The sequence below is a fragment of the Cherax quadricarinatus genome, chromosome 71 (assembly GCF_038502225.1).
Source record: "Cherax quadricarinatus isolate ZL_2023a chromosome 71, ASM3850222v1, whole genome shotgun sequence".
In the NCBI taxonomy this organism is placed as follows: Eukaryota; Metazoa; Arthropoda; class Malacostraca; order Decapoda; family Parastacidae; genus Cherax; species Cherax quadricarinatus.
In genome coordinates this window covers 18,248,096-18,536,453 of record NC_091362.1, presented here as the reverse complement: position 1 = coordinate 18,536,453, position 288,358 = coordinate 18,248,096, and the positions used below count along the sequence as shown (strand labels likewise).

The 288,358-nt window shown below is 42.6% G+C and overlaps 1 protein-coding gene and 1 long non-coding RNA gene across 3 annotated transcripts in view; both read right to left on the bottom strand.

Annotated features, from left to right (window-relative positions):
- Window positions 1-80,349: 80,349 nt before the first annotated feature.
- LOC138854825 (uncharacterized) lies at window positions 80,350-205,208 on the bottom strand. 2 transcript variants are annotated; one of them, XR_011394004.1, is made up of 3 exons: window positions 205,132-205,208; window positions 173,558-174,012; window positions 80,350-80,623 (listed from the first exon to the last, which is right to left on the bottom strand). It is a non-coding gene; the product is annotated as an uncharacterized lncRNA (long non-coding RNA). The 2 variants fall into 2 exon arrangements; XR_011394003.1 differs by lacking the exon at window positions 205,132-205,208 and adding an exon at window positions 182,568-182,857.
- A 61,466-nt stretch (window positions 205,209-266,674) lies between these two features.
- LOC128688600 (mitochondrial glycine transporter) overlaps window positions 266,675-288,358 on the bottom strand; it is a 22,351-nt gene continuing 667 nt past the window's right edge. Inside the window, exons 2-7 of the mRNA XM_053776491.2 lie at window positions 282,727-282,839; window positions 274,281-274,368; window positions 273,568-273,744; window positions 269,052-269,220; window positions 268,650-268,909; window positions 266,675-268,057 (exon numbers count right to left, since the gene is read on the bottom strand). Of these exons, the coding sequence (XP_053632466.1) occupies window positions 268,031-268,057; window positions 268,650-268,909; window positions 269,052-269,220; window positions 273,568-273,744; window positions 274,281-274,368; window positions 282,727-282,839 (834 nt within the window). The 3' untranslated portion in view covers window positions 266,675-268,030. The remainder of the gene's footprint in view (window positions 268,058-268,649; window positions 268,910-269,051; window positions 269,221-273,567; window positions 273,745-274,280; window positions 274,369-282,726; window positions 282,840-288,358) is intronic.

The window sequence follows — 288,358 nt, the reverse complement described above, 5'->3', positions numbered from 1 at the left end:
AAAAGATATATATATATATATATATATATATATATATATATATATATATATATATATATATATATATATATATATATATATATAAATAACAAAGTCACAATATCGTGACTGGAACAATATACAAACACTCCGCACATAGAACACACAAGCTTACGACGACCTTTCGGTCCATCTTGGACCATTTACAGTCACACTATGACTTTGTAAATGGTTATTTGTGTAATGAGGACAAGTTTCGGTTACTCCGTTATGGAGTAATCTATCTATCTATCTATCTATCTATCTATATATATATATATATATATATATATATATATATATATATATATATATATATATATATATATATATATATATGGTTTCGAAAGACACGTAAGCAAACACTATAACATATTTATTAGAAAACGTTTCGGTCCTGGGACCTTGATCACTTCTAACAAGGTCCCAGGACCGAAACGTTTTCTAATAAATATGTTATAGTGTTTGCTTACGTGTCTTTCTAAACCAACTTGTCGGTATTTATTACCAAGGTTTATACCATATATATATATATATATATATATATATATATATATATATATATATATATATATATATATATATATATATATATATATATATATATATATATATCTGATAGTGAGGTGTTGGCCAAACCCCTTATATACCTTCCTTGGATGCTTTACTTTCATAGTTCCTTGGAAATGTGAGTAGTCACGAAAGCGCTTGGAATTTCTCTATTCTTTCACAGTGGTTGTTTTGCATATTCTGAAATCACCTGTTTACTGTGATCTTATTGCATATATATATATATATATATATATATATATATATATATATATATATATATATATATATATATATAGTTATTTATCACTCCCGCTGTCTCCCACCAACAAAGGGTGACCCCCAAAAAATAAATATTCACCATTCAGTAGCAGTCTTTCCAGAAGTTCGCAGACAAAATTTTAATTAAATGGCCCTCAGAAATGCCACATTCCCATCCATCTTTCAGTGTTATCAGTATTCAAGTTCGGCTAATCGGTTTCCCTGAATCCTTCTATATGTGTTACTTTGCTAAGACTACAACAGCACTTCCTCATAAATACCACTTCTTTCCTCTAAGATCTAACACGCTCACACAAGCCTGCTGAGTGCTCAAACTCCCAGTACCCCAACCTTTCCTGGGACGAACCATATCCCGACTTCTTTCCGCCCCAGACTTATGTACCCTATTGGTATTATTTTTTTCTATTCTATCCTCTTTAAACGCCCAAACCATCTCATCAACCCCTCTTCTGCCCTCCGAATTATATCTCTAATTTCTATGCTCCGAATTCTCTGCATAATATTAGCAGCTAACCGCACATCGTTCGCAAACATGGTATCTCCACTGCCTCTAGCCTCCTCGCTCACAACACCCATATAAAAGTGTTGGTACCACAATATTCTGCATATTAGGCTAATTTTCATTGAGCAACTGGTCAAGGAAATGGAAAACTATTATCAAATATTCAAATACTTGTCAGGAAAGTTCCCCAAACTAGGTGAGGCCAAGATTAAGGCAGGTGTACTTGTAGGTTCACAAATTTGGCAGTTCATGGCTGATTTTCAAATGGCACTGAATGACTCGGAGTTAGCTTGGCATTCATTTAAAATCATTTGCAATAGGCTTCTTGACAAACACAGATATGTCAACTACGAAGCAATAGTTAATCAAGTACTGTACAGTTACCAACGACTCAAATTGCATTAACTTCATTCACATACGTATTATTACCCTAACTTATCTGGCCTGAGTAGAAGGATTCCATCAAGATGTTGAAACAATGGAAACTTGATATAAAATTAGCAGGGTTGTTGAACTTTTATTAGCTTGTGTACTCAAACCCAATTTAGTTCAACTAACGCACCCTATCTCATAAAATTTTTGATAGCAAAAATAAAGATCGAATTACCCTTCAGAACATACTGAGTTTGCATTTTAAGGTAGATCTGTAGAACTAAAGTATTCTAGTAATAAAAATGTATATATTCAAAAGCGCACAAAAATAAATTCTCCAACTGGCTGAAGTTTACTTAATATGTGAATTCCTTAGCCATAGCAGAAAAAAAAGTTCAGCGAGACTTACGATTTTGTATTTTACTTGTGAGTAATATGAAGCGAGGAAGAGTGGTTGAGAGTGCCAGGGGCATGTTATGCTGATTGTCACACTGGCCGGACCGTCCGGCTTTCTGAACGACCAGAAACTTACTTGGTGAGAACATGGGCCTGGCTGATTATTACCCCTGATTCATAATATATTCCATAATTTATGTAAATTTAATTTTTAAGCATGAATAAAATATTCCTTTACAGAAGAGTACAAAATGCTATCGCATCCTAGGGACTATTCATGAACCTCCTGCTGAGGCTTCATTCACCCCCACGGGGTGCATGCAACCTCAAGTTGGATGACCCTACTATAACGAAGTGCCGCATTGCTTGCTGATTTCTGCTACATGTTTCAATGAGACCAGCCATCCACGATCTACAGACGACAGAGCCGGGCTAAACAATTTTAAAATATATATGTTGTTCACTGATACTATTATATTCTTCGTTAATGTTCGTTGGTTAAGTTTAAAGCCTCTGGCCTGTAAGAACCGTTAAGGTTGCATGTCACCTCATCCCTACTAGTCAGCATATTTGAGAAACATACACATGATGTGTATATATTCTGCCCATGCTAGATTATTATTATTAAAGATTCGCCGGTATTCTCCCTGCCCGGGCCTTTTCCAAGTGGTGGCCCGGGCTTGGCTCCCTCTTTAGGGAGTGTCTGAGACCTAAGTCTCCCATGGGAGGAGGCACAAATACCTCCTCATCTTTGGGACCAATTGTCCCCAGGCCTAGCCATAAGCTAGGCCTCTCTGGTCTGCCATCCCCGCCCCAAGGGGGCTAATGGGAATGACAGTCTTGTGAGCTACAAGCTCGGGCTCAGGCACCTACCCTACCCTAGAAGGGTTAGGCATGGTATCGATGCCCATGCTAGAATATGCGACTTTGCTTTACTTACAAATCTCTTGGTTTTTTATTTCACATTAGTTGTGTATGGGAGTTTTATATGAACATGATGGAATAAAGCCTTAAATTTATTTAATAAAATTGCATATTATCAAAAAAATGTAATTTTCGAGACAAAAAAAAAGTTTTATGTTCTTAATCAATATAGAAGATTTAGTGAATCGGATATCAAATGGTGAATATATATTTTTAAAACAAATTTTGTTGTGAAGTGGAATAAAGGGAGATTAAGAATTATTCTGCACATGCGGGCGCACGTTACTCAACGATGCACCCTCATATATAAAAAAAAGTGACGTGGTTAGGACGCCGTGTTAGGTGGGGCCCTAAAACGGGTGTTCCCTGTGTGTGTGGATTTGGCACCCTCACCTGAGTGGACGTACGAGGGCACATCTCTAGCTTATATCCATATTAATTAATGGAAAGAGGACAAATACATCTATAATTTCATTAGGAATATAGTTTTGCATAGTTATAACAGCTAGACATTTTTACACAAGATTTTACCTCTTTTAACTGCTAGACATTTTTAAGCATGATTTTACCTCTTTTAACTGCTAGACATTTTTAAACAAGATTTTACCTCTTTTTGATGTTACAGTGAAAGTCATTTCAAAGGTCTCTTGCGCAACTGCGAGATATATGAGTATAAGCACAAAAAAAATTGTCTGGCGTGTTTACTGTTTACATCTAGGTGAAAGAACATCGTGTTTGTGTTTGAATAAATCATTTCATATTTATATAGTTTTCATATATTGTACTCGCTTTATACTAGACTCAGTGTTATACGAAAATTAACGCATTTATTTTTTCTGAGAGAGGATAGTGCTTCATGTTGCCCCCACCCTTGGGAACAGACGTGATGTGCCACGGCAGACTGCCCCTCCGTCTCCCTCGCTCGGGTGGTGACCGGGGTGAGGATGCAGTCTCTTCCTCTCTTACTTTTTATTCATGTACGAGTGTTCATACTTTTTACTTCAAAAATTCTCTCTCCCATTTGTTTTTCCTACGCGTTTCACTTCCTGTTTTACCTTTAGAATATCTTTTCATAGTAACGTTTTACCATGGTAATTTTCATCTTACGTTTTGCCTATAAGTTTTATTTACCCCTACATTTATTATATGCAATAGAACAGAGAACACAGATAAACCTTTGCTAAGTGAACATAACCAAGCAGACGAATATATCCTCTAGGTGGACACTCGGTGGTAGGCAGACTCTACAATGAGAGAGCAGGTGACGTGTCTGGTTTTCTTAACACCATGTGTCCGCCTCACAAGGGTAGAAGTGTCACTTGTTTACACAATGAAGTTGTAACATGAACGATGAAAATAGTGAATTAAAACTTTCCACTTATTTTTTGTTGCGAAAATTTCATCCTGCTACTCGCCATAAATGATTTTGTAAACTCTTCTCTTCACCTCGTTCTAGCTCCAGGCTCAAACTGAGTCACACTTTATCATGAAGCCTCCTCCTCCTCCCCCTTCCCTCCTGATCAATACACAACACATCGCAGATGAACCTGAAATTTAATGGCACATAATAGTTCTTTGATGACATTGTACCTGAGGTGTCTATACTGATAATCAGCAGGTGCCACTCTTGAGGATTTTGACGAACCTAAGGTGACTGCCAAGGAGATCACCAATCATCCATGATTACTAAAAGACATGTACGTAGATCAACATGCACATTGCGTATTTTAATCAAATTTGTTGCTAACATTTTTTAGGTAAAGGAAGTAACCTTTTTCATGCTAGTAGGATTTCATATAAAATATCCAAGATGGCTGCCATCTTTACCATAAGGCAGTGATTACAGACACTGAGACACCTTCCCAATGACTTTCGCATTAGGTAAAGGAAGGAAAGTGAACTAGACAATATTTATAGTTTCATACAGCATATTTTTATTTTGAGTCAGATTCAGAGAACATTGCTCAAATATTTTACCAAGTACAGATGCCACTCAAATGAATGATGTAATATAATAAACAATTGTTATTTATTTGTAAAAAAGGTAGAATGCATGACACAGTCGTTTGTTGCCAACACATTAGTGATCATCTTTCACCAATGGCTTCTGCATATAATAGCACAGATAATATTTCTATTTGCAGCTAATACTACCTTCTCTAATGCCATTGCTGTATGACCCTTATGGGTTTAGCGCTTAGCTTTGATTATAATAATTATTATATTTTAACATATTATTATATTTTATTTTCATGACATTGTTGTGGCATTAGATTATAATCTAATGCCACAACAATGACATAAAAATAAAATAAATGTCAAACTAAAAGCAGTAGGCTTTCTCCTGGTGTTAACATTAAAATTTGTCCAAACACTGAACTAGGATACTAATTGTGGAAAATTTAGATTTTTTTCCAAATTCAGCATGTGTAAATCTGAATAATATAATAGTGTATTAAAATACTGATATGACCCTTCGAGAAAGTATGTGCGAAGGAGGAGGAGGGTGTGCAGTGGCCGCAGAGTGATAACAGACGGGGGGACGCCATTTGTAATTTGGGAGCACTGGTTGTTGTGGAAAATTCAGCTAATAATCCGGCATCATCGAGGCCAAATTGGGGTGTTTTGGCCTGAATTTGTAATAGGAATCCATATTAATGTCTCCTGTTGAAGAATTGGGACAGGAAATTTGCGGGACCTCTAGAATTATGTGTGGATGACGGAAGAAGACTGCGTCATCACTCACACAGGGAAGTGTGCCATTAGTCCTTCCATTCAAATTTCTCGCAAGCCAGTACAGGATTTTATTTATTAGGCAAACGTTGTGGTGTGATCCATCTACAATAATTAAATGGTAGTGGTAATACAAATTTCTTTTCTAATAACACCATTATAATTTATTTTATTAATTTAATTTAATATTAGGTCTAGTTTTTTGTGAGAGTGGAGATGTAGTGGGCATCGAGGGAGTGACAGTTCTGCGACCTACTGTGACTAAGTCTCACTTACCTCGCCCAGATTACTTGCACATAATAATTCAGGTAATGCCCTGTAAACCTCATGCTGGTAATTTCCCACACTAATGAACTAAATCCTTCATGTTTTCATCTCTGTTATAATGAGTTTCCTCCTCTGCATCATCTTCCAGATTGTCCTTTGTTATATAGTTTAAACAATTGTCAGATCCTCTACATTTGCAAAGCACACAGCAAAAAAGATGAGCAGCTGCACATCCACATCTAAGAGATAAGCAGTGGATCAATTTCAGGACCTCTTATGATGCAATCCCAGCATTTTATGGTAAAGGGATATCAAAGAGAGTCTTGGCAAGCTCGTCCTTCTCCCACCCAAATTTCACTGATCTAGATGTGGTTGCTCATCCAAAAGAGTCCGTCATATTAATGCCGTTTTCGAAAATGAGCCCTCTTCACGTTTTTATTGAATGCCTCAGAGGTCGGAGGTAAAGTATGAAGCTTTGACAAAATACATGCACCTTTTCGTACTGTCCTTGAAAGACATTCTTAGTAGTGGATATTTGACATTGTTTCTCTAGCCTCAAACTTTTGACCTTAGAAAGTTGCAATGAAAACTACTGATTCATAAATAACATCTGTTATGTTTGATGAAGGCTTGCCTAGACTTTTCAACTTATTTCCTGTTTTAAGAACATTTACAACCTTAGATTTACTATTCCAGTTTATCAGTGTGACCCCACGACCTCACAACAGTTATGAATCTATATATTTATGCTTAATAACTATAACATCTATGTTAACGGATGAACGTCCTTGACTTGTGGGCTCCGTCAAATAAGTTGGGTCAGTTGTGTGTCTGCATAATAATGCACTAAGTACGCAAGGACATTCAGTATCATCACTGATAACTTTGATACCTGATATCAGAGAATTGCCAATTATACCACTTCGTAATATATAATTACATCAGCTTCCTCATGTATGGTCTTTAAGTCATGCCTTCAAATAACTTACCAACTGCATACTTCTACAGTCATAGATGATCTCGCAGTAAGTTCTTGACTGGATGAAAGGCACTATTACAGAGTAACCTTTATTACTGCTATTTATTTTTCCTTTAAATAATAGAGTATAATTCACAGAATATATTGTTCTTAAACGTTGTTACTACGATTTTTCTGTGCCGAGTTGTCGGAAATTACGAATTTCACCGTGAAACAATTTCGCGTCAAAAATAATAGTAGATTTTTTGCTCTTTTGAATTTTGTGGACAATTCGCCAATTATTTCTTTGTTTTTAATGTACATCAGTAATGTGCAGCTGCTTGAGGCAGTTACATGACAAATTATAGCCATTTGAAGACACAAAACGCATTTCTTCATCCGCGAGTGTCATGATATCTGTTTGTGTAGCTTCATTATTTATCGAAGAATTATAAAAAATATTTCTAATATACAAGAAATCATTGTTCTTCAGTCAGACTTGTCGCGATTTTCATCAAAAATCACTCTTAAAAATATTCTATTGCATTTTTTTAGTGAAAATTCAGATTTTTGAAGACTTTTTTTTCATACTGGATGTATTTCCATACTTTCGGCGGAATGGAAAATTTCAGTTAACCCATTTTTAATCGCTTTCATTTAACCCATTTTTAATCGCTTTCAGTAAAAATTAGGACAATACACAAAATAGATATAGCCTTAGAGCTCCCCCCTCATCCAGGCAAATGAGCATCTTGAAAGTCGCAGGAAAGGTCAAATGTGCGTCAGAGCAAAGATCCAGAGATGAGATTAATGAAGAGGTCATGGAAGTAACTTTGATAGGTTAGTGGGAGCCAGGGATGAATAACATTTTTTATTATAAGAATTACAGATGTACAGTGTATACAATGGTCTCGGCAAGGTGAATGATGGCCGCCTCCAAGATCCTGCGCTTAGTTCTGTCGTCCTCCTGAAATAATTGCTGCATGACTCCCCAGTTCATGACATGAATGTACCGTGCGGTGGGTGACGCACGCGTTACCTGCATCCATCCTATTTCCTACATGTTCTTTAAGATGAGCTCTAAGGTCCTGTCCCTGTCTCTAACGTATGAACTATTGCATTACCTGCAAAGGAACGCAATACTATTTCATGGGCCCTTGCTCTAGTGTTGTTTTTGGGTTCACTCCGAGTTGGCCTTAGGAAAAATGTAGGTGACGGACACAGCGTACATGCAGATTAAACTTTTCGTAGGGCAATTTTCGCTCTGTGTAAAACTTCATCATAACTTATTAGTACTATATAGGGCGAAACGTTGCTCCAATAAAATTTTTTTTTATCTTTTCTTCACCCTTCCTAACGTATTTTCGGAAACCCGACAGTATTGAGAAGCTGTAATGACTAAACAATGTAACCAAGACTAGCTAATTCAAAATTTTCGAAATCAACAGAGAAAACAATTTAAATCGTGTTAACGATATGTATCTATGAATATCAGCAAATAAAACATAACACATTTCGCTGTAAGGTTATCAAGATTGATAAAACGTAAAGTTGAACTCTCGTTTATCCGGCCGACTAACAGAGAGTAAACAGTTTTTTCATGACTAGTGAGGTATAGCGAATTATAAAAAAAAAAAAATAAACTGAGCATGAATAGCGAAAACATGCGTAATGTTTCGTAGAGTTTCCATTACAGGTTTAAAACTAGTAAACCTGAGTCCTAGGACCCGGGACGTTGCAAGTGAGTAGATGAGACCATGAGCTGTAGCAAGTATTTTTATGATAACGTTACTAAGTCATCACTTTACTTCACAAAATTATCGAGAGAAACGCTTGTTGGCATCGGTCTAAGTGACTGTGTTACTCATCTTTGTCGGCACTTGCAACCACCATTGGCGCCACTGGAGAGTAACGAGCAGCTGTACGGGAGACAACACCTGCCCTTGCACTCCACCTTTCAGGCAGCTGCTTCATACACACATGGCTCAGCACTCACCCACTAAATGAACATGCTATTTCTGTTCACTCAAGCATCTCAGCCAGAATGAGCATGTGTGCACACACGCACGCAAGGTGTACACGCACACGTGCACGGTGTAGACGTGTGTATGCAAGGCAGCATACGCACGACTTAACACTCACCAATGCAAGGAGCACGCTAGCCCTGTTTCCTCAACCCACTGAGAGAGAATAAGACCATGTACACGAACACTAGCTGAACACGCATATGTATATGGTGAATAAGCACACAAGAGTAAGAGACCTGATCCTCCAGATATGACACCACCTCTTCACTCCATATGTATGTAAAATACCTTCCAGTCCAAGAGTAGACGACAGTACAAGATAAGTAATAAGTTCACAGCAAATTAAATTATCATTATAATGTTTAGGTTAAGCGCTAAGTTTGTAGGAGTTATACAGCGCCTGGGATATGGGTGGCAATCAAGTTCGATCCAAGGACTTGGGAAGAGGATAAGTCCAATTCCATCGATCAAGATCTCCTCACCAACATCAAGGAAACTCTCTTGTGGGGTGGTAAGTTAAAGGTATATAGAGTAAATCTTTATTAAAAGTAATGTTTAGCTCTGTTGGAGCTTTCTCACTTTACATCGTGTTTTTAATAAAAATTTGCTGTCTCTTCTAGTTTCTAATAAGACAATAAGGGAAATGGGGAAGAGAAAGGGAGAAGAGGTCCATCCTTTATTAAAACGAGAGTATTGTGCAGAAATTTCTTAAGAAAACAAAAAGGTCAAGGATGAGGGCAGAGTTTGACAAACACTCCCTCTACCTCATTAATACACAAAAAGGATGAGTGTGAAGCGGTTGGATGGAGTATGTATAGAACTGACATAATACAGAAGTGAAACCTGCAAAATAACATCCCACAATAATACTGTGAGGCTCGCAATACAACCCCTATTATCTATAATAAAGACAATTAGGTAAGGGTTATGTACAAACAGGATGTATCAACACTGCATAGAAAATTCAGGTGTAATGATGTTATGTAAAAAAATAATTATAAAGTAATTACTGTTAACAAAGAAAAAATACTTATACTTAAGAACACTACTAATTGAAACATGCGCGTTAAATTTCTGTAAATGTAGAGATGAGGACCTTTTGTTTCTTATTATGTAAATTCTCCAACAATGAATGGGATGTGCAATGGAGACAGGTATATTTTGGGTCTATCGATTGAGTTTTTTTCTTCGGCAAACAAGCAAAAAACGCAACATAACCTAAAATTTAACTTCCAATATAGGCCAACGTGGAGATTAGATTAAGTATTCGTATTTTATTTTTGGTTAAAAAAAAAAGTGTTTCCCTATTGGCCAAAAATATAACTGTTGCCATTGCACAGCTCACTTATTATTGGAGAATTTACATAATAACTTATAACTAAGCTCAAATAGAATACCTTTGGCGCAATACTCGTATATAATTCCTTACTAACTATAAAAAAATCAAAGCACTATTATTATTATTGCTAGAAAACTGTAATAACGCTAAATACTGCTAAATAACCATAACTTTGATTAAATTAAACACGAATACAATTATATTCGACCATATATAAAATACAATGATACATGATAAGAAGAGCGAAAGAGTCATGAAAGCTCAACTTGGCAATAAAGAAATATTTACATGTTCTTATGTACGCCAGCGTGAACCCTCTGCTAGGTGCAGTTCCTGTGGCGTAAGTTCTTCCTTTCTTCTGCCCGGAGGGACTTCTGGCTTAATTATTAAAAATGGTCCCCAAAATACCCGCTGCACGGCAATTACAGTGACGTCACTTCCGCCAGCACTAATTCTGACGCAAGGCTACACTTCGGATTTGCTGTAATAGGTTTTAAACAAAGCATGAAGAGGAAATACAGAGTTATTAAATTTGTATACTTACAATGAAGACTATTCTAATAAATTCACAACTACTCGCAAATTCGTATTGTAGTTTTTCTACTTGTGGATTAGCTTTAAATGCTTCAGCCACGGCACTGTTATGTTTATTCATTATTCTACTAAAGGCATTTATTCGTTCTATGCATGAAAACTACTGAGTGATGGGTTTGCTACTTAAAAACAATTAGCATTTGTAGTTATCATCCAGATGAATGTAGTTGCACAATGTTGGTATACCGATATCCCAAATAAAAAAATGCCAACACAAGGTTTCCCACTCAGTAGGCAATAGCGTAGCATATGTTAGCAATTAAGCAGAGTGAGGCAGGGGTGGAGGGGGTCGCTTCAGTACACTGTCTGCCGAAGGTCACACAAGCTGAGGGTGGTAAACGGGGCTTACCAGGTAGACTGGAAATGGGAAAAGGGTTGGCAGTGCGAAATAGTGAGAATCCAAAAAAAAGGAGAGCATACAATCAGAAAATACTGTATATAACCTGATAGTGGAAAATATGCCTATAAAACATCCAAAATATTTGTTGGTTGTTCTCTGCAAACAAATCTAATACAAAGTATGCTAAGAAGTTAATATCTTTCATTTTACAAGCTAATACCCGTCAGCCAACCTGAGCTTTACAAAATCTGGTCTTACGGTATACCACTCCTTCAGGATTTGACTCAAAAGAATTGACTAACTTCTAGATACTTAGTTCTGCTAGATAAACAGATCTGCCCGTATTCCCCACTGGAAAATGTAATTCAGACCCTTTCGGTAGTGGGTCAAAGGCTCTAACAAGTGAGTTACCTTTTTGAAGTGTTTAGATTCTAACTAGGTTTACGTTAGTGGCTATTCAACCTAGAGGATAACTATTACAAACGCGAAGTCAAACGGTATAATGCATATTCTTATTCAGAGAAAAGCGCGAAACTAGTAGGAGTCATAGAGAACCTGTGGAATAGGAGGAATTCGGGTTCTATCCAAGGTTGGGGAAAAGTTTAATTCCTTGGGTTAAGAGTCCTTTACCTGCTTCAAGGCACTCAAGCACTTCCCTTGAGTGGAATGCAGTTTTAAAGCTAGAATGCCAGAAATTCAGTATGGAATTTCCAGAACCAATGATACATCCAGGCTTACCAGTTTGTCGCAACTACTGTATATAATTTAAATGTATTTCAGTCGGTGAGCGATCCAAGAATGGTATCCCTGTATTGCATAACCCCAGCCCCCTATACCATAATGTACGCGACAGAGACACTGCAGTGTGGCATAAGTTTATAATGCAGTTAAATATTAGCACTGAAGATTCGAAGCGAATCAGAAGAGGCATTCACAAGTCATCACATAGAAACCAATATACAAATTTAATCCATAAAAATGACAAATTAAGAAATACACAAGCCAAAACTAAAAGACACCAACTCTGAAGCCAAACTGATGAGGCAAACTCTCATCACAGAGAGACCAATATAATAAAACACACCAGCACATTAAGTTCGAAACCGCTCAAAAGTTAAAGCCAACTGAATATAGCACTCAGAAATTATCGCATAAAAAGTAATACTTTAATTTTCCTAATTTCTTCCACAGACCAAAATCAACACAGGCCCAAAATCAATTCAATAATATTCTCTAAGATTAATTATATATATTATCGTTTAAGAAATAAGTAAATAAGCAAGTAATTAATTTTTTTACAATGGTCTTTATTGCACACATATACACACGAAAGTTACATTATGTTAACTTAACCAGAATAACCCAGTAAAGTCGCTGTTACTTATTTCTGATAAGACCTCCAATTATTTCACGGAAATCAATTTGCTTAATAAAATTGGCACACTGATACTTAGACAACCTAAAATCAAGAAGCTTTATTTCACGAACAATAAAAATCTGAAGGCGACCGAAAGTTGCATTCTACAGGTATTACGTAAACCCCAAAAACTTTCATAATATGCATCAGCCATTAAAGATTGACGTCGTTTAGAACCGTTGTATTTTAATTAGTAGGAAGCGCCAAACCCGTATGTCATATAGCTGCTAGGGGATGGGAGGCATTCAGATTCGATACAAGAAAGGGGAAGAGAAGTCTAGTTCCTCGGATCAAGAGCTCTTCAACAGCACCAAGGCATCCTCCTTGAGGAGGCATTCTCCGGTTAAGATTAAACATGACAAATAGAACCTACATATTCCATTAATAATCTTCTAAGTAGGGTAAATGAGTGCTGAAAGTTTGAAGCCGATCGAGAGAAGCTTTCTGATGTTATCGAATGGAAATCAATTTGGTGAGTGGTCTATTTTAAGTTGAGAAGAGGAAACCTGCACTTGTGAATTGTCCCTAGTAACAGTTCACTTGAGTTGAAAATCTGAGACTGATCGGTTAAGGCATTCTGGAGCCATAAATGATAACCTTGAAGGAAGTTAGTGGAAGACAAGAACACTGTGTCTAGCAACATGACCACAACTCTGTAACAAACTCGTCAGAATATAGTACAGTATTTTGTAAGAGCTCGCTAAACTCGTGAAAATTAAAAATACCCTAATGTGACCTTCAAATAAGTTTTTTTTTTTTTTTTTGCAGATCTCTTGTATTTAAAAAAAAATCTTTAAAATTGATCCTAAAAGATAAAATATTTATTTTTGTCTTTTAAGAAAGTCCAGTTTGATAAAGTTTTTCTATAAAATTGACATCCTGGTATCTACATATCTCAAATTTAATAAGAAAAATACTTTCAACTAAGATACACCAGCACTCAAGTGTTTGAAGCCGACCAAAAGAGATATTCCCTAGTTTTTACATGGAAACCAATTAATAAAACAGCCAGTGCTCCCCCCCATGTCCCTCCAGAACCAAAACTATTTATACCAACAACAAAATCCCCTCAACAAACGGCCTCATTTATATTTGCTAATATACAGGGCCTTAAGCCATCAACCAACAACAAAATACCTTTCATCAGTGGACTTCTAGGGAAGTCAAATGCGATGTTTGCAGAATTCACAGAGACCCACGCAAAAGATCACTTTGCCAATGAAATATGGATAACTGGGTACAACCTTTTTAGATGCGACAGAAAGAACAGGAAGTGAGGGTTGGCAACTTCCCAACATTTCAAGGAACAGCTATTGAAAATTGACTACTGTCTGGAAAACCCTCAAGCCCAATCCCAAAACATCTTCAATCTAAGACATACAAAATGGAAGAGTGTAGCAATAATGTTGTGGCAGAAATAATCCCTGGAGGCAGCTCAGATGAAAACTCACACACACACATGAGCTGCTGATTTTTTACAATTAACATACCTTAAAACAGCAGATAGTGGAGCCAACAAGACTGGAGAACACACTTGACCTTATTTTCACAAATAATGAGGACCTGGTAAGAAACATAATATGAAAAACAACTAATTCAGATCACAATCTAAACGAAGTCCAGACTTACATGCACAGGGATCCTGACCAGTAAAATGCATACAGCTACGAGGGTGCCTTCACCAAGTTAATTTCAGCAACAAGAACATCAAGTGGAACCAGGTAAACCATGTCTTAAATGAAACATGTTGGGGAGATATCTTAATTAACAAGGACCCTAGCCACTGCCTTGAAAATATCAACTTCCTGGTAGCTTAAGTATGTTCAAGGCATATTCCCCTAAGAAAAAAGAAGAGAAGAAGTAAACTGGAGAGAGACGCTCCCTCTATATGAGAAGGCAAAGAATCACTGAGCTCCTCAATAACACATGATTATCTGACACACAGAAGGAAGCGCTAACCAGGAAAGTGGAAAATATTGAACTTAAGTTAAAGGACTCATACAGGATCCAGGAGACACAGGAGCTAAAAGCAATTAGTGAAATTCAAGGAAATTCGAAATATTTCTTTTCATATACCAAAAACAAGGCAAAAACCACATATAGTATCGGGCTCCTGTTCAGACAAGATGGAGCTTACACAGATGACAACAAAGAAATGAGTGAGATACTGAAATCTCAATACGACTCTGTGTTTAGCGAGCCACTAATCAGTCTAAAGATGGGCAATCCAAATCATTTTTTCATGAATGAGCCTCAAAACCCAGTCAAAGTATGCTAAATTTCTGATATAACCTCTAACTCTACTAGACTTTGAGAAAGCCATTGACAATATGCCCATGCACTCAGCCCCAGGCCCAGACTCGTGGAGCTGTGTTCATTAAGAACTGCAAGAAACCCCTTTTGCGGGCCCTAAGTATGCTATGGAGAAGGAGCATAGACACAGGTGAGATTCCAGTCACTAAAAACAATGGATATAGTCCCACTCCATAAAGGTGGCAACAAAGCAATAGCTAAGAACTACAGACCAATTACTCTAACGTCCCATATCATAAAAATCTTTGAAAGAGTTCTAGGAAGCAGGATTGCAAACCACTTGGATTCCCAAAAATTGCACAATCCAGGGCAACATGGGTTCAGAGCAGGTCGCTCCTGCCACTGGTAACTACTGGACCACTATGATATAGTCTTGGATGCACTAGATGACAAAGAGAATGCAGGTGTAGTATACACAGATTTTGCAAAAGCCTTCGACAAGTGCGATCATGGTGTAATAGCACAAAATACGTGCTAAAGGGATAACTGGCAAAGTGGGCAGATGGATGTTCATCATTCTAACTAATCGAACTCAAAGAGTATTGGTAAACAAAGTTAAATCGGAAGCTGCCATAGTGAAGAGCTCTGTTCCATAAATCACAGTACTCGCTCCCATCCTGTTCCTCATTCTCATATCAGACATAGAGATGAAAACCATAGCACAGTATCATCCTTTACAGACGATACTAGGATCTTCACGAGAGTGTCATCCATTAAGAACACGGTAAATCTCCAAGAAGATATAAACCAAGTTTTTGAATGGGCAACGGAGAGCAATATGATGTTCAATGAAGACAAATTCCAACTAATCCGTTATGGAAAACTGGAGGAAATAATAGGTAGAACTGAGTATACTACAAACTCTAATCACACAGTAGAGCGGAAAATTAATGTGAAGGACCTGGGAGTGGTAATGTTTTAGGATCTCACCTTCAAGAATCAGAGCAGTGCCACTATCACATCTGCGAGGAAAATGATAGGATGGATAATGAGAACGTTCAAAACAAGAGATGCCAAGCCAATGATGATGACGGGGTGAGTACTGAGAACTTTCAAAACAAGGGAAATAATGCCGATTGTGACACTCTTCAAATTCCTAGTGCTCCCTCATTTAGAATATTGCTCAGTGCTAACGGCCCCGTTCAATGCAGGAGAAATATCAGAGCTGGAACAAATAGAGATCGTTTACGGCTCGCACTGAGCTAGTAAAGCATCTAAATTACTGGGAACACCTTCAAGTATGAACATGTACTCATTGGAGCGGAGGAGAGATACATGATAATATATACCTGGAAAGTACTCGAGGGCCTACTCCCAAATCTACACACTGCCCTAACAACATAATGGAGTGAGAGATATGGGAGGAAGTGTAATATAAACCCAGTGAGGAGCAGGGGTGCGGTGGAGACAATAAGGGAACACTATATCAACATCCGGGGTCCCAGACTATTTAACACCTTACCAGAAGATATAAAATACACGGCTGGAACAAGTGCAGAAGTCTTCAAGACGAAACTGGACAGGTATCTTCACCAGGTGCCAGATCAACCAGGCTGTGACGGATATGTGGGGCAGCAACAGCCTGGTTGATCAGGCAAGCACCGGACAAGCCTGGCCCATGGCCGGGCTCCGAGAGTATTTAATATCTCGAAACTCTTCAAAGGTATATCAAAGATATGATTTTTTTAAATCACTTGCTCTCTCTATGCTAGAATACTGCCGTACATTAACATCTCCATTCAATGCAGGTGAAATCACAGATATAGAGAATGTACAGAGAACCTTTGCTGCACATATAAGTTCCGTCAAACACCTTAACTACTGGGAACAAGTCAAGTGCTTCCAAGCACTTGACTTGAACTCACTGGAGTGCAGGCGAGAGATATACATCATAATCTATATTTGGAAAATCCTAGAGGGACTGGTCCTTAAATGCACACAGAAATCTCTCCCTACGAAAGCAAATGACTTAGCAGGCGATGCAACATACCCGCAATGAATAGTAGGGGCGCCATTAGTACACTAAGAGAAAACAATAAGTGTCCGTGGCACAAGACTATTCAACAGCCTCCCACCAGCCATAAGGGGAATTACCAATAGACCCCTGGTTGTCTTCAAGAGGGAGCTGGACAGATATCTAAAGTTCGTACGTTGGACAACGTACCCTAAATGAAACAAGCTGGGAAGATATCCTAAACAACACGGATCCGAACCTTTGCCTAGAAAAAATGAACTCTGTGGCTCTTGAGGTCTGCTCAAGGCACTTACCATTAAGAAAAAGAAAAAGAGGATGTAAACTAGAAAAAGCGAGACACTCCCTATACAGACGAAGGCGAAGAATCACAGAGCTGCTGAGAGGGGCCAATGTATCTGAAATAAAAAGGGAGGCACTGGTCAGAGATATAGCAAATATCGAACTTACGCTTAAGGAATCTTACAGGAGACAAGAATCTCAGGAAGCACTAAAAGCCATAAAGGAAATTGAAAAAAAAATACTTCTTCTCTTATGCCAAATCTAAGGGTAAAACAACATCCAGTATTGGGCCCCTGCTTAGGCGAGATGGGACATAAACAGATGACAGCAAAGAAATGAGTGAGGTACTAAAGTTCCAATACGACTCAGTGTTCAGCGAGCCGTTACCTAAACTAAAAGTCGACAATCTAAAGAGACCCAAAATGTGGTCATCTCAAAAATCTGATATTATCCTAACATCACAAGACTTTGAAACGGCACTCTGCCCCAGGCCCAGACTCATGGAACTCCGTGTTCATCAAGAATTGCAAGAAGCCCTTGTCTCGTGCCTTCAGCATTCTATGGAGAGGGAGCATGGACACAGGGGTCATCCCACACTCAGTAAAAACAACACACATAGCCTACTCTAGAAAGGTGGCAGTAAAGCAATTGCAAAGAACTACAGACCGATAGCACTAACATCCCATATTGTTGCGAGTAAGGGATTTAAGACGAATATTTATTCCTTGGAGTTCTATTAAGAAACTCCGTTTGTATTTGGCCTGTAACAAAGATCACCCCTCACTGGCAACAAGGTATTGGAACAAAAATTATCTTAGTATGTTTTAGAGTGTAGGGGTTATGTTTTAATTTCTACCAGGAAACTAAATCCAATAAAATGAAAATGTACGATCTTTAATAGTGAAGTATTTAATTACAATACTTTCTTCTCTTATTACATAATATAACAACTTAATATTGTATGTACAATAGACTTATTTTAAAGAAACTCTTTAAATCTAAGTAATGAGTTTACAATATATATATATATATATATATATATATATATATATATAAATATATATATATATATATATATATATATATATATATATATATATGTCGTGCCGAATAGGCAGAACTTGCAATCTTGGCTTAAATAGCAACGCTCATCTTGCCATATAGGACAAGCGAAAATTTGTGTATGCAATAATTTCGCCAAAATCATTCTGAACCTAACGAAAAAAAATATATTTCACTGTGTTTGTTTAGTATTAAATTACTGTAAACAAATCTAAAATATATTTTGTTGGGTTAGGCTAAAATAAATTGTTCTTGTTATAATAAGGTTAGGTAAGTTTAAGATTCTTTTGTTGCAAAATTAAATTTGTTTACATTAACATTAATGAAAAAAATATATCTTTAAACGTATAAGGGAAAATTTTAGAAAGACTTTAATTTTAAATGAGTTCTTGCTAATTGACCAGTTTTACTTATTCGGCACGACATAATATATATATATATATATATATATATATATATATATATATACATATATATATATATATATATATATATATATATATATATATATATATATATATATATATATAAGGTTAATTCTTATAGAAGTATTACACTTTACAATTTGAGTTTTCACACATATGAAAGATTTTGCCTCAACAAGACAATGTCTTGACATCAACTGCATAAGACTTTGCCTCAACAAAACAAACAATGTCTTGACATCAACTGCATAAATGCGGAAAGTTCATCAACACCACTGCCTCCTATCTACAGACTTAAACAACTATAGGCCAATATCAAACTTACCATTGCTATCCAAAATCTTTGAGAAACTCGTGCACAGGAGACTATATTCATTTATAACAGCACAAAACATACTCAACCCCTGCCAATTTGGATTCAGGAAAAATAAAAGCACTAATGATGCAATCATAAAAATGCTAGATCTGCTTTACACAGCATTGGAAAATAAGGAATATCCACTAGGAATTTTTATTGGCCTAAGAAAAGCTTTTGACACAGTAGACCACGACATCCTACTCCAGAAACTTGACCATTACGGTATAAGAGGCCATGCGCTTACTTATTTCAAATCTTACCTTACTAATAGGTATCAGTATGTCACCATTAAAGACACAGCATCAACAACACGGCCACTTGATACTGGAGTTCCGCAGGGAAGTGTCCTTGGTCCCCTGCTCTTCCTCATATACATCAATGATCTTCCAAACGTATCCCAACACCTGAAACCCATTCTCTTTGCTGACGACACGACTTCTGTCATCTCTCACCCTAATCTTGCCACCCTCAACACCATTGTTAACGAGGAGCTGATCAAAATATCGACTTGGATGACAGCCAATAAACTTACGCTTAACACTGACAAAACCTACTATATTATGTTTGGTAGCAGAGCAGGAGATGCACAAATTAACATTAAGATCGACAACACTCTAATTACCAGACATAATGTGGGCAAATTCCTAGGCCTATACCTTGACAACAACCTGAATTTCAGCACCCATATCCAACACATAACCAAAAAAGTATCCAAAACGGTTGGGATCCTCTCCAAGATACGATACTACGTGCCGCAAAATGCCCTTCTCACACTATACCACTCGCTTATTTATCCATACCTCACCTATGCTATTTGTGCTTGGGGATCAACTGCAGCAACACACCTAAAGCCAATAATAACCCAACAAAAAGCTGCAGTAAGAATAATCACTAAATCCCATCCCTGGCAACACACCCCCCCACTCTTCATAGATCTAAACTTACTCCCTGTTCAGTACATCCACACTTACTACTGTGCAATCTACATCTACAGGACCTTAAACTCCAATATCAACCTTGACCTAAAACGCTTTCTTGATAGTTGTGACAGAACCCACAGGCATAACACCAGACACAAACATCTCTACGACATTCCCCGTGTCCGACTAAACCTTTACAAAAATTCAATGTATGTCAAAGGCCCTAAAATCTGGAACACCCTACCTGAGAACTCTAGAACTGCAGACACATTCATCACCTTCAAAACTACCATTAGAAAACATCTTATCTCCCTGATACACCCCATCAACTAACTACACGAATACCACCTGGTGGTTCACACTTACACTCACTCACCCATTTGACCATAAACAGAAATATTAATCTCAATCTTAAAATAATGAATCCTATGATACTCCAATACTGAAACTATGTACTGTGCCAAAACAAAAGCATTCACATTGCTAAACTCACAAACTAGTATTTAGTCACTTAGCCATAATACCAACTTACCTCATAATTTGTAATATTTTAAAATAAAGAATTAAACTAAGTCTGCCCGAAACGCCTAGCCATGCTAGGCGTTCTAGTGGTACACTCTGTAATCATTATTTAACTACATGTAAACCACACAACAACCAAATTCTGTAAATTCAACATTGTAATCTTTATAGAGAATAAACTTTGAATTGAATTGAATGAAGGAGACAGACACCAGAATATTGTCTAAAAGACATATCTCTAAAGATTGCTCGAGTGCCCGAGAATATTAATACATCAGTCTTCTGAACAATACTGAGTGAACTATGAGTAACTCTAACTCTAATTCCCAAGGAAATTCGAACTGAGTGAATCTACGGGAGAACATATATATAATCAATCAGTACTCAGGGCTAGATCAGGGAGCAGACTGCTTCACTGCGAGACTGTTGACCCGTCATGAGGTTGGATCACGTGACCCAAACCGAGGTAAGCTAGACTTAAACAAGTGAACAGTAACTTACCTGACGGTTTCCTGACATTATGTTTTGTTCTATTTGCATTACAAGAGATCCTACCTATCTAACATAATAATGATAGTCAAAAAATAATTATCGATACTGATAATGACAATAATAATATCATTAATAGCAATACCATGGTATATGTAGTGACAGATAATAATATAATGCCGACCCTCTTCATTTTAGCTATTTAATGAAGGTCTTCTTGATATAATATTAAGTGAAAATCACATTCTCTGACAATACCTAAATATTACATGACGACCTATCACTAAGGTGCAACAATATCAAAAAAATCTTTGAAAGGGTTCTAAGAAGTAAGATAGCCAACCACCTATACCCATCAATACACAACCCAGGGTAACACGGGGTTAGAGCAGGTCGCTCCTGTTTGTCCCAGCTACTGGACCACTATGACAAGGTCCTGGATGCTATAGAGGATAAACAAAATGCAGATGTAGTATACACAGACTTTGCAAAAGCCTTCGACAAGTGCGACCATGGTGTAATAGCACATAAAATGCGTGAATAAGGAATAACAGGAAAAGTTGGAAGATGATCTTTAACTTCCTAACAAGTAAAGCACAAAGAGTAATAGTAGAGAGAGAGCAAAGACAGAGACAGCTACGGTGACAAGCTCTGTTCCACAAGGCACAGTACTCGCTCCCATCCTATTCCTCATCCTCATATCTGATATAGACAGAGATGTAAGCTATAGCTCTGTGTCTTCCTTTGCGGATAACACTCGAATTGCCATGACAGTGACCTCCATCGAAGACATCGCAAGACTCCAAGCGATCAACCAAATCTTCAAAGGGCCCACTCAAAATAATATGAAGTTTAATGAAGAGAAATTTCAACTACTCAGATATGGAAAACTTGAGGAAATTAAAACTGTATAAGGGTATACAACAAATTCTAACAATACAATAGAACGAAAAAAGTAATGTAAAGGACCTGGGAATGATAATATCAGAGGATCTCCTTTTCAAAGACCACAACAATGTATATACTGCATCTGCTAGAAAAATGACAGGATAGACAATGAGAACCTTCAAAACTAGGGACGCCAAGCCCATGATGATTCTCTTCAAATCGCTTGTTCTTTCTAGACTGGAATACTACTGTACACTAACTACCCCTTTCAAGGCAGGCGAAATTGCTGACCCGGAGACTGTACATTGAACTTTCACGGCACACATAAGTACGATAAAGCACCTAAATTACTGGGAACGGTTAGGTCCCTTGATTTATATTCCCTAGAACGCAGGCGAGAGATACATAACAATATACACATGGAAAATTCTAGAGGGATTAGTACCAAACTTGCACACGAAAATCACTCATTATGAAAGCAAAAGACTCGGCAGGAGATGCAACATTCCCCCAATGAAAAGCAGGGGCGCCACGAGTACACTGAGAGCCAACACAATGAGTGCCTCCCAACATATATATAAGGAGGATTACCAATAGACCCCTGGCTGTCTTCAATAAGGCATTGGACAGGCACCTAAAGTCAGTACCTGACCAGCTGGGCTGTTGTTCCCATGCCAGTTTGCGTGCGGCCAGCAGTAACAGTCTGGTTGATCAGGCCTTGATCAAACGGGAGTCCTGGTCATGATAGGCAACTAAAATATTACGTATCCGAAAGTGAAATTCAAGTTTTAATTTAGTACAGCCCACCAACACTGAAAGTATGAAGTCTATCAGACAAGGCATTCTCCAGTAATTGCTCTGAATTTAACAATTCTATGTTTTTAACTAGTTCAGTAAAATTTCAAATTAGCACCTATGAGGTCTATGTTATGGGATGCATCAGTATTATTACTCTGAAGCCAATCAGACGAGACATTTTTTTACTTACTGCATGAAAATCAGTATCACCAGTTGTTTAATTGTCGGCAGATTTTTAATTTAAATAGATTAACACAGTGAGTCTTGCTTTCTGGAAAACACATCAGGGTCGAAAATCTGAAGCCAATCAGAAGAGGCATTTTTCAGCTACCGCGCAGATAACAACGCTTCCAAGTTCTTTTTTTTATTTAATTTAGTATACTGAAAAAAAAATCCCAATAATAATAAAACAGCCAAAGGGGCACAAATTTGGCTGTAACTCAACCTCATTTTACAATATTCTCAAACATTACCCAACATCAGTTTCTGAACGTATCCTCCTTACATAATTAATATATATTTTTTAAATAAACCTATAAAATTGTATATTTAACTACACACAAGCAAATAAAAATAGGAGTAACACGTCTGGCAGAGGGGTGCCTTGCAGAAAAATAGAAAACGTTAAAATTTGCACATATACATTTACGTTGTGAGTACAAGTTGAAAAGTGTGATAACATAGGTGAGTAGGTGACCTTGGCAATTTGTTGGAGATTGTTAAATTAAGCTTCTAAAGTATTGGAGCGAGTTAACGTGAATTACATTAATAAAAGTATGATTTGAAGGAAACAAACACTCAAGGCGTAGAATTCCCATAGAGTGGAATTTTGTTTGCTAGGATTTTTTTGCAGCTGCGTTCGCTGCTGTTGCATTTTTTCAGTTTGCCTCTACCTACCGCCCCTGTATGGACATCAGTGCTTCCAATACATTCACTTAGGATATTATTTTGAAAACATTTTCATCCTTACACCTTCAGGTAATTAATGTCCATGGACCGAAACGTGTTTAATAAAGGCGCCAAAAATGAAAGAATTCTTGTCCATTTCCCCTCAAGTTATCGGCAGATATTTGCCTTCTTGCGGCGTTTCACCCATGAATTTTATTTTAATAACTCGGAACTGAGAAAATTTTATATATCCTCCTGCGCCTTGCAGGTTATGTGAAGGTTAACACCAACATAAACTCGGCTCATAACTTTGAATATGACGGATACTGTTATACAGGATTTTAACCATTAAACTCTTTTTTTTTTTCAAACATTATAACAAGAGTTTTCCTGGTCAACAATCAATCCACAAAACTAATTCACAGTCAGATAATTCGCTTTAAAACATTATACTATTACAGAGTTACACATCGAAAACTATACATTTCGATCATCTCCTACGAGTTACCAATATACGATAAACAGTGAAATAATTTAATATTTTTCATGAATAAAAATACTTTCTTTAATTTCTTATTTTAACACTTGAGATATGGCAATACTAACGATGCAGGCGCCAGTGAGCCACAGGTCACTGACAAGATCCGCCTTCCATACAGAAATTGGTGCTTGTGACGCGAGACGCACACGCCAATGCACTTAGTCATCCCACTACACTTTGTGATATAATATTATCACCCAGATTCCTTGACGAGTTCGAGGACCATATGAAAAACACTTAAAATGAAATAGTGAACAACCACAAATAGGTGCACGCACGCACACACGTATACACACACACACACACACACACACACACACACACACACACACACACACACACACACACAGTGAAATAGATATCTCAAAGGCGATGAGGCCGGATAACATTTCTCCATGGGTCCTGAGAGAGAGAGGCAGCAGAGGCGCTCTATAGAAACAGGGCGACTACCTGATGTATGGAAGACAGGAAATGTAGTTCCAATTGTTAAAAATGCAGACAAACATTCAGCATTAAACTACAGACCAGTGTCACTGAAATGTATTGTATGCAAAGTCATGGAGAAGATTATCAGAAGAGTGATGGAACACCTAGAAAGGAATGAGCTTATAAACAACAACCAGCACGGATTCAGAGACGGGAAATCCTGTGTCACAAACCTACTGGAAATCTATGACAAGGTGACAGCAGTAAGATAAGAGAGAGGGGTGGGTAATTTGAATTTTCTTGAACTTTAAGAAGGCTTTTGACACAGTTCCACACAAGAGATTAGTGCAAAAGCTGGAGAACCAGACAGGTATCACCGGAAGGGCACTGCAATGGATCAGAGAATACCTGATGGGAAGGCATCAGTGAGTTATGGTATGTGATGAGGTGTCAGAGTGGGCGCCTGTGACGAGCAGGGATCCACAGGAGTCAGTCCTAGGACCGGTGCTGTTTCCGGTATATGTGAATGACACGATGGAAGGAACAGACTCAGAAGTGTCCCTGTTTGCAGACGATGAGTTATTGAGAAGAATTCAGTCTGAGGAGGATAAGGCGGACTACAGAGGGATCTGGACAGGCTGCAGGCTTGGTCCAGCAATTGGCTCTTGGAGTTCAACCCCACCAAGTGCAAAATCATGAAGATTGGGGATGGGCAAAAAAGACCACAGACAGAGTACAGTCTAGGGGGGCCAAAGACTACAAACCTCACTCAAGGAAAAGGATCTTGGAGTGTGTATAATACCAAGCACATCTCCTGAGGCGCCCATCAACCAAATAACTGCTGCAGGATATGGGCGACTAGCGAACCTAAGAATAGCATTCTCATATCTCGGCAGGAAGTCATTCCGGACCTTGTACATCGTGTACATCAAGCCCATACTGGAGTATGCAGCTCCAGTTTGGAACCCACACCTGGCCAAGCACCTCAGGAATCTAGAGAAAGTGCAAAGGTTTGCACGCTGCGGTCAGTGGTCACGTGAGGTTATCCTGTCCTAAGCTGTCTGGGAATTAGCGTGGGGTGTTACTGATCACCATGGCTTGCTGTAGCGCTTTAGAAACTAAGGTTAAAGTGTTGAAGAAGGAGGTTCTACTTCTTCAGGAGGAAAATAGGAGGCTGAAGTTTTACCTAGATGGGTTTGGGAATGTGTGTGAGATGGTTGGAGCTGGTAACAAGGAAAAGGTTACCAGAAGTGAGCTGGAGCGTGGCATCTGCTTTAAGAGGCAAGTGGTTCACAATTCAGGAAGAAGGAAGATAAGGAAGGTTAACAGAGAAGATGTGAAGGTAGGAAATTGATTCTCTGTTCTCCAGGACGAGTTTCCTTCAGTGGTCAGTGAGGGTAGAGGTACCACTGACTCCCCTGCTAATCAAGGTAAGAATATTCTGATTGTGGGAGACTCTCAGGTAAGATATATGGACCATGCTTTAAGTAACAGAGAGAGGAAGGACAGACAGAGAGTGTGCCTCCCAGGAGCTGGTGTTAGTGACATAGTCAGCAGGTTGGATAATATTAGGTCAGGTAATGGGAACATGTCCATTATCTGTCTTAGTTCTGGTGGAAATGGCATTGGGAAGGGCAGGAGACAGGAGCTGCTGGATAAGTACAAGTCAGCCATAGATGTAGTCAGGTCTAAGGGAGGGCTCCCAGTCATATGTAGCATCTTGCCTAGAAGGGGAGTAGGCAATGAATGGATGTCTAGGGTAATTGGTATAAATTGCTGGCTAGACAGGTACTGCAAGGAACTTGCAGTCCCATTCATTGATAACTGGGACAAATTCTATGGCAAACGTGATATGTATGCAAGGGATGGGGTTCATCTCTCTGGGGCTGGAGTGGTTGCATTAGCCAATTTGACTGAGGGGGTCATTGATGACTTGTCTAGGACTTTAAATTGATAAATTGTAGAGGTATGGGTGTTTGTGCGAAACAATCAGGCTGCAGTACAAGGGTTAAAAACAGCAGATATTACCAGGATACCCCAGGGATATGTTTCAAAGACAATATTCAAAATAAAGTTGCTAGTAAAGGCAAAGCAACTGTTCAACAAAGCGAGATAGTAGAGGGCAACGAGTGACTAGCTCCCTAAAGGTTTACTATACAAATATTAGGAGTCTAAGAAATAAGATAGATGAGTTAAGATTACTTGCAAGTGCAGGTAATATAGGTATTATTGCTATAAAGGAGACCGGGTCAATTTGAAAGATAGAGAAATGCCTTCTGACTGCAACATACAGGGTTATAAACTATTCCACACTGATAGGGTGAACAAGAAGGGTGGTGGAGTGGCGATGTATGTCAGAGATAATTTAAATTGTTGTGTTAGACAAGATATAAGATTAGAAACATTGGACCAATACGTCGCCGTAAGCTCCTCTCTTCTATGTGCGGGTTATTTGTGTATCGATCCAGTCACAGTGTTTTGCCTTATTTTGACACAGAATCAGTTTGGCTAGAGTTTCTCGAGGGTCGTGAAAAATTAATTTTGGGTGTGATTTACAGGCCCTCAAACACTGATAGGGAGTGCAGTAAGCTGCTATGGGACGAAATTCATAAGGTTTCTAGATATGAAAATGTCGTGTTAATGGGAGATTTTTAACTTTAGACAAATTGATTGGAATAATGTGACAGGAAATCTTGAGTCTAGTGACTTTCTTGATACGGTTCAGGATTGCTTTTTGAAACAGTTTGTGACAGAACCAATTAGAGGAAACAACCTGCCTGACTGGGTTCTTGCCAACATAGAATCACAAATTAATAATCTTGAGGTTAATGATGAGCTTGGGGAAAGTGATCACAAATCACTTAGTTTCATTATATCATGGAATTACCCAGATAACTGCAATCAAGTCTCTGTCCCAGACTTCCACTTGGGCGACTTCATGGGGTGAGAAATTACCTGAGTGGGCTAAATTAGGATGACCTGACTATGGGTCAGGTAGGTGGTTGGTTGCCAATATGACGTATTTCAGGGCACAGTTCTGCCTGTCCAGACAACTTTTGTTCTGAGTAGGGAAATTAGATCTAATAAAAATGATCCCAAATGGATAAACAATAAATTAAAACATCTCATTGATCAAAAGAGAGACATATATAGGCATATCAAAAGAGGGGATGGGCAGTTAAGAAATCAATATATTCAATTAGAAATATAAAAATAGGAATAAGAAAAGCAAAAAGGGATTATGAGGCTAAAGTCACAAGGGATTCGAAAACTAACCCAAAAGGATTCCTTCAGGTATACAGAAGTAAGATTAGGGACAAGACAGGCCCACCTAAGAGTAACTCAGGTCAGATCAGTGATAAGGAAATGTGTGAACTTTTCAGCACTTACTTCCTCTCAGTTTTTACTCAGGAAGATACTAGCAAAATTCCAGAAATATTAAATTATGTAGAACAGGATGATAAACTGTGCACGATTGGAGTAACTAGTGACATGGTCCTCAGACAGAGAAATTAAAACCTAACACATCCCCAGGCCCTGAAGAACTGTTTGCAAGGGTTTTAAAGGAATGTAAAGAGGAACTTAACATACCTTTGGCTAATCTTTTGTGTGCGAGGGGCTTGGACTTCCAGCAGGCATGCGTGAGCGTGTTTGATAGGAGTGAATGGAGACAAATGGTTTTTAATACTTGACGTGCTGTTGGAGTGTGAGCAAAGTAACATTTATGAAGGGATTCAGGGAAACCCGCAGGCCGGACTTGAGTCCTGGAGATGGGAAGCACAGTGCCTGCACTCTGAAGGAGGGGTGTTAATGTTGCAGTTTAAAAACTGTAGTGTAAAGCACCCTTCTGGCAAGACAGTGATGGAGTGAGTGATGGCGAAAGTTTTTCTTTTTCGGGCCACCCCGCCTTGGTGGGAATCGGCCAGTGTGGTAATATTAATATTAAAAAATATCACTACGAATTGGCACAGTACCAGACAAGTGGAAAATGGCAAATGTAATACCTATTTACAAGGCAGGTGACAGGTCCTTAGCTTCAAACTATAGACCAATAATCCTTACCTCCATAGTGGGAAAATTTATGGAATCAATAACTGCCGAGGCAATTTGTAGCCATCTTGAAAGGCATAATTTGATTAATGAATCTCAGCACAGCTTTACAAAGAGGCGTTCCTGTCTTACGAATTTACTTACTTTTTTCACTAAGGTATTTGAGGAGGTAGATCATGGTATTGAATATGATACTGTGTATATGAACTTCAGTAAGGCTTTCGACAGAGTTCCACATCAGAGGCTATTGAGAAAACTTAAGGCACACGGAACAGGAGGAGAATTTTTTTCCAGGGTAGAGGCATGGTTGACAAAGAGGCAGCAGAGAGTTTGCATAAATGGGGAGAAATCAGAATGGGGGCACGTCACAAGCGGTGTTCCACAGGGGTCAGTGTTGGGCCCCTTGTTGTTCACAATTTACATAAACGACATAGATGAAGGAATAAATAGCGACATAAGCAAATTTGCTGATGACATCAAAATAGGCCGTCCAATTCATTCTAATGAGGACATTAGAGCACTCCAGGATGATTTGAATAGACTGATGCAGAGGTCGGAGAAGTGGCAGATGCAGTTTAATATAGACAAATACAAAGTTCTAAATGTTGAACAGGAAAATAACCAGGCCATATATAAATTAAATAATGTAGATCTTAATATTACTGAGTTCTGGTTAGCAGTACTCTGAAACTAAGGCAACAGTGCATAAGTGTTCGCAATAAAGCTAACAGAATCCTTGGCTTCAAAGCAAGAAGTATAAATAATACAAGTCCTCAGGTTGTTCTTCAGCTCTATATATCTTTGGTTAGGTCTCATTTAGATTATGCTGCACAGTTTTGGTCACCATATTATAGAATGGATATAAATGCACTGGAAAACGTACAAAGGAGGATAACAAAGTTGATCCCAATTTTTTCAGAACTCTTCCCTATGAGGATAGACTGAGGACCCTGAATTTGTACTCTCTAGAAAGGCGTAGAATTTGGGAGGATATGACTAAGGTGTATAAATGGAAAACAGGAATAAATAAAGGGGATGTAAATAACGTGCTAAATGTATCTAGCCTAGACAGGACTCGCAGCAATGGCTTTAAGTTGGAAAAAATCAGATTCAGGAAGGATATAGGAAAGCACTGGTTTAGTAATAGAGTTGTGGATGAGTGAAACAAACTCCCGAGTACCGTCATAGAAGCTAAAACGTTGTGTAGTTTTAAAAATAGGTTAGATAAATACATGAGTGGGTGTGGGTGGGTGTGAGTTGGACCTGACTAGCTCGTGCTACTAGGTCATATGCCGTGATCCTTCCTTAAGTGAATGTGACCTGACATGACTAGGTTATGGCGTTGGCTTAAGCCGGTAGGAGAATTGGACCTGCTTCGCATGGGCTAGTAGGCCTGCTGCAGTGTTCCTTATGTTCTTAACAAGACTAGTCCCGGAACTAAGGGGCATTTCCTATGAGGAAAGGTTAAGGGAACTCTACCTGACGACACTTGATGACAGGGGGGACATGATAACGATATATAAAATACTGAGAGGAATCGACAAGGTGGACAGAGACAAGATGTTCTAGAGATGGGACACAGCAAGAAAGGATCACAATTGGGAGTTAAAGACTCAGATGAGTTACAGAGATGTTAGGAAGTATTTTTTCAATCATAGAGCTGTCAGAAAGTGGAATAGTCTGGAAAGTGAGGTAGTGGAGGCAGAATCCATGCATAGCTTTAAGAAGAGGTATGATAAAGCTCATGGAGCAGGGAGAGAGTGGACCTAGTGGTGACCAGTGAAGAGGCGGGGCCAGGAGCTATGACTCAACCCCTGCAACCACAATTAGGTGAGTACACACACAGACATACACACTACTACCACACGTGTGCGCGCGCACACAGAGCTGAGACTCGACCCCTGCAACCATATCTAGGTGAGTAGTTAATTCCTTCCCAACCTTAATTACATATTCCCTTATGGCTTTCCTTGTTGTGTGTGACTTTTCATTTAAATTTAAAATATTGGTCAAAAAGGGTATTCTCTCCTCTTTTAATTCGCCTGTAAATGCCTCTTATTTTCACCCAAGAGATGTTTTAGCCTCTTGTTCATCCACTTAGCATCATTTATAGTTTATTTAACTTCTCTGCTTGGAATACATGTAACTAATTGGTTTGCACGACGCTTCGGAAAGTCAAATTGGCATCCATCATCACCGTCTATCAGGCTTGACTTGTGATATCCCTTGTCAGGTATTGTCATTATTTAGACATGAATTGTTGTGTATTATCATTATTTACATATCAATAGCTCCTTATGAAAGACTGATCTGGAAACTGTAAAACACACGAAAGATTAAGAAGTTAACTTGCTGAGGATGAGAGATTTTGTTTGAAATAAAAATGGTGATCCCAAATAATATTTCTAATTTATATAAACACTTTGTAACACGGAATAAATTATATGAACATGTTTGAGGATGATGGACAGATCCTGTGAAAGATAGAAATAAAAATGAATATGTATCCCTGCAGGAGGAAATGTAAAGATTGAGCAAAATGGAATGACACGAAAATGATGGAAGTTAATATGGGTAAGAGCCAAGTAATGGAAATGGGAGAAAAGTAGTACAGGCCAAGCAAGCGACACAAACTGTGATTAGATATTAAACAACTACATAAAGAATTAACCTAGGAGTCATCACTGACAAAAGACTGACACAGTAAGATCATTTTCATAAAAGCTTGAGAAACTAATATACAATATTAACCAGCTTTAAAACAGCCTTTACGGTGGTGGGGAAACAGTAAAGAAAAGGCTGTACCGGATGACTGAGGAAAAATCAAACACACGATATTCATACATATGATTGTAAAATGATACGAAAGAATTGATAAAGAAGATTCTCTAACACCAATAACAAGAACGAGAGGTCAGGTAGCAAGAGATATTAAAAATGTTGTTCTTCTCCAGACCAGTGAAATGGGGTTACAGGAGGACGTAGTAAGTTCTACAACAATTGGAAATTCAAAAAAATGATAAAATTTACCATTTAGGAAAACCAAAATGATAAATCCCACCTCTCCTTCCTGGACGTCCTGCTTTGTGGATCAGGAGATAAGCTTACCTTTAATGTTTACTGGAAGTCGACCAACAAAGACGAGTTCTTACACTTGTACTCACACCATGACTAAAACTGAGACAACTGTGTTTATCGACATTTTATTAAGAGCTTATATGCTTTCGAGCCCCGAGTAGGAGAGCTCCTACAGTCGTCACATGTTCACTGTTTCATTTTTCTTTCCATGTATCACTGACACAGCCATAAAGAATCTCTCACCTGAGAGATACATTGTGCTTCCGTAAATACTTCGTTCGGTCAGTAAAATCAAATGCTCACTACCCCATCATGTTGGGTAATTGTAAGAGTTTTTATATTTTAACTTGGTTCTTTCCTTATCACTCCACTCTTACATTTTTGTCCAATATCTTTCCCTTCTTCCTTTTTCCCTCATCTCCCTCCGTCTCTTCTCTGTATTTCCTCTCTCTCCCTTTCTAAACGAAAGGAAAGCCTGTCGACTGCACGAGGGTCATTAAAGCTACGAGTCACCTACTTAATAACCAGAGCGTAAAGTTTAATCCCTAAAGCTGGACCGGATTCATGTCTTGTGGTGTCCCTTCCATTTACAAAATCATGAAAAAAAATAATTATTGTTATTATTATCCTGTACTCATAAATGTGAACTTCATCCAATAAATAAAATATAGAGAAGTAGAGTAGTATACTATAATGTTGGCATTAAACAAAACAAATAGTAACTAAATTAACTCTTTCAATTAATAACGAAACATTAAATTAACAAACATTGTTTACTCTGGTGTATAAACTGAGAACTTAATTTAATATTTATCTTGGTGATCATAGTATTGATGACGCCAGTGTTCAAGACTGAGTGAAGTGTAATCTTAAGGACCCTCGTGCAGGTGACAGGCTTTAAAATCTAATATTTTTATTTTACATGTATAAGATACAGTGTTATATATTTATTACAATGTTAATTCAACTTACATATGTAACTGCAAAGAAGCAGGAACTGCTCTAATTAGATGCTTACCTGTAAAGAAAGAGAAACAAATTAATAACAAGATTATATTTTTTGTCATAGTTCATAGTCACAATAACCATTAGCTTTCTCCTAGGCTAATGCTACATAACTTTGAGACGACGGCTGACACCATCACATACAAGTGTTGATGCTACATAACTTTGAGACGACGGCTGACACCATCACTTACAAGTCGGACTCACCCGTGGCCTGATCGGCGACCATTTTATATTTTATTTTTTTCCACACTTAATGCCACCCCATGAGAGGTATTTTAGAATTGATAAACTCCACAGAGTTAAATGAAATATGAACAAACATTTATTTTTTATTTTATTTTAGAATTTTTGTTATTTTTGTTTTAAAATATTTTTTCTAAGAATTTTTTAAAGTAAAAATATCTTTCTAGAATTTTTTTTTGTTTTCTTTTAAAGAAAATTTTCGTAAAGAATTTTTCTTAAAGAAACTATTTAAAGAATTTTTTTTAAGATTTTTTTTGCCAAGCATGAATGTCAGTCTATTTTTTTAGTTAGCAAAACTGGATACATCTGCAATGTTCTACTTTATTCTGTATGATAGATATACATTGGTGATTAGAGTTAATTGTTGGATACATCTGCAAGGTTCTACTTTATTCTGTATGATAGATATACATTGGTGATTAGAGTTAATTGTGTCTTTGTAATTTTCCATCATTGTTGAAATCCATCAGAGTCATGTGAGTGTGTCTGGTTTTGGGGCTGAGTATGGGTGTTGTACAGAATTATTAAACTGATTGTTTCGCATTGCTAACATGATCTAGTCACTGAATATTTATTATACTTGTATGTTTTATAGTTCCAAGAAAAAATTCAGTAAGTCAGTGAGACATAATAAAACCTTTAAAAAAATAATGAACCTACACGCAATATTCATAACATTCCACATAAGAGGGAGATAAATTTCTTTGTAACAGTTGTGACGCGAGAACCATAGATCATGAATGCTGGAACTAAATGTTGTTAAATATCTATATAAAAACAGTCAAATACCTCATTCTCTCCGTTCAACCTTTCCCTCCCCCTCCTTCCACAAATAACGAAATGCAGAACTACTGTAAGGCTCAATTGTGCGCATTGTCTATAAAATTTATAATTCTACGGTTTAATGTAATTGGCGGTGGTTGCAGGTGGTAACACCTCTGTCCTACCCCCAGCACACACTGAGGTTAGGTTAGGTAAGGTTCGTCAGGAAATATTTTCCTGACGCGGGTTTTATTCAGATGATGACCCGCCGTTGGAGCTTTTGGTCATTTGACCGAGGCCTTCCGCTGGCTTACCGGTCCACCCCTTCAAAAATTATGGTCATAGTTATAGCCATTTTGTTACTTAGCACACAGCGAAGCCAGCAGTACACACGCCCTGCCGCTTGTCAGTGTATATGCTGAACAGTGAAAGTTTGTTAATATTTATTTCTTATTTCTTACTCATATATTTGTGTAACCAATTTTTAAAGTTATCCAAGGTAATAACATCGATAATCTATGCTAGGAGAAGGTTAACGTAGATTATTGACATCTTGAACTACTTGCAGTGCAGGTGATTGGCCATAACCCAAATTAAAAGTGAAAATTCATATACTGTGCCAACCTGCCATACAGCAGTCAAACATTGTCATTAAATGCAATCCAAGCTAACTTCAGGTAGCTTCAGAAATGGGTTGGACGGGTGCTAGCGTGACGGGTTGGATACAGAGGGCTTGACATGGACCAGTGTGTTTCTCAGTGTTCCTCGGATGAAGGATAAAACACCTAATTTGGCTGGATACGTCATTCTTGAGGATTGTTTGGTCCCATGGACTAGAGCGTCGTGCGTTTTCGCTCACCATGAGGCGGGCCAAAGCAGCATGGGTTCGACTCCTTGGCTAGTTGCAATGTTGTTATTGATCAATACCATTTTTTCGTGGGTACAGTAATATAAAATACTGCTCGTTGGGCTAGTACACCAAACAGGGAGTAGAATGAAATTAACTCAGAGGCATCCACACCACCATATGTCCTCGGATGATGTGTAAAACACCTAACTTGTCTGGGTGCGTCATTCTCGAGGATTGTGTGATCCCGTGGACTAGAGCGTCATGTGTTTTCGCTCACCATAAGCCAGGCCAAAGCAGCATGGGTTCGACTCCTTGGCTAGTAGGTATGACTGATGTATGATGATTATGAACCAATGAAGTATTATTATTAATTTTTAAATTACCTGCATGAGGTTTACAGGGTATTACCTGAATTATTACATGCAAGTAATTTGGGTGAGATAAGTGGGACTTAAGTCAAAATAGATTGCGAACTGTAACTCCCTCGATGCCCACTTCTTCACCACTCTCACAAAAAGCTAGACCTGACATTAAACTAATAATTACAATATTAAAACCAGCTACTCTGGTAAATTAAAACTGTGGACTGTATATGATTAAGCCTGCTGGGTACATAAAGAAGATTCGTATTACTACTTATCATTTGTCACAGGAAGACAATACTGATGGAACACACCCTAACCTTACCCTAACAGCTAGAATTTACGATGACCAACACAAAAACTACTGTACATTATGCATGACTTAGCTGAGGTGTGCTCCTGGGAGAACTGGTGTCCTCTATTTTTTCCGTCCTTGTTGTCGAATTGTAAGGGTTTTCCACATTATCCCATTTCTTCAGCAGGAGCGTGTCAGCAATTTCTAAATTATTGAATGAGGCCGATATACACCAACTGACCTTCGAGAACGCCTGATTATATTGCACAATTCAGTTCAGTGTTCACACATTAAATTCATTATGGCGTCTCTTCCCCGGCTGTTCTACCTTTTCCCCTCTCACTCGAAATTTCTCGAAAGGGTCAAATCAGCATCACATATTATTACACAATTATTATATTATTCATTTATATGTTCTACCTTTAAAAAATTATGTAAAAATTTTCCACAGGACCTGTTATAAAATTACCAATCATAACACTTCCTTTACAATATATTCGGCCACCTTTTCAAGTATTTTTTTATGGTTTTATAATACTGGATATAATATCTGAAAGATAATTAATTCATATCTGCATTCATAGATATTCTTTTAGACAGATACACAAAGAGTACCGGCAATTAATTTTGTCAACCTGTCACCATAGTAGTTACAACCTGCGCTAATTCATTCATGAAAATAATCTTTACTCCTCTATTTACGTCTGAGTTGTCTGATATTATTTTCCCCCATGAGAGTACAGGAACTTTCTTCATCAACTGTATTGTAATGAAAATGTAAGAGATTAACGTAAATAAACACACTAAAGCAACGGGGATTTCTATGTTAATACAAGAATGATTAAGCTCCAGTGAATACTATATTGAGGATTGTGATCGAGATACTAACTGACTACTTACTGACTAGTGAACAAGGAATGGTGGGGAGACTACTGAATTATCATGAACTATAGTTGTGCACCACTTGCCATCGACAAGAAAGAAAACGCGTACCTCCAACGGGTGACTCAAAAGAAATGGGAGAAAACCTGAACTTTCATATCTCTACCAAATTCCAACAAATATATTTTCTCTCGTTTGATCCATACGATAATATAGGTTAATAGTTAAGTAAGTTTATTCAGACACAGGTGCACATAAAAATAATAATAATAATAATAATAATAATAATAATAATAATAATAATATAATAATAATAATAATAATAATAATAATAATAATAATAATAATAATAATAATAATAATCTTTATTTCTACAAATACATGTTCAAGGTATACAGGCCCAGTTGACAACAATGACATACTACTATACAGAAAGCCCTGTGTTATGCAGAGCATTTCAGGCAAATTAGGTCAATTTTGTCCCCAGGATGCGACTCACACAGTCTACTAATACCCAGGTACATATTTTGCTTAGAGGCAAACATGGACAGCAGGTGCCTTAAGGAAACACAATTATCAAACTTAATGTAAATTACCTAGGATAAGTCAGTAACTTATTTCCATAGGGATCCAACATTCATGGTTTGTGCAACAGACATATTTTTTGTGCATACGTGATTAAATTATTTTTGATAAAACCAAAAAAAGATTCAATTTAACACATCTTAAATCAACCTAATATAACCTAACTTTGATTTTGTGTTTAAATACTAAGTTCGGTTAGGCTCAAACTATAACTGTCCCAGCTACACATCCCATTTATAACTGGAATTTAGAGTTAAAAAACCCGTATCAGGCTATTGCTACGCTATGGAATTTGGTAACAGCAGTTATCAAACGATTATGGTAAAACATTTAGATAAAATCAAGCAAAAAGATATAAAAATAAACAATCTCAGAAACATTACATAACGATAACTTAGATATTTGAAAGGTAAAGATGAACAAAGAAGAAAATGATAATAATAATAATTATTATTATTATTCTTTATTTCTACAAGTACATGATACAACTATTATAGATCTAGCTGACATCAGTGGCTATTATAGAAAGCCCCTGGTTATGCAGAGCATTTCGGGAAACTTAGGTTAATCTTGTCCCCCAGGATGCGACCCACAACAGTCGGCCAACACACAGGGATCTACATATTGATAGGTAAGGAAACGTGCCCAACGTTTCAACCGCGCCGGGGATCGATCCCAGATCTAGACAATGTACAGAGAAACTTCACTGCACGTATTAGCTAAGTCAAGCACCTTAATTACTAGGAACGTTTGAATTCCCTTGACCTGTACTTCTGGAACATAAGCAAGAAAGATACATCATAATCTACACCTGGGAAATCCTTAAGGGAGCGGTCCCAAATCTGCACACACAAATCATTTCCTACGAACGCAGAACTCAGCAGACGGTGCAACATACCCCAGTGAAAAGCAGGAGTGCCATGAGTACACTAAGAGAAAACACAGCAAATTTTCAGAGCCCAAGACTGTTCAACAGATTCCATGATGTAATGTCTGACAGGTTGTACATGAATTTGTGTACAACCTGTCAGACACTGCAACTTCAAGGAATCTTGGTTCAGAAGACATCTACACAGACTTCACTACCACTACTACTGCTTCTAACCCGTCCCTCATTTATGACCTACTTCCGCTGGGGAATCCCGCCTACCAGTGACAATGTCTTCGTCTGCTACCCGTCCTTTACACCTGACTCCAGTATATAAGCGCCAGCCTTCTTGCCTCTGCTCCAGTTTCTTCACGATTACGGTGCTTTTCACACCAACTCCAAGGTTGAGGGACTGATTACCTCATTTTTTGTATATAGTTCTACTGTCTTCCAATTATGTCCTTGAATTTGTATTGATAAAGCCACTGGATGGCGACAATAAAGATCCCCAGATGTTGCATGTGTGTCTAATTTTAATCTTATTGGTATTGTATACCATTCATTTACATAAATAAAGTGAAGTACCGATAGACCCCTGTCTGTCTTCAAGAGGAAACTGAACAGATACCTAAGGTCAATGCCAGATCAGCCGGGTTGTGGTTCGTACGTTGGATTGAGTGCGGCCAGCAGTAACAGCCTGGTTGATCAGGCCCTGATCCACCGGGAGGCCTGGTCGAGGACGGAGCCGAGGGTCGTTCACCCCCGGAGCAAACTCCAGGTAGACATGCGTAACAACACCTGTGTTCAACACAGGTGTATATTAAAGTTTCCCAAATCCTATGCTGCTGAAGATGCTAAACGAGAAGATACTTCTCACTTGGGGAGTCACCGCAAGACAGACGAAGTCACCCTCCAACCGGAGGGCCCCAAGAAACAATAAAGAAATAAGATGAACGACACCCCTCGCCCGGGAGGCCACCGCCGGGTCGCCATCTGGAGAAGACCCGGGCCGGAAGTACCGGCAAACCTACAACAACAACAGGTAAGCTCAGCATAAGTTTTTCTAGTAATAATTAAATCACGTCTTAAGGTAAATAGAAAGTTGAAGTAATAAGTACCATAAAAAATGACCCAGGTAATACACATTGTGTATCTTACATAAACGTTAGTGTAAACCATGGAAGTTGTCACTATGTCAGTGCAAACTAATAAACTCATTCCAGGTATTATATGAAGGGGTAGTTGGCGAAGTGGCCGCGATTAATATACCCACACTTGAGCCACTTGTAATAAGCCAGCCCGAGTGGCCACCCTTAATTAAAGGTGGCACTGCCAGGGAGAGCGAGGCGCGGGGCTAACAAGAGCTGCCCAACCTAGCAACTTCAGCTCGTCAGTGTCATCCTATATATAAATGCACGTTTGAATTCCACCGAATTAAACCACAAAAGAGAATCGTTATGTGTTTATTCTCTTTACGTTATCCTGTCCGTGTTTGTATTTTTTCTATTAGTTTAAATATATGCACATTTATGTCAATTCTGTAGTAATGTAATATAACCTAATCTATAATAATAATATATATTAGACATTAACTTGGTGGGAATTTGTTCTTAGTTGTGATCGTTCAGAAATAAGACTTATAAACGAGCTAGAAAACTAAGTAAGACTAGATACACTTCAGTCATTACACGAACAATGAATTTCTATATTTCATAAACGCAGAAGCCGGTACATCAGAGCACGCAAAAGGAATAGTACTGAGTGTGGCTTGCTTCTAATTTTAATTATCAGCATTGAAGATATGATGCCAATCAGAAAAAGCATTCACAAGGTACTGCATGACCTGCCCCATACAAGGTATGCAGGTCTACTGGCCCATACTAGGCAAGTCCTTCTCAAACCCAAGCCCACTAAGCCTATTAAGTTATATGCAACCCCTACTCATATCCAACCTATATTTATCTAACCTATATTTGAAGCTACCCAATGTTTTAGCTTCAATACCTACTAGGCACACTGTTTCACTCATCGACTACGCTATTTTCAAACCAGTACAATCATTATTTCGAGTTCTTTCTTGAAGAGATTTCCCCAGAACGTTATTTATATCTTCTTTATTTATACACATCTTCCACTTAAACACTTCAGTCATGTCTCCCCCCCTCAGTCTACGATTTACAATAGAATGTAAGTTAAGGGATTTTCTTCCTATGGAAGACTTCTTAATCAACAACAACCGACAAAATATAACAATATTCCGTTTATTGTAACTCCACCTTTCCCTATCCTGCTTCACCTGTTACATTATTTACACACACATGAACACACGGGGCCAGGAGCTGTGACTCAACCCCTGCAACACAAATAGATGAGTAGGTGAGCACACACACACACACACACACACACACACACACACACACACACACACACACACACACACACACACACACAATTCTTTATTCAATCCAGCAATAACCTACAATTATCAACCTAACAGTCACAGAATCAACATTGCCTAAATCTCTAGTCACCAACAACACACTTCGCATGTTGGAAGCCATCAGAAGTAGCTCTTTCACACAGCCGCCACATTGTTCTTGATTTATTGTTTACGAATTTTTATAGATAGTGAATCATTCTCTCTTTTTTATTAAAATTGTTTTGTTCTATTGTATGTTATAATGGTAAGTAGTTTTTTTTAAATTTTGTAAGTTATAAAGTCTTTCCAAGAAAAGTGTATACTGTCGAAAGCTGGAACAATACCAAGTAATGGCATTGTTAAACCTCATGACGCAGTTTAAGAATATTTATTATTATTATTATTATTATTATTATTATTATTATTATTTATTGTCATTAAATTTGCGTGAAGTGCTAAACCCATGTGTGCTTACTAATTTACTTCTATTAAGTAGGATTTAACAAAATTATATAGAGGTTGCAGGTGTTCGTATTATTACAATAAAATGTTAAACCCGAAAGGGTCATACAGCGCTGCAGGGAGGGAAGTGCGAAAGTAGGAATGTTCAAAGAGTAGCCATGAGTGAAGCATAGTGTGTGTGTGAAGGTAAGAGTGAGTGGAGGTGGAGTGAAGGAGTAAAATTTGTATAGCAGTTGGTGCAACAGGTTAGTTTCTGCGTCAAAGGTGGGAGTTTCAGAGAGGTAGGTTAGAGCGGGTGTGTGGAGGCCATGATGGCGCTGGAACTTGAATCCTGGGTGCTCCCTGATAGACAGGACAGTCTATTAAGATATGGTGTCATGATAGTGGGACTTGTTGAGGAAAAAAGATAAATATGTATGTACAGTTCAGGGCATTTATCAGAGGAAATGTTTCACCACTAGAGGCTTCTTCAGTCCTGAATAGTGGAACCTGACATTGATTACTGGGACCCGGATTCGAATCCATTAATTCTAACCCTGAGTTCGAACCCTGGTTCCAGTAGGCAACAAGCTTGTTACATATACTCGCCGTTATCAGGCATATGGACATCCTGCATCGGCATCTCTGGACTTGAGTATACCAACATCCTGCATTACTAGAGCAAAATGACTCGAGCAAGAATCCCACAGGACTCAAGGGTAAGGTAGTCCCTCAGCCTACTGAATTAGAGACAATAACCCGGTAACAACATCAAACATCCTAGAGATGTACCAAGATATACTGCATAATAATGTTGGTAGAATTTCCGACAATGCGTTAGATACAAGGACACAAGTGCACCTAATGCGACATTTTATTATGGCAACGTTTCGCTCTCCTGGAACTTTGTCCAGCTGTAACGGCTTGAGAAAGCTCCTGGAGAGCGAAACGCTGCTACAATAAAATGTCACATTAGTTCCATGTGTGTCCTTGTATATAACAAGATATACAGTGTTGGAAGTGTTTGGTGGAGGGGGGGGGGCGCCGGTGTCTCCCTCAAGTTCATAACTGAGACAGTTTAGAAAGACACGTAAGCAAACACTATGACATATTTATTAGAAAACGTTTCGGTCCTGGGACCTTGATCACTTCTAACATACAGAGGTAGAAAGACATTATATATATAGGCGGAGAGTGAGATGTGACGCACGTGACCTGAGGAATGTCATAAGAACATAAGAATGGAGGAACACTGTAGAAGGCCTACTGGCCCATGCGAGGCAGGTCCTTATCAAAACAACCTCTACCTATGATGAGGACGGGTAGACGATGAAATCATGTGACTCCTGTGTTGTTGGGTTGGTGCTGCTTAAGTATCATGTAGCCTGGTGGCTAAAGCTCCCGCTTCACACACGGAGGGCCCGGGTTCGATTCCCGGCGGGTGGAAACATTTTTCGACACGTTTCCTTACACCTGTTGTCTTGTTCACCTAGCAGCAAATAGGTACCTGAGTGTTAGTCGACTGGTGTGGGTCGCATCCTGGGGGACAAGATTAAGGACCCCAATGGAAATAAGTTAGACAGTCCTCGATGACGCACTGACTTTCTTGGGTTATCCTGGGTGGCTAACCCTCCGGGGTTAAAAATCCGAACGAAATCTTATCTTATCTTATCTAATGTTTTTGAAATTTTGTAGTTTCCAGTGTTGCGTTCTATAGTGTCGGTGACAGCGATTAGTGAGGCTTCTAGGCACCGTCGGCGTCTGAGGTCTGTATGCTAGAAGTGATCAAGGTCCCAGGACCGAAACGTTTTCTAATAAATATGTTATAATGTTTGCTCACGTGTCTTTCTAAACCAACTTGTCGGTATTTATTACCAAGGTTTATACCATAACTGAGACACTTAAGTCAACATTTTGGAATCTTGTTCCTGGAAACGTTTCGCCACCAAGTGCCTCAGTTATCATCTTGTATGTATAAATGGCTTTCTAAGCCATTTATACATACTCCTTTCATGTTGTTTGGGCTTTACCTTTTCAAGGGGAATGCGCGAAGGGCACTTGATCCAAGAGAATTGCGCTACCCTTCCCCTTTCTAGGATCAAGACTGTCTACCATTTCCTAGTTGCTCTAGGATCCTTACAGGTTTAGCGCAGCGTCATAACTATAATAATATTATTGGGTTTCCCCTCACAGCTTGCTATTCTCACTATACATAGTCTCCACTATTAATTTATTCATGGAACGAGGTAATACCAGTGAATAAGAAGCCTTCAAGTTTTGTCCGAGGAAGTGGATGGTAATTTTTTGGATCACTAGCTCTTCATAGGTATCTGGGTACCCTTCCTACCCCTTCCTTTGAAGGGTCATGTTTCCGTTAATACTTCCCTCTTGACACACGAATTTCAGCAATCAGATATCAGACACCAGAAAAATGTCATGTACCTATTGTAATCTCAAATACAAACTGAACCTCACCTAATGCGTTCTATTTTGCAGGTAAGTACGGCATGATTTATCTCAGTAATATAGGACAGGTGTTTCTGCTTCTTACCACTCTTGCAAAACTAAATATCATAGCCTATATTAAAAATAATGTAAATTATGGTAAACTGATCATAAGCTACTGTAACAGATATTTCCCACTCCCTGGCTAACCGAAGGACCACAGCAATTATCGATAATCACCTCATTGACGTAATCCGATATGCAATCTCACGGTTCACGTAAAATATCTGTTTCACAGTCACTCTGAATGAATACAACAAAATTGAGTAGACTGTTTTAAAGCATGCTTTTATATCGACAATCAACACTTATAAAACTTACTTTTAAGTACAATACAAAAATGTGTGATTAAAAACTACCGTGTGTCGTCCCTTTGTTTATTGTATGAGACAGAATTCGTACCATCATGTTTTAAGTATATATATATATATATATATATATATATATATATATATATATATATATATATATATATAAAGATAAAGAATCACACACAAAGTGGGAGTTGTCACAGCTGCTCTTTGCTGATGACACTGTGCTCTTGGGAGATTCTGAAGAGAAGTTGCAGAGATTGGTGGATGAATTTGGTAGGGTGTGCAAAAGAAGAAAATTAAAGGTGAATACAGGAAAGAGTAAGGTTATGAGGATAACAAAAAGATTAGGTGATGAAAGATTGGATATCAGATTGGAGGGAGAGAGTATGGAGGAGGTGAACGTATTCAGATATTTAGGAGTGGACGTGTCAGCTGATGGGTCTATGAAAGATGAGGTGAATCATAGAATTGATGAGGGAAAAAGTGAGTGGTGCACTTAGGAGTCTGTGGAGACAAAGAACTTTGTCCTTGGAGGCAAAGAGGGGAATGTATGAGAGTATAGTTTTACCAACGCTCTTATATGGGTGTGAAGCGTGGGTGATGAATGTTGCAGCGAGGAGAAGGCTGGAGGCAGTGGAGATGTCATGTCTGAGGGCAATGTGTGGTGTGAATATAATGCAAAGAATTCGTAGTTTGGAAGTTAGGAGGAGGTGCGGGATTACCAAAACTGTTGTCCAGAGGGCCGAGGAAGGGTTGTTGAGGTGGTTCGGACATGTAGAGAGAATGGAGCGAAACAGAATGACTTCAAGAGTGTATCAGTCTGTAGTGGAAGGAAGGCGGGGTAGGGGTCGGCCTAGGAAAGGTTGGAGGGAGGGGGTAAAGGAGGTTTTGTGTGCGAGGGGCTTGGACTTCCAGCAGGCATGCGTGAGCGTGTTTGATGGGAGTGAATGGAGACAAATGGCTTTTAATACTTGACGTGCTGTTGGAGTGTGAGCAAAGTAACATTTATGAAGGGATTCAGGGAAACCGGCAGGCCGGACTTGAGTCCTGGAGATGGGAAGTACAGTGCCTGCACTCTGAAGGAGGGGTGTTAATGTTGCAGTTTAAAAATACCTGGAGAGGGTTTCGGGGGTCAACGCCCCCGCGGCCCGGTCTGAGACCAGGCCTCGTGGTGGATCAGGGTCTGATCAACCAGGCTGTTACTGCTGGCCGCACGCAAACTGACGTACGAACCACAGCCCGGCTGGTCAGGTACTGACTTTAGGTGCCTGTCCAGTGCCTTCTTGAAGACAGCCAGGGGTCTATTGGTAATCCCCCTTATGTATGCTGGGAGGCAATTGAACAGTCTTGGGCCCCTGACACTTATTGTGTTGTCTCTCAGTGTACTCGTGGCGCCACTGCTTTTCATTGGGGGAATGTTGCATCTCCTGCCGAGTCTTCTGCTTTCGTAGGGAGTGATTTTCGTATGCAAGTTTGGTACTGGTCCCTCTAGGATTCTTGAAGTGTATGTTATCATGTATCTCTCGCCTGCGTTCCAGGGAATATGAATCAAGAACCTTCAACCGTTCCCAGTAATTTAGGTGCCTTATTGTACTTATGTGTGCAGTGAAAGTTCTTTGTACACTCTCCAGGTCAGCAATTTCGCCTGCCTTGAAGGGGACAGTTAACGTACAGCAGTATTCCAGCCTAGACAAGCGATCTGAAGAGAATCATCATGGGCTTGGCGTCCCTAGTTTTGAAGATTTTCATTATCCATCTAATCAGTTTTCTGGCAGATGCGGTAGATATATTGTTGTGGTTTCTGAAGGTGAGATCCTCTGACATTATCACTCCCAGGTCCTTCACATTACTTTTTCGCTCGATTGTATGGTTAGACTTTGTCGTATACCCTGATACAGTTATAATTTCCTCAAGTTTTCCATATCTGAGTAGTTGAAATTTCTCTTCATTGAACTTCATATTGTTTTGAGTGGCCCATTTGAAGATTTGGTTGATGTCCGCTTGAAGTCTTGCGGTGTCTTCGATGGAGGACACTGTCATGGCAATTCGGGTGTCATCTGCAAAGGAAGACACGGAGCTATGGCTTACATCTTTGTCTATGTCAGATATGAGGATGCGGAACAGGATGGGAGCGAGTACTGTGCCTTGTGGAACAGAGCTTTTCACTGTAGCTGCCTCAGACTTTACTCTGTTTACTATTACTCTTTGTGTTCTATTTGTTAGGAAGTTATAGATCCATCTACCAACTTTTCCTGTTATTCCTTTATCACACATTTTGTGCACTATTACACCATGGTCGCACTTGTCGAAGCTTCTCGCAAAGTCTGTGTATACTACATCTGCATTTTGTTTATCCTCTATAGCATCCAGGACCTTGTCATAGTGGTCCAGTAGCTGGGACAGGCAGGAGCGACCTGCTCTAAACCCATGTTGCCCTGGGTTGTGTAACTGATGGGTATCTAGGTGGTTGGCGATCTTGCTTCTTAGAACCCTTTCAAAGATTTTTATGATATGGGATGTTAGTGCTATCGGTCTGTAGTTCTTTGCAATTGCTTTACTGCCACCTTTGTAGAGTGGGGCTATGTCTGTTGTTTTTAGTGAGTGTGGGATGACCCCTGTGTCCATGCTCCCTCTCCATAGAATGCTGAAGGCACGTGACAGAGGCTTCTTGCAGTTCTTGATGAACACGGAGTTCCATGAGTCTGGGCCTGGGGCAGAGTGCATGGGCATGTCATTTATTGCCTTTTCAAAGTCTTGTGGTGTTAGGATAATATCAGAGATTTTTGAGATGTCCAAATTTTGGGTCTCGCTCATTTAGATTGTCGACCCTTCGTCTGGTTAACGGCTCGCTAAACACTGAGTCATATTGGGACTTGAGTATCTTACTCGTTTCTTTGCTTTCATCTGTTAGGTTCCATCTCGCCTAAGCAGAAGCCCAATACTGGATGATGTTTTACCCTTAGATTTGGCATAAGAGAAGAAGTATTTTTTTTATTTCCTTTATGGCTTTTAGTTCTTCCTGAGATTCTTGTCTCCTGTAAGATTCCTTAAGCTTAAGTTCGATATTTGCTATTTCTCTGACCAGTGCCTCCCTTCGTATTTCAGATATATTGGCCCCTCTCAGCAGCTCTGTGATTCTTCGCCTTCGTCTGTATAGGGAGTGTCTCTCTCTTTCTAGTTTACATCTTCTCTTTCTTTTTCTTAATGGAATGTGCCTTGAGCAGACCTCAATAGCCAGAGAGTTCATTTTTTTCTAGGCAAAGATTCGGATCCATGTTGTTTAGGAAATCTTCCCAGCTTGTTTCATTTAGGACATGGTTGACTTGTTCCCATTGTATGTTTTTGTTATTGAAGTTGAATTTTGTGAAGACACCCTCATGACTGATCACATTTTGCTGGTCAGGAGCCCTGTGCATACATGTCTGTACCTCTATTATGTTGTGATCTGAGTGTATTGTCTTTGATACGGTTATATTACGTATCAGATCGTCGTTGTTAGTGAAGATGAGGTCCAGTGTATTTTCTAGTCTTGTTGGCTCTAATATTTACTGGTTTAAAGTGAATTTGGTGCAGAGATTTAATAGCTCGTGTGTGTGTGAATTTTCATCTGAGCTGCCTCCTGGGGTGATCTCTGCTAAAATATTATTTGCTACACACCTCCATTTTAGGTGTCTCAAGTTGAAATCTCCCAGTAGCAAAATGTTTGGGGCAGGAGTTGGGAGATTTTTCAGACAGTGGTCAATTTTCAAAAGCTGTTTCTGGAATAGCTGTAAAGTTGCATCTGGCGGCTTGTATAAAAACCACAATGACAAGGTTTTGGTTTTCGATCTCAACTGCTAAAACTTCAACTATATCATTTGAGGTGTTTAGTAGTTCTGAGCAAGTAAGCGACTCATGTGACATAAAAGCCAATGCACCCCTTCCCCTCTTGTTGCCTATTTAGTCTGTTGCATCTGAATAGGTTATAACCTGGGATCTATATTTCTTTGTCAAAATGATCCTTTATGTGGATCTTTGAGAAAGCCGCAAACATTGCATTTGACTCCGTGAGCAGTTTCTTGATGTAAGGAATTCTGTTGTTTGTTGATGGCTTTAGACCCTGTATGTTTACAAAGATAAATGTCGTTATATTGATGGAATTTAGGGACCCAAAGCATAGAATTTGTATAGACTGGAATTTTGTTTGCTAGGATTTTTTGTGCCTGTGTTCCCTGCTGGTGCATATCTCTGTTTCCCCACTACCTACCTATGTAATATGCCAGATACCATGGCACATCACATAGGTTATTATATTCCCCAATCTGCAGACAATTAAACACAGCGTTCAAGAAAGTGACCAAAAGACTGACCACATACCTCATACTTTGCATTTAGTTTCATAATCACCATCTGTGCCACACTGCAAGAGATACCTTGAAACCTAGCCCAAGCCTAGCTACTGCTGCATCAACCAGTCTGTTTATATTGTAAAGTTGTTCCATGGACATATCACACGCTTTTCTTTATGATGTAGCGAATCTTTATTTTTTTTTTACTGGGTGGACCTTGGTTATGGTCATAGAAATTTCCAACTATTTAAATAAAATAGCACCATCATAATCTCATTCACGGGCGCCGCTGTCGCAATCTAACCGCCAAGGAACTACACACGTCTAGTGGCCCACCATCAGTTGCAGTGTGCAAACACACTGGAAGCGGGAAGATGAGAAGTGTAATGGAATTCGCAAAGTGCCTTTGATGTTCGCCAAGAAGGAAAACTTAATTATTACGGAAGTAAATAAAGTGTTAAGGTTACATCAGCAACTTTTATTGCCCTGCACAAAGTTTCTTAAATAACCTAATTCTACATAATTAGCTCCGGCCCGGAGCTAATGTGGACCAGTCCGGAGGAGTGCATACACAAAAATATATAAAAAAAGACTCTTTTAGCTAAAGGTCTACATCATTATGGCACAACATCTGGTTAACTATAAGACTATACAACGTCGCCTCAAACCACAACCAGCATCAAGCAATCTCTTCCGTGACTGAGAAGGGACACGCAAGGTATTAGTAAACATATAAACGTTTCTTCCAGACGCTCCTTTCTTTACTTCCTCACACGAACTTCACACTACGTCAACATACGAAGCTTCCTGAACTTAGTACCAGCCTTCCCTCCGACAAAAGGGACATCCCAGGAGCGACCCTATTACCACAAATTTAGCAGAACCTCACCCCTAATGCCCCAAGTGGCAGGTCTAAGCCACAGAAAACCTTTGCTAATGCCCTCAGCGGTGGTTCAAATCCACAGATATATATTTACCCACAGGACTATCTTTTCAGTGTATGTACAGATTTTACTTAAAACTTCAATTATTTTGGCAGTCAATAGGATTAGGCTTTGTGACTCATTGGTACTTTGACTTGCAACCGTAAAGTCCTGAACTTGATTTCTGGGCAAATTTCTACATATGCTGCTCCTTTTCACCTAACAGTAAATAGGTACCTGGGTGTTGATCAACTGATGTTGGTCTTATCCTGGGCTAGACTTTGAACTTAGTTGGGGCAGGATAGCATCTCTTAGCCTTTAAATTCAACTGTGTAAAAATATAAACACTTAAAGCTTCCCATATATTTTCCCATTTCCCCCAGTACCTTGGAACCTCTGGTCACGAACGCTTCCTAATACGAACAAATCGGTTCACGACCATAAAATTCGCCTAAATTTTTGCATCTGGTCAAAACACATAATCGAGTGCCGAACAAACACAGCCACGCCAATTTTCACATTCGGCGCCATTTTTTTTTTTTTTTTTTTTTTTTTGCATGTGCCAATTTTCCCCACTTCCTGTTGTTTGTGTACACCTAACTCTATTATTTAAAGTTTTTTCTCTATTAAACTTTGTATTATTTTGTATAATTAAGGAATTTTAAAACTTTATTTTTTCTGTGCTTAAAACTCTTAGGACTCGTGCGATGTTAGTTTTCTCTGATGTTCAAGGTTTTCTCAGTGTTATTCAAGGTTTTTACATTTAGTTTATTATTACACTGTGCATTCTGTGGTATAAATAACTATTGTTGTGCTTAAAAATCTTAAAAAAACAATATTTACATACAGTTCGTAGGGGTCTGGAACGGATTAATCGTATTTACATACAATCCAGTGGAGAAATTAGGTTCGGGTCACGACCAGTTTTGGAACCAGAGGTTCCACTGTATTTATTTTTCAATTCAGAGCACTCTGTCCTTACATATGATTTTGACGTTCTTAAATCTAGCCGACAAAAGATATTTCTATTTGTATTATTTTACACTGAACGATAAGAGCTGCCTAACAAAAGAATGCAAATAAAAATTAATATTGTTATTGTTTTCATGAAGTGCTAAACCCGTGTGGATGTTCAGCTCAAGGAATGGTTGACCCTTAATCCTGTCCATTAAGCGTCAGACACTACCCAGACTTACCGAGTAGCTAAAAAAAATTCAAGGTTTCTTCTTGAAATAACTGAGTAAACAAATTAATACACAGTGACTAATCATTACTGATACCAGGATTTGACGTTTTAATCCTAGCATACAGAGTAAGGCCGACCATGTCGCTTAAATGTGTCAGGAGTCTGAACATGGTGGCAATGCTAATATCTACAACGCTACACTGCCTTAGTATCGTACTGTATTCTTCCCTCCAATATTTGGACTACAATTTTTAACACTTAACCGTTAAACAGACATTATTTTGCCTTTGTTACTACATCTTTGCCCAAGAATGTTGATTTTGCAGCGTCTACGATCACCTGGGGATAAAAGTTTCTGGCTGAAGACTCATAAGTGCTACAAACTGTCATGGTGTATTGTCACTATTCTAATAACAACAATTTGTAATGTTAGCTTTTAGTAGTTACATGAAATTAAATAATATAATGGTATGGTATAAGATTACACAAATCTCCCAAGAGTAACATATACACACAACTAAAATATTAAAATCAGAGTAAATCCATCACAAGAGAAATAAATAAACCTACGCTGAGAGAATAAAACACCAATTAAAATGAGTATTGTATCTTTAGCCTCGCATTGAGGCTCTGTTCAGATTGCATGCTAAAGATGGTCTGTGTATGGCCGAAACAGGCGATACTCATTTAAATTGCTGCTTTATTATCAGATGTGTTTGTTATGTCATCCGAGGACATAAACACTTTTCTCTCTCATGGACTATAATAGTAAGTGAAAAAGCGTTATATCCGTCCTTCACTTTGCACACCAACCTCTATGTCAACCCCGACTCCATTACCCCTCTTCCTCCCCCTCTGATGAAGATGTTTACACAAATATGGAGCCAGAGGCTCTCAAGTATGAATCCTCGGCGCTGTCTCCTTCCTTTCGTACGTTTTACCTAGCGATGGTTCTGGGAATCACCGCCCCTGTTGGCCCTGTTTCGGACCAGACCTACTCACTAACAATTTTATCAGGCAACCAGTGGCCCCTTTTCTGAAAATGCCTCCCCGCTGACGGTCTTACCAACCAAGTTAGAACTGTCCAGCTTGTAAATTCAAAACTCCTGAAATATATGTCAGGGGACCATGTTAAAAATTACATATATTTAAACCGGAGATTGTTGGGCTGTGTTATAAAACATTTTGTTTGATATCTGAAGTCTCATTTTTAATTTTTTACTGAATTCATTTATTTTCAAACCCAAATCCTAAGGTATGCCACCTCCCATGATGCGGCCCATAATAGTCTACTAACACCCAGATACCTGTTTATTGCTATATGAACAATGGCTGCAGGCGTACAAAAATTTGTCCATATTTGTTTATGTATATTAATGAGAACAAGGAGGATGATCGTATTCTTTAATCAAGATGAGTATATACCTCTTCCTTCCTCCACCCAAGACGGGTACATGTACCTCTTCCTTCCTCCACCCAAGACGGGTATATATATACCTCTTCCTTCCTCCACCCAAGACTGGTACATATACCTCTTCCTTCCTCCACCTAAGACTGGTACATATACCTCTTCCTTCTTCCACCCAAGACTGGTAAATATACCTCTTCCTTCCTCCACCCAAGACTGGTACATATATATCTTCCTTTCTCCACCCAAGACTGGTACATATACCTCTTCCTTTCTCCACCCAAGATGGGCATATACCTCTTCCTCCACCCAATGAACACTACCTCATTCTCTCACTCTCTCATTTCCTCTCATGGTTGGTAAACTGCCTCTGCCTTTCCCCTCCCTCCTAAGCCCGAACCATCATTTCCTCTTGCATTTTATCTCACGTTTCCTTGTCCTTCTTCCTTAGTACTTCCTTTTCTCTCACCTGCACCCCTGGCTTCCTAGGTTCCCTCTCCATCCCACGGCCATCCTCTATACCCACTGGTGCTGGCGAAGTGCCCAACACTCTTCACTAAACACTTCCACTGTTATGACACCTCAACCCAGCACAACCACATTAACTCTAGAGTCACACACCACTATAACCCTCCGCCACACTGCACACCTATAACCTTCTACTGCATTACATCACGACAACCCTCCACTACACTGCACCACCACAACTCTCCACCATAACACAGCCCTCCACAACACTGCAGCATTACTGTCATCCGCCTCATCCCTAGCCACACTAAGAACAGACACAGCCATGTCAGCACATTATTATACTACATAAGGCAGTGGTTCATTCGGCAGGAGTGGCTAACGGTCCGCTAAGAGACAGACAGCATACCGAATTATATTCACTCATGTGAGGAGAGCCAGCCAGAATAAATGTCCAGCCTGACATACCTGTTAGTGGATGCACACATTTTATACTAATCCCTAAGGCCAATTTTTTTTACCTTATTTTATAATTCATTTGCAATTTTTTTTTTCAAAATTCAACATTTGCCTTGATAATAAATTTGTAAATATAATATTAAAAAGATATTTTAAATAATAACACCCAAATTTCATGAGAAATTTTATAAAATCACTTTCACAACTTTTCACTGAACATTTGAACTTACGTTTCCTTAGTGAAGCATGAAAAAATAATTATTCTTACATGTACACGTTAAATTAAAAAGCCAGATAGAATGCACAATACAGGAAGGGAGAATACACACTGTCGGCAGAGAGAACATACAGGGCAGGGAGGGAGGGAGAACATGTAGGGCAGGGAGGGAAGGAGAATATACAGGGCAGGGAGGGATGGAGGGAAATTATGTAGGGCAGGCAGGGAGGAATAACATGCAGGGTTAGCAAGAAGAGAGAGGAAGCACACAAGGTAAGTATGGAGGACTGGAGAGCGTCCGGTTAGGCTTGACAGGAACACGCGGCAGGGGACATCCGTTTAAAACAGTATGCAACACAGAAGAGGTGAGGCAGCTGGAAATGCTACTACACTACTACTACTACTACTACTACTACTACTAATAATAATAATAATAATAATAATAATAAATAAATAAATAAATAAATAAACGTTAAACCCGACAAGGAGCTGGAAAGAAGATACCAGAGACTGAAATTGCTGGAGTCCAAGAATGGTAAAGAACGTACACAGGATGATACAGCGGTACAAAAAACAAAGAAACAATAGGAGAAAAAAACAAGATTTCGGAAAAACTACAGCGAGGAGTGAAAAACAATTGGACTCCAAGAATATTGAAGTTGCAAGAAACTTGGAAATTGTAAAATTAGAGAAGATTCAACAAACAAAATACGTACTTAAGACAGGAACCTTAAGACGACGTTTCGGTCCATCCTGAATCATTGTCCGAAACGTCGTCATATGGTTCCTCTCCTAAGTGCAGGATTTTGGCGAAGAAGGTATGGTATGAATAACCAATAATCGCACAGGCTAGGCTGGCGAAATATATTTTTTTTTTTGGGGGGGGGGGAGGATTTAGTTAAGAAATATTTAATGAAAACTGAAAGTGAAAGAAAACGAGCAGTGGAGTAGGTGAGTGAGGCAGGTGTTGAGCCACCCCTGGAGGGTAGAGCTTCCTGCCAGAACTAACCAAACAAAACAAGAAACAGGAAAAGGGGGAAAAAATGTGTAGGATTACGTGATGGGTGAGGGGGAAGCAGAGAGAGAGAGAGGATAGAAAGAAAATAGGGTGAAAGAAAAAAAGAAAGGAAAGAGGGAAATTAGAAAAAAAAGAGAGGGCGAGAGGAGAAAGGTGAGAAGCACAATGAGAGTACAGTGGCAACGGGTTGGCATAATGGCAAAAATGTGTTGTTTCTAGTGTGGCGGCGACTCTGATGAGGCTAACAAGGAGCCAGGTGGCTGCTGAGACCTCTTGAGATGAAGAAGCTTTAGATACACCGGTTGACATAATATACTACTACCACTACTACTACTACTAACACTAATACTACTAATAATAAAAATTTCTAAAAGTATAAGTTTGTTATAAGATTAGATGACATCACTGACCTACCTTATAGAAAGACATTAGTTATGTAGAGCATTTCGGGCAGCCCTAAAATTAACTTATAACTACTGAATGATAATTTACTGAAGATGGTGTACAAGAATTTTAAAGATTCTAAATTTTTATATTAACTCCAACAATTTCGTTTATGATTATGACATTTTTCTGATTTTTTTTTTTGCAAAACAATTTGTTACAGTGAGTTGAAGGAGGTGAACAGGGGTTAAGGTAGGTGAACAGGGGTTAAGGTAGGTGAACAGGGGTTAAGGTAGGTGAACAGGGGTTAAGGTAAGTGAACAGGGGTTAAGGTAAGTGAACAGGGGTTAAGGTAGGTGAACAGGGGTTAAGGTAAGTGAACAGGGGTTAAGGTAAGTGAACAGGGGTTAAGGTAGGTGAACAGGGGTTAAGGTAGGTGAACAGGGGTTAAGGTAGGTGAACAGGGGTTAAGGTAAGTGAACAGGGGTTAAGGTAAGTGAACAGGGGTTAAGGTAGGTGAACAGGGGTTAAGGTAAGTGAACAGGGGTTAAGGTAAGTGAACAGGGGTTAAGGTAAGTGAACAGAGGTTAAGGTAAGTGAACAGGGGTTAAGGTAGGTGAACAGGGGTTAAGGTAAGTGAACAGGGGTTAAGGTAGGTGAATAGGGGTTAAGGTAAGTGAACAGGGGTTAAGGTAAGTGAACAGGGGTTAAGGTAAGTGAACAGAGGTTAAGGTAAGTGAACAGGGGTTAAGGTAGGTGAACAGGGGTTAAGGTAGGTGAACAGGGGTTAAGATAGGTGAACAGGGGTTAAGGTAAGTGAACAGGGGTTAAGGTAAATGAACAGGGGTTTAGGTAGGTGAACGGGGTTAAGGTAAGTGAACAGAGGTTAAGGTAGGTGAACAGGGGTTAAGGTAAGTGAACAGGGGTTAAGGTAGGTGAACAGGGGTTAAGGTAAGTGAACAGGGGTTAAGGCAGGTGAACAGGGGTTAAGGTAAGTGAACAGGGGTTAAGGTAGGTGAACAGGGGTTAAGGTAGGTGAACAGGGGTTAAAGTAGGTGAACGGGGGTTAAGGTAGGTGAACAGGGGTTAAGGTAAGTGAACAGGGGTTAAGGTAAGTGAACAGGGGTTAAGGTAGGTGAATACTGGTTAAGGTAAGTGAACAGAGGTTAAGGTAGGTGAACAGGGGTTAAGGTAAGTGAACAGGGGTTAAGGTAGGTGAACAGAGGTTAAGGTAAGTGAACAGGGGTTAAGGTAAGTGAACAGGGATTAAAGTAGGTGAACAGGGGTTAAGGTAAGTGAACAGGGGTTAAGGTAGGTGAAGAGGGGTTAAGGTAAGTGAACAGGGGTTAAGGTAAGTGAACAGGGGTTAAGGTAGGTGAACAGGGGTTAAGGTAAGTGAACAGGGGTTAAGGTAGGTGAACAGGGGTTAAGGTAAGTGAACAGGGTTAAGGTAGATGAACAGGGGTTAAGGTAAGTGAACAGAGGTTAAGGTAAGTGAACAGGGGTTAAGGTAGGTGAACAGGGGTTAAGGTAAGTGAACAGGGGTTAAGGTAGGTGAACAGGGGATAAGGTAAGTGAACAGGGGTTAAGGTAGGTGAACAGGGGTTAAGGTAAGTGAACAGGGGTTAAGGTAGGTGAACAGGGGTTAAGGTAAGTGAACAGGGGCTAAGGTAAGTGAAGAGGGGTTGAGGTAGGTGAACAGGGGTTAAGGTAAGTGAACAGGGGTTAAGGTAGGTGAACAGGGGTTAAGGTAAGTGAACAGGGGTTAAGGTAGGTGAACAGGGGTTAAGGTAGGTAAACAGGGGTTGAAGTAGGGGAACAGGGGTTAAGGTAAGTGAACAGAGGTTAAGGTAGGTGAACAGGGGTTAAGGTAGGTGAACAGGGGTTGAAGTAGGTGAACAGGGGTTAAGGTAGGTGAACAGGGGTTGAGGTAGGTGAACAGGGGTTGAAGTAGGTGAACAGGGATTAAGGTAGGTGAACAGGGGTTAAGGTAGATGAACAGGGGTTAAGGTAGGTGAACAGGGGTTGAAGTAGGTGAACAGGGGTTAAGGTACGTGAACAGGGGTTCAGGTAGGTGAACAGGGGTTAAGGAAGGTGAACAGGGGTTAAGGTAGGTAAACAGGGGTTGAAGTAGGGGAACAGGGGTTAAGGTAGGTGAACAGGGGTTAAGGTAGATGAACAGGGGTTAAGGTAGATGAAGAGGAGTTGAAGCAGGTGAACAGTGGTTGAGGTAGGTAAACAGGGGTTAAGGTAGGTGAACAGGGGTTAAGGTAGGTGAGCAGGGGTTAAGATAGGTGAACAGGGGTTGAAGTAGGGGAACAGGGGTTAAGGTAGGTGAACAGGGGTTGAGGTAAGTGAACAGTGGTTGGGGTAGGTGAACAGGGGTTAAGGTAGGTGAACACGGATTGAGGTAGGTGAACAGGGGTTAAGGTAGGTGAACAGGGGTTAAGGTAGGTGAACAGGGGTTAAGGTAGGTGAACAGGGGTTAAGGTAGGTGAACAGGGGTTAAGGTAGGTGAACAGGGGTTAAGGTAGGTGAACAGGGGTTAAGGTTGGTGAACAGAGGTTAAGGTAGGTGAACAGGGTTTGAGGCAGGTGAAGGTGGGAAGGTGTGAACTGTAGAATGTGCTGAGGTAGCTGGAAGCTTGGACACACAATATTCAGGCAGACGTCAGAAATGTGCCCACCAGGTGTAGTGAAGGTGGTGTGAGGGGAGGGGGACGCAGGTGTAGTGAGGGGAGGGGGACGCAGGTGTAGTGAGGGGAGGAGTACGCAGGTGTAGGGAGGGGAGGGGTACGCAGGTGTAGTGAGGGGAGGGGGACGTAGGTGTCATAAGGGGAGGCGGATGCATGTGTAGTGAGGGGAGGGGGACACAGGTGTAGTGAGGGGAGGGGGACGCAGGTGTAGTGAGGGGAGGAGTACGCAGGTGTAGTGAGGGGAGGGGTACGCAGGTGTAGTGAGGGGACGGGAACGTAGGTGTCATAAGGGGAGGGGGGCGCAGGTGTAGTGAGGGGAGGGGGACGCAGGTGTAGTGAGGGGAGGGGGACGTAGGTGTAGTGAGGGGAATGGTACGCAGGTGTAGTGAGGTGAGGGGGATGTAGGTGTAGTGAGGTGAGGGGGATGTAGGTGTAGTGAACGGAGTGGGAAGTAGGTGTAGTGAGGGGAGGGGGACGTAGGTGTAGTGAGGGGAGGAGTTCGCAGGTATAGTGAGGGGAGGGGTAGGCAGGTGTGAGGGGAGGGAAACGCAGGTGTAGTGAGGGGAGGGGGACGCAGGTGTAGTGAGGGGAGGGGTACGCAGGTGTAGTGAGGGGAGAGGTACACAGGTGTAGTGAGGGGAGGGGGAGGCAGGTGTAGTGAGGGGAGGGGGACGTAGGTGTAATGAGGGGAGGGAAACGCAGGTGTAGTGAGGGGAGGGGGACGCAGGTGTAGTGAGGGGAGGGGGACGCAGGTGTAGTGAGGGGAGGGGGACGCAGGTGTAGTGAGGGGAGGGGGACGCAGGTGTAGTGAGGGGAGGGGGACGCAGGTGTAGTGAGGGGAGGGGGACGCAGGTGTAATGAGGGGAGGGGGACGCAGGTGTTGTGTGGGGAGGGGGACGCAGGTGTAGTGAGGGGAGGGGGACGCAGGTGTAGTGAGGGGAGGGGGACGCAGGTGTAGTGAGGGGAGGGGGACGCAGGTGTAGTGAGGGGAGGGGGACGCAGGTGTAGTGAGGGGAGGGGTACGCAGGTGTAGTGAGGGGAGAGGTACACAGGTGTAGTGAGGGGAGGGGGGCGCAGGTGTAGTGAGGGGAGGGGGACGGAGGTGTAATGAGGGGAGGGGTACGCCGGTGTAGTGCGGGGAGGGGGACGCAGGTGTAGTGAGGGGAGGGGGACGCAGGTGTAGTGAGGGGAGGGGGACGCAGGTGTAGTGAGGGGAGGGGGACGCAGGTGTAGTGAGGGGAGGGGGACGCAGGTGTAGTGAGGGGAGGGGGACGCAGGTGTAGTGAGGGGAGGGGGACGCAGGTGTAGTGAGGGGAGGGGGACGCAGGTGTAGTGAGGGGAGGGGGACGCAGGTGTATTGAGGGGAGGGGGACGCAGGTGTAGTGAGGGGAGGGGGACGCAGGTGTAGTGAGGGGAGGGGGACGCAGGTGTGAACCAGAGAGATGAAACATGAAAAATAAAAAAAAAATGGGTGAGTGACTAATTATTTTATTTATGAGGAAACGTTAAACTTGTGAGCGTTGTATAACACTTGAGGAATGGGAGGTAAAAGGGAAAAACAGTTCCAATTCTTTGGATCAAGAGCTCTTCAGGGCCCTCTGCGCAGTCTGCCCCACCCATATAAGGTATGAGAAAAAAAAGTGGTCTAGAAATATTGGTGAGCAACTACAGGTGTTGGTGTGGGAGTAACAGGTTTGGACACACTTGTGGGGTACAAATGAAAACACCAAATGTGAGCAGTAAATATGCAAGCGTCTGTGAGGAAGGTATGGAGGGCAGCGCTGAACCAAGCATCTGTGTGGTAGTTGTGGAGGGCAGCGCTGAACCAAGCATCTGTGTGGTAGTTGTGGAGGGCAGCGCTGAACCAAGCATCTGTGTGGTAGTTGTGGAGGGCAGCGCTGAACCAAGCATCTGTGTGGTAGTTGTGGAGGGCAGCGCTGAACCAAGCATCTGTGTGGTAGTTGTGGAGGGCAGCGCTGAACCAAGCATCTGTGTGGTAGTTGTGGAGGGCAGCGCTGAACCAAGCGTCTGTGTGGTAGTTGTGGAGGGCAGCGCTGAACCAAGCATCTGTGTGGTAGTTGTGGAGGGCAGCGCTGAACCAAGCGTCTGTGTGGTAGTTGTGGAGGGCAGCGCTGAACCAAGCATCTGTGTGGTAGTTGTGGAGGGCAGCGCTGAACCAAGCATCTGTGTGGTAGTTGTGGAGGGCAGCGCTTCGCTAAGTGAGTCTTGTAGGTCGTACTGCGAGCATTGGTGTGGGAGTGGGTGGAGGAGGAAAGAGAAGGGAAGACAGCTGTGAAGGTTGTATTGCCGGTACTGGGGAAGTAGTGGATTTGGAAGAAAGAAGAGAGTCATGGAGAATGTAGTATGGGTTTTGAGGTGGTAGTGGGTATGGAAGGCGCGGGTGGGGGAAGAGTCGTGGAGGGTCACAGTGCGTGTGCTGTGCATGTTGGGGTTATAGTGGGTGGGGAGAGAGGAAAGACAGTGGTGGAGGTGGGAGTGTAAGTGTTAGGGTGGCACTAGGTGGAGTAGGAATGGTGGTTTATTCAACAGTAAACAGGACAAGTGTTTCCTGACACGGGTCTATGACAAATGATGACTCGTAACTGGTTAAGCCTTTGATGACTTACAGGATCTAATTTTCACACTCCATTTAAACAAAAAAATATGTCCTGAGATGAAACAAAGACGTCGATGTTGTTCTACAGTTTTTTCTTAGTAAAATTTGATACATTAGTAATAAGCTGCTACCCCTTTCCATATAACAGTTACATAGTGGAAACAAAACTGGCTATATTTCCCTCTCGTGTTTATGTGGTACTGAAGGAGGAAGAGAACAGTGGAAAAAAGTCGTGGTAAATGTTGAGTAGCTTTTTTTATATTTAAAAAAATTGGATACGTCAGCAGTGTGGTGCAGTTAGTGTGGAAGAAGAGGGAGGGAGAGAAACAGTGGTGGAAAACAACAGAGATCACTACCATGCTTACACTTCCCTAATTGGATGGTGGAGGTCACTGTAAGCTTACCTCATCCTTATTTCTACATCCTACCTCCCACACCGCCACACCCAGGAGGATGAATCCTCAACGAATTATAACAGAGCACCTGAAAGAAATAGTTCCAGGAAATAGATACCTGGGGAAAACTGAAATAATTAAATATTTCAGTTCTCCAGAAATATTCACTAATTCTAAAGGACTTTGTGGATCTCGTTAGTATAAAAAAAGTCAGCTGAACGTGACATCATATATAATACAGTAAAGGTGGAGTGCATGGTCATTCCTCATAAGAACTCTAATTATAATTATATAAATACAGCCATGCTTAATGACTTCTCTTTCAGCTTTGCCACACACTTCGTGTACCTGAGTCAAATTAACAATGATGGATGATAATGATACAAGAAAACACAAGAAAGGTTAATATCATATGTGATTCTTTGATTAGAAATTTACCTTTTACAATAAAACTATCAATCTGGAGATTTTCTGCGGATACTGATATTCACTAATGCAGCTACTGTATCCCCGATGAATAAACTAAGTTTCTCTTAAATTAGCATAAGACATTCAGGTTGACTAGTTTCTCGGTGATTTTCTTTATCAATAACATTTGTTTCTCCTGTAAAGATTAGTATTTTATTTATGTAAGTCAAACGTATCTGTTCAGCCTATTGATGTGAGTTCGAAATATGGTTATTGATATTTTTTATGACAAAAATGGGAGGGGGGGTTATGTAATTCGTTGTAACTGAGCGAGTGCAAGAACAAATAATCTCGGGTACTGAAATACAACGCAAAGAAAATAAACCGAGTTTATGGTACATAGTATTTATAGCAGAGAGTGAGCCCGAATGGCAGCAGTGCAGCTTTACGTGGCAAGATGTATTCACAAACTATTGGTGCTTCAAAACTCTAGTAAAAAAAAAACAACGCAGTAACGAGAAACTGGAACATTTCAAACATCTATAACAAAAAAGTGACGTCATTATTTATTATAAAAATTAAAATATCTACACATTTCGTATAAATGTTGGAGGAGGATGTACAAGATGATTGGTGAGGCAGCCGTGAGGAAAGACTGGCCCCAGTGTGGGCACTACAGCTTGACTCACACACACAAGTACTGTCCCTTGTCACTCAAGCAAGTGAAAATGTGAGGCGGATGGTGGGGGTAATTACGCTCGAGGACACACTTTCTTCTCAGTTATGTACAGGCAAGGATAATTTTAAATGTATTTCATTTCTACAAGGTAATATTATAAATGTTTTACATTACATTACATATAACAGTAGAGCTGAACTACAAAATTACAGGCAGCCGCGTTACATCAAGCGCAAAATAATGGAATCAAACGTATATGAAAACTGGTAGAAAGGAACTGTTAAGATAATATGAAGCCTGGAAATGGTGTAGACTTGTGGATGGATGAATGAAACGGGGAACAAGTAGCGTGAGTCATCAGTAAAGCCTGTGGCTCATAACTGAGGAACCTGGGTTTGATCCTGGAGCTAGTGGAGAAATGGGGCATTTTTCCTGTTCAGCCAACAGTTAGTAGGTACCTGGGTGGTGGTCGAGAAAAGGAACAAAAGGCCTCAGTGGAAACAAGCCATACTGTCTTTCTTGGGTTATTCTGGGTTACTAAGCCTCAGAGTTAATACATCAAACAAGGCTTATTCTTCATTTTCTTCTAAGCCAGTAGGTGAGGAATAAGGCAGAGTGGGAAGATAAAGTCTGAGAACAAGAGAAACTGTGAGCGAATACGTGAACGAGTATACTGATCCCAAGGGACGACCACAGTGGGATTTGCTAGCAGTGATAAACGGAGTAATTTTGCACCAAGACTTTCTTGTAGACAGTGACAATATTCGCATTGGATACATATATAAACCTCATTACTCAGCAAGTCAGGTTACACACATACACACACACGCACACACACACACACACACACACACCATGTACGTCAGGAGTATACCGTATACGTCAGGCCCATAGTGGAGTATGCAGCACCAATATGAAACCCACACCTGGTCAAACAAGTCATAAAATTAGAGAAAATGCGAAGGTTAGCAACAAGACTTGTCTCGGAGTTGAGGGGGTTTGTCCTACGAGGAAAGGTTAATTATTATTATTATTATAATCAAGGGGGAAGCGCTAAACCCGGAGGATTATACAGCGCCTGGGGGGGATGTGGAAGGCATTCAGGCTTAATTCGGGGAACTGGAGCACAGATCCAATTCCCTAAATCAAGAGCCCCTCACCAACATCAAGGAACCTTCCTTGAGGGGAGGAAAGGTTAAGGGAGCTCAATCTGACAACATTGCCGGGCAGGAGGTACAGGGACGACATGATAAGAACATATAAAATACTGTGAGGAACTGACAAGGTGGATAGGGACAAAATGTTTCAGAGATGTGACACAGCAACAAGGGGAAGTTGAAAGCTCAGATGAGTCACAGGGATGTTAGGAAATACTTCAGTCACAGAGTTGTCAGGAAGTGAAACAACCTGGAGAGTGATGAAGGGGAGGCAGGATTCATACATAGCTTTAAGAAGGGGTATGATAAAGCTCATGGACCAGGGAGAGAGTGGACCTAGTAGCGACCAGTGAAGAGGCGGGGCCAGAAGGTATGAATCGACCACTGCAACCACACACACACACACACACCAAGTGTCTACCGCTATGTGCCTTTGACAACTAGTAACTAACTCTGTAGGTTTATCTATGGCCCAGTGGGAGCAAGTACAACCTGGCACTTTAGGTAGCGAGGAGTGCCAGCTGGCTCTTTGGAGACTGGGAAGGGTGTGTATTTGCATGCCTAAGCAATCCCTGACGTCGGTGCAGTTGGCTCATGGTTCCACACCAGCTGTTAGCTCTCCCTTGATGAGGATTCGAAAACGTGTTTATGGAAGCGGGTCAGGAGGGTTGATGGTGACTGGCGCTAGGTGGGTCAGGAGGGTTGATGGTGACTGGCGCTAGGTGGGTCAGGAGGGTTGATGGTGAATAGCGCTAGGTGGGTCAGGAGGGTTGATGGTGACTGGCGCTAGGTGGGTCAGGAGGGTTGATGGTGACTGGCGCTAGGTGGGTCAGGACGGTTGATGGTGAATAGCGCTAGGTGAGTCAGGAGGGTTGATGGTGACTGGCGCTAGGTGGGTCAGGAGGGTTGATGGTGACTGGCGCTAGGTGGGTCAGGAGGGTTGATGGTGACTGGCGCTAGGTGGGTCAGGACGGTTGATGGTGACTGGCGCTAGGTGGGTCAGGAGGGTTGATGGTGACTGGCGCTAGGTGAGTCAGGACGGTTGATGGTGACTGGCGCTAGGTGGGTCAGGACGGTTGATGGTGACTGGCGCTAGGTGGGTCAGGACGGTTGATGGTGACTGGCGCTAGGTGGGTCAGGACGGTTGATGGTGACTGGCGCTAGGTGGGTCAGGACTGTTGATGGTGACTGGCGCTAGGTGGGTCAGGACGGTTGATGGTGACTGGCGCTAGGTGGGTCAGGAGGGTTGATGGTGACTGGCGCTAGGTGGGTCAGGACTGTTGATGGTGACTGGCGCTAGGTGGGTCAGGACGGTTGTTGGTGACTGGCGCTAGGTGGGTCAGGACGGTTGATGGTGACTGGCGCTAGGTGGGTCAGGAGGGTTGATGGTGAATGGCGCTAGGTGGGTCAGGACGGTTGGTGACTGGCGCTAGGTGGGTCAGGAGGGTTGATGGTGAATGGCGCTAGGTGGGTCAGGACGGTTGATGGTGACTGGCGCTAGGTGGGTCAGGACGGTTGATGGTGACTGGCGCTAGGTGGGTCAGGAGGGTTGATGGTGACTGGCGCTAGGTGGATCAGGAGGGTTGATGGTGACTGGCGCTTGGTAGGTCAGGCGGGTTGATGGTGACTGGTGCTAGGTGGGTCAGGAGGGTTGATGGTGACTGGCGCTAGGTGGGTCAGGAGGGTTGATGGTGACTGGCGCTAGGTGGGTCAGGAGGGTTGATGGTGACTGGTGCTAGGTGGGTCAGGAGGGTTGATGGTGACTGGTGCTAGGTGGGTCAGGACGGTTGATGGTGACTGGCGCTAGGTGGGTCAGGAGGGTTGATGGTGACTGGTGCTAGGTTTCAGGACTCTTGCTACACTGCCAAACCTTCTCCCAAGGAAGAAGTAATTTATATACGAATTGTAGACTGTTGAAAAATAAACATAGCGAATTTGACACTGCGTTTTATATTTTGATCAAACGTTTTCTCGCGTTTACATAATCACTTACGTCGAGTTTATTATTATTATTATTATTATTATTATTATTATTATTATTATTATCATCATCATCATCATCATAATATATATCAACCTTTATTCCAATCCGACATTGTATTTTTTGTAAACTTGGGCTTTATTATTGCTCGCTTGAAATATAATTTTTTTTTTTTTATTTTCGGTTAATTTGTGTTTAGACTAACGTATATTATTCTACATTTTCATGTAAGTGGCCAAGAATAACGCAATAATAACAAACGGAAAACTCGAGACGTACTGTAATATATTAATTAGAGCGTTTGCTTTCTGCCGAAATATGAAAAAAAGTTGGAAGGATTGTATATACCAGTGAAAGCATTAAACCCGTAAGGGTTATACTGTTACATCGAGAGATCATACTCCAAGATTGTATTTTTTGCATTTTTTCTTATGCTAAAACTGGCTAATTATATTTCAAGTACATGAATCAAATCTGTACCACAAATCTAATTAAAAAAAAATCCATCGAAAGTCGGTTAATTTCCGACCACAAAAAACCAACGTTGTATCAAATGGCAGTCATTACTTTTTATGAGATATAATTCGCTTATAAACACGTATGTCTCAGGACAGACTGTATCTGCGCTGCGGCCGAGCACCACCGGTGATACAGACTGTATCTGCGCTGCGGCCGAGCACCACCGGTGATACAGACTGTATCTGCGCTGCGGCCGAGCACCACCGGTGATACAGACTATATCTGCGCTGCGGCCGAGCACCGCCGGTGATACAGACTGTATCTGCGCTGCGGCCGAGCACCAACGGTGATACAGACTGTATCTGCGTTGCGGCCGAGCACCACCGGTGATAGACTGTATCTGCGCTGCGGCCGAGCACCACCGGTGATACAGACTGTATCTGCGCTGCGGCCGAGCACCACCGGTGATACAGACTATATCTGCGCTGCGGCCGAGCACCGCCGGTGATACAGACTGTATCTGCGCTGCGGCCGAGCACCACCGGTGATACAGACTGTATCTGCGCTGCGGCCGAGCACCGCCGGTCTACCTACCTGGAGGGCATTCCGGGGATCAACGCCCCCACGGCCGGTGATAGCTTCAACTTAATACTTTTAGCATGCTACTAGTCTCCCTTAAAATATATTTTAAATTTTTCTGTAAACAGCCTAATGATTTCGTGCTTAAATTATTTACTTCAGAGTAAATTCCTTAAGCGACACAATTACAACTGTCATAAATATTAATAATACGCTCTAAGAGTGGAGTTGTCAAGTTCTGATTATATATTTTTCATTCAGTATTACAATAAAATATTTTATTTACCTGTTGATGATACTCTACATATATATGGAAAAAATGAACGCGCAGACGCAAAGCAAAACATCGACTTTCGATGGAAAGGCGAAAATACTGACAGGAAGGAAAGAGGAAACATGATACATAAAAGGTCATAAAACGATATGGTAGACTAGTACCTTCAACAGGAAGAACATGAGGCAAAGAAATCGTTATCTATTTTCTCATACCTATTTATGACTCTTGAGAAAATAATGTGTCCGTCAGGATAGTGAAAAACATTTTTCGTCTTAAATATGGTGGTCAAAAAAATTAAATGGGTTAAGACAAAGTAGTAAGAACTGCACTCGTTAGAAAATGAGAAAAATATGATGACTGCACTAATTACAAATCTATTTTCATATTACTGATGGTGGGTTATTCTTACACATATGTGAATATCAGATTAGGTATGTAGATATTATGTTTCAGTTCATACATCAAGTAGTTCGAATTAATGGTGTGTGTGTCATCCTTAAAGCAGCCAGTGACGTTCAAGACACAGACGTCACTGGAAGACTGTGGTATTACATTAGTCTACAATGAAATAGATTTGCAGCCATACGAAATGTCCAATTAGTTTATATACCAGGCTCTGTGTGCTATAGCTTATCTACGAATACAAGAATTGAACCTTTTATCTACGCTAACTTGTCTTAATATTTTAAGAATGATAGCATGAAGATAACTAATTTATACTCAGTATGACGACCTAAGACGATACCTACGCCATTCTTCTATAACTAACTGTTACACCCTTTTGTTCATTTTAAGCAGACAATTTCTATTCGTTATTATGGCAATGGTATATTTTTACATATTATTTTTACTATTTCACTTAATATTATATTCAGGAGTAATTCCATTAGTAGCTAAAATGGATTTACTTGACTTTATAATATTATCTGACCGTATATTATTTAGCTTTGTACATAGGTAGGTTATTTAATGAGTCGAAACTGTTGGTGCGACCTGGCCAAGCACCAGTAGGTGTTTTGAGCTACTCAATCCCTGCTCCGACCGAGTCAAGGTTGGCTGGTAAAGCCTTACCTTGTGCAGTTCATACCTTCCTCTGGACCAGGAAGGGTCTAGGGAAGTAGCCAGCTTTAAACCACCATTCACCTCCCTAGAAGCTACCAGAAATTTCGGAAACTCATTGCAAGGGCTTGTCTCGGTTGGAGAAGGAGGTTGAGGAACTCTTAAAGAAAGTGAGACCAAGTGAGCAAGTCTCCGTGTTAGAAGAGGGCTTATTGCAGAATGAACCCTATGGAAGAGCTCTATCAGTGTGGTGTTCGAGTTTTTAAACAACGCCTGTGCATGTACATACATTTCTTGACTCAGAGCCATTTGTAAATACTTAACCTGGTACTGTGATGTGTTAATGAGGCGAGTGACAAATATTCTACTCAGTGTAAAATATGAGAAAGTGGGTTTAAGTGGTTATTATGGTTATTAATAAATTAAATAGAAAATAGGAAAATTCCTTTTCCTCTATGAGTGATGACCCGTAGACTTGACCCGTAGACGTGACCCGTAGACGTGCTAAGTTCATTAGTTTGTTACGAGAACCACTATAACCCAGGAACCCACCGGCTATGTTCGTAACACTAATTCAGTGTCATAAAACAAATTTGTAAACATAATTATTTCCTATTAAACACGTGCTATGTAAATCCTACGGGTTTAGCACTTACCCAGGATAATAATAATATAACTTCATGAGTCAATTAAGTACGATGACAACAATGTATAAAGTGACTAAGATTACCTTGACAGCTTCATCATGAAGGTTACCTGGGGCACAGAATATCGAGGTGTGATAACTCACCCTTCTAGAGAGAATGTTATCGTCTTGAAAACATTTTGACGTGAATAATCGTCGAAGATCGTAAAATAAATAGAACTAATGTGATCGGTTATGAGAGGATTTTGACCAGTGATGTTAACATTTTGACCAATTCTGATAGTATGCCGACCAGTCATATTAATATTCTGACCAGTTATGATAGCATTTTTGAACAATTATGGAAGTACATTATCTTAGATTTATTATTGGCTTTACTTCGAATATTAGGAAACCATAGAACTCTCTTGAGAACAATTTAGCCAGCCACTGCAATACTCCGGATAATTCTAGTAATATCTTCACCGTCACAAAAGTATTCTGACCATATATGGCAGTACTTTAGCAATCATATTATTTGGCTCAGTTATAACAGAGTTTTCTACTGATTTTGGAGATGTTCAGAGTCATCTGATACGGAATGAGATTACTTTTAAAATTACTGATCATATTGATCTATCATGTATAGTGACTTAACCCAGTTTAACTACATTTATGGGTCTAATCACTGTGACGCTATAATCAGAGGTACAGTTATCATATCTAGGTTCAATATGAGCTAATATCAGGCAGCAACATAATTTCCTGACTATGGTGGTAATCTAGCTTCCTCTCGCTGTTTACGGGTTCACCGAGCATCTCATGACGTACAATGAGCGCTACTGAGGTTAATATACACATAGAGATGAAATATACTGTGAGTTTTTCTTTATGGTTTAAGAAAATTAGTTAACTCAATGCCATACGTTTCCAATCCACCAATCCTAAACAGTTAGGGATTAAAATCATTGAAACCGGTTGGTTGGTTTGGCTTAAATCCTATCGACTGCCCAAGAGTAATTAGGCGGCTGCATTGCACTCATAAAGGAACAATAAAAGAATACGTTAATCTATAAAATTGGGCTTCAAGTCAACTAGCTGTATATACAGTACACTGCTACACACCTCTCAGTGCATATGCACAGTTGCAACAAGGCGAGCTACGGCCTCCATAATTTGCATTTTACACGCTTTAAACTTTAACACACAACAGAGCTTGTCACCTCTTCAACAATCCCTATTTTACTATCATATTTTTTGCGTCTATCCACTACACTCTAAAATCTCCCCGCCTTCCTCTGCTATTTTCGCGCATTTTTTCCTCTCATTCTATTTTCATCTTTGCTTTTCTCTTTCTTCATATTGATTCCAGTTATTTATTCTCCTACAGTGCTTCTGGAGTAAGTTGCTTACCGCTCACCATTACTTATCGATTCTCCATCTTAATCAACTCGAGGGAGGCAAGTGCAGCTCAGACCCAGGAAATCGGTTGGAGGATGAGATGAAACCGGTTGGTGGATACGCGACAAAACCGGTTAGTGGATGGGATCAATCTGACGTGGATAAGTGATAAAAGCGGCTTGCAAATAAGTGGTAAAACGGGTTTGTGGATAAGTGATAAAATCGCTTCCTGGGTAAGTGATGAAATCGGCTTGTAAAACCGGCTCGAGGTGATGAAACCACCTCGTGGAAATGATAACCGGGTCAAAGCATGTAAAAAATCGTGTCATAGTATGTGAAAAAATCTGATCATGGTTTGTGAAAAACAGGTCATGGTAAATAAAAAAAAATCAGGTCACGGTATGTGAAAAACCGAATCACGTTACGTACCAGAGGAGTGAATGTGCTACGGCAGCCTCACTCAAAATAAAATGTGTTACGACTGGCGTTACGATACAGATTCTAGAAATACTAGGATTAAAGGTAAGTGTAATATATTAAAGCCCATTTGTTATATGACAATATTTTTTGTACCACTTATTAACACATTCACGGCAACAAGTACAGTCGACCCTCGAATTTCATCCCTTTTCTGTATGTAAAACTAGTTATTCTCTATAAAATGTATTTTTGTTAATATTTTTGGGTGTCTGGAATGGATTAATTGGATTTACATTATGTCTTATGGGAAATATTAACAAAAAAAATACATTTTATAGAGAATATAGTTTTACATACAGAAAATGAATGATGAAATTCGAGGGTCGACTGTAGTTTTAAAGCTTCCTCTTTATAACATTTATGGGAGATTTCAAATAAATTTATGATGCATATGAATAAAAAGCATTATTTTTTAATAAAAAATAAACTTATAGCTTTTAATTAAGTTTTTATATTTAATTACAACAATCACAGGTTAAACTCTTGTTAACAAGCTTCTGCTGAACACTACTGAACACTTAAATTAAGCAAGAATACTGCACTAACAGTCTACCATCACATAACCACTGGCGAGTAAACAGTCACTGTCTGGGTGGCCAAGGAGAGTCCTACTTGTAGGTGACTCGAAGTCGGAAATTCCCGGAATGAGAATTTTTATATTTTTGTCGGGTGGAATTAGATCATTCTCGTGTTACAGGTTTTGATATTGTAGTTTATTATCCATTTATTTATAATATATATAAAGGACGTAAATCTTTTCTATTGAAATATTAACTGAGGAGTAACCAAGTTTACTTCAAGTACTGACACCTAATAATAATAATAATAATAATAATAATAATAATAACTATAATAACCTCGCCTCTGACAGTCTGTAGTATTTTTTTTAGACATAATATATGAAGTAATACCATTCAATCTTAGTTTCTGTATCATTAATTAAGGTGAAAAATAATAATCATAATACCGTGGCTGGACCAGTTCAAAACCCTCAAATTGGAAGTGATAACTGGAAGACGTTTCGTTTCTCATGTACCGAAATGTCGCGGGTTTCACTTAGACACACGTGCAGCAATAAAAAAAAAAGAGAAATCCTAGATGGTAAATTATAATATTGTATACGGAAGAGAAATAAGATTAAGACAAAACTAATCATTGGAGAGATGTTCCCTAAGGCACCAGAACGCTGGCACCCCCAACTCCTCTTTCCGTCAAGTTCCACGTCAGTCTGTGCTTTTAGGACATTGATGAGGTAATTAATGTGGGACTGTAAAAGACAGGCAATGGCTTGCTCATATAGTTCTATATGTAATGATCACATTGACGAATTTACGAAGTCTCTCATATTTTGTGTGCCTAGTCAAGAACAGAAAATTATCGAGATGGGGTGTGTAACAGCGCAGGCGCGCGCGCGCGCGCGCGAGAGAGAGAGAGAGAGAGAGAGAGAGAAAATTTAGGTGGTTCTATCCGACGAATATAAAAGGAAGCATTCCTTTAGGTGTGTTCCTTTAATTAACATGTTACTGATAGATAACGAATTCTCTAGATATTTTTGTTGAAGTTTGCAGATGACAGGAGAGAAGTAGCAAACTTTGTTGGATGAGTTCAGGTCGTGAGAGCTAAAACAAAATGTATTTTGAAATTTGTAAGTAAAATTGCAGTAGATAGGTCGATGACAAACGAGGTTAATCATGGAGTAGACGAGGGAAAGTTGCATGTGTATTGTATATTAAAATTATTAATGAATGAAAAAATGTATTAAGAATATAACTGTCTAAGTTATTGGATGAATGTGAAGCATGATCTTTGAATGTTGCAGCAAGTGGGAGGATGGACGCAATAAAAATGTGCCTTAAATCCATGGGTGCTACGAATATTATACAAAGAATAAGGAATTAGGGGACTGTGCTGGTATGAAAGCCATATTTCAAAGCGAAGAAGAGTCACTGAGATCGTTTGTCTGTGTAAAGAGGATGGTGATATTAAGAGTATATAAGCCCCTAAGTAGATAAGGGGAAAGATTGGAGACGTCCGAGGTACTAATGGATGAAGGGTGCGAAGTAGTGAACTGTATCCAACAAGCATGCGTGACCGTGTTAAATCGGAGTGGAAGGAAATGGCTCAGGGGCTATGGTGTGCATTCAGTCTTATCATTAGTGCATGGACATCACGACCCAATCAATGCCTTACCAAAATGCGATATTCCTACCAAACTTTCAAACTGTAGGACACTACATACCACCTCAAAAACTAAATTTGACTAATCAGCTTTCCCTGAATTCTTTAATATATTACCTTGATAAAACTTCCTTCTGGATTTCTTTTTACTAGAAAGGATATAATTAAAGGCGTTAAATATAAGACATGAATAATGTTAGTCATTATGTAAGGAAGTTTTACATCATCGTGAGTCTCTTTACGTTCAATCATCATGCCAGTTTTGTACTTGATTCAGATGTAGATGTAAGCGAATATTAAATACTTATTTCAATGAACTGTTCCCGAGTTATTGAAATATTTGTTAAGACTCTTGCCAAGATGAAATACGAAACAGATGTTTACTTTGGTAATTAATATCAAGAAGCAAAGTAACGTGAAAAAGTATTTTTTAATGGAATTCTAAGTACCGAATAAATAGACGCTTTAAGATATCTCTGATTCTTCTTCTGTTAGATAATATTTTCAGTGACGTACACTGCCACACACAACACAGTAGCTTAGGCATCTGACAAGATATTCAGGAAGTTAAAGCTTACTAGCAGCCGTGGAGGCTAAAATTAGCGTATTACTACACCAGTCGCAAAGCTCGCGAGGGTAAACAACAATAGTCGGGCTTTTCCACTGATCACTGATGGTTTGAAGCCAAGTTCAATCCCAGCGGGTTATTTTCAAACTGTGCCTGTTGAGGTATACATGCGAAGTAGCAATTGCTGTTTTTTTACCACAATTCTAAAGTACTACGATAATTCTAAAGTATTTATCACATAATGAGTACCGCTGCCTAACACACTCGCCCCTGGGAACAAAATCTAAATATTTTACAATATCCATGTGTGTATATTTATTTTAGCACCAAAACATAAGTTACCAATCTAACCTAACCTTGATCAAATTAACGTGATATGAATTAACTTGATCCTATGCAATCAGTCGAAGATCTGATTTACTTTAGTTTTTATTTAACATAAATGAAATGCATTAATTTTGTTATTTTCTGATTTATTGTGATGTTCAGATTAATAACTAAAAAGAATCCTTTATGAGAATTCGTGTAGAAAATGATATCTTACAGGATCGACTCAGATAGCGAGTGTTTAATATTAACCTCGAGTAGTTCTGCACTAACACACCCAATAATGAAGCTACACCAGTATTTGTTACTGCAGGTGGGGGTTGTAAACTGGAGTGGTGCAGAGTTTACAAATATTAAGCAGACGTCTGGCGAGAGTGGAGCTCTGGAGAGTTTAGGCGGAGTCATGGTTATAACATGACCCGCGTAATCTAGGCCGCCACCTGAGACCTTGCCTTCCTATTTTGTTTTACTACTTTTTATCAAGATGTATATTAAGCAGCATTTGGGTCCCATCTTCGATTCCCAGCCAGGGTAGAAACACTGGGCGTGTTTCTTTACACCTGTTGTCTATGTTCACCCATCAGTAAAATGGGTACCTGGGTATTAGTCGACTGGTGTGGGTCGCATCCTGGGACACTGACCTAATCTGCCCGAAATGCTCAGCATAACAAGGGGCTTTCTATATACTAGTATGTCAGTGATGTCAGCTAGGCCTGTATCCCATGTACATGTACTTGTAGTAAATAAAATTATTATTATTATTATTATTATTATTATTATTATTATTATTATATCTACTATTGTCGATGCCTTATAGTATCTCGAGAGTTACATTTTGATCTCTGGATTTTCTCTCCACTAGCATCGTGACATTGAACAAGTTTTGCCTATCACAGTAGCTCATTCTCCTGCTATAATTAATACAATTGTGGGAAGCGCTAAACAGTAGCAGGTCATACAACTGGGAAATGGGAGGTAATCAGGTTTAATCTAACGAAGGGAATGATAGTCCCATCCCTAGATCAAGAGCTCCTTGCCGGCATCAGCTTTGCAACCAGTGGAATGCTTAATGCTGAAGTATTCCCAGCTTCCTGCACCTGCTTCAGTATGGGTTCCAAGCTGGTGAGGCATACTCTAGGATCGGCATTACAAATGTGATGTAAACCATTCTAAATGATTCCTTGTTCACATCTGAAGGCTATTCTTATATTTCTAAACAGGAGTATGCTGCTGACGTTAATTTACCTATGTGTCTCGGGGGGACAGGTTCGGGGTGATGTCTACACTATATCTTCCTTGATAGACATAGTTGTTTCCTCTAGAGTTGATATAGTGTTTCTAGACTCCCAGGTAGGTAGTCCCAGATTATTCACCTTACATTTGTAGGGAAAATACCGATCTTTCCAGTCATTTTGTACTTTTCTCGTTTAAATGAAAATTTACCTATTTTTGTTAATGAATACATCAGAGATTTCATCTACTATCTACTAAGAACTTAAGATACAAGAATAAAGCAACACTGCAGTAGGCCTCCTGGCCTATGCTACACATGTTTAACACCTACGCCCATTCATGTATATGTTCAATTTATATTTAAAGCCACTCAAAGTTCTCGCCCAGTCACGCTCTCTAGGAGTTTTTCACTCTTCTACAACTCCGTTGGCAAACAAGTACTTCCCTATATCCTTTTTCATCTAAATTTGTTGAACTTGAATCTACTGCTGCGAGTCCTGTCTTGGTTAGATACTTTTAACATATTAATATCATCTTTATTATTGCTGTTTTCCATTTACACTCTTCACTCACATTAACCTATTTCTACGTCTTTTCAAAGTGTACAAATTCAATGTCTTCAGCCTATTTTCGTAGGAAAGGTTTCTAGTACATGGAATCAACTGTCATCCTCAGTAAATTTTCCAGACGTCTATGACCATTCTCTATTATGGAGACCAGAACTGAGCAGCATAATCTAAATGAGGTCTAACCAAAGATATGTAAAGCTGAAGTATAACCTTAGGACTTGTATTATTAATACTTCTTAATATGAAGCCAAGAATCCCATTAGCTTTAACGCGAACACTTAAACACTCTTGTACTGGCTTTAAATTTCCGGTAACCGTAACTCCTAAATTTATTTACACATTCAGTTTGACATAGATCTATACGTATTATTTAACTTATAAGAACCATAATTATTTTCTTATCCTAGAAAAAACTGTAACGTTATGCCACTGAAAGAAAAAAAATAGTTATGACAAATAGCTGGTAATGATACATGGCTGGCAATGGTTGGCTGAGAACACATACATCCTAGCATTAGCAGGTAGACCTACAAAAGTTTTTTTTTTTGTTTGGATTATAAAGAAAAAGAAATTGCGATACACACAACGGAAATAAACATAAATCTACAACGCATGATTAAGGGAAAAGAACTGACAAAGATATTTCGCATACTCAGTTTTTTGGTAAGAGCGAGCGGTGGATGGGGATGGGGAGCGAGCGGTGGATGGGGATGGGGAGCGAGCGGTGGATGGGGATGGGGAAGGTTTGCGTCTCTTACCACCAGGACTTGAAATATTCAACATAAATGATTTCTTCGTCGGAAAGGCGCCATATTAAAATGATCATATTCACTAAGTCAAGTTCAAGAGGTTAAATAAACTATATTACATTCAAGAAGTTATATCAATTAATAAAGTTATGCAAGGTAAACTGAAGAATATAATATGGATACATGGAAAACATTCATTGACTGAAAGGTACGAAGGTGCACTTATACTCACTAAGTCAAGTTTAAGAGGTTAATTAAACTATTACATTCAAAAGGCTATATCAATTAATAAAGTTATGCAAGGTAAACATACATTGTATGTTTGCCATGTATCCATATTATGATTCTTTATATAACTGATATAGCCTCTTGAATGTAATAGTTCAATTAACCTCTTAAACTTGATTTACAGAATATGTCGTTTTCGTATTGCTTTATTGAGTCTCTTCTGATTTTAGGGTATTAATGATCATTCTCATCTGTTCCCATTTCCCTTTTGACCTTCTTGTTCTACATTTTTCTTTGCTGCTGCTTCCATCCAAACGTTGCTTATGGAGCTGTGTTTCTCCTCTCCTTATTGTATTGGTATAATTTTTTATCTGCATTTCTGAGTAATGAAGTCAATAAGTTTTGTACTGTTGTTGTTTTCCAGTTAGTCCATTGTCCCGGTGAACGTTATGGGAGAGTGTGCGAGTGTCGGGAAGAAGTGTGTGCAAAATATTCAGTAGAAGAGAATATGTGGGCTAGTAGACGTGCGTAGGAATGCGAATGTTGGAAAGTGTAAGTGTGTGTGGGGAAGAATGTGGGAGATTGTGTGTGGGGGGGAAGAAAGTTATTATGGGGAGAGTAATGGGGAGTGTGTATTGGAGAGTGTGAGTTTGGGGAGTGCATGAGTGTGGGGGGAGATTAGTGGAAGTGAGTGCATGAGAGTGAGCGCCTTAAGAAAGTGAAGTGAAAAAGCTTTCTTGGACAGCGTGGATAGCAATATTGTCGAGAGCTGGTAGATGCTAAAAGGCTGCAGAGTGCGTGTGCATAATAAGTGCAGAAAAAGAGTCTGTGCAGAATGCAAGAATACAATATTGAGTGCAGGAAAAAAAACGGTGCATAGAGTGCAGGGAAAAAAAGCGTTAGTGAATAGAGGAAAATGTGACGGTGGAGAATAAGAGTAGGGGAAAAAAGTTGTGTGGATAGTGACAAAATGAGTGAGTGAAGATGGCGACATCAATGAGTGTTGATTGTTACAACATAAGACTGAATGTATATGGATAGTGACATTGTGATTTTGTGTGAGGATAGCGATGACATGAGTGAGGATAGTAACACCATGAGTGTGAGGATAGTGACAACATGAGAATGAGTGTGAAGACAGTGACGACATTAAGAGTGAGCTAGGCAGGTGGAGTGGGCAAGAGGTCTGCCGTTCTGCCACCAGATGGTGATGGGACCCGCACTCTGCATTGATTTCCCGGCCCGTCATTCAGCTGGGCAAGTTTGACCCTAAACTGCCTTTAACTGGGGCAGCTAGTCGTTTACTGCCATTAACCCCTTAAAAAGAAGGTTAAAAGAAAGTCTCTACTCACACCATCATCAATAACAGATAATTCAGAGGCTTCCAATTGTAACGGTTGCCCTCGTGTATACATCTGAATTTGTTGTTCGGGCTCTTATTATTATTATTATTATTATTATTATTATTATTACCACTTACCAAACAGAGGATTTCAACCCGTAGGGGGTCATAAGCGCCCAAATGAGGCAATCAGATCTGAAACTAGGAAGGGGGTGGATATATCCAACTTCTTGGATCAAGACCCCTTCACCAGGATCAAGGCACTCCCTTAGAAGGCCACAACTCCCGAAACATAATAGGTATCGTAAGTATATCTGGCACTTTGTAGTATATACTTTTATGCACTTAGACGAAAGGAATTATGTCTTTCAACACTATTACATCATTAATTAAACATGTTAAAATATTCTTACCACTAGACGTGAGGGAACCTAAATTTTAATATTTATAAACAACGATGTTATTTAAAATTGCACTGACAAGGATTTTGACGATTCATTAATAACTGGTGGGTGAGGGAACAATAATTTTTTCATTTACTGTAATTACGTAATGGGATTAGTTTGGGGGAATTTCAAAATGCTGCAGAGTCCTCGGAAAGCTCTCGAAAAAGAATTCGTATTAATGGGACACAGTGTAAATTATAGACGACAGGAAGGAAACTGTAACTCTAAATTATGATCAAGATGAACATAAAGATGATAAGAGATCTCGATTTAACTACCTTGGATACAGAAATATAATTTTGCTTGGAATGGACTCTATATCAAACACTTGTATATGTATAGCTGCGTGTATACCTCTACACCAGCTTCAAGTGTATTAACATAATGCCTAGCATGTATACCTCCATGTGTATTAACCTAATATCTAGCATGTATCCCCATGATAACTTAGTGTATCAACATAGTACAAGTAACTAGCAGTCTTCCAAGGAGCTATATTTCAAGAGTTACTTGTGTCGTTGTCGTCCCCTCTACGCATGTCTAAGTGCATTGGGGTGTCGAGTAAATTAACCCACCCCAACATACTGCTTAATGTACACGCTGACACAGCCAGGGAACACGCTGACACACAACCAGGGTATACGCTGACACACAACCAGGGTATACGCTGACACACAGCCAGGGTACACGCTGACACACAGCCAGGGTACACGCTGACACACAGCCAGGGTACACGCTGACACACAGCCAGGGTACACGCTGACACAGCCAGGGTACACGCTGACACACAGCCAGGGTACACGCTGACACAGCCAGGGTACACGCTGACGCACAGCCAGGGTACACGCTGACACACAGCCAGGGTATACGCTGACACACAGCCAGGGTATACGCTGACACACAGCCAGGGTACAAGCTGACACACAGCCAGGGTACACGCTGACACACACAGCCAGGGTACACGCTGACATACAGCCAGGGTACACGCTGACACACACAGCCAGGGTCCACGCTGACACACACAGCCAGGGTACACGCTGACACACACAGCCAGGGTACACGCTGACACACACAGCCAGGGTACACGCTGACACACAGCCAGGGTACACGCTGACACACAGCCAGGGTACACGCTGACATACAGCCAGGGTACACGCTGACATACAGCCAGGGTACACGCTGACACACACAGCCAGGGTACACGCTGACACACACAGCCAGGGTACAAGCTGACACACACAGCCAGGTTACACGCTGACACACACAGCCAGGGTACACGCTGACACACACAGCCAGGGTACACGCTGACACACACAGCCAGGGTACATGCTGACATACACAGCCAGGGTACAAGCTGACACACACAGCCAGGGTACACGCTGACACACACAGCCAGGGTACACGCTGACACACAGCCAGGGTACACGCTGACATACACAGCCAGGGTACACGCTGACATACACAGCCAGGGTACACGCTGACAGACACAGCCAGGGTACACGCTGACAGACACAGCCAGGGTACACGCTGACACACAGCCAGGGTACACGCTGACACACACAGCCAGGGTACACGCTGACACACACAGCCAGGGTACACGCTGACACACACAGCCAGGGTACACGCTGACACACACAGCCAGGGTACACGCTGACACACACAGCCAGGGTACACGCTGACACACAGCCAGGGTACACGCTGACACACAGCCAGGGTACACGCTGACACACAGCCAGGGTACACGCTGACACACAGCCAGGGTACACGCTGACACACAGCCAGGGTACACGCTGACACACAGCCAGGGTACACGCTGACACACAGCCAGGGTACACAGCCAGGGTACACGCTGACACACAGCCAGGGTACACGCTGACACACAGCCAGGGTACACGCTGACACACAGCCAGGGTACACGCTGACACAGCCAGGGTACACGCTGACACACAGCCAGGGTACACGCTGTCAGGTACAAGTAACAACGCACACACACACGTACACGCAGCTGGCTTGTATAAACAAGTTAACACAACACTATAGCTTTCACATATACACCGTAAAATAATAATGTTAGGAAAGGAAAATTTTACCATTAATATTTAAAATATATATTTGCATCATCGCATTTTTTAGTTATTCACTTTCACTAATGTAAGATTAACGTATAAACACGTTTTAAAAAGAAATATATAACTCCAGTACAGGTCACGGCAAGCTAGTTCCACTTTAAGGGAAACATATAAAAGGCAAGCTAGCATACACAATTTAAACTAAATTTCGTCAAAAATTTTGCATATTAAATTACAATGTCCTGTTTCTCTAACAGTATGATATCTCATTCTGCTCACGTGTACAGCAAGTTCTAAATCACAACATAACCATCAGTTGCATGAAAATGCTCACCTACTAAACCCCACACACTACACTACACTGGCTGAATGGTTTATCAGGCTTAAATTTAGCCTATCAGCTACATGCATCACGAAATCGTAATAACACGATTGCAAACAAATCAGAGAATGGGTGGGGTTTGAACCCATGGCGAGCGAGTTTTAGGACTCACTTCCCATGACTCAGGTCAAGTCCCAGCCGTTCCCTGACTTGACTATACAGGATTATTAATATTGCATATCGATATACATGCACAACACCAATCAATAATACTTTAATCCCTAATGATTACAGTCAACTCTGCATAAATATAGTAATATACACACTGGCACAGATATACTGTATATACACCTCTCGATGTACAGAATATACTTTTGCTTCTATATGAGCACTAGACTATATATACAAGGACAGCAGCAGCAACACCGTTATTATGCCTAGCCAGTGCCAAATTCCGTGCTAACATTGCTTAAATTTTCGCGCGTCTTGCAAAGCACATAAGTTTTAAATAAAATATACATCATGAAGGCAAATAATCGAAGCAGGATTTATCAAGAACTAAGAGCCTCTGTGCTTCACATTTTATGGCATTTTAAAATAAACTAGTCACACATAACTTCATATAGATAATAAATTAAAATAATCTAGGTCTCAAAAAATTCCTTTGACCTACAAATAAGATAAATATAGGCAAATATAGCCTCCACCCTTCCTTGAATTAAATGATCCACGTGGGTTCAGCACTTCACAGAGTAATTTTGATCTACAATTACTTAACATACTCCAAAGTACAGCTTGCAAGCAGATCTATGGAAAGAACTCTCCACTAAAATTTATGTTCAACCGATAGCCTTTGCTACTGAACTTGGATGACCAGATTAACTTACGGCGCTAATTTAAGAGTGACTCACCACCAAGCTCTCAGCCTAGTGAATGAACGTTTCCTCGTTTAGCATTAGCACAGCTGCCCTCTACGACCAGTGAACGAACGGTTAGTCATTCAGTATTTGTATAACCACATTCTAGAACTAATGAATGAACGGTTCGACATCCTCCATTACCATAACTACTTTATAAGGATAGTGAATGAACGGATCCTGGTCCAGCATTAGCACAGTCAAGTTCTAAGACTAGTGAATGAACGGTTCCCTGTTTCAAATATAAAATCCTCCCTCCATAAACAGAAATGTGGAAAATTTGGTACATTTGTCATGGAGCAGTTTTGAGGTGACAACGAAGACGAGTGATGTGCACCCACTGTGAGCAGATGGTTGAGCTCCAACTTGTGTACCACGACTATCTTGCCACGACGCCCCTACGCAACCGCCTCCTCCCAAAACAAACTGTCGAAGAGACCCGGGAGGACAGGGCAACACACCTTGTGTATCTTGCAGTCGGGAACCTGAGGACGTTGCTACCGATCATGCCTGCCACCCACCGCTTCCATGAAAACGTGATGACACTTTCCCATTGGAGAGCCTGTGCCGGATCACAGCATGGGGAAAACCCGGCCAGGACCCGTCCTGGCGAACCTACCTGTATCTGTTCTGAGGTGACTATATAGCTCATGCTACACTATCCTGGCTCAGGAACGCGCTTCCCATGTTTAAGAATAATAATAATAGCCACATTCACAGTTATACCACTCACTCGACGTAATAAAGAAAAACTCACTCACTCGACGTAATAAAGGAAAACTCTGGTAACAACACATAACTATTACCTACTGCTAATATTCATAGAAACACAAATTACTAAAACAAAATTGTAAGCTTTTAAAAACAATCACTTACAATTTTATCATAAATGACCTGTAATGTTTTGTGAATATAATCAGTACAGGTACTTACATTTCTCGTCATCGACAGCAGATACTTGGGATGAGATGGCTTGAGCAGGAACAGTAGTGACCGGTCCAGCAGTAGCAGGCTGGATATGAGCAGGAGCAGTAAGGGGGGAAGCAGCAGGGCGGGTAGCAGCAGCAGTGGACGCAGGTAAGTCCCTGTGCCCCTGTTTGTTAGTGCCCCCGTCCATGGCGGGTGAGACTGCCTCTACCCGGGGACACCAGAAGCACCACTTAATTTATTTGTTTTATCTACTCGGTCGATTTCGTTTAGTATGAACTCTGTGCAAGAAAATTATTTTAATTACTTATTTCTAAACAAATATGCATTATTTTCGTGAAGTTTTAGATACAATAGCTTCTTTCGCCTCTATTTGACATCGACTTAAACTGAACCAAGCAGACAAGCCTCGTCCGTTTTTACAAACAAAAAAGAAAAACCGTTTTTTTCTTTTATCACTTTCAACACTATCACTTAATGGATTGCACTCTGAATGTCATTATGATATGCTTTTCTAACAGTAATCAATCATATAAGATTCCTTGTGCTTTTAACAATATTTCCTTATCAGTTAGTCTCAGAACTTAATTATGTCAGTTTATAACAACAACAGAGTATTAAACAGAGTATTTAACAGTCGTGTATAACATGTTTAGAAAATATCCCCTTTTTGTTGTACACACACTACACCCATGATACAGCCAGTGTGCACATCACTGATACAGCCAGTGTGCACATCACTGATACAGCCAGTGTACACATCACTGATACAGCCAGTGTGCACAACACTGATGCAGCCAGTGTGCACAACACTGATACAGCCAGTGTGCACAACACTGATACAGCCTACAGCCAGTGTGCACATCACTGATACAGCCTACAGTCAGTGTGCACAACACTGATACAGCCAGTGTGCACATCACTGATACAGCCAGTGTGCACAACACTGATACAGCCAGTGTGCACATCACTGATACAGCCAGTGTGCACAACACTGATACAGCCAGTGTGCACAACACTGATACAGCCAGTGTGCACAACACTGATACAGCCAGTGTGCACAACACTGATACAGCCAGTGTGCACAACACTGATACAGCCAGTGTGCACAACACTGATACAGCCAGTGTGCACAACACTGATACAGCCAGTGTGCACAACACTGATACAGCCAGTGTGCACAACACTGATACAGCCAGTGTGCACAACACTGATACAGCCAGTGTGCACAACACTGATACAGCCAGTGTGCACATCACTGATACAGCCAGTGTGCACAACACTGATACAGCCAGTGTGCACAACACTAATACAGCCAGTGTGCACATCACTGATACACCCAGTGTGCACAACACTGATACAGCCAGTGTGCACATCACTGATACAGCCAGTGTGCACAACACTGATACAGCCAGTGTACACTGATACAGCCAGTGTGCACAACACTGATACAGCCAGTGTGCACAACACTGATACAGCCAGTGTGCACAACACTGATACAGCCAGTGTGCACAACACTGATACAGCCAGTGTGCACATCACTGATACAGCCAGTGTGCACAACACTGATACAGCCAGTGTGCACAACACTGATACAGCCAGTGTGCACAACACTGATACAGCCAGTGTGCACAACACTGATACAGCCAGTGTGCACATCACTGATACAGCCAGTGTGCACATCACTGATACAGCCAGTGTGCACAACAGTCAGGGTGAGCTTATGGTAAACAACTGAAGCGACCAGCTACCTTCACCACTCTTACCAAAGCCTTTAGTCACGACAGTGAAGCAAATTTCAATATAAGAGGGCAGTTAATTTGTTAGATTTATGACCCGTCGACAACACACGAATTATTAGAGACAAATGCACATTAACATAAAGGATACTCTAAACTCAAAACTCAGGAATTAAAATAAACTCTTAAGTGTGTAAGTTTTGCTTTTTTTTTTTTTTTTGCTTCTTTACCCTTGGCTGAGTTTCGTATATTTTCCTCTCAGACTAGTGCTGCTATCAGCCTGTTATATCTACCTACGTCATATTAGTAGCCCCTTATCTTCCCATCGCATAATAGGCCTAGCTGTGGCAGGATACCCTGTTGCACACCTTGCACTGGAATTGCTAACCTTTTTGTTGTATATTGTTCTACAGTGCAACTACGGTACTACTACTGTGTGTTCTTTAACCTATGTATTATTGCGGGCTGAGCCCAGGATGGCTGAACACAGGCGAGACAGCCTGACAAATGATAGCAGAGGTGAGATCATTTAGTCTGTCTATGAATTTCGTAGCCACCCTGCAGACAGAGAGTATAGGCATTGTAGGTTTTAGTAGACAGCAACATCCCTGAAGGCACTACCATCATCTCATTAAACTGTGAAATAAATGTGTGATAAACATTTTGCATTTCTGCATAATTATTGTCGTTTTTCTTAGCCTCATGAACATGAAGCTGGCAGATAATCATCTTGCCAATTTCGAATAGGTTGTATTCGTGGAATATTTTCTTTCGAATTTATGAGGCTTGGTCTGAGACTAAACCGCGGGATTAGTGATCCTCAGAACTATTAACAGAAATAAATAAAAGAATATAATAACGTGGTGAATATATCTATGAACATGAAACAATTGTTTCAAATTAGGTAAACTTAGATTTAGAAAGGATATAGAGTTATAGCTAAATGCAACAGAGTTGTAGATAAATGCCACAAACTATCAAATAGCGTCATCAAAATATATGCAGTACATAAGGCACCTTTAAACATGGTTCAAATAGATACATAAGAATAGCCATTAGACTGTATGTGTTCAATCCATTTTTAAAGCAAGTAGACCTGTCTAACACGGGTCAATTGTGCTACAACAACGTCCTCTGTCCTTTTGAATTTAATTTTAATTTGCAGCAAAAATGTATCACCAAGACTGATGTATCTCTAGGGTTCATTGTCTTTTCGCGTCCCCTCTTGTTTTCTCATTCCATTCTCAAGTCATTACTCCTGAGTTAGTTTGGGACACTAATGAGACAAACGCAAGACCGTGGACGCCTCGTTTTGTTATGTCAGTTGTTACACAGTTGACCTTCACTCACCTTGTCTCGCTTGCTTACAATATATTCATAATTTTAAAATTATGTTGTTCTTACTCCTGTTATACTTTTGCGACGTCTACCTTTGTACATGTTTTAACCGTTTCCCTTTTATATATCTTATTATGACAGCTTTAGTCTCTCCCTAGAGGTTAACAACAAATTTAATAACAGGATAGGAGGAAAGATATTACATCTGCGAGATAAACACTGCCTGTTTAAAACCCCATATTATTATAATCAAAAAGAAGCGCTAAGCTAAAACCCCATAGTCATTATACTTTGCATTAGTGCGCGGGCTAACTACCTGCAAATTTGTTCGAAGGTTCAGTAAAACTAATATATCTCTCATATTTACTAAGAGATCAATACACTATTTGGAACGCTATTGCATTGTCATTAACTATATTCTCTGAGGATCATATAAGCTTAGGCAACAAAATTATTAGTTATTTCAAAGGTCAGAGGTATTATGTATTTGTTTTCTGAATGCTTTCCGTGTGTGTGTGTGTGTGTGTGTGTGTGTGTGTGTGTGTGTGTGTGTGTGTGTGTGTGTGTGTGTGTGTGTGTACTCACCTATTTGTACTCACCTATTTGTGGTTGCAGGGGTCGAGTCCTAGCTCCTGGCCCCGCCTCTTCACCGGTTGCTACTAGGCCCTCTCTCTCCCCGCTCCATGAGCTTTATCAAACCTCGTCTTAAAACTGTGTATGGTTCCTGCCTCCACTACGTCATTTTCTAGGCTATTCCACTGCCTTACAACTCTATGACTGAAGTGTGTGTGTGTGTGTGTGTGTGTGTGTGTGTGTGTATGTGTATGTATGTGTGTGTATGTATATATATATATATATATATATATATATATATATATATAAATATATGTCGTGCCGAATAGGCAGAACTTGCGATCTTGGCTTAAATAGCAACGCTCATCTTGCCATATAGGACAAGTGAAAATTTATGTATGGAATAATTTCACCAAAATCATTCTTAACCTAACGAAAAAAATATATTTCACTGTGTTTAGTATTAAATTATTGTAAACAAATCTAAAATATAATTAGTCGGATTAGGCTAAAATAAATTGTTCTTGTTATAATAAGGTTAGGTAAATTTTCTAAGTTCCTTTTGGTGCAAAATTAATTTTTTTTTACATAAACATTAATGAAAAAAAATTATCTTTAAACGTATAAGAGAAAATTTTAGAAAGGACTTAATTTTAAATGAGTTCTTGCTAATTGACCAGTTTTACATATTCGGCACGACATATATATATATATATATATATATATATATATATATATATATATATATATATATATATATATATATATATATATATAAGCGCTGATTTCTGGCCGAAGGAGACTCGAACCTACGAACCTTGGAACAAGGTACGCAGTGCTATACCATTCTCACCACACTGGACAATACTTTGGCGCCTAGCACAATGCTAGACGTTGATCCAAGGCAGCCAGCTTGTGTATATTTCGCCTGCTCTTGCGAATTCCTTGCATTGTTAAAATCTCAAGTTGGTCGATGCATGCAGGGGATGAGATGAAAAGCTGTAAGCCTTCTCCCTGAAAGCTGGCTGCCTTGGATCAACGTCTAGCATTGTGCTAGGCGCCAAGGTATTGTCCAGTGTGGTGAGAATGGTATAGCACTGCGTACCTTGTTCCAAGGTTCGTAGGTTCGAGTCTCCTTCGGCCAGAGATCAGTGTTTGTGTATATTTCGCCTGCTCTTGCGAATTCCTTGCAATATATATATATATATATATATATATATATATATATATATATATATATATATATATATATATATATATATATCGGCCGATTCCCATCAAGAAAGGGTGGCCCGAAAAAGAAAAAACTTTCACCATCATTCACTCCATCACTGTCTTGCCAGAAGGGTGCTTTACACTACAGTTTTTAAACTGCAACATTAACACCCCTCCTTCAGAGTGCAGACACTGTACTTCCCATCTCCAGGACTCAAGTCCGGCCTGCCGGTTTCCCTGAATCCCTTCATAAATGTTACTTTGCTCACACTCCAACAGCACGTCAAGTATTAAAAATCAATTGTCTCCATTAACTCCTATCAAATACGCGCATGCATGCTTGCTGGAAGTCCAAGCCCCTCGCACACAAAACCTCCTTTACCCCTCCCTCCAACCATTCCTAGGCCGACCCCTATCCCGCCTTCCCTCCACTACAGATTTATACACTCTCGAAGTCATTTTGTTTCGTTCCATTCTCTCTACATTTCCGAACCACCTCAACAACCCCTCTGGATAATAGTTTTGGTAATTCCACACCTCCTCCTAATTTCCAGACTACGAATTCTCTGCATTATATTCACACCACACATTGCCCTCAGACGTGACATCTCCACTATCTCCAGCCTTCTCCTCGTTGCAACATTCATCACCCATGCTTCTCACCCATATAAGAGTGTTGGTAAAACTATACTCTCATACATTCCCCTCTTTGCTTCCACGGACAAAGTTCTTTGTCTCCACAGACTCCTGAGTGCACCACTCACCCTTTCCCCCCCATCAATTCTATGATTCACCTCATCCTTCATAGACCCATCTGCTGACACGTCCACTCCCAAATATCTGAATACATTCACCTCCTCCATACTCTCTCCCTCCAATCTGTTATCCAATCTTTCGTCACCTAATCCTCATCAGAGTACAAAACAAATTCTGGCCACAAAATAGAGCGAAACACCAACGTCAAAGACCTGGGAGTGATCATGTCGGAGGATCTCACCTTCAAGGACCATAACATTGTATCAATCGCATCTGCTAGAAAAATGACAGGATGGATAATGAGAACCTTCAAAACTAGGGAGGCCAAGCCCATGATGACACTCTTCAGGTCACTTGTTCTATCTAGGCTGGAATATTGCTGCACACTAACAGCACCTTTCAAGGCAGGTGAAATTGCCGACCTAGAAAATGTACAGAGAACTTTCACGGCGCGCATAACGGAGATAAAACACCTCAATTACTGGGAGCGCTTGAGGTTCCTAAACCTGTATTCCCTGGAACGCAGGAGGGAGAGATACATGATTATATACACCTGGAAAATCCTAGAGGGACTAGTACCGAACTTGCACACGAAAATCACTCACTACGAAAGCAAAAGACTTGGCAGACGATGCAACATCCCCCCAATGAAAAGCAGGGGTGTCACTAGCACGTTAAGAGACCATACAATAAGTGTCAGGGGCCCGAGACTGTTCAACTGCCTCCCAGCACACATAAGGGGGATTACCAACAGACCCCTGGCAGTCTTCAAGCTGTCACTGGACAAGCACCTAAAGTCAGTTCCGGATCAGCCGGGCTGTGGCTCGTATGTTGGTTTGCGTGCAGCCAGCAGCAACAGCCTGGTTGATCAGGCTCTGATCCACCAGGAGGCCTGGTCTCAGACCGGGCCGCGGGGGCGTTGACCCCCGGAACTCTCTCCAGGTAAACTCCAGGTTATGCTCATCACCTTATTCTTTCTTATATTCACTTATAATTTTCTTATTTTACATACCCTTCCAAATTCATCTACCAACCTCCGCAACCTCTCTTCAGAATCTCCCAAAAGCACAGCGTCATCAGCAAAGAGCAACTGTGACAACTCCCACTCTGTGTTTGATTTTTTATCTTTTAACTCCACACTTCTTGCCAAGACCCTCGCATTCACTGGTGGCCTGGTGGTTAACGCTCTCGCTTCACACGGCGAGGGTCTGGGTTCGATTCCCAGCCAGAGTAGAAACATTGGACGTGTTTCTTTCCACCTGTTGTCTGTGTTCCCCATCAGTAAAATGGGTACCTGGGTGTTAGTGACTGGTGTGGGTCGCATCCTGGGACACTGACCTAATTTGAACGAAATGCGGAGCATAACAAGGGACTTTCTATATAGTAGTATGTCATTGTTGTCAGCTAGGACTGTATACCTTGTACATGTACTTGTAGTAAATAAAGATATTATTATTATTATTATTATTACTTACAACCCCATCTATAAATATATTAAACAACCACGGTGACATCACACATCCTTGTCTAAGGCCTACTTTTACTGGGAAATAATTTCCCTCTCTCCTACATACTCTAACCTGAGCCTCACAATCCTCGTAAAAACTCTTCACTGCTTTCAGTAACCTACCTCCTATACCATATACCTGCAACATCTGCCACATTGCCCCTCTATCCACCCTGTCATATGCCTTTTCCAAATCCATAAATGCCACAGAAACCACTTTATCTTTCTCTAAATACTGTTCACCTATGTTTCACTGCAAACACTTCGTCTACACACTCCCTACCTTTCTTAGACTCCTTGTTCATCTGCTATCCTACTCTCCGTCTTACTCTTTTCTTTCAATGATAACTCTACCATACACTTTACCAGGTACACTCAACCGATTTATTGCCCTTAATTTTTGCACTCTCTTTTGTCCCATTTGCCTTTATACAAAGGAACTATGCATGCTCTCTGCCAATCCCTAGGTACCTTACCCTCTTCCATTCATTTATATCCCCTTCCAAAACTATATCCCCTCCTGCTTTTAACATTTCTATCTTTATCCTATCAATCCCAGCTGCCTTATCCCTTTTCATTCTATCCGCTGCCTCACGAACTTCCCCCACACTCACAACTGGCTCTCCCTCACTCCTATAAGATGTTATTCATCTTTGCCCTATACACGAAATCACAGCTTCCCTATCTTCATCAACATTTAACAATTCCTCAAAATATGTGGGCGATGGGTTTGGACTTCATTAGCATCTCCATTCAAAGCAGGTGAAATTGCAGATCTAGAGAGTGTACAGAGATCCTTTACTGCACGTATAAGTTCTGCCAAGCACCTTAACTACTGGAAACGCTTGGAAGCACTTGACTTGTACTCGTTGGAACACAGGAGAGTGAGATACATCATAATCTACACTTGGAAAATCCTGGAAGGAATGGTCCCGAATCTGCAAACAGAAATCACTCTCTACGGAAGTAAAAGACTGGGCAGGCGATGCAAAATACCCCCAATTAAAAGTAGGGGCGCTATTGGTACACTAAGAGAAAACACCATAAGTGTCCGGGGCCCAAGACTGTTCAACAGCCTCCCATCAAACATTAGGGAAATTACCAATAGGTCCCTGGCTGCCTTCAAGAGTGAGCTGGACAGATACCTAAAGTCAGTGCTGGATCAGCCGAGCTGTGGCTCGTACGTTGGACTGCGTGCGGCCAGTAGTAACAGCCTGGTTGATCAGGCCCTGATCCACCGGGAGGCCTGGTCATGGACCGGGCCGCGGGGGCGTTGATCCCCGGAATAACCTTCAGGTAACCTCCAGGCGTGCGTGAGCGTGTTCCATAGGAGTGAATGGAGACGAATGGTATTTGGGACCTGACGATCTGTTGGAGTGTGACCAGGGTAATATTTAGTGAAGGGATTCAGGGAAACCGGTTATTTTTATAGACGGACTTGAGTCCTGGAAATGGGAAGTAAAATGCCTGCACTCAAAATGAGGGGTTCGGGATATTGGCGGTTTGGAGGGATATATTGTGTCTTTATACGTACATGCTTCTAAACTGTTGTATTCTGGACACCTCTGCAAAAACAGTGATTATGTGTGAGTGATTTGAAAGTGTTGAATGATGAAAGTATTTTCTTTTTGGGGATTTTCTTTCTTTTTGGGTCACCCTGCCTCGGTGGGAGACGGCCGACTTGTTAAAAAAAAAAATCTTCAAGATACCTCTAACTCTCCATTTAATAACTCTCCTCTCCTATTTTTAATTGTCAAATCCATTTGTTCCCTAGGCTTCCTTAACTTATTAATCTCACTCCAAAACTTTCTTATTTTGAACAAAATTTGTTGATAACATCTCACCCACTCTCTCATTTGCTCACTTTTTACATTGCTTCACCACTCTCTTAACCTCTCTTTTTCTCCATATACTCTCCCCTCCTTGCATCACTTCTACTTTGTAAAAACCTCTCATATGCTAACTTTTTCTCCCTTACTACTCTCTTAACATCATCATTCCACCAATCGCTCCTCTTCCCTCCCGCACCCACTTTCCTGTAACCACAAAAATCTGCTGAACACTCTTAACACTACGTTTTTAAACCTACCCCATACATCTTCGACCCCATTGCCTATACTCTCACTAGCCCATTTATCCTCCAATAGTTGTTTATATCTTACTCTAACTGCTTCCTCTTTTAGTTTATAAGCCTTCACCTCTCTCTTACTTGCTGCTTCTATTTTCCATGTATCCCATCTACCTTTTACTCTCAGTGTAGCTACAACTAAAAAGTGATCTGATATATCTGTGGCCCCTCTATAAACATGTATATCCTGAAGTCTACTCAACAGTCTTTTATCTATCAATACATAATCCAACAAACTACTGTCATTTCGCCCTACATCATATCTTGTATACTTATTTATCCTCTTTTTCTTAAAATATATATTACCCATAACTAAACCCCTTTCTATACAAAGTTCAATCAAAGGGCTCCCATTATCATTTACACCTGGCACCCCAAACTTACCTACCACACCCTCTCTAAAAGTTTAGGTCCCCTACCACTATATATATATATATATATATATATATATATATATATATATATATATATATATATATATATATATATATATATATATATATTCGTTTTGGCCCGCCTCATGGTGAGCGAAAATCACATGACGCTCTAACCCACGGGACCACGCAATCTTACAAAAGTCAAGCACCCAGCAGAGCTAGGTGTTTTATCTTGATCCGAGGACATACAGTGGTGTGGGTGCCTCTGAGCAATTTCATTCTAATCCCCGTTTGGTGTACTAGCCTTCACGCGCAGTATTTTATTTTATTGTAACCACGAACGAGTAGAAGTGAATTAATAACAACACTGCGACTAGCCAAGGATTCGAACTCATCGGCTAGTCGCAGTGTTGTTATTGATTCAATACCACTCGTTCGTGGTTACAATAATATATATATATATATATATATATATAGAATGCTAACCATAGAAAGATATTTTGAATATAAAAACCTAAGCACATAAATATCGTTTACCACAGTGGGGTCAGAAATTAAGAAATGAAATGGTTGAATTGTTCGACAGATAGGGTAAAATCGTAGAAAAACGGAATGAAATCCTTCGTACAGGTTAGATAAGACACCGTTATAGCCAGAGCAGATCCGTGTGTTCACACAAGCAGTTACTGCAAAGGAGCTCACACACTTACTCCCGGTAGCCGATGCTACGACACGTACACGCGTGTAAGTGAACATAATCAGTTCGGGTTTTTGTTACGTCTACCTTAACATGTGATTTTGTCTTTGCAACTTGTCCCTCGCTAAGTTCTACTAAGAGATCCAAGCTACTTAAGTCACAAAGTTGGTCAGCAGTTCCCTTTGCTAATCTAACGAGAGCCCTCGTCTTCACATGCATCTATAGTGGAATTTAAAGGACCTGTAAAATTTAATTTTATATTTTGCTACTCGGTGATAACGGAAGTGCATACAGAGACGAAAATTAGACTGTTTCACCCAGAGGAGTAAATTGGAAGATAAAGTAAATCAATATGATAAAACATGGAAGTAGAGAGGTAAACTGAAGAAGGGAAGCAATATGATAAAACAGGGAGGTAAAGCGGTAAGGTGGAAGATAAAGAAGAGAAGCAGTATGATAAAACAAGGAGGTAGAAAGGTAAGCTGGAAGATGAAAAAGTAAAGCAATAAGGTAAAACAGGGAGTTAGAGTAGTAAGGTAATATTAAGGAGATAGAGAAGAGAGCTGAGAGACAGTACAACAATAAGTTAGAAGCTAAAGGATGGGGGGGGGGGAACATGGAAGTTAGAGGAAGTGGGTGAAACAGAGAAGGTAGAGAGAGAAGGGAAGCAACGTGATGGAGGCGGTGGTGGGAAGACTCAGAGTTGGAGGACTGGTTTAGGTTATCCACGAAGCAGAACACTAGTATGTCTAGGTAGTGTTAGTTACCAGTTGTCAAAGGCACTTTTCAACAGACACTTGCTTGTTGTGAGTGTGTGTGTGTTAGTTAGTTACCATTTTGTCCTAGGCACATGTCGATTAGACACTAGGCTTGTTGTATATGAGTACGTGTGTGTGTGTGTACTCACCTAATTGTGGTTGCAGGGGTCGAGACTCAGCTCCTGGCCCCGCCTCTTCACTGATCGCTACTGGATCCTCTCTCTCTCTGCTTCCTGAGCTTTGTCATACCTCTTCTTAAAACTATGTATGGTTCTGCCTCCACTACTTCACTTGCTAGGCTATTCCATTTGCTGACAACTCTATGACTGAAGAAATACTTCCTAACGTCCCTGTGACTCGTCTGAGTCTTCAGCTTCCAGTTGTGACCCCTTGTCCCTGTGTCCCCTCTCTGGAACATCCTATCTCTGCCCTCCTTGTCTATTCCCCGCAGTATCTTGTATGTCGTTATCATGTCTCCCCTGACCCTTCTGTCCTCCAGTGTCGTCAGTCCGATTTCCCTTAACCTTTCCTCGTACGACATTCCCTTGAGTTCTGGGACTAGCCTTGTTGCAAACCTTTGTACTTTCTCTAACTTCTTGACGTGCTTGACCAGGTGTGGGTTCCAGACTGGTGCTGCATACTCCAGTATGGGCCTAACATACACAGTGTACAGTGTCTTGAACGATTCCTTATTAAGGTATCGGAACGCTATTCTCAGGTTTGCCAGGCGCCCGTATGCTGCAGCGGTTATTTGGTTGATGTGTGCCTCCGGTGATGTGCTCGGTGTTATGGTCACCCCAAGGTCTTTCTCCCTGAGTGAGGTCTGTAGTCTTCGTCCACCTAGCCTATACTCTGTCTGCGGTCTTCTTTGCCCCTCCCCAATCTTCATGACTTTGCATATGGCTGGATTGAATTCGAGAAGCCAGTTGCTGGACCACATGTCCAGCCTGTCCAGGTCTCTTTGCAGTCCTGCCTCATCCTCGTCCGATTTAATTCTTCTCATCAACTTCACGTAATCTGCGAACAGGGACACTTCAGAGTCTATGCCTTCCATCATGTCGTTCACATATATCAAAAATAGCACTGGTCCTAGAACTGACCCCTGTGGGACCCCGCTCGTAACAGGCGCCCACTGTGATACCTCTTCACGTACCATGACTCGTTGCTGCCTCCCTGTCAGGTATTCCCTTATCCATTGCAGTGCCCTTCCTTTTACGTGCGCCTGATCCTCCAGCTTCTGCACTAATCTCTTGTGGGGAACTGTGTCAAAGGCCTTCCTGCAGTCTAGGAAAACGCAATCTACCCACCCCTCTCTCTCTCTCGTGTGTGTATGTGTGTGTGTGTGTGTGTGTGTGTGTGTGTTTTACACTCATTTATAACAGGTGGTGTGAGGTAGAAATACAACACAACTACCTTTTTTCATATTTCTCTTGAGTAATATTTGCATTAACATCATAATTTACTGTAAAGTCTGAAGTACCAAACACCAGTTTATAACACAAATAATCAGCAGTCTTCAGGTAAGTGTGGAGGCTCGAAGACACTTCCATAACAACTGTAAGAAGTGGGTTGTACCATGCCACTACTACACACCTTGCAACACTTGTATATAACACTTTCATGGTAATGTGGGTGTTGGGGGGATGGTGGTCGTGGAGATGGTGGTACTGGTGGTGGTGGTGGAGGTGGTACTGGTGGTGGTGGTGGTAGTGGAGGTGGTGGTAGTGGAGGTGGTGGTACTGGTGGTAGTAGTACTGGTGGTGGTGGTGGTGGTACTGGTGGTGGTGGTGGTAGTGGAGGTGGTGGTAGTAGTACTGGTGGTGGTAGTGGAGGTGGTGGTAGTGGAGGTGGTGGTGGTGGTAGTGGAGGTGGTGGTAGTGGTGGTGATGGTGCTGGTGGTAGTGGTGGTGGTGGTAGTGGTGGTGATAGTAGTGGTGGTGAATTTATTGGTGGTTGTACTAGTAGTGGTGGAGGTAGTGGGAGTGGAGGTGGTGGTACTGGTGGTGGTGGTGGGGGAGGTGGTGGTGGTGGTGGTGGTGGTGGGGGAGGTGGTGGTACTGGTGGTAGTGGAGGTGGTGGTAGTGGAGGTGGTGGAGGTGGAGGTGGTGGTGGTGGTGGTAGTGGAGGCGGTGGTACTGTGGTGGTAGTAGTACTGGTGGTGGTGGTGGTAGTGGAGGTGGTGGTACTGGTGGTGGTGGTGGAGGTGGTGGTAGTAGTGGTGGTGGTAGTGGTGGCGGTAGTAGTGGTGGTGATGGTAGTGGTGGTGGTTGTAGTAGTAGTGGTGGAGGTAGTGGGAGTGGAGGAGGTGGTACTGGTGGTGGTCGTAGTGGTGGTGGTGGTAGTGGTGGAAGTACTGGTGGAGACAGTGGTAGTGAAAGTGGAGGTGGTGGTGGTGGTGGTAGTGGTGGTGCTGGTCGAGGTGGTTGTGGTGGCGGTGGTGGTGGTGGTGGTGGGGGTGGTGGTGGGGGTGTTGGTGGGGGTGGTCGTGGTGGTGGGGGTGGGGGTGGTGGTGTTAGGGGTGTTGGTGTTTGTGGTGACTGCGGGGTTGACTGTCTTGGTGGGGTGGGGGGTGGTGGTAGTGCTGGTGGTGGTGGTAGTGGTGGTGGTGGTGGTGGTGGTGGTAGTGGTGGTTGTGGTGGTGGTAGTGGTGGTAGTGGTGTTGTCGTCCTCCTCGTGATGCAACCCACTGCACAGTGGTTGTGGTGGAGCCAGTGTTCTGGCGCTAAGATCAGGTTCACCAACGTGATCTGTAAGGTTGCAAGGCTCAGGCGAGGCACCAGTCACCTCCACTACACATCGACAACGAGAGCGAATATTAAGGTCACCGCACCTTGTATATAAACGAATAAGTGTTCAGGTCTTCTCTACTAAGACACGAAACTTTTCAATTAACTCATGTAACACTGTGCTACACATCAAGGAGTCACCCAGGCAACACTGCACTGGTTTGTTTAAAAGAAAAATATGCAGTCAGTCCAGTGTTACATAAGCTTAATCGAGTTTAGGGTACAAATAAATTCAATTTCAGACGCACTACACTATCGTCAAACTACGACTTGCCAAGAGAAATTCAGTTTCTGACATTAATAAAACTATTACAACACATATTAAAGATAAAGTGCATTAAATTTAAGAGGGTATATAAACAGAGGCTCCAGGAGATGATCAACTCAAGTTAAAAAAGAAGTGGCAGGGGCCCAAGACTGTTCAATTGCCTCCCAGCATACATAAAGGGGATTACTAATAGATCCCTGACTGTCTTCAAGAAGGCGCTGTATAGGCACCTAAAGTCAGTACCTGATCAGCCGGGCTGTGGTTCGTACGTCGGTTTACGTGCGGCCAACAATAACAGCCTAGTTGATCAGACCTTGATCCACCATGAGGCCTAGTCACAGACAGGGCCCCGGGGAAGTTGACCCCCCGAAACCCTCTCCAGGTATACCCCAATATTCCATCATCCCAGCTCCCTGTTCCTGAACCCACGTAGGAAGGAAAACAGAACCTCCAAATTCTCAAGAGGCAGAGGAGCTGCAGTTAAATTCCCTTAAGAGACCTGGAAGCTATAGCCCAACCTTCTCAAGTGGTCAAGGCACTGAGGATCAATATCTTTAAGGCCCTTCTAAGGAGGCGCCTTAATGCCAGTGAGGGACTCATGATCCAAGAAACGGAATCTGTCACCCCTTTCCTTGGATCGATATTGATTGTCTTACATTCTTTCAGGAGGCGTTTGACCCCTACGGATTTAGCAAAATAATAATAATAATAATAATAATAATAATAATAATAATAAAATCTTGAAGAAAAACAGGAGTTTAAGCCACCACACCCAAGAAGTCTAGCACATGTGGCTTAACCTCAAACAGCTAAGGAACTGAAGATCAACACCCTAAAGAGGGCCAATAATTGCAATAATCGAAGCCTTCCTCTAAGTAATATACATCAGTGTTGAAAGCTTCAAGCCGACCAGAAGAGGCATTCTCCAGTTATTGCACAAGCCATTAACCTAATTTGTTTGATAAAAACAGCAAACTGGGACTTACGCTGCAAACTAAAACTGTGACTCTTCCCTGAATGACAATACACCAGCGATGAAATTTTGAAATAGACCAGACGAGGCATTCTCAATTTATCGTACAAAAAAGGCGTCTTACAATATTTATGGTACAAGTGGCCTCCACCAACTCCAGTAACAAAGAAAACTTTCTTCTAAATAGGATACATTTAGGTTGAAAGTTGAAAGCCAGTCGAAAGAGACGTTCTCACGCAAATGCACTTGAACCTCAGCCTTACCTTAATGTATAAAATTGGAAAATTGCCACTTACACTCACTCAATAACAATATGATCCCATCTCTGATAAATATACACCAATTCTGAAAGTTTGAAGCCGATTAGAAGAGGCGTTCTGCTATCGCATGGAACGGTGCTCAGGCAAACCACAAAGCAAGCAAAGGTCTTTATATTAAATTACAGGCTTGTGAAACTTGACAGACATTGCCCGCCATGAAGACTGGTTTTGCATGGGAAACAGTAGCCTCCCATTCATATCAAGGAAATTCATTGACTGATTTTAAGGAAACTCACACAAGTTATTCTCTTACGCATGATACCGCTAAAGAGATTTGTGTAATAAATTATAGTTTTAAGTTTACACCATTATAAGGATCTGTTTAACTTTCCAACTTGATGGGCAAATCTTGTAGTGCTTCTATGGAATATCTATTCGTAACTACTGATTTGTGCCAGTGTTAAGCATCTGTGACGTGGTTAGACGCGTTTTCGCGATTATCAATTTATAATCAGATTTATGCGGATTTCTTGTACTCAATTCCTGAATCCATATAGCGGGACTAGAATTTCTTACAGGGAATATGACTCCCAGTAGGACTGAAGTTTTATGGTTATATAATATAACTTCCAGAAGATCTATTTCTTAAAGGGTATATGAATCCCAGCAGGACTGGTGTTTCATACATAGCATATGTGATGTGTTACAAGTAATGCAGTGGGGTGGAAGGGGACAGTGATTTGCTGAAATTTAATCATAACTGGTCTGTATGATCCAGTCTACTGTATCTCCGAGGTATACGACTTTCAACTTACCCTTACTTTCTGGCCCAGTATATACATATAAAACACTTATGTAATGTAAAATAAACTGATGACACCCAAACACGATGCCAAGATTTCTTCATAGTTGGCACATCACATTTAATCTATTTGTACTTGTGACTGATGTACGTCAGTTGTCAAGTGATCGTAAGTGATTCTTTAACCCCAATTGAGTGCTGCAAAATAATCTTGCTTACTCATCTGCTCAGTCAAAACTGTTATAATTTTCTTTATTTAAAACGAATTTGCATATAAATATAAATTTAATGTGCCAGTCATAGTTCAACTTAGGATGAACATGACCTGTTTATTAAGTGCACGGCGACGTAGCTGCGTAATTTCCGTTAGCATCCAATATATATATTTCGCAAGTTTCAGTAAACATTTGCATTAGATTAAACGCGCACAAACATGAAAATTATAAGTAATAAAGAGGTAGAATACTGATTTAGTATGTCCTTACAGCCGGGAGTTAGTACTGTATATGTATATGTGGACACCACTCGAAAGGATTTATGTTTCTGTTCAAAGTTAATTATTTATCCAATATGCATATTAATTATAATTAAGAAACTGGCATTATCACTTTACTGCAAGTCAATGTAACACTAAGATATGTATAGTGCCTTTCTATGCTTAATAACACCGGAATGCTAAGACGAGGCAACACTAAGAGATGCAGAGGCTTCCTCTCTATGACATTTGGCACATCATCCGGCCTAAATAAAGGCTGTGAGGTGTGGACGTACGTGGTGTTACTGCCAGGCCAACACCGCCACCAGCGTCGTTACGGGCACACACGACCACCAGGTAGGAACTGACTCGCTCATGGAGGACAAGGCCGACACATCAACGCTACACACAAACACCCCATCCCCCCCAACACCACACACACACACAGACACCCACGCACGCAAGCGCGCGCTCGCACGCGCACACACACACACACACACACACACACACACACACACACACACACACACACACACACACACACACACCCACCCACACACACACACACACACACACACACACATACTAGAAACTAGAGGATCAGGCAGGTATAACGGGAAGGGCACTGCAATCGATCAGAAAATACCTGACAGGGAGACAACGAGTCATGGTACGTAACGAGGTATCACAGTGGGCAGCTGTGACGAGCGGGGTCCCACAGGGGTCGGTCCTAGGACCAGTGCTATTTTTATATGTGAATGACATGATCGAAGGGACAGACTCAAAGGTGTCCCTGTTCGCAGATGATGTGAAGTTAATGAGGAGAATTAAATCAGATGAGGATCTGGCAGGACTTCAAAGAGACCTGGACAGGCTGGACACCTGGTCCAGCAACTGGCGTCTCGAATTTAACCCTGCCAAATGCAAAGTCATGAAGATCGGGGAGGGGCAAAGAAGACCGCAGACAGAGTATAGGCTAGGTGGCCAAAGACTGCAAACCTCACTCAAGGAGAAAGATCTTGGGGTGAGTATAACACCAAGCACGTCTCCGGAAGCACGCAACCAGATAACTGCTGTAGCATATGGGCGCCTGGCAAACCTGAGAATAGCGTTCCGATACCTAAGTAAGGAATCTTTCAAGACGCTGTACACCGTGTACGTCAGGCCCATACTGGAATATGCAGCACAAGTTTGGAACCCACACCAGGTCAAGCACGTTAAGAAATTAGAGAAAGTGCAAAGGTTTGCGACAAGGTTAGCTCCAGAGCTAAGGGGAATGTCCTACGAAAAAAGGTTAAGGGAAATCGGCCTGACGACACTGGAGGACAGTAGGGTTAGGGAAGACATGATAACGACATACAAAATACTGCGTGAAATAGACAAGGTGGAGAGAAACAGGATGTTCCAGAGAGGGGGACACAGAAACAAGGGGTCACTCTTGGAAGATGAAGACTCAGATGAGTCAAAGGGATGTTAGGAAGTATTTCTTCAGCCATAGAGTGGTCAGGAAGTGAAACAGTCTGGCGAGTGATGTAGTGGAGGCTTTAAAACGAGGTATGATAAAGTAAAAGGACACAAGTGCAACTAATGTGACATTTATTGTGGCAACGTTTCGCTCTCCAGGAGCTTTATCAAGCCATTAATGGCTTGATAAAGCTCCTGGAAAGCGAAACGTTGCCACAATAAATGTCACATTAGTTGTACTTGTGTCCTTTTACTTTACATATTGTCGGTAATTCTACCAACTTTATTACAGGTATGATAAAGCTCATGGAGCAGGGAGAGAGAGGACCTAGTAGCATTCAGTGAAGAGGCGGGGCGAGGAGCTGAGTCTCAACCCCTGCAACTACAATTAGGTGAGTACACACACACACACACACACACACACACACACACACACACACACACACACACACACACACACACACATGAAGATCGGGGAAGGACAAAAAAGACCGCAGACAGAATACAGTCTAGGGCGCCAAAGACAACAAACCTCACTCAAAGAAAAGGATCTTGGGGTGAGTATAACACTGAACACATCTCCTGAGGCGCACATCAACCAAGTAGATGCTGCTGCGACTAGCAAACCTAAGAACAGCATTCTGACATCTCACTAAGGAGTCGTTCAGGATTCTGCACACCGTGTGCATGAGGCCCATATTGGAGTATGTAACACCAGTGTGGAACCCATACCTGGCCAAGCACGTCAGGAAATTAGAGAAAGTGCAAAGGTTTGCAACAAGACTAGTCCCGGAGTTGCAGGGATGTTAGGAAATATTTCTTCAGTCACAGAATTGTCAGAAGTGGAATAGTCTGGAAAGGGAGGTGGTGGAGGCAGGATCCATACTTAGTTTTAAGAAGAGGTATGATAAAGCTTACAGAGGGAGGGCGTGACCTAGTAGCGACCAGTGAAGAGGCGGGGCCAGGAGCTGTGAATCGATCTCTGCAACCACAATTAGGTGAGTACACACACACACCACCACTATTACCGTCACTAAAACCACCATGCCTACCACCACCATAACTACCGCCACCACCAATACTACCACAGGCACCACTGCCATCACCAACACCACCACAACCACCACCACCACCGTCGCCCCTGACGCCGTAACTGCCACCACCTCACGTCAGCCAATGCTTCCTTGGTGCTCGTTGTGACATTCCCAGTAGAACACCCACATTCGTCAGGTAGCACCGAAAATGGGTTGGAAGTTTCCACAGCAGTCTTCTGGGTCCTCGTTGTTTCTGCCTCTCCAGCAGTTTTCTTGATCCTCAGCTTGGTTCCATGTTGCCCGGCCACTGACCAAGCTCCCCTCTTAACCTGGGGACTCACAAAAGGAGGATTACTTCGAATCCTCTTGTTCTCCTCCGTTAATCGCCGTATCTCCTGCTTAGCAGCCCTAAGCTCTTCTTTCAGCTGCTGGTAAAGTTGCTCAAGAGAGGGTATCCTGGTTCAGATTCACAGAGAGCACACAAACAGGCCTTCACAGAGCTAAGTACACGCCACCACTGACGTGTACTTCTTGAGATAAATCCAAGTAATCTGTTGGCCTTGTTGCGCACACTAAGGCACTGCTGTCTTGGCTTTAGATTTCTGCTCATCATGACTCCCAAGTCCTTTTCACATTCTGTATGATCAAGCTCTACTTCACCTAGATTATAGCTTCGAAGGTTATTTTCATTACCAAGGGCTAGTACCTTACACTTATCGACATTAAACTTCATCTGCCATTTTTCAGACCAAGACATTAATTTGTCCAAATCCTCCTGGAGTTCATTGCTATCCTCCTTAGAGTGAATTATACGGCCTATCTTTGTATCATCAGCAAACTTACTCATGTCACTCGTAATCCCTTCATCAAGGTCATTAATGAACAAGAGAGGACCTAAAATTGATCCTTGTGGAACGCCACTAGTGACTAATCCCCATTCAGATTTCACTCCATTAATGGTAACTATCTGCTTTCTATTGGTAAGCCATGCCTCTATCCATGCTAGAACTTTACCTCCTATACCATGAGCTGCCACTTTTCTTAAGAGTCTCTTGTGAGGTACTCTATCGAAGGCTTTACTAAAATCCAAATAGACAATATCACATTCCTTATCACTGTCAACTGCCTCAAATGTTCTATTGAAGAACGTCAGTAAGTTTGTCAGGCAGGAACGACCTCTCGTGAATCCATGCTGAGATTCATTTATCAAGTTATGCTCTTCAAGGTGACTTCTAATAATGTCAGCTATAATTGATTGTAATAACTTGCCCACTATAGATGTCGGGCTTATTGGACCGTAATTTGAAGGAACGGACTTATCCCCTGATTTGAATATAGGAACCACATTAGCCATCTTTCACAACTCTGGCACAACGCTGGTAAGGATGGACACATTAAACACACTCGTTAATGGCTGACTAAGCTCCATCTTGCATTCCTTAAGTACCCTGGAAAACAACTCATCGGGTCCCGGGGACTTATTTTGCTTCAGTTTGTCTATCTGTTCAATAACCATGTCCCTCGTGACTGTAATATTAGTTAATTTAAATTCATCAGGAACTAAATAATTGTTAATTACTGGAATCTCATTTACATCTTCCTGTGTAAAAACTGACAAAAAATAGTCATTAAATAAGGAACACATTTCCAGTTCGTTATCCGTCAGCTGTCCATTCCCTATTTTCAGAGGTCCTACTTTTTCCTTCACCTTCGTCCTATACACTTGAAAGAACCCCTTTGGATTAGTCTTTGATTCATTAGCAACTCTAATTTCATAGTCACGTTTAGCCTTTCTAATCCCCTTTTTTACTTCTCTTTTAAGTTGAACATATTGGTCAGTAAGGTTAACCTCTTCTCTTCTGATGCGCCTATAAATTCCCCTTTTCTCCCCTAATAGATACTTTAGCCTCCTGTTAACCCATTTTGGATCGTTATTATTAGACCTAATTTCTCTCTGGAGAATGTATATACTCTGGGCACGGTGTACATTATTAAGAAGAAAATCATAAACGCAGATCCCTTCATAATCATAAGTATGATCATCGTCAATAAAATCATTAGCTAGATAACCCCAATCAAGATTAGACAGGTGTTCCCTAAGTCCATTATAATCGGCAGAACGGAAATCAGGGATTTTTACTGTATTATCATTATTCTTGCATTCCCAGTTAATGCTAAAAGTGATGGATTTGTGATCACTTGCGCCAAGCTCTTCAGTGGTCTCCAGATTATTTACGATTGTTTCCTTATTTGACAAGACCAGGTCTAGCAAATTATTACCCCTGGTAGGCTCTCTTACGCACTGCTTCAGAAAACAGTCCTGAACTGTTTCCATAAAGTCACTGGACTCTAGATTACCTGTCAAAGAATTCCAGTCAATTTGACTAAAGTTAAAGTCCCCTACTATGACTATGTTATTGTGTCTAGAAGCCCTAACAATTTCGTCCCAAAGAAGTCTCCCTCTATCGTGATCCAAGCCAGGAGGTCGGTATATTACACCTAGAATTAGTTTTTCTTGACCCTCTACAAACTCTACCCAAACAGATTCTGATACTGTTCCATCTATTTTCATACCTGTTTTTATGCAACAATTAATATTTTCTCGAACATAAAATGCAACTCCTCCCCCCTTCCCATTACATCTATCCACATAGAACAACTTAAACCCTTGAATATTACACTCAGCAATCATATCCCGACTCTAAGTCATACCACGTTTCAGTTAAAGTAATGATATCAAAGTTCCCAGCACATGCTACCAAACGTAGTTCATTAATTTTATTTCTTGCACTTCGACTGTTAGCATAAAATACCATATGTTTTTTCTTCTGCACATTTTTCCTATTCATCTTTGTTTTTACACAATTTCTGAAATTATCATTACCCAGAGTTACTCCATGACAGTTACTATTAAGATTCTTAATATCAGAGCATAAGTCAATATATCCATACTCATTATTTATCATTTCTAAACCCATACCTCTAACTAATCCTAGTTAAAGTCCTAACAACCCCCTCAACTGAGCTAGCAAGAAAACCCACACCTGCCCTGGATAAGTGAACCCCATCCCTGGCATACATGTCATTTCGGCCATAGAAGTTGTCCCAGTTGGTACTGCATTATCCTTACAGTGTTTATCCAGCGAACAATTAATACCAATTGCTCTGGACAACCATTCATTACCAACACCTCTTCTTGACAAAATGCCACATATAACAGGGCGCCCCCCCTTCTTCCTAATTATGTCTATAGCTGTCTTGAACTTTCTAACTAAATCCTCACTTCTACGCTTGCCTACATCATTGCCTCCAGCACTGAGGCAAATAATAGGATTGATCCCATTACCGTTCATGATGTTGTCAAGCCGGCTAACAATGTCCTCCATCCCAGTCCAAGGAAAGCAAACCCTCTGTCTCCTACTCCTGCCCTTCTGCCCTGTCCATGTATCTAACCTGGCTATCCCCAACAACAACAATATTCTTACCTTCCTTGGTGTCGTTCGTCGTGACGTTCCCAGTAGTCGACTCACATTCGTCGGGTAGCACGGAGAATGCATTAGATGTTTCCACAGCAGTCTCTTCTTCATCGTTTCTGTCTTTCCATTCTTCTTGATCGTCAACTTCGTTCCATGCTGTCCAGCCACTGACCACGTTCCCTTCTTGACCTGAGGACTCAAAACAGGAGGACTACTACGAATCCTCTTGTTTTCTTCAGTCAATCGCCGTATCTCCATCTTCGCTACTCTCAATTCTTCCTTAAGCTGCTGGTAAAGTTGCTCGATGGAGGGCATTTATCTACACTGAACTGCATCTGCCACTTTTCTGACCATGAATAGAGTTTATCTAAATCCTCCTGAAGTTCCCTAACATCTACATTTGAATCAATTATCCTACCTATCTTTGTGTCATCGGCGAATTTGCTCATATCACTAGTAATACCCTCATCAAGGTCATTGACATATATTATAAACAACAACGGGCCCAAGATTGATCCCTGTGGAACGCCACTTGTTACAGATTCCCACTCGGATTTAACCCCATTTAAGCATACTCTCTTCTTCCTATTGGTGAGCCATGACTCGATCAATGAAAGCACTTTTCCCCCAATGCCATGAGCTGCCACTTTCTTTAACAGTCTCTGTTAAAGAAATGTTGTTCTTTCGTTTAAATATTCCGATGCAAAATACCCCCAATTAAAAGTAAGGGCATCATTGGTACACTAAGAGAAAACACCCTAAGTGTCCGGGGCCCAAGACTGTTCAACAGCCTCCCACCAAGCATAAGGGAAATTACCAATAAACCCCTGGCTGCCTTCAAGAGAGAGCTGGACAGATACCTAAAGTCAGTGCCAGATCAGCCGGGCTGTGGTTCGTACGTTGGACTGCGTGCGGCCAGCAGTAACAAACTGGTTGATCAGGCCCTGATCCACCAGGAGGCCTGGTCGTGGACATGGCCGCGGGAGCGTTGATCCCCGGAATAACCTCCAGGTAGACTCCAGATAGCAACAACGCAACGCTTGCCGAACCTCAACGGAATAGCCGACTGCACTGAGACTCGCCACACTCATTCAGAAAGGAGTGTAGTGAGCAGCCTTGGAGCCTCCAAACTTACGTCTCAGTGAAGGCTGGTGATTATTTGCGTTGTAAACTGGTGTTTGGTGCATTAGACTTTAGAGGTAATCTATGACGTTAATGCAAACTTTCTTATAATTGAATGTAAAACACATGTATACATACACACTCAACAGGTGAGGTGTCTATAGTCAAGCGACACTGTAAAATGGTAAAACACAGACACACACAGTAGCGACCAGTGAAGAGGCGGGGCCAAGAGCTTGGACTCGATGGCCGAGGAAGCAGAGACCGTATATCGTAGCTCAGCTCGCCACTTGAGGTAGCACCCAGGTAGGGCTTCTCTCATTGGGTAATTTTTTGTTTGTCTTCAGACTATGCCATTTGCTGTGTTTTCAATAATGTCTTTTACCTCATTATATCTAACAGTGACACAGTGGGATTACACATTATGATTGCAAATGTATTTTATTGGCGGCATCATATTAAGTGGATTCCCAGTAGTCATTTTCCACTCATCTTTTCCCGAGGCAAATCTTCTCCTTGAATACAGTTTTCTAGAAATAAAGATTTTTGTAATAAACATGTTTCAGCAGACAAATTATAGAAAAAGGGTTTATGAGACAAGGGAAAATGGCGGTGGTGGCTCAGGGGGACATGCTGCCCGGGGCTTGACGTGACTGGTGGTCAGCTGGGACATGCTGCCGGAACATGGAGGACTTGGCTCAGGTGGGGCATGCGCCAGAAAATGTGATGATTGGCTCAGGGGGACATGTGCCAGGGCATGGGGGTGACTGGTGGTCAGGTGGGGCAGCTAGGGAACATTTACGACTGGTGGCTCAGCTGGGGCATACCGCCAGGGAACATGTGACGACTGGGCTCAGGGGGAAGCCAGGAACAGGGCTGACTGGTGGCTCAGGTAGGACATGGCCAGGGGGAAAATTGACGCTGGTGGTCAGGTGGGGCATGCTGAGGAACAGTGCGGGCTGGTGGTCAGGTGGGGCATGCTCCCAAAAAGGGCGTGATGGTTCAGGTGGGGCATGCGCCAGGGGAAAATTGACGGACGGGGGTCAGCTGGGACATACGGGGAGAACATGTGACGGCTGGTGGTCAGGTGGGACATGATGCCGGGGAAAATTGCGTGCGTGGCTCAGGTGGGGAAGCGAGAGGAAATAGCAGACTGGGGGCTTGGGGGCATGGCCGGGGCTGGACGGGCTGGTGGCTCCGGAAAGCGCCAGAACATTGACGTGACTGGTGGCTCAGGTGGACACGCCAGGAACATGGACGGGCCGTGGCCTTGGACATGCTGCCCGGGGGAAAAGACGGGCCCGGTGGCTCAGGGGGACATGGGCCCGGAAATTTACGGGCTGGTGGTTCAGGCGGACATGTGAAACTTTACGGGCTTTTTTCGCTGGGACACCGCCAGGGGAAAATGTGACGGGCTGGTGGTCAGGTGGACATGCCGCCGGGGAAAATGGATGACGGGGCCCAGGTGGGGAAAGCGGGAAAATTCGCGCTGGGGCTCAGGGGGGACATGCCGCCCGGGGAACAGGCGGATGGTGGTCAGGTGGGGCATGCCGCCGGGGAAAATGACGTGACTGGTGGCTCGGTGGGGCATGCCCAGGAACTGGGGCGGACTGGTGACTCGGGGAAGCTGCCAGGGGAAAATGAGACTGGTGGTCGGTGGGGCATGCTGCCCGGAACATTGACGGGCTGGTGGTCAGGTGGGACATGCCCCGGAACATTTACTGACTGGTGGCTGGGACGCCGCCGGGGAAAATGGACGGAATGGTGGTCAGGGGGGACATGCTGCCAGGAACATGGACGGGCTGGTGGGCCCCGGGGGGACATGCGCCAGGAACAGGCGACGGTGGCTCAGGCGGGGGGTGCCAGGAACATGGCGGGCCGGCCAGCGGGTGCGCCAGGAACATGGGGCGGGCCGGTTTTAGCTGACCCTTTCCGGAACAGCGGGCGGGCTGGTGGCTCAGGTGGGGCAGCGAGGGAACATGGCGGACGGGCTCAGGAGGGAATGCTGCCGGAACATTTCGGCTGGTGGCTCAGGGGGCATGCGCCAGGAACATTTACGACGGGGGCTCAGGTGGACATGCTGCCAGGGAACATGTGCGACGGGGGTTTTGGGGCATGCGCCGGAACATGGAGGACTGGTGGTCAGGTGGACATGCCCCAGGAACATGGCGCCTGGGGGTCGGTGGGCTGCCCAGGGAAAGGGACGGACTGGTGGCTCAGGCGGGGGCATTTCCAGGAACATGACGTGACTTTTTGGCTCAGCGGGCTGCCCCGGGGAAAATGGACGGGGCTGGTGGCCCAGGTGGGGGCATGGGCCCGGAACAGGGCGGGCTGGGGGCTCAGGTGGGACATGCTGCCAGGAACATTGAGGACTGGGGGCTCAGGAGGACATGCGCCAGGGGAACATGGACGACTGGTGGCTCAGGTGGGGCATCGCCAGGAACAGGGGACGTGACTGGTGGCCCGGTGGACATGCTGCCCGGAACAGGTGTGACTTTTGGGTCGGTGGGGCATGGCCAGAGCTTGACGTGACTGGTGGCCAGGGGACATGCTGCCAGGGGGAAAATGACGGACTGGAAAGGGTGGGGCTGCGCCAGGAACATGGCGGGGAAAGGTGGCTCAGGGGGGGCATGCTGCCAGGGCATGTGACGTGACTTTGGTTTCCCGGTGGACGCGCCAGGGGAAAATGACGACTGGTGGCTCAGGCGGACATTTCCAGGAACATGTGCGTGACTTTTGGGTCAGCGGGACATGCGCCGGGGGAAAATGGCGTGACGGGGCTCAGGTGGGGCATGGGGCCAGGAACATTTACGGGCTGGGGGCTAGGTGGGGAAAGCCGGGGCTGCGTGACTGGGGCTCAGGGGGGACATGCTGCCGGGAACATGTGACGGGCGGTCTCAGGTGCAGCGCCGGGGGAAAAGGACGAGGTGGGTCAGGTGGGGCATGCCGGGGGAAAATTTGGGCGACTGGTGGCTCAGGACATGCGCCAGGAACATGGACGGGCTGGGGGCTCAGGGGGACATGCGCCAGAACATATGACGATGGGGTCAGGTGGACATGCGCCGGGGTGGACGGGCTGGTGGAAGGTGGGAAGCGCCGGAACATGTGACGGAATGGTGGCTCAGGTGGAACATGCTGCCGGGGGAAAATGGACGGGCGGTGGCCCAGGTGGGGCTGCGAGGAACAGGCCTGGTGGCTCAGGTGGGGCATGCTGCCGGAACTGGCGACGGTGGCTCAGGTGACATGCCGCCAGGGGGAAAATGCGGGCGTGATGGTGGCCAGGAGGGGCATGCTGCCAGGGCATGGACGGGCTGGGGGTGCTGGGCATGCTGCCGGGGGAAAAGGACGGACTGGTGGCCCGGTGGGGCATGGGCCCGGGAACTGGCGGGCTGGGGGTCATGGACAGCTGCCAGGCAGGGCGGCCGGTTCGGTGACATGCCGGGGAACTGGGCGGCCCGGGGCTCAGGGACATGCGCCGGGAAAAGGGCGGGCTGGTGGTCGGGGGGACCTTTCCGGGGAAAATGGACGGCTTTTGGGGTCAGCGGGACATGGGCCCGGGAACACGGCGGGCTGGGCTCAGGGGGCATGCGCCAGGGAACATGGGCGGGCTGGGGCTCAGGGACTCGCCAGGGCATTTATGACTGGGGTCAGGAGGACATGCTGCCCGGGAACATTTACGGGCTGGTGGCTCAGGGGGGTGCGCCGGGGAAAATGACGTGACTGGTGGTCAGGTGGGCAGCTGCCAGGAACAGGATGGGCGGGGCCCAGGTGGGACATGGGAAAAAGAACATATGACGGGCTGGGGGCTTTGGGGAAGCTGCCCGGGGAAAATTTAGGACGGTCGGTGGGAAAGCGGGGGCATGGACGGGAAAGGTGGGGTTCAGGTGGGGAAGCTGCCAGGGGAAAATGACGACTGGGTGGCCAGGTGGGGAAAGCGCCAGGGGAAAATGTGACGACTGGGCTCAGGGGACATGCCCAGGAACATGTGGGACTTGGGTCAGCTGGGGCTGCTGGGGAACATGTGACGGACTGGGGCTGGGGGGACATGCGCCAGGAACATTTACGGGCTGGGGTCAGGTGGGGAAAGCTGCCAGGAACGGGACTGGGGCTCAGAGGGCATGCTGCCGGGGAAAAGTGACGACTGGTGGTCAGGTGGACATGCGCCAGGAACATGTGACGACTGTGGCTCAGGTGGACATGCCGCCGGGAACATGTGACGTAGGGGCAGGTGGACATGCGCCAGGGGAAAATGGACGTGACTGGTGGCTCAGGTGGGACATGCCGCCAGGAACATTTAACGACTGGTGGCTCAGGTGGCATGCTGCCAGGGAAAATGCGGGCTGGGGGTTTAAAGGGGGGACATTTCCAGGGGAAAATTTACGTGAATGGTGGGTCAGGTGGAACAGCGCCAGGGGAAGGACGACGGTGGCTCGGGGGGGACATGGGGGGAACATTGCGGCCGGCTCAGGTGCGAATGCCGGGAACATGTGAGGGGCCCAGGTGGGGCATGCCGGGAAATGTGACGTGACTTGGCTCGGGGGGGGGACAGCCGGGAACATGGGATGGACTGTGGTCAGCTGAACCCCAGGAACATGGGCGTACGGTGTCAGGTGGGGCATGCTGCCAGGAAAAGTGAGCGGTGGGCCAGCTGGGACATGCCGGAACATGGCGTGACGGGGGCTCAGCTGGGGCATCGCCCGGGAACATGGCTGGTGGGGCTTTTAGGTGGGACATGCCGCCAGGGAACATGGGCGGACTGGTGGTCAGCGGGACATGCCGCCCGGGGGAAAATTGACGACTGGTGGGTCTGCGGGGCATGCGCCAGGGGAAAATTGGGCGGGCGGGGCTCAGCCGGGGAAATGCGCCAGGAACATGGCGTGGGGTCGCTTGGGCATGCCCGGTAACATGACGTGAAGGGGCCCGCGGGGAAAGCCGCCAGGAACATGTGACGACTGGTGGCCCGCTGGGACGCTGCCAGGAACATGTGACGGGCTGGGGCTCAGCTGGGGGATCCCCGGGGGAAAATGGGACGTGACTGGTGGCTCAGCCGGGGACATGGTGCCGGGGGCATGGACGGGCGGGGGTCAGCTGGGACATGCTGCCAGGGAACATTTTACGGGCCGGTGGTCAGCGGTTTTTCCCAGGAACATGTGACGGGGCTGGTGGTCAGGTGGGACAGCCAGGAACATGTGACGGACTGGTGGTCAGCTGGAACATGTTTCCAGGAACATTGACGACTGGTGGCTCAGCTGGGGCATGCTGCCAGGAACATGTGGACTGGGGTCAGCCGGGCATTCCCCCGGAACATTAACGACGGTGGTCGTGGGAAGTCCGAACATGTGGGGTGGTGGGTCAGGTGGGAAAGGTGCCCGGAAAGTGGTGCCCCGGCCCCGGTGAAGGCCAGGGCATAACGGGCTGGTGGTCGGTGGGACTGGCCAGGGAAAATGACGTGCTGGTTCCCGGTGGGGAAAGCCGAGGCAGGACGGACTGGGGCAGGGGGGGCCGCCGGGAAAACCGGCCCTATTTGGTGGGGAAAGCCGGAAAAGTGACGACGGGGGTCAGGTGGGACACCGAGGGCCCCTCATTGGCGGTGGGGGTGAAACATGGGAGCCCTTGGTCGCGGGACACGCCAGGGGAAATGACGGGCTGGTCTCAGGAATGCCAGGAACATGTGACGGACCCTCCCGCGGCCCGCCAGGAACATGGGGCGACGGTGGTCAGCTAATGCGCCAGGGGAAAATGGCGACTGGTGGCTCATGGGACATGCTGCCAGGAACATGGGGCTGGTGGTCAGCGGGACCTTCCAGGGAAATTGACTGCTGGTTCAGCTGGGCACCCAGGAACATGGAGGGGTGGGGTTTCCCGGGAAAGCTGCCAGGGAACTGTGATGCGGGCTCATGGAATGCGCCGGGGAAAATGTGGCTGACTGGTGGCCAGGTGGGGGCATGCCCCTGTGGGACTGGGCTGCCGGGGATGCCGAGGGGCATGGACGGACTGGGGGCTCCTGGGCACCCCCAAAATGCGGTGCTGGTTCGTGGGGCGGAGGGGCATGGCGGACGGTGGCTCAGCTAAACGCCAAAATGGGGGACGGGCGGTTTTGGGACATGCTGCCAGGAACATGGGCGACTGGTGGCTCAGCTGGGACATGGGCCGGAACAGTGACGACTGGGGGCCGCCCGGGAGCCGCCAGGAACTGGACGTGACGGTTCGTGGGGCATGCCGCGGGAACATGTACGGGGCTGGTGGTTCTGGGGCATGCTGCCGGGAAAAGTGACGACTGGTGGCCCAGCTGAAGCTGCCAGGGGAAAATGCGTGACGGTGCTCAGCTGCTCGCCAGGAACAGGGCGGGCTGGTGGCTCGGGGGACATGCTGAGGGGAAAATGTGACGCGGTGGTGGGGGGACATGCTGCCGGGGAAAATGTGACGGGCTGGTGGCTGCTGGGGAAGCTGCCAGGAACATGTGACGTGACTGGGGGTCAGCTGGGGAAGCTGCCAGGGAAAATGTGACGGACTGGTGGTCGGTGGACATGCTGCCGGGGGAAAATGTGACGTGACCGGGGGCTCAGCTGGGGGAATGCGCCAGGGAACATTTCGGGCGGGGTCAGCTGGGACATGCGCCAGGAACTTGACGGACTGGGGTCAGCTGGGACATGCTGCCGGGGAAATGGGACGTGACTGGTTCAGGGGACACCCCGGAACATTTACGACTGGTCCAGCTGGGGCATCCCGGGAACAGGACGGCTGGTGGCTCAGCTGGGACTGCCAGGGGAAAATGGGCGGGCTGGTGGCTCAGCTGGGGCGCGCCGGAACATGTGACGGACTGGTGGCTCAGCGGGACATGCGCCAGGGGAAAATGGGGCGTGACTGGTGGTCAGCGGGGGATGCTGCCGGGGAAAATGTACGGGCTGGTGGTCGCGGGACATGTGCCGGAACATGGACGTGACTGGTGGCTCAGCTGGGGCATGTCCCGGAACATGTGACGACTGGGGCTCAGCGGGACATGCTGCCAGGAACTTTACGGACTGGTGGTCAGCTGGGACATGCGCCAGGGGAAAATGGACGGGCTGGTTCGCGGACATGCGGGGAAAATGTGACGGGCCGGGGCAGCGGGACATGCTGCCAGGAACATGGGCGTGACTGGTGGCCTGGGACATGCTGCCCGGAACAGTGACGGGCTGGTGGGTCAGCTGGGACATTGCCAGGGGAAAATGGACGGGCTGGTGGGTCAGGTGGGGGAAAGCTGCCCGGGGAAAATGTGACTGACTGGTGGGTCAGCTGGGACATGCCAGGAACAGTGACTGACGGTCCTGGGACATGCTCCCCGGTTGGGGAAATTCATACCGTCTTGAATTTTTTTGGGATCATCTCAGAATTTATTCGCTACATCAAAAACACATTGACACACGTCACACCACACACACACACACAAACCACACCACACACAAAAACAACACACACACAACACACACACACAATACACACAAAACAACACACACACACACACACACACACACACAACACACAAAACACACACAAAACACACAAAACCCCCAAAATTTCAAAAACAAAACACACACACCCCACACCACACACACACAAAAAAAAAAAACACACACACGGTTTGATGAAGTTCATAGAGCAGGGAGAGAGAGAGGACCTAGTAGCGATTAGTGAAGAGGCGGGGCCAGGAGTTATGACTCGACCCCTTCAACCACAAACAAGTAAGAACACATACACATGGTCAGCCTCATCCACCTTCCTTAGTGTTGTTTGTCGGTTTTATCATCGTGATGTTAAATTTTAAATGTACCTACTGCTAATACCAGTACCTGGGTGGTGTGTCTGCGTCCCAGTGTACCACATGGGTCTGCGTCTCAGTGTACCACATGGGTCTGCGTCTCAGTGTACCACATGGGTCTGCGTCTCAGTGTACCACATGGGTCTGCGTCTCAGTGTACCACATGGGTCTGCGTCTCAGTGTACCACATGGGTCTGCGTCTCAGTGTACCACATGGGTCTGCGTCTCGGTGTACCACATGGGTCTGCGTCTCAGTGTACCACATGGGTCTGCGTCTCAGTGTACCACATGGGTCTGCGTCTCAGTGTACCACATGGGTCTGCGTCTCAGTGTACCACATGGGTCTGCGTCTCAGTGTACCACATGGGTCTGCGTCTCAGTATACCACATGGGTCTGCGTCTCAGTGTACCACATGGGTCTGCGTCTCAGTGTACCACATGGGTCTGCCTCTCAGTGTACCACATGGGCCTGCGTCTCAGTGTACCACATGGGTCTGCGTCTCAGTGTACCACATGGGTCTACCTCTCAGTGTACCACATGGCCCTGCGTGTCAGTGTACCACATGGGTCTGCGTCTCAGTGTACCACATGGGCCTACGTCTCAGTGTACAACATGGGTCTGCGTCTCAGTGTACCACATGGGTCTGCGTCTCAGTGTACCACATGGGCCTACGTCTCAGTGTACCACATGGGTCTGCGTCTCAGTGTACCACATGGGTCTGCCTCTCAGTGTACCACATGGGCCTGCATCTCGGTGTACCACATGGGTGTGCGTCTCAGTGTACCACATGGGTCTGCGTCTCGGTGTACCACATGGGTCTGCGTATCAGTATACCACATGGGTCTGCGTCTCGGTGTAACACATGGGTCTACGTCTCAATATACCACATGGGTCTGCGTCTCAGTGTACCACAGGGGTCTGCGTATCAGTATACCACATGGGTCTACGTCTCAGTATACCACATGGGTCTGCGTCTCAGTGTACCACATGGGTCTGAGTCTCAGTATACCACATGGGTCTACGTCTCAGTATACCACATGGGTCCGCGTATCAGTGTACCACATGGGTCTGCGTCTCAGTGTACCACATGGGTCTACGTCTCGGTGTACCACATGGGTCTGCGTGTCAGTATACCACATGGGTCTACGTCTCAGTGTACCACATGGGTCTATGTCTCAGTATACGACATGGGTCTGCGTCTCGGTGTACCACATGGGTCTGCGTATCAGTGTACCACATGGGTCTGCGTCTCGGTGTACCACATGCGTATCAGTATACCACATGGGCCTGCGTCTCGGTGTACCACATGGGTCTGCGTCTCGGTGTACCACATGGGTCTGCGTCTCGGTGTACCACATGGGTCTGCATCTCAGTGTACCACATGGGTCTGCGTATCAGTGTACCACATGGATCTGCGTCTCAGTGTACCACATGGGTCTGCGTATCAGTGTACCACATGGGTCTGCGTCTCAGTGTACCACATGGGTCTGCGTATCAGTGTACCACATGGGTTTGCGTCTCAGTGTACCACATGGGTCTTCATATCAATGTACCACATGGGTATGCGTCTCAGTGTACCACATGGGTCTGCGTCTCGGTGTACCACATGGGCCTGCGTCTCGGTGTACCACATGGGTCTGCGTCTCAGTGTACCACATGGGTCTGCGTATCAGTATACCACATGGGTCTGCGTCTCGGTGTACAACATGGGCCTGCGTCTCGGTGTACAACATGGGTCTGCGTATCAGTATACCACATGGGTCTACGTCTCAGTATACCACATGGGTCTGCGTCTCAGTGTACCACATGGGTCTTAGTCTCAGTATACCACATGGGTCTACGTCTCAGTATACCACATGGGTCCGCGTATCAGTGTACCACATGGGTCTGCGTCTCAGTGTACCACATGGGTCTACGTCTCGGTGTACCACATGGGTCTGCGTGTCAGTATACCACATGGGTCTACGTCTCAGTGTACCACATGGGTCTATGTCTCAGTATACGACATGGGTCTGCGTCTCGGTGTACCACATGGGTCTGCGTATGAGTGTACCACATGGGTGTGCGTCTCAGTGTACCACATGGGTCTGCGTATCAGTATACCACATGGGTCTGCGTCTCGGTGTACAACATGGGCCTGCGTCTCGGTGTACCACATGGGTCTGCGTCTCAGTGTACCACATGGGTCTGCGTCTCGGTGTACCACATGGGTCTGCGTCTCAGTGTACCACATGGGTCTGCGTATCAGTGTACCACATGGGTCTGCGTCTCAGTGTACCACATGGGTCTGCGTCTCAGTGTACCACATGGGTCTGCGTATCAGTGTACCACATGGGTCTGCGTCTCGGTGTACCACATGGGTCTGCTTATCAGTGTACCACATGGAGTGTACCACAAGGGTCTGCGTCTCAGTGTACCACATGGGTCTGCGTATCAGTGTACCACATGGGTCTGCGTCTCAGTGTACCACATGGGTCTGCCTCTCAGTGTACCACATGGGTCTGCGTCTCGGTGTACCACATGGGCCTGCATTTCGGTGTACCACATGGGTCTGCGTCTCAGTGTACCACATGGGTCTACGTCTCAGTGTACCACAAGGCCTGCGTCTCGGTGTACCACATGAGTATGCGTCTCAGTGTACCACATGGGTCTGCGTCTCAGTGTACCACATGGGTCTACGTCTCAGTGGACCACATGGGTGTACGTCTCAGTATACCACATGGGTCTGCGTCTCGGTGTACCACATGGGTCTACGTCTCAGTATACCACATGGGTCTGCGTCTCAGTATACCACATGGGTCTGCGTCTCGGTGTACCACATGGGTCTACGTCTCAGTGTAGCACAAGGGTCTACGTCTCGGTATACCACATGGGTCTGCGTCTCGGTGTACCACATGGGTCTACGTCTCAGTGTACCACATGGGCCTGCGTCTCGGTGTACCACATGGGTCTGCGTCTCGGTGTACCACATGGGTCTGCGTCTCGGTGTACCACATGGGTCTGCGTCTCGGTGTACCACATGGGTCTACGTCTCAGTATACCACATGGGTCTGCTTCTCAGTGTACCACATGGGTCTGCGTATCAGTATACCACATGGGTCTACGTCTCAGTATACCACATGGGTCTGCGTCTCAGTGTACCACATGGGTCTACGTCTCAGTATACCACATGGGTCTACGTCTCAGTATACCACATGGGTCTGCGTCTCAGTATACCACATGGGTCTACGTCTCAGTATACCACATGGGTCTACGTCTCAGTATACCACATGGGTCTACGTCTCAGTATACCACATGGGTCTACGTCTCAGTGTACCACATGGGTCTGCGTCTCAGTATACCACATGGGTCTGCGTATCAGTGTACCACATGGGTCTGCGTCTCGGTGTACCACATGGGTCTGCGTATCAGTATACCACATGGGCCTGCGTCTCGGTGTACCATATGGGTCTGCGTCTCGGTGTACCACATGGGTCTGCGTCTCGGTGTACCACATGGGTCTGCGTCTCAGTGTACCACATGGGTCTGCGTATCAGTGTACCACATGGGTCTGCGTCTCAGTGTACCACATGGGTCTGCGTCTCGGTGTACCACATGGGTCTGCGTATCAGTATACCACATGGGACTGCGTCTCGGTGTACCACATGGGTCTGCGTCTCATGGGTCTGCGTCTCGGTGTACCACATGGGTCTGCGTCTCAGTGTACCACATGGGTCTGCGTATCAGTGTACCACATGGGTCTGCGTCTCAGTGTACCACATGGGTCTGCGTATCAGTGTACCACATGGGTCTGCGTCTCGGTGTACCACATGGGTCTGCGTATCAGTGCACCACATGGGTCTGCGTCTCGGTGTACCACATGGGTCTGCGTGTCAGTGTACCACATTGGTCTGCGCATCAGTGTACCACATGGGTCTGCGTCTCAGTGTACCACATGGGTCTGTGTCTCAGTGTACCACATGGGTCTGCGTATCAGTGTACCTCATGGGCTTGCGTCTCGGTGTACCACATGGGTCTGCGTCTCGGTGTACCACATGGGTCTGCGTATCAGTGTACCACATGGGTTTGCGTCTCAGTGTACCACATGGGTCTGCGTATCAGTATACCACATGGGTCTGCGTCTAGGTGTATCACATGGGTCTGCGTATCAGTGTACCACATGGGTCTGCGTCTCAGTGTACCACATGGGTCTGCGTATCAGTGTACCACATGGGTCTGCGTATCAGTGTACCACATGGGTCTGCGTCTCGGTGTACCACATGGGTCTGCGTATCAGTGTACGACATGGGTCTGCATATCAGTGTACCACATGGGTCTGCCTATCAGTATACCACATGGGTCTGCGTCTCAGTGTACCACATGGGTCTGCGTCTCAGTGTACCACATGGGTCGGCGTATCAGTGTACCACATGGGTCTGCGTCTCGGTGTACCACATGGGTCTGCGTATCAGTGTACCACATGGGTGTGCGTCTCTGTGTACCACATGGGTCTGCGTATCAGTATACCACATGGGTCTGCGTCTAGGTGTATCACATGGGTCTGCGTATCAGTGTACCACATGGGTCTGCGTCTCAGTGTACCACATGGGTCTGCGTATCAGTGTACCACATGGGTCTGCGTCTCGGTGTACCACATGGGTCTGCGTATCAGTGTACGACATGGGTCTGCGTATCAGTGTACCACATGGGTCTGCGTATCAGTGTACCACATGGGTCTGCGTCTCAGTGTACCACATGGGTCTCGTCTCAGTGTACCACATGCGGTCATGTCAGTGTATCAGTGTACCACATGGGTCTGCGTCTCAGTGTACCACATGGGTCTGCGTCTCAGTGTACCACATGGGTCTGCGTCTCAGTGTACTACATGGGTCTGCGTATCAGTGTACCACATGGGTCTGCGTCTCGGTGTACCACATGGGTCTGCGTATCAGTGCACCACATGGGTCTGCGTCTCGGTGTACCACATGGGTCTGCCTCTCAGTGTACCACATGGGTCTGCGTCTCGGTGTACCACATGGGTCTGCGTATCAGTGTACCACATGGGTCTGCGTCTCAGTGTACCATATGGGTCTGCGTCTCGGTGTACCACATGGGTCTGCGTCTCGGTGTACCACATGGCTCTGCGTCTCAGTGTACCACATGGGTCTGCGTCTCAGTGTACCACATGGGTCTGCGTCTCGGTGTACCACATGGGTCTGCGTCTCAGTGTACCACATGGGTCTGCGTCTCAGTGTACCACATGGGTCTGCGTCTCAGTGTACCACATGGGGGTCTCTGCTGGGTCTCGTCTCAGTGTACCACATGGGCCTGCGTCTCAGTGTACCACATGGGTCTGCGTCTCAGTGTACCACATGGGTCTGAGTCTCAGTGTACCACATGGGTCTGCATCTCAGTGTACCACATGGGTCTGCGTCTCGGTGTACCACATGGGTCTGCGTCTCGGTGTACCACATGGGTCTGCGTCTCAGTGTACCACATGGGTCTGCGTCTCAGTGTACCACATGGGCCTGCATCTGTGTACCACATCTGCGTCTCATTGTACCACATGGGTCTGCATCTCATTGTACCACATGGGTCTGCGTCTCATTGTACCACATGCGGGTCTGCGTCTCAGTGTACCACATGGGTCTGCGTCTCAGTGTTCCACATGGGTCTGCGTCTTAGTGTACCACATGGGTCTGCGTCTCAGTGTACCACATGGGTCTGCGTCTCAGTGTACCACATGGGTCTGCGTCTCAGTGTACCACATGGGTCTACGTCTCAGTGTACCACATGGGTCTACGTCTCAGTGTACCACATGGGTCTGCGTCTCAGTGTACCACATGGGTCTGCGTCTCAGTGTACCACATGGGTCTGCGTCTCAGTGTACCACATGGGTCTGCGTCTCAGTGTACCACATGGGTCTGCGTCTCAGTGTACCACATGGGTCTACGTCTCAGTGTACCACATGGGTCTACGTCTCAGTGTACCACATGGGTCTGCGTCTCAGTGTACCACATGGGTCTGCGTCTCAGTGTACCACATGGGTCTGCGTCTCAGTGTACCACATGGGCCTACGTTTCTCTCAGGCTTTTCTCCTACATTGTATAATTCGTTATGTATCTTGGTTTACAACACTTACAGGGAATTATTTTTTCTTCATTGGTAATAATGTTTTACACAGCCGTAAGTACACTTTATTTTCTTGCTACATAAACTTAGTTGTTAGGTAAGACATATATGCAACAGTTAGGTATCTTCATTTCGAAACGTTTCGCCTACACAGTAGGCCTCTTCAGTCGGGTACAGAAAAGCTGGTAGAAGCAGAAGAGATGTAAAGACGATGTAATCAATCCATCACCCTTAAAGACGTAGTTTTGAGGTGGTCAGTCCCTCAGCCTGGAGAAGAGTATTTCTTCCTTAGTCTGAAACATTGTGAAGTTGAGGTGACAGTATGGAGCCTGATATACTGTCACGAGGTGAGATGTACGCCAGTAGTAGAAGAAAGAAGGTATTCACTGAGAGGTCACGTCCCACTCAAGTACAACCATTCTCACTTGCAGTTGTTCAAGGTGTTTTCTTTTCTGTACCAAGAGAGCCTACTGTGTGGGCGAAACGTTTCGAAATAAAAATACCTAACTGTTGCATATGTCTTACCTAACAACCTGTCGGTATTTTATACCATATTAATATAAACTTAGTTAAATGTCACGAGGGACATAAATAAAATCTAAGTTTACTGTATGCAAGCATAGGCTACATTTCATTACCAACATTCAGAGTCACATAAATTTGTTAAGTACAAAACTGAAACGCACACGAGAAATAAAATCCATCACACGTCACTGGTTACTGAGCGTGGAGAGCAGGTAAGTCACTGGTTACTGAGCGTGGAGAGCAGGTAAGTCACTGGTTACTGAGCGTGGAGAGCAGGTAAGTCACTGGTTACTGAGCGTGGAGAGCAGGTAAGTCACTGGTTACTGAGCGTGGAGAGCAGGTAAGTCACTGGTTACTGAGCGTGGAGAGCAGGTAAGTCACTGGTTACTGAGCGTGGAGAGCAGGTAAGTCACTGGTTACTGAGCGTGGAGAGCAGGTAAGTCACTGGTTACTGAGCGTGGAGAGCAGGTAAGTCACTGGTTACTGAGCGTGGAGAGCAGGTAAGTCACTGGTTACTGAGCGTGGAGAGCAGGTAAGTCACTGGTTACTGAGCGTGGAGAGCAGGTAAGTCACTGGTTACTGAGCGTGGAGAGCAGGTAAGTCACTGGTTACTGAGCGTGGAGAGCAGGTAAGTCACTGGTTACTGAGCGTGGAGAGCAGGTAAGTCACTGGTTACTGAGCGTGGAGAGCAGGTAAGTCACTGGTTACTGAGCGTGGAGAGCAGGTAAGTCACTGGTTACTGAGCGTGGAGAGCAGGTAAGTCACTGGTTACTGAGCGTGGAGAGCAGGTAAGTCACTGGTTACTGAGCGTGGAGAGCAGGTAAGTCACTGGTTACTGAGCGTGGAGAGCAGGTAAGTCACTGGTTACTGAGCGTGGAGAGCAGGTAAGTCACTGGTTACTGAGCGTGGAGAGCAGGTAAGTCACTGGTTACTGAGCGTGGAGAGCAGGTAAGTCACTGGTTACTGAGCGTGGAGAGCAGGTAAGTCACTGGTTACTGAGCGTGGAGAGCAGGTAAGTCACTGGTTACTGAGCGTGGAGAGCAGGTAAGTCACTGGTTACTGAGCGTGGAGAGCAGGTAAGTCACTGGTTACTGAGCGTGGAGAGCAGGTAAGTCACTGGTTACTGAGCGTGGAGAGCAGGTAAGTCACTGGTTACTGAGCGTGGAGAGCAGGTAAGTCACTGGTTACTGAGCGTGGAGAGCAGGTAAGTCACTGGTTACTGAGCGTGAGCAGAGTCAGGTAAGCGTCACTGGTTACTGAGCGTGGAGAGCAGGTAAGTCACTGGTTACTGAGCGTGGAGAGCAGGTAAGTCACTGGTTACTGAGCGTGGAGAGCAGGTAAGTCACTGGTTACTGAGCGTGGAGAGCAGGTAAGTCACTGGTTACTGAGCGTGGATAGCAGGTAAGTCACTGGTTACTGAGCGTGGAGAGCAGGTAAGTCACTGGTTACTGAGCGTGGAGAGCAGGTAAGTCACTGGTTACTGAGCGTGGAGAGCATGTAAGTCACTGGTTACTGAGCGTGTAGAGCAGGTAAGTCACTGGTTACTGAGCGTGGAGAGCAGGTAAGTCACTGGGAGCGTGGAGAGCAGGTAAGTAACTGGTTACTGAGCGTGGAGAGCAGGTAAGTCACTGGTTACTGAGCGTGGAGAGCAGGTAAGTCACTGGTTACTGAGCGTGGAGAGCAGGTAAGTCACTGGTTACAGCGTGGAGAGCAGGTAAGTCACTGGTTACTGAGCGTGAGCAGGTAAGTCACTGGTTACTGAGAGCAGGTAAGTCACTGGTTACTGAGCGTGGAGAGCAGGTAAGTCACTGGTTACTGAGCGTGGAGAGCAGGTAAGTCACTGGTTACTGACGTGGAGAGCAGGTAAGTGGTTACTGAGCGTGGAGAGCAGGTAAGTCACTGGTTACTGAGCGTGGAGAGCAGGTAAGTCAACAGTTGTCCACATATCCTGCAAGATGCCCTTAGTCGTCTTGCTCAGTTATGAAGACACTAATTTTGTGCATTTACATATATATTTTACTCAGAGTACTGTTGCATTTATCAGCCACGAGCACCACATAGCCACTAACACAGAGTTCAAACTAGAAAGCCTGAATAAACGGTGAAATAACGGAGCCTAGAGTACGTGGAAGGATAGCACTCACTTACTACAACCAGTTCAGATTTTTGCTAATTATATCTGTAACTTTTTGTTCACAGTTCACCGAGACCAAAAGAAATACTCAAGAGTTTGCATTTATCCTTCATGTTAGGGTGAGTGGCTGCACGGCAGAAATTTCACCATGTGAGGGGTTGGAGGAAGAATATCACTAAATTTACTTTGAATTTTTGAGCAAATGGTCTGCAAATTAAGACAGGATTATCTGGTTTACCTCTGATGTATGGTAGAGCAGAGGCTTGAACCCGGACATGCCAGGTGATACCCTCATAACCCCCCATCACTTACGACTACCACTGCCCTGACTGATTCATCCAATCACCCCACATCCGCGCCTTAATGAAAAGGAAACTGTCTATTATGCGTAGCTGAGCAGCCGGGCGCTGCTCTCGTGTGATAACGATATGACAGCCAGGCTGCTGAGTGTCAACAAGTTAGTCTCATTACCCCAACGACGTGCCGATGATCTGGGCTATATTGAATAAGTTTAAGGTTCCTGAAAAACAGATCTGTGCAAAAAGTCTAATAAAAAGCCAGGACAAAACCGCGGCAGCAAATTCATAAATAAAAAAAGTGTGTACTCACCTATTTGTGGTTGCAGGGGTCGAGGCATAGCTCCTGGCCCCGCCTCTTCACTGATTGTGTGTGTGTGTGTGTGTGTGTGTGTGTGTGTGTGTGTGTGTGTGTTTGTTCATACCCACATCAATAATTTTAAAAAGAGAGCGAAAAACATGCTAATATATAAAGACATGGAAACATGCTGGAACAAATGTGGTGCTCTTACTCCAGAGGGAAAAGATTAAATGGAGGGACACTCTCTCGTTGTCGCTCTAAAAGGTAGGATTAGCTAGCCGGCCGCCTAGTGGACCAGACATGCATAAAAAAAAATTATTTTTGTAGTTTTTATGCCAGTACTGGAGGATTTGTAATGACATGTGAGAACCTGTTTCAGCTACATGCTATATTTTTAAACTTGAGATTTTGGCCTTTTAATATACCAAGCAGTTTTAAGCAATTGTTGAAAATCATGATTGAGTACGGAGAAAATAGATTAGATTTTTTTTTTCGCCGGTATTCTCCCGGCCCGGGTCTTTTCCAAGTAGTGGTGACCCGGCCTTGGCTCCCTATCTGGGGAGTGTCTCGAGACCTAAGTCTCCCATGGGAGGAGGTACAAGTACCCCCTCAACTGTGGGACCAACTGTCCCCAGGCCTAGCCACAGTCCCCGCCCTCTCGGGGCTCATAGGGAAAAGCTAGGCCTCTGGGCTGCCATCTGCCCCGCCCCATAGGGGCTCGTGGGGTTAGATTAGATTGATACATAAATGTGTTTAGATGAGACTCAGTCTAATGGCTCAATAGGTATACTGAACTGTCTTTTCTTATTTGATTACATCTCTTAGGAAGGTTGTACTCCAGCCTAGTATCCTCACAGACAGAAGGACTAGGAAGGTTGTACTCCAGCCTAGTATCCTCACAGACAGAAGGATTAGGAAGGTTGTACTCCAGCCTAGTATCCTCACAGACAGAAGGACGCACAGACCTAAACAATATCTGCCCCACCACCATTTTATAACCACGAGGGCATAACACAAATTTTTAATCACTGATGCTCAAAACAATTCATACATTAAATGAAGTTCTTTTTACTCTATTATTTATTGACGGAACTTGTGTTTGGAATCTATCAAAGGTTCGATCATCCGGGTTATTCAACAGGTTTATGTTGCTGCAAGAGACCTGTATTTTTTCATTCTGACGCCAAGGTCAGAATGAAATATTTAAGGATTAAGAAATATATAACATCAAAACCACACACACAAAGAAAATGAGAAACAAATAAAGGCTGAATGGGCAGAGGTTGCAAACCTCACACAAGAAGGACCTTGGGGTTAGTATTATACCAATCAAATAACTACTCCGGCGCGTCTGACAAATCTAAAAATAGCGTTTCGACATCTAAGGAGTCTTTCAAGACACTACAACGTGTACGTCAAGCCCATGAGTATGTGCCACCAGTATTGAACCCACACCTAGTGAAGAACATCAAGACACTGGAAAAAGTGCAGAGGTTTGTAACAAGACGAGTCCTGGAGCTGAGGGGTATGTCCTATGAGGAGAGGTTAAGGGAACTCAACTTGATGACACTGGAGGACAAAATTAAGGGGGATATAACGACGCACAAAATACTGAGAGGAATTGACAAGGTGAAGAGGGACAGAATGTTTCAAAGATGGGATATAGAAGCAAGAGGGCACAACTGGAATTTGAAAACTCACATAAGTCATAGGAATGTTAGGAAGTATTTCTTCAGCCTTAGAGTTGTCAGGATGTGGAATAATCTGGAGAGTGAAGCGATAGAGGTGGGATCCGTACATAGCTTTAAGAAGAGGTACGACAAGACTTTTAATGCCAGGAGTAAACCAAGTAGTGACAAGTTAAGAGACGGGGCCAGAAGCTGTGAACCGACCCCTGCAGCCATGTATAGAAGAATACACACACACAGTAGGTGTGTGTGTATATGTGTGTGTGTGTGTACTCACCTAGTTGTGGTTTCAGGGGTCGAGTCACAACTCCTGGCCCTGCCTCTTCATTGGTCGCTACTAGGTCACTCCCCTGCTAATCAAGGTAAGAACATTTTGATTGTGGGTGAGTCACACGTAAGATATATGGACTGTGCTTTCTGTAACAGAGTTAGACAGAGAGTGTGTTCCCAGGAGCTGGTGCTGATGAAATAGACAACAGGTTGAATAATATTATGTCAGGTAAAGGGAACAAGCCCATCATCTGTCTTAGTGCTGATGTAAATGATATCAGGAAGGGCAGGAGACAAGAACTGCTGGATAAGTACAAGTCAGCCATAGATGTAATTAGTTCTAAGAGAGGGGCTCAATCATATGTAGCATCTTGCCTAGAAGGGGAGTGGGCCATGAATAGATGTCTAGCGCAGTTGGTGAAAATTGCTGACTAGACAGGTACTGTATGGAATTTGCATTTCCATTCATTGATAACTGGGACAAATTTTATGGCAAATGTGATATGTATGCAAGCAATGGGGTGCATCTCTCAGAGGCCGGAGTGGTTGCATTAGCCAGCTCGATTGAGGGGGGCCATTGTTGACTTGTTTAGGACTTTAAATTGATAGATTATAGAGGTATGGATGTCTGTGGGAAACAATCGAGCTGCAGTACAAAGGTTGAAAACAGCAGATACTACCAGGATACATCAGGGATATGTTTAATAGGCAATATTCAAAATAAAGTTGCTAGTAAAGGCAAAGCAACTGTTCAACAAACAAAGAGACAGAGGGCAGAGAGAGATGAGCTCCCTCAAGGTTTACTATACTAATAATAGGAGTCTAAAAGACAAAATAGATCAGCTAAGAATACTTGTATGTGCAGATAATATAGATATTATTGCTATAACTTAGACCTGATTCAAAATGAAATGCCTTCTGAATGCCACATACAAGGCTATAAAATATTACACACTGATAGCATCAATAGGAAGGGTGGTGGAGAGATAATTTAAAATGTTGTGTTAGACAAGATATATGATTTAGAAGCACAGGACACAGAATCTGTTTGGCTACAGTTTCTCGAGGGTCGTGACAAATTAATTTTGGGTGTGATTTATAGGCCCCCAAATCTTGATAGCTGCTATGGGACGAAATTCACAAGGTGTCTAGATATGAAAATGTTGTATTAATGGGAGATTTTAACTTTAGACAAATTGATTGGGAACAATATCACAGGAAATCTTGAATCTAGTGACTGTGTTGATACGATTCAAGATTGCTTTTTTAAAACAGTTTGTGACAGAACAAACTAGAGGAAACAATCTGCTTGACTTGGTTCTTGCCAACAAGGAACCACTAATTAATAAACTTGAGGTTAATGATGAGCTTGGGAAAAGCGATCACAAATCACTTAGTTTCAAATATCATGGAATTACCCTAATAACTGCAATCAAGTCTCTGTCCCAGACTTCCACTTGGCCGATTTCATGGGACTGAGAAATTACCTGGGTGGACTAAATTAGAGTGACCTGACTATGGGCCACGTAGGTGATGTTGGTTGCCAATATGACGTTTTTCAGACCATAGTTCTAGCTGCCTAAACAACTTATGTTCCAAGTAGGGAAATTAGATCAACCAATAATGATCCAAAATGGATAAATAATAGATTAAAACATCTCATTGGTCAAAAGAGAGGCATATATAGGCGTATCAGAAGAGGAGAGGGGTAGTTAAGAAATCAATATATTCAATCAAAGAAAGAAATAAAAAAGGGAACAAGAAAAGCTAAAAGAGATTGAGGCTAAAGTGGCAAGGGATTCGAAGAGTAACCCAAAAGGTTTCTTTCAGATATATAGAAGTAAGATTAGGGACAAGATTGGCACACTCAAAAGTAACTCAGGTCAGATCACTGACAGTGATATGGAAATGTGTGAAATTTTATCTCTTATTTCCTCTCAGTTTTTACCTAGGAAGAGTCTAGCGAAGTTCCAGAAATTATAAATTATTTACAACAGGAATATAATAAACAATGAACGATTAGGGTAACTAGCGACATGGTCCTCAGACAAATAGAGAAATTAAAACCGAACAAATTCCCAGGCCCTGATGAACTGTTTGTAAGGATTTCAAGGAATGTAACGAGGAGCTTACCAAACCTTTGGCTAGTCTTTTCAACATATCACTGCAAACCGGCAAAGTGCAGGACAAGTGGAAAATAGCTAATTTAATACCTATCTACAAAGCAGGAGAAGGTCCTTAGCTTCGAACTATAAACCAATAGGCCTTACCTCCATAGTGGGAAAATTTATGGAATAAGTAATTGCCGAGGCAATTCGTAGCCATCTTGAAAGGCATAAATTGATTAATGAATCTCAGCATGGTTTTACAATGGAGAGTTCCTGCCTTACAAATCTATTAACTTTTTTCACCAAGGTATTTGAGGAGGTAATGAATATGATATTGTGTATATGGACTTCAGTAAGGCTTTTGAAAGATTTCCACATCAGAGGCTACTGAGGAAAATTAAGGCACATGGACTAGGATAATTTTTTTCCTGGGTGGTTGACAGATAGGCAGCAGAGAGTTTACATAAATGGGGAGAAATCAGAATGGGGGCACGTCACAAGCGGTGTTCCGCAGGGGTCAGTGTTGGGCCCTTGTTGCTCACAATTTATGTAAACGACATTGATGAGGGAATAAATAGTGACATAAGCTGATGACACCAAAATAGGTCGCCTAATTCATCAAATGAGAACATTAGAGCACTCCAAGAAGATCTGAAAAGACTGATGCAATGGTCGGAGAAGTGGCAGACGCAGATTTATATAGACAAATGCCTCTCTACACCTTTGGGTGAACCAAGGGCTGATCCTGGCTTTTTTGTTATTTATGTTATCCTTAGTTGTTTGTTTGTGTGTGTGTGTGTGTGTGTGTGTGTGTGTGTGTGTGTGTGTGTGTGTGTGTGTGTGTGTGTGTGTGTGTGTGTGTGTAATTTTGAGGTATCGTAAATTTAGACCTCATTAAACTTTCCAGTAAAATAAGACATGTGCTGTAAGCTTTTGCCAGGATAAGAGAGCTTTTTTAGACTTACCCTGGGAACAGGTGTTAGTCTGCTAATTGACTATAAACAATAATTAGAAGGTTTAACAAGGTTGGCTGCGAGGTTAAGGTGAAAATCAATGGCCTGTGGCCCTTCCTATACAGGGTTGTAGATACAGAGAGAGAGAGAGAGAGAGAGAGAGAGAGAGAGAGAGAGAGAGAGAGAGAGAGAGAGAGGGGTTTAGATCTTCCCATATACGTATATAATATTAATAATAATAAAATACGCGCTCACTCACACACATCAGTGATAAGTCACAGGGAGGTGTGGAAGCATTTCTTCAGTATGAGGAAGGTCGGGAAGTGGAATGACCTCGAAGCAGGAGGTCGAGTCCATACATAGTTTGAAGAATAGGTACGATAAGGCCCATGAGGCTAGGAGGAAATGTACCTGGCAAGCTGCAAGTTGTGAGTCGTGGCTACGAGGTAAGGCTCGACCCTAGTAACCACACACACATATACACACAATTAAATGAGGGGATACACAGGGATATGCAGTGGGAGAATGAAAGGGTGAGGTCAGTCTTTGTGTATGGGCTCCAGGAAGTTAAAGGGGAAACATATGAAGCAAGAAAGCAAGGGGAAAAAAAGCAATTGAAAGCATCATGAAAGCAATAGGAGAAGACGACATGACCCAGCTGGAAAATTTTCGGAGAATAGGGGAGTTTGTAAAAAAGAGAACCCGGCCAGTGAAAGTGACCTTCAAGGCAGAAGCGACTAGGAACAGGATCCTGCAGGAGAAAGCACGATTAAGGGACATGCCGGCATACAGGAAGGTGTATCTCGACCGCGACAGAACACGAGAAGAAAGGCAGAAACTGAGAGAGATGGTACAAAGGCGAAAGGAGGAAAGAGAGGGGATGGAGAAGACAGACAGGAGATCCCAGACCCAGGAAGAAGATCAAATACAGCCTCCCTCACAACTTCCTATAGAAGCCTCCCAACCAGGTCAACCCCAATGCAACCAAACACTCTAAATCAAAACACCCATGCCACATCCAATGCCCCCACCCACTACATTACAAACTCCACCCCCACAGCAACAACCCATAGTTCCTTACCAGGTCTCCCACTTCCCCAACCCCAATACACCTCCCAGACCACAGTCTTAGAAAAGAAGTTGAAGGTGTAGTATACAAATGCAGATGGAATACAAACAAGTATGAGGAGTGGCATGAAAGAATCAAGGAGACATCCCCAGACATAATAGCACTCACAGAAACAAAACTCATCAGAATAATAACAGATTCAATCTTTCCATCCGGATATCAAATCCTCAGGAAAGACAGAGGGAGGAGAGGGGGAGGAGGAGTTGCACTGCTCATTAAAAACCAGTGGGGTTTTGAGAAAATGGAAGAATGGATGGCACGGGCGAAAGGGACTACTTAGTAGGAACAATCCAGTCTGAGGGACATAAGGTGATAATTGCAGTAATGTACAACCCACCACAGAACTGCAGGAGGCCAAGAGAAGAATATGATGAGAGCACAGAGCAATGGTCGATACACTAGCCGAGGTGGCCAGGAGAGCACACATGGGGGGAGCAAAGTTACTAGTTATGGGTGATTTCAATCACAAGGAGATTGACTGGGAAAACTTGGAGCCCCATGGGGGACCCGAAACATGGAGAGCCAAGATGATGGATGTGGTACTGGAAAACCTCTTGCATCAACATGTTAGAGACACTACCAGAGAGAGAGGAGAGGATGAACCAGCAAGACTGGACCTTGTATTCACCTTGAGTAGTTCGGACATCGAGGGTATCATGTATGAAAGGCCCCTGGGAGCTAGTGATCATGTGGTTCTGTGCTTCGACTACATAGTTGAGCTCCAAGTGGAGAGAGTAGCAGGAATAGGCTGGGGGAAAAAAAACTACAAAAGGGGGAACTACTCAGGCATGAGGAACTTCCTTCAAGACATTCAGTGGGAGAGGCAACTGACAGGAAAACCAGTACAAGAAATGATGGACTATGTGGCAACAAAATGCAAGGAGGCAGAGGAGAGGTTTGCTCCCAAGGGAAACAGAAATAATGGGAAGAACAGAACGAGTCCTTGGTTCACCCAAAGGTGTAGGGAGGCAAAAACTAGGTGTACTAGAGAATGGAAAAGGTACAGAAGACAGAGAACTCAGGAAAATAAAGAGATTAGCCGAAGAGCCAGAAACGAATATGCACAGATAAGAAGGGAGGCTCAGAGACAATATGAAAATGACATAGCATCAAAAGTAAAGACTGACCCGAAGCTGTTGTACAGCCACATCAGGAGGAAAACAACAGTCAAGGACCAGGTAATCAGACTGAGGAAGGGTGATGGGGAATTCACAAGAAACGACCGAGAGGTATGTCAGGAGCTCAACACAAGATTTAAAGAGGTATTTACAGTGGAAACCAGTAGGACTCCAGGAAATCGAACAGGGGGGCACACCAGCAAGTGCTGGATGAGGTACATATAACCAAGGAGGAGGTGAAGAAGCTGCTATGCGAACTTGACACCTCAAAGGTGGTGGGACCAGACAACATCTCTCCATGGGTCCTTAAAGAGGGAGCAGAGATATTGTGTGAGCCATTAACAAAATTCTTCAACACATCATTTGAAACTGGGCAACTCCCTGAGGTATGAAAAATGGCAAATGTAGTCCCAATTTTTAAAAAGGGAGACAGACATGAGGCACTAAACTACAGACCTGTATCACTAACGTGTATAGTATGCAAGGTCATGGAGAAGATCATCAGGAGGAGAGTGGTGGAGCACCTGGAAAGAAATAAGTGTATAATTGACAACCAGCACGGTTTCAGGGAAGGAAAATCCTGTGTCACAAACCTACTAGAGTTTTATGACAAGGTGACAGAAGTAAGACAAGAGAGAGAGGGGTGGATCGACTGCATATTTTTGGACTGCAAGAAGGCCTTCGACACAGTTCCTCACAAGAGGTTACTGCAAAAGCTAGAGGATCAGGCACACATAACAGGAAAGGCACTGCAATGGATCAGAGAATACCTGACAGGGAGGCAACAACGTGTCATGGTACGCGACGAGGTGTCAGAGTGGGCGCCTGTGACAAACGGGGTTCCACAGGGGTCAGTCCTAGGACCTGTGCTGTTCTTGGTATATGTGAACGACATAACGGAAGGGATAGACTCAAAGTGTCCTTGTTTGCAGATGATGCGAAGTTAATGAGAAGAATCAAATCGGATGAGGATCAGACAGGACTACAAAGAGACCTGGACAGACTACAAGCCTGGTCCAGCAACTGGCTCCTTGAATTTAACCCTGCCAAATGCAAAGTCATGAAGATTGGGGAAGGGCAAAGACGACCGCAGACACAATATAGTTTAGATGGCCAAAGACTGCAAACCTCACTCAAGGAAAAAGATCTGGGGGGTGAGTATAACACCGAGCGTATCTCCTGAGGCACACATCAATCAGATAACTGCTGCAGCATACGGGCGCCTTGCAAACCTACGGATAGCGTTCCGATACCTCAGTAAGGATTCGTTTAAGACTCTGTATACCATTTACGTCAGGCCCATACTGGAGTATGCAGCACCAGTTTGGAATCCACACCTAGTCAAGCACGTCAAGAAATTAGAGAAAGTGCAAAGGTTTGCAACAAGACTAGTCCCAGAGCTACGGGGATTGTCCTACGAAGAAAGGTTGAGGGAAATCGGCCTGACGACACTGGAGGACAGGAGGGTCAGGGGAGACATGATAACGACATATAAAATACTGTGCAGAATAGACAAGGTGGACAAAGACGGGATGTTCTAGAGAAGGGACACAGACACAAGAGGTCACAATTGGAAGTTGAAGACTCAGATGAATCAAAGGGATGTTAGGAAGTATTTCTTCAGTCATACAATAGTCAGGCCGTGGAATAGCCTAGAAAGTGACGTAGTGGAGGCGGGAACCATACATAGTTTTAAGGCGAGGTATGATAGAGCTCATGGGTCAGGGAGAGAGAGGACCTAGTAGCAATCAGCGAAGAGGCGGGGCCAGGAGCTGTGAATCGACCCCTGCAACCACAAATAGGTTAATACAAATAGGTGAGTACACACACACACACACACACACACACACACACACACACACACACATACTCACACACACACAGATACACACACATACACCGGCCTAGTGTCTAATAGACATGTGCCTAGGACAAAATGGTAACTAACACACACACAAAAGGGCTCATGCGAGCAGGGCAAAGCTGCTGATTGTGGGCGACTTGAATCACATGGAAACTGACTGGGAGAACCTAAACCGGAAATGTGGAGGACTAAGATGACGGAGGTGGTACTGGAAAACCTCATGTACCAACACGAAAAACGACACTACCAGAGAGAGAGGAGAGGATGAACCAGCAAGACTAGACCTAGTATTCACCTTGAGTAGTACAGATATTGAGCACATCACATACGAAAGATCCCTCGGGGCCAGTGACCACGTGGTTCTGAACTTCGAATACATAGAAGACTTACATGTGAAGAGGGAAGCAGGAAGGGCAGGACGAATGAAGCCAAACTACAAGAGAGGGGACTACACAGGCATGAAGAATTCCCTGCACGGGGTTCATTGGGACAGAGAACTGGCAGGGAAGTCAGTAAATGAGATGATGGAATATATGACAACAATATGCAAACTAGCCGAGGAGAGGTTTGTACCCAAGGGTAACAGGGTTCACCCAAAGCTGTAGAGAGGCAAAAACCAAGTGTGCTAGAGAATGGAAGAAGTGTAAAAGGCAAAGGGCCCAGGAGAATAAGGAGAGCATTCGTAGAGCCAGAAATGAATATGCACAGGTAAGAAGAGAGGACCAACGACAATACGAAAATGACATAGCAGCGAAAGCCAAATCTGACCTGAAGCTGTTGTACAGCCACATCAGGAGGAATACAACAGTCAAGGACCAGGTAATCAGGCTGAGGAAGTACGGAGGGGAGATAACTGCGAAGTATGTGAGGAGCTCAACGTGAGATTCAAAGAAGTTCACAGAGGAGACAGAAAGGACTTCAGAAAGATATAGAGGTGAGGTACACCATCAAGTGTTGGACACAATACATACAACCGAGGAAGTGAAGAGACTGCTAAGCGAGCTAGATACCTCAAAGGCGATAGGGCCAGATAACATCTCTCCATGGGTCCTCAGAGAGGGAGCAGAGGCGCTATGTGTACCACTAACAACAATCTTCAACACATCTATCGAAACAGGGCGACTACCTGAGGTATGGACGACAGCAAATACAGTCCCATTTTTTTTTAAGAAAAAGGAGACAAAAACGAAGCATTAAATTACAGACCAGTGTCACTGATAAGTATGCAAAGCCATGGAGAAGATTATCAGGAGAAGAGTGGTGGAGCACCTAGAAAGGAATGAGCGTATCAACGACAACCAACATGGTTTCAGGAACGGGAACTCCTGTGTCACAACCCTACTGAAGTTCTATGACAGGGTGACAGCAGTAAGACAAGAGAGAGGGGTGGGTAGATTGCATTTTCTTGGACTGTAATACGGCGTTTGACACAGTTCCACACAAGAGATTAGTGCGGAAGCTGGAGGACCAGGCAGGGATAACAGGGAAGGAACTGTAGTGGATCAGGGAATACCTGTCGGGAAGATAACAGCGAGTCATGGTACGTGACGAGGTGTCAGAGTGGGCGCCTGTAACGAGCGGGGTTCCACAGGGGTCAGTCCTTGGACCAGTGCTGTTTCTGGTATTTGTGAATGGCGTGACGGAAGGAATAGGCTCAGAAATGTGCCTGTTTGCAGATGATGTGAAGTTGATGAGAAGAATTCAACCGAACGAGGACCAGGAAGAACTACAAAGGGATCTGGACAGGCTGCAGACCTGGTCCAGAAACTGGCTCCTGGAGTTCAACCTCACCAAATGCAAAGTCATGAAGACTGGGAAAGGGCAAAGAAGACCACAGACGGAGTACAGTCTAGGGGGCCAGAGACTACAAACCTCACTCAAGGAAAAGGATCTTGGGGCTAGTATAACACCAGGCACATCTCCTGAAGCGCATATCAACCAAATAATTGCTGCAGCATATGAGCGCCTAGCAAACCTAAGAATAGCATTCCGACATCTCAATAAGGAATCTTTCAGGACCCTGTACGTTGTGTACGTTAGGCATATATTGGAGCATGCAGCACCAGTTTGGAACCCACACCTAGCAAAGCACATAAGGAAATTAAAGAAAGTGCAAAGGTTTGCAACAAGACTAGTCCCGGAGCTAAGGGGTATGTCCTACGAGAAGAGGTTAAGGGAAATCGACCTGACGACACTGGAAGACAGGAAAGATAGGGGGGATATGATAACGACATATAAAATACTAAGAGGAATGGACAAGGTGGATAGAGACAGGATGTTCCAGAGATGGGACACAGCAACAAAGGGTCACAGTTGGAAGTTGAAGACTCAGATGAATCACTGGGATGTTAAGAAGTATTTCTTCAGTTATAGAGTTGTCAGGAAGTGGAATATACTAGGTAGTGATGTAGTGGAGGCAGGATCCATATATAGCTTAAAGAAGAGGTATGATAAAGCTCATGGAGCAGGAAGAGTGACGTAGTAGCGACCAATGAAGAGGCAGGGCTAGGAGCTGTGACTCGACCCCTGCAACCACCACTAGGTGAGTACAACTAGGTAAGTACACACGCACGAGGGACATCATGAGCTTAGCTATACTCCTGCAGCTACGAATATATAAAAATTACAAATATACATAAATTACAAGCATAACTTAGCTTCTGAATCTATAAGCAAGCAATTACGGTCCTTACCTTACATCCACCTCCATATAATCCAATTCCGATCATTCCTCCATCAATCTCAGACTCACCAGACCCGCCCCAACTACACACAATACTGCTCTTTCACACAATTCTTCGTAATTTTATCATATTTCCCTCGCCACTTGCGAAATTAAATAGATCAAACTTGACTCAAACTTAAATATATATATATATATATATATATATATATATATATATATATATATATATATATATATATATATATATATATATATATATATGTCGTGCCGAATAGGCAGAACTTGCCATCTTGGCTTAAATAGCAACGCTCATCTTGCCATATAGGACAAGTGAAAATTTGTGTATGCAATAATTTCGCCAAAATCATTCTGAACCTAACGAAAAAAATATATTTCACTGTGTTTGTTTAGTATTAAATTATTGTAAACAAATCTAAAATATATTTAGTTGGGTTAGGCTAAAATAAATTGTTCTTGTTATAATAAGGTTAGGTAAGTTTTCTAAGTTCCTTTTGGTACAAAATTATAAATTTTTACATCAACATTAATGAAAAAAATGTATCTTTAAACGTATAAGAGAAAATTTTAGAAAGTACTTAATTTTAAATGAGTTCTTGCTAATTGACCAGTTTTTACATATTCGGCACGACATATATATATATATGTATATATATAGGTGTGTGTGCGTGCGTACGTGTATGCGTATGTGTCGTGCCGAATAGGTAAAATTGGTCAATTAGCAGGAACTCATTTAAAATTAAGTCCTTTCTAAAAATTTCTCTTATTCGTTTAAAGATACATTTTTTCCATTTATATTAATGTAAAAATTAATAATTTTGTACCAAAAGAACTTTAGAAAATTTACCTTACCTTATTATAACAAGCCCGTATTATTTTAGCCTAATCCAACTAAATGTATTTTAGATAAGTTTACAATAATGTAATAATAAATAAACACAATGAAACATTTTTTTCTTTTTGGTTCAGAATGATTTTTGGGAAATTACTGCATACACAAATTTTCGCTTGCCTTATTCGGCAAGAAGAGCGTTGCTATTTACGCCAGAATCGCATACGGCAAACACTAATCTCTGGCCGAAGGAGACTCGAACCTACGAACCTTAGAACAATTTATTTTAGCCTAACCCAACTAAATATATTTTAAATACGTTAAAAATAATTTAGTACTAAACAAACACAATCAAATATATTTTTTTCGTTAGGTTCAGAATGATTTTGGCGAAATTATTGCATACACAAATTTTCACTTGTCCTATATGGCAAGATGAGCGTTGCTATTTAAGCCAAGATCGCAAGTTCTGCCTATTCGGCACGACACGACATATATATATATATATATATATATATATATATATATATATATATATATATATATATATATATATATATATATATATATATATATACACACACACATGCAGACGGGCGATCTTAACTATGCAAGACAAGTCACTGAGGGTGAAAATCTTTAGCTCAAGTACTTTCACACTTCTCAGTTCATCATCAGGAGCTATGCAATGTTGCAAGAGAGCAACTAAAGCAGGGAGAGAGTTCTCAGAGTAACGTAGTGCGGATGTGTCACCGGCCTCGGTGCTAACCCCACCCAACCACCATCCCCCTACTCTGCATATGGGGTAGGAGGGTTTCTGAGATGTCAAATATGAAATTATAAGATATAATAGCCAGCCCCAAGCTTTTTCTAGTCGTTTATAACAGATCACGTGGTTTGAGAAAATACGTTTCTTATAATTTCATACCTGACATCTCAGAAACCCTCCTACCCCATATGGGGAGTAGGGGGATGGCGGTAGAGTGGGGTTGGCACCGACCACCGACCACATTCTAAGGTTAACCGTGGCCAGTGACATATCCGCACTATGCGACTCTGAGAACTCTCCCCCTGCTTTAGTTGCTGTCTTGCAACATTGCATAGCTCCTGATGATGCACTGAGAAGTGTGAAAGTACTTTTAAGCTAAAAATTTTCACCCCCATGGCTTGTCTTGCATATATATATATTTTTTTTTATTTTTATTATCACACTGGCCGATTCCCACCAAGGCAGGTTGGCCCGAAAAAGAAAAACTTTCACCATCATTCACTCCATCACTGTCTTGCCAGAAGGGTGCTTTACACTACAGTTTTTAAACTGCAACATTAACACCCCTCCTTCAGAGTGCAGGCACTGTACTTCCCATCTCCAGGACTCAAGTCCGGCCTGCCGGTTTCCCTGAACCCCTTCATAAATGTTACTTTGCTCACACTCCAACAGCACGTCAAGTATTAAAAACCATTTGTCTCCATTCACTCCTATCAAACACGCTCACGCATGCCTGCTGGAAGTCCAAGCCCCTCGCACACAAAACCTTCTTTACCCCCTCTCTCCAACCTTCCCAAGGCCGACCCCTACCCCGCCTTCCTTCCACTACAGACTGATACACTCTTGAAGTCATTCTGTTTCACTCCATTCTCTCTACATGTCCGAACCACCTCAACAACCCCTCCTCAGCCCTCTGGACAACAGTTTTGGCAATCCCGCACCTTCTACTAACTTCCAAACTACGAATTCTATGCATTATATTCACACCACACATTGCCCTCGACATGACATCTCCACTGCCTCCAGCCTTCTCCTTGCTGCAACATTCATCACCCTTGCTTCACACCCATATAAGAGCGTTGGTAAAACTATACTCTCATACATTCCCCTCTTTGCCTCCAAGGACAAAGTTCTTTGTCTCCACAGACTCCTAAGTGCACCGCTCACCCTTTTCCCCTCATCAATTCTATGATTCACCTCATCTTTCATAGACCCATCCGCTGACACGTCCACACCCAAATATCTGAATACATTCACCTCCTCCATACTCTCTCCCTCCAATCTGATATCCAATCTTTCATCACCTAATCTTTTTGTTATCCTCATAACCTTACTCTTTCCTATATTCACTTTTAATTTTCTTCTTTTGCATACCCTACCAAATTCATCCACCAACCTCTGCAACTTCTCTTCAGAATCTCCCAAGAGCACAGTGTCATCAGCAAAGAGCAACTGTGACAACTCCCACTTTATGTGTGATTCTTTATCTTTTAACTCCACGCCTTTTGCCAAGACCCTCGCATTTACTTCTCTTACAACCCCATCTATAAATATATTAAACAACCACGGTGACATCACACATCCTTGTCTAAGGCCTACTTTTACTGGGAAATAATTTCCCTCTTTCCTACATACTCTAACTTGAGCCTCACTATCCTCGTAAAAACTCTTCACTGCTTTCAGTAACCTACCTCCTACACCATACACCTGCAACATCTGCCACATTGCCCCCCTATCCACCCTGTCATATGCCTTTTCCAAATCCATAAATGCCACAAAAACCTCTTAAGCCTTATCTAAATACTGTTCACTTATATGCTTCACTGTAAACACCTGGTCCACACACCCCCTACCTTTCCTAAAGCCTCCTTGTTCATCTGCTATCCTATTCTCCGTCTTACTCTTAATTCTTCCAGTAATAACTCTACCATACACTTTACCAGGTATACTCAACAGACTTATCCGCCTATAATTTTTGCACTCTCTTTTGTCCCCTTTGCCTTTATACAAAGGAACTATGCATGCTCTCTGCCAATCCCTAGGTACCTTACCCTCTTCCATACATTTATTAAATAATAGCACTAACCACTCCAAAACTATATCCCCACCTGCTTTTAACATTTCTATCTTTATCCCATCAATCCCAGCTGCCTTACCCCCTTTCATTTTACCTACTGCCTCACGAACTTTCCCCACACTCACAACTGGCTCTTCCTCACTCCTACAAGATGTTATTCCTCCTTGCCCTATACACGAAATCACAGCTTCCCTATCTTCATCAACATTTAACAATTCCTCAAAATATTCCCTCCATCTTCCTAATACCTCTAACTCTCCATTTAATAACTCTCCTCTCCTATTTTTAACTGACAAATCCATTTGTTCTCTAGGCTTCCTTAACTTGTTAATCTCACTCCAAAACTTTTTCTTACTTTCAACAAAATTTGTTGATAACATCTCACCCACTCTCTCATTTGCTCTCTTTTTACATTGCTTCACCACTCTCTTAACCTCTCTTTCTCCATATACTCTTCCCTCCTTGCATCACTTCTACTTTGTAAAAACTTCTCATATGCTAACTTTTTCTCCCTTACTACTCTCTTTACATCATCATTCCACCAATCGCTCCTCTTCCCTCCCGCACCCACTTTCCTGTAACCACAAACTTCTGCTGAACACTAACACTACATTTTTAAACCTACCCCATACCTCTTCGATCCCATTTCCTATGCTCTCATTAGCCCATCTGTCCTCCAATAGCTGTTTATATCTTACCCTAACTGCCTCCTCTTTTAGTTTATAAACCTTCACCTCTCTCTTCCCTGATGCTTCTATTCTCCTTGTATCCCATCTACCTTTTACTCTCAGTGTAGCTACAACTAAAAAGTGATCTGATATATCTGTGGCCCCTCTATAAACATGTACATCCTGAAGTCTACTCAACAGTCTTTTATCTACCAATACATAATCCAACAAACTATTGTCATTTCGCCCTACATCATATCTTGTATACTTATTTATCCTCTTTTTCTTAAAATATGCATTACCTATAACTAAACCCCTATCTATACAAAGTTCAATCAAAGGGCTCCCATTATCATTTACACCTGGCACCCCAAACTTACCTACCACACCCTCTCTAAAAGTTTCTCCTACTTTAGCATTCAGGTCCCCTACCACAATTACTCTCTCACTTGGTTCAAAGGTTCCTATACACTCACTTAACATCTCCCAAAATCTCTCTCTCTCCTCTACATTCCATCTCTTCTCCAGGTGCATACACGCTTATTATCACCCACTTTTCGCATCCAACTTTTATTTTAATCCACATAATCCTTGAATTTACACATTCATATTTTATTTTCTCCTTCCATAACTGATCCTTCAACATTACTGCTACCGCTTTCTTAGCTCTAACTCTCTCAGATACTCCAGATTTAATCCCATTTATTTCCCCCACCGAAACTCCCCTACCCCCTTCAGCTTTGTTTCGCTTAGGGCCAGGACATCCAACTTCTTTTCATTAATAACATCAGCAATCATCTGTTTCTTGTCATCCGCACTGCATCCACGCACATTCAAGCATCCCAGTTTTATAAAGTTTTTCTTCTTCTCTTTTTTAGTAAATGTCTACAGAAGGGGTTACTAGCCCATCGCTCCCGGCATTTTAGTCGCCTTATACGACACGCATGGCTTACGGAGGAAAGATTCTCTTCCACTTCCCCATGGACAATAGAAGAAATAAAGAAGAACAAGAGCTATTTAGAAAAAGAAGAAAAACCTAAATGTATGTATATATATATATGCATGTGCGTGTCTGTGAAGTGTGACCAAAGTGTAAGTAGGAGTAGCAAGATATCCCTGTTATCTAGCGTGTTTATGAGACAGAAAAAGAAACCAGCAATCCTACCATCATGCAAAACAGTTACAGGTTTCTGTTTCACAGTCATCTGGCAGGACGGTAGTACTTCCCTGGGTGGTTGCTGTCTACCAACCTATTATAATAGTAATAATAATAATAATAATAATAATAATAATAATAATAATAATAAAAAATAATAATAATAATAATAATAATAATAATAATAATAATAATAATAATAATAAAAAAAAAATTATAATAATAATAATAATAATAATAATAATGCATCTAACTGAATGTAACTGAACGCAATTTATTCAAGTTATTGAGAAAGGTTGTGCAGTATAAAAAACAGGCAAGGAACACTTCATGATTTACATAAATATTATGAGGACGAGGCAGGAAACGCATTGCAGTTTTCTTAAACACATGTATACATGTATAGATAGCTAGTGATCTTCAACACAGTTCGCTTTGCTGAAATATTCCAGAGTGATCTCTAACAAGGGTAGCCTCGGTGGTGTATTCCAGAGTCATCTGCAACAATGGTAGCCTTGCTGGTGTATTCCAAGGTGATCTCCAACAAGGGTAGCCTTGGTGGTATTTTCCAAAGTCATCTCCAATATGGGTAGCCTTGATGGTGTATTCCAGAGTAATCTCCAACAAAGGTAGCCTTGGTGGTGTTTTCCAGTTATCTCCAACAAGGGTAGCTCTGTTGTACCATTTCAGAGTAACGAAAATACATGTAGCCATGGTGGACCATACGAGTGACGAACATACATGTAGCCTTGGTGGACTATCCTAGAGTGACGAACGTACGAGTAGCCATGGTAGACCATCCCAGAGTGACGTACACACCGTGTAGCCCTGGTACACCATCCCAGAGTGACGTACACACGTGTAGCCCTGGTAGACCATCCCAGAGTGACGTAAAAAGGTGTAGCCCTGGTAGACCATCCCAGAGTGACATACACACGTGTAACCCTGGTAGACCATCCCAGAGTGACGTACAAAGGTGTAGCCCTGGTAGACCATCCCAGAGTGACGTACACACGTGTAACCCTGATAGACCATCCCAGAGTGACATACACACGTGTAACCTTGGTAGACCATCCGAGAATGACGTACACACCGTGCAGCCCTGGTAGACAATCCTAGAGTGATGTACACACGTGTAGCCCTGGTAGACCATCCTAGAGTGACGTACACACGTGTAGCCCTGGTAGACCATCCTAGAGTGACGTGCACACGTGTAGCCCTGGTAGACCATCCCAGAGTGACGTACACACGTGTAGCCCTGGTAGACCATCCTAGAGTGACGTGCACACGTGTAGCCCTGGTAGACCATCCTAGAGTGACGTACACACGTGTAGCCCTCGTAGACCATCCTAGAGTGACGTACACACGTGTAGCCCTGGTAGACCATCCCAGAGTGACGTACACACGTGTAGCCCTCGTAGACCATCCTAGAGTGACGTACACATGTGTAGCCCTGGTAGACCATCCTACAGTGACGTACACACGTGTAGCCCTGGTAGACCATCCTAGAGTGACGTACACACGTCCCTGGTAGACCATTCAGTGATATACACACGTGTAGTCCTGGTAGACCATCCCAGAGTGACGTACACACGTGTAGCCCTGGTAGACCATCCTCGAGTGACGTACACACGTGTAGCCCTCGTAGACCATCCTAGAGTGACGTACACACGTGTAACCCTGGTAGACCATCCTAGAGTGACGTACACACGTGTAGCCCTGGTAGACCATCCCAGAGTGACGTACACACGTGAAGCCCTGGTAGACCATCCTAGAGTGACGTACACACGTATAGCCCTGCTAGGCAATCCTAGAGTGACGTACACACGTGTAGCCCTGTTAGATCATCCTAGAGTGACGTGCACACGTGAAGCCCTGGTAGACCATCCTAGAGTGACAAACACACGTGTAGCCCTGGTAGACCATCCTAGAGTGACGTGCACACGTGTAGCCCTGGTAGACCATCCTAGAGTGACGTACACACGTGTAGCCCTGGTAGGCCATAATAGAGTGACGTGCACACGTGTAGCCCTGGTAGACCATCCCAGAGTGACGTACACACGTGTAGCCCTGGTAGACCATCCTAGATTGACGTACACACGTGTAGCCCTGGTAGACCATCCTAGAGTGACGTACACACGTGTAGCCCTGGTAGACCATCCTAGAGTGACGTGCACACGTGTAGCCCTGGTAGACCATCCCAGAGTGACGTACACACGTGTAGCCCTGGTAGACCATCCTAGAGTGACGTGCACACGTGTAGCCCTGGTAGACCATCCCAGAGTGACGTACACACGTGTAGCCCTGGTAGACCATCCTACAGTGACGTACACACGTGTAGCCCTGGTAGACCATCCTAGAGTGACGTACACACGTGTAGCCCTTGTAGACAATCCTAGCGTGACGTACACACGTGTAGCCCTGGTAACCATCCTAGAGTGACGTACACACGTCCCTGGTAGACCATCCAGTGATGTACACACGTGTAGCCCTGGTAGACCATCCCAGAGTGACGTACACACGTGTAGCCCTGGTAGACCATCCTAGAGTGACGTACACACGTGTAGCCCTGGTAGACCATCCTAGAGTGACGTACACACGTGTAACCCTGGTAGACCATCCTAGAGTGACGTACACACGTGTAGCCCTGGTAGACCATCCCAGAGTGACGTACACACGTGAAGCCCTGGTAGACCATCCTAGAGTGACGTACACACGTATAGCCCTGCTAGGCAATCCTAGAGTGACGTACACACGTGTAGCCCTGGTAGACCATCCTAGAGTGACGTACACACGTGTAGCCCTGGTAGACCATCCCAGAGTGACGTACACACGTGTAGCCCTGGTAGACCATCCTAGAGTGACGTACACACGTGTAGCCCTGGTAGACCATCCCAGAGTGACGTACACACGTGTAGCCCTGGTAGACCATCCTAGAGTGACGTACACACGTGTAGTGTTGGTAGACCATCCTAGAGTGACGTACACACGTGTAGCCTGGTAGACCATCCTACAGTGACGTACACACGTCCTTGGTAGACCATCCAGTGATGTACACACGTGTAGCCCTGGTAGACCATCCTAGAGTGACATACACACGTGTAGCCCTGGTAGACCATCCCAGAGTGACGTACACACGTGTAGCCCTGGTAGACCATCCTAGAGTGACGTACACACGTGTAGCCCTGGTAGACCATCCCAGAGTGACGTACACATGTGTAGCCCTGGTAGACCATCCTAGAGTGACGTACACACGTGTAACGTTGGTAGACCATCCTAGAGTGACGTACACACGTGTAGCCTGGTAGACCATCCTAGAGTGACGTACACACGTCCCTGGTAGACCATCCAGAGTGATGTACACACGTGTAGCCCTGGTAGGCCATCCCAGAGTGACGTACACACGTGTAGCCCTGGTAGACCATCCTAGAGTGACGTACACACGTGTAGCCCTGGTAGACCATCCTAGAGTGACGTACACACGTGTAGCCCTGGTAGACCATCCCAGAGTGACGTACACACGTGTAGCCCTGGTAGACCATCCTAGAGTGACGTACACACGTGTAGCCCTGGTAAACCATCCTAGAGTGACGTACACACGTGTAGCCCTGGTAGACCATCCTAGAGTGACGTACACACGTGCAGCCCTGGTAGATCATCCTAGAGTGACGTACACACGTGTAGCCCTGGTAGACCATCCTAGAGTTACGTACACACGTGTAGCCTGGTAGGCCTTCCTAGAGTGACGTACACACGTGTAGCCCTGGTAGATCATCCTAGAGTGACGTACACACGTGTAGCCCTGGTAGACCATCCTAGAGTGACGTACACACGTGTAGCCCTGGTAGACCATCCCAGAGTGACGTATACACGTGTAGCAATGGTAGACCATCCTAGAATGATGTACACAGGTGTAGCCCTGGTAGACCATCCTAGAGTGACGTGCACACGTGTAGCCCTGGTAGACCATCCCAGAGTGACGTACACACGTGTAGCCCTGGTAGGCCATCCTAGAGTGATGTACACACGTGTAGCTCTGGTAGACTATCCTAGAGTGACGTACACACGTGTAGCCCTGGTAGACCATCCCAGAGTGACGTACACACGTGTAACCCTGGTAGACCATCCTAGAGTGACGTACACACGTGTAGCCCTGGTAGACCATCCCAGAGTGACGTACACACGTGTAACCCTGGTAGACCATCCTAGAGTGACGTACACACGTGTAGCCCTGGTAGACCATCCAGAGTGACGTACACACGTGTAGCCCTGGTAGACCATCCAGATTGACGTACACACGTGTAGCCCTGGTAGACCATCCTAGAGTGACGTACACACGTGTAACCCTGGTAGACCATCTCAGTGACGTACACACGTGTAGCCCTGGTAGATCATCCTAGAGTGACGTACACACGTGCAGCCCTGGTAGATCATCCTAGAGTGACGTACACACGTGTAGCCTGGTAGGCCTTCCTAGAGTGACGTACACACGTGTAGCCCTGGTAGATCATCCTAGAGTGACGTACACACGTGTAGTCCTGGTAGACCATCCTAGAGTGACGTACACACGTGTAGCCCTGGTAGACCATCCCAGAGTGACGTATACACGTGTAGCAATGGTAGACCATCCTAGAGTGATGTACACAGGTATAGCCCTGCTAGGCAATCCTAGAGTGACGTACACACGTGTAGCCCTGGTAGACCATCCTAGAGTGACGTACACACGTGTAGCCCTGGTAGACCATCCCAGAGTGACGTACACACGTGTAGCCCTGGTAGACCATCCTAGAGTGACGTACACACGTGTAGCCCTGGTAGACCATCCCAGAGTGACGTACACACGTGTAGCCCTTGTAGACAATCCTAGCGTGACATACACACGTGTAGCCCTGGTAACCATCCTAGAGTGACGTACACACGTCCCTGGTAGACCATCCTAGAGTGACGTACACACGTCCCTGGTAGACCATCCAGTGATGTACACACGTGTAGCCCTGGTAGACCATCCCAGAGTGACGTACACACGTGTAGCCCTGGTAGACCATCCAGATTGACGTTCACACGTGTAGCCCTGGTAGACCATCCTAGAGTGACGTACACACGTGTAGCCCTGGTAGACCATACCAGAGTGACGTACACACCGTGTAGCCCTGGTGAACCATCCTAGAGTGACGTACACACGTGTAGCGTTGGTAGACCATCCTAGAGTGACGTACACACGTGTAGCCTGGTAGACCATCCTAGAGTGACGTACACACGTCCCTGGTAGACCATCCAGAGTGATGTACACACGTGTAGCCCTGGTAGGCCATCCCAGAGTGACGTACACACGTGTAGCCCTGGTAGACCATCCTAGAGTGACGTACACACGTGTAGCCCTGGTAGACCATCCTAGAGTGACGTACACACGTGTAGGGCTGGTAGACCATCCCAGAGTGACGTACACACGTGTAGCCCTGGTAGACCATCCTAGAGTGACGTACACACGTGTAGCCCTGGTAAACCATCCTAGAGTGACGTACACACGTGTAGCCCTGGTAGACCATCCTAGAGTGACGTACACACGTGCAGCCCTGGTAGACCATCCTAGAGTGACGTACACACGTGTAGCCCTGGTAGACCATCCTAGGGTTACGTACACACGTGTAGCCTGGTAGGCCATCCTAGAGTGACGTACACACGTGTAGCCCTGGTAGATCATCCTAGAGTGACGTACACACGTGTATCCCTGGTAGACCATCCTAGAGTGACGTACACACGTGTAGCCCTGGTAGACCATCCCAGAGTGACGTATACACGTGTAGCAATGGTAGACCATCCTAGAATGATGTACACAGGTGTAGCCCTGGTAGACCATCCTAGAGTGACGTGCACACGTGTAGCCCTGGTAGACCATCCCAGAGTGACGTACACACGTGTAGCCCTGGTAGGCCATCCTAGAGTGATGTACACATGTGTAGCCCTGGTAGACCATCCTAGAGTGACGTACACACGTGTAGCCCTGGTAGACCATCCCAGAGTGACGTACACACGTGTAGCCCTGGTAGACTATCCTAGAGTGACGTACACACGTGTAGCCCTGGTAGACCATCCCAGAGTGACGTACACACGTGTAACCCTGGTAGACCATCCTAGAGTGACGTACACACGTGTAACCCTATTAGACCATCCAGAGTGACGTACACACGTGTAGCCCTGGTAGACCATCCAGATTGACGTACACACGTGTAGCCCTGGTAGACCATCCTAGAGTGACGTACACACGTGTAACCCTGGTAGACCATCTCAGTGACGTACACACGTGTAGCCCTGGTAGATCATCCTAGAGTGACGTACACACGTGTAACCCTGGTAGACCATCCTAGAGTGCCGTACACACGTGTAGCCCTGGTAGACCATCCTAGAGAGACGTACATACGTGTAACCCTGGTAGACCATCCTAGAGTGACGTACACACGTGTAGCCCTGGTACCCGATCCAGAGTGACGTACACACGTGTAGCCCTGGTAGACCATCCAGTGACGTACACACGTGTATCCCTGGTAGACTATCCCAGAGTGACGTACACACGTGTAGCCCTGGTAGACCATCCTAGAGTGACGTACACACGTGTAGCCCTGGTAGACCATCCAGTGACGTACACACGTGTAGCCCTGGAAGACCATCCCAGAGTGACGTACACACGTGTAGCCCTGGTAGACCATCCTAGAGTGACGTACACACGTGTAGCCCTGGTAGACCATCCAGAGTGACGTACACACGTGTAGCCCTGGAAGACCATCCCAGAGTGACGTAGACACGTGTAGCCCTGGTAGACCATCCTAGTGACGTACACACTTGTAACCCTGGTAGACCATCCTAGAGTGACGTACACACGTGTAGCCCTGGTAGACCATCCTAGAGTGACGTACACACATGTAGCACTGGTAGACCATCCAGATTGACGTACACACGTGTAGCCCTGGTAGACCATCCCAGAGTGACGTACACGTGTAGCCCTGGTAGACCATCCCAGAGTGACGTACACACGTGTAGGTCTGGTAGACCATCCTAGAGTGACGTACACACGTGTAACCCTGGTAGACCATACTAGAGTGACGTACACACGTGTAGCCCTGGTAGACCATCCTAGAGTGACGTACATACGTGTAACCCTGGTAGACCATCCTAGATTGACGTACACACGTGTAGCCCTGGTAGACCATCCAGAGTTACGTACACACGTGTAGCCCTGGTAGACCATCCAGAGTGACGTACACGTGTATCCCTGGTAGACCATCCCAGAGTGACGTACACACGTGTAGCCCTGGTAGACCATCCTAGAGTGATCTTCAATACACAAGTTTAGTTCAGTATGTTTCCACAGTGTTTCCGGTCACAACAGTTAGAATCAGTAATTTATTTTTCACACTTTCAATGTACTCTCGAAATTTATTCAACAAAGTTAATCTATCTTAGCAATCGTAGAATAATTACTGTACTAAGGAATATTCCTGAGGCAACGTATATACAAATTTTCATGTATATGGTGATCAATGTCGGGCGATTTCCCATGCAGTATGTCCGAATAACAATCCTTATATCACAATGGCAGTGCTACGTCATACAACTCATTACTGCAGAATGTATTGTACGCCTCAGAGCAAATTCCGTATATGTATATGTGTATGTGTATAATATATATATATATATATATATATATATATATATATATATATATATATATATATATATATATATATATATATATATATATATATATATATATATGGAGATTTGCAGGCTCTGCAGCGTAAGAGACATGATCGCGGTGAAAGATGAGGCCACATTTGAGTACCTCAGGTGAGGCGGTTACACACACCAACAGCACACAAGGACACTGGTGGACGCAGGAGCACATACCACAGAGACGTCCACGAGGCCGGAGTAAGAGCCACACTGAGGCAGGAGAAGCGCCTACCTACACACACACACACAAACACACACAGCCACACACGCGCACACACTCTCTGCCAAGACCATCCCAGCGTGATGTTGGCGCCAGGCGACAGACCGGTGCCAGGGTCCTGCCCACCGCTACCCACACGAGGGATATGGGGCAACACACAAAATACAAGATCAGCACATGATGTTTTGTGAACTGATACACAAATATGCCAATTTTCAAAACGTATTAGAAATAGGAATTCAGACAAGGATGAAGGGTAGTAGTAGGTCATAAATAAATTGTTTAAACATACGCAGGCTCAAAATTAAATTATGTTTAGTATACTCATCAGGGTTAATCGTATTTTAGAATACATTAACATGTAGTGATCCTGTGTTTTTAATAAGAGGTATAAAACTTACAGTATGTGGAGTAGGTCAGTGTCAGCAAACACTGTCCTGCTTCCTGACAAATAAACACTTTATAATGCACCTTCACAAAGTTTAGTGTTATCTTTTTTGTATTCAAATTCAGTAAAATTCGAATGCGAGTCTCGTTACAGTAAATCATACCACGGGCGGGATTTGAATCCGCGGTCAGAGAGTCTCAAATTTATGGTTTGTTTGCAATCGTGTCATTACGATTTCGTGAGTCACTCATTACAGTAAATTAAGACTATGATTAGACTCGCTTTAATTATGGGAGATTTTTTGCAAGAAGAGGCTGTATATTTGAGTCATTACTCACTGTATCAAAGAAATCTTCGTTTATTTACATCTACATATAAAGAGTAGCTAGCAAATTACTGAAAATTTAAACACAGCATAAATCACTACGAACGGATCGTACCGGATAAATGGAAAATAGCAACCGTAATACCCATTTTTAAAGCGGAAGATAGCTCCTTAGCTTCAAATTATAGACCAATCAGCCTGATCTCAACTGTGGGAATTTACTAAGACTAAAGACAACAGGAAAGACCCAGGAGAGGTGAGCGTGGAAGTGGGGCTAGACGAAGAACTGGTTGGTGAGAGGATAGGTCACAGGGATGAGAAAGTACCATGTTTTGCTTCGGCTGCTGAAAATGAAATCAATAACTGCGGATGAATTTTGAAGCCACCTAGAAAGCTATATCAGTGAATCTCAGCGCAGTTTTGCAGAATGTCTTTGCCTAACTAATTTAATAACCATTTTCAGTAAGGTATTCAAGGGGGTGGTGGACCGAGATAAAGACTACGATACTATGTGTACGGAATTCTATAAAGAAAGTAGCAGCATATGGACACTACTGGACCACTATGACAAAGTCCTGGATGCTCTAGAAGGCAAACAGAATGCAGATGTAATATACATAGACTTTGCAAAAGCCTTTGACAAGTGTGACCAAGGTGCAATAGCGCACAAAATGTGTGATAAAGGAATAAGAGGAAAAGTTGGTAGATGGATCTATAATTTCATAACAAATAGAACCAAAGAGTAGTAGCAAACAGTAAAGTCTGAGGCGGCTACGGTGAAAAGCTCTCTTCCACAAGGCACAGTACTCGTTCGCATCTTGTTCCTCATCCTCATATCTGACATAGACATGGATATAAACCATAGCGCCGTCTCTTCCTTTGCAGATGACAACCGAATTTGCATGACAGTGTCCTCCATTGAAGATACCGCAAGACTCCAGGCGGACATTAACCAAATCTTTAAATGGGCCGCAGAAAACAATATGAAGTTCAATGATGAGAAATTTCAATTACTCATATATGGAAAACGTGAGGAAATTAAAACTACATCGGAGTATAAAACAAATTCCAACCACACAACAGAGCGAAAAAACTAATGTAAAGACCTGGGAGTGATCGTGTCAGAGGATCTCACCTTCAAGGACCATAACATTGTATCAATCGCATCTGCTAGAAAAATAACAGGATGGATAATGAGAACCTTCAAAACTAGGGATGCCAAGCCCATGATGACACTCTTCAGGTCACTTGTTCTATCTAGGCTGGAATATTGCTGCACACTAACAGCACCTTTCAAGGCAGGTGAAATTGCTGACCTAGAAAATGTACAGAGAACCTTCACGGCACACACTGCGATAAAACACCTCAGTTACTGGGAATGCTTGAAGTTCCTAAACCTGTATTCCCTATTATTATTATAATAAAAAAGAAGCGCTAAACCACAAGGGCTATACAAAGCTGCTGTATTCCCTAGAACGCAGGCGGGAGAGATGCATGATTACATACACCTGGAAAAACCTAGAAGGATTGCACACGAAAATCACTTCATATGAAAGCAAAAGACTTGGCAGACGATGCAACATCCCCCCAAGGAAAAGCAGGGGCGCCACTAGCACGGTAAGAGACAACACAATAAGTGTCAGGGGACCAAGACTGTTCAACTGCCTCCCAGTTGTCTTCAAGCAGGCACTGGATTCAATTCAATTCAATTCAAAGTTTATTCTCTATAAGAATTACAATGCTGAGTTTACATAATTTGGTTATTGTGTGGTTTACATGTAGTAAAATAATAATTACAGAGTGTACCACTAGAGCACCAAGCATGGCTAGGCATTTCGGGCAGACTTAGATTAATTCTAAAAATTAAAATATTACAAATTATGAGGTAAGTTGGTATTATGGCTAAGTGACTAAATACTAGTTTGTGAGTTTAGTAATGTGAATGCTTTTGTTTTGGCAAAATACATAGTTTCAGTATTGGAGTATCACAGGCCAACTTATGACTAGTTAGGATTCATTATTTTAAGATTGAGATTGATATTTCTGTTTATGGTCAAATGGGTGAGTGACTGTAAGTGTGAACCACCAGGTGGTATTCGTGTAATTAGTTGACAGAGTGTATCAGGGAGATAAGATGTTTTCTTATGGTAGTTTTGAAGGTGATGAATGTGTCTGCAGTTCTAGAGTTTTCAGGTAGGGTGTTCCAGAGTTTAGGGCCTTTGACATACATTGAATTTTTGTAAAGGTTTGGTCGGACACGGGGAATGTCATAGAGATGTTTGTGTCTGGTGTTATGCCTGTGGGTTCTGTCACAACTATCAAGAACTATCAAGAAAGCATTTTAGGTCAAGGTTAATATTGGAATTTAAGGTCCTGTAGATGTAGATTGCACAATAGTAAGTGTGGATGTACTGAACAGGGAGGAAGTTTAGATCTATGAAGAGTGGGGGGGTGTGTTGCCAGGGATGGAATTTAGTGATTATTCTTACTGCGGCTTTTTGTTGGGTTATTATTGGCTTTAGGTGTGTTGCTGCAGTTGATCCCCAAGCACAAATAGCATAGGTGAGGTATAGATAAATAAGTGAGTGGTATAGTGTGAGAAGGGCATTTTGCGGCACTTAGTATCGTATCTTGGAGAGGATCCCAACCGTTTTGGATACTTTTTTGGTTATGTGTTGGATATGGGCACCTAGAGTCAGTACCTGACCAGCCGGGCTGTGGTTCGTACGTCGGGTTGTGTGTGGCCAACAGTAGCAGCCTGGTTGATCAAGCTCTGATCCACAATGAGGCCTGATCACAGACAGAGCCGCGGGGGCGTTGACCCCCCGGAGCCATCTCCAGGTATACTTGGCATAGGAGAATTATCTCCTGGGTCGAGGGATGACTGACAACCAACAGAGCATGCATAGATGGGGAGAAATCAAAGCCTGTCATAGAGGTCTGTATTGAAACCATTGTTATTCACATCTACATAAATGAAACAAATGGGGGGGAGAATAGAAAAATAAATAAGTTTGCCAATGACACTAAAACGGGGCTATCTGATAATTTCTGATGAGGACACTAGAAAGCTACAGGATGACCTGAGTATGTTGATGTCTGTGATCAGCGAAGTGGCAGATACAGTTCAGTTACAAATATAAGGTTCTAGTCTTAGAAAAAGAAAATAAGCCAAGACTATGTAGAGTAAGTGTTCGCAATAAAGCTAATTGGATTCTTGGCTCGATACAAAGAAATACTAATAACAGACTCATTTAGATGGTGCTGCTCAGTTCTGGTCTCCGTCATTACAGAATGGACATAAATGCGCTGGAAACTATACAGAGAGGGATGACGAAGTTGATCCCACGTATCACGAATATTTACTACGAAGATAAGCTGAAGGAAATGTATTTGCCTTCTTTGGAAAGACGTTGAATTACGGGGAAGGGGATGGGGGGAAGGATATGTTTGAAGTGCACAAATGGAAAACGGGAATAAAGAGTATACATAAGTAAACTACTTCAAGTATCTAACCGAGAGAATCATCAAATACAAAAAAAGGGTGTCCTTAAGCACGGGTTCCCTGAGGGTAAATACACCGAGGAATATTTATCTCTCGATGTATATACTGGAAGTGTTTACTTATATTAATGTTTTCGGGAGTAAATTATTATTGATATTAGTGTGTAAGTGAACTGTGGTCTTAATGGCCAATACTTAACAAACTAACAAACCAGGATTCCGTTCTAGCTCCGTTGCCATAAACCAAACCAGTTAATAATTAATACAAACTGCAATTATTACCCTGGTTTTTTTAGAAATACAATATACGCAAGGAAATGTTTTATTCCTTTACCATGCACCTGTGAAAGCAAAGACAATTTGGCCATGAGAAGGGAAATTCAGGTATCATTTTAAATGTATGTTTGGAGTTTGCACGAATGTATAAATTTATCTGGCAGGGGCAGGCAGGTACTGTCTTATCTGCTAGGTCTCTGCTTTCCCTCACTCGAAATGACTACGAGTCAGCTGGAAACGTGTGTTGATTTCCCAGTCGACGGTCAAGATGATTTATTATTTTTTGAAACTAAATTTTCTTGATGTTTTAATTTCGTGGGCAACTTTGCATATTAATTCTCTCTGTCACTGAGTAAACTTTAAAATACGATAAGGCAATGAACTATGTAGTTGAAGTATAGCATAGCCGACATGAGGTACAAGGATTTCGTGAGTCATGTTAACGGCTTTGAGGGGACTTGAGCTAGAGTTCGTCACGGCCACGCTAGCTGGACATTCGTCTGTAAAAACTTGCATTTGTGGTCACAGTGGTGCCTATGCTGACCTTCCCATGGTGTATAAATATACCTAGTTGGATGAATCTTATTGTGGCTACCTGGCCCAGTGTCTAACGCGCAGGTCTGGAGTTTGAGACTCTCTAATCGCGGGATCTGACCCTACCCGTGGTATGGTTTTTTTGCAATCGTGTCATTACGCTTTCGTGAGTACTGTTTGTAACAGTTGTCATGATACTTGAAGAAGTTGAAATTAACACAGAGCTCCACTAGACTAATGAAATCTAGAAAAGGTAAAGGGAGGTCGTGGTTTTCAGTGAGCCTCTGTCTCAGAATGTTTATTGCAGTGTCATTAGGAACGTTGGTAAAGAGGGCTGTGACATAGAAGGAAGCCATGCTTTTGTTTTTAACATTCAGGTTGGAAATTCGAGAGAGGTCACCTGAGTGTTTGAGGTGGGCATGACTGATGGTGCCCAGAAGCGCTGAAAGGTATTTAGCAAGGTAGCCGGCTAATCTGTGTGGTGCACTCCCTATTCCCGAAGTGATAGGACGAAGAGGGATGCCAGGCTTATGTGTCTTAGGAAGGTCATACAGGCGTGCTGGTTTCATCAGTCTAGTGGATCTCTGTGTTAATTTCAACTTCTTCAAGTATCAGGACAACTGTTGCAAACAGTGCTTTGGGATGACAATGGGCAGCTCGCTCAGTGCTGTGCTTGCCAACCTCTTCATGGAAAACCTAGAGACAGAAAAATTCAGCACCCTTATTCCCAACACCGTTACCTGGCTAAGATACGTTGATGATATATTGGCTTTCTATCCGAGACGTCTCAATATCCAGGCCCTTCTCAACAAGATCAATGCACCCGAACCATCAATAAAGTTGCTTCGACTCACCTGACTGCAATATATAAGCCACCTCTCTGGCCCTATGCTGTACTTCCTACAAGAGTGATGGACTGAATACATCAATTCCAGGCTGAGGGACTGATTACCTCAAACTCCTCCTCTCCTTATATAAACCTTCCTGCTTTGTATTGGACTGATGAAGCCACTGTGTGGCGAAACGTTTCTTCAATAAAGATTCCCATATGTTGCATAAGTGTCTCAATTCTTCAACTTATCGGTTTTCAAAACCATTTATAACAGCTAGGACTCTACTTGATGCTACCATTGTGCCGTGCCCTTTGAACATGGACACCAATATGAGTGACACGGAGTGCCAAAGACGCACGTTGAATCGACACAAAGCTGTGGTGAATGTATACGATGTAGCCATAGATACTACACCGCCTCCGTCTCCGTACAATTACAAAATAAAATAAAACAATAAAATATAGTTCAATTAAAATACGAGGTAATTTTTATTTAAACATTAGTGTACATATTGACAAAAAATAATATGAATTCCAACCAATAACCAATACTTAGCCCAAAGAACTGTAATGGGAGTCACTGCTGCCAGACCCACTGTTTTACAAAGCTCTCAAAGCCACTCACAACATTTATTCATTGATATGGTCTCCAGCGTATTACAGGCCTCGTGTGCAATGAATTATTGCCTCAGGTTTATACAGTCACTAGATTTGCACATATACGGTATTCAGTACACGTTTTTTCGTGCATAAACATAATTCACTGTCCTGTTGTTCATTATTATTAGTATTATATTCACGGGAAGCGTCTTGGAATGGGATGGGGGAAGCGATAAATTCGTAGGGGTTATAAAGTGGCAAGGAATCAAACAACCTTCTTTGACGGAAGATTTCGCCCAAGGGAAGAATATATCAAGTCCCTTGGATCAAAAACCCTTCACTGACATCACATGAGTTGTTACTGAACCTCACCTTAGTTACCTAATATAATTTTCTTGGGTTTACAAAAAGTGTCCTCCATGTACAGTACGTTGACAGTTTTGTTATTCATAATTAATATTTTTGTGAGATGATTTTCATAAGTGAAAAGAGAGAGGAAAGAGGGACATGAACGTATAGTGAAATGTAGTGAATGTGTGGAAAATATTGTATATTTTCCGAAAATAGTGTATTTTGTATGTAAATTGATGGAATTTATTGTAGGTAATAAAAATTGTAAATAAACAAAGAACCAGCAAAATTGGTGAGCGTCGCTGGGGAAGGGAAGACGCTATTGTTTTTGAACTGGGCTGAAGGCACGCGAGTGAAATGTGCATAATTTTCGTCGCTCTAGAGGCTATATTGTGTTTAAAACCTCTCAAATAGGAGCCGAAATTGTTGGATTTGCAGTCCTGCATAACTTGAGAAGGCGAGTCGACAGGACAGTCAGGGAACCCCAGCTAAGTCATGTCTATTTATGTTGGAATTCTGGCCAGTATTTTCTTCATATTTTAGGCAGGGGGTTTGTGTATGACACACCAAGTAATCTCCAGACAAATTGGTGAGTGTTATTATTATAAATTCTCCTTCAATGTATATGTAGTTATTTATTAAATTTAACATACAGTCCACATATTTATATTAATGTTTACCATAATTCCTGGTGATGTATATTTCATTTGAAATTAATATAGGTCCAGAGTGAGTTGTAGAGAGATGACAGTAGGTATCGAAGGGGGACACTTTTTGCGACCTAGAGTGTCCTAAAATTCCTACATGTCTCTGTAACCTTGATAAAGAATAATTATCTTTGTTACCATTTACTGGTATGTATCTAATGAGATTCATCCAGGTAATTTTAAATTTTCCACAGAATGAGTTACATGTTAGCAATGAGGAAGTTTTGTAAGCATGTGCTGCAAGCTTGTGAAGTTCCTTCGTGACAATACATGCTAAGCTGTGAGTGGTAATATGAGCCACTAAACTCAAAATGTGTATGATGCTGTACTTCAGCAATCTCTCTTCCGTACCAGAAATTATGCTAAACAACACTGCAGTCCTGTGTGAGTTATAAGACAATGAAGTCCTGTCCTGCTGCTCTAGCCTAGTGCTCTCCCTTACACCTGTGACCTGACGCCTGCTTCCTCCCGCACCACAACACCATTACATAATACGAAACGCCTATAAATACATGTCTACAAATATATATGCAACTTAAAATTAGGAAAGCATATATTAATAATAACAGTGTCTTATTATTCGAATCTAAGTGATATTTGAACCCCCCCCCCCCCACAAAAAAGGCATAGTAATGTCCCTAATAACAACAATGGATTAAAAGCGAAAATACTTCAGGGTTTACCTACGAAAGACCACGCTGTTGTGTTGACTTACCATGGCTATCACTACACGAGATATCTACATACGACGATCACCCACCGACTAGACCGAATCCAAAGAGTCTTGTTACCACCAACCCTGGCGACCACGCCATAGGGCCTTGCTACTATAATTAATTATCAGCAACTATATCACAAGTACTAATGGGATATTCCCTCGTAGACCACAGGTAGGTAGACAATGGAAAAATCCGACAAGCGGGAATACAAATATTGGTAGCCGAGGATCCTTTTAATACAACGTTTCGCCCAAGACTGACCGTTATCAAGTATTTGATAAAACCTGAGGTATAGTGACAGTAACAAGGGATTTAAAGTGTTACTTAACAAAAAGCTCAGCCCTGGGAGAAGCGCCATATTAGATTATCTGCTATCAGTGCCTTTGTTGCTTCTCTCTCAGACCAGATATGACGTTCAGCACGTCTCATCCCATCACAGTTTCTGACAGTGACGACTAAATGGTCATATAAAAAAAAGAAGCTACTGTTATATATTGTCTTTGAGTTTATATCCTTTCTATCACTGAAGTCTATATCTAATTCTGGCTGTCTGGAAAGGTTTGGTGATACCGACAATATGTGAATTTTAAAGACACATGCAGAGTGCAAGACACTTACTGAGGAAACGTTATAAGCGAAATGTTTCGACTATAAATATCTTGAACTTTGCATGTCTTTATCTATCGGTCTGCCCCGCTTTTCTATCTATTTATAAATGTCTTTCTCTGTTTAGTCTATCGGTCTTTGTTTATGTCGTATCCTTGTCTAATATCCTCTCATTCTTTTTACCTATTTATGCAGTCTCTCTGGGTACCAACATTATACTAATTCTCTCAACACTACAGACAACACTACACTCAGTTAACAATGGCAAATATTAAATAAAATTTCAATAAAGCCACCATAAAAACGAGGAGGCTCCATTAAGGTCGTGTCAGCTTTAAGCAACAAATGTTAGGCACTATCAGATGTGAAGCTTCAAGCAGATGAACTAGATAGATTTGAACAACAGACACACAGACACACACAGACACACAGACACACAGACACACAGACACACACACACACACACACACACACACACACACACACACACACACACACACACCACACACCACACACACACATACACACATCAAAGGGATGTTAGGAAGTATTTCTTCAATCATATAGTAGTCAGGCCGTGGAATAGCCTACAAAGTGACGTAGTGGAGGCGGGAACCATACATAGTTTTAAGGCGATGTTTGATAAAGAGGTGAGTACAACTAAGGATAACATAAATAACGAAAAAGCCAGGATCAGCCCTTGGTTCACCCAAAGGTGCAGGGAGGCAAAACCCAAGTGTGCTAGAGAATGGAAGAAGTATAGAAGACAAAGGACCCAGGAGAATAAGGACAACAGTCGTAGAGCCAGAAATGAATATGCACAGGTAAGATGGGAGGCCCAAAGACAATACGAGAATGACATAGCAGTGAAAGAAAAATCTGACCCGAAGCTGTTGTACAGCCACATCAGGGGGAAAACAACAGTCAAGGACCAGGTAATCAGACGGAGGAAGGAAGGAGGAGAGGTCACAAGAAACGACTGCAAAGTATGTGAGGAGCTCAACATGAGATTCAAAGAAGTGTTCACAGAGGAGACAGAAAGGACTGCAGAAAGACAGAGAGGTGGAGTACACCAACAAGTGTTGGACACAATACATATACCCGAGGAAGAAGTGAAGAGGCTGCTAAGCGAGCTAGATACCTCAAAGGCGATAGGGCCGGATAACATCTCTCCATGGGTCCTGAGAGAGGGAGCAGAGGCGCTAAGTGTACCACTAACAAAATCTTCAACACATCTATCGAAACAGGGCGACTACCTGAAGAATGGAAGACAGCAAATGTAGTTCCAGTTTTTAAAAAAGGAGACAGACACGAAGCATTAAACTACAGACCAGTGTCACTGACATGTATAATATGCAAGGTCATGGAGAAGATTATCAGGATAAGAGTGGTGGAGCACCTAGAAAGGAATGAGCTTATCAACGACAGCCAGCATGGTTTCGGGACGGGAAATCCTGCGTCATAAACCTACTGGAGTTCTATGGCAGGGTGACAGCGGTAAAACAAGAGAGAGAGGGATGGGTAGATTGCATTCTCTTGGACTGTAATACTGCGTTTGACACAGCTCCACGCAAGAGATTAGTGCAAAAGCTGGAGGACCAGGCAGGGGTAACAGCGAAGGCACTACAATGGGCCAGGGAATACCTGTCAGGAAGACAACAGCGAGTCAATGTACGTGGCGAGGTGTCAGAGTGGGTGCCTGCAACGAGAGGGGTGCCACAGGGGTCGGTCCTAGGATCGGTGCTGTTTCTTGTATTTGTGAACACGGCAAAAGGAATAGACTCCAAAGTGTCCGTGTTTGTAGATGATATGAAGTTGATGAGAAGAATTCAATCGGACGAGGACCAGGCAGACCTACAAAGGGATCTGGACAGGGTGCAGGCCTGGTCCAGCAACTAGCTCCTGGAATTCAACCCCACCAAGTGCAAAGTCATGAAGACAGGGAAAGGGCAAAGAAGATCACAGACGGAGTACAGTCTAGGGGGGCCAGGGACTACAAACCTCATTCAAAGAAAATTAACTTAGGGTCAGTATAACACAAGGCACATCTCCTGAGGCGCACTTCAAGCAAATAACTGCTGCAGAACATGGGCGCCTAGCAAACTTAAAAACAGCATTCCGACATCTTAATAAGGAATTGTTCAGGACCCTGTACACTGTGTACGTTAGGCCCATATGGGAGTATGCAGCACCAGTTTGGAACCCACACCTAGCCAAGAATGTAAGGAAACTAAAGAAAATGCAAAGGTTTGTAACAAGACTAGTCCCGGAGCTAAGGGGTATGTCCTACGAGAAGGGGTTAAGAGAAATCGACCTGACGACACTGGAAGACAGGAAAGATAGGGGGGATATGATAACGACATATAAAATACTAAAAGGAATTGACAAGTGGGCAGAGACAGGATGTTCCAGAGATGGGACACAGCAACAAGGGGTCACAGTTGGAAGTTGAAGACTCAGATGAATCACAAGGATGTTAGAAAGTATTCCTTCAGTCATAGAGTTGTCAGGAAGTGGAATAACCTGGGTAGTGATGTAGTGGAGGCTGGATCCATACATAGCTTTAAGAAGAGGTATGATAAAGTTCATGGAGCAGGAAGATTGACCTAGTAGCTGCCATTGAAGAGGCTGTGACTCGACCCCTGCAACCAGAACTAGGTAAGAACGCACACACACAACACACACGCAGAAAGGAACAGTTGATGCTTCTCAACACTGGTAGCATAACAATGTACCGTTTAATGGACAAGGAGGATAACTTGCAGTGCACTCTCGAAACCCGAGACTGACACAGTTATTACAACGATAATACAAGTGTAACATATGCATTTATATATATATATAAATGCATATATATATATATATATATATATATATATATATATATATATATATATATATATATATATATATATATATATATATATTTATTATCACACTGGCCGATTCCCACGAAGGCAGGGTGGCCCGAAAAAGAAAAACTTTCACCATCATTCACTCCATCACTGTCTTGCCAGAAGGGTGCTTTACACTACAGTTTTTAAACTGCAACATTAACACCCCTCCTTCATATATATATATATATATATATATATATATATATATATATATATATATATATATATATATATATATATATATATATATATATATATATATATATTATATATATATACATATATATATATATATATATATATATATATATATATATATATATATATATATATATATATATATATATATATATATATATATATATACATATATATATATATATATATATATATATATATATATATATATATATATATATATATATATATATATATATATATATACACAGTAGAACCCCGAGTTCCAGGAGCTAGACCTAAACTCTAAACGGCCGAAAGGCAAAGCAATATTTCCCAAAATAAATAATGTATATGCAATTAATCCGTTCCAGATCCACAAAAATATTCACAAAAACTATATTTGTTAAATAATAACTAGTTTTACATACACACAATACAGATAAATGCATATATATTATACAATAGAGAAATAAAAATTTAACTAAACATTTAAAATAGCATTTACTTACCTTTATTGAAGAGAATTGCTGTCATCTGGAAGATAGGGAGGAGAGAGGGAGGACTTATTGTTTAGAAGGGGAATCCCCTCCTATAATGACTTTAGGTAACAAGTCCTTATCTGGGGTTACTTCCCTTCTTTGTCTTTTAATGCCACTAGGACCAGCTTGAGAGTCACTGGACCCCTGTCGCACAAGATAACTGTTTCTGGCGTCTCTTTAAGATTTCCCTGAAGTGTGAGAAGGTTTTGTCACAGAACATGTTGCAGATATGGCTTGTAGGTCCTCTTTGACATTCTCTTCCAAAACAGGCCTGTTTCGTCACAAATGAACACTTGTTGGGGTTTGAATTTTTCAGTCTCTATGTACCCCTTAAAGTCACTCACGAAGTTTTCAGCCGCACGTTTGTCTGAACTTGCTGCCTCACCATGCCTTACCACACTGTGTATGCCACTATGCTTCTTAAATCTGCCAAACCAGCCTATGCTGGCCTTAAATTCACTAACATCAGCACTGGTTCCAGGCATGCAACTGCCTTGCCTTCTCACAAATGATCAACTTTGAAACGCTATCACCTGCTATCTGTTCATTGTTGATCCACACCACCAACAACTTTTCAACCTCTTCGACTGTTTGTGATCTATTTTTGGATAACATGACAACACCTTTCGCAACATCAGCTTCCTTGAGTTCTTTTCTCTTTGCCAGGATAGAAGTTATAGTTGATTTGTTTTTGCCGTACATCCTGGCAAGCTCCCCCACACGAACACCAAATCTGTAGTTTAGTGGGTTAAGGACTGTGAAGTGAGGTTCTTTAATGACTGGCCAGGCAATTCCCCAAACCTAAACCCTATTGAGAACTTCTGATCAACAGTGAAACGAAGTTTACTGGGCAAGGATATCAGTTCCATCCTGTGGCTGGAGGCTGCTCTACATGAGGCACAGAATAATATACCTCCCCAAACCCTTAAATATAGTATATATATATATATATATATATATATATATATATATATATATATATATATATATATATATATATATATACATATATATTATAATCATTCATGGTATGTTTATGTTTTGGTACGTGTGTGGGGAGGCGCGGCATAATGCCGTAACTAGCACTGTATATATATATATATATATATATATATATATATATATATATATATATATATATATAAACTTAATTCCCTTGACATAAGTCTCGAGGGCAAATTGGATGATTTGTGTGTGTGTGATATATATATATATATATATATATATATATATATATATATATATATATAAATATAATATATATATATATATATATATATATATATATATATATACATATATATATATATATATATATATATATACATATATATATATATATATATATATATATATATATATATATATATATATATATATATATATATATATATATATATATGCAATAAGATCACAGTAAACAGGTGATTTCAGAATATGCAAAACAACCACTCTGAAAGAATAGAGAAATTCCAAGCGCTTTCGTGACTACTCACATTATCAAGGAACTATATCATAGTTCCTTTATTATGTGAGTAGTCACGAAAGCGCTTGGAATTTCTCTATTCTTTCAGAGTGGTTGTTTTGCATATTCTGAAATCACCTGTTTACTGTGATCTTGTTGCATATATATATATATATATATATATATATATATATATATATATATATATATATATATATATATATATATACACACAAAGAGAGAGAGGAATGAAAGGATTGTTTGAGAAAACAGGTATGGCAGCCTGCTGGACAGTGGCAGCCTGCTAGACAGTGGCAGCCTGCTAGACAGTGGCAGCCTGCTAGACAGTGGCAGCCTGCTGGACAGTGGCAGCCTGCTGGACAGTGGCAGCCTGCTGGGCGGCAACAAATACTGCCCAGCCAGCTGCGCAGTATTTCCAAGTATTAAAGTGTTATTAAAAGTGAAGCAGAAGAACAGTTAAATTTAAGCTACATACGTCAAGGTTGAGTAAAGACTTATTTATGCTCTGTTCAGTTTCTTTAAAAATATATAATAGGAAAAACAGAGTGGACTCTGGTGATCAGAAAGAGCGTCAAAATGCTTATACTCTCATCCAATAACCTCAAAGTTGACCTCTTATAGGACTTATAGGAACTATGTACAAGAAGGATTGGGCAAGGGTTAGGAGACTTGAGATATTATTGGTTGGCGGAGGGAGGAAGGATTAACATTATAATCAAGGTAAGTGCTAAACCCATAAATCATAGAGCGCTGCGAGAGGGACCTGTGGAAGAATGTGCGTAGGTTAGGAGTGAGGAGTAGGAGAGTGCGAGGGTAAGGGGTGAGCGGAGGTGGGGGTTATTACAAGAGTAAAATGGAAATCAAACCTGAAAATAACCCTTAGGATTGTCTTTCCTTATTAATAATACCTTTTTTTGATTTCTCAAATTGAGCATATTCTTCAATAAAGTGATCAGTCACTTCTACTGATGGTTGAGTCTTTTGTTTAACTATTCAGGGTCATTCATGCTTGATCTAAACTCTCAATGAGGAATATATGCAGTTTGCCCAGCTTATACAATGCTTTGGCTTCTTCAGTCCTGTCTTTGTGCACTTCATGACTAGTACCAGCAAGTGGGTTTGTCATGGTTTTGGTACATCGGTGATTTGGTACATTCTACCCATTTCCGATACGTTAGCCTTTTGTTAAGATAAGATAAGATAAGATTTCGTTCGGATTTTTAACCCCCATTCCAGTTCGACATTTTATATGTGAGATCTGATGTCTGTATACCTTTCCTTGATCTGATCAGAGACTTTAATTTACCTATTGAAATCTTTAATTCTAATTCCCCGCAAGTGGTGACTATGAGGTAAGAAGCTATTGGGCACGGCGATGTTTAGTAGCTTTCCTAAACAATTTGCGCGAACTCGTTAGCCTAGTTGAGTACCCATACACCAGTTTGGAAGTGAAGTTGAACTAACTGTTGCATTGGGACGCTGAATAGGATAGAACTGAGGAGTCCTTTATTTGAGTGACATTTTGATGAGTTTAGTAACTGGAATTCTCCCTGAAATGAACTGTGGCTTGCCTATTCCGAAGACATGCCTCAATCCAGGCCAATAGGTGGCTTTGAACTCTCAAACCCAGCAAGAAAAGGATGGTAGTTGTAATGGCAAGCTCAAAAGCATTTTCGACGTCAAGGAAGACTACGGTGCTGAAGGATGTCTTATATTGTGCTACTTGACTGAGTGGTGCTACAATATTCTCAATTGTGCCAACTCCTACTGTGAAGCCAGAGAATGACTTGCCACACCGTTATGACCGTAAACAACTCATGGAACTGGCAAGATTCGACCCCATAGCAAACCACTCCTAAAACTAGCAGGCTTATGTGAAACAATAAGGACTTCAATGGAAATGTCACTGATTTTATTTGGATAAGCCTACATGAATTGTCCTATATATGTATGCCTATAACACCGATGTACTGTATAAATATAAAACTTAATTTAGTAAAATCATTTATAGACTTGTTAAATGTTGATGAAGATAGGGAAGCTGTGATTTCAAGCATAGAGCAAGGAGGAATAACATCTTGTAGGAGTGAGGAAGAGTCAGTTGTGAGTGTGGGGAAAGTTCGTGAGGCAGCAGGTAAAATGAAAGGGGGTAAGGCAGCTGGGATTGATGGGATAAAGATAGAAATGTTAAAAGCAGGTGAGGATATAGTTTTGGAGTGGTTGGTACTATTATTTAATAAATGTATGGAAGAGGGCAAGGTACCTAGGGATTGGCAGAGAGCATGCATAGTTCCTTTGTATAAAGGCAAAGGGGACAAAAGAAAGTGCAAAAATTATAGGCGGATAAGTCTGTTGAGTATACCTGGTAAAGTGTATGGTAGAGTTATTACTGAAAGAATTAGGAGTAAGACGGAGAATAGGATAGCAGATGAACAAGGAGGCTTTAGGAAAGGTAGGGGGTGTGTGGACCAGGTGTTTACAGTGAAACATATAAGTGAACAGTATTTAGATACGGCTAAAGAGGTTTTTGTGGCATTTATGGATTTGGAAAAAGCGTATGACAGGGTGGATAGGGGGGCAATGTGGCAGATGTTGCAGGTGTATGGTATAGGAGGTAGGTTACTGAAAGCAGTGAAGAGTTTTTACGAGGATAGTGAGGCTCAAGTTAGAGTATGTAGGAAAGAGGGAGATTATTTCCCAGTAAAAGAAGGCCTTAGACAGGGATGCGTGATGTCACCGTGGCTGTTTAATATATTTATAGATGGGGTAGTAAGAGAAGTAAATACGAGGGTCTTGGCAAGAGGCGTGGAGTTAAAAGATAAAGAATCACACATAAAGTGGGAGTTGTCACAGTTGCTCTTTGCTGATGACACTGTGCTCTTCGTAGATTCTGAAGAGAAGTTGCAGAGGTTGGTGGATGAATTTGGTAGGGTATGTAAAAGAAGAAAATTAAAAGTGAATACAGGAAAGAGTAAGGTTATGAGGATAACAAAAAGATTAGGTGATGAAAGATTGGATATCAGATTGGAGGGAGAGAGTATGGAGGTGAATGTATTCAGATATTTGGGAGTGGACGTGTAAGCGGATGGGTCTATGAAAGATAAGGTGAATCATAGAATTGATGAGGGGAAAAGGGTGAGCGGTGCACTTACGAGTCTGTGGAGACAAAGAACTTTGTCCTTGGAGGCAAAGAGGGGAATGTATGAGAGTACAGTTTTAAAAACGCTCTTATATGGGTGTGAAGCATGGGTGATGAATGTTGCAGCGAGGAGAAGGCTGGAGGCAGTGGAGATGTCATGTCTGAGGGCAATGTGTGGTGTGATTATAATGCAGAGAATTCGTAGTTTCGAAGTTAGGAGGAGGTGCAGGATTGCCAAAACTGTTGTCCAGAGGGCTGAGGAAGGGTTGTTGAGGTGGTTCGGACATGTAGAGAGAATGGAGAGAAACAGAATGACTTCAAGAGTGTATCAGTCTGCAGTGGAAGGAAGGCGGGGTAGGGGACGGCCTAATAAAGGTTGGAGGGAGGGGGTAAAGGAGGTTTTATGTGCGAGGGGCTTGGACTTCCAGCAGGCATGCGTGAGCGTATTTGATAGGAGTGAATGGAGACAAATGGTTTTTAATACTTGACGTGCTGTTGGAGTGTGAGCAAAGTAACATTTATTATGAAGGGATTCAGGGAAACCGGCAGGCCGGACTTGAGTCCTGGAGATGGGAAGTACAGTGTCTGCACTCTGAAAGAGGGGTGTTAATGTTGCAGTTTAAAAACTGTAGTGTAAAGCACCCTTCTGGCAAGACAGTGATGGTGTGAATGATGGTGAAAATTTTTCCTTTTCGGGCCACCCTGCCTTGGTGGGAATCGGCCAGTGTGCTAATAAAAAAAAAATTATAGACTGTAATAAGTAAAAACTTATTTAAACAAAGGAAATATCTATTCCCCACAAAGCCGGGTAACGGACAGTTGAATAGAGGCTATATGACAATGGGATAGTGACCAGTTTATAGGCTAGGTTAGATTAGGCTATGTTTGAGCGAGGGACAGCGAGGGACAATTTCTTAGTCGCTATTTTTATGGTGTTAGGGTAGCGACTCAGGAACTGTTACCTTACGCTACACAGACCTACAAAAACATTTAACTACAAACAGAAAAACTGAAAACTGTTGGTCAAATAACTTCGGCCTTGAAAAACACTGTATTTACCAAATCAAGAGGGAAAGTTTCAATAGTAAAGTTTACCTATAAATAGTTCACGTTTTCTATGAAGTGATGCGAGTGAGAAAGTATTATTTAGCTTCCAGCAGTAACATATCCATATTAGTAAGAACAACCAATTTCTCTATACAGTATTACATTGAAGATTTTCTTAGATAAGAGTTTGTTCGAATTTCTAACCCCGGAGGGTTAGCCACTCAGGATAACACAAGAAAGGCAGTGCGTCATCAAGGGACTGTCTGTCTTATTTCCATTGTGGTCCTCAGTCTTGTCCTCCAGGAAACGACACATACAAGTCGACTAACACCCAGATACCTACTTGCTTGCTAGGTAAACGTGACAACAGGTATAAGGAAGCGCCCAGTGTTTCCACCCTTGCCGGGGATCGAACCACAGACATTTATCGTGTGAAACGAGAGAGTTGCCTACCAGGCCATGGCCCAGGGTTATTAATCCAGGATAACTTAAGACAGCATGTAATACGACATTTCTAATGGGGTCCGTCCCTAGGATGCAACCCATAACAACTCTTTGGTGCATATTTCAGGTCATTAAATATGGGCAACTGTAAGGAGACTTGCCTACGCATCTCCTTCCTTTTGTTTGAGCTGAATGTTCCAGCACTGAGTTCAGCAGTAGCGTGTTTGGTTCACAGCAGAGAGGACCCAGGTTCAATCCGAGGCAAGTAGAAAAAAGGGGGTCTCATGAGTCATCTGTAGCTGACAAAGAAATACTTTTAGCAGTTATAGACTAGCTAGTTAGGAGAGTTGTAAAGTGTTGTAAATGACCACCACCATGAAAATCTGTGTAGTCTACAAAAATGGTAACAAACGAAGTCATGCCTGGATTGCATGCAGTCTCTGTGGTAAATGGTTGCATGGGTCGTGCAGGAACTTTAAACCGGCGACCACTTTTGATATAATAATCAGAGAAATGTTTTTGGGTCTGCTCAAATGAGATACACCTCTATGAGGAAATGACATCTATATTAAAAGACAAGTACACCAATAAAAATACCCTTCTTGAAAGACATGTCAGCCTGGTATGACAGCTGGGAAAATAAAATGGGTGGGTTGGACAGGGCTGTCTTGGAAGACAGTGCTCCTGAGGGTGCTAGTGTTGTCCTATAGGACAGTGCACAAAATGGAGATTAGTGGCCCTGGTGATGAAACAGGTGAAGAAAATGCTATTAAATTTACAGAGGTACAAAATATCGAAATTGCTGGAGCTGGAACAAAAGGGATGATGCCTCAGTGAATAGTGATGACACATTAACAGCAAAAACTAGTGGAAGCACTAATGTCCATGCAGGGGCGGAAGGTAAAGGGGAAACAGAAACAAATGCACCAGCAGGAAACACAGCTGCAAAAAATTCTAGCAAACAAAATTCCAATCTATGCAAATTCTGAGCCTTGGGTATCTTCAGGTATGGTATATCTGGTAAAACAAGTGGAACATGCACCTTTGACCATCCCAAAAAATGCCACACCCACATGACAACAGGAGAGTGCAACTCCCCTTCCTGTACCTTATTTCACCTCGAAATGTGTCACTCGTCACTCCATGAAAGAAAATGCTACAACGTATACTGCCAGGCACATCATCTAAAGGGGACTAGAAGACACAGACCAGCCAGACGTTGGGAAACAAAAGAAGAGAGTCATAACCTCTCCAGAAAAAGAGGTTTTTGAGTGCCAGGAAGGAAAAAAGACTGGCAAGAAATGGCAGAATCTTACACCAACTGAAAACACCTCTGGAGCACAGGCACAGTCATTGGCCTCCACTCCAGGACAACAGATATTAGAGCCAGCAAATAAAAAAAACCTAAATTCCATCAATATAACGACATATGTCTTAGCAAACATACAGGGTCTAAAGCTGTCACCAAATTCCTTACATCAAAGGACTGCTCACGGAGTCAAATGTAATGTTTGCAGCATTCACAGACACCCACATAAAGGATAATTTTGACAACGAAATATGGATCCCAAGTTATAACCTATTCAGATGTAACAGACTAAACAGGCAACAAGGGGAGGTTGGCTTGTACATCAGTCATTCATTTGCTCAGAACTACTAAACACCTCAATGATATAGTTGAGGTTTTGACACTAAAGACTGAAAACCAAAACCTTGTCATTGTGGTTGTATACAAGCCTCCGGATGCAACTTCCCAGCAATTCCAGGAACAGCTTTTGAAAATTGACCAATGTCTGGAAAAACTCCCAACTCCTTCCCCAAACATCTTGCAACTGGGAGATTTCAACTTGAGACACCTGAAATTGAGGAGTGTAGCAAATATTTTAGCAGAGATCACCCCAGGAGGCAGCTCAGATGAAAATTCACACACACGCGAGTTATTAAATCTCTGCGCCAAATTCACCTTAAACCAGCAAATATTAGAGCCTAAAAGACTAGAGAATACGATGGGCATCATCTTTATTAACAACAACGATCTGATACGTACTATAACTATATCAAAGACAATACACTCAGATCACAACATAACAGAGGTACAGACATGTATGCACGGGACTCCTGACCAGCAAAATGTGATCACTCATCATGGTGTCTTCACAAAATTCAACTTCAGTAACAAAAACATACAATGGGAACACGTCAACCATGTCCTAAATTAAACAAACTGGGAAGATATCCTAAACAACACGAATCCGAACCTTCGCCTAGAAAAAATAAACCATGTGGTTCTTGAGATTCTCTCAGGGCACATTCCATTAAGAAAAAGAAAGAGAAGATGTAAACTAGAAAGAGAGAGACGCTCCCTATACAGATGAAGGCGAAGAATCACAGAGCTGCTGAGAAGGGCCAATATATCTGAAATATGAAGGGAGGCACTGGTCAATGAAATAGCAAATATCAAACTTAAGCTGAAAGAATCTTACGAAATTGAAAAAAAAAATACTTCTTCTCTTATGCCAAATCTTAGGTAAAAACAACATCCAGTATTGGGTCCCTGCTTAGACGAGGTGGGACCTACACAGACGACAGCCAAGAAATGAGTGAAATATTAAAGTCCCAATACAACTCAGTGTTCAATGAGCTGTTACCAAGACTATGGTTCGACAATCTAAATGAATTCATTATGAATGAGACCCAAAATTTGGTCATCTCAAAAATATTTGATATTATCCAAACACTACAAGACTCTGAAAAGGCAATAAATGACATGCCCATGCACTCTCCCCCAGGCCCAGACTCATGAAACTCCGTGTACATCAAGAACTGCAAGAAGCCCCTGTCACATGCCTTCAGCATTTTCTGGAGAGGGAGCATGATCACAGGGGTCATCTCACACTCGCTAAAAACAACAGACATAACCCCACTCTACAAAAGTGGCAGTAAAGCAATTGCAAAGAACTACAGACCGATAACATTAACATTCCATGTCATAAAAATCTTTGAATGGGTTCTAGGAAGCAAGAGCGTCAACCACCTAGATACCCATCAGTTACACAACCCAGGGAACACGGGTTTAGAGCAGGTCGCTCCTGCCCGTCCCAGCTACTGGACCACTATGACAAGTCCTGGATGCTGTAGAGGATAAACAAAATGCAGATGTAGTATACACAGACTTTGCAAAAGCCTTCGACAAGTGTGACCATGGTGTAACAGCACACAAAATGAGTGATAAAGGAATAACAAGAAAAGTTGGTAGATGGATCTATAACTTCCTGACAAACAGAACACAAAGAGTAATAGTAAACAGAATAGAGTCTGGGGCAACTCCGGTGAAAGCTCTGTTCCACAAGGCACAGTACTCGCTCCCATCCTATTCCTCATCCTCATATCTGACATAGACAGAGATGTAAGCCATAGCTCCGTGTCTTCCTTTGCGGATGACACCCGAATTGCCATGACAGTGACCTCCATCGAAGACTCCGCAAGACTCCAGTCGGACATCAACCAAATCTTCAAATGGCCCACTCAAAACAATATGAAGTTCATAAAAGAGAAATTTTAACTACTCAGATATGGAAAACTTGAGGAAATTAAAAGTGTATCAGGGTATACAACAAATTCTAACCATAGAATAGAGTGAAAAAAAATATGAAAGACCTGGGAGTGATAATGTCAGAGGATCTCACCTTCAAAGACCACAACAATGTATATAGGGCACCTGCTAGGAAAATGATAGGATGGATAATGAGAACCTTCAAAACTAGGGACGCCAAGCCCATGATGATTCTCTTCAAACCGCTTGTTCTCTCTAGGCTAGAATACCGCTTTACATTAACTGCCCCATTCAAGGCAAGCGAAATTGCTGACCTGGAGACTGTACAAAGAACTTTCACGACACACATAAGTACGATAAGGCACCTAAATTACCGGGAACGGTTGAAGTCCCTGTATTTGTATTTTCCACTTGGAAAATCCTAGAGGGATTGGTACCAAACTTGCACACGAAAATCACTCCCTACGAAAGCACAAGACTCGGCAGAAGATACAACATTACCCCAATGAAAAGCATGGGTGCCACGAGTACACTGAGAGACAACACAGTATCAAAGGCCTAAGACTTAAACTGCCTCCCAGCATACATAAGGGGGATTACCAATAGATTCCTGGCTGTCTTCTAGAAGGCACTGGACAGGCATCTAAAGTCAGTACCTGACCAGCCGGGCTGTGGTTCGTACGTCAGTTTGCGCGCGGTCAGCAGTAACAGCCTGGTTGATCAGACCCTGATAAACCACGAGGCCTGGTCTCAGACCGAGCCGCGGGGGCGTTGACCCCCGAAACCCTCTCCAGGTATACTCCAGGAGCGGTTTAAGGCGTCAGGTTAGAAGCTACACTCGTAGACAGCTGCCAATCTGGGTTCGAATCTTGCTGGCTTAAAGTCACCTGCTTTGTAGATAGGTATCACATTTTCCACTTATCTGGTACTATGCCAATTCGTAGAAATATGTTGAAAAGACTAGCCAAAGGTTCACCGAGTTCTGCTTTACATTCCTTTTAAAACCCTTGCAAACAGTTCATCAGGGCCTGGGGATTTGTCAGGTTTTAATTTATCTATTTATCTGAGAACCATGTTACTAGCAGATGAGGTAGACACATAGTTGTGGTCTTTGAAGGTGAGATTCTCTGACATTATCACTCCCAGGTCCTTCAAATTACTTTTCCGCTCTATTGTATAGTTAGAATTTGTGGTATACCCTGACACATTTTTAATTTCTTAAAGTTTTCCATATCTGAGTAGTTGAAATTTCTCCTCGTTGAACTTCATGTTGTTTTGAGTGGCCCATTCGAAGATTTGGTCGATGTCCGCTTGGAATCTCGCAGTGTCTTCGATGGAGATCACTGCCATGGTGATCCGGGTGTCATTCGCAGAGGAAGACACGGAGCTATGACTTACATCTCTGTCTATGTCAGAAATGAGGATGAGGAATAGAATACGAGTTAGTATTGTGCCTTGTGCAACAGAGCTTTTTACCATGGCTGCCTCAGACTTTATTCTGTTTACTATTACTCTTTGTGTTCTATTTGTCAGGAAGTTGTAGATCCACCTACCAACTTTTCCCGTTATTCCTTTATCACGCATTTTGTGTGCTATTACACCATGGTCACACTTGTCGAAAGCGTTTGCAAAGTTTGTGTATACTACATCTGTATTTTGTTTATCCTCTACAGCATCCAGGACCTTGTCATAGTGGTCCAGTAGCTGGGATGGGCAGGAACGACCTGCTCTAAACCCGTGTTGCCCTGGGTTGTGTAACTGATGGGTATCTAGGTGGTTGGATATCTTGCTTCTTAGAACCCTCTCAAAGATTTTTATATGTTAGTGCTATCGGTCTGTAGTTCTTTGCAATTGCTTTACTGCCACCTTTGTGGAGTGGGGCTATGTCTGTTGTTTTTAGTGTGTGGGATGACCCCTGGTGTCCATGCTCCCTCTCCATAAAATGCTGAAGGCACGCGATAGGGACTTCTTGCAGCTCTTGATGAACACGGAGTTCCACGAGTCTGGGCCTGGGGCAGAGTGCATGGGCATGTCATTTATTGCCTCTTCAAAATCTTGTGGAGTTATAATAATATCCGCGAGTTTTGGGATGGCAAAATTTTAGGTTTCGTTCATAAAGAATTAATTTGGATTGTCGACCCTTAGAGTGGGCAGTGGTGTTTTAATCTATTGTTGTTTTTTTCCATTTTGGATCATTTTTGCTTGATCTAGTTTCTCTATTTGGAACATAAATTGTCTGTGCAGCTAGAATTATGGTCTGAAAATCGTCATATTGTCAACCATCACCACCTCCCTGACCCATAGTCAGGTCAGTCCAGTTCAACGTACCCAGGTAATTTTGCAAACCTGTGAAATCGGCCAAGCAGAAGTCAGGGACAGAGACTTGATTGTAGTTATTAGGGTAATTCCATGATATATTGAAACTGAGTGATTTGTGATTGCTTTCCACAAGCTCATCATTAACCTTAAGATTATTAATTAATGATTCCTTGTTGGCAAGAACCAAGTCAAGTAGATTATTTCCTCCAGTTGGTTCTGTAACAAACTGTTTTATAAAGCAATCCTGAATCGCATCAAGAAAATCGGAATCACTAGACTCCAGTTTTCCTGTCACATTTTCATATCTAGATGCCTTTTGAATTTCGTCCTATAGAAGCATACTGCACTCCCTATCAAGGTTTGGGAGCCTATAAATCACACCCAAAATTCATTTTTCCCGACCCTCAAGAAACTGTAGCCAAACAAATTCTGTGACCGACGCTTCTAATTTTATATCTTGTTTAACGCAACAATTCAAATTATCTCTGACATACATCTCCACTCCACCACCCTGCCTACTGACCCTATCAGTATGGAATAGTTTGTATCATTGTATATGGCAGTCAGAAGGCATTTCTCTCTCTTTCAGGTTGAACCAGGTCTCCGATTAATCTTAGCTCATCTATCTTATTTCTTACACTCCAACTATTAGTATAGTAAACCTTCAGAGAGCTAGTCACTGCCCTTTACTCTCTGTGTTGACCAGTTGATCTACCTTTACTAGCAACTTTATTATGAATAATATCTTTTACATATATCCCTGAGGTATCCAGGTAATATCTGCTGTTTTCAACCCTAGTGCTGCAACTTGATTGTTTCCCACACACACACCCATACCTCTATATTCTATCAGTTTAAAGTCCTGAACAAGTCAGTAATGGCCCCCTCGATCAAGTTGGCTAAAGCTACCAACCCTGCACCAGAGAGATGTACCCTGTCCCTTGCATACATGTCATGTTTTCCATAGAAATTGTCCCAGTTATCAGTGAATGGGATTGCAAGTTCCTTGCAGTGCCCGTCTAGCCAGCATTTTACACCAATTGCCTTAGACATCCATTCATTACCAACTCACCTTCTAGGCAAGATGCATGGGCCAGTAGGCCTGCTGCAGCGCTTCATATAATAATAGTAGTAATAATAATATCTTTATGTACTACAAGTACAAGTGCAAGGTATACAGGCCTAGATGACATCAGTGACATAATACTATACAGAAAGCCGCTTGTTATGCAGAGCATTTCGGGCAAATTAGGTCAGTTTTGTCCCAGGATTCGACTCACACCAGTCGACTAACTCTCAGGTACCCATTTTACTGATGGGTGAACATAGACAACCGGTGCAAAGAAACACGCTCAGTGTTTCTACCTTCGCTGGGAATCGAACCCAGACAATCGTCGTACGAAGCGAGAGCTTTAGCCACCAGGCTAAATATGATTTTATCAAACTCCACTGGGTAAAATAGTCACACCACAAATATTAGCCATTTCATATATTATAATTACTTCATATGGCAAATGTACAAAATACACTATTATTATTATTATTTTTGTTGATAAGCGCTAAACTCATAGGGTTCATATATATACAGCGCCTGAAGAACAGGAGGCAATCAAGTTCTGTACAAGTAGAGGGAGGACAGACCCAATTCCTTGGTTTAAAAAACCCTCACCAGCATCAAGGTACCACCAAAGAGGATTGAGTCGTACAGATGAATGATGGTGTGAACATAACTGAAGAGGGTCGGGCAAGAGATCGTTTACGACCCGCATGGGGCAAAGGAAAGAAAGATACATGATAATATATATCTGCACACTGCCCTAACAACATACTGGAACAAGAGATATGGGAGGAAGTGTAAGATAAACTCAGTGAAAAGCAGGGGTGCTGTGATCACAATAAGGGAACACTGTATCAACATTTGTGATCCCAGATTATTCAACATCTTACCAGAAGATGTTAGAAACACTGCTGGGATAAGTGTAGAAGTCTTCAAGAAGAAACTGGACAAGTATCTTCACCAGGTGCCAGATCAACCAAGCTGTGATGGATATGGTTTAGTGTTTTTTATAATAATAATAATAATAATAATAATAATAATAATAATAATGTGATGGATATGTGGGGTTGCAAGCCACTAGCCGCAACAGCCTGGTTGATCAGACAAGCACCAGATGAGCCTGACCCATGGCCAGGCTCCGGGAGTAGAAAAACAATGGGTACTGATCAGAGGTATATCAGAAACAAAGATAAAGGGTTGATTAGTAAACGTAACTGTAGAGGGTCAAGTGGTAAGCATAATTGTAGAAGGTCGCGCAGTAAGCATGATTCTGGTACCTTACTTTAATGTGGCATCTTAATGAATTAACTAATACTGATGCCAACGCATATGTCACCATATGTTAATGATTTAAATAGCTGCCTACGTTAGTTTCAGTATTTGCCTGAACAATAAATATTCTGCATATTTAAAACATATCTGTTAAGCTTTGTTTCTTGATGAGTACCTAATTGACAGTACCTTTAAATGTCATTTCCAGACAATGGATAATAAATAGACTATGAATAACTGACCTTTGACCTCGTGGATTCTCTGGGAGTAGGGGTCAGGTTCCTCCTTGGGACCCGCAAATTTGGTCTCTCTCCGTTGTTCTTCCTCCAGGGGGTCGTAGTCCAACACGGACCTTCCCCCACTGTTGCTTCTCCTTCGGTACATTCCTCCTGCTGGTATTCCAGCACCTTCACTAACACCTTACTGCAGCATATAACAAGACTTCGCTTTCACTACCTTGAAGCTTCTGGCTTCTGTTTCATATTATACTTTATGATTTACTAAAATAAATGAGTAGATTTACTCTAGCTGCAATGAGATCTGATTATGCATCTACTGATGCACTAAGGACAGACTACACGGTATCACAATAAGACTGTGTGCCCTCACTTTATCACTGTATAGAAGAGGTTCCACGCTTGGCAACTTTGGCTTTTATAAGCAGCTACATTATGTGGTTGCACTTATCTCACTATCACTGAAAGGGTAGGATGACATATCACCATCACTTAAGAGGGCTTTTCTATTGACATTCCACATGAAAATATCAAGATAATCTTTCACTGAATATCCACGAAAACATCAGAATTCTCTCGCACCGAATATTGTTATGTTACTTGACTGCATTTTGCACTTCAGTTCAACAGCGTTAGCTCATTTATCACTCTATATCACTTGGTAGACACATAGTTCATCAACACTTCAGCCAGTGGGTCACACTACCTACTATTATAAGTCTTCATTCATAGTGTATGTATGCATGCTTTTGTATATATATATATATATATATATATATATATATATATATATATATATATATATATATATATATATATATATATAATATATATATTATATATATATTATATATATATTATATATATATATATATATATATATATATATATACATATATATATATATATATATATGTATGTATGATCACTGATCACAATCGTTATTAATATTTTCTATTTTATTAAAATCAATTAAAAATTATAATTTACAGAATTATTAATTATTTTCAATTATTTCCCATGCATTATTTATTTACCAACTCAAAATTTACTCCTATTATTGTTTCATATTTACTAAACATTCGGTTTCAAAAAACAAGAGACTAAGAGAAAGCGAAACTTGGGAAGACACAATGGAAGTTTGCCACACAAGTTGTTAAGTCTGTCAGAGACGTGTTACTCTCCAACTGATGAGTCTGGATCTTCACCATAAATTTATTGTATAAACACCTGAAAAAAAAAGATAAAGAGGGTAGTTATAGCAATAATTTGATGCATTCAAAGTAAAGATAATCACCAGAGTAGTAGTATTTAAGGCGGTAATAGTATACTCACAAAAAAGTTAACCGGCTGCTATTTGCAAATATAGAAGGCAGAAAACAGTCCGAAACCACTAAGGAATATTCGGCTTAGGTAAACCGGTTTAGGATCCGCTGATGTACAATATATAAATTAGCTTCTTTATTGCAAACGCAGAACCCCACTGCAATATATTTACCACCTATTTGCAGTTCCTCATCCCATTATCAGAGTTGATTGGTCAGCGTCTACAGCGCTGCTCCAGACACACATGACTAAAGTTGTCAGTTATCTCAGAAAACTTCTATTATTTTCTTATTACACTACTAATTAAAAATTTTGTGTAAAAAATATAGTTAGGTGGTTAACTTGCTGTTGTGTAACCTAGTTCTGAAAACAAAATATTAATACTTATTGCATATTTATTTCAGGAATATCTCTAATTAGTCTACCTTAAAAAAAATTAATTAATGTTAAGTATCTACACTGTACAAATGCCGAGATCCATTTCTCGGTATATATGAAATTGAGCTTAATCCTTGTGTAGGTTGATTGTGGCCTAAATACACCTTGTATAATCGATAGGTCATAACTCGTAGCGCCTTCGACTGTCAACCAAAACGAGAATTCAGTCTCAGACTAGTCGAGACAGACAGGTCTCCATACACCTGCTGCCCCTGCTCACCATAGCAGTAAATAGTTACTTAAGTGTTAGTCAACTGTCTTCCCCTTAAATGCTGATAAGTTCATGATGCAAATTCCGAGCGGCTTCAAGCTTAATTTACTAGTGCATTTTAGAATAATGGTCTGTGACATAACAAGAGAATACCTCAATAACTCTTCAGTTTGACTTAAAAGCTGGTGCTTCTTAGTGGAAGTTTTGAATTAGGTTAGGGCTGTGTACGTTTTAATTTGACATTTTTATTGAAGAAATTTGGATAGTGTCCACGTGATAATTTGTGAATGTCAGATCAGATTCGTTTCAAATCCCCAGCTTTAATACCTAACTGTATTAGAATCTTAGTGCCGAACTCGGCACTAAGGTGATAATTTAGTGTGGACTGATGTACAGCTGCTGGGGTTATGGACTCTTATGGGCTGCGCAACGACCGAAATACGTCGTGTTTTGAAACTGATTTGCAGACGAGTCGAACAAACTCCCAGGTAGCGTTCTTGGGGCGACAACTATGGGTAGCTTTAAATATATAGGTTGGAGAGGTATATGAGTGAGCGTGAGTTAGACCTGTCTAGCATGGGCCAACAGACCTACTGCAGTATTTTTTCATTCTTATGTTATGTTCTTAAACCCATGACCCAGGAACGGTGCTTCTAAGAACAGCCAGTAAACAAGTGAACATCACACTAGAATAGGTTGTTCTTCAATACAGAACAAGTAATTTTATAATTTATATGCGTAAGAAAACATCAACCATTCACCAAGACCTTGTATTCTTATAATACTGCAAAGTTTTCCGATTTCCCATTATTTTACACAAATTTATTCATTCTCAAAAATAAAATATAAGATAAATCTTTATTCTATTACTTTATACATCATTTGAAAATAATTTAACCTTAAGACTTAGAAAAACGTAAACACCTAGAAATTTCAATACAATCGTCACTAGATTATCCCAAACAACTTTCAAATCAAAAACTTGTTTACTGCACGAACCTTAATCCTACGTGAGCCAGGTAGAGGCAATCAAGATATACTAGCAACCTGCCTCAATAAGGTACCAGGGTGTGGTGGACTCGCCTCTCACCCCCAACACAACCAACCCATCCCAATATATTCTACATTGTCTTTATAATTTTGTGTATTCGAACTAGAGACCCCAGTGGAAATAAGTCACTTTTTCTGATTTTTTTTGGATTATCCTAGGTATAATGAAATATGACAATTGCACTTTTATGTACCTGTGCCTAAATAAACTAACTACTTAAACAACTTTACGCGAGTTTTCAATGAATACAGAGAAACGCTTCTCAATGTATATACAATGTGGGTTCACTACAGTCATTTTGGGATTATTGTGTGCTAAATGGTTAGTAACAAGTATTGTGTTCATACTCGTTAGAGGGATCAGATGATCCATACAAGAAATGCAATTATTTAAATAACTGTGCAATATTACCTTACTGCTCAATTATAGCAATTAAAATGACACATGCAGTGTTATAATATATACCCCCTTCATCCCCTTTTCTGTCTGAAATCTTTACCCACAAGTCAAAACCGAATATATTTTTTTCTACTATAGATCTGTAAAGGGTCGCCATAGATGAGAAACTCAAATATTTTAGGGTGATACGATTCCTTTAGGTTGACGAGATATGCTCAAGTGGCCTGATACATTTCTTTTAAGCCATAAAAGTGAATATTATCACAGCTGTGGGGTTGAGTAGCGCCGCTATAGACATTAGTGGGCTCAGTGCATTATACTTGTATCTTGGGAAGAGGGTCGACCCACGTACAATGTTGCGTGCAGATTCTAGAAATGTGAATAATTTAGTAAAGAAAATCACTCAAATGCCACTCTCTCTCTCTCTCTTATATTCAAATAAAGATGCAGGCAGCTATCTCGTCTATTCTTTCTCCTATATTCCATTTATACCTTCTTCCCTTGGCTAATATACTCGTACACCGAGGTGTGTATTTCTCGGAACGGATATCCTCAAGTAAAATTCGTCTCAACAAGAAAAAAAAAGTATTATCAGAGTAAAATTCGTCTCTACAAGTATTATCAGAGTAGCAACAGACAGCTCGCTCTCATTTTTTGTCTATTTGCAGGAGTTCCCAAGGGCTGTCTTTTTTTTTTTTTAACACATTTCTAACTTCCATGACACCAAACAATTTCATCTTGTTTGCTGATAAAACAGATCCTGCCACATAATTATATGTAAACCTCTACTCTCGAATCCTCCTTGGAGACAACCTAAATGTCACATTCGATCCTGGCCACGTAGCTATTGTAACGTCAACCTGTGGACTTGGCCCCAGCAAGGCCAGTTGCCCATTCTAGTTATCGTGATGGAATGTAGTGTCTACGAGTCATCTTTTCCAGTCTCTGGAGGCTCTACCACAGATCGAAGGAGAGAATAAGCTCAACAAGGTATATATACAGTATATAAATATTTCATAGTCTATTATGAAAATTTCTCTTTTACTATAAGCCGGTGTGGATGTGAAAAACTAGTTTAAGTCGAATTAGAAACTACCACCGTTTTCTCAGTGAGGAATCAGAACTGAGACGATAAATACAAGAACACAAGAATGAAGGAACACTGCAGTAGATTTATTGGTCCAAACTCACCCACACTCACTCATGTACCGTCCAGCCTATATTTAAGGGTACCTACTGCCTTAAGTTTTGGGTAATAGGATCTTGAACATCCAACAGGTTTGTGTGAGCACGTTAGACAGGAGAGAAGGCAAGTGGTTTTTATGACTTGACTTTTTGTTGGAATGTGACCAAGGGATTCAGTCAGACTGGTTAGCTGTACTTGAGTCCTGAAGGGGTGGGATGTTGCAGTTCGAAGATTCATCTAAACTATGTCAGCACGCTGATCGCAAGATAGCGACTGAATGAATGGGTAAATGTGTGTCCTCTTTTTTGAGCCAACTTCCTCAGATGTGCTCAGAGACAGACGGAGAGAGAGAGAGAGAGAGAGAGAGAGAGAGAGAGAGAGAGAGAGAGAGAATCGTAATAATGTTTTCCATGTTACTTTAAAAGATATTTTTAAATAACGAAAACATGTGCAGACAATATCAGTAATAAATAAGCATCATAAGTATATATGATGAGAGAAAAACAAAATAGCCGATGAGTGTCAGTATCATTGGTATGTTTCTTCTTCAGTTTTAGTAACACAGTATCTTTAAGTAGGTAAATAACATCTGTTAAAGACCAATTGGAGGTTTACTTGCATAATTTATAGATACAGGAGGAAGACTGCTTGTTTATGCAAAAATATTACCATTGCTTTATATTAAGACAATGCTTACTTAAGCTACATGAAGCTGATAAGCTTAACCTTATACTCTAAACAATTTATCTTATGTATGTGTGAATTACAAGGTACACACATGTAAGAGTCCTTGAGACTAATATCGTCCAACGGCGATAAAATAAATATGAATTATTTATATTATTACAGAGGCTAAGATCCATATTTAAGATAACTGCGCACCATTTGCGTTACATTATTCTTAAACTCAATAAAACACAAGCCCCATTCTTTGGGAGTTACATTAGATTGTGGTCCACTCACCAGAGTGCTGTGACAGTTAACAGTGAGGCTGAATTTACCAGCACCTTAAAATATTACGTAATAGAAACACCTAAACCATAATTTGATCTAGTAATGTTATTTAATATATTTAAAAGTTTTATTTATGTATCAAATTTAATTGGTTAACACTCATCAAAGTTTCACTTGAGTATTATCAAAGATGGGCAGTGATTGACTTTGTGGTGCAGGGATATCGCTAATTGGGAGAACAGGAATGTAACGAAAGTGTTTCTCTGCTCTGCAGCAAAACCAGTTCATCGAGAGCCTGAATTGAGACACTTATGCAATAGATGGGAATCTTTATTGAAGAAACGTTTCGCCACACAGTGGCTTTATCAGTCCAATACAAAACAGGAAGGTATAAGGAGGGGAGTTGGGGTAATCAGTCCCTCAGCCTGGAATTGATTTGTTCAGGCCAGTCTTTGGCCTGAACAAATTGGATGGTCCCACTGTGATCCCGCCACCTGCTTCGACTCACCTGATTGCAGTATATAAGCCACTTCTCTGGCCCTATGCTGTACTTCCTAGAAGAGTGATGGACTGAACACATCTATTCCAGGCTGAGGGACTGATTACCTCAACTCCTCCTCTCCTTATACCTTCCTGTTTTTATTTAATGGACTGATGAAGCCACTGTGTGGCGAAACGTTTCTTCAATAAAGATTCCCATATGTTGCATAAGTGTCTCAATTCTTCAAGCTGTCGGTTTTCAAAACCATTTATTTCATCGAGAGCCATCTGAAAAATTTTCTTTGATGTCAGAACGTTTTTAGAGGCCTGAGCACGGTTCTTTGAACTCTTTGATGTCGCAGTGATGCACAGAGTAAAATTCTAGTATCGGTCTCTTAATGGTGCATAGTTGACAAAACTTGGCTACTGGAGAAGCCCTCCTTACAATTATCTTAGTCATGGTGATCAGTTCAGTCTTATCACCAAACACGCTGATGACTGGCAAAGACGAATCCACGTGTAAACAATCATATAGCAATTAGAAAGAATACTGTATTTATTTTAATAGCCGTTTTGTCTCTATGCAAATTCGTTTGTGCAATCTTACAAGTAAAGGCTTATATTGAACTGGTCAAATAAGAACTGAACTGTTTTCTTTATTTTATCTTCTCAGAGAAAGCTCGGGCAGTTATTTTTTACTGGGGCTCTTTTCCATGTGATGGATCAATCTCCATATCCAAACTTTTAGTTGTTGGATCTGTGAGAAATCTTATTTGGACAGTTCTGCAGCCTTTATGTTGTAACATATACACAGCTCCGGCCCCAAATACCAAGCAAATACCAAGATATGTAACAAGTCATGATTTAACTAACCCATATCTGTCCAATTTACTGTTCTTAACTGGACAGCTGAAATATAACATCGGAAACACATCACACGACATTTTGAGAAAATACAGCTGGAACTTTGAAGCTCACTCTATCCTACTGGTGACCTGAGAAGTGGCCTAGTGTTCTTCATTGTTACCAACTAGTTTGTTTGTATTTATTTTAAATAAAAAAAGACCGTTGACAAAACTTAAGATTTGGTCAACACACATTAAGAGTTTTAACATACATTATCAGACATATACTCTTACTGCAACTTATACCATCTGGTAGAAGGTACGTTTATCCTAACATTGATTGGGTACATAATTTCCATGTGTCAGACGATACACTGCAGAAAAAAATTCCTTAACCGCTGTATTATAATGCTCAAATGCAAAATTTGAACCAATTATTAAAAATGTGTAAATATAAATTTTGAGACGTCCTTTGCAAATACTATACTATAATTTAGAAGTCATGGAGGAAACGTGCCGTGTCCAGGTCAAGACCAATCGCGGCCCCATGCAGGATAATCTTTCCTAGTAAGATTTATGGCAACTTAATAAAAACCCACAACTTTAAGTGCTCTGATATCAAGGTTATGTTCGTGAAACATCAAATGAAAGTAGCTCAGGATATAAAGACATACCTCTTCCAGGATTTAAGCCTGAAGAAGTATGACAATAGTATTTTAAACTTGATGCAGAAATACTGGCCTGTCTCGCTGGGTGCTCTCATATCATTAGTAGCCACTTCCTTCCCTATCAATAATCAGTGATAAACTGTGTCAGCAGATAGGAATCTCCAGTTGGGCATCATCTAGTGCTGCCGTTGTCTATAACCGCCTCGGACTTACTCAGGCATTAATGAAATCTAATAAATTTTTAAATATATGTAATATGCATACATTCTCAAAGAACATTACGAGAAAACTGAATCATAACGAAATGTATACAATTTCAAAAACTAGGCCAGTTCATATTTCAATATAAGTATGAATTAAGCACAAGGTATATAACCAGAGAGATGTATTTATGTGTATATACTGGGAAGCTTTTTAATTTGGTAGGAATTAAAATACATTCAACAAACAGAAAAGTACTTTGCAATCTTTTAAAGATCTTTAAAGTTGAAAGGACACAAAACTTAACACTAGCCCCACAGTTATTATTAACATTATGTTCATGGAGAAGTGATATACCCGTTAGGGCCATTACAGCGCCTGGACAATGGGAGGCCATCGGGGTTTGATCCTAAGAAGGGCAAGGTAGCTCTAATTCCTTTCACTCCCCCTCCACCAGCATCAAAGCACTACACTTACAGGGACTCTTAACCATCAATACTCATCATATTGTTCAGCAAGTTTTTTAAGCAACTAGAGACATGAGCGGGAAAGAAGATGGCAGTGCCACGTACAACTTCAGCTACACGAACAAGACTGAGTGTCTGTAAAAGATTCAAAGCTCAAAGATTAGTGTAGCCACTATATAAGGAAAACCAAGATGACGGACAGTGTGAACAGATGGAGAAAAGACCAAACAGAAAACAGAACAGTGAAATACCGTGATCCTGTGCCCAGTTATGCAAAATAGGGAATAGTGACAACAGTGTTATAATAAGAATAGTTACGGATTCCAGTGATAAAGGTATTACCCAGAATATTGTTAAGTATGACATTACCTGCTAAATGGTGCTGTCGTAAGTAATAAATATCAATGAAATTCGCACATTTTAACCACAATTAATTTATGAATAAACCAAAATTAAAAAACTGTACCGAAAAAAATATGTAATCCAGTGCTTCATCATTTATAATTTGCCAGTCAGAATTCAATACATTTTTAATAACGTGCCTAAAAAAATACCTTTTTAATTCGAAAAAAAGGTTATTAATAATTTTCAATTCACCAAGATAAACAAAAAAAACAAACGTTGCATTGTAGGTTCACCAGCAACTATGTTGCAAATCATTAATACACTAAATCAAACGTTTCTGTGTGAAACTCAACATATAGCTTGTTAAAACAATCACTTACTGCTTCTATCGCGACCTGTACTTCTCTTTCCCACACACAAAAAACACTTGTGGACGCGAGCGCACCTGTTACAAGTGAGGAGGTAAGTACTACACTGTGTGAGGCTCGGGAGGAGACTGAACGAAGATGGTGGTGTAGGTTGAGCCAGTTTCTCTAGCTTGGCTTGTTATTGTTTTTGTTTCCTACCTCACAGATTCCAGACCTGTGACACTATGACTACTAAATCTGGTGGGGTGGTGGTGGTGCTGGCAGGTGCAGTGGTGGTGACGGTGGTAGACGCCGACAGAGATGGGATCAGCAGTGGTGGTGGTGTTGGTGGCATCATCATCATGGCAGCGGCAGAGGTGATGCTATCGGTGGTAGTGCTAGTGACGCATTCTGGTACTTGCAGGTGATACATCATAGTTCGTAGTTTTCTCAAACAGCTTTTATTATTTATTATAGACTCGTGAATGCGCCAATACATTTATCAAATATGCTGGGGTACAAATGGGAAGATATTCTTAGGAATGTACCGATGTTATTGAATATTTCTGTGCGTGGCTTCGAATTTACAAAAGACAATAGGTAGTAGGTTGGTAGACAGCAACCACCCAGGGACGTACTACCGTCCTGCCAGATGACTGTGAAACAAAAACCTGTAACTGTTTTGCATGATGGTAGGATTGCTGGTTTCTTTTTCTGTCTCATAAACACGCTAGATAACAGGGATATCTTGCTACTCCTACTTACACTTTGGTCACACTTCACAGACACGCACATGCATATATATATATACATACATCTAGGTTTTTCTCCTTTTTCTAAATAGCTCTTGTTCTTTTTTATTTCTTCTATTGTCCATGGGGAAGTGGAAAAGAATCTTTCCTCCGTAAGCCATGCGTGTCGTATGAGGCGACTAAAATAAGAGATAAGAGAGATAAGATTTTGTTCGGATTTTTAACCCCGGAGGGTTAGCCACCCAGGATAACCCAAGAAAGTCAGTGCGTCATCGAGGACTGTCTAACTTATTTCCATTGGGGTCCTTAATCTTGTCCCCCAGGATGCGACCCACACCAGTCGACTAACACCCAGGTACCTATTTGCTGCTAGGTGAACAGGACAACAGGTGTAAGGAAACGTGTCGGAATTTCCACCCGCCGGGAATCGAACCCGGGCCCTCCGTGTGTGAAGCGGGAGCTTTAGCCACCAGACCACCGGGCCACCAGCCACCAGACCACCGGGAGCAATGGGCTAGTAACCCCTTCTCCTGTATACATTTACTAAAAAAGAGAAGAAGAAAAACTTTATAAAACTGGGATGCTTAAATGTGCGTGGATGTAGTGCGGATGACAAGAAACAGATGATTGCTGATGTTATGAATGAAAAGAAGTTGGATGTCCTGGCTCTAAGCGAAACAAAGCTGAAGGGGGTAGGAGAGTTTCAGTGGGGGGAAATAAATGGGATTAAATCTGGAGTATCTGAGAGAGTTAGAGCAAAGGAAGGGGTAGCAGTAATGTTAAATGATCAGTTATGGAAGGAGAAAAGAGAATATGAATGTGTAAATTCAAGAATTATGTGGATTAAAGTAAAGGTTGGATGCGAGAAGTGGGTCATAATAAGCGTGTATGCACCTGGAGAAGAGAGGAATGCAGAGGAGAGAGAGAGATTTTGGGAGATGTTAAGTGAATGTATAGGAGCCTTTGAACCAAGTGAGAGAGTAATTGTGGTAGGGGACCTGAATGCTAAAGTAGGAGAAACTTTTAGAGAGGGTGTGGTAGGTAAGTTTGGGGTGCCAGGTGTAAATGATAATGGGAGCCCTTTGATTGAACTTTGTATAGAAAGGGGTTTAGTTATAGGTAATACATATTTTAAGAAAAAGAGGATAAATAAGTATACACGATATGATGTAGGGCGAAATGACAGTAGTTTGTTGGATTATGTATTGGTAGATAAAAGACTGTTGAGTAGACTTCAGGATGTACATGTTTATAGAGGGGCCACAGATATATCAGATCACTTTCTAGTTGTAGCTACACTGAGAGTAAAAGGTAGATGGGATACAAGGAGAATAGAAGCATCACGGAAGAGAGAGGTGAAGGTTTATAAACTAAAAGAGGAGGCAGTTAGGGTAAGATATAAACAGCTATTGGAGGATAGATGGGCTAATGAGAGCATAGGCAATGGGGTCGAAGAGGTATGGGGTAAGTTTAAAAATGTAGTGTTAGAGTGTTCAGCAGAAGTTTGTGGTTACAGGAAAGTGGGTGCAGGAGGGAAGAGGAGCGATTGGTGGAATGATGATGTAAAGAGAGTAGTAAGGGAGAAAAAGTTAGCATATGAGAAGTTTTTACAAAGTAGAAGTGATGCAAGGAGGGAAGAGTATATGGAGGAAAAGAGAGAGGTTAAGAGAGTGGTGAAGCAATGTAAAAAGAGAGCAAATGAGAGAGTGGGTGAGATGTTATCAACAAATTTTGTTGAAAATAAGAAAAAGTTTTGGAGTGAGATTAACAAGTTAAGAAAGCCTAGAGAACAAATGGATTTGTCAGTTAAAAATAGGAGAGGAGAGTTATTAAATGGAGATTCAGGAAACTAAATTTGACAAGTATTTAAACTAATGCTAAAGAGGCTTTGTGGCTTTATGGATTTGGCAAAAAGGATAACTTGACAGAGATAGGATAGGGGCAATATGGCAGTGCTGCAGTGTTGGTTAAGGAATAGGTTAATGAAATCAAGTAAATTTTAATAGTATATGAAGTCTCAAAGTTCAGAAATATGAAAAGAGAAATTTTACTTCCCAGTAAAAAAGTAGAATTAGACAAGGATGTGTGATGTCACCGTGGTTTTTAATTTGAGTAGGGATTAATAATTAAATAAATGAAAGTCTTGCAATAAAGATCTGAAAGTTAAAGGAACAAGAATACACACCCAAGTGGGAGTTTAACAATGTTCATGGATGATATGTCCCTTTAGGGACCATTCAGAGCTCTGGAATGGTGGATGAGATTTGGAGAGGTGCAAAGGAGCAAAATTCATCTGACTCACAGCATCAAAGCATACAGCTTAGGGATAACAAAACTCATTAGGTGTTAAAGTTTTTGAATATCAGACTGGAGGGAAAGATGGAGGACAGTGAACGATAAAGATATTTGAAAGGGATGTCAGCTCGATTAGTGTCTATTGAAAAGATGAGGGTGAACAGATGGAGAAATGACAGGAAAAAGAATGAAATAGTGACTTGCAGTTGTGAACAAAGAATTGTCACTAGGTTATAATAAGAATATTTGTTTAGGAAGTATAGAATTTACTGCATTCTTAAATGGTGCTGTCGTGGGTGATAAATATCAAGAAAGGCTTGAAGCAGTGGAGATGTAACATTAACTGACAAAAAATGTGAATCGTGTTCATCTTTTATAATTGCCAGAGAATTCATACTAAAGTTTACAGTTAACGGAGGAGTCAACAAGATTAAACAAAACTAAGTTGCAGAGGGTGCAAGGAAGAGGTTGTTGAGGTGGTTTGGAAAAATGCTTGAGAAATATAGCAAACAAATGACGTCACGAGTGTATCAATCTAAAAGCATAGAAAGAAATATGTGAATATCACTGGGACAAATTATTATTATTACTTGTTAAACCCAGCTATTTGTATACTCGCCTAGTCATACTTGCGTGGGCCAGGTCTCAGCTTCTGACCTTACTTTTTAATCACTAATGGTCACACTACATTCCTGACCTCATAGTCCTTTCATACCTTGTATTAAAGCTGTGTATGAATTTTGCCTCCACCACTTCCTCATCTAGAACATTACGTTTCCTAACCGCCTTTAGAATGAAAATAATACTTCCTAATGTCCCTGCAACTTATTTACAATGTTTCTCTGCCCAATCGAGTTCCCTTAGTATCGTGTACGTCATGGTCATATTTCCCTTGGTTTTGCTCTCCTTTAATATTTCGATACATAATTCTTTTTTTGCACTCAGGCCACCAAGTCCAGCACCGGTAAGGCAGAAGACGCTGATGTGGCCCGCTGTAGGGCTCTAACCTTCAACCGTCACACCACTGACACCGTCTCTGGCATCACACCCCAGAAGGTACAGTTTTGTGGTACTCCCGCCATACATCCACTGCCACTGAACGAGTCGTCTAATGACCACTGACCATATCAGGAGATTTTTCTTGAATAAACCTGCAACCTTTTAGTACTATATTTGCAGTTTCATGCCTCCCTTACTATACTCGTTTCTGGTTCTCTTTCTGCCTCCCTAATTGTCGTCATGCATTTGTTTGGACAACTCCGGTAGCCAGATTTTTACCACTCTTGCAAAAAACTATACAATATAGGATTCAATCCCTTTTAGCAACTAATTTAAATATACAGGAGGGCCCCGCATATACAGCACCTCTCTTCGGTGTTCCACGTTTTTGTTGGATTTCAACTGAGCCATTATTCCACCCGCCGGTGAAAATCGTCGGCGGATGGAACATAATGAACAATGACTCATTTGAAGCCAACGAAAATGTGGAATATTAATAATAGTACAGGTTCTAGTACTGTTTCCCCGGCGACCCCACTTTTTACCAGTCTCAGGGTGAAACACCGCTTTTACTATCATCGTCTTCCATTCGTTAGGTATTCCGGGAATGCATTTCTTTGTGCCCATGTCTTAGAATATAAGAATGAAGGAACATTGCAGCAGACCTCCTGGCCCATGCTAGGCAGAACCAATTCACACTCACCCACACCCACTCATGTACCTGTCCAACCTGTATTTAAAGCTTACTAAAGTTCTTGCTTCACTGACGCTACCTGGGAGTGTTCGGTTGATCTTCAACCCTATTGTCAAACCAATACTTCCCAGTAACCTGTCTAGATCTAAATTTCTCCAACTTTAATCCATTGCTGCAAGCCCTGTCTTGGCTAGATATTTTCAACACGCTATGTATATTTTATTTACACACTAAGTATATCCATTGTACGCTTCAATCTTATCTCCCCTAATTCTGCGTCTTTCCAAAGAATGCAAATTTACTGCTTTCAGCCTATTTTCTTAGGAAAGATTTCTAATACTCAGCCTATGTAAATAACTATAGGCCAATATCTAACATGTCATTGTTATCGAAAAATCTTAAAAAAACTAATTCATAAGAGATTCTACTCTTTCCTAGTATCTCACAATATACTCAACCTCTCTTAGTTTGGTCTCGCCAAGGAAAAGTACAAATGATGCTATTATAAAAATGCTGGAGTTACTTTATGCAGCTCTTGAGAAGAATGAATATTCACCGGGCCTCTTCCTTTGACCTTAGGAAAGTGCTACCTAAACAGCAGACACCAGTATATTCCCATCAAGGGAGTAACGTCATCAACTCGACCTGTCGACATAGGGATGCTTCAGTGCAGTAATCTCTGCCCTCTGCTTTTCCTCATTTGCATCAATGATCTTCCTAATGTATGTCAATTACATAATCCCGTTCTGTTTGCACCTGACAACTTTTGTGTCTTAACTGTTGATCTAGACTCTTGACTCTTGAGCTCTAACATATGTATGTATGGAGTTCTCCACCACCACCACTTACACATCCAGCTGAGTCCACTTCTCTACTGCAGTGAAACAAAAATTATTTCAACATCCCTATGATTCATATGTGTTTTTATCTCCCATCTATGCTCCCTTGTACCTGGTCCTCGCACTGCAAATAATCTGTCCTTGTCCTTATGCATGCACACTGTGTCAAGCAGTACCATATAAGCCAGACAGTCAGGTACCAGCTGAAGATGACAGGACAATACCAAGGCGTGACTGCTGTACCTTCGGTCAGTGCCTCCTTATATAATTCTCACTCTGCGCGTCGAAGATGTCCTCTCCCGGCAAGAGATTAATAGTTTTGCATCGTCTCACTGCGTTAGATTACAATTTTTACATAAAAAACAAGTAAACCTTGACCATAAAAACAAATTTTAACTGCATTGCTGTGAAAATTGCAGAAAAATAAGTGTTAGAATCTATCAGAAAGCATAAAATATACAGCAACATTAAAAAACTGTAAATTAAAGTTTCGAAGGAAAATAGAATAAATATTGAAGAATATTGGCTCACGAAATCGTAATGACACGATTGCAAACAAACCACGGTGCGGGTGGGGGATTGAACTCGCGGTGAGTGAGTCGTAAAATTCCAGGCCAACGCGTAAGACACTGGACCAGCTGGCTACAATAAGATTCATCCAACTAGGTATATTTATACACCATAGTGAGGGTAGCATGGGTCCCACTGTGACTACAAATGCAAGTTTTTACAGATGAATCTCCCGCCAGCGTGGCCGTGATGAACTCTAGCTCAAATCCCCCCATGAAATCAATCCCCACCCATACCATGGTTTGTTTGCAATCGTGTCATTACGATTTCATGAGTCATGATGACGGCTTAGACGAGACTTGAACTAGAGTTCTTCACGGCCACGTTAGTGGGAGATTCGTCTGTAAAACTTTGCATTTGTGGTCACAGTGGTGCCTGTGCTAACCTTCCTATGGTGTATAAATATACCTAGTTGGATGAATCTTACTGTAGCCAGCTGGCCCAGTGTCTAACGCGCTGGTCTGGAGTTTTGCGACTCACCAGCAGCGAGTTCAAGCCCCACCCGTACCGTGGTTTGAAGAATATTATAACAAACTTATTTCAAGTCTTTGCTTTATTTGTAGTCCTTGATTTTCCAACCAATAAATGTTTCATTCACGTTCCATCGAGACACTGTACATTCTGGATACCTTAATGTCCCATAAACATTAAAATATTTTTCTACCTTCATAAAGCAGCGTTAATAAAACAAAAAGTACCATGAAGGAAAATGTAGAACAGAACTTTAGTGTGTCTGTGTCTAACATTAGGAGAGAAATAAATAATGAAATCGAATGTTATAGGAATGCAGTTAGAATCCTTAGTAGATCTATAACCCACTGTGATAACTTGAACGTATATAAGTATATTTATAGGGCAACTTGCGATGTGGAAAGATTGACTGGTGTTGTAGCAGCGAGACTTAGTCTTGGTTACCAGTACTTCTGACAGTTTGGTAGACACAAATGATCAAACCAAATGTAAAGTATGTGACCAGCCCTATGGTCACTAACTTGAACACTATGTGCTTAATTGTCCACTTACTGAGGAATATAGAGATAGACAATATATGTGATATGACAATATATGTGATAGACAATATATGTGATATGACAATATATGAGATAGACAATATATGTGATATGACAAAATATCTTAGTAAAAATAAGATACCAGACATATCAAGCAAATTTCTTAAATTTGCTTCCAACAGGTGAGTTGTACATATAAATCCAGATGTACTCCTGTAAACCCTTTTTTGTGTAGCCATATGTTCTTCTTGTGCTACCCTCCACAGTATGGACATGGCCCGGTCCGAAGGACCCACTCATATGGGGTGCACAATAAACTAGCCGGTTCGGCGGCAAAATCTAAAATCGAGATGGATAACATGAGTGGTTGGATAACCGAGGGTCTAGGAGGAACCTCTGTAAGATGAACTGTAAATGAATGTTGAGAATGACGTATGGATGGTAAGACAGAGTTCAACTGAAATTACCTATTTGTAATTATTTATAGCTCCAGGAGCAAAGTTATGTTCATGGTGTCCCGTCTTCAATGCTTTGCTCATCATGTAATTTTCGAAAATTTCTCAATGTTTGTAGCACTTGATATATACTCTTGTAATTCATTCTATTGATCTACCACTGTGAATAAAAATTTCCTAGTAACCCTTCGGCTTCAATTTTTTTTTCTAAGTTTACAATTTTGACCTCTATTTATCCCTGCTGTTAGTAAGAAAAATCGTAGCTCACTAAACTCAAACACTGAGTGCCCGTAGTTCGATCCCCGGTACGGGTGAAAACATAAGCGTGTTTCCTTACGATACCTGCCATCCCTGGTCACCTAGTGGTGTGGGTCGGAGTCTGCGAACAAAATTAACCTTTGCCCGAAATGCTTTGCATGACCAGGGCTTCCATATAATATATCATTGATGTTAGCTAGTATATATAAGTTGTATCATGTGCTAGTAGAAATAAAGATTATTATTATTATTAGTAGTAGTAGTAGTAAGATAAGATTTTGTTCGGATTTTTAACCCCGGAGGGTTAGCCACCCAGGATAACCCAATAAAGTCAGTGCGTCATAGAGGACTGTCTTAACTTATTTCCATTGGGGTTCCTCAATCTTGTCCCCCAGGATGCGACCCACACCAGTCGACTAACACCCAGGCACCTATTTGCTGCTAGGTGAACAAGACAACAGGTGTAAGGAAACGTGTCGAAATGTTTCCACCCGCCGGGAATCGAACCTGGGCCCTCCGTGTGTGAAGCGGGAGCTTTAGCCACCAGGCCACCCTTTGTGGTCTTACATGAAGTTATCCTGTCTCGTCTCTTCGTTCCATCGGCCAGCCTGGGTTTCTTCAGTGTTTTCAGACTTTGATCATACCTCATAACGAGTTATAATAGAAAACTAAACACTGAGATGATAATAAAGTGGGAAATAAAAATGAAGTTACAGTGCTTTAGCTGGAACAACTCACAACTAACTCACTATTTAGAGAGGAAACTTTAGACGAAGTTTAGATCTATCACAGATCCTTATTAATTTGCGAGTGAGAGGTAAAATGGAGAAAGTCAAAATAAACTTCGGGTGAGGTAAGAGACGACTAAGATCAGGAGAGTTGAGATGGTCATGGTGAGTGCAAGTTACGGGGGACGTGTGTTCCTCACATTAAAGTATCTGACAGTGTACTGGGGAAGGTAAGCATCAGTAGAAACAAAATTAGAGTTAAGATTCACGTTAGTACGGAAATCTCGTCAAAAGTTTCCTCTCCAACTGTAGGTTACTTATGGAGCAGCAAGTGAAAGCTGGGATGTGAGGTGTTTATGAATGAGCGAGGTAGACTAATATGGTTTATGAGGCGCTCATTATTGGGACAACTCATATAGAGTTACTGGTTACTTAGTTCGATGTAAACCCAACGGTTGAATGAGTCATTAAGACCACAATTCACTAACCAGCAAGGATATTTTAATACATAGAGTAAATACATTTAAAAATATTCTGCTACTGTTGTTACCTGGTAGGTTATAAAAGGTTCTGCTAATGGAACAGGTTTTTTTTTATAGCCTGCCTGGTATACATGGTAACGATCGACTCTTTGAGATATAAACCATTTATCTGACGAGAAACCTAATCGTTTGTTGGAGAAGGTTGGTCATTTACTGTTGAAGCCCTCAAATTTGGTTTTCTTAGTATATGCTTTTTTGCTTGTTTGTTTATTTTGTTAGGTACTGCAATGAAAATTAGCACACGTAAATTCGAAAGTGAGGAGGCTACGTACGTAACTGGTGGGAAAAATATCACTAGGATTTAAATCTAAGTGACACCTGCTGGTGTACTGTAGTGGGCGGTTATGACCCTGGCCAGTGATCAAGTTTCTGACCATCCCTGGAGAGAGAGAGAGAGAGAGAGAGAGAGAGAGAGAGAGAGAGAGAGAGAGAGAGAGAGAGAGAGAGAGAGAGACGGAGAGAGGGGGAGAGAGAGGGAGAGGGAGAGAGAGAGAGAGAGAGAGAGAGAGAGAGAGAGAGAGAGAGAGAGAGAGAGAGAGAGAGAGAGAGAGAGAGAGAGAGAGAGAGAGAGAGAGAGAGAGAGAGAGAGATGTGGATGTGGGTGGCCTTACTGTTATGTACAAGGCCAATATTGTCAAAATACAACACTTGGATCCACTTCGAGGACAGCGTGAAACAAGCTTTTATGCCACAAGACGGGCAGAAAGCAGCAACTTCACTCTGGCTGTACCCTTCTCCAGAACATCACTCCATCTGAGATCATACATACCCAGGATGACTCGAGTATGGAACACATTCGTACAGCATAATGATGTCAACGAGATAAAGTCAGTTGATCAAATGAAAATGCTGGCCCACAGATGGCTCCAACTTCATCCTGTTCCGTACTTGTATGTCTCATAACAATAAAAATGCTTTCAAATGAGCTGATGTAGGTAACAGCTCTTAGCTTGTCAATAAAGTTAGGAATCCTTAACCTGTAAATAGCTTGTCAATAAAGCTAGGGATCCTCAACCTTGTCAAACCCTGTGTAAACAAAAGAAAAAAAAAGAGAGAGAGAGAGAGAGAGAGAGAGAGAGAGAGAGAGAGAGAGAGAGAGAAAGAGAGAGAGAGAGAGAGCTTGACCAAGAAAAGGCTGTGGGCCCAGACAAGTTGAGCCCAAGATTGCTGAGATATGCAGACCAGCTAGCAGCACCTCTAACTCGCATCTTTCAGCACTGCCTAGTACAGTGTAAATGGCCCTCTCTATGGAAAGAGGCAAATGTAGTCCCTGTTCACAAAAAGAAGAGCAGAGCAGAAATCAGCAACTACAGACCAGTGTCACTCCTGTCAATCACTGGTAAGATCCTTGAGACAATAATCTCAAGACAAATGGCAGAGTTTTTTGACTATCACTCACTACTTTGTGATCGTCAATATGGCTTCAGGAAAGGTTACTCTGCTGCTGATCTGTTGTTAAACCTCTCCACTAAGTGGCACCAGTCACTGGATGAATCCAAAGTCAGCTGTGTGGTAGCACTGGACATTGCTGGCGCTTTCGACCGGGTGTGGCACCAGGGCCTCTTAGCAGAACTTCAAGCACTGGGAATTGCAGGCTCTACGCTATGTCTCCTCAGTGATTACCTTCATGGTAGATCTCTAAGTGTAGTTCTCAATGGAACGGAATCAGCAAGACATCCTATTGGGGCAAGTGTTCCACAAGGAAGCGTGCTGGGACCATTGTTATGGAATGTCTACTTCAACGACCTTCTCCATCTCATCCCAGAATCACATGCATATGCAGACGACTGCACACTGACATTCACTTATCCAAGAGAAGAAATGCCGGCTGCTCTAAGCTACATCAATCACCAGCTGAGAGCTATATCAGCTTGGGAAATAGATGGCAAGTAACATTTGCACCTGAGAAAACGCAAATGATGATCGTCTCTAGGCACCATGACGGTAATGCTGGTGCAGTAGTAAGGATGAATGGGAGGGTGATGGCACCTGGAGTTGATATCCTTGGGGTGAAATTTGACTTCAAACCAACCATGAAGAACCATGTTGTAAATCTTGCATACAAGGCAGCCAGGAAGCTTACAGCACTTCGCCGTATCTCGCATCTACTTGACAGTAGGGGTTGCAAGATTCTGTACGAGGCACAAGTACGCTCGCACCTTGAGTATGCTCCACTTTCTTGGTTTGCCTGCCCTCCCTCTTATCTGCGACTGCTTGACAGAGTAGAGAACAGAGCAAGACGTCTCATCTCTCGCCTGGACCCATCCTGGATAGATCTGTCATTTCAGCAGAGCCTTCAACATAGGAGGGATGTGGGAGGCCTTACTGTTATGAACAAGGCCAATATTGTCAAAGTACCACACTTGGATCCACTTCGAGGACAGCGTGAAACAAGCTTTTATGCCACAAGACGGGCAGAAAACAGCAACTTCACTCTGGCTGTACCCTTCTCCAGAACTTCACTCGATCTGAGATCCTATATACCCATGATGACTCGAGTATGGAACACATTCGTACAGCATAATGATGTCAACGAGATAACGTCAGTTGATCAAATGAAAATGCTGGCCCATAGATGGCTCCAACTTCATCCTGTTCCGTACTTGTATGTCTCATAACAATAAAAATGCTTTCAAATGAGCTGATGTAGGTAACAGCTCTTAGCTTGCCAATAAAGTTAGGAATCCTTAACCTGTAAATAGCTTGTCAATAAAGCTAGGGATTCTTAACCTTGTCAAACCCTGTGTAAAAAAAAAAAAAAGAGAGAGACAGAGAGATTGAAAGATTGAAGCCGTTCAGAATGGAACAGAATCAGCAAGACATCCTATTGGGGCAAGTGTTCCACAAGGAAGCGTGCTGGGACCATTGTTGTGGAATGTCTACTTCAACGACCTTCTTCATCTCATCCCAGAATCCCATGCATATGCAGATGGCTGTACATTGACATTCACTTATCCAAGAGAAGAAATGCCAGCTGCTCTAAGCTACATAAATCACCAGCTAAGAGCTATATCAGCTTGGGGAAATAGATGGCAAGTAACATTTGCACCTGAGAAAACGCAAATGATGATCGTCTCTAGGCACCATGATGGTAATGCTGGTGCAGTAGTAAGGATGAATGGGAGGGTGTTGGCACCTGGTGAAGAAGTTGATATCCTTGGGGTGAAATTTGACTCCAAACTAACCATGAAGAACCATGTTGTAAATCTTGCAAACAAGGCAGCCAGGAAGCTTACAGCACTTCGCCGTATCTCGCATCTGCTTGACAGTAGGGGTCGCAAGATTCTGTACGAGGCACAAGTACGCTCACACCTTGAGTATGCTCCACTTTCTTGGTTTGCCTGCCCCCACCCTCTCATCTGCGACTGCTTGACAGAGTAGAGAACAGAGCAAGACGTCTTTTCTCTCGCCTGGACCCATCCTGGATAGATCTGTCATTTCAGCAGAGCCTTCAACACAGGAGGGATGTGGGTGGCCTTACTGTTATGTACAAGGCCAATATTGTCAAAGTACCACACTTGGATCCACTTCGAGGACAGCGTGAAACAAGCTTTTATGCCACAAGACGGGCAGAAAGCAGCAACTTCACTCTGGCTGTACCCTTCTCCAGAACATCACTCCATCTGAGATCCTATATACCCATGATGACTCGAGTATGGAACACATTCGTACAGCATAATGATGTCAACGAGATAACGTCAGTTGATCAAATGAAAATGCTGGCCCACAGATGGCTCCAACTTCATCCTGTTCCGTACTTGTATGTCTCAACAATAAAAATGCTTTCGAATGAGCTGATGTAGGTAACAGCTCTTAGTTTGCCAATAAAGTTAGGAATCCTTAACTTGTAAATAGCTTGTCAATAAAACTAGGGATCCTTAACCTTGTCAAACCCTGTGTAAAAAGAGAGAGAGAGAAAGAGAGAGAGAGTGAGGGTGAGTTATGCATCAATCTTTAAAGATTGAAGCCGTTCAGAAGAGGTATACTCAAGGTATATCATGGAAAAAAATATTACACCGTTTTAAAAACAAAATTAACATTTGTACACTTCAATAACAATCCCATGCATCTTAGTGCCTTAGTGAAGGATAAACCAGTGTTGAAAATTTCTGACGTTGTCCGAGGGACACTAGTTACAGTACACCAGCCTTGCAAATTTGAAGTCAGTCAGATAAAGAGTTTTCTATTTATAAACGTAAACTTTGGAGGAAAAAAGTCAGGGAACCACTTAAAGTATCACTTCGGAAATATATGTACAGAAATGTGTATATTTCAGCGTACATAAATATCGTAAACTTATTTTCTTAATTTTATTCTATTGTTACAATATCTATCTTAATATATTTGCAATGTCTTGTTTATATCCCCTTAATTTACCCCTTTCATCCAGCAGTTCGTCCAGTTACACACTTAAGAGTTTAATCTTCGTAAGAAAGATTTATGTTAGGGATTAATTTTGCCATCTCTGTATGAATTCAATATAATTTATTTTCGTTCTGTGTCTAAACCTGCTCAGCGTATTCATCTTTTGTCCTGACGTGTGAGCTACTGATATTGTTTGGTTTCTAACTTGGCTTGATATCAAGAGGTGCTGATCATTATTAACATACAAAATTAAAAATGGATGGGGGGGGGAACCCAGGAAGGTCATTTTCCTAAACATGGTAGTAACAAGAACGAAGGAACATTGTAATACGCCTATTGACCCATGATAGGCAGGTCTCTCACCCACCCACACCCATGTACCTCTTCAATTTATATTTAAAACTACCCAAAATTCTTGCCTCAGTGATACTACAGTGCTCTTGCTCCCTCTCGCAGAATACCTGGTGACACACTGTAGGGCTTCATTGCCTTTGATGAATCCAATTAAAAAAACCATACCACGGGTGGAGTTTGAACCCGCGGTCAGAGAGTCTCAAAACTTCAGATCGTCCCGTTAGCCACTGGGCCAGCTAGTTTCAATAAGATTCATCCAATTAGGTATATTTATACACCATAGGAAGGTTAGCATAGGCACCACTGCGACCACAAATAAAAGTTTTTACAGACGAATCTCCAGCTAGCGTGGCCGTGACGAACTCTAGCTCAAGTCCCCTCAAAGCCGTCAACATGACTCACGAAATCGTAATGACACGATTGCAAACAAACCATACCAATCGTGTCATTACGATTTCGTGATTCATGAATCCAATTACATTAAAAGTTTCTTAAATTCTCATTGTCTGCGTATGGTATCTAATACCTGTCGGTGTAGTCTTTCTCCTAGGTATTCTACATGTACTCTTGTGTTAGTTTACAAGACTGTTGACTACCCAGAAATTAATTAAAGCCTCAGTCCACCTGACAATAAGAACAAGGATACTTTAATATCTAAAACAGGAAACAGCATTAACTTGATACACCAAGTTATACACAACTGTGTGTGTATAATATCCTGACCTTAGCGTTTGTTAGGTTTAAGGTCTTTACATGCGAATCGTAAGAATCGCTGATACACTAACATCAATAATACTTTTATCTCTAAATTAAGAAATGAAGTAATCCTTCCAAAAGCATATAATAAAACATTTGACGGTGTAAGCATTCCAGTTCGTAAGTGTTCACACACTCGCAGGTAAACGTTCAGGCTGGTGGATCGTAATAAATAATTGTTACATGATCACCTTTGCTGTTGGGTTCAGCCTGTGGACGCTCGCCCGTGAAAGCAGAACATAGGTTGACCGTGGGAAGCAAAATAAAAAAAAATCTGAATGAAATGGTGTATTGCCGATAAGTATGAAGAGAAAGACACATGTGGCAGAACACTTTTATATAGACAACGTTTCGCTCTGTGTAGAGCTTTATCAAGTCATAAAGCTCTAAATAGAGAAAAACGTTACTTTCAGAAAATAAACTTTATACATGAACACACACTAAAAATTTTATGCGCTGTATAATCCTACGGGTTTAGCGCTCCCCATGATTATAATTATAATAATTATGTAAACATTTTATGAAACATATATGTTTATGCACTACATACGGCATGTTACTGACGCTATATACATTTACACTTGATACATTTATTTCATTATGAAGCTGTGTGTAGTCTGTGGTCAGTCAAACAAACGGGCTTCCACATGGATAAATTGTCATTTGTGTGGAAATTGGTGTCACGCCCCTTGTGCAGATATCCAAGAACTAGCTACAAGCAGTGTTAAAACAGGGAAATGTTTTTGGGTTTGCCCAAATGAGATAAATCTGTGGACTAAAATCACAAGGGTATTAAAAGAGGATAACATCAAAGCTGCTTTCATAGAAAACCTGGAAGCTTTCTACAACAGATGGGAACATAAAAAGTCTGGGCTGAATGGTACTGCCCTTGATACTGGCCATGTAGTCAGAAACTGTAAGGCTGGAGATGAAGTCCTGGTAGTCAGTAAATGTGGGGCTGATAGTGCTGTCCTGGGAGACAGTAATGGTGAAGCTGGAGGTGCTCTCCTGGGAGACAGTAATGGTGAAGCTGGAGGTGCTGTCCTGGGAGACAGTAATGGTGAAGCTGGAGGTGCTGTCCTGGGAGACAGTAATGGTGAAGCTGGAGATGCTGTCCTGGGAGACAGAAATGGTGAAGCTGGAGATTTTGTCCAGGTAGTCGGGAACTATACGCAGGAAGGAATACATATAAATGACCTCATAGGGGACAGGAGCCATAGTAGGGGAACAAGTGTAGTTAAAGATAAGATAAAACCAATATTGCAAACAAGAAATACCGCAGGAAATAGCAAACAAGAGGACTCCACTAGCAATAGTGAGGATATATTACCAAAAACAACTGGTGGGAGCTCCATTGTTGGTGCTAGGGAGGATAGAATTAAGACAGGGAAACATGCACCAACAGGGAATACAGTCACAGAAATCCAAGGCAAACGGAAACCAAGCCTGTGCACATACTATGCACTTGGTATCTGCTGGCATGGGAAATCTGGAAAAACAGATGGGACGTGCAACTATGACCACCCTAGAAAATGTCATGCCCATATGACAACAGGAAAATGCAAACTCCCTTCCTGTAAGCTTTTTCACCCTGAACTGTGTACCTCTTCAGTACAGGAAAGACTGTGCTATAACTTAAATTGCCAGGCATACCATCTAAAGGGGACAAAAAGATACAAAACATCCAGGCCATGGGAAAACCTGGGTAGCCACAGCCACTCAAGAGGGAGAGGTTTTTTAGTGCCAGGAAGGAAAAAAAACTGGCAGGAAATGGCAGAAATCGTACACCAAATCCAGTCATTCCTGGAGTGGAACCACAGTCGATGGCCTCCACTCCAAACCAACAGATACAGATACTAATGCCGGAAAAAAAATCCCCCCCCCCCCAGTACCAACAATACCACCAGTCCGATAACATTCTTCTTTGCAAATATACAGGGTCTAAAGCCAGCAACAAACAACAAAATACCTTTCATCCGTGGACTGCTTGCAGAGGCAAAGGCAATGTTCGCGGCTTTCACTGAGACCCACATAAAGGATCACTTGGACAACGAAATATGGATCCCAGGTTACAACCTATACAGATGTGACAGAGTGAACAGGCAAAAGGGGGGGGGTTGGCCTGTACATTGCAGAGTCACTTGTTTGCACAGAACTGCTTAATGCCTCAAATGATGTAGTGGAAGTTTTAGCAGTAAAGGTCGAGAACCAAAACCTAGTCATTGTGGTAGTCTACAAGCCTCCGGATGCAACATCTCAGCAATTCCAGGAACAGCTGTTAAAAATTGACCACTGTCTGGAAAATCTTCCAGCTCCTGCACCCAACATCTTGCTCCGGGGGGATTTCAACTTAAGGCACCTAAAATGGAGGAATATAGCAAATAATATTGTTGCAGTAATAACACCAGGAGGCAGCTCTGATGAAAACTCACACTCACACGAGCTTTTAAATCTCTGCACAAAATTCAATTTAAACCAGCAAATAATAGAGCCTACTAGACTGGAGAATACACTAGACCTCATCCTCACTAACAATGATGATCTGATAAGAAATGTCACCATATCAAAAACAATATACTCAGATCACAACATAATTGAGGTTCAGACATGTATGCGTGGAGCCCCAGACCGACATAATGAGACTAGTCACGAGGGAGCATTCACCAAATTCAACTTCAATAACAAAAACATAAAGTGGGACCAAGTAAACCAATTCCTAACCGATATAAGCTGGGAAGATATACTAAGCAACACAGACCCCAACTTATGCCTAGAACAGATTAACTCGGTGGCACTCGATGTTTGCACAAGGCTTATTCCTCTAAGAAAAAGGAGGAGTAGATGTAAAATAGAAAGAGACAGGCGCTCCCTTTACAGGCGACGGAAAAGAATAACAGAGCGGCTAAAAGAGGTCAATATATCTGAAATGCGTAGGGAGACACTGGTCAGAGAAATAGCAAGCATCGAACTTAAGCTAAAAGAATCCTTTAGGAGTCAGGAATCGCGGGAAGAACTAAAAGCCATAAATGAAATCGAAAGAAACCCAAAGTATTTCTTCTCCTATGCCAAATCAAAATCGAGAACAACGTCCAGTATTGGGCCCCTACTTAAACAAGATGGGTCCTACACAGATGACAGCAAGGAAATGAGTGAGCTACTCAAGTCCCAGTATGACTCAGTTTTTAGCAAGCCGCTAACCAGACTGAGAGTCGAAGATCAAAATGAATTTTTTATGAGAGAGCCACAAAATTTGATTAACACAAGCCTATCCGATGTTATCCTGACGCCAAATGACTTCGAACAGGCGATAAATGACATGCCCATGCACTCTGCCCCAGGGCCAGACTCATGGAACTCTGTGTTCATCAAGAACTGCAAGAAGCCCCTATCACGAGCCTTTTCCATCCTATGGAGAGGGAACATGGACACGGGGGTCGTCCCACAGTTACTAAAAACAACAGACATAGCCCCACTCCACAAAGGGGGCAGTAAAGCAACAGCAAAGAACTACAGACCAATAGCACTAACATCCCATATAAAAATCTTTGAAAGGGTCCTAAGAAGCAAGATCACCACCCATCTAGAAACCCATCAGTTACACAACCCAGGGCAACATGGGTTTAGAACAGGTCGCTCCTGTCTCTCTCAACTATTGGATCACTACGACAAGGTCCTAAATGCACTAGAAGACAAAAAGAATGCAGATGTAATATATACAGACTTTGCAAAAGCCTTCGACAAGTGTGACCATGGCGTAATAGCGCACAAAATGCGTGCTAAAGGAATAACAGGAAAAGTCGGTCGATGGATCTATAATTTCCTCACTAACAGAACACAGAGAGTAGTCGTCAACAGAGTAAAGTCCGAGGCAGCTACGGTGAAAAGCTCTGTTCCACAAGGCACAGTACTCGCTCCCATCTTGTTCCTCATCCTCATATCCGACATAGACAAGGATGTCAGCCACAGCACCGTGTCTTCCTTTGCAGATGACACCCGAATCTGCATGACAGTGTCTTCCATTGCAGACACTGCAAGGCTCCAGGCGGACATCAACCAAATCTTTCAGTGGGCTGCAGAAAACAATATGAAGTTCAACGATGAGAAATTTCAATTACTCAGATATGGTAAACATGAGGAAATTAAATCTTCATCAGAGTACAAAACAAATTCTGGCCACAAAATAGAGCGAAACACCAACGTCAAAGACCTGGGAGTGATCATGTCGGAGGATCTCACCTTCAAGGACCATAACATTGTATCAATCGCATCTGCTAGAAAAATGACAGGATGGATAATGAGAACCTTCAAAACTAGGGAGGCCAAGCCCATGATGACACTCTTCAGGTCACTTGTTCTATCTAGGCTGGAATATTGCTGCACACTAACAGCACCTTTCAAGGCAGGTGAAATTGCCGACCTAGAAAATATACAGAGAACTTTCACGGCGCGCATAACGGAGATAAAACACCTCAATTACTGGGAGCGCTTGAGGTTCCTAAACCTGTATTCCCTGGAACGCAGCACACATAAGGGGGATTACCAACAGACCCCTGGCAGTCTTCAAGCTGGCACTGGACAAGCACCTAAAGACAGTTCCTGATCAGCCGGGCTGTGGCTCGTACGTTGGTTTGCGTGCAGCCAGCAGCAACAGCCTGGTTGATCAGGCTCTGATCCACCAGGAGGCCTGGTCACAGACCGGGCCGCGGGGGCGTTGACCCCCGGAACTCTCTCCAGGTAAACTCCAGGTAAGTACAAACTTGAAATATACAGCCGTTGTCGGATTCTACAAATATGCTGTTAGTTTATAAATACTGATCGGGAAGGTCACCTGGTCCTGGTTATGTCATTTGATCTGTGATGTTACTGACCCATGCAGGAAGTTGAGTACATATGGCCAGCTGAGTAAACAAGATCACTTGAGTACACGTGACCATTGTTTACGTGATTAGTTATATACGGCGTGACTAACTGAATACATGTCACCAGATGAGGACACACGACCAGTGGAGTACACGTGACCAGTGGAGTACACGTGACCAGTGGAGTATACGTGACCAGTGGAGTACACGTGACCAGTGGAGTACACGTGACTAGTGGAGTACACGTGACCAGTGGAGTACACGTGACTAGTGGAGTACACGTGACCAGTGGAGTACACGTGACTAGTGGAGTACGTGACCAGTGGAGTACACGTGACTAGTGGAGTACACGTGACCAGTGGAGTACACGTGACTAGTGGAGTACACGTGACCAGTGGAGTACACGTGACTAGTGGAGTACACGTGACCAGTGGAGTACACGTGACCAGTGGAGTACACGTGACTAGTGGAGTACACGTGACCAGTGGAGTACATGTAACCAGTTGAGAACAAGCTAAATACATTAACCAGTTAAGAATATGCAAGACTTGTTACATCAGCCACAAAGATGCTCTGGTGCTGTTGCAAAAAAAAAAAAAAGTTATCATTACCGGACGCTTCTCATTCTTTACGAACGACTCATTAACAAACGCTTTTCATAATTTACGTCTGTCATTTACAAAAGTTTGTCATCATTTACGACTATCATTAACGTACGTTTGTTATCATTAACTTACGCTTGTTATCATTTACGATTTCTATCATTAACAAAAATTTTATAAGTAATGTTTGTTAATGAATGCTTACTATTATTATCGAAAGTTTCTGGAAAACTACAAATAGTAAGATAATGCAAGACTTTATGAAATGTGTACTGGGAGAGTGGCTCATGAGGCTGCAGTGATCCTCTGTTTTGTACACAATGTGTGGGTGAGCGCGGGGCTACCAGTGTGTATCGAGCCGCTTAAGTCTGACAACATTCAGAAGAAAGTGTTGATGAAGGCCAGTGTAGGAGAGACAGTGATGAAGGTCAGAGTGAGAGACAGTGATGAAGGCTAGTGTGGGAGGGTAATAAAGGTCAGCGTGGGAGAGAGTGATGAAGGTTAGTGTGGGAGACAGTGATGGTTAGTGTGGGAGACAGTGATGGTTAGTGTGGGAGACAGTGATGATTAGTGTGGGAGGGATAGTAATGAAGATCAATGTGGGAAAGACGGAGGTGAAAGTCAGTGTGGAAAAGAAAGTGTTAAAGGTCAGTGTGAGGGAGAAACAGTGTTTAACGTCAGTGTGAGGTAGTGCTGAAGGTCTGTATGAGAGTATGTTATTACTAAACTGGGGAAGAGCTAATGCCAGTAGGGATCATCCAGCTCCTGAAGAATGTGAGGCAAACAGGTTTGATCTAAGGAAATAAAGGATAGACCCAATTCCTTAGATCAAGAGCCTGCCACCGACATCAAAGCACCGCCCTTGACGAGACTGTGGGAGAGTAAATACTTCACTGTAGACTTGTGCCTCGGGGAGTTGTACCCAATGGATCACTGTGTAGCATTAGTAATAAAAAATAAAGACGGTGACTTGTGCTTTGTTTGGCTACCTGTGTGGGGTATCACCTGTGAGGAAGTGTCACATGGGTGGGGTATCACCTGTGAGGAAGTGTCACATGGGTGGGGTATCACCTGTGAGGAAGTGTCACATGGGTGGGGTATCACCTGTGAGGAAGTGTCACATGGGTGGGGTATCACCTGTGAGGAAGTGTCACCTGTGTGGGGTATCACCTGTGAGGAAGTGTCACATGGGTGGGGTATCACCTGTGAGGAAGTGTCACATGGGTGGGGTATCACCTGTGAGGAATTGTCACCTGGGTAGGGCATCACCTGTGAGGAAGTGTCACCTGGGTGGGGTATCACCTGTGAGGAAGTGTCACCAGGGTAGGGTATTACCTGTGAGGAAGTGTCACCTGGGTGGGGTATCACCTATGAGGAAGTGTCACCTGGGTTGGATATCACCTTTGAGGAAGTGTCACCTGGGTTGGGTATCATCTGTGAGCAAGTGTCACCTGGGTTGGGTATCACCTTTGAGGAAGTGTCACCTGGGTTGGGTATCATCTGTGAGCAAGTGTCACCTGGGTTGGGTATCACCTATGAGGAAGTGTCACCTGGGTTGGGTATCAACTGTGAGCAAGTGTCACCTGGGTTGGGTATCACCTATGAGGAAGTGTCACCTGGGTTGGGTATCATCTGTGAGCAAGTGTCACCTGGGTTGGATATCACCTTTGAGGAAGTGTCACCTGGGTTGGGTATCATCTGTGAGCAAGTGTCACCTGGGTTGGGTATCACCTTTGAGGAAGTGTCACCTGGGTTGGGTATCATCTGTGAGCAAGTGTCACCTGGGTTGGGTATCACCTTTGAGGAAGTGTCACCTGGGGGAGGGAAGACTGGAGATCATCTGGTCTAGTATCACTAGGTTAGAGATGTTCCATTGGTCGTTAATGCTGACTCAACACTGGCGACCACAAACTGGGCGTCCACCCAGTAATACCAGGTTTTACGCAAATTAACGAAAACGCATGCACTTCCAAGCCCAAGATGCGACGAATTTCGGTTGACACGTTTACTCCCTCGCTGATATGTAAAAAAGATGAAGACACTTTCAATTTGTTATGTATAGTCACTGACTGTGAAGAGTTGGTTTATCTTTTACCTTGACTAAATTTAATGTGTTAAGAAGACAAAATACACTGGCATGCCATGAAAAGCACGGTGACAATACATACGTCATTACATCAACAGTGTTGAGTATAAGACTTAATTTTTTTTAAATATAATCATACAGAAACGTAGATCATAAAGCACCTGGGAAATGAAATGTGATCAGGTCTTATCTAAGAAAGTGTACGGGTAGCTTCAGTTCCTAGGATCAAGAGCCCTTTACCATATCTAGGCACTCCCCCCCTCCCACCCTTGAGAAGTTTCAATTGCTAAGGCCGTAACCCACAAAAGCACTAATATAATGGATATCCTAATCCCTGAGACAGGAACTAAGTTGTTTTCAGTGTATTTACACAGAGGTACACACCTGGGTGTATACCCTCAGAAAATTTACTCAGAAAAATTACTATGAATTGAAGTACTGTAACGATGTCACAAGCTACCCACAATGCCCTAGAAGTTAAAATATACGTGTACTCACCAATGAAAGAACCACAATAACCGTTTTAAGTGCCCGGTCACAAGCCAAACACAGACTTCATCCAGCACTGTCCAAAGTTCTACTGAGACAAGGTGAACCCACGTTGCACTCGAGTCGGGTCCTGTGCGAGAGTGCATGTGTTCTCACTGTGTGTGTGTGTGTGTGTACTCACCAAATTGTAGTTGCAGGGGTCGAGACTCAGCTCCTGGCCCCGCCAGAAGTGTGTGTGTGTGTGTGTGTGTGTGTGTGTGTGTGTGTGTGTGTGTGTGTGTGTGTGTGTGTGTGTGTGTGTGTGTGTGTGTGTGTGTGTGTGTGTGCGTGCATGCGTGTGCGTGCTTGCGTGTGCGTGCGTGCCCATTATTGAACTTAAACTTACCTATTATTGTTTGCTAGAGTAGTGTTGGCTCCTGGCGTTGCCATGTACTATTAGCTCTGTTGCTTCGTGGGCTCTTCCTCACTTGCTCTCGAAACTACAGATTGAATTTGGCTTCATTACTTTCTCATTCAATTAATTCTTTCTACTTTACAACCATAAGATTGAAATATTTCTGACATCTCTAACTCAACAGTATTTACCCTGTTCCTCACATTTTAGACTATTTTGTCTATCCTATCATATGTGTATCTGGGAAGAGATGAGCGAAGGTTACCTTCGCTATTACATCACCTGCACTCTACCCACGCATTACTGCCTGCTCCTGCATTACCTTCTACGCTTCCTCCTCCTCCTCCTCTTAGTCCTAGTGCTTCACAATTTTCTACACTCTCTCCTCTTCGTATACTGTGGACACACGCTTCCTCTCCCTCTCTCACCTATGCCCCACCCCTCACGCTGCACAATGTCAGCCAGTTTCACTGCCCCGCACATAGCACCACCATTCATACTTACACTTCAGCTCTTGCCATTGTTTAAAGATTCTCTGCATCAGTGAGTTATAACTTACAAGAGGCACAATGCGAATCTAAGAAAGTGTGAACAAAAGACTTGCTAGGCCCTGCTAGGAAGATTCTACTCACCCGAAAACAATATGTTGCATAATATATAGATACTGTGAACGAAAAGTTCCCAATAGTTGAGTCAGTTCCCAATACTCAAGAGTATTATATTGTGAACGAACAGTTACCAATAGTTGAGTCAGGTCCCAATACTCAGATTATTATAGTCACATAAACGCTCTAACTTGTATGGGTCCTTCAGTGCTGTCAAACACTTGGGATAAAGTGTGACCAAGTGCCTCCTCTATGACTCATGGTTGGACTCCCATTTAGGCAACTTGGCTCAAGCTTATTGCGACTGGTGATGCTGACCTCCAAAACAATGTCATATATGGAACTCTTCAAGTGAGATTTTCATATTAATATAGCTTGAGAGCCTAATATCAATGGTGGTTTGGAGTCAGCCTCCTTGATGAAGTATCATCTGGTGCGGAATGTCAATGTGGCAATGTGAAGAAAAAACGCATGTTGCAGAACAAACAATGTGGTGCTAAACCAGCAGGGGTCAAATACTCCATGAATTTAAAGTAATAATGTTTGATCTGAAGAAGGAGTAACTCCAATTCCTTGTATCTAAAGCCCTTTTCCAGCATCAAGGAACCCCCTTATCCTTGAAGGGGTTATGATTGGGAGCCGAACGTTTACAGCACCGAGATAGAAATCACTCAGTAGATATAAAAAAATATTGAGCATATAAACAATATACACATATAATCTTAATGGATGTTCTTTATAGATTATCGACTGAATACGTTGAAATTCATGTTAGTAACCTTAGAACTACTACATGTTATGGTATGATAGCCTAAATGCAGCCAGAATTCTGAGATGACCTTTCAGCTTATGTGACGCGGCTCTTCTCATTAGGAGTTCCGTACTTTCCTGATCCAATTCTGCTACTTGTCATGTTGCATTATTTTGTCCCAGTATATCCCTATCCCATTCAAACTACGACGATAAATAAGGTTTTTACAATTTTTTAAATTCGACCCAATACTTTAAATTGCAACTTTTTTTTGAAAGTGTCTTTGTGAGAAATTACCTTCATGAGGTTTACAGGGTATAACCTGAATTATTACATATACGTAATTTGGGTGAAGTATGTGGGACTTAATCACAGTAGGTTACAGAACTGACACTCCGATGCCCACTCCTTCACCACTCTCACAAAAAAGCTTGACCTGACATCAAATTAATAATTACAATATTAAACATTAATACCAATAATGGGAAATTATAAAATAGTGTGGACTGTATGAAAATTAAAGGAAGCGATTTCCAAAAACGATTAATGGGAACACTGACGCACACAGACAGGGTAAGAATGTTCTAATTGACAACAGGCACATATGTAACAAAAGGGTAGAGAATAAGAAATTTATATTACTTACCATTTATATTGTAGTTGGATCATCCCACAATGCCTAACAAATAGAATCCTACTAATCAGTGAGAAATCTAAATGAAAGGACTAATGGTATACATACTGGATGTGTTGCATGGTGATGCCTCATTATTTCCACTATCACTACCTAATTCTGGAGGCCTCACAAATTCTCTGTCCCTATTCTTCAACAGGAGACATTTCAGTACTTATTAATTATAATCTGAGGCCGATCCATTTAATTATAGCCTCGATGACGCAGATTACTAGACGATTTCACCACAACCAGTACTCACACATATATTTACTATGGCGTCCTTCTCCCCCTGTTTCACTCCGCGGCCGCTGCACACCCTACTTCACACAAAATTTCTTGAAGGGTCAAGTCAGCATCACATTTTAATAAGCAATTATTGTATTATTCATATTTACACATGCTGAATTTAGGAAAATTATAAAAAAAAATTCCACAGTCTTAGTCCTCCACTACGCCTTGCTGAATACATCACACAGACAATAATTTCAATACATAAAAGCCTTGATCCCTTGTCACTAATCTGTTTCCTAATCTTCCCACACTCTCTACAAACTTATATGTTGTATCTCTGCATCCTCAACCAAGTCCTAGCACTCCATCCCCTGAAGCGTTGTGTACTAATACCAACATGGACAAACTGCGATATCTCTACTCCACATATTGTACTTCAAAGTTTTATCACGACCTCAAATTAATTCATAAACGAATCTACTCCTACCTTATCTCCCAAAACATACTCAACCCCTGCCAATTTGGATTCAGGCCTAATAAAAATACTAATGATGCTATTATACACATGCTAGAACATATATACACTGCAATAGAGAAAAAAGAAGTCCCACTGGGGATCTTCATTGACTTACGTAAAGCTTTTGATACAGTTGACCATGACTTGCTCCACGTAAAATTGTCACACTATGGTATAAGAGGGCACTCCCTCAACTACCTCAAGTCATACCTCAGCAAGAAGCCAATATGTGTACGCAAATGGGGCAAACTCTTCTGCGCAACCAATTGCAGTTGGTGTCCCACAGGGAAGTGTCCTTGGCCCTCTTCTCTTTCTCCTATACATAAATGACCTTCCAAATGCTTCGCAATTACTCAAACCCACACTATTTGCAGATGACACTACATACGTCTTCTCTCACCCGAGCCCAGTCACGCTAGCCAATACTGTAAATACAGAATTACAGAAAATATCTACCTGGATGAGGACTAACAAACTTACACTAAACATTGACAAAACCTACTTCATTCAGTTTGGTAACAGAGCTACAGATGTCCCTCTTAACATAATGATAAACGGATCACCTATCACAAAGCTAACAGAGGGAAAATTCTTAGGAATCCACCTTGATAATAGACTCAAATTTCATACACATATACAACAAATTTCTAAGAAAATTTCCAAGACTGTAGGCATACTATCGAAGATACGGTACTATGTTCCACAGTCAGCCCTCCTGGCCCTATATCACTCTCTTATTTACCCCTATCTCACCTATGGAATTTGTGCATGGGGCTCAACAACAATTAACCATCTCAGACCACTAATTACCCAACAAAAGGCTGCAGTTAGAATGATAACAAATTCTCACTACAGGCAGCACACTCCACCAATATTCAATACACTAAACCTACTCACCATACAAAACATCCATACTTATTACTGCACCTATTACATACATAGAACACTTAACTCTGATATTAACCCTCCCCTCAAACATCTCCTTACCAACCTCAACAGAACACATGACCATAACACAAGGCACAGATCACTCTTTGATGTTCCTCGTGTCCATCTCACACTATGCAAAAACTCAATGCACATAAAAGGCCCTAAAATCTGGAATTCATTACCTGTAAATATAAAAGAAACACTACCTGTTTATAAATTCAAGTCTCTTCTCAAAGATCACTTACTCACCCAAAACCAAATAAATACTGAATAACTGAACCTTATAAATTGTATATCTTAAATGTTTCTCACAATTATATCACATAAATGTTAAACCTAAAACCCAATCTAACTTTATTATTTTTTAAATACACTACCTAACAGAATACTCCATACGACTGAATGTACAACAATGCATGCAACCATATGACCTGTCTTTGTAATACTCATTTGTGCTTTATAGTAATCTGTTTACAATAATGTATTATCACTGATTTCATCATTGCTTAGTTAATCTTAAGTTAATTTTAAGCCAGCCCGAAATGCTATGCATAGTATAAGTGGCTTTGGCATGCTGCTCTTATCTGTATTTTTTTGTACCTCTGTATGTATGCTCAAATTGTAAATAAATAAATAAATAAAAAAAAAAAAAAAATGTGTTGACTAACATCCCCACACCACTACGTCACCAGCCATCACAGTGACCGCGTGATGGTTGGTACAGTGACGTTGTACCACAGCTTGACAAATCATTTATCCTTAAAGTATAATTTACTTCAGCTTTAAAAATATTGGATCTAATTAGACTGAATCGTTTTAAAAGCTTAGTATAAAAAAATAAAATAAATATAAACACTCCAGCTGCTTGAAGATGGCAACACTTATTTATGAGCATGACTTTTTTGGGTTATCCTTTGTACTTTACACGTATGCTGCTATGTATGATAATCTATGTAACTGTATTTGTGTATACCTGAATAAACTTACTTACTTAATGATCCATAATAAATGTCAATTACCAATGTTTAAATCGGATAATTTACTCATTAATGGTTATACCATTCCTAAATTTCCCCAAAAAACTCTTCTTAAATCACAACCAAAGCTTCGTCTTGGAGCCAAACAGGATGCCTTAAGCTGTACTGATAACTTAGTCACACAGAGCACTCTGTCACAAATTATTTACGTTGATGGTTCTGTTCACCAGTCCACTGGTGCAGCTGGTGGTGCTGCTGTTGTCGTACAGAGTGATGGCTCTCATAAAGAAATTGGAGTATCAATAACAGGGCCTCTACCCTTCAGACAACTGTTTGCTATACTCCTTGCACTCAAGTGCGTCCATGTATCTAAGGTTGACACTTTAGTTGTAACTGATTCTCTGTCATCCATAAATGCTCTCAACTCATTAAGTAAAAATTGTAGCATGCTTGTATCAGCCGCCAGACACAGGTATGGTAAGATTGTGGACAGTGGAGTCAGTGCACATGTTGTGGACTCCATCTCACATTGATCTTCAGATGTATGATAGAACTGATGAACTGGCTAAGTTGTATACTTTCAAAGAGGGAGTAGATTACAACCTTGGACTGTCAGTTAGCAGTTTGAGAACAATAATACGAAAAGAACTTCAATTAAACTTTATTGACTTAAGACTTAGGGAGATTTACACAAGTCAGTCCATCTATCATCACTATCATGCAGGAGCCACATGTCTATGGTGCATCCAACAAAATAAACAGACTCTTGGATGTCACTACTGTACGGCTCCGGCTGGGTTACAAGTATCTTTGGCAGGTTAAATCACCACCACCAGATGTAGACTGAACTAAATGTAAACTTGGCCAGATGGACTATTGTCACACCTTGCGTCATTATGTACTAGAGTGCGATAAAATTAATGAATTTAGAGACAACTCACTCAGAAGTGTTCAAGAAATGGCAAAGTATTTTATCCACAGTGGTATATTACAGACCATTCTGGAGAAATACTCTGACTTTGCTAGTTGTAAATAAAGCATTACCACATGTGTGTGTGTGTGTGTGTGTGTGTGTGTGTGTGTGTGTGTGTGTGTGTGTGTGTGTGTGTGTGTGTGTGTGTGTGTGTGTGTGTGTGTGTGTGTGTGTGTGTGTGTGTGTGCGTGTGGGTGTGCGTGCTTGTGTGTATGCATGTGTGTACGCTCGTGTGCATGTGTCTGTGCGTGCGCCCTCGTGTGTGTATGTGTGTGTGCGCGCGATCGTGTGGGTGTATGACCCACTTAATATTTGGATTACAATTGTGACCAGGTGTGGACGTATCAGTGGTTCATTACTTTGTAATTTGTTCATGATTGTAACCATGCATAGGAGTGAGGCTGATTCATTACCTCTGTAACTTGCCATGATTGTGACCAGATCTACCTGGAGTTCATTACCTTTGTAACTAGTTCACCTATTAAACTTTTGGGGTCCAGTCCCTGGACCCATTATGTACCTCTGTAATCTTTTGACTACCGCCCACAGGATGGATATGGGATGACTACCGCCCACAGGATGGGTATGGGGTGACTACCGCCCACAGGATGGGTATGGGATGACTACCGCCCACAGGATGGGTATGGGATGACTACCGCCCACAGGATGGGTATGGGGTGACAACCGCCCGCAGGATGGGTATGGGGTGACTACCGCCCACAGGATGGGTATGGGATGACTACCGCCCACAGGATGGGTATGGGGTGACTACAGCCCACCGGATGGGTATGGGGTGACTACCGCCCACAGGATGGGTATGGGGTGACTACCGCCCACCGGATGGGTATGGGGTGACTACTGCATGCAGGATGGGTATGGGGTGACTACCGCCCGCAGGATGGGTATGGGGTGACTACCACCCACAGGATGGGTATGGGGTGACTACCGCCCGCAGGATGGGTATGGGGTGACTACCGCCCGCAGGATGGGTGTGGAGTGACTACCGCCCGCAGGATGGGTATGGGGTGACTACCGCCCTCAGGATGGGTATGAGGTGACTACCGCCCACAGGATGGGTATGGGGTGACTACCGCCGGCAGGATGGGTATGGGGTGACTACCGCCCGCAGGATGGGTATGGGGTGACTACCGCCCGCAGGATGGGTATGGGGTGACTATCACCCACAGGATGGGTATGGGGTGACTACCGCCCGCAGGATGGGTATGGGGTGACTACCGCCCACAGGATGGGTATGGGGTGACTACGGCCCGCAGGATGGGTATGGGGTGACTACCGCCCGCAGGATGGGTATGGGGTGACTACCGCCCGCAGGATGGGTATGGGGTGACTACCGCCCGCAGGATGGGTATGGGGTGACTACCGCCCACAGGATGGGTATGGGGTGACTACCGCCCGCAGGATGGGTATGGGGTGACTACCGCCCGCAGGATGGGTATGGGGTGACTACCGCCCGCAGGATGGGTATGGGGTGACTACCGCCCGCAGGATGGGTATGGGGTGACTACCACCCACAGGATGGGTATGGGGTGACTACCGCCCGCAGGATGGGTATGGGGTGACTACCGCCCACAGGATGGGTATGGGGTGACTACCGCCCGCAGGATGGGTATGGGGTGACTACCGCCCACAGGATGGGTATGGGGTGACTACCGCCCGCAGGATGGGTATGGGGTGACTACCGCCCGCAGGATGGGTATGGGGTGACTACCGCCCGCAGGATGGGTATGGGGTGACTACTGCACGCAGGATGGGTATGGGGTGACTACCGCCCGCAGGATGGGTATGGGGTGACTACCACCCACAGGATGGGTATGGGGTGACTACCGCCCGCAGGATGGGTATGGGGTGACTACCGCCCGCAGGATGGGTGTGGAGTGACTACCGCCCGCAGGATGGGTATGGGGTGACTACCGCCCACAGGATGGGTATGGGGTGACTACCGCCCACAGGATGGGTATGGGGTGACTACCGCCGGCAGGATGGGTATGGGGTGACTACCGCCCGCAGGATGGGTATGGGGTGACTACCGCCCGCAGGATGGGTATGGGGTGACTATCACCCACAGGATGGGTATGGGGTGACTACCGCCCGCAGGATGGGTATGGGGTGACTACCGCCCACAGGATGGGTATGGGGTGACTACGGCCCGCAGGATGGGTATGGGGTGACTACCGCCCGCAGGATGGGTATGGGGTGACTACCGCCCGCAGGATGGGTATGGGGTGACTACCGCCCGCAGGATGGGTATGGGGTGACTACCGCCCACAGGATGGGTATGGGGTGACTACCGCCCGCAGGATGGGTGGTTTTGGGGACTACCCCCCCACAGGATGGGTATGGGGTGACTACCCCACAGGATGGGTGGGGGGGTGACTACCCCCCACAGGATGGGTATGGGGTGACTACCACCCCGGGGATGGGTTGGGGTGACTACCGCCCACAGGATGGGTATGGGGTGACTACCGCCCGCAGGATGGGTATGGGGTGACTACCGCCCACAGGATGGGTATGGGGTGACTACCGCCCGCAGGATGGGTATGGGGTGACTACCGCCCGCAGGATGGGTATGGGGTGACTACCGCCCGCAGGATGGGTATGGGGTGACTACCGCCCGCAGGATGGGTATGGGGTGACTACCGCCCGCAGGATGGGTATGGGGTGACTACCGCCCGCAGGATGGGTATGGGGTGACTACCATCCACAGGATGGGTATGGGGTGACTACCGCCCACAGGATGGGTATGGGGTGACTACCGCCCGCAGGATGGGTATGGGGTGACTACTGCACGCAGGATGGGTATGGGGTGACTACCGCCCGCAGGATGGGTATGGGGTGACTACCACCCACAGGATGGGTATGGGGTGACTACCGCCCGCAGGATGGGTATGGGGTGACTACCGCCCGCAGGATGGGTGTGGAGTGACTACCGCCCGCAGGATGGGTATGGGGTGACTACCGCCCACAGGATGGGTATGGGGTGACTACCGCCCACAGGATGGGTGTGGAGTGACTACCGCCCGCAGGATGGGTATGGGGTGACTACCGCCCCAAGATGGGTATGGGGTGACTACCGCCCACAGGATGTGTGTGGTGTGACTATCACCCACAGGATGGGTATGGGGTGACTACCGCCCTCAGGATGGGTATGGGGTGACTACCGCCCACAGGATGAGTATGGGGTGACTATGGCCCACAGGATGGGTATGGGGTGACTACCACCTACAGGATGGGTATTGGGTGACTACCGCCCACAGGATGGGTATGGGGTGACTACGGCCCGCAGGATGGGTATGGGGTGACTACCGCCCGCAGGATGGGTATGGGGTGACTACCGCCCGCAGGATGGGTATGGGGTGACTACCGCCCGCAGGATGGGTATGGGGTGACTACCGCCCACAGGATGGGTATGGGGTGACTACCGCCCGCAGGATGGGTATGGGGTGACTACCGCCCGCAGGATGGGTATGGGGTGACTACCGCCCGCAGGATGGGTGTGGGGTGACTACCACCCACAGGATGGGTATGGGGTGACTACCGCCCGCAGGATGGGTATGGGGTGACTACCGCCCACAGGATGGGTATGGGGTGACTACCGCCCGCAGGATGGGTATGGGGTGACTACCGCCCACAGGATGGGTATGGGGTGACTACCGCCCGCAGGATGGGTATGGGGTGACTACCGCCCGCAGGATGGGTATGGGGTGACTACCGCCCGCAGGATGGGTATGGGGTGACTACCGCCCGCAGGATGGGTATGGGGTGACTACCGCCCGCAGGATGGGTATGGGGTGACTACCGCCCGCAGGATGGGTATGGGGTGACTACCGCCCGCAGGATGGGTATGGGGTGACTACCGCCCGCAGGATGGGTATGGGGTGACTACCACCCACAGGATGGGTATGGGGTGACTACCGCCCACAGGATGGGGATGGGGTGACTACCGCCCGCAGGATGGGGGTGGGGTGGCTACCGCCCGCAGGATGGGTATGGGGTGACTACCTCCCACAGGATGGGTATGGGGTGACTACCGCCCGCAGGATGGGTATGGGGTGACTACCGCCCGCAGGATGGGTATGGGGTGACTACCGCCCGCAGGATGGGTATGGGGTGACTACCGCCCGCAGGATGGGTATGGGGTGACTACCGCCCGCAGGATGGGTATGGGGTGACTACCGCCCGCAGGATGGGTATGGGGTGACTACCGCCCGCAGGATGGGTATGGGGTGGCTACCGCCCGCAGGATGGGTATGGGGTGACTACCGCCCCCAGGATGGGTATGGGGTGACTACCGCCCGCAGGATGGGTATGGGGTGACTATCGCCCGCAGGATGGGTATGGGGTGACTACCGCCCGCAGGATGGGTATGGGGTGACTACCACCCAGAGGATGGGTATGGGGTGACTACCGCCCGCAGGATGGGTATGGGGTGACTACCGCCCGCAGGATGGGTATGGGGTGACTACCGCCCGCAGGATGGGTATGGGGTGGCTACCGCCCGCAGGATGGGTATGGGGTGACTACCGCCCGCAGGATGGGTATGGGGTGACTACCGCCCGCAGGATGGGTATGGGGTGACTATCGCCCGCAGGATGGGTATGGGGTGACTACCGCCCGCAGGATGGGTATGGGGTGACTACCACCCACAGGATGGGTATGGGGTGACTACCGCCCGCAGGATGGGTATGGGGTGACTACTGCCCGCAGGATGGGTATGGGGTGACTACCACCCACAGGATGGGCATCAGGTGACTACTGCCAGCAAGATGGGTATCATGTGGCTACCGCCCACAGGATGGGTAAGGGTTGACTACCACCCACAGGATGGGTATGGGGTGACTACTGCCCGCAGGATGGGTATGGGGTGACTACCGCCCGCAGGATGGATATGGGGTGACTACCTCCCGCAGGATGGGTATGGGGTGACTACCGCCCGCAGGATGGGTATGGGGTGACTACCGCCCGCAGGATGGGTATGGGGTGACTACCGCCCGCAGGATGGGTATGGGGTGACTACCGCCCACAGGATGGGTATGGGGTGACTACCGCCCGCAGGATGGGTATGGGGTGACTACCGCCCACAGGATGGGTATGGGGTGACTACCGCCCGCAGGATGGGTATGGGGTGACTACCGCCCGCAGGATGGGTATGGGGTGACTACCGCCCGCAGGATGGGTATGGGGTGACTACCGCCCGCAGGATGGGTATGGGGTGACTACCGCCCGCAGGATGGGTATGGGGTGACTACCGCCCGCAGGATGGGTATGGGGTGACTACCATCCACAGGATGGGTATGGGGTGACTACCGCCCACAGGATGGGTATGGGGTGACTACCGCCCGCAGGATGGGTATGGGGTGGCTACCGCCCGCAGGATGGGTATGGGGTGACTACCGCCCACAGGATGGGTATGGGGTGACTACCGCCCGCAGGATGGGTATGGGGTGACTACCGCCCGCAGGATGGGTATGGGGTGACTACCGCCCGCAGGATGGGTATGGGGTGACTACCGCCCGCAGGATGGGTATGGGGTGACTACCGCCCGCAGGATGGGTATGGGGTGACTACCGCCCGCAGGATGGGTATGGGGTGACTACCGCCCGCAGGATGGGTATGGGGTGGCTACCGCCCGCAGGATGGGTATGGGGTGACTACCGCCCGCAGGATGGGTATGGGGTGACTACCGCCCGCAGGATGGGTATGGGGTGACTATCGCCCGCAGGATGGGTATGGGGTGACTACCGCCCGCAGGATGGGTATGGGGTGACTACCACCCACAGGATGGGTATGGGGTGACTACCGCCCGCAGGATGGGTATGGGGTGACTACCGCCCGCAGGATGGGTATGGGGTGACTACCGCCCGCAGGATGGGTATGGGGTGGCTACCGCCCGCAGGATGGGTATGGGGTGACTACCGCCCGCAGGATGGGTATGGGGTGACTACCGCCCGCAGGATGGGTATGGGGTGACTATCGCCCGCAGGATGGGTATGGGGTGACTACCGCCCGCAGGATGGGTATGGGGTGACTACCACCCACAGGATGGGTATGGGGTGACTACCGCCCGCAGGATGGGTATGGGGTGACTACCGCCCGCAGGATGGGTATGGGGTGACTACCACCCACAGGATGGGTATGGGGTGACTACCGCCCGCAGGATGGGTATGGGGTGACTACCGCCCGCAGGATGGGTATGGGGTGACTACCACCCACAGGATGGGTATGGGGTGACTACCGCCCGCAGGATGGGTATGGGGTGACTACCGCCCGCAGGATGGATATGGGGTGACTACCTCCCGCAGGATGGGTATGGGGTGACTACCGCCCGCAGGATGGGTATGGGGTGACTACCGCCCGCAGGATGGGTATGGGGTGACTACCGCCCGCAGGATGGGTATGGGGTGACTACCGCCCACAGGATGGGTATGGGGTGACTACCGCCCGCAGGATGGGTATGGGGTGACTACCGCCCGCAGGATGGGTATGGGGTGACTACCGCCCGCAGGATGGGTATGGGGTGACTACCGCCCGCAGGATGGGTATGGGGTGACTACCGCCCGCAGGATGGGTATGGGGTGACTACCGCCCACAGGATGGGTATGGGGTGACTACCGCCCGCACGATGGGTATGGGGTGACTACCGCCCGCAGGATGGGTATGGGGTGACTACCGCCCGCAGGATGGGTATTGGGTGACTACCGCCCGCAGGATGGATATGGGGTGACTACCGCCCGCAGGATGGGTATGGGGTGACTACCGCCCGCAGGATGGGTATGGGGTGACTACCGCCCGCAGGATGGGTATGGGGTGACTACCGCCCGCAGGATGGGTATGGGGTGAATACCGCCCGCAGGATGGGTATGGGGTGACTACCGCCCGCAGGATGGGTATGGGGTACTACCGCCCGCAGGATGGGTATGGGGTGACTACCGCCCGCAGGATGGGTATGGGGTGACTACCGCCCGCAGGATGGGTATGGGGTGACTACCGCCCGCAGGATGGGTATGGGGTGACTACCGCCCACAGGATGGGTATGGGGTGACTATCGCCCGCAGGATGGGTATGGGGTGACTACCGCCCGCAGGATGGGTATGGGGTGACTACCGCCCGCAGGATGGGTATGGGGTGACTACCGCCCCCAGGACGGGTCTGGGGGGACTACCGCCCGCAGGATGGGTATGGGGTGACTACCGCCCGCAGGATGGGTATGGGGTGACTACCGCCCGCAGGATGGGTATGGGGTGACTACCACCCGCAGGATGGGTATGGGGTGACTACCGCCCGCAGGATGGGTATGGGGTACTACCGCCCGCAGGATGGGTATGGGGTGACTACCGCCCGCAGGATGGGTATGGGGTACTACCGCCCGCAGGATGGGTATGGGGTGACTACCGCCCGCAGGATGGGTATGGGGTGACTACCGCCCACAGGATGGGTATGGGGTGACTACCACCCGCAGGATGGGTATGGGGTGACTACCGCCCGCAGGATGGGTATGGGGTGACTACCGCCCGCAGGATGGGTATGGGGTGACTACCGCCCGCAGGATGGGTATGGGGTGACTACCGCCCGCAGGATGGGTATGGGGTACTACCGCCCGCAGGATGGGTATGGGGTGACTACCGCCCGCAGGATGGGTATGGGGTGACTACCGCCCGCAGGATGGGTATGGGGTACTACCGCCCGCAGGATGGGTATGGGGTGACTACCGCCCGCAGGATGGGTATGGGGTGACTACCGCCCGCAGGATGGGTATGGGGTGACTACCGCCCGCAGGATGGGTATGGGGTGACTACCGCCCGCAGGATGGGTATGGGGTGACTACCGCCCGCAGGATGGGTATGGGGTGACTACCGCCCGCAGGATGGGTATGGGGTGACTACCGCCCGCAGGATGGGTATGGGGTACTACCGCCCGCAGGATGGGTATGGGGTGACTACCGCCCGCAGGATGGGTATGGGGTGACTCCCGCCCGCAGGATGGGTATGGGGTGACTACCGCCCGCAGGATGGGTATGGGGTGACTACCGCCCGCAGGATGGGTATGGGTACTACCGCCCGCAGGATGGGTATGGGGTACTACCGCCCGCAGGATGGGTATGGGGTACTACCGCCCGCAGGATGGGTATGGGGTGACTACCGCCCGCAGGATGGGTATGGGGTACTACCGCCCGCAGGATGGGTATGGGGTGACTACCGCCCGCAGGATGGGTATGGGGTACTACCGCCCGCAGGATGGGTATGGGGTGACTACCGCCCACAGGATGGGTATGGGGTGACTACCGCCCGCAGGATGGGTATGGGGTACTACCGCCCGCAGTATGGGTATGGGGTCCTACCGCCCGCAGGATGGGTATGGGGTACTACCGCCCGCAGGATGGGTATGGAGTGACTACCGCCCGCAGGATGGGTATGGGGTGACTACCGCCCGCAGGATGGGTATGGGGTACTACCGCCCGCAGGATGGGTATGGGGTGACTACCGCCCGCAGGATGGGTATGGGGTGACTACCGCCCGCAGGATGGGTATGGGGTGACTACCGCCCGCAGGATGGGTATGGGGTACTACCGCCCGCAGGATGGGTATGGGGTGACTACCGCCCGCAGGATGGGTATGGGGTGACTACCGCCCGCAGGATGGGTATGGGGTACTACCGCCCGCAGGATGGGTATGGGGTACTACCGCCCGCAGGATGGGTATGGGGTACTACCGCCCGCAGGATGGGTATGGGGTGACTACCGCCCGCAGGATGGGTATGGGGTACTACCGCCCGCAGGATGGGTATGGGGTACTACCGCCCGCAGGATGGGTATGGGGTACTACCGCCCGCAGGATGGGTATGGGGTGACTACCGCCCGCAGGCTGGGTATGGGGTGACTACCGCCCGCAGGATGGGTATGGGGTGACTACCGCCCGCAGGATGGGTATGGGTGACTACCGCCCGCAGGATGGGTATGGGGTGACTACCGCCCGCAGGATGGGTATGGGGTACTACCGCCTGCAGGATGGCTATGGGGTGACTACCGCCCGCAGGATGGGTATGGGGTACTACCGCCCGCAGGATGGGTATGGGGTACTACCGCCCGCAGGATGGGTATGGGGTACTACCGCCCGCAGGATGGGTATGGGGTACTACCGCCCGCAGGATGGGTATGGGGTACTACCGCCCGCAGGATGGGTATGGGGTACTACCGCCCGCAGGATGGGTATGGGCTGCATAATAAACATATTAAACTAAAACTAACTAATGATTATAAAGTATATGTATAACTGTATCTTTATTTATTGTTATTTGTTATTTATTTATTAACACACTGGCCGTCTCCCACCCAGGCAGCGTCGCCCGAGAAAGAAAAGCTTTCATCATTCACCCCATCACTGTCTTGACAGAGAGGTACTTTACACTACAGTTATAAAACTGCAACATTAACACCCCTCACACTCCAACAGCACGTCAAGTATTAAAAAACCATTTGTCTCCATTCACTTCTATCAAATACGCTCAAACCCATGGTGGCCACGCAGCGCCTGGGCAATCGGGTTAAATTCAGGAAAGTGGAGAATAATTCCAATTCCATGAATCACGAGTCTTTCACCAGCATCACGGAACCTCCCTTAAGGGGAATTGTCTCGACCGTAAATTTAATTTTAATGTAAGCAGAATATATATTCCCATTGGACTAAATCTGGTGTTTATTAATATTTACCAGTCTCACGTTGCTCACATCTATACCAACTGCTGCCTCAAACTTTGATACGGCTCTTAATTACGATAATAATAACTACGATTTAAACTACTTGAAGTCATACTAGTAAGACACAGTTAAAGATGGATTACATTCACGAGGAGCGCTAAACCCTTAAGAGATATACAGCTTGAGGAATGGGAGGCAATCAGGTTTGATCCAAGGAAGGGAAGAACAAGTCCAATTTCTTGGAACAAGAGCCCCTTGCAGGTACTGAGGCCCCTCCTTTAAGAAGTCTTGTCTTATAATAATGGAAATTACATTTTCGTCTCTGTCATTTATTTAATCTTAGGAATATTAGACAGAAACTATAGAACTACGAAAAGGCAATTTTAGTGCAGAATCTCGTCTACTCATGCTTAGTTCCCTCATAAACCTTCTCTTCAATGACTTGTATATTTGCTGAATAAATAGTTAAATATTAAATCATTCAATTTTTATTATTAAAGGCTTGTCGAACTATGCTATTCATTGTTGATTACGTTCATCCCAGAAAAAAATAATGAATGACCATCCCATTTTTTCGCTGAATGTTAAAGCAATCACTAATATCTGAAAAGCATCAATAACTTACCTGTATCGTAGATAATAGCTGTTGTGTATTCTTTGAAGTCCGTAGTTTGTGACGTCAGCCTTGTCGAGGTTATTACTTTCTCTGGAGAAGTAAAAGGTCTGGAAAATGAATAAAATGAGTGTGTAGTTGGCGCCTCCGCCAGGCAGGAGGTGACGCTGAAGAATGGCAGAGGAGGGGAGGGAGGCCGCTACCAGTCAGTCCACTGATGATCCACAACTCCTTCCAGCTTCTCAATGTATTTATGTTTGCTTAACTACATCTGTACTTTTAATGTATCTATTAAAGTTACGTACCATTCAAACTATGTGAATGACTGCACCCTAGCCTGTGGTGGCAGGTGTCTGGGAGTCTTTCCTCAAGTGAATGTACCAGAAAAACGATACAAAATATGATTGATAGTGTTACCAGTATTTTCGATTATTAATGCTATTTATTTTACATTCTTTCAAAACTGATATCTCTGATTAATTACTAGTATTAATATTTTTTGGTATATTGCTGTCTCCAAAGCGAGTACCTTTAAGTGGGTGATGTAGTTTCATTTTTTCCCTTCCTCCAGTGTTATTAAATTTAATCGGCTTCAAATCTTCGAAGTTTATGTATTTTAAGAAGCTTTGGATTGTTAATGGGTTGTGTAGACTGAAAAATGAGAAAATAAAACAAAGACATTAAAAACTCACGTTTTATGGCGTTTCTAAATTTCACGAATTTATTGACAGCTTAAATAGTATATTTTCGTACAGCTTTATTGTAGAGCCGATCATGTTCTAAGAAGGTACAGCATTCTTTACTTCCTATAAGGTTTTCCTTTGTAGCTTGAGAGAGCCTTATGTGATTAGTTTTAAAATTTTCAATGCTAGTGAACTATGACTAGGAATGTTCATGGAAATATTGGGATAAGGTTTCCTTTTGTCAGTTTTACGAAGACATTCTTGTTAAAATGATGATAAATATGTTTTCTGTGCGATTATTTAAAAGCTTCTGACTAGCATCAAACTTTCATCATTGGTGTTTCCTTCTTCGAAGAAGGTTGGGATTATTGTTCGGGTGTATAGGTGCCAATCTGCTAATTTTGATTTTAAAACGGTGTGGTATTTTCTCAGTGAAATAACTTATCATAATTATTGTAGTCAGTGTAAACGTGAAATAACGTATGCCTGTTCTGAATGCTTTTCGATTTAGACTGGGTTGGTTTTCAATAAATGGAGAATGCATCTACTGTACGGCTTCAAACTTTTCATACTGATGTGATTTTCTGAAAGGAAGCTTCACATTAATTTTGGAATGTGTAAGTTTTAATTTGCCAATTATATTAAACAAATTGTTTTCCGTGCAGTACTGGATAATTCATCTTCTAATTGCTTATAAACCTTAAATGCTTATGTATCTTACTTACAAAAAGATTTGATTGCTTTTTGGATGTGTAGGTGCAAATTTGCGGATTTTATTGACGAAATTGTAGAAACTGAAATTCTGGTTTTGAACGCAGATAACTGTAGAATGCAAACTCGGAGCGGCTTAAATCTTAAAGAGCTGATGTTTCTGTGTGATAATTAGAGAGTGCCTCTTCTGTTTGACTAAATTTTCGAGTTAGTGTATCTTAATGAAACGTTCTAATTGATTTCTGGCTGTGTATGTGCCATTTTTAGTGAAGAATTTGGGATGTTAGTTTCCATGTGATTTGTAAATGTCTCTTCTGATTGGTTTCAAATCTTCACTGCTGACACTTAACTACAATAACAACTTATGCTGCACACCCTATTCCTTTGTGTGCATTGATCCCTACATAGAAGGAACTGGGTTTATGGGATACTGGAATACCTTCATCGGACTGCATTAGGGAGACAGCACTCACCCTAACTCCATCGACAAAATATTCCCATCGTGTCAGTATGACCAATCATCAAGCAAAGGAAACAGAGAACGTTAAATATAAATGTAATTTCAGTAGTAAACGTTATTTCTGTAACAGGTGACAATGTCATTTTCTTTTAGATTTTTGCCCCGAGGGGCAGGTTTAGTGGGGAGTTCCACTAAACTTGCGAGTGAACATACCGCCAAAAAAGTCAGTACATAATCACCTAAATAGTTAACATGCGACAATTTTTTCGTAGGTGATCACTGTTAATAGAGTGGTGGCTGGATTCTCTTCGTATTTCATACTTCTATTAATATTTTTTTTACCACACACTCGGCAGGAGATGCTACACTCTCCCAATGAAAAGCAAGGGCGCAACGAGTACATTGATAGACAACACAATAAGTGTCCGGGGTCCAAGATAGTTCAACTGCCTCCCTGCCTACATAAGGGGGATTACCAATAGACCCCTGGCTGTCTTTAAGAAAGCATTGGACAGGCACCTAAAGTCAGTACCTGACCAACTGGGCTGTGGTTCGTACGTCAGCTTGCGTGCGGCCAGTAGTAACAGCCTGGTTGATCAGACTCTGATCCACCGTGAGGCCTGGTCTCAGACCGAGCCGAGGGGGCGTTGACCTCCGAAACTCTCTCCAGGTAAATTCCAGGTAAACAGGCCGTTTCCCGCCAAGGTAGGGTAACCCAAACTAGGAAATACATTCACCACCATTCATTCAAAAGATGTCCAGAGGTGTTCAGACATATTCAAATGATCCTCCAAGCAGAAACATGTGTCCTTCGGAGAGTAGGCACTCTTGTACCTCTCTCCTTCAGAACTCGGTCCTACTAACCGGTTTCTTTTCGTATACTTTATATATATATATATATATATATATATATATATATATATATATATATATATATATATATATATATATATATATATATATATATATATATATATATATATATAATCCGTTTAATATCCTATCTATTTACGTACCACAAACGATGCATATTTTTAATTCTGACAAGTTGGGGAGATGGAGTCGTCCAACACAGAAATCTGCAAGAACAAGGAAATATGTTCCCTGTTTAAATCAAAGAAAATGTTGTTCTCTATCCTCGGACTACGCTAGAGAGATTCAACCTCCCTCGTTCCTCCTTACAATCACAGGAAGAGATTAAAATAATTCACAATTCAAAGCTGACTAGAAAAATCATTTGCACATACAGTGATTTCCTTTCACTACATCATACATACCGATACTCCATTTGGCCGACCATGTATGTACCTATTCTGCTCATCCATCCTTCAGACAACAGGGAGCAGCCGTCGAGCCACCTTATAAGGAATCTGGGCCAGACGAAGGTAGACAAGGAGATTTATAACGACGTCGCTTATATAAGGAGGGTGTCTTGATACTGGTGAAGGGCTCTTGATCCAAGAAATTCGAGGTACCCTTCCCTTCTATGGATGAAATTATCTTCCATTTCTTAGGTGATGTACTGTCCCTACAGGTTTAGCGCTTCCCTAGGAACTTAATAGTTTATAGCGAAGAGGCTCTGGGGCGACGAGGTTTGAGTGGATGGCAGTGCACCATTACGTGCTCACTTGCTTCATGCCAACTCCTGTAGAAGTGGGAGGAAGAGTCAGACGTCCTTACAATCTTGTCAATCTCTTCCCAGCTCTTCATGAACCTTCTCCACCCCCTCGCTACACCTAAGTTCTAAGTCTTACTCTTTTTTGCACTCCGCTCCATTTTCCCGCACTGTTCCACGCCCTCCCGTCCTAAACATGTCTTCTCTATTTATTATCTCTTCGCCTCTTTTTTAACTGACATTGTCGTTGGACAACGTTCTCTGTGCGTTTCGGTGGAGCTACTTGTGAGTGTTATTTGAGCCGCTTTCTCTCCTAGTTATCGCCCAACTTGCGTGTCCAGTCCTGCAGTTGATATGCGGTTGAGAGCGACAACAGATGCATTCTTTTTGCGCCCATTCTTTGCTTACATTGCTTAGAGGTTGGGTTTAGTCCCGACACTTTTACTTTTCTACAATATTTTTTCTTCCCCACCTATTCTTCGCTAATCCCCACTTTCCCCCTCGCCCCTAGTGGGTTCTTACCTGTGAGTCCTCTATCTATGGAGGAAGAGTGTGAGTGGTAAGTGGTGGAGATACGTCTCCACTCCCACTCCTGCAGGCGTGGAAGAGTTGGGTCTCCACTCCACCTCCTCCTGCAGGTGTGGAAGGAAAAGTTGATGGTAAGTAGTGGAGATTGGTATCCACTCCATCTCCTGCAGATGTGGGAGGAAAAGCTTATCGTAGAGGGAGATTGGTTTTCACTCCTCCTGCAGGTGTAGGAGGATGAGCAAGTGATAGGTGGTGGAGACTGATCCCAACTACACTTTCTGCAGGTGTGGAAGAAAGAGTTAGTGGTAGGCCCAGTAGTACTCCAGTAGTTTGGTTACCCTCTTCTTTCCCATTTTGCCCTATCAGTGTTTCCATGTGAATTCGAAAATTTAGTAGTTTTAACTTGGATGATTTTGCACGGATGCTTTTGAAAATTATTATTATTATTATTATTATTATTATTATTATTATTATTATTATTATGTGAGCAAATCACCTACAGGAGACTTACAGAGTATTACCTGAGTTATTACCTGCAAGTAATTTGGGCGAGGTAAGTGGGACTTAGTTACAGTAGGTCACTGAACTGCAACTCCCTCGACTGCCCATTTCTTCACCACTCTCACAAAAGGCTAGACCTGACATTAAATTAATAATTATAATATTAAAACCAGCTACTGTGGTAACTAAAGTTGTGCGGAAGGTATAAGATTAGGGTTGCTGGGTACACAAAATATAATTGGTATTAACACTTACCATTTAATTACTGGAAGAGAATGCTGATGGAACACACCCTAATGCTACCCTAGCAGATAGGATTTACGATGGCCAACGCAAAAACTACTGTACATTATGGGTAAGCATCACTTAGCTAATGTGTATTGTTGTGAAGGATTCATTGAAGTCCTCTATTTTTTCGTCCTCCACACGCAATTCTTGAGGTCCCCTAAACTTCCTGTCCCAATTTTTCAGCAGCGGACATTAACACGGGTTCCTAATTGTAGGAATTATTTGGCCTCGGAAGACGCCAAATTACATTGCACAGTTAAGTCCAGTGCTCACACGTTAAATTCAATATGGCGTCTCCCCGTCCGTGTCACTCCGATTCTTCCAGACCCCCGTTCACTTAAAATTTCTCGAAGAGTCCAAATAGCATCACATTTTAATACGCAATTATTATATTATTCATTTATATGTTCTACATTTTGGAAATTGTGTAAAAAGTTTCCAGATACACTGATAATAATAATAATAATGATAATAGTAATAATGATAATAATAATAATAATTATAATATATTCGAATAACCCACACTGGACAATAGAAAAATACCGCGAATATTCCCTGCCTAACTAGAAGCCCTTCTCAGGCAATAATAACTAGTGGAGAGGAAGTCTTGATATATTACACAAACAGGTCAGGTGCACACGAAACAAGACGCACTACAGCGGACCCACTAGCCTGTGTTTTTCCGAATACACACAGTGTGCTGGGAAACATTCCACTAGAGAATGCACAGTAGGCCCTGACAGCCAAAAATTTAAATGTATTAACTGTAAAGAAGTTGGGGTTACAGTTTCCCACAAGGACTGCAGTCAGAACCCAAACAACCTTCGAGGTAAACCTGATAACAGTCCTTTAATGGTAACTGAGGATGGGGCCATCCAGTCTACCACAGCCAGATCTGAGACTGAACCTCTGCAAAGTGTGCAAGAACCCCACCTCACTGCAAACAATTCTGGTGATACCAGAATGCCATCACACACACCAGCTGTGGAGGAGCTAGCCATCCCTGCTAGCACATATGGAACTACTGGTCTGCCACTACAGATACCTATGGCTACACCTGAATATGGGGATGAGTTTGTCATTTCTCCCAATACACACAACTACAACAGTCAGACGGACACCACACAGGTAACCCCCCTGGAAATTGGAGATGAGTCAGATGCACAGGACCTACCTGCAATGAATGATGAAACAGAGAACACTAATGTAACCATGGTACCTGTTAAGGTGATAGGTGTTAAAGGAAGCTCTAACCCAGAAGTGCCATTTTCCGGAGAGGCATTGGATTCGCCTGACCTTCCTCATATTATAACAAATTTCCAGAAAAAAATTGAGCATCTTGAACAGATCCTGACAAGTTTAATAAATATATGTAATCAGGATGATGCTCTTGAGCATGGTGATGATGTCAAAAGTGCAGCAATCTCCGTTCAGCTTCCAGCAATTTGTGAGAAAGAAGCCCATAACTCTTGCCTTCAAAAATTGCCTTATAACTGGCTGCCAAAATGCCGAAAAATGCTTAAAAATAAAGGTTCTGAAGATAAAGACGTACAAACTATGCTATTTGCTCTTAAGTGTCTGCACACTGCAGTCAAAGCATAATAGTTTTACCATCTTATGAGCAAGAGATTGTAATAACTCACTACAATGGATACATTACAAATCTTTTCATGGAACATTGCTTCCATCAGGAAGCGGTTGCCTGACTTACATCATATTAGTGCAACCAAGAATATTGATGTCATCTGTTTGCAGGAATGTAGATTGAAAGATGGAGCACCTCCACCAAACTTGCCTGGATATGCAGCTTATAACCTAAGGTCAACCAACTGTTGTGTGATGTATGTCAGAAAGAACTTGCCACATTCACTCCTTTCCTTGCAGAGTCGAGTTAACATGCAGTATCATGGTGTCAAAGTATATGCAGGCGATTTTTCCATAAACATTTTTAATCTCTATGCCCCAGCGAACCAGCTTCGACCTGATGCTTTACCAGATCGCATCAATAGTGAACCTACCATCATTCTTGGAGATTTTAATGCCAGACATAAGAATATTGGTGGGTCTATTACAAACACCAATGGAACTAAACTAGTGAGATTGCTGAATGAGCATGATAATGTTCGAATTGTGGGCACTACTGAGCCTACTCACATATATGGTGGCATACTAGATCTGTGTCTTGGATTTAATACATCATATACGATGCATGACTCTGTCATAGTTGATGATCTTCTATCTGATCACTTCCCAAGACTAACAACTGTCAATCTTGATCACATCTCCAGCAATCAAGGAGCTAAATACAGAAGGAGGAAACTTATTCTCAAACCAGAACACAGAGACAACTTTATTAACCACTTGGATCAATGGTATAAGAATTACGAGCCCACTGGCACACAAAAATTTAATGATGATTTAATTACCACTATTGAGAGTGTTCTCACAGATCAAGTGGGCAGGAATAGGAAACAAAGACCCTCCACTATAAATAACAATAAAAACCAATGTAAATACTATAATGATCCACAGCTGCGCAATCTAACACATGCAGCTAGGAGGATTGGTAAAGCATACCGTGAATGTAGAACCCCAGACCTGCTCAGAACGTTCCAAGCTGCACTAACAAATGCAAGGAATAGAAAGGAAGAACTTAGGCAACAGGAATGGGAACAGTTTGTTAGTGGATTAAATAGGTCCACCCCTTTGAGTTTGGCTTGGAAAGGTATAAATAAAATAACCAGGAAAAAGACTGGCAATGTTGCTCATCCCTTTCCTCTTGAAAAAGCAAATGACCTCATAAATGACTGGTCCAAAACATCCAGGCATGAAAGCCTTCCATCTCATATTAGAAAAAATTTAGAGAGTACTTCTGAAGAAATGTTGAAACTGATTAATTTTATGAGCCAAAATATTGATGAGAGTGATTGCCTCTTTACCGAGTATGAATTAGATAATGCATTAACCAAAGGTCGATCAACTGCTCCTGGAGAGGATGGTATAACCTATGATATTCTCAGAACTCTAAGGCACGTGCCTGATAACCCTTTGTTGGCACTGTATAATCTCAGTTACATTGAGGGCGTTCTTCCTACCTCCTGGACCAATAGTCTCATTGTGCCTATCCCTAAGCCCCAACAGCCTGATACATTTAGGCCGATCTCCTTAACTAGTTGTCTTTGCAAAACTTTTGAAAGAATGATGCTTAACAGATTGTACTACAGAATCAGACATCAACTTTCCCCCTACCTCTATGGGTTCATGAAAGGTAAAAGTGTGCAGAACTGTATTTCCACCTTTCTCACTGCACACACCTCTACTAGTTTTACCACTTTTCTTGATCTAAAATCTGCATTTGATATTGCAAACAGAACAGTTATACTACATGAACTAGCCAAAATGAATATTGGTGGTAGCTTACTCTGCTGGATAATAGGATACCTGTCAAATAGAGTATCCTCTGTCCTTTACCAAGGCTTCAGAAGTGATTCTAAAGAAATGTCTTTAGGTACACCGCAGGGAGGAGTTCTTAGTCCCATGCTATTTAATATTCTGATTAATGCTCTCCTAAATGCTCTACCTGCCTCACCTAAACATATAGCTATAAGCTATGCTGATGATATCATGATCCATACAACAGGGCATAAGAAGATGAATACCATTCTTAATGAAGTTCAAGCAATTTGTAATCGACTAGGCCTTATAATATCTTCCTCTAAAACAAAGATATTAACAAGCAAACGACATCCCCCACCCATCTATTTGCAGGGTGAAATCATTAGCTACGTTAAAACTTACAGATATCTTGGTGTAGATGTACCCTTTAACAAATCCACTATACCACAACTAAACAAGAAATGCAAAGCTAGGCTAAATGCTCTCAAAGCTGTTGCTGGCTACAATCCCAACTATGGTGCTAATGTGAGAATCGTGAGAATGATGTACATAGCCTATGTTAGGTCCTTAATTGATTATGCTGCTCCCATGTTGATATTAGCTAGAGAAAGTTCCCTCCGACCCTTGGAGTTAATGCAAAATGAAGCTCTCAGGATTATTCTTGGCTGTCCCAGATCTACAAAAGTTCTTAACATGAGGAAGGAGCTTGGTATTTCTAGTATCAGTGATAGGATTGTTGAAATTAACACTGTACTCGGTATTAGAATGTTGAGAAACGAACCAGACACTGTCACAGTGAATCTTACCAAGTGTCTAGAGGTAAATACACACAGATCTAAATGGATTGTGAAAACGTGCAATTGCATTAAGTTTTATAACCTGCATGAACTGTATCACTGTTGGCAACAAGAGCATTTCACCCCTCCATGGAAGATGTGTTCATTTAATATCACATACCTACAAGTCCCTCCCAAGAAGCTCATTGCTAGTAATCCCTTCCTTAAATCTCTTGTTAGAGCAACTGCTCAAGAAGAAATTTTTCGCCTAGCTGGTAGTAATAAGTTATCACAAGTTATATACACTGATGGATCTAAACAGGAGTCTTCTGGCAGGGCTGCATCTGCTCTTGTTGCCACCTCCCTAGTTAAGAACGATAATAAATTTGTTGAGTTAGGCATAAGAATTAACAACTGGGCGTCTACACTGCAAACTGAATTGTTTGCAATCCTAATGGCGCTAAAGCTAACCTATGACACTGAGCTTGACTCTATCATCATTACTGATTCTATGTCATCATTGAAGGCTCTTGGCTCATATAATGACTCCAACAACATGCTCATTGGGGAAGCCAGGTATAGATACTCAAAAATTAGGGACAAAGGAATTAATGTACAATTGCTATGGATCCCATCACACATTGGATTACTCCTTCATGATAAAGTTGATATGTTAGCCAAGAAGAGTATCCAGAAGGAGAACGTAGAATATAACTTTGGTATAACTGTGTCTAGCATTAGGAATAATATTAGGAGAGAAGTAAATAATGAAGATGATTGTTATAGGAATGCAGTTAGAAGCCTGAGTAGATCTATAACCCACTATGATAACATGAACGTAGATAAGTATGTTTATGGAGCAACTTGCAATGTGAACAGACTGACTGATGTTGTAGTGGCCAGGCTTAGGCTTGGTTACAAGTACTTCTGGCAGTTTGGGAGACACACAGATGATCAAACTAAATGTAAATTATGTGATCAGGCATATGGTCACTGTCTTGAACACTATGTGCTTAATTGTCCACTTATTGAGGAATACAGAGACAGACAGTATAATAACCTATGTGACATGTCAAGATATCTTATTAATGAAAATAAGATACCAGATATACTAAGCAAATTTCCTAAATTTGCTTGTAACAGATAAGTGAACTATAGATATGTAGATATAAATCCATATGTATTCCTGTTAACCCTTTGGGGCCTAGTTCCTAGGCCTTTTGTGTATCCACATGCTCTCGCGCTACCGTCCACAGGATGGATATGGGGTGCACAATAAACTAGCCACTTCGGTGGCAAAATCTAAATCTAATCTACATGTACAACATTAATAATATCTCTCCATTCATGTCGGGGCCAGGAGCAGAGGCTTGACCCCCTGCAACAACAGTTGAGTACAATATCATGTACGACATTAACACAAAATAGCTCACTCATTCTATCAACTTTGGAAATAGCACAACAGTTAATGGGGTGCATGTCACCAAAATAACCAAATATATTAAATGGCTACCACATATATTACTAGGGGACACCAGCATAACTACACATATTTACTGCAAACATATCCATGTATCACGATTCGTGCTCATTCTCTTAATGACTACAGAGGTGTTTTACATTATAACCAAGATAACAACAAAATATGGTAAATGAACTCATGACGCAAAGAATCTAACAGGTATGAGAAATAAAGTGGTAATCTCAATATGGAACATAAGTATATGTCTAGCAAGAAACTTTAGACAACCACATGTATCCTAACAAATGCGCTGTGCATTTGAGAAGGGACAGGCTTAATGAATTTGCTGCTCTACGTGTAACTTCAAATATCTAGGAATATTCTTGAATCCTTAAATATCAGGTAAATTGATAGTGAATATTTTAGTAATAAAAAGGAAATGTCATGTTAAAGTTTCTCTACGGATAGGCGAGGTGCCTAACTATTCTTACGCAGGGTCATGAAGACTATTCTGGTGCTTAATTAATGGTACTCTGCTCTAATAACAACAAATTACCCAAAATAAGACTGTGAGATTCCTCTTGAACCTGGACCCAAGAGAATTTGTAGGCCAGAATAAATTACATAAGCTGGAAATGTTGAAGTGGCAGATAGAGTAAAGCAGGTGAAACTCACAACGTAGCTAGCACCAGGTGTCTAGAATATCTTGCTGCAAATTTTGTAAAGATTAGGAGCCAAAGCCAGTACTGGGAAAAAGTGAACACATTTTTACAGTATCTACAGTATGCGGCTTAATGTTTAACCAGTTCGGCTCATACCCACTGAGAACACAAGGTCAACCCAACTATGCAGCGGCCCGGTCCCAATTAGGCTGTTGATGTCCACCGCCTGCAGTCCAGTGTATGCACCACAGCCCAGGGCCAAGGCTTACATCTACTTACCCTGTTACTGTGCAGTGAATATATATCTGGGGGTTAGTTGTCCGTTGTGTGTTGCATCTTGGAGGAGGACCTAAAAATGACTCCAGCAGAAATAAGCCACAATGATTAGCTTATCCTGGGTTACTAGCTTTCGAGTTTATAAAAAAATACTTTTATTGCACAGTGATAAAGGACTGGAATGGGTTACCTTATCATATTAAGTTTATAATATAAAACAATTAAAGAACAGTCCAAAAATAACTAATGAATGAAACTGTGAAAAGAGTTGTTTCTTGAATTGTTAAAATATTTATAATGTGTTCTTGAGCTGATGTATGCAGTCTTATCGCTAGTGTTTTCTTTTTTGGTAGGGGGAGGGTGTTAATGGAGTTTAAAGCCTGTCGACTGCATGGTAATCTTGTCGCCACCAGATAAGAATGCTCTAATCTCTAAAATAAGGAATAAAGATTCTTGGCATATATACGTTGAGAGAAATGTACCTCTCAGTATATATCCTATGTGAATTTTCGTTGCTCGACCTCTGTAGTGAGTGGACGTGCGTTACACTGCCCTCTGCTGGCCGTTGAGACAAGCTGAGATTTTCTCAATATGGCGGAGCAGACACGAAGGTGGATCAACAATGTCTGTATACAGTTGGTGCGTGGGGTTGTGACGGCCCAAACAGCTTCTGTTATCCTACCAGCCATCATCAGGGAGACTTATGGTGTAGCTGATGAAGAACTTTATGGAGTGGCGCTTAATGGAGCCTATAGGATCTTCGTTAAGCTACGAACAACGTGTCTATGAGCAGTTAGTCAACAAATATCAAGACTGTTGTGTGGTTGTCAACCCGGCGGTCACAGTGAGGCTCATTGATGTATCACGTTACTTCACATGGGTTAAGGTACGAAACGTGCCTTTTGAAGCTGATGAGACGGACTTATGGCAGGTATTCAGCAGGTATGGAACTGTACATGTGGCGACCGTCGGAAAGTGGACGGAGGGCGCAAATGCTGGCCTCCTTGAAGGTACTTTCTCGCTGAAAATGTCTTTGAAACATCCCATACCGTCGTATGTAGTGATGAATGAATTTCGTACGCAAGTGATGGTGTCCTATGCTGGGCAACGCCGCACTTGTCGTCTTTGCGGAGAGCATGATCACTTTGCAACACAATGTGGTCGCCAGCAGTGGAAGAAGGACGTAGGGCGGCCACCAATGGAAGAGACCATCCAGGAGGTGACTGTTGTGCCTGAGTCAGGTGCACGTCCAAAGTCGTCATTGTGGAGTGAAGAGGTGGAGCGAGAGGAGCTGATTGAGGAATCTTGTGACTCTACCTGGAGATCCTTCCTCCGTTGGCCCGGTTACGCTGGGCATGGAGGGCGGGAGGGTGATGGAGGAGAGAGTGGACGACACATTAGCGATTGTGCTGAAGGGATTATTGGACACACCGGGACAGGTAGAAGAGGAGGGGCTTGAATTATCCTTTGGGAATGTGTCTTGTGTACAGTCCCAGGATGTGGAGGAGCTGGTTGAAAAACAGGCTGCTGGGATGGATGTCATCACCGTTGAGGCGGTGGTGCACAACGAAGGCCTTCTGGAGGTAGCTATGGAGGCAGTGGGAGGATCATGCAAATGGGCGGTGGCATTGTCAGACTCTGATGATGTCCTCACCCCGGCGCAGAGGCCTGGCAAGAAGGTGTGGGCAGAGGTGGCACGAGGCGGCCCTAAGGGGCCAAGGGGTCCGGCGGTGGACACTGGACGACCTCCGGTGTCAGGTCGTGTGCATGGCGGTAAACACTGGCAGGCATCTAAAAGCGGATCAGCGCCGACAGGGCACAAGGTATAGCTGGCTTAAAGTGTGTTTCAGTAAATGCAAATGGGTTGCAAGACAGAGTGAAGTGTATGTGGTTTGTGGGTTTTCTACGAAGGTATGGAGTGGATGTAGCTTTTGTGCAAGAGCACAATTATAAAGCCGGGTGTGAGTTAGTTCTGGATGGATTTCAGGTGTTTGTTGCACATTCACCTCAATTGAAAGGGGGGGTTGCCATCCTTTTGTGAGAGACCAGCCCGTTTGTTGTGTATCGTAGTGAGGTAGGGGAGGAAGGACAGGTCGTGCAAGTGGATGGGCTGTGGATGGGGGAGAGGGTCACGCTAGTGTGTGTCTATGGGCCCGCAGAGGGGGATGGTCGTGTCAAGACTGCCTTTGTGAGGGATGTGTTAGTGTACCATCTCCGGTCGCTTCCCCCCATGGCAGTTGTGGGGGGTGACTGGAATTGTGTGGTGAGAAGGAAAGATGTGGAGCCTCGAGGGGCGGGGTTTCACTCTGTAGTGTTAAGGGATCTTTTGCGAGGGGCAGGGTTGTGGGATGTGGCTACAGGTGAGGCATGGGAGGTGGAGCACACATTTGTGCAATGAGGGTATGCTGCTCGTCTGGACCGTTTATACGTAACACCGACTGCAAGGGTGGAAAGGGTGTGTGTGGTGGACGTAGCATATTCAGATCATCGGGCAGTAGTTGTTGAAGTAGGGTGGGACGGGTTGCCTAAGAGGCATAGGAGTTTTTGGAAATTGAATGTTCAGCTCCTTGAAGATGGAGGGGGGAGGGAGGGGTTTACGCGATTGTGGAGGGAGTTGTGGTTGGGGGGGAAGCTGTTGGGGATATGTTGGCATGGTGGGATGGAGTGGCAAAGGGGAGGATTAGGGCATATTATGTTAGACAGGGCAAGGGGGAGGCTCAGATGACTTTTGGGCTTATAAGATATTTAGAGGGGCAGTTGAGGGATTGTTATGGGAGAGGGGTTGGGGGCAGGGTCTATCCTGTGGAGGAAATAGAGGGGCTGAAGCAACGCATCAGGGAATTGCAGAATCAGAAGTTTGATGCAGTGCGGGTTAAGGGTGGGCTAGAGGAAGTTTTGTGGGGTGACAGGCCATCGGCGTGTGTTCTATGGGGGCAGCGGAAACGTCAGGCAGCTACAGAGATGGAGGTAAATCCCCGGGAATCGACGGTCTGCCATGTGAGTTTTACTTACAAAATTGGGACATACTTAAGGAGTTCTTGGTGAGGTTGTTGAACGAGATGAAAAATAAGGGTGAGCTGGGGGTTTTGCAAGCAACTGAGGTGGTCGTCTTGGTCCCCAAAGGTGGCCAGTCTGTGCACGGTGAAGGACTATAGGGCTATTTCTTTACTGTGTGCAGATTATAAGTTATTCGCTAAAATATTGGGGAATAGGTTGAAGTGTGTGATCAATAGGGTGGTGGCAGCGGGCCAGTATGGGGTGCCGGGAAGGACCATGTATGAGGGGCACGGGGTGATTCGGGGGTTTGTGGAGAGTGTGCAAGGAATAGAGGGGGGGGGAGTGTTGGCCTTAGACTGGAGGGCTGCATATGAGTGTTGAGAGAGAAGCGTTGTGGTGGATACTGAGGAGACAAGGGTTTGGGGATGAGATTGTGAGGTGGATACAAACGTTGTATCACAGAGTGGGTGTTCGGGTGCAGGTGAACGGAAGGGTGGGGGAGTGGATCCTTATGGGTAGAGGTCTGCGGCAGGGATGTCCTTTATTCCAACTGCTTTTTGCATGTTTGCAGGATCTGTTTTATAGAGCAGTGGAGGTATGCATGAGGGGGGGAGCGACAGGGGTGGGTGGGACGAGGTGTGCCGGGAATTGTCGGTTATGTAGATGACACGATGATTCTTGTGCGGGAGGGGGAAGGTTTAGGAGGGGTGGGGAGGATTGTGGACCTGTTTGGAGAGGCGACTGGTATGAGGGTGAATGTAGAGAAATCTAAGTTTATGGGGTTGGGGGATTGGGAGAGGAAGGTGGGGGGAGAGGGTAGTGGGAGGTGGGGTGTTGTGGATCGGGTTAAGATTTGTGGGATTGAGTATATGCAGGATGTACAGTAAGCTAGGATGGTTAATTCTGGGAGTGTCATTGAAAGGGTGAATAGACGGTTGGATGGGTTGTGGCCGGAACATTTAACGCTTCATCAGAGGGTTATTGTAGTAAATGTCTTACTATATAGTAAAATTTGGCATGTGGTTGCTATGTACCCTTTGTTGCAATCAGATATTCCAGTATTATTGAGGAGAGTCTTTAGGTTTATTTGGGGGTCGGGATGTGATTGGTTATGGAGGGGGGTTGTTACTCTCCCAGTGCGCAGATGCAGGCTGGGGTTAATTAATTTAAAGAATAAGATTATGAGTGTATATGTAAAGAGGGGGTTTCTCCGAGTGGGGGGTGTAAAGGTGGTGGGTTGCACCTTTTGTATGAGGATGTCAGAAGATGGTGGGGAGGGAAGGATTTGCGTATGTGTGAGGACATGTTGCGGGTGCTCTTATGTTAGGGATACGACACACATGAGGGTGGGGGTTTTAGAGAAAGTGGTGGGGGAAAGGGAAGTGGCGACTGTGGAAGGAGTGTATCCAATGTATGCATGGGGGGATATTTGGGATAGGTTGTGTAGGCTACGCATCCGGCCGCGGGAGGGGGGGTGATGTTCTGGTTCCTGCATGGTATCCTGCCATCAGGTGCGGTTCTTTGAGACCGGAGGATTCGTGAGGAGGGCGTCTGTGGGGTTTGTGGGGATGAGGATACAGCCTTTCATGCAGTCTATTTCTGTGAACGATTGGGGGATGTAAGGAAGTGGATGGGGAGAGTGGTACGATGGGTGGGAGGGGGGGATTTCGGTCTTGTGGGCTCTAAGTTTGGATGTGGGAGGGGTGGGAATCCCTGTGCAGCGGGCACTTGGTTACCTTATTGTGGATTTTGTGTATGTGTCGTGGACAATGAGGGGTCAGGTGGAGGGGGAGGTGCGTAAAAGAGTATTGGCGGCAACCTTTTATCGTACGCTGTGTCGGAATCGGGTTCTTTATGGGATAAGGTGGGAGAGGGATTTCCCTGTAAGCTATCGTGGTTTAATGGTGGGGGTTCTCTTTGGGATATAAGAGGGGGAGGGGGTCAGGGGATGCGGCGGGCCGGTCTCCCCGGGGGAGCTAGTGTGTGTGAGTATGACTTGAACACTTCTTATATGTTAAAGAGACATGGTGTTTTATGGTGTGTAGGTTATGAGACTATTGGGTATGAGGTATGAGGTTTGCTGTGTGTTGTAGTGTCAGTATATATTGTGCTTCTTTTACTATGGTGAAGCGGTATGCGTGTGGGGGGGGAACATGACAAACTTATAAAGTCACTATTGGTAATCATACTATTTGTATAATGATGGGTGCTGAATGATGTTGCGTGTGCGGGTGTCTTACAACTGTAATGTATGGTGTGGTTTTATGTGTTGGAGCCATTTTGGGATTCTTGTGTTATACGAACACCACTGTTATATTAACGAGTGCTTAGATTGGCTTTGTTGCTGCTATGTTTGTCAAATTATATTTTCTTATTGTAAAAGTAAGCTTTGTTCTGTAAGCTGTGCGTATAGTGTGTATATTTGCAATGTCAGTGGTGATGGCCGTTCACCTTAATAATAATAATCTTTATTTACTACAAGTACATGTACATGGTATACAGTCCTAGCTGACAACAATGACATACTACTACATAGAAAGCCACTTGTTATGCTGAGCATCTCGGGCAAATTAGGTCAGTGTCCCAGGATGCGACTCACACCAGTCGACTAACACCCAGGTACCCATTTTACTGATGGGGAACATAGACAACAGGTGGAAAGAAACATGCCCAATGTTTCTACTCTGGCTGGGAATCGAACCCAGGCCCTCGCCGTGTGAAGCGAGAGCGTTAACCACCAGGCCACCAGAGCCTTAGTACTAAACACATTCAATGCAAACATGCAGGTCTATGGTTAATAATTGTGTGTTCTTATACTTTCTATTGGTAGAGAGGGGGGGGATGTTAGTGGGGATTGGAGGCATGGAGCCAATACTATTGCATGCTGCACCTATTGTACTGGTTCCTGATGTATTTGTTGGTGGGTTGCTTGTTAGGTAAGCTTTGTGTTATGCATGGTGTCTCGTCTTCATGACCTGGTGCAGTGTCCGGCTGAGTTAATGTTTACACTGCACACATTTTATCTTATCTCTGTGTACCTAGCCATATGTATATGTGTGCGGGTTCTAATAAAATATACATAATATGCTGTGCATTGTGTATGTTTAGGTAGGGGTGTGTTTTATAATGTACTGTTTATGGCATAGGGTATTATCCATATTATAGTTAATGTTCTGTTGTTTATATGCGATATGTTCTATCTAGGCTGGAATATTGCTGCACTCTAACAGCACCTTTCAAGGCAGGTGAAATTGCCGACCTAGAAAATGTACAGAGAACTTTCACGGCGCGCATAACGGAGATAAAACACCTCAATTACTGGGAGCGCTTGAGGTTCCTAAACCTGTATTCCCTGGAACGCAGGAGGGAGAGATACATGATTATATACACCTGGAAAATCCTAGAGGGACTAGTACCGAACTTGCACACGAAAATCACTCACTACGAAAGCAAAAGACTTGGCAGACGATGCACCATCCCCCCAATGAAAAGCAGGGGTGTCACTAGCACGTTAAGAGACCATACAATAAGTGTCAGGGGCCCGAGACTGTTCAACTGCCTCCCAGCACACATAAGGGGGATTACCAACAGACCCCTGGCAGTCTTCAAGCTGGCACTGGACAAGCACCTAAAGTCAGTTCCTGATCAGCCGGGCTGTGGCTCGTACGTTGGTTTGCGTGCAGCCAGCAGCAACAGCCTGGTTGATCAGGCGCTGATCCACCAGGAGGCCTGGTCACAGACCGGGCCGCGGGGGCGTTGACCCCCGAAACTCTCTCCAGGAATACTCCAGGTTATCCTTTGTGTTATGATTTATATGTATTTCGGTCTTGGTCACAAGGTATCATATTCTTGTTATGTAGTGTATTTAAATAAAATAAAAAAAAATATCCTATGTGCCAGTTTTATTAGGTTAAGTTAGGTTAAGATTAGTCAGGAAACAGGATAATTGTTTCCTGATGCGGGTCTTAATCATATGATGACCTGTCACTAGAGCTTTTTGTCATCTGACCGAGGCCTTCCACTAGCTTACCAGTCTACCCTTTTAAATATTAATATATTTATCAAAGTGTCAGTCTTATGTTGATTTACTTTAATTAACATCACTGAGGGTGGAGGATAAGACGCGTGCATATATGCCAATGTATAAATAAATTTGTGTAACGTAAGAACCCCAATGAAAATAAACACAGTGTTTTGACTTCATCTTATGTTTATTCCATAAAATTTACAAAAGGTATACCTGAAGGGTGTTTCGGGGTCAACGCCCCTGCGGCTCTATCCATAACCAGGCCTCGAGGTGAATTAGTGCCTGATCATCCACGCTGTTACTGCTGGCTTCATGCAAACCGACGTTCGAACCACAGTCCGGCTGGTCAAGTACTGAGCTATAGATACCTGTCCAGCTCCCTCTTGAAGACAGCTAGGCGTCTATTGGTAATCCTCCTTATGTGTGCTGGGAGGAAGTTAAGCTATCGTGAGTACCTGACACCTACTGTGTTGTCATCATCATGGCAGGGCCATGATGATGACAGCGCCCCTGCTTTTCATTGGAGAGATGCTGCACCGCCTGCCTAGTCTTTGCCTTTCTTAGGGAGTGATTTCCGTGTGCAGATTTGAAACTAGTCCCTCTAGGATTTTCTAAGTGTATATTCCATACACATATATTCCATGGAATATAGGTCAAGGAACTTCAACTATTCCCAGTAATTTAATAAATATAATCATTGTATAAGTTCAAAATTATGTGTAGTATGGAGTCTATATGAACACTTGCATATACAATGATTATGTGGAAAATACTGTATATATTTTCCAGAAATTCAGTATTTATATGTAAATAGATGGCCATACTGTATTTAATAATATTTATGTCATAGAAAACGGAAAGCCTGCGTCTGTGCAGACGGGACTCGCCATGTTGGTTTTGAATTGTGTACAACATTGGTGTGATAGGAAGGAATTTTCGTTCTCTAGAGGTTGAAATTGGGCTGACACCTCTCAAATAGGAGGCGAAATTGTTGGACATGCATTCCTGCATAACTTGAGATATCAGACGACTGGACAAGACAGCTCCAGGAACCTCAGATAAGCTCTCTAGATTTGTGTATAATTCTGGCCAGTGTTTTCATAAATTTGGTTAGTGAGGTTTTTCTGAGTATGATACAACTTAATATCCAGTCAAATTGGTGAGTGATATTAAGATATATTTTCCTTCTGTTATGTATATGTGAATTTATATATAATAATTTTTTAATATACAGTCCACAAATTTATATATTTACCAGTATTCCTGGTGTATGTATATTTCATTTAATTAATAGGTCCAGAGCAACTTGTGGTTATGACAGTGGTAGGTATCGAAGGGGGACATTTTTTGCGACCTAGGTGTCCCAAATTCCTACTTGTCTATGTAACATTGATAAATAATAATTATCATTTACTGTTATGTACATAATTAGTTACATTCAGATAAATGCATTTTTCCACATTTAATTTGCCCATTGGTCCTTCGAACCGGATGTAATTAGTGAAGTCATTAATTAGTTAATTACTTAATAATATGTGAAATGACAGGAGGTGGATGTTAAGTTCACAAATTTATTTAATGTGTAGTGGATTATAATTATTACAATATTAATTTTGATAAGTCAAGTCTGGCTAAGTTTATATTAATTTGTATAATATTAATTTGATAAGACAATTCTGGCCAAGATTTATATCAATGTATGTGTAATTGATAAGCCAGGTGTTGCTAATTATATTATGTGTATAATATTAATTTTGCTTAATGTGTAGTGGATTATAATTATTACAATATTAATTTGATAAGACAATTCTGGCCAAGATTTATATCAATGTATGTGTAATTGATAAGGCAAGTGTTGCTAATTATATTAATGTGTATAATATTAATTTTGCTATGCCAAATTCTGCCAAGGATTTATATTAATTTGTATAATAATTTTGATAAGCCAAGGCTGGCTAAAGTTTTTGTATTAATGTACATTTAAAATTTATATATAAATTTCTTACATGTGTAATTGCTAAGCTCAAGTGCAGCTAACATTATTAATGTGTATTTAAAATTTATATTACAATTTTTTACATGTAATTGCTAAGCTCAAGTAGCTAGAATTTATTTAAAGGTAAGTTGTACTATTTACCTTTATAAAGTGCATAATTTAGTACATAATCAGTGTTATTAAGTTGAATTTAATACATTGCATCATGGCTGAAAATGAGGAAATTAATATAGAAGACAAACATATGGAATATAGAGCAAAGAAAGCATCATTGCAAGCTAGAAAGGGTCATGTAACCAAGGCATATAATAAATGTTTGGAATTAATGAATCAAGAAACTGTGAATACTGATGATTTAAAATTGTATTTAGATGCTTTAGGGAATAGATATGATTCATACAAATTATATTACAACAAATATGAAGGAGATTTATTAGTAAACTGTGTAGATGAGACTGAAATAGATCTCATGATTAATCAGTATTATGAATTAGAGGAAAAGATTTTTTCTTGTAAAAGTCAGGCCTTGAATAAATTAAAATGTGTAAACCAGGCAGTTGGTCAGTCTGCTCCAACAAATAATATGTCTTTGCCAAAACTCCCAGAATTATGTTTGCCTGTGTTTAATCCTGGAGAAAATTGGGAGGAATTTTGGTCAATTTTTAAAGCAGCTGTGCATGACAGGAGTGACCTAGCCTGTGTAACTAAATTATTTTGCCTCAAAGGACAGGTAAGAGGAGATGCTCACATACTCATACAAGCCTTTCCCAATGTAAATGACTCTTACAAAGAAGCAGATGACTTGTTGAAGGTCACTTATGGTAATATAGAACAAAGTAGGTTGGATCTAGTGAATATCATTGTTAATTTAAATTCCCCAGATCACACTTACAAAGGTTTACAGCAGTTTAGAGTTAAACTGGAGAGCGCTCTCAAAACTTTAAGTAATAAATATAATCTGAAGGATTCAGACTGGTTATTGAGTGCCATGATACAGAATAAATTAAACTATAAAACACTTGAATGACTCTCAAACAAATATCACAAGGGTTATTTTGGTCTGGAGGAAATAAGACTAGGTCTACAAGAATTGATTGTGCAGTTGCAGACAAGCCAACTAACTCATTTTAAAGATGCAACACATGATAACTCTGAGGTATCTGCCAAGTTTCACAAAGGGAAAAATTATCCTAATGTTAATAATCAAAATTCATTTCCTAAAAGGAGTTACATAGGGGCATATCAAGGAGCAGGAATCAGAAATAATGATTCTCCACAAGGTAAGAAGAATAAGTACCCTCCTAAGAGTAGCCCAGTTAATAAGAAACCAGTCAAAGAAAGGAGAGATTGTCTCTTCTGTAATGGTACTCATTTTTCTAAGAATTGCAATGCATACAATTCATGGAATGATAAAGTTGAAAGATTGGAGGAACTTGACAGATGTATCAGGTGTTTAGGTAATCACAATGTAAAGGATTGTCATGCTAAATTAAACAACTGTTATCAATGTCACAAAGGAAGACACCATATAGCCATGTGTAAGGGTCTATATGACAATGTTGATAATAATGATAATGTTGACAATCCTGACACAACAGTAGCTAATGTAAAAATTACTGCTAATGTTAATAATGATGGTTTTGCTGAAGTAGCCTTACCTGTGTTACAGGTAAAAATTGATGATAAAAGGCATAAATCAAAAAATGTAAATGCATTATTGGACCAGGGATCCCAGCGTACTTTCATAAAACGTAAATGTCTTGATGGTATGAAAGTACAGATGGGAGATCCCACAACTTTAAAATTATCTGGTTTTTCTCTCGGATAAAAGAGCTCAATTGTATGACACTGTTTATGTAACTGTCAGGTTGGGCAATGAGAAAAAACGTGTTAATGCAGTAATTGTAGATAGACTTCCAGAGAAAATATCTACAGTAGGGCTTAGTAAAGCTACAGAAAGACTCTCACATAATGTAAATTTAGCACCTTCTGGTGTAAGTGATGATTCTGTAGGCCCAATAAATATTTTGATAGGTAGTGACTATTATGCCTCCTTTGTAAAGGGAATGGTAAAGAAATGTGGTGTCACCCTTTTGAAGACTGCAGGAGGCCATGTAATGTATGGTAGGATTCCTCGTAATAATAATTCATGACTAGAGGAAACTACAAATACCATAACTGTGTGTCTTACTCATGAAGTCGTGCCCCAGTATAATTCTTTCATAGAGGATGGTGTTGAGCCAGTGCATAAATTGTGGGAATTAGACAGCATTGGAATAAATGTAAATGAAGAAAGTCCAGACGATTCTTTTACTCAAGAACAATACCTGAGAGATGTAAAATTTGAATCTGGACAATACTGGGTACGACTTCCGTGGAGACTGAACCATCCAGAATTGCCCACTAATTACAGAATGGCATATGGACAATTAAAGGCTCAGCTCCGCGAACTGAGTAAGACACCAGAATTGTTAACTACCTATAATGATATAATTGCTGAGCAGTTAATTAATAAATTTATAGAAGAGGTACCTCCTGAGCAAGCCAAAATTTATGGTCACTACTTGCCACATCACGGAATGAAGAAGGATTCTAAGACCACTCCTTTGAGGACTGTGTTTAATTGTAGTGCCAGGAGTAACAAAAATGTACCTAGTTTAAATGACTGTTTGATGACAGGTCCGTCGTTGACGGAAAAATTAGGAGATATCTTATTAAATTTCAGGATGAAAAATTATGCCTTTACGGCTGACATAAGTAAAGCTTTCCTAAGAGTGGGTTTACAAGAGGCTGACCGGGATTGTACCCGCTTCTTATGGCCTGAGAATCCTATTGACCCACTTAGCCCTCTGAAAACCTTTCGCTTTAGGAGCGTATTATTTGGTGCTACATCCAGTCCGTTCCTACTTCAAGCGATGATAAATGCACACCTTAAATGTACGGGAAGTCCATTGAGTAAAGTAATGAGCAAACAATTTTATGTGGACAATTTCCTGGGTGTGACGTCAACTGAAGAGAAACTGTTAATGACTTATGGAGAGGCTAATAAAATAATGCAAAGTGCAAATATGCCTCGGAGAGAATGGAATAGTAATTCGTCCAAATTGAAGAACAAAATAAGTAAAGATTACCATGGAGATGAAGTGCCAAAATGTAGTAATGTATTGGGTTTAAATTGGGATACTGAGAGAGATTTGTTAATGTTAAAACCTAATAATTACAATATGCCCAATAAATTAACTAAGAGAGTTTTGCTTGCTGAAGTTTCCAAATGTTTTGATCCACTAGGTTTAGTGTCACCCCTTACTATAAGAGGGAAATTATTAATTCAGGAAATATGGAAACTTAAATGTGCTTGGGATGAAATTCTACCTGAGGAATTCATTAACAGGTGGGATGAATTAATTGGTGATTATGAAAAAATTCCAATGTTGGAGTTCCCACGCCAGGTGGCCAATCCAAATGGGAAAAATGTATTCCACATTTTTTGTGATGCTTCAAAATTGGCATATGGAGTAGTTGCTTATCTTCAATGTAATAGTGTTATTTCTCTTGTTATGTCTAAGGCTAAAGTGTCTCCAATTAAATCACGTACCTTACCTCAGTTGGAATTAACAGCCATTTATGTAGGTGTCAAATTAGCTAATTATATAAGAAATAAGTTGCAGGAGATAAATATTAGTGACACTGTAATTTGGTCTGATAATGAGGTATCCTTACAATGGATTCATAATGGAAACAGTAAAATTGTGTACGTACAAAACAGAGTCGCTGAAATTAATCAGATGCAAGAGAAGTATAATAGTTTGGGTCAGCATATGTTAACATTTAATCATATACCTGGTGAGGAGAATCCAGCTCATTTCTTGTCTCGAGGTTTACCTTATGCTAAATTTGTAAATGCTGTATCATGGTTTAAAGGACTGAGCTGGTTGGTAAATAAAGCTAATTGGCCTGTACAAAAGGCGTATATTGCTCCTGTTGAAATTACTGTGACCACCGCTCCAATAGTTTGTCCTTCCTTAGCCATTCATATAAATAGGTATTCTTCTTTACCCGAACTAATCATTGTAAAGAAAGGGGTGTTTAAATTTCTAAACAAGATGAATATTTCATATAAGTTTTCACATCCTCTTGAATATTGGATAAAGAGGGTACAGGAGGAAATCTTTGGAAATGAGATTAAATTGATGATGGAAAGAAAAATTGTGAAAGGTTCTATAATAGAGAAATTGGGGCTGTATTTAGAGAACAATGTAATTAGGTGCAGAGGCAGTGTGAAAATTTGTATGGACTGCCTCCAAGTGAGTCGCCTACCCTGGCAAACTCTGTTGACACCGAGCTCTGAGGTGGGTACCTCAGCCTCACAAGTGGCTTGTAGGACAGATTTTCACAAATGATTGATGATGCAAGAAACTCGCCTGCATGCACGTGTAAAGGACTAACTTACTTGGTGTTGCAGCATATATCCTGATCTTCAACTTCCCTAAGCTTAGCCTTAGCCCCTTTGGACTTCCCCTCAGAAACCACGTGCAACCGGGAGCCTTAATTCCTGCAATATTCAATCGTTATTAGTGTCCTGCCTGCACCTCAGAAATTCCTATATCCAAGAGGGTATGTATCCCCTAGTATAACTATGCAGACATGGACACTAGCTCCAGACTGCTCTGAGACACTGGTACTTACTGGGCATGCTCTGCCAGCTGCAACACAGGCCCACAGATCAACTCACTCACGATCTCCCCAGACACTGGCCAGAAATCTATGAGATAAAAGTGGAGGTCTTGTCTTACTGTATGGGCCTGACAGAGGAGGTCATCTACGGTACATCGAGGTGCCTCTACCAGATTTCCCCAGGTCTCGGATGTGAAGACACGTGGGGGGCACTGTCTGCTGATCACGGCACGTCTTGTCCAGTTGGTGTCTGTCTTAAGAAGAACGAGCTGGTCTCTCTTCCATACCCTCGTCTCTTTGTTCAAACTAGGGCTGCCAGTTCTCCCTAGCTAACTTATCCTAGTGTTTGCCTACATTATCGGCCTATTACTACCCATGTTAAGGTTTTAGGTCTACATTATTATTATCTACAGTTGTCTCAATAATCCTAATATTAGTGTACTACCAGTAAAACTACCTACTCCTTCCCTGAAGAGTAAATCTATAAATTAAATAAATGCCTACCAACAATCCATCGCCAACTAGAGAGAATGCTGTTTGTTTGGGAGGGTTTTAAGGGCCACCCAGCTCAGCCGTCCCATTACGGCCATGCTGGATCTGTCCTGTGGAACTTTAGGGACCAAATAAATTTCCACATCCTCCCGCCGGCGAAGGTAGGTGCTAAGTCTAAATCAAGTTCACCTTCCGCGAGCCCCCATGGCGGACCCTGGACACGAGTGCTGTCCGGCCACTCTCGTCGTGCAGACTCCGGTCTAACTTCAACCGTCCAGTTTCCCCTGCATGGACCTCTGCGGGTGTAAACTTGTTGGTTCCGGTGGTCTTAGCACCCTTTCCTTTAACTTTAACATCTTTCATATGTCTAGCCTTGACTGAGTGGCTCCGTACTTTCCCACCCAGTGGCCCACATGCCCTGGTAGCCTTTCCTCCCACTGTTACGAGGTTCCCTGGATTTAATGGCAATCTATCTCCCTCTTTATGTACCCTGTAAAAGTGTTTTCCCAAGGTAGCCGAGTGTTCGTCACTACCTACCTGGTTCAGCTTCCCTGGCAGTTCATAGTGTATACTGGTATTCATTATCACTACTCCCCCAGCTATCATGGGGTCAGCTTCTCCTCTATCTGGCGTGGCAGGGAATTCAGGTGGAATCCTGCCGCCTATGATGTATCCTACTGGGGATCTGTATAAACCAATTCCTTCCTTAAACGTCCGTCGTGTAGACAGGAAGTCATCTATATGATTGGCTCCCACCAGGATACCTACATTTCTGACCGTTTCAGTGGTAATTCCCTGGTCTGCCAACTTCACATCAAGGTCTTTCAATCGCTTAGCTGCTGCAGCAAGACTTCTCGCTGTAATTGCCCTGGGTAATGTCTCTACCACCAAGGCTGTAATGTCTCTGCGATGTCCACCTAATTTGACTGTGACATCCACCACATCATAAGATTTGGGTGGGACCTGACTTATAGCCCCTCCCAACATCATACTAACTTTCCTTGTGTCCTTCAACTTTAATTTAGCCACCAACTTCTTTGTTATCAAGGATGCTTGTGCTCCTGGGTCAAAGAATAATCGGGTTGTTTCGGACCTGTGCCCATTCACAACCTTTGCCATGACTGTAGGTAGGGCAGCACCTCCGTGATTCTCACTCAGATTAGAGACTTCACTCCCACTAATCACGCTGGCTACCATTTCAGGCTCAGACTCACTTTCTATCTCTACCTGAGAGATATCCCTACTAGCCTGGGGTTCCCTTAAATTATTGGGACCTAGTGCAGTATGGTGCTTACCTTTGCAACAGACTCGACACTCACTGAGCTGGGTGCCACAGTCCCTCACAAAGTGTTCCCCACAACACTTGAAGCAGAGTCTCAACTCCCTTAGTCTCTGTTTCCTACTGCTCAGTGTCATATACTCCGAGCAACTCGTGCTAGCATGTTCGCCTTCGCAGAACACACATATTCTGGCATGAGTGCCTCTGAGGTTCTGCTTAGAGGTTCTTACCTTAGACACCTCTTTACCATAGTACACTCCAACGTTAGTCGTACGAGCTTTAGACTGATTTCTCGAGATCTTTGAGCAACTTTCTGGGGTTTTATGTGGCGATGGTGGTGACTCTTCTCTTACACCTATACTCAAATGAGAAACGAGATCTCCCAACCCCTCAACAATTTGTTTTATCGTGAACCTATTCGTCCGATATTTTAAGTGCAACTCATGCACTGTAGTGCTAGCCAGTTTCCTCTGAATCACCTGGCTAAGGACCCATTCTGAATCATCCTCATCATGCAAATCTCTGAAACTATTTGTCAAGCTCATAATTTCAATATGGAACTTCTCTAGGCTTTGACGGTCATGTCGGCAAGCCTCTAGATCCAACAACCGATAAAGTATAGCTACCTTTATCTCCACAGTGTTGCCAAACATGTCTTCTAATTGGTCTTTGGCATGTTGGTAATTAGTGTCAGTAATCTGGTAGTGCCGGACCAGGTCTAAGGCTTTACCCTCGAGCTGCGACCGCAAATACTGCAATTTGACGGCATCTGACAAATTGTTCCTGTCATCTATCTGGGCTTTAAACTGATCCCAGAAAGCAATGTACTCTGTTAAGGTTCCGTCGAACGTCGGTAAATTCAACTGGGGCAACCTGGGCAACATATTGACAGGTGTGTGGCTGTTTGGGGTACCTGCAGTGTTCAACACCACCCTTGGAATACTAGCCTTTATTGTACTTAACTTATCTTTGTACATATTCATCTCCTGATGACAATCTACATCATCCTTAGTGAATTCGTCCAGAGCCTGCTGAAGACTACCCTGGGATTCATTATCCTCAATAGCCTGTAGCTCATATGCTGAGAATGCTTGTTCATAGGCTTCCCATTTTTCCCCCAAACTCTTCAAGCAGTCTTGCAAATCATCGCAGTCTACGTTACTGCGTTGGCAAGTAGCCTTGCACCTGTTACGCGTTCTGTTCAGATGCCCTTTGTATGCCGCTACTGATCGTTTTAATTTTGTTAACACTGAACCAGACTCTCCTGAACCCCCATCTGCCATTGTCGAAGTTTAATGAGGAGTGTGACACTAATTGTACTTTACTCAGTCCACCCCTCAGCACGTCACGGTGTTAGGTAAGAATGAACGAGTCTCAAGGCTTCTCAACAAGCTTAACAATTCCCTTTGTTATATTGACTCTACTCTGACTTAAAATGTACACTGTTAGCTCTCAAATCCCAATCAAAATGTGTATCGATGTGAAAGCTTAACCTAGCACTTTCCTGTACAATGCCAGCAAATAATTACAGGACTTAACCTAGTCTCCTGGAGTTTACCTGGAGAGAGTTTCGGGGGTCAACGCCCCCGCGGCCCGGTCTGTGACCAGGCCTCCTGGTGGATCAGCGCCTGATCAACCAGGCTGTTGCTGCTGGCTGCACGCAAACCAACGTACAAACCAGGTACAATTCACAAATCCCACATTAACATGAATCAAAGACAATGAAAATCACACAATAAAAAGTGCAGTATACAAATTAAAATCACTTGGTTAACACAAATAAATTCAACAAATCAACTTGTGAAACAGTAAATAAATAATGTATGTAAACAGCTTGGCCTAACTGTGCCCAGCTTACTCTGTCTAGCGTGGATGGTTGGATAAGGTAAATCCTAACCTAGCTAGTGTGCTATAACTTAAACCTAGCTTTATAACTCCCTGTAAATAATAACTAGGTTAAATCTGTCCTAGCTACTATAACTTTTGTAAATATTGCACAAGCCTAGCCTAACTATGGCTACCTTGCAAATCCACTGTAAGTAATTAACACACAAGTCTCCTACTCTGGATTACTTGTAATCACTGTAAATAATTAAATTCACAAGCTTCTCTAGCCTACCTGGCCTGCCTGTAAATTACTGCAAATAACAACTTGTGTGTATAGTCAGCTTGGCCTAGCCTGTGTGTAACTCTGGGCCTAGGTGTGCTAACTTAACCTAACTCTGTTAAACTGGTTCCTAACTGTGGCCTAGCTATGATAGCTTAACCTAACTCTGTTAAATTGGTTCCTAACTGTGGCCTAGCTATGATAGCTTAACCTAACTATTCCACATCACGGTTTTCGAAGGACCACTTTTGTGAAAATTTGTGTGGACTGCCTCCAAGTGAGTCGCCTACCCTGGCAAACTCTGTTGACACCGAGCTCTGAGGTGGGTACCTCAGCCTCACAAGTGGCTTATAGGACAGATTTTCACAAATGATTGATGTTGCAAGAAACTCGCCTGCATGCACGTATAAAGGACTAACTTGGTGTTGCAGTATATATCCTGATCTTCAACTTCCCTAAGCTTAGCCTTAGCCCCTTTGGACTTCCCCTCAGAAACCACGTGCAACCGGGAGCCTTAATTCCTGCAATATTCAATCGTTATTAGTGTCCTGCCTGCACCTGGTCAGAGAAATAGCAAGCATCGAACTTAAGCTAAAAGAATCCTTTAGGAGTCAGGAATCGCGGGAAGAACTAAAAGCCATAAATGAAATCGAAAGAAACCCAAAGTATTTCTTCTCCTATGCCAAATCAAAATCGAGAACAACGTCCAGTATTGGGCCCCTGCTTAAACAAGATGGGTCCTACACAGATGACAGCAAGGAAATGAGTGAGCTACTCAAGTCCCAATATGACTCAGTTTTTAGCAAGCCGCTAACCAGACTGAGAGTCGAAGATCAAAATGAATTTTTTATGAGAGAGCCACAAAATTTGATTAACACAAGCCTATCCGATGTTATCCTGACGCCAAATGACTTCGAACAGGCGATAAATGACATGCCCATGCACTCTGCCCCAGGGCCAGACTCATGGAACTCTGTGTTCATCAAGAACTGCAAGAAGCCCCTATCACGAGCCTTTTCCATCCTATGGAGAGAGAGCATGGACACGGGGGTCGTCCCTCAGTTACTAAAAACAACAGACATAGCCCCACTCCACAAAGGGGGCAGTAAAGCAACAGCAAAGAACTACAGACCAATAGCACTAACATCCCATATCATAAAAATCTTTGAAAGGGTCCTAAGAAGCAAGATCACCACCCATCTAGAAACCCATCAGTTACACAACCCAGGGCAACATGGGTTTAGAACAGGTCGCTCCTGTCTGTCTCAACTATTGGATCACTACGACAAGGTCCTAAATGCACTAGAAGACAAAAAGAATGCAGATGTAATATATACAGACTTTGCAAAAGCCTTCGACAAGTGTGACCATGGCGTAATAGCGCACAAAATGCGCGCTAAAGGAATAACAGGAAAAGTCGGTCGATGGATCTATAATTTCCTCACTAACAGAACACAGAGAGTAGTCGTCAACAGAGTAAAGTCCGAGGCAGCTACGGTGAAAAGCTCTGTTCCACAAGGCACAGTACTAGCTCCCATCTTGTTCCTCATCCTCATATCCGACATAGACAAGGATGTCAGCCACAGCACCGTGTCTTCCTTTGCAGATGACACCCGAATCTGCATGACAGTGTCTTCCATTGCAGACACTGCAAGGCTCCAGGCGGACATCAACCAAATCTTTCAGTGGGCTGCAGAAAACAATATGAAGTTCAACGATGAGAAATTTCAATTACTCAGATATGGTAAACATGAGGAAATTAAATCTTCATCAGAGTACAAAACAAATTCTGGCCACAAAATAGAGCGAAACACCAACGTCAAAGACCTGGGAGTGATTATGTCGGAGGATCTCACCTTCAAGGACCATAACATTGTACAATCGCATCTGCTAGAAAAATGACAGGATGGATAATGAGAACCTTCAAAACTAGGGAGGCCAAGCCCATGATGACACTCTTCAGGTCACTTGTTCTATCTAGGCTGGAATATTGCTGCACTCTAACAGCACCTTTCAAGGCAGGTGAAATTGCCGACCTAGAAAATGTACAGAGAACTTTCACGGCGCGCATAAAGGAGATAAAACACCTCAATTACTGGGAGCGCTTGAGGTTTCTAAACCTGTATTCCCTGGAACGCAGGAGGGAGAGATACATGATTATATACACCTGGAAAATCCTAGAGGGACTAGTACCGAACTTGCACACGAAAATCACTCACTACGAAAGCAAAAGACTTGGCAGACGATGCACCATCCCCCCAATGAAAAGCAGGGGTGTCACTAGCACGTTAAGAGACCATACAATAAGTGTCAGGGGCCCGAGACTGTTCAACTGCCTCCCAGCACACATAAGGGGGATTACCAACAGACCCCTGGCAGTCTTCAAGCTGGCACTGGACAAGCACCTAAAGTCAGTTCCTGATCAGCCGGGCTGTGGCTCGTACGTTGGTTTGCGTGCAGCCAGCAGCAACAGCCTGGTTGATCAGGCGCTGATCCACCAGGAGGCCTGGTCACAGACCGGGCCGCGGGGGCGTTGACCCCCGAAACTCTCTCCAGATCCAGATGAACCTCAGAAATTCCTATATCCAAGAGGGTATGTATCCCCTAGTATAACTATGCAGACACGGACACTAGCTCCAGACTGCTCTGAGACACTGGTACTTACTGGGCATGCTCTGCCAGCTGCAACACAGGCCCACAGATCAACTCACTCACGATCTCCCCAGACACTGGCCAGAAATCTACGAGATAAAAGTGGAGGTCTTGTCTTACTGTATGGGCCTGACAGAGGAGGTCATCTACAGTACATCGAGGTGCCTCTACCAGATTTCCCCAGGTCTCAGATGTGAAGACACGTGGGGGGCGCCATCTGCTGATCACGGCACATCTTGTCCAGTTGGTGTCTGTCTTAAGAAGAACGAGCTGGTCTCTCTTCCATACCCTCGTCTCTTTGTTCAAACTAGGGCTGCCAGTTCTCCCTAGCTAACTTATCCTAGTGTTTGCCTACATTATCGGCCTATTACTACCCATGTTAAGGTCTTAGGTCTACATTATTATTATCTACAGTTGTCTCAATAATCCTAATATTAGTGTACTACCAGTAAAACTACCTACTCCTTCCCTGAAGAGTAAATCTATAAATTAAATAAATGCCTACCAACAATCCACCGCCAACTAGAGAGAATGCTGTTTGTTTGGGAGGGTTTTAAGGGTCACCCAGCTCAGCTGTCCCATTATGGCCATGCTGGATCTGTCCTGTGGAACTTTAGGGACCAAATAAATTTCCACAGGTAGGATACAAAATGCTGAATTGGGTGATTATGCTAAACACCCTATCTTACTGCCCAAAGCTCATCATCTAACAAATTTGATTGTTCTAAATGCCCATAAAAATGTAATGCATGGTGGGGTACAAGATACCTTAAATTGTATTAGGGAAACTTTCTGGATTCCACAAGGACGGAAAAGTGTAAAAAGGGTGATTAAATCTTGTGTAATATGTCGCCGTGTGGATGCCAGATCCTATATGTACCCAGGTCCTCCACCATTGCCAAAGGAGCGTGTACAATTAGTGAAACCATTTGATGTAACAGGTGTAGACTATAGTGGTCCAATAATTTTAACAGGTACGTCAAATGGTGTTCCACTGAAAGTGTATGTTTGTATGTTCACCTGTACTGCTACTAGGGCAGTTCATTTAGAAGTGGCACAGGATTTGTCTGCAGAACAGTTTATACAGCTGTTTCGAAAATTTACAGCTAGGAGATCCTGTCCGAGGTTGATGATTTCGGATAATGCCACAAATTTTGTAGCAGGTGCTCAACACTTGATAGAATTAAATAATAGTAACGATGTTCAATCTCTGTTAACCCAGCGAGGGTGTACCTGGAAATTTATTACTCCTAGAGCCCCTTGGCAGGGGGGGCTGTACAAAAGACTGATAGGCACAGTGAAGAGGTGTCTCCGTAAAGTACTACACCGGAAGAGAATTAATTTGGAAGAATTCCGTGCAGTGTTAGTGGAGGCAGAAAATTGTATAAATAATAGGCCTCTCTCGTACATGAGTGATACACCTGATGCAGATGTATTAACACCTTCTCACCTAATATGTGGAAGGAAATTGGAAGCTGCCCCTGTCTATAGAGATAATTCGGAAGAAAGTGATGAAGATTACAATGATGCGGCAGTGTTGTGTAATAAATTTAAAATGTTAAATAAAGTAATTGATCATTGGTCTAATGTGTGGCGTAAGGAATACCTTCTTACACTACATGAACACTTTTATGGTGCAACAGAGGCAGTAAATCGACAGACCATTCAACCAGGTGACATTGTGTTAATTGACACTGAACAACATCGAACATTGTGGCCTCTGGGCAAAGTATTGACATTGTACCCAGATGCACAAGGTGTTGTCAGGAATGTCAAAGTGTTGTGTTGTGGCCAGGAAAGTTTATGCACAATTAATAAATTGATTCCCTTGGAGTTAGGTGTTCAATCAAACATAAATGAAAATCTGAGGGAAAGTGACACAAGTGATATGGAAGATAACACTGACCAAGTGATGCCGGAAAATGAAATCGTAGTAAGACCTACTAGGAGAACAGCCACTCAAGCCAGAACCAGCTGGAATCATCTCCTAAAGGAAGGAGTAATTTGAGTCGTTTAGCAACGAACTCCGGCCGGCCGCAGTGTGGAAAATACTGTATATATTTTCCAGAAATTCAGTATTTATATGTAAATAGATGGCCATACTGTATTTAATAATATTTATGTCGTAGAAAATGGAAAGCCTGCGTCTGCACAGACGGGACTCGCCATCTTGGTTTTGAATTGTGTACAACGTTGGTGTGATGGGAAGGAATTTTCGTGCTCTAGAGGTTGAAATTGGGCTGACACCTCTCAAATAGGAGGCGAAATTGTTGGACATGCATTCCTGCATAACTTGAGATATCAGACGACTGGACAAGACAGCTCCAGGAACCTCAGATAAGCTCTCTAGATTTGTGTATAATTCTGGCCAGTGTTTTCATAAATTTGGTTAGTGAGGTTTTTCTGAGTATGATACAACTTAATATCCAGTCAAATTGGTGAGTGATATTAAGATATATTTTCCTTCTGTTATGTATATGTGAATTTATATATAATCATTTTTAATATACAGTCCACAAATTTATATATTTACCAGTATTCCTGGTGTATGTATATTTCATTTAATTAATAGGTCCAGAGCAACTTGTGGTTATGACAGTGGTAGGTATCGAAGGGGGACATTTTTTGCGACCTAGGTGTCCCAATTCCTACTTGTCTATGTAACATTGATAAATAATAATTATCTTTGTTATCATTTACTGTTATGTACATAATTAGTTACATTCAGATAAATGCAATTTTCCACAGATTATATACTATGCTTAATCATGTTACTCTGTATGATAATTGCACTTATGTGTACCCGTACCTAAATAAACTTACCAGCACTATTTATCGTAATAATAATAATACTAATCTATTTCTACAAGTACATGTAAAAAGTATGCAGGCCTAGCTGACATCAATGACATACTACTATTATAGAAAGCCCTTATTATGCAGAGCATTTCAGGCAGATTAGGCAGTTTTGTCCCCAGGATGCGACCCACATCAATCGACTAACACCCAGTTACCTATTTTACTGATAGATGAACATGGACAGCAGGTGTCTTAAAAGAAACACTTCCTAATGTTTCCACCCTGTCATTGACAGTGGTGCTTTAGAAATGCTATACATACCATGGATTTTCCAGAGGTTATATATATTTATAATGCTTGAAAATAAAATTATTAATTTTTATTTGACGACGGTAGTGAATGACATACTTATTATAGTTAGCCTAAAATTTTATATCTCTCCGAATAACAGAAAATGGCTTTGTATAGCTTGGAGAACTACGTCGTTTTTAGTCATTCAACAACAGTATCTCCCTGTATCCAACAATGTAAATGTAGTAGAAGTAGAACTAAAGACGGGACTTTATTGAAATTAGTAACTAAGTAGAGCGAAGTATTTTGGCTTATTTTCATTGGTGTTTATTTTTAAATCCACATCTGGATGAGTTATCACCAGATACTCCTCGATGAGCATTATAATAAAAAAAGCGCTAAACCCACAAGGGTCATACAGCTCTTGGCTACTAGATAACTGAGATAAGCAAATTAGCATTATCTTTAATTTTTAATGGGGTGGACCGGTAAGCCAGCAATGACCAAAACCTCCGTCATCTGAGTAAGACCCGCGTCTGGAGGCATTTGTCTTATTCCAAGCAATCTTACCTGACCTAAGGTAGAAGAATTAAGACACTTATGCAACACATGGGAATCTTTATTGAAGAAGCGCTTCGCCACACAGTGGCTTCATCAGTCCAATACCAAGTAGAAATGGGTAAGGAGAGGAGGAGTTTGAGGTAATCAGTCCCTCAGCCTGGCATCGATGTGTTCAGTCCATCACTCTTGTAGGAAGTGCAGCACAGAGCCAGAGAGGTGGCTTATATACTGCAGTCAGATGAGTCGAAGCAGGAGGCGGGATCACAGACTGCAGTATATAAGCCACCTCTCTGGCCCTATGCTGTACTTCCTACAAGAGTAATGGACTGAACACATCGATTCCAGGTTGAGGGACTGAATACCTCAAGCTCCTCCTCTCCTTACCCATTTCTACTCTGTATTGGACTGATGAAGCCACTGTGTGGCGAAACATTTCTTCAATAAGGGTCACGCAGTGCCTAAGAGAGTGGGAGGTAATCAAAGTCAGTCCAAAGAAAGAGAGGGTATTTTTATTTCATCGGATTCAAGAGCCCTTCCAATTCATCGTATCAAGAGCCCTTATTTCCACTGGGGTCCTTGACCCCAATGGAAATAAGCCACTTCGTTTGAATTTCTCGAGTTATCCTAGGTAATTTATACATATGTTGCCATGTATGATAATTTATGTAACTGTATTTATGTGTACCTATACCTGAATAAACTTACACCATACATGAAAGGCCGGAAAGGGGCGCTCAGGAGAAATATCAAGTGTTCTTGTTTTCGCTGTGGTACAGAAGTCAACATTCATAAGTCAGTTGCACGACAAGGCAGTGGCTAGCTATGTTTAATATTTCAGTAATCCACAGAAACTGTATTACAAACAAGCCAGACCACAAACAACACATAATATTTGCACTAATAATGGTCTACGTAAGAACGGTATTATTATAATCAAAAGGAAGTGCTAAACCTAGAGGGTCATACAGCGCTGCAGGGCAGGGATTGATGCAGGATTGAAGGATAAGTAAGGGTGGAGATGACAACAAAGGTAAATAGGAAGGGCTGTGAGGAATGCTAAAGGATTATCAAAGTTTGTGTAATAAATCGGTTGCTGTCAAAAAGTCGGAGAGAGTGTCTGTCAAAGGTGGGGCCGTCAGCAAGGAGGGAAAATAAAGTAAGGGCGTTAGAGCGGTGACGACACCGGAGGAAAATTCTGCGTGCTCGTTGATAGACAGGACAGTCCAATAGAATATGGGAAATTGAAACAGGAACTAGACAATTCTCACAGAGTAGAACAGGATGCCTCTCCACAAGATACCCATGAGTTAGACGAGTGTGTCCGATGTGAAGACGAGAGTGTTATCTCCCAGCCTTGGTATCGATGACAAGGCCAGAAGCCCAAACTTGGTCTGATAGAATGCAATTTGTTATGAGTCATATCAGACCAACGTTGTCGCCAACAGTTGCGAAGGTGAGTAGAGATTACAGCAAAATAGTCAGAGAATGGAATACTTCAATATAACACTGGTAGGTCATGAACCGCAGATCGCACAGCAGAGCCTGCTCATTGCTCTGAACATCAACATGAGGAGGCATCCAACAGAAAACGATTTCTTTATATTTACTAGTAATGCAGCGTGACCAAAGTTGTATCCGAAGAACTAGGGGATGAGGTGAATCAAAATTTTTAATAGCTTACAAAGCACTAAAGGACAGACGATTAAAAACATTGATGAAGGCATAGATGCAATACGAATAATTGCAATGAGAATGGCATATAATTCAGCTGTAAAAATGCTAGTCGAGTCTAATAAATGACCTCGCACCACAGTCAGGAAACATTGCTGCAAACCCAACACTATCAGAGGATTTAGAACCATCAGTATACACTGCAACGGCATGAGAATGAGATCGTTAGTGATTAAGAAAAAGAGAGCAAGAATCAACTGTAGGGATTTGGACTTTCGCGCACGGCAGTGGGGAAATACAGACACTAACTGTCGGAATTTCCCAAGGGGGAAGTGCCGAGTTAGAAGATAGATGAACATATAAAGGGGGCAACTGAAGAGGAAACAAGAGCAATTGAAGATGAAATGGGTGGAGTAAACAAGGGTGGTGAACAAATGATGGACCTCTGCTAACATCTGTTACTATCTTGTATATAGAAGGATCATGAAGGTCTTGAATTAGTTTAAGTTTAATATCTTTATTATACACCCCATACCCATCCTGTGGGTGGTAGTCAAAAGATTACAGAGGTACATAATGGGTCCAGGGACTGGACCCCAGAAGGTCTTGAGAGTGGACAAAATAGCGGAGGTAATGAGCATCGCGACGATCATTCAAGGCTGGGACATTTGCATCTGCATAGAGGCTTTCGATAGATGAGGAGCGATGAGCATCTAGACGAACTTAATCCCTGATGATGAATGAGATCAAGTTTAGAAAGAGTTGCAGTTGAGGCCGCAGAATATATCTGGTCACCATAACCTAGCTTCGGTAAAATTAGGGCTGAATGCAGTCAGTGGAGAGTTCGACGATCCACCCCCATTAAAAGATGAGCGAGGGTTTTAAGGAGGTTCAGCCGGCTATGGCAAGTTGCTTTCAGGAAGGTAATGTGAGGTTTCCAAGACAACCGGTGATCAAAGAGTAGGCCGAGAAACCTGACCATATCACATTCAAGGATTCGTGAGCCATACAGGTACAATGGAATATCAGGGATGATTGAACGTCTGGTGAAAGTAATTTGTTGTGTTTTAGCACTAGAAAAATTAAACCCATGGGTAGTTGCCCAATGAGAAACACTGTTGACAGCATTCTGGAGTGAGGCGGCTACTAGGCGACAGTCAGCGCCTGAACACGCTATAGCGAAGTCATCAACATAGTGATGACCAATATTAGATAGGAGAAAAGATGCCAGATTATTTATAGCAAGGAGAAAAAGTGTGGTGCTAAGGACACACACATCCCTGAGGAACACCTTCAGCTTAAACAAAGTCTGGGGAAAGCAAATTATTAACCACTTGTCTGAGCGACATTTCCGGACACGGAAATCTCTCAGATAAGTAGTTTGCAAGAAAAAAAAATGGCAGATTGCATTAGATTGTATTAGAATCATGGGGGAGCTCTAAACCCGTAGGATTATACAGCGCCTGGCGGGGGATGGAAGGTATTCAGGCTCAATTCAGGGAACTATAGCACAGATCCAATTCCCTAGATCACGAGCCCCCCTCACCAGCGTCTAGGAACCTCCCTTGAGGGGAGATTGCCTCGGAGGCCTAAGGAGTGAGCTTGGGCCAAGATGTTGTACCTCCAAGTAGTGTCATATGCTTTTCAAGATCAAAAGAGACTGCTGTAACTGAGTGGGTACTAGCAATGGCATTACAGACAGATATCTAAGCAGAGTAAGGGGTCAATAGTAGAGCGGCTCTTACGAAAGCCATATTGATGGGGGGAGAGACTAGCGTGTCTCTAAATACCACATCAAACGTCTATTTACCAGACGTTCCATCACCTTGCAAACTGCACTTGTAAGAGCAATGGGACAACAGTGTGGTGTATCATGTCCTGAAGTACATGGCCTATGAAAAGGTAGAACTATGGCAGATAGCCACAGCTGGGAAAGAATTCCTTGCTACTAAATAAGATTGAGAAGACTTAAGAGGACTGAAGCATACAAATATGAATGCCATCAGGCCCAGCTGCCGATGATCGGCAAGTAGAAAGTGTGGACTAGTTCTAGAAGTGTAAAAGGCACATTATAGGGCTCTTTTCTGTTAGAAAAAAGTCTAAGGGCAGTAACTCTTTGGCAGGCTTGGAGAAAAGAAACAAGGGACATTGATGGAGCCCTATAGAGATACAAACAAGATTTCTGATTTCTGTGGCAACTTCAAGAGGGCTTGCAACACTGACACTGGCAACTTGGAGAATGGGAGCAGGGTCTGGAGAGAACTTGCCTATCAGTTTCTGCACTTTTTTCCAAAACTGCACTCGTAGAGGAAACAGAAGTAATGGTAGAAACAATCTTGCCATGAAGTGCATTTTGCTTCACGGATGACATGTCAGGTGACCGCTCTCGTCCATTTAAAATCAAGGAGACGCTCTGTGGTCCTACTGTAACGACATCGGCCCCATGCAGCACGTTTCAAACGTACTGCACAAGACCACCAAGGCACGCATTTCTGAGAATGCTTGGTTGTGGTTTGAGGTACAGAATGTGAAGCTGCGGTTAAAACTAAGGTTGAAAATAAGTGTAACAGTTCATCAGTAGAGGATGAAGAAGGGTCCTTACTAAAAGCGGTTTGGCCCAACTACAGATCCCAATTCGCTCGTTCAAATTGCCAATGTTGGCTTCGAGGAAGGTGAGAATATGAATGGGAAGTAAGGAAGATAGGAATATGACCACTATCATGTAAATCTGGGAGCATAGACCAGGTAAAGTCAAGTGCGGTTGACATATAATAAAAAAAAGAAGCGCTAAACCACAAGGGCTATACAGCACGGCAGGGCAGGGAAGGATGCAGGGGTAATGGGTAGCAAGAGGGAGAGGGATGATTATTAGGATATGAGGTGTAGCAGGGCAGTGGATAGTGCAGGGGTAGAGGGTAGCTAGAAATTAAGGTGGAAAGGATCGAGGAGAGTGCCAGACACATCAGAGTTTGTGTAGTAAATCAGTTGCCGTCAAAAAGTCAGTGTGTCTGGATTACAGGGTCAGTCAGCAAGAAGGGGAGGTAAAGAAAGGGCAGCAGAGCGGAGATGGAGGTAAATTGTGTGTGCTCGTTGATAGGGAGGGCAGTCCAACAGAATGTGGCTAACAAATACTGGAACTTGACAATTCTCACAGAGGAACAGGACGCCTCTCCATGAGGTACCCATGAGTAAGACGAGTGTGGCCGATGCGAAGATGAGAGAGAGTAGTCTCCCAACCTCGACACCGATGACAAGAAGATGGCCAGAGTCGTCGTTTGCAAAGGCATTTCGAATATACGTATTGAAGTGGAGCAAGGGGTCTAAAGTAGAGCAGCCTTTGCGAAAGCCATATTGGCGAGGGGAAAGTCTGTCTCTCTCTGAGAACCACATCAGACGTCTATTCACCAATTGTTCCATCACCTTGCAGACCACGCTGGTCAGGGCAATGGGACAGTAATGAGATGTGTCTAGCCCTGAGGCGCCCAGTTTGCGAAACGGCAGTATAATAGTTGATTTCCAGTGTTGTGGGAGAACCCCTCACTCCCAAATCAGATTAAAAAGACGTAAAAGAACAGCTAGAGCTGTAGAATGGAAATGGTGTAACATACTGATGTGGATATCGTCAGGTCCCAGTGCTGACGGCCGGCACATGGAAAGCACGGACTCTAATTCTAGAAGAGTAACAGGTACATTATACAGCTCCAATCCATTGGAGAAGTCTAAGGCCAATTGCTCTTTGGTAGGCTTAGAGGCAAGAAATGAGGGACAGGTGAAGCCCTTGGAAGATACAGACAGGATAGTTCCCAGTTGCCACAGCAATTGGGAACAGAGTTCTACGACGTCAACTCCACCAACCCGCAAAACGGGAGCTGGGTCCGGAGTGTATTTACCACACAATTTCCGCACGTTTTTCCAAATCACGCACATAGGGGAAGAGAAGGTATTGGTAGACGTAGTCTCACCAACAGGTGAGTTTAGCATTGCAGATGACACGGCGAGCAACTGCCCTTGCCTGCTTGAAATCCAACAGATGCTCTGCAATATGATTATACCGATAAAAGCCCCATGCAGTATGTTTTAAATGCACTGCATGGGTGCATGTAGGAGACCAAGGTACACATGCCTGAGAATGCCTACCTGAGGTTTGAGGGATAGAATGTGTTGCTGCAGTTAGGACTAAGGTCGAAAAGTAGTGTGCCAGTTCATCAACAGAGGATGAAAAGGGTTCCTCACAACAGGTGGTAAGATGAGAGTACAAGTCCCAATCTGCTCGAACAAATTGCCAATGACTGCTACGAATGGTCGGGCATACACAGTAGTAGTAAGAAGGATGGGGAAGTGATCATTACAGTGTAAATCTGGAAGAACAGACCACGCGAAATCAAGTGCAACAGGCGAGGAACAGATAGGAAGATCAATGCAGGAGACGAGTACGAGTCAAAATGGGTAGGAGCACCCATGTTTAAAACATGAAGAGGACGAGAAGTGAGAAGAGTCTCCAAGTGATCACTACGAGTCGCAATTGGGACCCTTCCCACAGATGGCGAGCGTTAGAATCACCCAACAATATGGGTGGCGGTAGAGATGAAATTGAGAGACTGATATCAGAGATACAGAAGGCACGAGAAGGAGACAGAGCAAACTGTAAACCATCGGTGTAAATACGAGCTGCAGTATAATGCAGCAGGGAATGAATAAAAATTTGTTGATATGGTATATCAACATGTACAAGAAGCATACTTTCATTAAGATTTGTCAGGTAAAGGATCAGAAGAATGTATCAGCAAGTAGCCTGAAACTGGGCGAATGACAGCAGAACGAATTTTCGGCTCTTGCAAACCAACACACATCGAGGACAACTGGGAGAGCAACAATTGGAGTTCTCCTCAGTTGCCCCTAAGGCCACGAATATTCCATTGTAAAAAAGACATTATGTACAAAAATAAAATGATAAGAAACGGTAAAACCTATGGGTTTTTAGGATCAGTACAGTTAACGTGTGGGGGTAACGGTAAGCAAGAATTAGAATATTGCGGAGGAATAGATTGTTGTATGGGTTGTGAAATAAAAGGGGCAGATGGAGGCGCGTTTGTTTCCATCGGGGGTGTCGTCTCCTTTATATAGCTGGAGATAGAGTCTAACGTCTCAGTTGATAAGGAAGCTGATGAAGCCATTATGTCAAACAGCACACATAAGGGGGATTACCAACAGACCCCTGGCAGTCTTCAAGCTGGCACTGGACAAGCACCTAAAGTCAGTTCCGGATCAGCCGGGCTGTGGCTCGTATGTTGGTTTGCGTGCAGCCAGCAGCAACAGCCTGGTTGATCAGGCTCTGATCCACCAGGAGGCCTGGTCTCAGACCGGGCCGCGGGGGCGTTGACCCCCGGAACTCTCTCCAGGTAAACTCCAGGAGAGGCATTGCAAGTAAAGGTCGGAGTAACTATGGAGGCAACCAAAGAGGGCTGAGGAGGGTAGGGAGTATGAGCCTGGAGAGATGCATTGGCTGTGGGAGAAGAGTCTTGCAGTGTAAAAGAAGAGGAAGGAGGTTGCAGGGCAACTATGGAAGACCAGGGGAGGAACAGGGGAAGAGGGAACTACACTGGGGGGGGGGTGAACCTCCACCTTTTTTGCAAGAGCTGGAAAGGGGGCGAAAACTAGTCTCCGAGGTAGAAGATAGATTCTGTACAGGAGATGGACATGAAGAAAGCATAGGTCTGCGAGGTCTAGTAGACCGAGGCGAGCGAGCGAGATGAAGCAGAAGCAGAAAGTGGTGTGGAGGGAGGAGTGTCAGAGGATAAAACTGCAAAAGCATTAGAAACTGGGGCGACTCTGGGAGCCATGGATGCAGAGGTAATGGGAGGCAGGAAGACTGTCGAGGTTGGAGGTCTACAGGCTACTCTAGTGTACAGGACAAGAGGAAGTTTTCCTTGAAGGCAGAGCCAAGAGACTGCCACAGTGTAAGGCCCTCGCGCTCTAAGGTGACGAAACTCTCGTTCATCAAGATAGACCTGGCAACGGCGGGAAAAGGAAGGACGAGGTTCCTTGCAATTGAGACAAGAGGGGGGAAGACTACAAGACTTACTTGATCTACTGCACTGCAGATCGGGCATTCCACCACAGATCTGCAGTGTTTAGTGGGGTGCCCAAGATGCCAGCAGTTACGACACTGTTGGGAAGTGGGAACTACTTGACGTACCTCTAAACGATGTCCCGCAATATAGACAGAGGACGGAAGTTCATGGCAGTCGAAGATTAAATGAACGATGTTGCTAGGAAAGCGCCTATGCCCACTAATGGGGAGGATGTATGTAACTACCTTAAGAACAGGAAGGTTTTGAAGGACTAATTGTTCCAAAATATCACCTGAAGACAAAAAAATCACTGTACAATGGTACACTGTAAGACCACAATCACTGCAAGAATTAAGAGTAGCGTGCTTAACAGACGGTGACCAGTATGTTATCAATAGAAGTGATGCGGGAGAGTATGCACTTGCTCTGAATTCTGTAGTTACGACACGCGCACCACTTCGAAGAGCGTGGAAAGATACATTTTGGCCAATGTGCCTTGAGAATTTTACCAATTCCATGATCAGACAGATAATCCGTTTGAGACGTCGTTTGTAAAAAGAATTTTGTCCAATGCACACTAGTCACACCACCTACCTAGAAACTGTAATGCCAAAGGGGAGGACCCCAGAGGCTACAAACAGGACAGAAAACAAGAGGGTGGGGAGAGGGTAGGAAAGGGGGAAAAAAAAAAAAAAGGGGAGTATGGGGGGTAGGGAAGGGAGGATTGGGGGGTAATTAGGTTCGGTCAGAGGAAGACGACCAAGAGGTCCAATTACTCAGACCGATAACCTCTTCATTGCTGCAAGGAGCCCCCCCCCCCTTAAAGAGGCCTGTATTAACAAAATGACCACAAACGAGCAAAGGTCATTCAGGACCATACCCCGGCCGGGATTGAACCCGCGGTCAGAGTCTCAAAACTCCAGCCCGTCGCGTTTGCAATCGTGTCATTACGATTTCGTGAGTCATTCAGGACTGTACTGTAAAGGAGTGAGGATGTTAGGGTGTAATAGTGTGGCCATGAGCAAGCTCTTGGAAAAGAAAAAGTCATAGCTGGTGAACTAAAGAAGTTTAAGAAAAAGCTTGCACTTAAAGTGGAACACTCCATGGTAATTACAGGCAGTGAGGGGTATCAGGGTTTTGGAGTGTGTTTCAAAAATAAGGTATACAAGCTTTTTGATTAAGGTCTATAGACTAAACAGAGATCATTCAGAAATCTTACTCAGTAAAAGGACTTATTAATTTATAAACAATACTCTTCCTGATTACATGATTTTAGAAAATATAAATACTGTACAAGTATTTTAGCAGTTAAAAGTATTCCAGTTCCATTCAGTTTTTAATTTTAAACGTGACCTCGATTAAATTTTTGGTTACAGCCACTGAAAACATATTGAAATGTTTATAGCAAGTGATATATTTAAGCTTTTATAATAATTTATTAGCTTTGCTTTTTAACACCATCTCTCACCAAGATAGGTAAAAAACATCACCACTGATTTAACTGCCACCTTGCCGAAGAAGAGCTAATATCACATCCAAATGACCCTGAAATGCAGCATCCTCACCCCCTTTCTTAAAAGTGCAGGCATAGTACTACTTTCAACCTCCAGGACTTGGTTAAAGGTACACAAAATTTATATTATAAAGCAAATCAGGTATAATGAAATTTATATTTAAAGTCCTAAAAGGTTTGCATATGAATAAACATTAATTTTCTTGAGTTAACTACTTTTTACCAATTGTATGCTTTACAAGTAAAAAATAACTTTGCCACCTATATGTGTGCTCGATAAAATTACTAAATCTGATTTTACTGAACATACATACTTCTCCATGGGGAAGTGCAACAGAATTCTTCCTCCGTAAGCCATGCGTGTCGTAAGAGGCTACTAAAATGCCGAGAGCAAGGGGCTAGTAACCCCTTCTCCTATATATATTACTAAATTTTAAAGGAGAAACTTTCGTTTTTCCTTTTGGGCCACCCCACCTTGGTGGGATACGGCTGGTACGTTGAAAGATTTATTTACTATACTAACTATAATGTTAAATTTTTAGAACATTACCAATTGAAATAACACAAATTTTTGACAAATTATGATCAAATTGGCAATATGCAATCTGACTGCTATATGAAACTATTGTACATTTTTTAGATTCAGACAAAATCAAAGGGCAAGTTTACATAAAAAAAACTAGTATTATGTTCTGTTATGTTTTACTGCATTCTTAGTACAAATAATAAGTTCATCTTAATATAACCTCTAAAATGAGGTCGTACATATAATTTTCACAAATTATAAACTGTATTTTCCTAGTTAATTCATCCTTCAGCTGTACCATCTCGCATGTTTCTCTTGCCATCCAAAAATCACAGACATAATTAAAACTAGGAATAGAATGAGAGGGACTCATGAGAAATGGTGCAGGATACAATGAAGTAACCTTTACAATTCATAATAGCACACGTGTGAAAATTTAATCCTAAGTAACAACCGCTTGATTCTTGAAATTACTCAAGTTTATTCCAAACAATTGTTTAATACTTGAGATTAATACTCAAGCAAGTCTAGACACAACAGTTCTATTCTAGCAGAGGCCTTGAAAACTATGCATTCAAATTTTACATAAAACAGAAGTCATCAAAGACAATTAAATAGGGAGATGGTAATGAGATCTTGGGGAAAACATAAAATGGGGAATATCCATACCTCAACATGAAAGGTATTTAAACCCCCTTTAAAAAGCTATTAGAAATTAAATTCTTATCAGAAAGCCTCTGACCCCCCTCACAAAATTACACAGTATTAATGAAAATGATTATCAACATCAGTAACTTAAAACTGCAAGATTGTACTTTAAAATTCCATTCCCAAAGTGCAATGACCAACCACAATTGCACTACAACCTGTCTGAATAATATGCAGATATAAAATTAAATACTATTGCTACAAACCCCCTTGACAATTCATAAAATGCACAGCATTATCATTCAATGATTATGTATGTATGCATACATGCATGTTTTTGTTTATACACTGTGTATACACACATTATATAAACCTATGCACACACATTTATATACACACAAAACATCCTTTCCATTCCTTTGCACTATTGCAAGCTCTTGCAAAAAATGTTAGCTGCAACATGAAAGGCCTTGAGCTATCATTCAACTTCCCCCTGTGGTTGTTTTACATCTGTTATTGCTTAGTTTGCAATTACTGTATGTGTGTATATATGAACAGATAATATACATACACACAAGAATAATACTGTATAAACCATACAGTATACATAGTGGCTTAACATTCATAAAGTAGCAATGTTAGCTTAAAAAAAAAAGTACTAGACCAAACTAAAGAACTAATAAAACCTTATGATGATTCTAGAACTTGCTGCCCGAGAAGTTATGCACTTTAATTTTTTTAAAAAATTTGTAACAATTTATCTAGGTTCACCATAGTTATTAATGAGTTTCAGTTAGTAGCTAATTTATTTCTGCATTTAAAACACTCATAACATCAAACTTCTCTTGCTTCTGGTCGTTATACTGCTTACTTCAACCCAAAGTTTTTTGTGATCTGAAAAATTATATCAGACATTATAACTAACCGTAATAACTATTTGCTAATATGTTACTTTTCATATTATACTCATAAATGCTATTTTTTTTTTTAACCTCAATGGCCATTTCCTGCAAAGGCAGGGTAACCCAAAGAAACATTCACTACCATTCTATTAATAATGCTTTCTCCAGAACTGTGCTAACATGCCAGTTCAAGTGTCCTGCAACTGCAACATCCCCCACCCCTTTCAGTGTGCAGGCCCTGCCCTTCCCACCTCCAGGGATAAAGTTCAGCTAACTGGTTTCCTTTGAACAACAACAGCATTTCAAATCCTTGAAACCTATCTCCGCTTCTAATTTCCCTTTTCTCCCAAACACACAACCATTTACTTTTGCAACCCCCATCAATACATATTACATAATCATGGTCACATCATGCATCCCAGCCTTAAGGCCTATTTTACTGAAAAATGGCTCCCTCCTCACCTACATACCCTAACTTGAGCCTCACTCTCCTAAAAACTATTACCTTTAATTACTCACTATTCCAATGATTAGCAACATCTCTCACATCATAATTATATTTCTTATAAATCTGTAAACCTTACCTGTTCATACACAGTCCATGCCATGGCTGCCATAAGAGTACGTCTGAGCATGCGAGGGACCAGCCCTTTGAAGTATCCCTGTGGACCATACTTCCGGTTGACGTACCAGACAGCCTGATAGAAAGAGGTGAACTTGTGTGGGTAAAGCTGCATCTTTGTCTTAACAACATCAAAGGGCTGGGTAACAGTTGATGCCATGATGCCAGCCAGCACTCCACATGTGAAGTGAACTGGGGGAGCCATGTTGCCTTCCATGTATCCTGAAGAGTGAAAATTATTTTTAGACTTTTTTAACTAAAAAGTCTCATGCCAAAGCAGGTCGACATATTACATTCATTTGTCTGTAGCATTTAATTAAAACTATCAATAATGGAACACGAACCCTCATGCCTGCATACTTACGCTGTGGCACTTGCTTCTTTGTTTGTGTATAAAACATGAGATAAAGCCCAGAAAATGGTGCATCACGGAGGAGCGTGGGAACCAGACCACAAGTGAGACCTCTGGCACCCTCTTTCTTGTAGATTGAACACACAGCCTCTCGCATACTACCATAACTGTATACGTCACTCTGAAATAGGAAAAGTAAGATAAAAGTTCTTTACCTCTATCACAAAATACAAACTGATTGAAAAATTTAAATGGCAATTTAAGAATTGTACATTTTAAATGATCTAAAGAAAATCATATGCCTAATCATTAGTTTCTGAATTACCATTTAAACAAAATACTGCAAGGCTAAATACTGGACAAGTATTCATATACAATTAATATCATCTACACTGCTTAAAGCCACAAGATATCTCATTACCCAATGTAACAAAAATAATGAAAAACTGAAAACTAGGAGAAGTTTGAAATTAACCCTTAAACTGTCCAAACGTAGATCTACGTTTTTTCAACACTTGAAAGTACAGTGGGCCCCCGCCTAACGTTGGCATCACATAACGTTAAATCCGCATAGCGATACATTTTATCGCTAAAATTTTGCCTCCCATAGCGCAAAAAAACTCGCTCAGCGCTATTCGTCCGAGACGCGTCTATGTGCGGCCTGAGCCAGCCTCACATGTTCCGCCAGTGGCATTGTTTACAAGCCAGCCTCCGTGGTAACATCCAAGCATACAATCAGAACATTTTGTATTACTACAGCGTTTTTGGTGATTTCATCTGCAAAATAAGTGACCATGGGCCCCAAGAAAGCTTCTAGTGCCAACCCTACAGGAATAAGGGTGAGAATTACTATGGAGATGAAGAAAGATCATTGCTAAGTATGAAAGTGGAGTACGTGTCTCCGAGCTGGCCAGGTTGTATAGTAAACCCCAATCAACCATCGCTACTATTGTGTCCAAGAAAACGGCAATCAAGGAAGCTGTTCTTGCCAAAGGTGCAACTTTTTTTCAAAACAGAGATTGCAAGTGATAGATGATGTTGAGAGACTGTTATTGGTGTGGATAAACTAAAAACAGATAGCAGGAGATAGCATCTCTCAAGTGATCATAAGTGAAAAGGCTAGGAAGTTGCATCAGGATTTAATTAGAAAAAATGCCTGCAACTAGTGATGATGCGAGTGAATTTAAGGCCAGCAAAGGTTGGTTTGAGAGATTTAAGAAGTGTAGTGGCATACATAGTGTGATAAGGCATGGTGAGGCTGCCAGTTCGGACCACAAAGCTGAAAAATTTTTTTCTTTTTTTTTATTATCACACTGGCCGTTTCCCACCAAGACAGGGTGGCCCGAAAAAGAAAAACTTTCACCATCATTCACTCCATTACTGTCTTGCCAGAAGGGTGCTTTACACTACAGTTTTTAAACTGCAACATTAACACCCCTCCTTCAGAGTGCAGGCACTGTACTTCCCATCTCCAGGACTCAAGTCCGGCCTGCCGGTTTCCCTGGATCCCTTCATAAATGTTACTTTGCTCACACTCCAACAGCACGTCAAGTATTAAAAACCATTTGTCTCCATTCACTCCTATCAAACACGCTCACGCATGCCTGCTGGAAGTCCAAGCCCCTTGCACACAAAACCTCCTTTACCCCCTCCCTCCAACCTTTCCTAGGCCGACCCCTACCCCGCCTTCCTTCCACTACAGACTGATACACTCTTGAAGTCATTCTGTTTCGCTCCATTCTCTCTACATGTCCGAACCACCTCAACAACCCTTCCTCAGCCCTCTGGACAACAGTTTTGGTAATCCCGCACCTCCTCCTAACTTCCAAACTACGAATTCTTTGCATTATATTCACACCACACATTGCCCTCAGACATGACATCTCCACTGCCTCCAGCCTTCTCCTCGCTGCAACATTCATCACCCACGCTTCACTCCCATATAAGAGCGTTGGTAAAACTATACTCTCATACATTCCCCTCTTTGCCTCCAAGGACAAAGTTCTTTGTCTCCACAGACTCCTAAGTGCACCACTCACTCTTTTCCCCTCATCAATTCTATGATTCACCTCATCTTTCATAGACCCATCCGCTGACACGTCCACTCCCAAATATCTGAATACATTCACCTCCTCCATACTCTCTCCCTCCAATCTGATATTCAATCTTTCATCACCTAATCTTTTTATCCTCATAACCTTACTCTTTCCTGTATTCACCTTTAATTTTCTTCTTTTGCACACCCTACCAAATTCATCCACCAATCTCTGCAACTTCTCTTCAGAATCTCCCAAGAGCACAGTGTCATCAGCAAAGAGCAGCTGTGACAACTCCCACTTTGTGTGCGATTCTTTATCTTTTAACTCCACGCCTCTTGCCAAGACCCTCGCATTTACTTCTCTTACAACCCCATCTATAAATAGTATATTAAACAACCACGGTGACATCACACATCCTTGTCTAAGGCCTACTTTTACTGGGAAAAAATTTCCCTCTTTCCTACATACTCTAACTTGAGCCTCACTATCCTCGTAAAAACTCTTCACTGCTTTCAGTAACCTACCTTCTACACCATACACTTGCAACATCTGCCACATTGCTCCCCTATCCACCCTGTCATACGCCTTTTCCAAATCCATAAATGCCACAAAGACCTCTTTAGCCTTATCTAAATACTGTTCACTTACATGTTTCACTGTAAACACCTGGTCCACACACCCCCTACCTTTCCTAAAGCCTCCTTGTTCATCTGCTATCCTATTCTGAAATATATGTGCAGGAATTCAAGGAGTACATAGACAGTGAAGGACTGAAACCTGAACAAGTGTTTAATTGTTACAAAACAGGCCTGTTTTGGAAGAAAATGCCAAGCAGGACCTACATTACTCAGGAGGAAAAGGCACTCCTAGGACATAAGCCTATGAAAGACAGGCTTACTCTGTTAATGTGTGCCAATGCTAGTGGTGATTGCAAAGTGAAGCCTTTATTAGTGTATCACTCAAACTCCCAGAGCATTCAGGCAAAAGAATATCCTCAAGGCTAATTTGTGTGTGCTGTGGAGTGCAAACAGTAAGGCATGGGTCACTATGGAGTTTTTGCTATGACTGGTTACACCCAGCATTTGCGCCCCCCCCCCCCCCCACTGTGAAAAATTACCTAATTGAAAATAAATTAGACCTTAAGTGCCTCCTGGTGTTAGACAATGCCCCTGGTCATCCTACAGACTTGGCAGTGACTTTGTGGGGACATGAGCTTCATTAAGGTGAAGTTTTTGCCTCCTAATACCACTCCTCTCCTGCAGCCCATGGACCAGCAGGTCATTTCAAACTTCAAAAAACTGTACACAAAAGCTCTGTTTGAAAGGTGCTTTGTAGTGACCTCAGAGATTCAATTGACTAAGAGAGTTTTGGAGAGATCACTTTAATATCCTCAATTGAGTAAACATTATAGGTAAGGCTTGGGAGGGAGTGACTAAGAGGACATTGAACTCTGCTTGGAAGAAACTGGCCAGAATGTGTAGACAAAAGGGATTTTGAAGGATTTGAGGTTAACCCTGAGAGGCATATGCCAGTTCAGGAATCAAATGTGGCATTGGGGAAGTCCTTGGGGTTGGAGGTTAGTGGGATGTGGACGAGTTGGTGGAGGAGGACAATGAAGAACTAACCACTGATGAGCCGCTAGATCAACTTCAACAGCAAGAGGCCACACCCGAGAAAACTGCTTCGGAGGAGGGGAGAGAGAAATTGAAGAAGTTGCCTACTTCAAAGATTAAGGAAATCTGTGCAAAGTGGCTTGAAGTGCAAACCTTTATGGATGAAAATCACCCTCAGACAGCTGTTGAAAGCCATGTTGGCAACCTGTACACTGACAGTGTTGTGAACCATACTTTAGGAAAGTCAAAAGAACGAGAGGTACAGACCTCTATGGACAGATATGTTGTGCGACAGAAGTCCAGTGACTCTGAAGCTGGTCTTAGCGGCATTAAAAGAAGAAGGGAAGTAACCCCGGAAAAGTACTTGACACCTCAAGTCCTAATGGAAGGGGATTCCCCTTCTAAACACTAAAGACCATCAACACTCCCCTCCTCCCATCCCATCAATCATCACCAGATCTTCAATAAAGGTAAGTGTCATGTAACTGTGCATGTCTTCTTCAGTTTGTGTGTATTAAAATTAATATTTCATGTGGTAAAAATTTTTTTTTGTTCATACTCTGTGGTGTCAGGAACGGATTAATTTGATTTCCATTATTTCTTATGGGGAAAATTCATTCGCCTAACGATAATTTCGTCTAACATTGAGCTCTCAGGAGTGGATTAATAGCATTATGTGAGGGTCCACTGTATATGTAAAACAAGTAGATTTTTTTTTTTTTTTTTACATTTGAAAACGTGTAAAAAAAACTTTGATCTACCTCCTTTTTGTTATATTTGAAAATATGTAAAAAATATGTAATCTACTTTTGGAGCACTACGCATGTGAACGTAGATCTGCTTGGACAGTTTAAGGGTTAAATATAATTTTCATACCTCATATCTGGTCTTGATGACTGTGATGGGGATCATAGTGACACCTGTGATCGTACGAGCCACTGCCCCAAGCATAATAGCTTCCAAAGGCCCTGGATGACCCTCACAATAAGTAGACTTCAGCCAATGCAGAGATGAAAAATACAGGCCCACCCCTGGCACACATCGGAAGATGCTCTGAAATTTACCGTAATTTGTAAAACCTTGTAACTGCCAAGTAATAAATGCTTGCTTGTACTATATAGTGTCTTATAATTGCACTTTAAGTTACTCATTCTGTAATGATTTTTTATTACGATGATCAAGACCTACAGATAACATTTGTACGTACTTACATATTTAATACACATTTAATATAGGATAACATATACTGTACAAGTCACTGACTTTTTTGGGTTATCCCAGGTTCTCTACACATATGCTGCTATGTATGATAATCTATGTAACTGTAACTGTGTATGCTTGAAGAAACTAACTGAATAATAATAATAATAATAAGTTTATTAAGACATGATACATATTTGTACAAGGAATTATAGTAGTTGGGTGTACATGCCAAAAGCCCCTATGCAGAGCATTATGGATAGGCTTACTTAAACATTGAAACTTATTCCCATCGTGTAACAAATTATTCCCTCTAGCTGTTACCAACCCAAGGAATGGGCTCTTATGCAACTTGAAATTATATACCAATACAAGTTTAAAATACTTACAGGAGTCATACCCTTCCATAATCCAAATAGGCGTTCATTGCGTACCACTTTACCCACTGTTGCTAACATGCCAGCAGAACCATCAGATCTGCAAGAGCAAAATTTTGAATAAGTATCAAAAACTTTCAATTCCATCAGAAGTTTTCTAGCTTTAAATATCTAGTGTTAAATCAGTAAAGTCTTAGAAATGTCACTTTAAATCATATCTATGTAGTACAGTCCTGCAACAAAACTTAGGGTAACTACAGAGTATAAGAAACAGTGGTTAAAGGATATTCAGTACTCAACCGAGTTCACAATTGCGTTAGTAGGAATGTAGCTAGTGAATGTAAAATATGCAACATTCTAAACTTAACAATAACACGCCTGGAAAATCCTAGAGGGACTAGTACCGAACTTGCACAAGAAAATCACTCACAACGAAAGCAAAGACTCGGCAGACGATGCAACATCCCCCCAATGAAAAGCAGGGGTGTCACTAGCACGTTAAGAGACAATACAGTAGGTGTCAGGGGCCCAAGACTGTTCAACTGCCTCCCAGCATACATAAGGGGGATTACCAATAGACCCCTGGCTGTCTTCAAGCAGGCACTGGACAAGCACCTAAAGTCGGTACCTGACCAGCTAGGCTGTGGCTCGTACGTTGGATTGCGTGCAGCCAGCAATAACAGCCTGGTTGATCAGGCTCTGATCCACCAGGAGGCCTGGTCACAGACCGGGCCACGGGGGCGTTGACCCCCGGAACTCTCTCCAGGTAAACGCCAGGTAAACATGTGAACCAAGTGCAACAGTGCACTAATCAATGAGTGATTGCATTGTTTCTAACTCATCATATTTTTTGCACATGTCTAAGGCCCTCTGATGTACATGATCAATGCATTACTGTTGGTCTAAAATATATTTGCAAATGAGAGAGAACCAACAGAGAAACCCTGCGCATGGGCTGGGGTTGGAGAGGGCACGCCTGGGCGTGCATAGGCGGTTGCGTGGGTATAGGCCTAATGTGGGTGTCCGAGTAAACCACGGAACCAGGAAATTGGCAGTGCCGTCGGCCGAAACGTGATTAGTGGTCTCACTTAAGATAAGATTTCGTTCGGATTTTTAACCCCGGAGGGTTAGCCACCCAGGATAACCCAAGAAAGTCAGTGCGTCATCGAGGACTGTCTAACTTATTTCCATTGGGGTCCTTAATCTTGTCCCCCAGGATGCGACCCACACCAGTCGACTAACACCCAGGTACCTATTTGCTGCTAGGTGAACAGGACAACAGGTGTAAGGAAACGTGTCGAAATGTTCCCACCCGCCGGGAATCGAACCCGGGCCCTCCGTGTGTGAAGCGGGAGCTTTAGCCACCAGGCCACCGGGCCACCACCATAATAGGGTGTGACAACGGAAAATCATGAGTTTGTTCATTATGCACCCCACACCCATCCTGTAGGCGGTAGTCAAAAGATTACAGAGGTACATAATGGGTCCGTGGACTGGACTCCAAAGTTTTGATAGCTGAGCAAGTTACAGAGGGAGGTAATGAACTCAATTACAAAGGTAACGAACTCACAATTTACAAAAGTAATGAACTCCAGGTAGGTCTGGTCACAATCACAAGTTACAAAGGTATTTACAGATTACAGAGGTATGCAATAGGTCCAGGGACTGGGTCCCCAAAGTTTTGATAGCTGAACTAGGTACAAAGGTAATGGAAAACCATTAGTGACGCGACGACGCCATGACGAGTTCATGTGGGAAAGTACCAGTCATTCAATCACTCATCGGACTCAGATCTTAATGGATCAACTTCTAATGAGTGTAAATTAATGAGACATCAAGTCGCCTTGTGAACTGAGGAAGAAGTAATGATAATAACTTAGTTTAAGGGAATGTGTGAAGTGATACGAGTCGCCAGTCTCCGAGTGTGTATACGTTAAACGCGCGGCCCTGTTCTGAGGACCACGGAGTTCTACGGAGTCTCGTCTCCTAAATCGGAACAACCCAAGTGATATAATCCTGCTGGAAGATGAATCTCATCAATCTGGCAGGACATCTAAATCTGAGGAGGAAATAAATTAAGACGAATGCTGCCTCCTCCCCCCACAGTTAAGTAAACCTCCTTATTATTATATCACTCATAACTGGCCAGTTAGGTACGTTATAATATGACAGGTATTGTGGGTGCTACAACGATCTCCAGTAACCAACAATGAAATTGGGCAAGTGGTGGTCTTATGTTAACATGTGTAACCCTTTCCCCCATCCCAATCTAATCGGTCCAATTTATACATACAGTCCACAACTAATAGTAACGCCGTACCTATTGGCACTATCCACCCTTAAGCTATAATTACACTGGTCTAGGATAGAAGTGTTTAGGATGTGTGAGGTCGAAGGAGCCACTTGGAGCGACCAGAGTGGCTAAGTTTTCTCTCACGTCTACACGGGGTAACTACTGTAAACATAGGGTTGTCACTTCCCAATGAGATTATCTATATGAATGCAATGACGAGATTCATACAGGTAACCTTAAAAATTCCCACATCATCTATATCAGTCTGGAGAAAACTATGGTAGGTCACATTTGCTCCTGAAAAAAATACAAATGAGACGTTCTCTAGGCACCATGATGGTAATGGTGGAGCTGTAGGAAGAATGAATGGGAGAGTGCTGGTGCCAGAGGACGAAGTTGATATCCTTGGGGTGAAATTCAATTCCAAATTGGCTATGAAGAACCGCATTGTAAATCTTGAAAACAAATCAGCCAGAAAACTGCGACTTCTTGACAGCATAGAGAGCACAGCAAGACTACTCGTCTTTTGCCTGAACCCAGCCAGGATAGATCTGTCATTTCAACAGAGCCTTCAACACAGAAGGGATGTGGGCTACCTCACTGTTATATACAAGGCCAATTTTGTCAAAGTACCACATTTGGCTCCACTTCGAGGACAGTGAGAAGTGAGCGTCTACACATGACAGGCAGTAAACAGCAACTACATTCTGCTGTACCTTTCTCCAGACATCACTTCATCCGAGATCACATATTCCTAGGATGACTCGTGCCTGGAACATGTTCGTACAGCATAATAACATCAAAGATATAAAGTCAGTTGACCAAGTGAAATCGCTGGCTCACAGGTGGCTCCAACTTCACCCTGTTCCCTATTTGTATGCGTCATAGCAATTACAAGGCTTTTAAACGCGCTGATATAAGTAACAGCTCTTAGCTTGTAAATAAAGTTAGGAACGTTAACGTAACCTTGTAAAACCGTGTAAAAAAGTTAAGAGAAAGAAAAAGAAAAATGAAGAGAAAAAGAGAAACTCCTAAAGTAACCCTGTAAAACCAGTGTAAAAAAATAAAGTTGCCCGGGTTTTATACAGAAGTGTGAAACCTGGACAAGATTGGTTTGGTTAAGTGGGTTAGAGTCTATCAACTACACAAGGGTCCTCAACGTCCCATATAACCTGTACCATACCAGTCTAGAATACTTTAATCCCTAAAATAAGTTTAGAGTAAACCCTCAGCATATATATATATATATATATATATATATATATATATATATATATATATATATATATATATATATATATATATATATATATATATATATATATATATATATATATATATATATATATATATATATATATATATATATATATATATACATACACACAGTGTTTAATCGACATGTGCCTAGGACAAAACGTTAATGGTGGGTTTGAAGGGACTTGAGCTAGAGTTCACCACAGCCACACTTGTATATAGAAATATACCTACTTGGGTGAATCTTATTACAGCTAACTGGCCAAGTTAACACACATACATATATATATACATATATAGAATACACTTAAGTACATACACACTTCAACACGGAAAATCAACTGAAGTGTATCTGAAATCGAAATATACAGTCTTACCAGTTTCATTACTATTATTACAAACTATAATCATAGGCGCTAAACTCTTAAGGGTCATACAGTACTGCACCTTTCATATTTCTGTCCATATTCTGTTCCTCACTTTGCATCGCTCTGTTTAATCGAGACTTCTATTCATAGACATTCTAAAATTCAAGCTTAAGCCTGCCAGTTACACCCCTAGTTACAAGGTGGACTGATACCCCCACAACCTTCATTTACTCCAGGTCAGCCACACATTCCATTATAACAAATACGGGTAGAGTGGAGTGGAGGTAGCAACGGCTGGTCTATGAGCCCTCCCAAACAGCTATCTCCGGGGAGGAACATCCACCGCTGTCAAATTTGGTGACTACAACTTGCCTGCTTTATAACTTATTGTGTAGGTCTTGCTTTAGAATCCCCGTAAATGCCAGCCGATGCTATACTGTACTTCAAAAAAGTATCAGAAAAATATATTAACTGAAGTTTGCGTATATGTGCGGCGATGGCGCAGGGCTGGAGCGAGGGTAGAACTGGGACCCTGTGCGAGGTCAGCCAGCCAGTCAGCCCCCCCCCCCCCCCCACACACACACAAGCGCGCACACACCAACCCTCCTCCCCCACCCTCTCTCTCAACTTTGTGGGCGGACTCTCCTAGTTATCTTACAAGGGTAAATTCATTGCTCGTGGATTATATGTAGTGTATATATTACGAATGTATATGTCCATGTGCGCGTGCTTCTGTCATTCTTTTACCAGATAAATATACAAATACTCAAAATGGCAAAATTTAGTCTAATAAAATGGCGGTCATCTAAAATGAAATTAAGCGAGTGGAAACTACGTTAAAGAAAATACTAAAAACAAAGCTGTTCTTTCGGCATTAAAGGGAAGTGGCTATAGTGCCAGGGAAGGGCTCCTAATCTAAATTACTAATTATTCCCTTTCATTCCTTAGGCGCCATATGACGCCTACATAGGCTTAGCTCTTCCCCTGATTAAAAATAAAATGAACTATAATGGGCATTCGCCCTTATCTGAAACCTTACAGGTATGGAAGAACAAACGGTCTGGAAGCCCAGCATCATTCTGGGATCAATTAGAAAGCGGGAAAACATGCTTCAGAATTAGGGATTAATCATCCAGTAACGAAGAACAAAGTGATTTATGGTTGAAGCTATTTAAGCATGGACACTTCAAACGATATGCTGATAAAGATACAGATGCCCAGTAACGTCGCTGGATATACCGTGTCTAGCCTATACATCAAGTAAGCTCCCCGATTTCACACAAGGTGGCCCCGTAGCTGACCCTCCCGGTACACCTTAATACCAGAGGGTATACACCTAGCGTTGTGTAGCTCTATACATACAATGACTACTTTCATCCATATTTAATGGATTAAAGTATCCTTTATGTTAGTGCCTAGTGGCACTAGTGGGAACCTAGCCGGGGTAGCAAGTAGAGTTAGTAGACGCTTACAAATGAACGGGCCGTCTGCTGACAAGGAGACACCACAGTAATTTTCTAATAAACCACCACAGCCAGTTTCATTTAGTGTAGATGAAAAACAGGTTTTTAATACAAGGTATTGTTAGCTTTGGTTTTATAATTCAATATAAAAGGTTATACTTTGCACAAATTTGAATTAGTTACTAAATATTTCGATATTATTTGAAGCATATTATAACACTTATTTATTTATTTTTTTAACCATTTAATATTAATGTAGATTCTTATGATGAACATCCAAAACATTTTACAAAATGGATATCCTACAATGGTATTACTAGCAGCTTTGACCCTACTTTTCATATTAATGCTTGTTACATACCTGGAAACCAAAGTGCTAATGTGAAATATAAATATTATACATGTCGTGTCGAATAGGCAAAACTTGCGATTTTGGCTTACACAACAACGCTCTTCTTGCCGAACAAGACAAGCGAAAATTTGTGTATTCAATGATTTCTCAAAAATCATTCTGAACCTAACGAAAAAAAATATATTTCATTGTGATTGTTTATTAAATTATTGTAAACTTAACTAAAATATATTCAGCTGTATTAGACTAAATTAAACTGAGCTTGTTATAATACTGTTAGGCAAGTTTTCCAAGGTTATTTTTCTACAAAATTATTAAATTTTACATTAGCATAAATGTGTGCGTGTATAATATATATATATATATATATATAAATGTGTAATATATATGTGTATATATATATGTGTATATGTATATGTGTATATATATGTTTATATATATGTGTAATATATATATGTAATATATATATGTAATATATGTGTAATATATATGTGTATATATATGTGTAATATATATGTGTATATATATGTGTAATATATATGTGTAATATATATGTGTAATATATATGTGTATATATATGTGTAATATATATATGTGTAATATATATAATATATATACTGTTAGGCAAGTTTTCCAAGGTTATTTTTCTACAAAATTATTAAATTTTACATTAGCATAAATGTGTGCGTGTATAATATATATATATATATATATATATATATATATAAATGTGTAATATATATGTGTATATATATATGTGTATATATATATGTGTATATGTATATGTGTATATATATGTTTATATATATGTGTAATATATATATGTGTATATATATGTAATATATATGTGTATATATATGTGTAATATATATGTGTATATATGTGTAATATATATGTGTAATATATATGTGTATATATATGTGTAATATATATGTGTATATATATGTAATATATATGTGTAATATATATATGTGTAATATATATATATATATATATATATATATATATATATATATATATATATATATATATATATATATATATATATATATATATATATATATATATATATATATATTAGATATATATCTTTAAATGTACAAGAGATATTTTTAGATAGGACAATTTTAAACGAGTTCTTGCTAATTGAAAAATTTTACCTATTCAGCAAGACCACTATACATACAAAGCGAGAAAGGGGAGAATAGTGTAGGAAAATAGAAAGGATGACGAAGATAAAATTAACATGCCGCGAGAGCGTTACCTCTGCTTCAGATTCTTAAATGCATGGAAGAGCACTAGACCCATAAGGGTTATACAGCGCAAAGGAAAATGGGAGACAACCAGATTCTTCCAAGGTGGGAGATCAAATCCAATTAAAAGCCCCTCACCAGTGTCAATGAACCCCTCTTGAGGGGCTTTGGTTTGAGAAAACTGCTGGTTCCCAGAAAATGTAATTCTGTTACTGTAGCTAGGGCTAGAATGAGCAAGGGATTCTGTAATTGCATTTTACTTGGGCTAATAGCTAAAGTTGAGAGAGAAATTAAAAAATACAATTATAGCAACCATATATTTTCTTCACGAGGAGGCGCTAAACCCCTTGGGGCCATATAGCACCTGGGGAGTAAGGTAGTTAGGTCTGAACCTAAGGCAACAAAGCACCTTCAGTGAAGCCTTCACTGTGAAGGGTTAGCATCCATACAGCTTGGCTTCGGAGCGATTATTATTATAACCAAGGGGAAGCGCTAAACCCGTAGGATTATACAGCGCCTGTGGGGGGATGGAAGGTATTTAGGGATAATTCAGGGAACTGGAGCACAGATCCAGTTCCCTAGATCAAGAGCCCATCGTCAGCATCAAGGAACCTTCCTTGAGGGGGGGCTTCGGAGCGAATGTTCAGAGCAAGTAAGGAAGCAACTACAGCCGGACTTGCACTATTGGGCAAATCGTTTGAACTTGGCAAGCTACTTATCTGGTAACCAACTCAACCTACTCAATTCTCCCTCCAAACATCCCCAACCTAAAGTATTTCAAGATTCGTCTACATGCACTATATCACAGCTAATAAATATCAAATGCATAAAATATATCTTTTACCATAATACCACGGAAATTAAATTTCTAGCTACCCATGAAGTAGGCAAGTGTAGTGCATATTAGGTCGCGAAATTCAATTAATTTCAATAATTTTATAAACGTCGAACCAGTAATATAATTCTTAGACATATATGACTTCAAGGTATAATTGCAGCTACCATACCCTTACTCGCATCAAGCCTGATTATCTTTCATTTCCCAGGGGCTGTACGATATCCCTAGGACTCGGCGCTTTCCCATGAATATAACTGTCAGCAGCATGTATACCAGCTTGTTCACTCACTAGTGTACTCTCTATATACGTACCCCATAACCGTTAAACGTTAGTCATCACGTGACTTCTAACGTATAACGGTTATGGGGTACATACATGGGTGTACACTAGTGTACAAACTAGTGTACATGTTGACATAATAACTATACACTAACTTACTTTATCTAGACCTGTCGAATATTTGCTCCAGGAAATTACTACAGATACTCCCTTAATATCATAAAGGAGAAATAGAAAAAAATCGTCAGATTAAAAAAACGAGCATTGCAAGGTTCTGCAAATCAAACCCGTCTCTTTCCCTACTAACATTCTTAAATACACTAATATATTCGCATGCATACACAAAATGCTCACGGTATGGTGATGGTGGTCTGGAGGCGAGTCTTGACCAAATCAAGTGGCTGGAAAAGGATGGTAGAGCAGGTCCCAGAGAACGACCCAGCCACGAAAGACTTCACCAGCGGGGACTGTAGAGCCAAAATAATGTTAATTAAAGAAGAAAGCCAAAATTTATTTATACATACAAACTACATGTATATCCCAAATTAAAAATTAGAATCCTTCCCCCAAAACCAGGCATGTAGAAGGCTACTAAAATGCTTGGGGGCTTATTACTCTTGTAATTAATAACAGGGAATGAACGAGCACTGCGCACATGCGTGTAAAATAAGTGGGCCAAGAATATCACTTCATAAAAAAAAAAAAAAAAAGTCTTAAAGAGGGATCAAACCAATATCGATAATATCCTTGTTACCATCTTTTTATATAGTCACCGCTACAGGGCAATTATCATTATTATTATAATAAAAAAGAAGCGCTAAGCCACAAGGGCTATACAGCTGGGGCAATTATCAACTTTAGCTGTCAGCATAACTTTTTACTCCACGTTTATCTATATTCTAATATAAAATTCATAATGAGCTTTATTTTCTATTTTGCATAAAACAGTTGCATCATTTGTAAATATATTGCACCTGGCAGATAATTTATATAGGTGAAGATCATTGGAAAAGGACTGATCCTAGTCATTAGCTATAGTTATGGGAGCAGGGATATGCTCTCCAGCAGCAGTATGACTAACCAATAATTTCTTTTACCCTTTCGGCACAGTCTTTAGTCTCAAATGAGGCCTCTTGGTTTATCTTTAAATGAGGCTAGGTGCTTCCTTTTTTTTTTTAATAGTCACTGTATAAATGCTAAATATCTCTGCCTTTTTATCTTTATAAGTTACGTACTCAAATACGAGTTGTAATAAACAAGAATATATTTTTTCTCTCTCCGAGAGCTGACAAGCGTTCTGGTTTGTAAAGTTTCCCTATGTATATTAGCTAACTTCTTAAGACAGTAACTGTTTCAAAACTTAACCGAAGTCTGAAACTAAACTTTAACAAAAGCACAAATATCAAGGTCACCTTTAACTACGGCAGTAGACAAGTTTCATAAGCTGGGGTGAGAGAATACCATGACTTGGCTCAGAATGCCTTGTTGCGTAAAGTATGTACCAAGCCATCTAATATTGGAATAATGAAATCATGTAACCTTATAATGCCATAAAAATTCACTGCAGTATTACTAAAAGGTTTGATTATTTATATATGCATGCATAAATTGGTACTGTATATTTGAAGTTGTAAATTCTCTAACATACGAGGATTATTTTTACCCACACAAGTGGCTGTGAACAGTTCTGACGAAGGCATGCCACCTGGAGAGTTGGCATCACATATTAAGGAGGGAACACTAGACCCGTCAGCGTCACACAACACTAGGGAATGGAAGCATTCAGGTTCGATGCAAGGAATGGGAGGGCAAGTCCAATTCCTTGGATCAAAACTCCTCACCGGCGACTTGGAACCTTCCTTGAAGAGTTGGGAGTTGGCAGCTTGCCACAACACATTCTAGACATAAGCTTTCTACTAAACAAACCAACATAATATACTGCGCTTGTTTCCCGTCTATATATAATAGTCAAATTAAGTGGGAAATATAATAAACAGCAGTGTAGTATTTGCAAATAGTAGTACTGAACAGTAAAAATTTCTCTTAAGACACTCGCTATGAGAAACTCAAGATTATCATTACATTCATGCGGAAGCATACAGCACCTTGTGGGAACAGGAGGCAATAGGGTTCGATCCAAGGGGGAGGTCACGTCTAATTCTTTAGATTAGTCACTTGGCATCAAGGAACCTCCCTTGAAGGATGATTAATTCAATAATACTCAATTTGAGAATGTAACGCAATGAAATATGTTATCTGGCATTGACAAGTTAGATCACTTTCTCAATTGTAACCTTAGTGAACTATGAAGGGCCGTTTAAACACCGGACGTTCTAAATATACCAAGCATTCTTTATATTCAAAACCATGTACTATTCGCTTAATATATGCAATTCATTCATAACCTGTAGCGTTATAGAGCCCTGGATAATAGGAGGCAATCGGGTATAACCGGGGAGGACAGGTTCAATTCTTTGGTTCAAAAGCCCCTTACCAGTCAAGAACCCGCCCTTAATAGGTTTGTATTTTATTTTTGTATGAATTAATCCTTCAGTCAGCAACACTTCCAAAAGTATTCCTGACGCCGAGGGTGGACCAATGAGCAGTCGTGCCGAGGCCCGGCCCACGTTCTCCACCAATCACCTGAGGTGGCACCATATTGTTAATGGCTAACTCGAGAGAGTTGGCAAGTATAAGGTACGGTATATTACGTACAGCACAAGATAATGGGAATATATTGCAATTTTAATACTTACACTAGCTATTCTACGAAATAAATAATGGTCTCCGTTTTGCTTTTAATTTTAATATTTATTTTTGTTCAATTTTACGGGTATGCCTTTAACGAGGAAGATATTTAACAAAGCATTTGAACGTGTTGTAATAGTGGCTCTTTCTACAATTGTCAGAAGCTACCTCATATACCTAGCGATTATAAATACATGACAAAAAAATTAAAACTCAATATCTTAAAAAAAAAATAATCTGGGACTCTTTCAGGGCATTCTAAATACGTGTTTTATGTTTAAATGAACATTTAAACCATGCACATGTTGCTTGGGTCTATGAATGAGTGCCAAAAAATCGCAGTACATAACTATGGCCTTTTCCACATATTTTATGATGTAACAGATTTATTACTTTGGAATGTCTTTGGAAAAAGTACTGTACGTCTGATCAGCCAAAAGTAAAAAGTATGTTCGTACTTACAAAGCACTAGAACTACTCAGCGCCTTTAATTTATTTAATATATATATATATATATATATATATATATATATATATATATATATATATATATATATATATATATATATATATATATATATATATATATATATATATATATATATATATATATATATATATTATAATATTATATATATATATATATATATATATATATATATATATATATATATATATATATATATATATATATATATATATATATATATATATATATATATATATATTATTATTTTTAAAGAATAATTTGTAAATGAATAAACAGTAAATCAAGAGTAACTGGGAGTAGAGTTGCTATGAACTGGTTTGAGGCAGCTCGCTGCCATCCCATCCCGTCCCCTCCCCCACCACCCAGGGAGGAGCGGGGAGGGCAGTTCCAACACATCACATATTTAACAGTACAAACTCATGTTACGGGTAAATGTCATAAAAATTAAATTTGAACATACCTAACCCTAATTACTTAAACTGTGTACTGCATGAACAGAAGAAATTAGTTTTAGTAACCAATCTGTCTGGAAACCTTTAGCTGAAAAAAAAATCCGGTAAGCTAAAAGCTTATTTTAGTAATTATGACTGAAAAGAAAAATTCTGAATATATTTACTTAAAAAAATTACATATGAACATCCAGGTAACAGCTATAAAAGGTTTAACCATATACAATGAGATTTTAATCCCTTAATTTTAAGACGGAAATGATAGTGGTCACCCACAAAGAGTTACCACAGGTTACCTGGAGGTTATTCCGGGGATCAACGCCCCCGCGGCCCGGTCCATGACCAGGCCTCCCGATGGATCAGGGCCTGATCAACTAGGCTGTTACTGCTGGCCGCACGCAGTCCAACGTACGAGCCACAGCCCGGCTGATCCGGCACTGACTTTAGGTATCTGTCCAGCTCTCTCTTGAAGGCAGCCAGGGGTTTATTGGCAATTCCCCTAATGCTTGATGGGAGGCTGTTGAACAGTTTTGGGCCCCGGACACTTATGGTGTTTTCTCTTAGTGTACCAATGGCGCCCCTACTTTTTATTGGCGGCATTTTGCATCGCCTGCCCAGTCTTTTACTTTCGTAGGGAGTGATTTCTGTGTGCAGATTTGGGACCATTCCTTCCAAGATTTTCCAAGTGTAGATTATGATATATCTCTCCCTCCTGCGTTCCAACGAGTACAAGTCAAGTGCTTCCAAGCGTTCCCAGTAGTTAAGGTGCTTGACAGAACTTATACGTGCAGTAAAGGATCTCTGTACACTCTCTAGATCTGCGATTTCACCTGCTTTCAATGGAGATGTTAATGTACAGCAGTATTCCAGCCTAGAGAGAACAAGTGATTTGAAAAGGATCATGGGCTTGGCATCTCTCGTTTTGAAAGTTCTCATTATCCATCCTATCATTTTCTTTGCACGTGCGATCGTGGCACTGTTGTGATCCTTGAAAGTGAGATCCTCAGACATTACTACTCCCAGGTCCCTTACATTATTTTTCCGCTCTATTGTATGGCCGGAGTCAGTAGTATACTCTGTTCTAGTTATTATCTCCTCCAGTTTTCCATAACGGTGTCTATAGTATAACACTAAAGTGGGTTAGACTATAGCTTCTTGGGGAATGGGAAGTATTTAGGCTTGATTCAAGGAATTGGAGCAGTGGCTCAAAGAACCTCCCTGGAGGAGTGCAGGTGCACCCCTCACCATCCCTTTGGGAACTCGGTTTTAGGAAGGGGATGGGGAGGTAAACCCAGCAAGATTTAAATAAATCTTGTAGTGCGATACTCTGTAGTATGGCGATCGATAATATTAGGAAAGCGGTGCACTGTCAGATCAGGAACAGTTGTCCCGTCAATTGGATGGGTGGGCGTGTGGCACAGCCTCGACCTAGGGTCCCAGGCGGCCACTCGCAGACTATACGGCAGTCACACACGTGTCTAGTACTAGTATACAGCACAAAGCCACACGGGTGACAAGTAAAATCAAGTGCGAGGAATACAAAAAATTATTCCTGCTGAGGAAATGAAAAAAAAATTGTAACTGGCTATGACACTGCTACAATGAGCATTATGGTGAACTTTACATACCTTAATGGGAGAAGAGATCATTGTGAAAATGTCTTTGCTGTTCAGATGTGGGGAAGGAATACCGTAAAGAGGATACATGCTACTGTATATAAACATGGGATAGTAGATTAGTAGATGTTTACTGAGCAACCGAGTAGTTTTGGTACTGTTCAAAACTAAATTTTCATTTTAAAGGGAAACATTTTAATTAACTTGAGCATTATGAACCTTATAGAAATTGCCAGGTTGTCAGACTTAATATCTGAACAAAGGAATTCTTCACTTGTCAGTAAATTCACTTTACGTGATTAGAAAAAAAAAGCTTTTGAATTACAAGAAATATTTAATGGAATTAAGCCTTCTGTTTAAAACTGCAAACACGTTCAGTATCACTTTACTTACGTATATACCTGCACCTACGTTTAAGATACTATAATCATTAACAATTGAAATGAACTATTATCAAAAAGAAGCGCTAAACCTACCAGGGTCATATAGCGCTGCAAATAAACTAACAGCCTTTGTTGCGTCTACCAAGCTAGTGAATGACAGGTACTCGGTTCGATTTAAGGTTCAGTTCCTTGGATTCAGAGCACCAGCATCAAGGTAGCTCTTCATGGGTATAGAAACTGATAATATTTATAGTATCATGCTTGGTATTATAATAAAAAAGAAGCTTAGCGCTTCTTTTT